Source organism: Pinus tabuliformis, chromosome Q (genome assembly GCF_031772625.1).
Source record: "Pinus tabuliformis cultivar Carrire ecotype Pingquan chromosome Q, CPIR1, whole genome shotgun sequence".
Lineage (NCBI taxonomy): Eukaryota > Viridiplantae > Streptophyta > Pinopsida > Pinales > Pinaceae > Pinus > Pinus tabuliformis.
The window spans coordinates 668,172,611-668,460,968 of record NC_142296.1 but is presented as its reverse complement, the minus strand read 5'-3'; the positions used below and the strand labels follow the sequence as shown (position 1 = coordinate 668,460,968).

Genomic DNA, 288,358 nt, shown 5'->3' with positions numbered 1-288,358 from the left:
GAAAGGAACAAACATATTTAGTTTTAGAATAATTTTCCTAGGGAAAATTAAACAAGACACAAAGGAGACCTTTCTTTCTTCCTATTAGACCTCATAAGGTTGGAAATGTAACCATTAAGGGGCTTTTATTTTGCAAGCTTTGGACCTCTCACCATTTCTTTTCCTTCCTAATCTTCTTCCATACCCTCTCTTGCAAAAGTCTAGATTGATGGAGTCCTCCTTGAAACTCTTAAAATGAATTTTGATTGTCAATTAAAGGGAAATGCAAGAACAACAAGATTTGGAGGGGTCTTTAGGGAGAGTAGGCGCTTTATTCTTAGTATGTTTGCAAACTCTCTCAATGTAAAGAACAAGAACTCAACGGAATTATTTTCCTTGGAATATGGCCTAAAAATATCCATAAGGTTTAAGTTGTCCAATTTGGTTTTGCAAGGGGATTCGTTATTGGTTATTCATATGGAAAAGGAACTGAAAAATGACTCTCCTCACCATAAGATTTTGGGATTTTGGCACCTTGACAATGGTCTAGAACCCATTGGCCACTTTCTTTTCAATTTTCAAGCTCCATTCTTTCTCATGTTCATTACATAGGGAAGAAGCTTGCTAATAAATTGGTCAATGAAGGGATCAAATTTGACTAGGCCCCCCTTGACCTTCAACAAAACAACTATGTGTTGGAGCCTTTAAGAAAACACTTCCTTGAATTTCCACTAATGGTCTCCTTTCCCCCACTGTGGGTGTCCTCCCCTAACAACCCCTGAAACCATGTTAATTTTAATTTCCAACCTCCTTTCATGCATAAATGACATTCACACCTCGCATTATGATGATAACCATGAACATGTAATTAGTAATCTAGATTGCATCATTCTTACATCAGCACATCCCAGAGTCATGGATGTTTCCTCCCACTTAGGTGCATAATGGATTTATAGCTCCTTCGTACAGGGCCTTAGTAATGATGATGGCTATGGGGGAGGCAATTATTGGTTTCATTATCAATTGTTCTCTAGTGATTTTTACCATTTGAAAGCAACTTCCTCTCTCATTTATGTATTGGTGATCTTTATTTTTTTACGATGTCGTCTCTCCTTTTACTCTTGTAGCTATGAGGGAAATTATGGTGAGGTTCCTCTACTTGGCCTTCCTTGGTCTAGTTTCCACTCTCTTATGGGCTCCATATCTCTTCTCCTACATCTTTTTCAAACTCCCCCTCCTCATTTGTCAATAATGTTGGTTATTATCGCATTGTTAGTGGATCATCTTACATCTTGTAATCCTCTCTACCTTCAACTTTGTCTCCCCCATTCCTTTGGCCTTTGATCCTCCTCTTCTTTCTAACATGTCAAGGTTTGGTCCATCCTAAAGTCATCAAGATCACCAAGATAAAATATATCAAATCCACTCTTGAACTCAATAGAATGTTGTGTGGCAACATTTTGGGAGAACACTCCGCAATTTGTTTGTTGGGAAATTCATAATGCTAAGCAAAGAAACCTTAGTGGAGTGTGCTTAAAATTTGACACTGAAGTGCTGGAGGAGGTAAAACATTGGATCCCTGCCACAGGGAACACATGTGCCAATAAAAATCGATGCCTATAGTCGATTAACGTATTATCAGATTAAGACTATAATGTGAAAGATTTTAGTGTAAAGCTTTGAAGCCCAACAAGTGATCCTTCTCGGTATTGATGACCTATAACTTCGACTCAAAAAACTAAACACTAGGGTCTCTTTAATGGAAAAAAAATTGGTTGATCTAGATTTATCCAACTTTGAGGACAAAGTTGATTGAAGTAATGTGAAATTTGTGAACACTGAGATATTGAAGGTTCAAATCCCCTCAGTTGTGACTTGTTTTACGGAGAGGGAGATTGGCATGTTTACTAGCAATTACATGTTAGATGGGTTGTTGGGTTCCTCTGGGATTAAAAAAAAAGGGGAAAAGAAACAGGTGGGTTGTTGGGTTCCTCTGGGATACAAAAAAAAACATGAAAAATAAATTTCAATAATTTATGCTTTCAAAAAATTTTAAAAAACTAATTCGTAAATTTATTTTTAAATATGAACAATCTTAATATGCCCTAAAATTGTGTTTGCTTGTCTAATACCTTGTCTTCCTCAAATGTAAAGAAACAATTTAATGGCTTAAGACTTAGAAGCACCTGACAAGAGTGAAATCCTACCCCCTTACAGACTACCAGCGAATAATTCTAGGTGTTGTGGTTTCCCTTGAATAACAATGATGAGTCAACCTGAATTCGTGGATTACAACGAATGACGAATGTCCCCATTGTCGGTTTTTCAATTGGGTTATGATAGGTTTTCCTACTATTTAAAGATGAACAATCTTAATATAATCACATGAATAATGATTGTGGTTACCTTATGTAACAATTTCTAAATTTACTTGAAATGTGAATCATGATATGATGGAGGAATAAAAGGGTTTTTTTTGGGTAAGTGAGAAATTTATAGTTCGATGGTATTTTTTAAAATTCTTTTGTTAGAGAAATTGTAATATATTAAAATTTATGTTATTGTTTGAATTAATTTTTTCCATTGATATGAAATGTTAAGTTTTGATGATAGCGTCGAGGGTTAGCTCAATTGGTTGATTCCCTATCATTAAAGTACCTTTGCAATTGAGAGGTCACAGGTTTAATTCTCTCGACACTCTTGGGGTTGGGCTCTGTGGTTGAGTCGGTAGGAAATGCTCTGTTCAAGTGGATCTGTGTAGTACAAATATTTCATGGACATAGCAGTCACCAATCTCTGGGGTTCATGAACCACACAGAAAAAAATGTTAAGTTTTGATGATACGAAATATTCATACTATATATATAATTTGAAAGTATATAAATATTTAATATATTTTAATTAGTATATGTTGGAAATAATACTGAGAGGGGGGGTGAATCAGTATTAGCAAGTCAATAATATTTCATTTCCATACTCGGATTCGTATATGCTACTTCAGTTAATGGAACTTGCATGTATACGCAACTTTTATTAAGGCAACCATCGTATATCCTGCAAACTTATGATTCAGTTAATTTTTCATATGTTGACCTTTAATCAGTGCATCGGAACCATATAAATAGTAACCAGGTGCAGTAAAACATAACAGACAATCACACACACATGAACACAAGATATAAGGTGGAAACCCAATGTGGGTGAAAACGACCTGCTGTAATCGTCTCTATCTTCTTTTAATAAGAAACTTCTTTTTACAATTTTTGTACTGGTTCAGTGTTATATTAGTACGTAGGGTTCTACCTACAGAAGGCTATAACCTTCTCTCGTTCTCCAGCTTCTCCTAGAAGGGAGCTACAACCCCTTAGCTCTTGTACTAGCTGATGTGTTTACTAGTACGTAGGTGCAGGCCTACAGAAGGCTACAACCTTCTCTTTTCGTTAAGGGACCATGTTTCATAAATATTCAGACTGGATCCATCAATAACATCAATCAAACATCAAATTTATCTGCATCAACCAATCTCTTTTGCACCAACCAAAACTGAATCAATCAATCACTTCTCAGAATGCTATAACCAGAATATAGTAACAGTAACCAGGACCCAAGCCAGAACCCAGAACACTGCCACAGCAAACAGAAGTAGCTAAAACATATTTTATGAGGTATATGCTACTTCAATGTGTCGAACCTATGTACATACACCGTCTGCTCAAAGCGAACCTGCGTATACGCTGTTTTGATATGTAGAACTAGCGTGTATATGTGCCTCTGCTAAAGTGAACATGCGTACAGATCTGTAAATGGTGATTTAAACTTTACAACAATTCCAGACATTAGTTATACCCAGATCATCATATTTACAGATTACGACATGCACCAGTTATTTAGATAAAAGATCAAAACCACACAAAGATACTTCTCTTCAAGGCTTAAGATCTTGACCCATCAATAGAACTTATCCTTCATCAAGCGCATAGGTTCATCCTTGATCCAATTGTGCACCATAACCCAATAACCTGTATTCTAGATCTTGCTCTTCATTAGATATTCAATTCATGAGTGCCTTTGCCTAATGATCTGCTCTTCCTTTTATGGTCTTAGGCCTAACTCAATACCATGGTCCAAAACCACTTAGAATCAATACCTTGGACCAATACCATGGATCAAAATACCATGGACCAAATACCACGGACCAAAACTAAGTTTTCCAACATGTACGTGCCTTTCCTTCCGTTAAAGTGCGTGTGTACGCTATATGTGCCTTTTGGTCTGTAAACCCGTGTTCACATGAGGCTTGGTCAATGGGGAACCTGCGTATACCTCTCTTCCTTCATTCAGTGAGCCTGAATTGTGATCTGTCTTCTATGTGAGTGTTGAAGCCCTGAAAATCGGGTCGACAACAAGGGGGATACCCACCCGGTCCGGACCTTGGTTGGCAGCTCCTTATCCGTTTGGTATAGCGGGTCCGACTGGGGATAATGGGACCAGTTTCCCAATCTAAGGGTGTGTGTGTGTGCAGAGTTGGATGTTGCTGATCTAAGAATACTTAAAGCTAATCTAATTCAAACTTTTAAATTAACTCTATGATATTGTAATCTAATGAAAAACAGCACATCTAATCTATGCTAACCTCGGGTGTATTTCTTCTATTATGCGATCTAAAAAGATTTCGAATAATAACTGGTAATAAAGATCATTCAGCTATCACAAGAATAGAAATCAATTAAGATGAACTACTTTGCATAAAAAGTTAGGCAAAACAGTTGTGAACAACATATCGCATAATAAGTTATTCATATATCAGACATAAATAAATGGCTCCATCGTACAAAAGTGCCAAATGGTAACTCACACATTCATGCAATAACATATAAACAACTAAAAACTGTATATCACTTTAAGAATATAAGCAGAAATGGTCAAGAGATAAAAGTACCATTTATCACTGATTCTACTCATAAGCTTCAAGCAACAATGATTTATCTCTCTTTGCTCTAACATCTACTAAGAGTACAGAAGTGCAACATCAGTAGCAGATATCAAATGCAAACATTAATAAACCTTGATCCATCCATTCATCAAAACCCCCTCCGAGGGTGCAAAAGTGCATGTTCTGAGGACAAGTTTTTGACAAATTTCTGCACCCTTCTCCAAATGCATGAGAAGGGTTTAAATACTGCTAACTAATTAACTTAATTACATAAATTTAGGATACGGTTTAAATGACCGCCCTTCTTCTAAAGCAAAACTATTTCTAAAAACTGAATCTAATTCCTTACTATTTCTGCATTTGCTCCTTAAATGTTGCGAGCATTCAACATTCGCCTGGGAAGAGTCGGCTGGTTGCCTTCTGCTTTTGTTTGAGTTATGCAAACAGAAATGGCAAGCGCTGGCACCACTTTTTTAGTACACTAGAAGATATTTTTGAGAATTATCTTCTGGTTGGGCGAATTTACTGCGTATATACTTGGCAACAACCCAAATTTCCCTCAAACTGCTTCTGCTTTTGCTATTTTGGTTTCCGGACTTGCGAATGACTAAGCAAGTTAGGGACTTTGATTTCTGAACAATTTTCTTCGCATCGAAAACTGCCTCTGTTCATTGATCCGGGCTTTTCTGGTGCGTTTTCCTTCTTTAGCGCCTTTTTCCTTTACTGGGTAGAAGTTTCAGGATTTTTTGTAAACAAGCTGCTTTTGTGAGCTTTCTGACCTTGAATGTTGAATCACCTATCGACCTCAGAATTTTTTGAGTGATACTCTGGAATCTATGGTTCTGTTGCATGCGACATCCGTTTGTGAAGGCATCTCTTCTCTGTTCTTCGAGCCTTGACGCTTTCCCCTTTTCCTTAGATGTTTCCTGCTCATTGCTTCATAATGTTTCCTGTTTTTCATTCCTGCAGTTCACGCAAAGGAAAAGAGTAATGATAATAAATACTGATACGAAAGCTCTAACCTCTATAAATGTATAGAATCATGACACCATCGTGAACTGACTCTTCGAAAAACACAAAACCGTCCTTCATTAACACTTTGGCATATGTTCATTAATTTCTTTTAAGGCGCGCACCTAATTTTTGGTTTACAGACAACTTTTCTTGAATGTTGAGCCGAGGAAATTTGCGATGGGCGATAGCAGCATCGCGTCATCGCATTACCTAGATGAGTCATCGCAAGATTTTTCAGATCGGATTATCGCAGATCGCAGATCGCATTTATCGTAGATCGCAGATATCACCAGATCGCAGCATCGCGGATCACATGAGTCATTAAATCATTGTGTGCTGCTTATGCAATATTGTGATATGCGACGTCGCACATCGGCCGTCGGAGATTTCTTAAGATTTTCATTTAAGAGCGCTTCTTAATGCATGCGATGCGATGGATTTCGCGTCGCTTTTTTCGCAGTTTTTTATTACGCTCGTAAAGAAATGTTTATCTTCTTCACGCGATGCGACATATTTTTAAGGAGTATAATACAAAAAGTTTTATAAAATGTTTTTGAATTTTTTATTAAGGGTCCCCATTTGCTTAGTGTTATTGCTAATACTAAACAAAGAGGGGGGTTGTTGGTGGCCACAACAATGGCGATTCACTGGGAAGAATCAGTTATCTCTGCTTTTCTATTGAATCTTAACTTCCAAAACAGAAAAATTTTCATAAGTCTAAATTTTGTTATGGACAGATAGAGTACATTATTCCTTATCCTATTAATGATATTTTGTTTCAACCTTTTTCTATTCTAATTTTTTGCTTCCTCAGGCTTGTTCTTGTACTTATATCAACTACTACTTGGTCTTTTTAAAGATAAAATAAAGTCTTCTCTGTGTGCTGGCTTTAAAATATGCTCATTTGTCGTAGGTAGAGCCTCTGCTGCCAACAGGCGTCCATAGCCTCGACAGGGTTACCTGTTACTCAGCAATGATCCTTTATCCTGCTTAAGGCTATCTACAACCTTCGAAGAAAAATCCACATCGACACTTTTTCCTTTTTTATTCTCAAAGAACAATGTCTTGGTTTGGTAGTCAAAATTATGACACAATCATTCACTTGATTTACACTTTTGCTGAACAAGCTGGCTCGTGATGAGACCCCTTGTCTTTTGATTGCAACAATCTTGAGTCGTTGCCCTGTTTTGGTGGACAGTATTGGCAAAGTCAGCAAGTTATAATATCTGTGATCATGATAAGCCGGCTCGTGATGAGACCTCTTATTCTTTGAGATATAATGTTTCTCGGATTGTTCCTCTGAATGCTGCGATTTTCTTTAGCGGGGAGGAAGTCATTGTTTTTCCTTAAGAAAGCTCTGGACGACAATAATAGAGTTTGAAAACAGCAGTTTTACAGAGAAGCCTTATTTTGCTATTGATACCTTTCATTGTGCTGATATAAAACAATTCCTTCGCTAAAGGTTGCTTTCATCAAATTTTTGAAGTTGAAACTATTATCATATCTAGGGTAAAGTTTTTAATTGTATCTGTCAATAATAAAAATCAGATTTTCAAAAATTTTTGCTACTTATACAAGCGAAAGCTCAAAATCTGAAAGAGAATTGGTGTCTTTTCCGTGAATACTTGTAGTAACCACTTACAACTGGTTTTATTATGAAAAAGAAAAGAAAAACTATTCTACAAAATAGAAGAATAATCTTCTATGGAAAATATATTTTAAGGATTTGCCCATTAACAGGCAAAGAATCCCTTCTACCTACTAAATCCTGCAACACAAACGTTGATGGACCTATGACTTCAACAATCTGAAAAGGACCAAGCCACATCTTTTGAAATTTCGTATGTTTGCCCTTTTCTTCATGAGCCTTATCCCATTTCAAAACTAAATCTCCCATCTGAAAACTTTTTCTGGTCATTATGCTTGAATCAAAAGAGGATTTTATTAGCGCTTGGTGATGAGCATGGGTTTTCTTAGCTTGTTCTCGTTGTTCTTCTAATTTAATTATTTCCATTTGTCTTAGTTGTATGGAGGAAGTAGATACTTCATCGATGTATTGTACTAAAGACAAAGAGGGAATGACTAAGTGAGTTGGAAGAACCACTTCTTTCCCATAAACTAAATTAAAGGGAGAAGTGCCGATTGAAGCTTTCTTCGTTATTCTATTTGCCCATAAAGCATTTACCAAAGCTTTGTGCCAATTCTTTTGGTTCTGGTCAACTGTTCTTTTAATAATCTTGATTAGGTTTTTATTTGTTGACTCAGCTAACCCATTACCTTGCAGATAGTAGTTGGCCGAATATTTCAGTTTGGACCCTCTTTTAAGTGCAAACTCAGTCATTGCATTTCCAGAAAAGTATGATGCATTATCAAACATTAAAGCCGTTGGCAATCCAAACCTAGTGATTATAAATTGACCTATGAATGCAATAATATTTTCAGAATTAGTTGTCTTGAGAGGAACTGCTTCTACCCATTTAGTAAAATAATCTGTTGCCGTGAGGATGTATCTATGCTGCTTAGAAGAGTGAGGAACGATCTCACCTATTATGTCCAAGCCCCACTGACTGAATGGTTGCTCGATGTTTACCGGCTGTAGTGGCAGGGACGACTTCTTTTGTATTCTAGCAGTTGTTTGGCAGACTTGACATTTCCTTACGTAACTGTGTGAGTCTTTGAACAACGTAGGCCAGTAATATCCTGCACGTAAGATCTTATGTGCAGTAGCATCTCCAGCATAGTGTCCGCCTGCTGGTCCGTCGTGGAGTTCCTGCAAAACGTTTTCAGCTTCAGTTTTCTCAAGACATCTAAGAAAAACAGAATCATAATTCTTTCTAAAAAGAACATCATTTATGCGCTGATATTGTTTAGCTTTCAATCTCAGAGCTCTTTTCTTAGTGTGATCTAGGTGTGATGGAGCATATCCGTTCTTAAGATAATAAATGATGTCAGCATATAATGATTCTGCATCGTTTAGGCTTACCTCATACAACTGTACCTGTTCAGATGAATTTTCAGAAATCTGCGATGCTCCGGCCAACATTTTGCAGAAGCCTTGACCTCTTACAATGTCTGCTGGCTTGATCTCAAGGTCGTATTCCTGTAAAGCAGTGATCCAATTTGCTCTTTTCTCACCCACATCCTTCTGTACTAGAAGATTTCTTACCGCTAGGAATGGTACTACGATCTTAGTATGGGTTTCAAGTAAGAAAGGTCTGAAATATTTGACTGCTTTGAAAACTGCATATGCCTGTTTCTCCACGTCTGAATAGTTGAGTTCAGCACCTTGTAAATTCGAGCTAAAAAATGCGATTGGAGCTTCCGCTTTTTCTTGATTTGCTTGAGTTAAAATCGCAGCATATGATTTCTCTGAGGCAAATGCGTATAAGATAAAAGATTCTGAAAAATTCGGGGTTGCTAAAGATGGAGCATTAATGATAGCTTGTTTGATCAGGTTGAATGCTTCATGTTCATCTTGACCCCATTTAAACTTTGAATTCTTTTTAATCATGGTTTGCAAAGGAGACACAATTCGTGAAACATCTGGGACAAATCTCTTTACAAAATTGATTTGACCAAGGAAAGATTGCATGGCTTTTTTATTATGAGGTAGGGATATTTCATAAATTTCTTTGATTTTGTCAGGCTTAATGTGAATACCAGATTTTGACACTATGAATCCTAGAAGTTTCCTTTCACTTAGTGCGAAAAAAGATTTATTTGGGTTAAGTGAAATCCCATACCTTAAACATCGTTGAAAGATCTGTTTTAAGTCTCTGAGGTGGTCGCTTCGCTTCTTGGAGTACACTGTTATATCATCCAAATAAATTACTATGGATTTATTGACTAAACCCTTGAATGCGATGTCCATGGCTCTCTGAAATGTAGCAACGACATTGATCAAACCAAATGGCATCTTCCGATATGCGTATGTGCCCCATTTAGTTCTGAATGTGGTTTTCAACTGATCATCGAGATGTACCAGCACTTGATTATATCCTGAAAATCCATCCAAGAAAGACATCAGTTCTGAGCCTGCTACTGCCTGTAATATCTGCTCCATAGGTGGGAGAGGAAAATTGTCTTTTAGACAGGCTTTGTTGAGATTTCGAAAATCGATGCAGATTCTAATATCTCGGTTTTTCTTTCTAACGGGTACCATATTGGAGACCCATTTCGAATGTCTGACGGGAAAAATTATTCTGGCTTTTAACAACTTATTTAGCTCGGTTTTTATTTGATTTTCTAAATTGGGGTGGATCTTTCTCAGTTTCTGTTGGACAGGTTTTTCGTTGTCAATCATAGGAATAGTGTGCTGAATGATAGAAGTGTCGTACGTCTTCAGCTCATCGTAATTCCAGGCAAAGACATTTTTATATTGTCTCAAAAGACAAATATACGCTAGTTTTTCTTCAGGGGCTAAGCCGATGCCTAGATTAATGTTTTGTGGTTTATCATCGGTTCCTAGGACTAATTCGTAGTTCAGAGTTGAACTGTAGAGCTTTGAATTGGCAGACCTTTTGAACCGATTTTTCAAATCGTATAAGTCTTCTAACTTAACCACCGATTTAGGTATAGCATTATCAGTGCCATTTTGTTGTATTTGTCGATCATGATGGTCTTCGTCAATTATCTGATTGGAGTAGGATCCTTCGGAAGTGAGAAAATTTACAATATCGAGATCGTCATTGAATACTCTCCAATTTGTAATGTTGTCAGGGATGGATGGTCTAAAGATTAATTCTATTGAGAATCTATCTGGACTAAACTCTTCGGAGGGAATAAGCCTGGAGGCTACGTTAGCCAAAAGGTCTGCGCTTGCGTTTTGGAGTCTCGGGATTGAAGAAATATTGAATGCTATGAAATGCTCAGTCAGATCTTGCACCAAAGATTGATAGTGTTTTAAATGACTTGATAGGCAATGAATAGTGTTACGTACCTGTTTGACAACAATCTCAGAGTCTCCGAAGACTTGAAGATACTTGACGTTCAACCCGATTGCTTTTTATAGGCCTTGCACCAAGGCCTCATATTCTGCTGTATTGTTTGTGCAATCGAATTCGAGTCTGCACGTAAGCATGGTCTTATCTCCTTCTGGACTAATCAGAACGCATCTTGCTCCTGCTCCTTCGTTAGATTTAGAGCCATCAAAATATAATTTCCAAAACAAAGATGTATTTACAGGTTTATCTACAAAATTAACACACTTTGAATTATCAGTTTGGGAAAAATTTTCGACTTGGGACAAAACTGAATTTTCTAAGTAAGGTGATGTATGAGCATTGAAATTGCCGAGAAAAGAATCTACCGAGTAATTGCCTATGATACTTCTGTTATACGCTACTGCTTCATTTTCTCCCTCCAATTCCGTTACTATGTACTTCTGGTGTAATTCTCGTTCAACCTTTATTTGATTTGGTTTACCGTTGTATGGTAACCACATGTGTGACCAGTCAGTTGAAAAGTATCCATGGAGTTTCTCGGACCAATCCCTGCTAAGAATCAAGCCATAGAATTCTGGGATATCAGCCACTAGAATGTCAATAACCTGACATACCTTTGGGTTGGATGACAATCTTATGGTTACTTGATTAAGTTCACCAATCACTTCGACTTGAGATCAATCAAGCTGAACTATGCGCACTGCAGATTTTTGTGGTTGAACATTTAACTTGGCACATATTGATCTGGGTAAAATATTCGTTGAATCACCAGAATCTACCAAACAATTGTGCACATTTTTATTAAAAATTTCATAAGTGAGAAGGAAAGGGGGAGTGTGAGACCTTGATCTTCCTCCAATCAAGGCGATGTCATTTGGATCAATCTTATTAATCGTGTTGGTTGGAGGTCTTCCCATGTTGTGGGAAGCTACAGCTGTAGGCAAAGATGTAATAGGCATGGCATGTAATTCTTTCATCATTATCTTCTGTTGATGTTTCAATTTTCTCAATTCGTAAAGGGTAATATTAGCCCTAGTCTTTTTCATGTGGTCAATAATATTGTATTCCATTTCATCCGACACTATTAGTGTTTTTGATGGAGTTGTTTGATCTGATTGGACCGCGCTAGGTTGAGTCGCTTTAGTGGTCGTTTTTTTTGTTGCGACTTTATCTTTTGCTGCAGAGCTTGTGCTCTTCTGCTTAAGGGTAGTTTGGGGAGGATCAAGTTGATTTTTGCTTCGTGTGCTAACCGGAAATGCTTCTTGATCTTCTTCTTGTGGGAGGATGAAATCCCACATTCCTTGTAATTCCACAACTTCTCGTCATCAGTCTGCCCTTCAGTGGTATTCTCTTCTTCTTCCTCTTCTTCGGATTCGACATTTGAAATCGCATTGAGTGGTTTCACATCCATTGAAGGACCTTTTTTAAAAGCTCTGTAGGGCTTTTTCGAAGAAGTTTCTGCTACTTGTTTTTTTATGTCAATCATCTCATTGGACATGGTTTTTAATATTTTTTTCAATCCTTCCAAATCAAAAGGGTCTTTCGTTTGTTTCTTCTTGGAGTCTTCGTTGAAGGTGACTTTTTTAGACTTGTGTTCCTCTATCGCAGATCTTTTTCCAGGGCTATTACGCATTTCTCTACTGCTATCGCCTCTGTCAAGTTTTCAACTAAGGTTGTTTTATTTTCCCTATCCACGAAGATTGCTAAGTTTGATGGTAAGGCCGTAATATACCATTCACATCGTACTTCTTCGCTGGGTTGGGAAGCAGTGGGAATTTTGTTGAGGATCTTATTGAACCGTAAATTGAAATCTTTGATGGGTTCTCTAGCCTCGGCTTTAAGATTGGATGGGTCATTGATTAACGTTGCCATTGATCTGTCATCACCAAACTTGGTAAGGAATTGACTTTGGAAAATGTCCCAACTTGTGATAGACCCGGAGGGTAATGAAAAGTACCATGACCCGGCTGTCCCTTGCATTGTATAGGGAAAAAGCCGAAGAACAACATCTTCGTTAGTAAATCCATTGAGATTGACATAAAGCATGAAATTTTTTATGTGTTCTTCAGCTAGCATGCCTGCTTCTGGATTGAATTTGGGTAGCCATTTCTCAAGATGGGCCGGTATTTGACTCAAGGGTGGAGGCATTAAAACTGCCCCAGGATTATTCCATGGAGACTGGGCCATCGTTGAGTTGCTAGTGAATGAAAGTGAAGAAGATGATCCCTGTGGCTGGGAAGATGAAGATACTATGATCGTAGATGATTGAAGAGGGGTTGTGGGAGTTCCAGTAAGCGGATGGATGATGGTTTGGAATGAAGATGTGGGTGGCTAACTTCGCGGTGAGGGAGTTGAAATGGAGGATGTAGATGAAAGAGTCTCATTGTCAGACTCTTGTGGTGTTTTCCTCACTCTTTTCCTGGTGGGGAGAGGCAATTCAGTTGGCTGGATGCCAAATTTTTCACTCTTTAATCTGGTCAGGGGATGAGCAGGATTGTACTGCGAAGTCACACTGCTTTGAGATTTATCAGACCTCTGAGTAGAAATGAAAAATCCCTGGAGTTTGTGAATCAGAGTTTGAATTTCAGGGGGTTCAATGGTAGATTGGTCTAAAATATTAGGTTGTGTAGCAGCGGTTAATACTCGAGCGACTTCTGACTCTGGATTTAAACGTACTGGGGAAGTCGGGGGAGTTGACGAGGGCGATTTACTCTCAGAATGGTATTTAGATTTTGATTTAGGTGCCATTCATAGTTCGGGCCCTCCTTCTAGCGCCAAATATGTTGAAGCCCCGAAAATCGGGTCGACAACAAGGGGGATACCCACCCGGTGTGGACCTTGGTTGGCAGCTCCTTATCCGTTTGGTATAGCGGATCCGACTGGGGATAATGGGACCAGTTTCCCAATATAAGGGTGTGTGTGTGTGCAGAGTTGGATGTTGCTGATATAAGAATACTTAAAGCTAATCTAATTCAAACTTTTAAATTAACTCTATGCTATTGTAATCTAATGAAAAACAACACATCTAATCTATGCTAACCCCGGGTGTATTTCTTCTATTATGCAATCTAAAACGATTTTGAATAATAACTGGTAATAAATATGATTCAGCTATCACAAGAATAGAAATCAATTAAGATGAACTACTTTGCATAAAAAGTTAGGCAAAACAGTTGTGAACAACATATCGCATAATAAGTTATTCATATATCAGACATAAATAAATGGCTCCACCATACAAAAGTGCCAAATGGTAACTCACACATTCATGCAATAACATATAAACAACTAAAAATTGTATATCACTTTAAGAATATAAGCAGAAATGGTCAAGAGATAAAAGTACCATTTATGACTGATTCTACTCATAAGCTTCAAGCAACAATGATTTATCTCTCCTTGCTCTAACATCTACTAAGAGTACATAAGTGCAACATCAGTAGCAGATATCAAATGTAAACATTAATAAACCTTGATCCATCCATTCATCAAAACCCCCTCCGAGGGTGCAAAAGTGCATGTTCTGAGGACAAGTTTTTGACAAATTTCTAGACCCTTCTCCAAATGCATGAGAAGGGTTTAAATACTACTAACTAATTAACTTAATTACATAAATTTAGGATACGGTTTAAATGACCGCCCTTCTTCTAAAGCAAAACTATTTCTAAAAAATGAATCTAATTCCTCACTATTTCTGCATTTGCTCCTTAAATGTTGCGAGCATTCAACATTCGCCTGGGAAGAGTCAGCTGGTTGCCTTCTGCTTTTGTTTGAGTTATGCAAACAGAAATGGCAAGCGTTGGCACCACTTTTTTAGTACACTAGAAGATATTTTTGAGAATTATCTTCTGGTTGGGCGAATTTACTGTGTATATACTTGACAACAACCCAAATTTCCCTCAAACTGCTTCTGCTTTTGCTATTTTGGTTTCCGGACTTGCGAATGACTAAGCAAGTGTTATGAAACCAGCTCAAGAAAAGATAGAAAAGAAAGATCAACGCCTTAGAATTCAGCCTCTTCGAGGGGGCAACCTCCTTTACATTACATAAATGAACAATTCTTGGATGATACAAATGACAAAACCTCCTTTCTATATATAGGAGTCTAAGGAGTCACAATATAATCCAGCCGACCTAACAATAATAATATAAAGCCACAAAAATAACAATAGAGGGATTCTATGGGGCACAGAAATAACAATATGGGGGTAATAGGGGCACAACAATATAAATAAGGGGTATAACTACAATAGTAATGGGGTAATCACTAGTATTATAGGGACCCAACATGCCCCTCTCCTTCAAAAAAGTGTTGTCCTCAACGCTTGAGTAGTTCTGGATACTTCTGCATAAAATTTTCATCCTCCCATGTGGAATCTTCAGCAGATAAGTTCTTCCACTTGATAAGATACTCTGAAATTGATCGATTTCGTAGCTGTCGAGTTCTTGTTTCTGTGACTGCTTCCGGTTCCAATATAATTTTTCCTTCCTCGTCAAGTTCTGGCAATATTGTTTGAACTGGGAGCTTGTCGCCTATAACCTTCTTTAAACATGAAACATGGAAAACTGGGTGCAATTGAGACGCTGCAGGAAGCTCCAATTTGTATGCCATAGTACCAATCTTTTGCAACACCTTGTACGAACCATAATACTTTGGTGATAATTTATTATCCTTCTTAGCTTGCTTTAGGGACATTTGCTTATATGGTTGTAGCCGTAGGAATACCCAATCACCTACATCAAAACTTCTTTCACTGCGATGTTGATCTGCCTGTTGCTTCATTCTGTTTTGTGCCAACACAAGGTTATCCTTTAAGAGTTGGAGGACTTGTTGTTGATGTTCGATGTGATGTTCCACTGCCTGAACCTTAGAATTTTCTCTTAAATATGATGTGATGGATGGTGGTTGGTACCCATAAAGTGCCATAAATGGGGTCATTTTTGTTGCTGTATGGAAGGAAGTGTTATACCACCATTCAGCCAGAGGCAACCATTTGACCCATTGTGTCTGTTTATCAGATACAAAGCAACGAAGATATCCTTCCAAACATTTGTTTACTATCTCAGTTTGCCCATCAGATTGAGGATGATAAGATGAGCTATGAGCTAACTGAGTACCAAGACAAGAAAATAATTTTGTCCAAAATTTCCAGTGAAAATGGGATCTCTGTCACTTACAATAATCTTTGGGTTTCCATGTAGCTTTTGAACTGTTTCCATAAATGCAGTAGAAACTGTACTGGCTTTAAATGGATGTGATAATGCACAAAAGTGTGCATACTTGGTAAGTCTGTCAACTACCACCATGATGACACTCTTTCCCTCAGACTTGGGTAAACCTGTGATAAAATCCATTGAAACCTCCTCCCAACGTTGGCTTGGAATGGATAAAGGTTGTAATAGACCCGGTGTCTTAATTGTTTCAACTTTATTTTGTTGGCAAACCAAACATTCCGCCACAAACTTTTGAATATCTGATTTAAGGCCATCCCAAAAAAATTCCTTCTTAACCCTGTGGTAAGTTTTTAAAAATCCTGAGTGCCCTCCTAAGGGAGAAGTGTGCAATTCCATAAGAATCTTTTGTTTTAGCTGGGAATTCTTACAGAGGTATAAGCGATCTTTGTACCATAACGAATCATTTTGCCAGCTAAATGTATCAGAAGTACTGGAATCTTGTTGTAGCTTTCGAATAAGTGCCCACACTTCTTCGTCATTCTTCCATTCCTCCTTTGCTTCGTTTATCCAATCTGGTTGGATAATAGAAATGGCACACAACAATGCTTCCATATCCTCATCCTTTCTTGAGAGTGCATCTGCCACAACATTTTGCTTCCCTTTTTTGTAGATGATTTCAAAGTCATAACCCAACATCTTTGTGACCCACTTTTGTTGCTCTTCAGAGGATAATCTTTGTTCTAAAAAGTATTTAAGGCTATCATGATCTGTTTTTACCTTGAAGTGTCTTCCCATTAGGTAGGGTCGCCATTTCTTAAGTGCATGGAGTATTGCCAACTTTTCTTTCTCATAAATAGCTTTGCTTAAAAACTTTCCCCTGATTGGACGACTTTCAAAAGCAATGGGTCTTTCATCTTGCATTAGAACAGCACCAATTCCATTTCCTGAAGCATCACATTCCACAATAAAGGTTTTTGTGAAGTCCGGTGTAGCTAAGACCGGTGCTTGGCACATTGCCTCTTTAAGATGTTTAAAGGCCTTTGTTGCTTCTGGAGTCCATGAAAATGAATCTTTCTTCAATAATGTTGTTAGAGGTGCTGCTATTCTCCCATAATTCTTAACGAACTTGCGATAATACCCTTTCAACCCAAGAAATCCTCGCAGATGCTTTATGAATGTGGGGATTTTCCATTCCTTAATGGCTTTAATTTTGTTAGGGTCTACCTTAACTCCTTCATGAGATACAATATGACCCAAATATTCCACCTCCTGGACTCCAAAGAAACATTTGGATCTTTTTGCATATAATTTTTTCTCCTCCAATAGTTGTAGCACCCTGTCAACATGTTCAACATGATCCTTCCAAGACTTGCTGTAGATTAGTATATCATCAAAAAATACTAACACAAATTTTCTAAGGAATGGTTTGAAAATTGAATTCATCAAACCTTGAAATGTTGAAGGTGCATTGGTAAGGCCAAAAGGCATGACCAAAAATTCATAATGACCCTCATGAGTTCTAAATGTTGTTTTCGGAATGTCTTCAATCTTCATTCTGATTTGATGATATCCCGAACGAAGATCCAACTTGGTGAAGTAAATTGATCCATGCAATTCATCCAGTAATTCATCAATGACAGGAATGGGGAACTTATCTTTAATAGTGAGCTTGTTGAGCTCCCTATAATCTGGACACATGCGCCATGATCCATCCTTCTTGTGCACCAATACTGCTGGAGCTGAGAAAGAACTTTGATTCGGTTGAATTATACCAGCCTCTAGCATTTCTGCAACCATACGTTCAATTTCACTTTTTTGGACATAGGGATATCTGTACGGCCTGATGTTTGGAGGAACACTTCCTGGAATCAGATGAATAGCATGATCATGATCACGCATAGGTGGGAGACCTTTGGGAGTCTCAAATACCTTGGAATGATTGTCCAGGACTTTTTGGAGATCTGGAGAAATAGATGATTCCAATGTGGAAACATCTAGCGAACATAATTGTGAAATTACACCTCTTCTTCATGAGTCATGCTAGAGCTTTCAGGTTCCTTACTAGGTGTTTGCATTTTCTTTCCTCGGGGCATCAGTTACCGATAATAATGCTCTACTATGCCCTTTGAATTCCTTCCAAATAAATTTTCAAACCAAGCTTAAGCAAAAATTTAAAAAAAATCTACACACCTTTTTTCACTTTGTAGGAGCTTGATATTGCCTCTGATGTATCTCTGTACTTTCCAATCATCTAGTTCTGAAATTGTGACCTATAGTAGCTCTCTGTGTCCTCTTTCCAATGCCACCAGTCTGATCCAAATTGGATTCTCCAAGAAAGAGTTATGCACAATCTCCCAAGATGACCTGATTATAGACTTTTCCAGAAGAGTGAACTTGTATGAAGTGCCACGTGTACAATTTTTGACCTTTGGTTCTAAACCAGATATCCAAGAAACTACAGTCCATCCTCTTTCTGTACCTTCTTACGAAATTTCAATCCGATCCCTAGAGAGAAAGTTATGACTATTTTCCCTAGGTCACCTGTTTTGAATTTAATTCAGGAGTCTGCAAAAAGACCAACTTCCTCAGAGCATATCTCCGCAAATATCTCGCAAAAAGCTCTGAAATTCGGACCCAAGGTTCAGTACGATTTCTTCTCAAATGGGTTTTTTTTGCGACTTCTGAAACATCACAGAAAAAAAGTTATAGCGAAAATGCCACGGTGACCTGTTTGGAGCAGCGAAACTCTAGAATCCAAAGCTTTGATACCAAATGTTATGAAACCAGCTCAAGAAAAGATAGAAAAGAAAGATCAACGACTTAGAATTCAGCCTCTTCGATGGGGCAACCTCCTTTACATTACATAAATGAAAAATTCTTGGATGATACAAATGACAAAACCTCCTTTCTATATATAGGAGTCTAAGGAGTCACAATATAATCCAGCCGACCTAACAATAATAATATAAAGCCACAAAAATAACAATAGAGGGATTCTATGGGGCACAGAAATAACAATATGGGGGTAATAGGGGCACAACAATATAAATAAGGGGTATAACTACAATAGTAATGGGGTAATCACTAGTATTATAGGGACCCAACAACAAGTTAGGGACTTTGCTTTCTGAACAATTTTTTTAGCGATGTGCGATTAGCGCTAGGCGCTAATCGTGCATCGAAAACTGCCTCTGTTCATTGATCTGGGCTTTTCTGGTGTGTTTTCCTTCTTTAGCGCCTTTTTCCTTTACCGGGTAGAAGTTTCAGGATTTTTTGTAAACATGCTGCTTTTGTGAGCTTTCTGACCTTGAATGTTGAATCACCTATCGACCTCAGCATCTGTTGAGTGATACTCTGGAATCTGTGGTTCTGTTGCATGCGGCATCCGTTTGTGAAGGCATCTCTTCTCTGTTCTCCAAGCCTTGACGCTTTCCCCTTTTCCTTAGATGTTTCCTGCTCATTGCTTCATAATGTTTCTTGTTTTTCATTCCTGCAGTTCACGCAAAGGAAAAGAGTAATGATAATAAATACTGATACGAAAGCTCTAACCTCTATGAATGTATAGAATCATGACACCCATCATGAACTGACTCTTCGAAAAACACAAAACTGTCCTTCATTAACACTTTGGCATATGTTCATTAATTTCTTTTAAGGCGCGCGCCTAATTTTTGGTTTACGGACAACTTTTCTTGAATGTTGAGCCGAGGAAATTTGCGATGGGCGATAGCAGCATCACGTCATCGCATTACCTAGATGAGTCATCGCAAGCTTTTTTAGATCGGATTATCGCAGATCGCAGCATCGCGGATCGCATGAGTCATTAAATCATTGTGTGTTGCTTATGCGATATTACGATATGCGACGTCGCACATCGACTGTCAGAGATTTCTTAAGATTTTCATTTAAGAGCGGTTCTTAATGCATGCGATGCGATGGATTTCACGTCGCTTTTTTCACAGTCTTTTATTACGCTTGTAAAGAAATGTTTATCTTCTTCGCGCGATGCGACATATTTTTAAGGAGTATAATACAAAAAGTTTTATAAAATGTTTTTTAATTTTTTATTAAGGGTCCCCATTTGCTTAGTGTTATTGCTAATACTAAACAAAGAGGGGGGTTGTTGGTGGCCACAACAGTGAGTTGCCATCAAGGACAACATCTATGTCATAGAGCCAAATCTGTATCATAATGCCAACAATCTCCCCCTTTGGACTTGATGGCAGCCCCAAGTCACTCTCCCCCTTTGTCATCAAGGGCAAAGGGTTATGCTCCCCATGAATACATGCTGAATTCTCTGACATGCTGAAGTGTGTTGTCCATGCTCCCCCATAATATAAGCAAGGTCTGCAAAAAAATGACTCTATACATACATCATAAATGACCTTCCTATCACTAATGACTCATACATACATCCATCTCCAAACCAAGTGGGGATATACCAAGTTTAACTCATCCACCCAACCAAGTGGGTATATACCAAATGTTTATACATGTCAGAACATTACATCATCCATCCCATGCATAGTGGGGAAACAAAATAGGTCGTTTCATGACCTTGACAATAAAAGATATACATGACATAGAGATCAAATATCTAAAACAAGACTATGATAGTTATCAACAACTATCATCAGCCGCATCTGTCAAGCACCATCTAGACCAGCAACCATGATCTCCCCCTAAATCAAAAACAAATGTGAATTTGTACCAAGATCTTCTAAGATAATGCCAACAATGCATTACTATAAGTATATGCTCCCCCTGAACCTGTGCCAGATTATCACTATCAGACCCATATCAGACACCTTTCATCCTCTGTTTTTCTTCAAACCAACATATACGCGACTGTATCCACAACAATTGACGTATGTACGCGGATACGCTTCATGAAACTCGCGTACAACCACTTTTCTCTAAAATAGATAAGTTTTAACAGCAAGATGATGCATCAACTACTCCCAACTTCTGTCTGAGATATTCAAATGTCTCTCTGGGCAGTGATTTGGTGAATATATCAGTAACCTGTTATTTGGAGGGAACATACTCCAATTTGACCTTTTGTTCAAGAACTTGTTCACGTAGAAAGTGATATTTGATGGGTATGTGTTTGGTCTTGGAATGCATCACTGGATTCTTTGAAATACTGATTGCACTTGTATTATCACATAGAATGGAGATGGGTGGAGTACATGTGATCTGAATGTCTTGCAATGTTTGCATCATCCAAAGGAGTTGTGTGCAACATGATGCAGCAGCCACATATTATGCTTCAGCTGTAGATAATGCAATTGAACTTTGTTTCTTAATGAACCAAGACACTAATCTGGAACCCATATAGAATGCACCACCACTAGTTATTTTTCTGTCATCCACACTTCTTGCCCAATCTGCATTGTATATGCATGACGTGTAAGATCTGTATCCCTAGGATACCATAAACCAAAATTCTAAGTTCCTTGATGATATTTGAAGATCCTTTTGACTGCGTGAAGGTGTGATTCCTTTGGATTTTCTTCGAATCTTCCAACTATTCCCACTGCATGCATGATGTCTGGTTGGGTACCTGTTAGATAAAGCAAACTACCAATCATGGATCTGTAGGTCGGTTGATGTACTAATGCTGATTCGTCATTTGAGCTGAGACTGCATCCTGTTACCATGGGGGTACATACTGGTTTAGAATCTTCCATACCGTATTTTTTCAAGATATGCTTGAGATACTTGGTTTGTGATAGAAAAATATCATCTTTATTGTGTTGAACTTGTAGGCCGGAAAAATATGTGAGCTCACCAAGTAGGGACATTTCAAACTCTTGTTGCATTACCAAAGCAAAGTTTTGACTCATGGCTTCTTCATTGCTACCAAAAATGATATCATCAACATACACTACTAGTATTAGCAATTTATCATTATCAATCTTTGTATATAGATTGCTATCAGCTGAACCTTTTGAAAAGCCTTGTTGATGGGGGTATTTGTCAAGACGGTAATACCAGGCCCTTGGATCTTGTTTTAGACCATAGAGAGCCTTTCTGAGTCGGCATACAAGTTTTGGATCATTTCCAAGGATGAATCTGTCTGGTTGCTCAATATATACTTCTTCTTCTAAGTCTCCATTAAGAAAGGTAGATTTTACATCCATTTAGTATACTTTGAATTTCTGAAAGCTAGAAAGAGAAAGGAACATTCTTATGGCTTCAAGTCTAGCAACAGGTGCAAAAGTTTCTTCAAAATCTATACCTTCTTGTTGAGCATATCCTTTATAAACAAGTCTGGCTTGGTTTCTGATAACTTCGCCATTTTCATTCAGCTTGTTTTTAAATATCCATTTGGTTCCTATGATATTCTTATCATGTGGTCTAGGAACTAATTCCCAAGTATTATTCTTTTCAATTTTCTCAAGTTCTTCATTCATGACCTTGACCCAACATTCATCTTTGGATGCTTCACTTACATTTTGAGGTTCGATGGAGGAAAGAAATGCTAGATAGCTTGAAGCTTCTGTAATAGCTCTTCTTGTTTGCACACCTACCTCTTTCTGTCCCAAAATTTGAGTCTCTGAATGATTTTTCTGAACATACCTGGATGGAGTTTTTTCCTCTGTCGTTATCTGTTCTTCTGGTGCTTCATTGGCTTCTTCTTCAGAATTTCTCTGATTTGATGTGGAAGGATAATCCTCATCTTCTTCACACTCTTCGATTTTTACCTGCTTTGGATTTTTGCCTTCTTCATCAACCACAACATCAATACTTTCAATCATTTTCCCAAGTCTTTTATTATAACACTTATATCCTTTACTTCGTGAAGAGTAACCAAGGAGAATGCCTTCATTTGCTCTAGGTTCAAACTTGCCAAGTTTTTCATCAGTCCTTTTGATGTAACATTTGCTTCCAAAAACTTTGAATTATTTTACAATAGGAGTCTTACCATACCAAAGTTCATGTGGAGTTTGAGTGTTGTTTACCCGAACGTTTGCTTTGTTGAGGATAGTGACAGCAGCGAATGCAGCTTCACCCCAGAAGGTTGCAGGAGTTCCAGATTCATCTAGCATGGCACGAGCCATTTCTTGAACAGTTCTGTTCATCCTTTCTACCACTCCATTTTGTTGAGGAGTCCTTGCGGTGGAGAATTCTCTTTTTATTCCATGTTCTTCACAAAAGTCGAAGAATTCATCCGAGGTAAATTCCCTTCCTCAATCAGATCTGAGGCATTTGATTTTGCGATCTGATTCATTTTCAACCAAAGCTTTGAAGGCTTTGAACTTTTCAAATGCTTCATCTTTATGCTTTATAATTCCTATCCAACACATTCTGGAAAAATCTTCAATGAACAATATAAAGTATTCTTCTCTACGAGGTGACTTTTTCCTTGATGGACCACATAAATCAGTGTGAACAAGTTCAAGAGGCTTACTAGCTGATCCTTCCTTCTCAGGGAAATGTGCTCTGGTTTTCTTACCAAATTGACATGATTTGCATATTGTATTTTCTGGAATGTTGATATCAGGAAGATCACGAATAGCCTGGAATTTGCATGCTTTCCTTATTTGTGGGAAGCTTAGATTCCCCAATCTTCTGTGCCATAGCCAGTGTTCATCATTTTTGCTTAGATAGCATTATTGTTGTCCTCCCTTGATTATGTATAAGTTGTTTGGAGTTCTTATGCCTTTGATCACGGTTTCGCCTGTATCAAGCTCACGAATAACACATCCATTTAATCGAAATACTACTTCATTTCCTTGATCACACATTTGACTGACACTCAATAAGTTATGCTTTAGACCATCAACATACATAACATTCCCAGCTTTAACCTTTCCCTTTAAGAGAACAAAACCTTTACCTTTTATGACAGCAAGAGTGTCATTTCCAAATGAGACCTTCTTTTCCTTTCCTAAGGCATTGTATGACTGAAGTTTATCACTTGTCATGTGTTTCGAGCATCCACTGTCGATGTACCACTGATTTTATTATCCTTCTGCATACAAGGCTATACCACATCTTTCTATTTGTGGTTATTTCTTCCTCCATATTTTGGGACTCAATGAAGTTTGCTCCTTTTGATATGTTTCCCGAAATTTACTCCTGCATTCAGAATCTTCATGACCGAAGTTATTACAGATAGAGCATTCTATTTCATTTTCAAGAAGCGAAAAGTTATTGTAGGTCCTTTTCATGATCCCTGTCACATTCCTTTGATTTCGTGCTTCTCTAGTCATGATGGTCTTGTAGGCAACACATTGAGTAGCTTTGTGTCCAAATTTATGACATGAAAAACATTGGCCATTAAAGAAGTTCTTGCGATTATCGAATCTATTGACCTGGTGATTGTAGTTTCCATTGACATTCATTCTTGAAGCAAATTGAGTATGATTTATCTAAGGTTGGTTGTAACTTTTGTTCATCCTTGAAGTAGATTGAACCCGATTTCCCTGGTGATCTTCTTTATGCCTTTGTTGATGATTGTCAAACTGTTCACTTCTCTTTGCTGCATCAAGATAGCTTTTAGTGGAGGTTGATGGCTTCTGTGCTTGAGATTCTTCTTTAGTATATCCAAGACCTGTCTTTATCAGAGGAGAGCATTGCACTTTGATAATTTCATCTAAAGTTTTTGATCCTTTAGCAAGTCTGAGATTGAGAGCTTTTGTTTTCTCAATATATTTTCTTAGACCCACAATTTCACATTCTAGTTTTTCATTGTGTTTTTCTCTTTCAACAAGCTAGAATGTCAGAGTATCTATAATCATATTCTTTTCTTCTAAATGGATTTTGAGTTTAGAGATTTCTTCATAAAGGTCATCTTCATCTAAAGCATCTAAGAAATCATCATCTTCAAAAGCCATAAGAAGTCTATAGTCATTACTATTTTCATCTTCATCACTATTTGATAAACCATCGCTATCTTCATGCGTATAGTAGCTCTTCTTACTTACATTCTATTTTCTATTCCATTTTGTTGATTCCTTACCTTTATCAAGCTTTTCTTTATGAGGACATTTGGTTGCTTAATGACCGACTCTTCCACAAGCAAAACATTTGAAAGGTAGTTTACCTTTGAATCTTCCAGATCCCCGTTGAAGGTTCTTGACAAAGTTTGCTTCTTCCTCTCCTTCTGAAATATGTTTTGATTCATTGAAATCTTCTCGTCCTGAAGCTTTAAATGTAGCTTCTCTCATATCTGATGGACCTCCTTTTCTTATTTTGAAAGCAGTTAAGATTCCGTGCAGCTATGTCATAGTAATACTCTGAAGGTCCTGCTTTTCTTCTATGGCAGAAACTTTTGATTCAAACTTAGTAGACAAGGATCTTAAAACCTTTTCAACTAAAGTAACTTCTTTTATCTCTTCACCCAAGTTTTTCATGCAATTGACAATATCATCTATACATAGGAAGTAATTAGCTATACTTTCATCATTGTGAATTTTGAGAGTTTCATATTGAATTTTGAGAGATTGTAGTTTTGCACATTTTACCTGATTGTCTCCTTCATAGCTTAGAACGATCTTGTCCCATATTTCTTTGGTGGTTTTGAGCTGCATAACCTTGAAAAATTCTGATTGTGACAGACTCCCCAATAATGTATTGACAACCTTGGCATTGGTTTCATATTGCTTTTTACCTGCCGTATCTGTAGGAATCGCTGATGGAAATGTATATCCTCCTTCCACGATTTCCCAAACATCTGTTCCAAGATATTGAAGATAGGCTATGGTTCTTACCTTCCAATAAACGGAGTTGCTCCCATCAAATATTGGTGGTCTAATGGATCCCTCTCTTTTGTAGTTACTCATGATGATAGATCTTCCTTCAAGCGATCAAGCTTCTTCTGAAGGACCTGCTCTGATACCAATTGTTGGAAATAATACTGAGAGGGGGGGTGAATCAGTGTTAGCAAGTCAATAATATTTCATTTCCATACTCAGATTCATATACGCTACTTCAGTTAATGGAACTTGCTTATATATGCAACTTTTATTAAGGCAACCAGCGTATATCTTGCAAACTTATGATTCAGTTAATTTTTCATATGTTGACCTTTAATCAGTGCATCAGAACCATATAAATAGTAACCAGGGGCAGTAAAACAGAACAGACAATCACACGCACATGAACACAATATATAAGGTGGAAACCCAATGTGGGTGAAAACCACCTGCTGCAATCGTCTCTATCTTCTTTTAATAATAAACTTCTTTTTACAATTTTTGTACTAGTGCAATCTTATACTAGTATGCAGGCTTCTACCTGTAGAAGGCTACAACCTTCTCTCATTCTCCAGTGTCTCCTGGAAGGGAGCTATAACCCCCTAGCTCTTGTACTAGCTGATGTGTTTACTAGTATGTAGGTGCAGGCCTACAGAAGGCTACAACCTTCTCTTTTCTTTCAGGGACCACGTTTCATAAATTTTCAGACTGGATCCATCAATAACATCAATCAAACATCAAATTTATCTGCATCAACCAATCTCCTTTGCACCAACCAAAACTGAATCAATCAATCACTTCTCAGAATGCTATAACCATAATATAGTAACAGTAACCAGAACCCAAGCCAGAACCCAGAACATTGCAACAACAAACAAAAGTAGCTAAAGCATATTTTATGAGGTATGCGCTACTTCAATGTGTCGAACCTGCGTACATACGCCGTCTACTCAAGGCGAACCTGCATATACGCTATTTTGATATGCAGAACCAACGTGTATACACGCCTCTGCTAAAGTGAACTTGTGTACATATCTGTAAATGATGATTTAATCTTTACAACAATTCCAGACATTAGTTACACCCAGATCATCATATTTACAGATTACAACATGTGCCGGTTATTTAGATAAAAGATCAAAACCACACAAAGATACTTATCTTCAAGCTTTAAAATCTTGACCCATCAATAGAACTTATCCTTCATCAAGCGCTCAGGTTCATCCTTGATCTAGATGTGCACCATAACCCAATAACCTGTATTATAGATCTTGCTCTTCATTAGATATTCAATTCATGAGTGCCTTTGCCTAATAATCTTCTCTTCCTTTTATAGTCTTAGGCCTTACTAAATACCATGGTCCAAAACCACTTGGAATCAATACCTTGGACCAAATACCTAGGGTCAACACTTCGGACAAGATACCTTTGACCAATACCATGGATCAAAATACCACGGACCAAATACCACAGGAAAAAACTAAGTTTTCCAACATGTACACGCCTTTCCTTCCGTGAAAGTGCATGTGTACATTATACACGCCTTTTGGTCTGTAAACCCGTGTGTACACGTGGCTTGGTCAATGGGGAACCTGCGTATACCTCTCTTCCTTCATTCTGTGAGCCTGAATTGTGATTTGTCTTCTGTGTGAGTTGCCATCAAGGACAACACTTGTGTCATAGAGCCAAATCTGTATCATAATGCCAACAATATTAGCTCTTTGGGGTGATGGTTATGAAAATGAAGTGTTAAATATGAGGAGGTTCGAGGTTCAAATCTCCCTGATTCACCCATGCCTGCGGAAGGGGCATACATAAGCACCTAGAAGTTATAGTGGTAGTAGTAGTTGGAATCAACTTTGTGTCACACAAATACAAGGCTAACACAATTGTTGATAACTTTAGATTCAAAAAATTAAAATTAAAAATAATATATTATCAATGTAAAAATATATAAATGTTAAATACAATTTGTTTATTTTAATTAATATATTCATTGATAAAAAAAAATAATAAAATATATTAATTAAAATAATTTTGTATTTATATATTATAAAAGTTATATTTAATCATATGAATATTAAATATATTTAATTTTTTTAAATATATGGATAAGAATTTTTTAAATATTTGAATATAGTAAACAACAATTTGAAAAGAGTTTTAGAGATCCTGAAAGAGAAAACATTAGTGAAATAAATAAAAAAATTAAGGCTCTTTCCCAAACTCATAAATGATAAAATGAACATGGAGCTATAAGGAAAGTCACGAGGAATGGTTAAAAACTTTGTTTTTGTCTCTAAAAAAGGTAAAGGGCCTAAGCCTAATGGATGAATAGTGGAACTTTACCTTGGCTTTTATGATATGTTGGAGAGTGATCTCCTAAGAATAGTTGATGAATTTAGACAATCAAGGGAGATTATATGATCGTTAAATTTCACATTTATATTCCTTATAGACAAGGCCAATACCCCTATTATTGGAAGAATTTTGGTGTATTCTTTTATGAATATGGTTCATAATATAATGTTTAAAATCACATCTAATAACTTAAAAGTATTTTTTCTAGTGTTGTTTTGGATTAACAATTTGGATTCCTTTTCATTAAGAAAATCCATAATTTTCTAGGAGTATCATAGGTAGGAGTACACTCAATCAAAGCTTAAAAATTCCAACAATTGTGATGAAAATCAACCATGATAAATCTTTTGATAAAGTGAATCACCTATATACCAGGTTCTTATCACTATGTGTGAATTTGCAAATTAATAATCAAATCATGGGTTGTCTTATATGATTCTCTTTTGTTGTTCTTATAAGTGGATATCCTTCTAGGTTTTCTTAATACCTTAAGGGTTTCAAAAAAGATGTCCATTATGCCCTTTCATATTCGTATTAGTCATAGAAAGGTTAAGCATGTTAATAAAATATGCAAGGAGTAAGGGCAAATGAGCAGGATAAAAATATAACATTCAATGATTATCTCACATTTTATTTTTGTGGCTGATGATTATCATGTTTAGTAATGCCTCCACCAAGGAGATGAGAAGCTTAAAGAAGATTCTAGATATGCATTACAAATCCACAGATATAGAGGTCAACATGACAAAGTATTCAATGTTGTTCAATGTTCTAGAGGAGGAGGTGAAAATGTAGCTCTTAAATTTATTTCTTATGAATTATGTTGATCTTGATCAAGGGGTAAAGTATATGGGTTTTAAATTATAAATGTGGTGCCCCTATTTTAACAAGACTTATTGGTACTTGATATTATCAATATTACTATTTGAGGGCATTCCAAATGTGTGAATGAAGACTCAACCTTGTTGATTAATGTATTTTGACTAAATTGATGTATGAAATTCTTTTGTATTATATTATCTTTTATTAATGTTTGATATGTGTGTGTGTAATCATTGATGTCTATTCATATAGAAATGATAGCACTCACTTAATTAGAGAGAACATCCATGGGTAAAATATGTTTGATTTTGTAACACAATTGAAAATTGAAGTTAGGCATTAGAGTCATCCCTTGATATAATCATGCTTCTCCTATTTAAGAGGTTTTATTCAATTTAAAATCCAATCATCATGTGTGTATTCCTAAAAGAGTTGGAAAAGATAATATGCAAAACAAATGAGTTAAAATTGGAGTGGGTAGATTGAAATTGGGTGAATAATATGTGTTTAAGTAAATTAGAGATTGAAACTCTCCAATAACCCTTGGTCAAGTGGAAGATGGTCAAAATTAAGGGTACCAGGTCCAATTCAAATCCAAAATATGCTATAATATTAAGATCGATTCAAAAAACCTTGGTCACGAATTTAATGAGTGAGATTTAATAGAAACCCTAGCCAACATATCCATCATGAGAGAGAGGTTTGAGTGGGAGGGTAAAAAATATAAAGGGTTAGAAGAAAATTTCTATAATAACAAATGATATGATATGGGGTGCGTTGCATCTAGAAAACAACAAAGTTATGTCCAAAATTCCAAAAAAAAAAAAAAAAACTATTACATATTGTTTGCATTATTCACTTGGCCACATGCTTTCTTATAGATTACAATAATTCCAATTTAAACTAATGAACAAATAACAAATAATAAACTAAGATGCATGCAACTTGAAGGATGGAAGAATGCAACTAATTTAACAAACTCTCAACTAGCTCCTTGAGGATCATGCTATTAAGCAGGGGTGTTCCTTCCTATAGGGATGAGTTGAGTGGGAACGTCCTTTATTTTTCATATTATATTCCCTCAGTCGATCCCTCCTCCTACCTAGCTAATTAGTCACCTATCTTGGCTACAAGAAAGACACTATTCTCTTGCATACTTAAGGTTGACTAGTTAGTCTTTATTGAACCTACATTTTGTTTATATATTATTTATTTCAGTTATTTTATCTAATCAATTATTTCTCCATTTAATTAAAATAAATACATTTTCATCTCAAAGGGAGAATTTTAATACAAGTTACATTTCACATACCTTCCCATACAACATTTCTCTATGAGAATTGAACCTAGATCTCAAAAATTAGAATCCAAAGGTTTATTATTTTACCTCACCTATTTAAACATATTTAAACAAATATTATATACTAACATGGATCCCTCTTAACCTCAGATCTATTAAGAAAGAAGGATCAAAATGTTAGTGAAGTATGAACATCCATATTTATTAAATAGTGCATGACGATCCAAAAAGATTGAGGTTCACTTTGTGTGTTATTTTTATGTTTTCAGTATTAAATAAATCCAAGATCAATATGAGTCTATGCTAATAATAAGTTATTAAGTGGTTAAGAGTTTTGTGGAGTGCAAAAGGGATATCGTGGCCAATTTTCCATTAATGGATATTACAAACTATAATGAAGAATCCTAAACTTATTTTTATTAGCTTTGAGAAAAGACTTTGTTATGTACCATGTTTTTTATTATTTTTTAAGATGAATCAATTTCCATTCTTAATTATTACCACTAAATATTGAGAAATAAACAATACTATTTATTAATCAAAACTTAAGTAAACCAAAATGCACCTCAACACTTGTAGCCACTTTGTAACCCCACTACCACATTGAACCTATTGAGATTGGATTATCATTGAGGCTAAAAGCTCAATGTGATCTTAGATTATGCATATTTATGGGTACCTTGATGTATTGTTTTATTAGGACATGTGATTGATAGATTGTTGTATCTTGAATTGTAACTTATATCCATGTGTATTTGTGGGCTAATACGTGGATCCAAATAATCCATTATTAGTTGATTGAGTATGTATAAATAAACCATAATTGCAATAGACAAATAAATCAAGTGAGATATTGTGTGATATAATATTACCACTAAAACATTATAAGATATTTATAAACTTCTTTATAAACAATATGATTGGTGTCTTGTGTATTTTTTCAATTTCCTGTATTCTTAATTGTGAAAACAATTGAGTTGTTGATTTGAAATAGCGTCCATATTTTTTTATGTTGTTTGTGTATTTTCTCATCACTAGTCTTATTCAAGATATTGTTAGTGCATTAAGATTGGTTACCATAATTCTTATGCATATAATTTGGAAACAAGGTGAGTCCATTATATGTTTTTGGCATAAGCATAGAGAAGGGTTTAAAAAAAAGTGGTATAGATATTCATGAATGTTGGTACATTGAATGCTTCCATTATTTCTTTCTATCCTTGATTTATCTCATCATGAAAGGTTTGAATTTGAGCACATACCAAGAAACATTACAACATATTGTATGTTGCTATGATACAAAATTGGGTTTTGTTTTCTATTCCTTGAACTGACCTCATAATAAAATTACTAATTTGTTCCTTGATAATCATGCACATGATCGTAAGTTGTATGATACTTTTTACAGTATCCATCATACATAACATAACAAGAATAATTATTTTCATACACTCACCAAGGCATTGTCCCAATTGATCTTTGTTGAAAAACCATCAATATTCTAGTCATGTTTTAATTGTTCATCCTTACCAATTTTAATGTTCTCATGTAATAGGTTTCTCTCACTTTGAGGTCCCCATTTGTTACAGGGAAAAGTGTCTATGCAGAACTACTAATCCCACTAAGGTGTGGTAGCTACCTTAGAAACAAACAAAGTAAAGCTACTTTCGTTTTCCTTTATGAAAGATAGATGAGAGAAGAATAAAGGAGACCAACCTTTGTCTTGCGCTTGGCTCCTAGTTCGATTCCTCTCTCTTCTGATAGTCCTTTGCTACTTGCTTCCTTGTACACCCAGCTTCACAGAGTACCTGTAGAATCAAAGTAGCATAACACTATACAAGAACATGGATCTATTATCATAAACAATCTAGGATCAGATGTAAATTGACCATACAAATGCATGAAACATAAACGACACAAGAGTATGGAGGAAAACTTGAATAGCTTTATTGATAATCAAGAAAGAGCCAAGAGAGTTACAACCAGTTGTTCTGACCCAGCATCATCCTCTCAGCAAGTAAGCCCTTCTTCACCTCATGCAAAGCTTAGATCACCCAACACTATGATGTTGCCTCAAGAAACTAACAACAATTCCTTACAAGATGCAAAATTCCAGCCTCTGGATCTCTGGGATGAGGGATCCATATATAGATATCTGTAAGGGAGATGAGTCAGCTTGTGATTTGATTAGTGTCTTCCCTCTGATAGTTCTTGCTTCCACTTGGAGATTGATGATCTCTTACTCATCCCTGGTCGAATTCAGAGAGGCAAGTGTCACAGAAGAAGTTTCTGGAAGATTCCATGCCTCTCCACCTCGGGGATTGACACTGCCATTTGTCACTTCTCGCCCATCGCACCCCATGGAAGGGCTTTTTGAAATGCAACGCACCCACAGAGTGTACTTAGGTGAGATGCAACGCACTTTGCCTATAGAGCAGGTGAAATGATCTTGTTTTGACCATTTCTGAGCAGTTTTTCATGGAGAACTTCTGGGAGAAGTTGTAATCAATTGACCTTGTTCCTTTAGGGGTTAGAACAACACTTTTAGGGACTTAGGAGCCCTTGGTTTATGGACATTTTATGCTTGGGGTTGCAGTGCCCAAAAATGTCTATAACACCATTAAAACCTATTTCTCATGCCCAATTCACTACACTTCCTCAACCTCGCATATCTAAGAAACACATTATATTGGGCTGCCACACCATTTTTCAACCATATTCAACCCAACATGTACATGATGCCAGAATAATCAAACGAAAAAATATTTCCAATTGTCAATTTAGAAGATAAAAGGTTTTAGATAGTGAGGAACTATTTTGAAAGTGGAACATGGGTTTTAAACCCAATTGTTGGATGAGTGGTGGATATAAAAGGAATTACATAGATGAGATTGAAACTTCTTACCTTGAGGTAGTGTGAGGAGTTAGTATTGCATGGTTGACAAAATGACACATACTATTTCATCTAGGGATTTGAACACGCAATTGCGTGTTCAAATCCCTAGATGAAATAGTATGTGTCATTTTGTCAACCATGCAATACTAACTCCTCACACTACCTCAAGGTAAGAAGTTTCAATCTCATCTATGTAATTCCTTTTATATCCACCACTCATCCAACAATTGGGTTTAAAAAAACACACATTTATGTGGTAACCTAGGTCAAATGCCAACGCTATAGGAATATTCCAGTAGTCCCTGTCAGTTTTGCTATCTCATCTTCATCATTAGACCATTGAGCAAAGATAATAAAATTCTTACATGTACATGATGCGAAAATAACCAAACGAAAAATATTTCCAATTGTCAATTTAGAAGAAATAGTATGTTTCATTTTGTCAACCATGCAATACTAACTCCCCTCTTTTGGTATCAGGGAGGGAGACACACACTCCCACTTCATTTTTCATCTTAGTGGCTAAGGAGCTAGGGAGGTCTCAAAAGGCAATTATGACTTCCAATAAATTGAAAGGTCTTAAGTTCGTGGAGCAGGGTTTACTTCTTCCCAACAACAATTTTTTGAAGACAACCTCCTCATGGGAACTCCCACTATTTGGGAAGCCACAACCCTTAGGTAAATTCTTGAGATTTCCCATCAATCTCAAGCACCTCCATCAATCATGGTAACTCTCAATTTTATTTTATTTTAATACTACTCTTGATGTTAATGTTCATGTTTCTCACATTTTTTATTTTTAGTGGAGTTCATCCAAATATTTGGGTGCTTCCTTAGTGGATACTGCACTTCATCACTCCACTTGGAAGATCTTCTAACCAAAATTTGATATGGAGTTATCAAGTAGGCCTTCCACACTCTCAACCTTAATGGACATCTTGTCATTCTCAAGTTTATCCTTCAATCCATGTCATTATATATTTTCACAACTCTCACTACCCCAAAAGCCATTATCAAAAAGATTTGCAACTTGTAGTGATCTTTCCTATGGGGAGGAGGTAAGGAGGAAAAAAAGTCGACTCTAGTGGCATGGGAGAAATTATGTTGTTTGAAAAAAATGGAGGCCTTGATCTTAGAGATGTAGACATTGTGAATAAGTTCTTAACTGGAAAAACATGGTGGAAATGCATTCAAAGTTCTAATAAATTGTGGGGCTAAAATTGGGAGGAAAAAATATGCTTCAAATACTTAAGAATGAAATATCATAAGGCTAGATGGAGAAATAAATAATATGCACATTTGGAACATCTCCCTTCAAAACCATAAGTTTTGGGAAGTCAGAAATGGCCTCTCCACACTATTCTAGGAGGATTCCCACCAACAAATGTCCAAACTGCAATTGCAAGTTGAGCTTCGGGACTTTCAAGCTACTATGATTTTTCAAGGATGATCTTTGGGATATCTGTATTAGTCACCTCACCTAGAACACTCTCGATGTCAATCCTGGGAACTTAAAGAAAATTGTCCTTCCATTCCTAAGAACCTGATTTAGGAAACTTTGTGATGTAATATTGTTAGGCCTTATATAAGCCATGTCAACTGTAAAACCCCTTATAAACCCTAGATATTAAGTGATTACATTTCTATTTCTATATTGTTATGTACGCTAGAATCTTTCATGGTCCCATATTATTATAATTGTATTGGCTTTGACTCCTATATATATACTAAGGAGACCTAATCTTAAGATCATCAAATATTATCTTGTACATTGTATTAATTATAAAAGGAGAATTTTCGCCTCAAGGTGAATTGTAGTTTTAGTTTGTTATCATTTTTAAGGCATAAGGATCATAACATTTGGTATTAGAGCATACAAACCTATGGTTTTACTGCTTCAAACAAGCCATCTTGGCATTTTCGCTATTAATTTTTTTTTCCCTAAGGTTTCAAACAATGAAACTTGTATAATATTGAGGAGGAATATCATGGAATATTTGGTTCGAATTTTAGATCATGGATCATTGTACTTTGGGTAACATGCTCTAAGGAAATTATGGCTCCTGAATGCTCATGAAACTAGTTTCAAATAGGTCAGTTTGGAATTATTGATATAAATTTTTTCTAAGAGGTTTCAAATAGTGAAATTTGGACAACATTGAGAAGAAGTATTGGGGAACACTGATTCAAATTTCAAATCTTGGTTCATTATATTTTCAAAGATATGTTATAAGGAAGTTAGTGTTCCTAAATTCTCCTGAAATTGGTTTCAAATAGGTCACTTTGGAATTTTCCATACAACTTTTTTTCCTAGGATGTTTCAGATAGGTCAATTAGGGTTAAAGAAGAAAGTTAATAAAATGGATGATAGTGTGTCAAAAAGGGTGGATTTATCACTGTCTTAAGAAAGCCTTAAAAGAGAAATTATAGATGAAATAGAAAATAAGAAGAATGAAAATAAGGAAAAATTGAAAAATATTAAGGAAAAAATATAAAAATTCATGAATACAATGGAAAAGCTTCTCTTGGAGAGGCTTCCTAAAAGGGATAATGAGATCCAAGGAAATCATGAAAATAAGGAGAAAATTGTGTTGGAACTCAATCACCTAAGGGGAGTATTTTATCACAATTGGAGAGTACAAATATTAGTTCATAGAACCATAATAATCAATTTTCAATCCAAGATCCAGATCATCAGGTCTTCAATTCAACACTAAGGTACTACATTTGAAAGATTGTTATGAGGAATTTTGATGGTAATGGTTTTATAACATCGATATTCCAAATAGAGCAGTGCTTTTATGTACACCAAGTGGCATGCTTACAAAAGTTAAATATTGCATCCATGTTTTTAGTAAAAGACCAAAATGTATAGTATCAATGGCTTTGTGAAAGGAAAAAGGATTTTATTATATCTTGGTCCATTTTTTAGAGAAATTGATAACATGTTATGGTCCATTGGCCATACCATACATTTACCAAAATTGAGCCACATCTACAATAAGAAACAACCTCTTAAGGAGGCAAAGTGGGCATAAAGTAAGCAAGGGTAGAAATGAGAGCTGCATGATCATGCATGTGGAAGTCAATGTGTTCTATCCTCACCTCTAGAGTGTGAAGGTGAACGTTGGTGCGCTGGTGTTGTCGTCAAAGGCTTTCCAAATTGTCCATGATCTAATTCTAGACATGTTGTACATCACTAATATAAGCCACTAGTTTGTTCTAGTCCTCGCAACATTGGTTCCTCATAATATCTATACTCAGTTGGACATGGTGCAACTAGTCTGCAATCATATCTAGGGAGACTGGAGCTAAAAATTTCCCTAGAGAGTGAGCAGGAGAATTGGTTGCATCCTCCTCTATGTCTCGACTGGTGGCATCATCATAGGATGAGTGGTTTCCCTCATAATGTTGATGATTCATTTATGGACGAGGATCAACTCCCCCTCGACGCAGATGACCCCTCTGTCGCAGCATTGAGGCGATCCAATGGGAATTGCATACGATCAACGACAGAAAGAAAATCTCACATTGACTAGAGCAGCACTTTCTAAGGGTCATGTAGTTTAAGCTCCCTTTTAACAGAAAAAACCAAATTGAACCGAAATGAGTAGTGAACAGGAAATCACAGAACCAATTACCAGAACCTCTTGACCTCGAACTAGAGGCTCAACATTTCAGTTTCTTGAGGCCCTCCGCATCACCCCAAATCAAGCTCGCACGAATTGCATCCCTCCTGAAGAGATTTGCATGAACCACCAAGCCAGTAGGACAGCAAGAGGCAGCTGTCACAGAACCATGGAACTGGCCTGAAGAAATTCCCACCTCAAAACCAAACTAGAGTTGAAACACAGAATGAGGAGTCAATGACATGGCCCATAGCATAATTCATCCTCTATGGGCAGAACTGGACGCACAAAAAATAAACTCAAAATACCCCAACGGATCCACAATACCACAACCACCCTTGGCTTGCTAGGATCCCACTGGCCTCCCTAAGACGAGACCTCGCCTTGCTCCCAGCTAATCCATACCTCACATTCCTCGCCTTCCCAGAGCCATGACCACTGTCGGGTAAACAACAGTGCGAAACCACAGTTCGAATCTTTAAAGGAAAGTATCCAACATGAGTTGTGTATGTTTGAACCTAAATCTCTAGAGCATGCATTAAGTCTAGCAAGGAAAGTTGAAAGTAAACATATGGCCACTAGAAAATTGGTCACTAATAACTATAGAGAAGATTATTCTTTGTCTCTTAAACCGACAAGGTTGACTCCTCAAAAAATGGATGAAAGAAGAGAAAAGTGACTATGTTTCAATTGTGATAGCAAGTATGATAAGGGGCATAAATGTAGTTAGAAGAAATTATTCTACATAGACTCTAAAGAGGAAGGAGATCAAGAATTAGAATTATCAAAGATATAGAGCTAGAAGAGACTACTCCAACAATATCCTGTCATGCATTAACCAATATCAATACTCCACAAGCTCTCATGATAAAAGGATATAACAAGAAGAAAAAGGTAACATTGTTGATTGATTTAAGCAGTACCCATAACTTCATTGATTACAAATAAGAAAAACCTCTCAATTCTTTTGTATTTTCAACACTAAACTTTCACTAATTGTAAATATAGGTTCCATAAATTGTTCATGGAAGTGCAATTGTATTAAGCTAAGTATGGGGGAGTATTTATGAAAGAGTCCCATGATTGCAATACAAATGGAGGGTGTTAATATTGTATTAGTGGTCCAATGGTTACAATCAATGGGAATAATGACCTTTAATTTTCAAGAGATATTCATAAGATTTACCTTTAATTTTCAATATATCTTCAAAATATTTACCTTAGAAGGTAAGGAAATTGAGCTTAGAGGTATCATGAGAAACCATCTAAAGTAATAAGCTCTAATAGAATAAAAAAACTACTCAAAAAGGGGCACTAGGGTATAGCTACAAAATTGTGTTACCTAAATGTTCAAACATCAATATCATCTATGTTAAGGGATCTCCATAAAATTATGAATAATCATTCCAAGGTATTTAAAATAATGCGTAAGGGTCTTTTTTAGGTAAAACTGACTCGAGGAAAGATTCAAAATTTATTGGGTCAACAATGGTGGTTTTGGGACCATGGTATTTTTGCTGCTAACAATTTTATGTCCATGGAATTCATATACTGGAGCCTCTTTAAAATACTAGGAGGATATATATTGTAATGGGACAAGGATCCTTCAGCGTCAAAGGCTCACTTGGCTGGGGTTTGGCCAAGGGACTAATGGAATTTCACTAGCTGGGTTTTTTCCCAGAGTTGGGGTTTTCCCAGGGTAAATATTATGTTCATTGTATTTATATTTATGGTTGTGGTTGGTTAATTTATTTTTCAGCGAATTTATCTCTCAAATTCAATATTACTGAATGTTTAAGGAGAGGCTACAACAAAATCTTTGTGGGACAAGTTAGGGACTTTGTATCAATTAAAGTCCCTGGTAAATAAATTGTTTCTATAAAAGAAGGTTTGGCACCCAGGAACAAAGAAGGTTGTGTACAATCAAGATGTGGTATTTAGAGAAGTGGAGGATGTCATGAAACATGAAGTCCTACCAAGGGAAAGGGAATTAGATAAGATACAGTTTAAACTAAAGAATGAAGAACCATACTCCACAGAAGAACAAGAATAAGAAGAAGTACCACACACTACAGATTTGAGGAGAATAGTTTGATGGTGCCAAAAGAGGATGGTGTCCAATAAGAAGAAACTCATTGTATGATCAATATCTTAAACTAGAATAAGTTACAAGGGAATTTTGCTGATAAGAGTGAGACGTTAGTGGTCATCACATCAGGGTTTGAAAACTGTGGTTTTTATCTTTTTTATCATAACTTTGCATGTTGAGGTGAGATGGTTCTTCTGTAGCACTTCTCCATGTAGGATCATGTCATCATGGCTATTTCCCACAACAATGTTATTGTCTTGACTGGGAAGGGGGAGACATTGCAATAGTACTAATGGTGAAACCAAAGGGACATTTACTGGGGTCCAGGAAGTGGCCCTAATCTAATCAATAATGAGATTGGTGATGCAACATGATAATCCACGAGCGGTTCAAAGTAGAGGAGGAGGTTTCTGCCATAATTGTTGTTGGTAGCCATGGGTATCTATTCCATGAGAACCACAAGGAGAAATAATAATAAGTTGGAATGCTTTCATTTTAAGTAGTGAGGAGGTCAAAATCCCTAGCATGGTACTTATGCCCGTGCAACAATAGTGAGAAGAGGATAAGGTTGTCAAGAGTCTGGCAGATATTATCATGTAATGGGACACAAGCATGGACGAGTTGTATATTTTCCTCTGGAAGTTGCTTTGTAGGTGTGGAGAGGGAAATTTATCCAGGTTACATGAGAAGAAGTAATTCGATGCTCCTTTGTCTCATTTCTCTCCATGTAAAACCAACAAGCCACACATGCCCACAACACGACCAATGCCCTAAGAAATTTCCACCCACTTAACTCATTCAATCATTCATTGTCACAGATTTACCACCACATGACTTCTATGATTCTTTCCTTTATGCTCTAGTAAAAACCCTTGAATTCAATCCATATCCATATTCCACTGTACTCCATCATGCATCAATTCTCCTTTTAGTAAAATCAATTCCACCTTATGCACAATCAAATAGTTTCTTCAAGCACCAATTTCCATGAGTGCCTTCATAGTAGTTTCATACTCCACATGAAATTTTAGAATCTCTTATCACCTATATGCACTTTGATCCTTACTATCAATAATGTTACCTCCTTTTTCCCTCTGGCATTGGCTAGGCTCCCAGACTCGATGGCCAAATTCCAGGAACATTTGTGTAGGAATGGTAACTCCCTTGAAGTTCATGTGCACATATGGCCTCTCACCATTGAAATCCTTGAGGTGAAAAAACAATGCATCATCTTGGCTCTTTAACCTCCTACCAAAATAATCTTGTACTTGATATTATATAAAAAAAAAATGCAAGTGCCTCATGATCACAATCCTTTTAGTATCGGGCCTTTTATTGATATTGACCATAACTTGACCAAGCTCATCCTTCCACACAAATATATATTGTTGGACAACCTTGTTGGTCATGAAGGGAACCAATATGATCCTATGCATCTTCCTCCAATTCTCCTCGTAGATTGGGAACATGATGTCCCACCTTTTCCCATTGAATATATTGAACAACATATTCCTCCTCCTTCAATCACTTGAGTGCTTGGGATAGGGTTAGCCTGCGTCTTTATTAGAAACTTGATAACAACAACAGGGAAAATAATGGCCAGCGTAGTAATCATTGACACTCCTAAGCTTCCTCTTGCAATTCATGTTGGAAGCCTTAAAGCCCTTACTCCCCATGATGATAGCATTGATACTAAACCTCTCGACCTCAAAGTAGATCCTCTACTTCAAATTCTTAAGCCAACTTCAGTGAAGACACAATGGGCTGCTTGGCTCCCATTTCAAGGTTTTCTCGACCATGTTGAATAACTAGGCAACCTACAAAGAATTAACCACATCAACTTTGCAAGTAATTACCTTCATACCTTGCATAACCATCTTCTTGGTACACATGACCTGACCCTCATCTCCCCATACTCGTCTTTTCTATTACGGGCCACAACCACCATTTTCAACACCAATTTTCACAACAATATGAAAATCAATAATATCTCACAACCATGCTATCTGTGCTCATATATGCAACAAAATTTGCATTTATATCTCCATCCACTAGGCCAAACAAACCCTTGGATACAGACGCATCCCCCTGAAGCCAACTCTTGGCTCTGATACCAAAATTAGAAATTTTACTAGAGAGAAAAAATTTACTAAGAGGAAAAAATAAAACTAATAACAACAACATAGCAACAAAACTCAAAACATGCAAACATTGTTTTTACACTTGCATCATACATCTTGCTTATAGAAATTAGATTTCTAGCCAATCCTGGAAGGATTAGAACACTCCTTGGTGTTCTACACATTCTAGGATTGGTCAGAATTCTAATTTTTGTAAGAAAGATTGATGATGCAGGTTTAAAAACAATGTTTTCATGTTTGAGTTTTGTTGCTACATTATTGTTGGTAATTTTAATTTTTCCTCTTAGTACATATGTCTTTCACCTACTCAAGATCGTGACTATGCTATTCATTTGTAGCCTAGAAGTGTACTAGAGATAAATGAAGAAGGGAAAATAATACTAGAAGCATAAAATATCCTTGAAACAAGGATCAAGTAGCTGAGTAATCCAACAATTATGGAGTACCTCATCAAACATAATAACCTAGCAATGCTAGAGGTGACATGGAGGATGACTTATTCATGTAGAATCACTAGAAGTTAGTCAAGTATTTGGGAAAACACTTTTTTGAAGTGGAGGTGCAAGTTAATCCCTATATAAGCTACATGTTAACCCTAAAACTCCTTATTAAGCCCTAGGTATTAAGTGATTACATTATATTGTTATGCTGTTATGTAGGTTAGAACTTTCATGGTCCCATTTTATTATAATTGTACATTTTGCCTCCTTTATATATACCAAGGAGACCAGGTCATAACATCATCAAATATTTTCTTATACATTGTAATCATTGTAAAAGTAGGATTCCCCCTTAAAGAGTATTATAATTATTGGGTTTTATAATTTTTAAGGCGCAAAGTGCATAACAAATCTTATCAATGGTAAATTAAAACTCCAAGAGGGAGAGGAAAAACTATGATGGGGCCATAACCCGGTTAGAAACTTCAACCTAAATATGCCTACAAGATAGCGATAGATTTCTCTTTGCTCCCAATATTAATCAGGTGGAAGAACATGTTGAAACATCAACTTTAGCCAAAAGTTTCTCTTTTCAGACGATTGTTGGTGCATAGAAAAAATCTCAACATCGGGGCTTCGAGGGCCATTCTATTTGTATCCTTACTCTCACAATTTAGAAATGGAAGGAAAACCTCCTAAATGTTTTGTCCCTATTCTTCAGTGTTATGGGACAATCAAAATTATTTTCCAACAATCTAACACAAAAAGAAATTACAATACTTCCATTATTTTTTATTGGCATGTTTCAACTTTCCACCATCCCATTAGAGAAATTTTGGGGTCTAAAATGGGCCTCTTAAGGAATATTATAAAATAATAGTGGAAATAATAAAATAAGATTAGATTACATCATCACATTTTAGGGAGAAAAAAAGAAAAACTATTTTTTTCAACTCGTATTTTTAACTTAGCTCCCTATGATTTTACTCAAATTTTGAGAGGAAGCACTCTTTTATGAGAGATTTTTCGGCGTAAATCACAAGATCTATCATTTTTCGACGCGTTTCGAACCAACTAGTGTGGTTCATCGTCAGGACAAGTTGAAGAACCAGATCCAGCTTTGCATGATAAATAGCTTGAGCAGAGCCTCCAACAGCTAACTAGGCCAAGTGATTGCAATCACATTTTTGTCATGCATTTCTCATTTTTCGTGTAGCAGGTTCTATCGAAAGTATGCAACATGGGTACTCCTTGGATGAGGAATTTAATTCTGCATCCATTGAGTGCTCTCACTAGAAATTTGAGTAAAACCATAGAGATAAATTAAAAATACGAGTTGAAGAAGTAGTTTTATTTTTTATTTTTTATAATATTTTTACATTTTTCTCCCAAAATTGTCATTCATCCCTCATGGTTGACATAATCATATTGAATCCTATTGGTTCTTATAAAGGTTATTTTGGTTGTACATTTTTGTTTTGAGGCCCATTTTTTATTTCAAAATTTCTCTAATACATAATCAATTGAGCTTGGACACTCATTCCTAGTTTTTCTCATGGGATAAATGGAAGGAAAGGAATAAACATATTTAGCCTTAGAAGAATTTTCTTGGGGAAAATTAAACAAGACACAAAGGAGACCTTTCTTTCTTCCTATTAGACCTCATAAGACTGGAAATGTAACCATTAAGGGGCTTTTATTTTGCAAGCTTTGGACCTCTCACCACTTCTTATCCTTCTTAATCTTGTTCCATATCCTCCCCTGCAGAAGTCTAGATTGATGGAGTCCTCCTTCAAACTATTAAAATGAATTTTGATTGTCAATTAAAGGGAAATGCAATCCCAACAAGCTTTGGAGGGGTATTTAGGGAGAGTAGGCACTTTATTCTTAGTATGTTTGCAAGCTCTGTAAATGTAAAGAACAAGAACTCAACGAAATTATTTTCCTTGAAATATGGCCTACAAATAGCCATAATGTTTAAGTTGTCCAATTTGGTTTTGCAAGGGGATTCATAATTGGTTATTCACATGGAAAAGGAACTGAAAAATGACTCTCCTCACCATAGGATTTTGGGATTTTGGCACCTTGACAATGGTCTAGAACTCATTGGCCACTTTCTTTTCAATTGTCAACCTCCATTCTTTCTCATGTTCATTACATAGGGAAGAAGCTTACTAATAAATTGGTCGATGAACGGATCAACTTTGACTAGGCCCCCCTTGACCTTCAATGAAACAACTATGTGTTGGAGCCTTTAAGAAAACACTTCCTTGAAGTTCCACTAATGGACTCCTTTCCCCCACTGCGGGTGACCTCCCCTAACAACCCCTGAAACCATGTTAATTTTAATTTCCAACCTCCTTTCATGCATAAATGACATTCACACCTCGCATTATGATGATAACCATGAACATGTAATTAGTAATCTAGATTGCCTCATTCTTACATCATCTCATCCAAGAGTCATGGATGTTTCCTCCCACTTAGGTGCATAATGGATTTATAGCTCCTTCGTACAGGGCCTTAGTAATGATGATGGATATGAGGGAGGCGATTATTGGTTTCATTATCAGTTGTTCTCTAGTGATTTTTACCATTTGAAAGCAACTTCCTCTCTCATTTATGTATTGGTGATCTTTATTTTTTTACGATGTCGTCTCTCCTTTTACTCTTGTAGCTATGAGGGAAATTATGGTGAGGTTCCTCTACTTGGCCTTCCTTGGTCTAGTTTCCACTCTCTTATGGGCTCCATATCTCTTCTCCTACATTTTTTTCAAACTCCCCCTCCTCATTTGTCAATAATAATTGTTATCATCACATTGTTAGTGGATAATCTTATGTCTTGTAATCCACTCTACCTTCAACTCTGTATCCCCCATTCCTTTGGATTTCGATCCTCCTCTCCTTTCTAACATGTCAATATTTGGTCCATCCTAAAGCCATCAAGGTCACCAATATATAAGATATCAAATCCACTCTTGAACTCAATAGAATGTTGTGTGGCAACATTTTGGGAGAACACTCCCCAATTCGTTTGTTGGGAAATTCATAATGCTAAGCAAAGAAACTTTAGTGGAGTGTTCCTTAAAATTTGACGTTGAAGTGCTGGAGGAGGTAAAACATTGGATCCCTACCATAGGGAACACATGTGCCAAGAAAAATCGATGTCTCTAGTCGATTGACTTATTATCAGATTAAGACTATAATGGGAAAGATTTTAGTGTAAATCTTTGAAGCCCAACAAGTGATCCTTCTCGATTTTGATGACCTATAACTTCAACTAAAACGTATAAACACTAGGGTCTCTCTAATGGGAAAAAAAATCGGTTGATCTAGATTTATCCAATTGAGAGATTGAAGATTCAAATCCCCTCGGTTGTGACTTGTTTTACAGAGAGGGAGACTGGCAGGTTTACTAGTAATTACATGTCAGGTGAGTTGTTGGGTTCCTCTGGGATACAAAAAAAGGGAAAAAAAACTGGTGGATTGTTGGGTTCTTCTGGGATACAAAAAAAACATGAAAAAAAATTTCAATAATTTATGCTTTCAAAAAAATTTTAAAAACTAATTCGTAAATTTATTTTTAAATATGAGCAATCTTAATATGCCCTAAAATTGTGTTTTCTTCTCTAAGACCTCGTCTTCCTCGAATGTAAAGAAGCAAGTTAATGGCCTAAGACCTAGAAGCACCTGACAAAAGTGAAATCCTACCCCCTTACAGACTACCAGCGAATAATTCTAGGTGTTGTGGTTTTCCTTGAATAACAATGATGAGTCAGCTTGCATTCACGGATTACAATGAATGACGAATGTCCCCACTGTCGGTTTGCCAATTGAGTTATGATAGGTTTTCCTACTATTTAAATATGAACAATCTTAATATAATCACATGAATAATGATTGTGATTTCCTTGTGTAACAATTTTTGAATTTATTTGAAATGTGAATCATGATACGATGGAGGAATAAAAGGGTTTTTTTGGGTAAGTGAGATTTATAGTTCGATGGTATTCTTTTAAATTGTTTTGTTAGAGAAATTGTAATATATTACAATTTATGTTATTGTTTGAATTAGTTTTTTTCATTGATATGAAAGGTTAAGTTTTGATGATAGCCTCGAGGGTTAGCTCAATTGGTCGATTCCCTATCATTAAAGTACCTTTGCAATTGAGAGGCTACAGGTTTAATTCTCTCGACACTCTCGGGGTTGGCCTTTGTGGTTGAGTCGGTAGGAAATGATCTCTTCAGGTTGATTTGCCTGGTACAAATATTTCATGGACGTAGCAGTCACCGATCTTCGGGGTTCACGAACCACATACAAAAAAAATGTTAAGTTTTGATGATACGAAATATTCATATTATATATATAATGTGAAAGTATATAAATATTTAATATATTTTATTTATTTTAATTGGTATATCAGCTCTTGGGAGTGATGGTTATGAAAACGAAGTGTTGTATATGAGGAGGTTCGATGTTCAAATCTCCCTCATTCACCCATGTCTACGGAAGGGGCATAAATAAGCACCTAGAAGTTACAGTGGTAGTAGTTGGAATCAGCTTCATGTCACACAAATACGAGGCTAACACAATTGTTGATTCCTTTAGATTCAAAAAATTAAAATTAAAATTAAAAATAACTTATTATCAATTTAAAAATATATAAATGTTAAATATAATTTGTTTATTTTAATTAATATATTAATTGATAAAGAAAAATAATAAAACAAATAAATTAAAATAATTTTGTCTTTTTATATTATAAAAGTAATATTTAATTATATAAATATTAAATATATTTAAGTATTTTACCCTGATCGGGGTGCGTGCTGGAGGTTGGAAAGGAAAGCAAACAATCATGTTAGTTATGAGGATTAATAGAAGGGTACTCTCCACCGTCCCCCACACGCTCATGGGGATGGGTGCGGTGGCCTCCCGCATGCAAACTGGCAGAGGAGATAGGAAAGGTGGCAGGCATGGCAAGGACAAGGTGGGAGGCGAGGCATGTAAGGAAGGATAGGGGAAAGGATATGGTAGGTTAGATTGTGGAGTTAAGGCAATTCAGGAGAGGGATAACCGCATTGTTGCGAACGTTGGTGGGAGATGGAGCACTGGAGCAAGCAGGCAGAGCTACCGTCGTCAGCATTAGTGGAGCATATTCAGGTATGTTTCTTGGTCCTGTAATCCCCTTGCTATGGTAACTCTGTTTGTTTATGGATGCGGGGTTCGAGAAAAGCTAGGGGAGGGGCACTGGGAGGCTAGCCGGGGCGAACACCGTAGGCTTGGGGTGACTGTGGTCTGGCTTAGTGTCTTGGCTTTGAGAGCCCTGAGTGCCAACTGGGCAAGTAGATGGAAAGCTTCTCTTGAGAGAAGCAGAGTGAATTCGCATGACTATGTGGGTGGAGTGGCATAAGCAAGGTAATGGGGAAGTGTAGGCATGAGGGATCGCAGAGGAGTGGCGCGGCTTAACTGGGCAGAGGGGCATGGGAAGGCTCAACCTCGCTAGGGAACCCTTGATTGGGCAGAGGGGAATGGGAAGGTTCACTTGGGCAGGGTCACTCTTGCTTCACTGCATGAGGGGTGGGTCAATCGAACTATGTATGAGTGGCATGGGGTAGGGAATAGAGAGCAGCATGACAGGGATAGATGATCGACCTCATTTCCTGAATGGGCTGTCACCCATCCTGCGTCTATCTCCAAAAGCATTAGAGATAGACCAAAGAATAAGCATAACAGTGGTATTGTAATGCAACACGAGAGGGTAACTCATCGTGCCTTTGAACAGGGAGTGGGCAAAGCGAAGATGGCTCCGCCGACAAGAGGAAGAGGGTGCACAAGATGTGGGAGAGAGGAGAGAGCTTACATGGGCAAATGGCCCGAGCACCTCGAAACCTAGAAGAGGTAGAAAACCGGTAGAACACCTCATCAACGAAGCTGCGGCGGCCTACAGGGAGGGAATGGATGCTCGCATTTTCAAGCCGTTGGAAGAATGGGAGGGGGAATTAAACATGAAGGTGAATCCGAGGAGGAGATGGAGAACTGGTGGACTGTAATTCCAGATCCCGGAAATACCAGAGGCAGAATAACCCAGTTTAAATAGACCCTCTATCTACACTGGCTTATGAAGAGCCTTAAGGGGAAGACGATGGAGCAAATATTAGTGGGGATGGCACTAACTCTCCAAGACATGCCTAACTATAAAAAGATTTGCAGACAATTCAATTCAGCTTCACAAGTAGGACATTCGCCTGGACAGAATTCAAAGGCACATCACTTGCATCATCGAACTAGCTGAGATGCCTAGTGACTCAGCCAAGCACCCGACACCGGTCGGGTCAACTTTAGAAGAACAATAGGAATAGCCAATTACCTGGGTGTTTTTTGTTCATAATCTAATGTTTAAAATCACCACTAATAACTTAAAGATATTTTTTTAGTGTTGTTTTGGATTAACAATTTGGATTCCTTTTCATTAAGAAAATCCATAATGTTTTGGGAGTATCATATGTAGGAATGCACTCAATCAAGGCTTAAAAATTCCAACAATTGTGATGAAAATCAACCACGATAAAGCTTATGATAAAGAGAATCACCTATATACTAGGGTCTTATCACTACAAATATGTGTGAATTTGCAAATTATTAGTCAAAACATGGGTTGTCTTATATGATTCTCTTTTGTTGTTCTTATAAGTGGATATCCTTCTAGGTTTTTTTAATACTTGAAGGGGTTTCAAAAAAGGTCCATTATGCCCTTTCATATTCATGTTAGTCATAGAAAGGTTAAGCATGTTAACTAAATATGAAAGGAGTAAGGGGAAATGAGAAGGATAAAAATATAATATTCAATGATTATCTCACATTTATTTTTTATGGGTGATATTATCATGTTTAGTAATGCCTCCACCAAGGAGATGAGAAGCTTAAAGAAGATTCTAGATACACATTACAAATCTATAGATATAGAGGTTAACATGACAAAGTATTCAATGTTGTTCAATGTTCTAGAAGAGGAGGTGAACATGTAGTTCGTAAATTTTTTTCCTATGAATTTTATTAATATTACTATTTGACGGCATTCCAAATGTGTGAATGATGACTCAACCTTGTTGATTAATGTATTTTGACTAAATTGATGTTCAAAATTCTTTTATATTATATTATCTTTTATTAATGTTTGATGTGTGTGTAATCATGGATGTCTATTCATATCGAAATGATAGCACTCACTTCATTAGAGAGAATATCCATGAGTAAAATACGTTTGATTTTGTAACGCAATTGAAAATGGAAGTTAGGCATTAGAGTCATGCATTAATAGAAATCATGCATCTCCTATTTATGAGATTTTATTCAATTTAAAAGCCAATCATCATGCCTATTCCTAAATAATAGGCAAAACAAATGAGTTAAAATTGGAGTGGGTAGATTGAAATTGGATGAATAATAAGTGTTTAAGTAAAGGAGAGTTGACAACTCTCCAATAACCCTGGTCAAGTGGAAGATGGTCAAATTTAAAGGTACTAGGTCCAATTCAAATCCAAAATATGCTATAATATTAAGATCGATTCAAAAAACTTTGGTCATGAATTTAATGAGTGAGAGTTTATTACACTGTACTGAAAAACTGAGTAAAAGCCACTGCAAATTCGAATACCTGACCTACATAAATTTGGCGTAGTCTAATTTCAGTATTTTTGGGCAGTAAATTCGATACCTTATTTCGGTATTTTTGGCCACATGTTACGAGGCACTTGCTAAACTTGTGATTACCCTTGCCGCAAAGGGTTAAATGCTTTGCATTCTCGGGTGTGCTGTCTTTGGATTCAAAATTACTTCCGCGGATCATGCCAGAACATTTAATCTTTTTGCAAACAGGTATTTGTCCCCCCTCATAAATGGATCCTTAACTAGCTTCTGAATCTTACAGCTCTAGGTCACCGAGGAAAAGGAATAACTGCTTTTAAAATTTTGGCGAAAACAAAATATTTGTTGGATATTTTATAGGGGCAGAGATTTTACCGTTCAGTTGACAACCTGGTCGCAGGTATCGAATCGCGGATCCATCGTATCACTGGTGAACCCTGACGAGCACTGAATCTTGGATCTGTCATATTCCTGGCAAACCCTACGAGTATTGAATTGTGGAGTACTGAATCTTGGATCTGTCATATTCCTGGCAAACCCTAAGGAGTATTGAATTGTGGAACTTTTATATGCCTAGCAAACATTCAAGTCTGCAGATCATTCCCATTGAATCATGAGCCTACATTTACCTCTGAAGATCAATTCCAGTGAATCATGATCCTTGTACATAGTTGGCAAACAATCAGGTCTGGAAACCAATTCGACTACTGACAGGAGCACAAGCTTATATTATGTACCAGAAAATGAGCATGGTGAGAAAGCATTACAAAGCTTGGAAGAGTGGTAAACTCCAGAGTATTAATTGCTATCATTGAAAAGGATTCAGTGTCTTCTGGTAAACTTTGCCAATTTACTTACAGACATCTAGGCCAAAAGGTCAGATATGGGAAAGAGTGAAATATCTGCACCCAGCTTTACTAGCCTTAAATATAAGAACAATAAATTTGCATGACCATGGGACACAGATATTGTCATGTTGTGAATAATATCCACAATTTTTCCCTTTAACATGCTCTGTATCTGGTGTATTGGTTGTGAGGGTTGCAAATTACTATGACAAAATGATGTTTTTATATTTGCGGTTGGCATGATATAAAGTATTCAGTTTTTTATTGACTTGTTATTAGTTTTTTTTTACTAAAAAATTTAAAATTTATCCAAAGTTTAACATTATGAAATTAAATTTATTATTTTTAAATAAAATTTATTTATATTTATCTCAAATATGATTGGTTAAAACGTCTCGGCTCTTATTGTATAATGATGGCAAGAATTGACTTTTGTGTACTCCATTAATAATTACTATGTACAATAAATATAAATAATTTGAAAAATAACATTGTATATTAATTACTATCTACCATAAACATTAATTACTATCTACCATAAACACAAATGGTTTCTAATTAAATTCAAAATTTCTATTTTGTCATTGGTGTAAAGTATTGAATAGACAATTTTTATGGGTTTTATTTTTTAATTTACAAAAATAATTTAAAAAATATAAATTTGAAAAAAATATGTGTACAATTTGTACAACTCTCATTATATTAGTTTATACTATAATGACATGACATGTGTACTATAATATGAACATTATATAAAAAAAAATTCATCATTCAATATTAAATAAATAATGACATGACATGTGTACTATAATATGAGCATTATATAAAAAATTTATCATCATTCAATATTAATTAAATAATTATTAACTTGTTATCGTTCTCTTCAATGTCAATTATATATATAACCTTTATCTACCAAAAATATGTTTAATTATATTAAAAAAACTAATAAAAAAAGGTTAAACAAATATTCATATAACTCATTTTACAATTTTATTATTGTTTGGAGTACATACAATACATCATGACATTAAAATATTTTATTAAACTAAGTGGCATAGAATGCTAGCTATGCGGCCTTATTTAGTATTAAATTACAGATAAAACAAAACATTCAAATATCTTTAAGAGATTTGCAAGCAAGGGGCACACAACCATGTATCCCTTGTTTTGTTGGTTAGATCATAATGTGATCGAGAAAGTTCGAATGCTACAAAAGCCTTTTTCGAATTTTGAATAAAGACCAAAAAATGATGATACATTGGGCATAATGGCTATAAGACTTGAGAGTATGGAATATTTCTCTAAATTTCATTCATAGAAATGCTTATAAAATGATGATATATTGGGCATGGTGGCCATAAAAACCTGAGAGTATGGAATATTTCTGTTAATTTCATTCATAGCAATGCTTATAAAATGAGAATGTAAGAGATAAAGTCAGCTCCGAGCATTTTTGCACCAAACAAAAGAAGCCAAAGTGAGACTACTTCAAACTCAATTGTTGTTAGCTTTGGCATATCAATACAAACAATATAGGATGAGGAGGAGGAGCTTGGTGTTGTTTTCATTGGCAACCATAGGCAGCCACGCTACCTAACTCATAATGGTAACATCTAATAAGGAAGGAAACATCTAGTCCTAGGAAACTTATATCAAGAAAGAAAATATCTAAATAATGTACTTAACTTTTTCTTATTTGGCAATTGACAACAAAGGAGGCAAGTTCTAAATATGTATTTGTAAATCTCTTTAAAAGGCTATCAAGCCTTATAATAATACAAGTGAATATTAGAGTCTTTTATCTTATCTTGTGTGATTATGTTTGATTCATTAGTTTTGAACATAGTTTTTTGTAAAATCCAGCTAAGAAGTGAGGCTCCGATGAATTGTAGATCAAATGATCATGGTGAATGTAGACTTATGTTTAGTAGTATAACGCGTGGTGGGAGAAAATAGAGGATGAGATACTCACTCAAACTTTCATGGATGGCTTCTAGCAACAAATTTCATGTTGGAGACAATATCTATAAGTAATATTGTGATGTCGTTCTTTTTACAAGAAAACTTCGAGATTTTATTTTACTTTTTGTTGTTTGTGCTCAGTTGAAATCCTCAATGAATGGTAGATTACGATTACTAAACTATTTCAACTATTTCATTTATTTTATTAGGTTTTCATTTCAGGTCAGGTCATATCAATGAATGTTGATAACAGATACTACAACCATTCCTCTCTCAACTATTTCATTTACTTTATTAAATTTTCAGTGCATGTCATATCTTATGAATTTACCGAGTACATATATGGCATATGCCTATTATAAGAGCTTTTTCTCATTGATTAGTCAATAGTATTAAACATGGATGAGGGATTAATAAAGGATGCATTTAATATACATAGTCCTTGTTTTAAGTTTTGTGTATGCCTCTGGAAAACATAGCACGATAGAGTTGCAAAGAAAATAGGAGTGGAAGGCATGTGATGACAACAATCCAATTATCCTCTACAATGGAGGGGTTGATTCAGTCACCCTTGCCATGTGGGCACAAGAGATTTCAGTAGCAGAAGAGTGGAGAATTTCCCAAATGGCATGAAGCTCTACCTTAATTTCGATGTAGCTCCTTCAACATCTAAATATGATTGATGGGATACTAAGAAATTTGATCAACATACATAATTTGTAGAGAATATGGAAATGGTATCTTTCCTAGCCCACCATTAAAGACTTTTAAATGAATTAATAAATAACTAATTTATTATGAGAAAATAATTATTATTTAATACATTTATAAAAGAGAATACTAAAAATTCTACGATTGATAAGTGGTTAGCTTTAAACATGGAGTTGCCATGCTTAGCTTCTACCTCAACTCAAACCTCGACTCTGTTGTAATGACCCACCTATAGCTATAAATAAAATACCAGTATTAGCATACATACGAGGCCTCCATATGATAGCTACGTATGTATGGACCCGTATGTAACACACTATATATATAATAAACCCTCAAACGAACAAAAATGTCAGTTTTAATGTTTAAATTTTAATTGGTAAATTGAAATTTGTGAAATTAAATTAAAATTATAAACTAAATAAATTAAATTAAATCATTAAAATAATAAATAAACTTTATTAAATCAAATTTAGATATTCGAATAAAGTCACTAAATCAAATCAGATTTTGTTTTTATAAAATCAACACGTATCAAAATTAGGACACGGAGATGGAGGAAGTTGGTGAACGAGAACTTATAAGAAGGAAGGGAGGGATTGGAGGAAAGGCGGTGGAAAAGGAGGAGGAAAATTGGTAACACAGAATTTTTCAATAGAAAAGACGGAGCCTTGTTTGTTCTGAAGTTTTTGGGCACGGGGGAACAGAGTGCAACAATTGAGAAGCATTCTGGACTGAGTACTTAGGTTGTACTTAGTTTGGCTGGGAGGTTATGGTCTTTTGGTAACGGGAGCAAGAGCTGGAAAAATTCTGAAGTCTCTTCATCCGCAGGAAACTAGGTAGGTACTTCTCATCAAATCAATCAATTTTATATATGAAAATTTGTTAAATTTTAAAGCAGGTCCATGAAGATTTTATATTCTGTTTAGAGTAAATAGTTGTTTAAATTAGTTACAGTCTTTACATCTGTGACTATACAGGAACGTGGATGAATCTCATTCTATGAGTATGTCTAACTTAGTATTAATGATCTAGTTAACCGAGATCTTTAATAAGCATCCTTCACGGAAGCTACCTATAGAATAGGATGGACAAAGGATGAATTAGAGGCTATGGCTCCAACAAGACACAAATACTACTAGAAAATTGTTTGTAGCTAGTTACAAAGGTCTATGAAAATCAAGGTCATTCTCAGTGCCATTTCCCATCTACCCAACTCAAGAAGGCATTTGGAGAGACAACATCAAACAAACATCATTTCTAGGAGTTGTATTAGGAGTTTTGGGCAACAAAGAAGGATCACCAATCAAAAACATCTAGACAACAAGGAAAAAGCACACTACTTTCTTGGCAACATCTAAAACTCAAAAAGAAGGAAACATAAAAAAACTAGTAAATATGGAAACATCTCTATAGTTGTTTTATCTAATAATGTAATTGATTTTTATCTCATATAATTTGTAATTAAAAATGCATAAGGAGGATGTTTGCATTGTTTATAAAATGCTCATCACTCCCTCGTATTGTTTTCCAAAACATCTATGTTATTCTCTCCATTTCTGAATCTTTTTAGATTTGCATGTAGATCAATTGGTATTAAAGCATAAGATCTTGGAAGCCATCCACTTGTTCAAATATTTTTTTTGGGATTTGTGGCTTAACAATTCAACACCCTTTTTAGTGCACCCTCCTTGCTTCAGATTCCCATTGCAAATTGTAGCTTGAGGTTATACCTTTCAATTCCTTTAGTGGATGAAAATCATACCACCCTATCGAGAACCCTCAACCGAGGACTCACCAGCCCATGATTATGCATGGCTATTCAAGATCTAATTACACTGTAACAACAGAGACACCCTCTTGGACAAATTCAGTTGGATACACACTTTCAATTGCCAAATTTTCTGGCCAAATGAATGGAGAGGTCATCGATTCTTCGCTCCACAGTCTCTCTACCTATTTCAAAACATGTCCCACAATGGAAGAAGAAATGCAGCTTCAAATCTCCAGTATACAGTTGGAGGGCTTGGCGCAAACATGGTGGGATACTCAACTCGAGAATATATCCTTGGTTGTTGAGCTCGGAGACCAAGCCAAGACCAGATCCACACATATCACATCTTGGGATGACTTCTGCCAAGCCTTAAGAGCATGTTTTTACCCCCCGAGATATCTCCAAAATCTCCTTGCCAAATGGTTGCAACTCTGACAACTACCGAATCAATCAGTGCAAGCATACATTGATGTCTTCTGCAAATTGCACATTCAACTCCATATCTCTGATCCAGAAGAGGTATTAATTATTAAATTTAATTCTGGTCTACTAATGTTTTTTCATCGAGAAGTTGAGTTGTTTGATAGTACTTCCTTGGATAAGGCCTTTATTCGGGCCTTGGTTGTAGAACATAAAGTGGCTCCTCAAACCCGATCTCCTCAAACCAAAAATGGTCCATCTCCTACTAGTCCATGTAATGTGGCCCTTGACTCATCCCACTGGTGTATATTTCATAAGACCAACTCACATGCTTCAGCAAACTGTCGTGTACTTCAAAATATGCACCCCAACAAGACTCTTTTTACAGAGGTAGAGCAACCAAATTCCTCTACCTCACTTGCAGTTGTTTCTCTTGACAATCCTACCGAAGTATATCCCTCTCTCATCATCATGACTACTAATGAAGCTGGAACCTCTGTTGCACCTCTATTTAGCCATAATTGTCAAATAAAACATGAGTTGGTGACTCTTATCCTCAACAATGGGAGTTACAAGAATCATGTGGCACAAGACTTGGTTCACCACCTTAGCCTTCCCACCACTCCACACCCTAAACCATATCATCTATTTTGGGTTCAAAAGGAAGGCCCTCGTCTTACTGTCTCCCAACATTGTGTCATCACCTTTGCTATTGGTCCTTTTCAAGATACTATGCTATGTGATGTTTCTCCTCTCGATTGTGCTGATTTGTTACTAGGCATTCCATACCAACAAGCCTGAGATCTTTTTTATCATGCTAAAGATCACAAATACCACTTGCAACATGAGGGCCACACCTATGTGCTCACATCCTCGACCCTCACATTAATCCAACCTCTTACTAACAAATATTCCATTAAGAAAGTCAATATAAACCAATACATTCCTTTGTTTGGTTCACTATGTCAAGCTAGAAAACAACACCAACCCAATACCCCCTGCCATGGCTCCACTACAGCCAAAATTTGCAAATATCTTCACCAAACCCATGGTGTTGCATCCCCAATGCTCTATTGAACACCAAATCAATCTTATTCCAAGTGCTTCCTTATCCACCGCCCCATCCTTTTACCACTACTACATAAAGGAGGGTTTTAAGACAAGTTTTGGGTAAATTGTCTTAACTTAAGACAAAAAAAAAATTGTGTATTGTCTTTAAGCGGGTGTCTCAAAAATTTGTAGAAATTCCCATTGTAGATCAACAGATTATGCAATATACTAAAACACAATACAAGATCTACTTCTACAACACTTAGCGGAAGCTTAATCGAATTGAGCAAGATCAAGAGAACACATATAACTGAGAATGAGAAATCAATCACAGATAACACAAAAGAAATAACTCGAAGAAATCCTTAGAATAAAACCCCGATCTCTGTATTATCATACAAGTGGAAATCTTGTTCAAGTTACAAAAAGAATCAACGCTCAAGCTATCCTGCTCTCTCTGCAATCAAACAATACAACGCAGACTGAATAGACATAGTATATGTCCTCCTCAAGCCCTCCAAGCCTCTTATATCCATGCACAATTTTTCTTGGGGTCCAATGAAGCCACATGTGTGAATTGGCCTCATTAGACTCACTAAACCTGAAGAAGTAACTGTGCAATCCTCAAGGAATGAATTCCTTCTGCATGCAAGGAATATTCACAATGGAATATTCTAGCAACTGATAGTACACTGCCCCTCCATCTGATCTCAACTGGGTCTCTGTCTGAACTGACATGCATGAGTTATTTATGAGAGAATACTCAGTTATCTGAAGTGTAGTAGTTACATGCATGCAAGAATTAACTAACTGAACTTACATTAATTCAACAAACTGTTTGAATTAATCTAACTGGACTTGACTCAGTTAACTGAGCCAACTAATTACAAATCAATATTACAACTCATCCTTATCTCTTTAACTAATCGATAAATTCCTCAATTAATGGAGAAACTGTTGCATGTCCCCACATAGACTTGATGTTTGATTTTCCTTAACTAATTAACTCAAGATGAATTAATTAATTATTTTACAAACTGCTGCTAAGATCAAATTCGAATTTTACTTCGCTATTTTAGTTTAGGGACTGACTAAAATAGGAAGGTATCCCGAAATGCTATTTATAGAATGCTATTTTTAGCACTTCCATTTTTTCATCCATTGTTGCTAAGTTCAACGTTGGTTGAACTGCTATTTATAGCAGTGCTATTTTTATCAATTCTATTTTTAGCATTTCTTGTTGCTATTTTCAACACTCCCTCTCAACAAGAAAGGGATTATCAGTAACCCCAATCTTGTCTCTGTGGAACTCGAACTTGCATTTTGACAATGCCTTAGTCAAAATATCTGCATCTTGTTTCTCGGTCGTAACATACAGCAACAACATGATCCTCTTGACCATGCAGTCTCGAAGATGGTGATACCGGATATCAATGTGCTTGGACCGGTCATGAAAAACTGGATTCTCAGAGAGTTTTATACAACTTTGGTTATCGCAGTAGATCACTGTAGGATCCATCATCTGACCAAACAATCCCACTAGAATCTTCCGCATCCAAATGGCCTCACATGCAGCCTGACTAGCAGCCATGCATTTAGCCTCTACTGAGCTAAGTGCAACTGATCTCTGTTTCCTGTCGTACTAGGAAACTGCAGCTGAACCAAGGTTGAAGATTCCTCCATAAGTGCTCTTCTGGTCTGATGGACTCCCTGCCCAATCCACATCTGTGAAGCTCTGAAGCTTCACTCCCTCTGTCCGTTTGTACCACAATCTGAACTGAGATGTGCCTCTGAGGTATCTCAGCACATGCTTCACTGCCTTCCAAAACAGCTTGGTAGGCTAAACCATAGCTTGACTCAGTTAGTTCACCGCAAAGCATAAGTCAGGTCGTGTGTTCAACAAATACATAAGTGAACCCACCAATTGCCGATAAACAGTAGCAGCTACTACCTCACCTAAAGTAGTATCCTCCTTCCTCCAATTCCCAGCTAGAGGAGTCTGCATGGGCTTGCACTTCTCCATGTGAAAGCGCTTGAGTATCTCATTGGCATACTTGCCTTGAGACACAAATACTTCCCCATCTTTTTGCCACACCTCCATGCCTAGAAAGTAGTGCATAAGGCCCATGTCCTTCAACTCGAACTCTCTTGCAAGATCCTCCTTGCAATACTGTATCAGCTGATCATCACCTGTAAAAATCAGATCATCGACATAAAGAAAAATGATCAATGGTTTACTTTCTACCATGATGTGGTAAAGGTTCGCCTCTCCTTCACTCTTGGTGAAGCCCAAACCGGTGAAATAGTTGTCGATCCTAGTGTACCAAGCACAGGGTGCTTGCTTTAGCCCATTCAAGACCCTCTTGAGTCTGCACACATGCAACTCATGATCGAAGGTCTCGAAACCCTCTGGCTACTCAATGTACACCTCCTCCTCAATCTTCCCATTGAGGAATGATGTCTTCACATCCATCTGGTGCATTATCCACCCCATCTGAGCTGATAGTGCCAACATCGATCTAATCGATGAGTACCTTGCTACGAGAGCAAAAGTCTCATCGTAGTCGATCCCCTCGACCTGTGAGAAACCCCGGACAACAAACCTTGCCTTATGTTTCTCAACACGGCCATCTGCTGCCTGCTTTACCTTGTAAAGCCATCTGGAACTCACCATTGACTTGCCCTGGGGCCTTGGGACAACATCCCACACACTATTCTAAATGATAGAGTCGTGCTCCTCTACCATTGCATCAATCCAGACTGGTTGCTGCACTGCCTCCTCGAATGAAGAAGGTTCGGTATCTACACACTCCCCAACCAGGGCCATGTACCCAGTGTAATGTTTGGGTGACCTCCTCTGTCTGCGGTGAGAAGATGGTTGTCCCACATTCTCCCGCGCATCCAACATCAATCTGTTAGCTTCCCTTGAGCGTTTCCGCCCATCTCTAGAAGTCTCAACATGAATGGATGTGTCCACTCCTAGATCCTCTGCATGCAGCTACTCTGCATTAATCTGAGGCTCCTCCTCCTTAGGAACTGAAGGTTCCTCCTCTGCATGCAACTTGAGCTCCCTCTCAAGTGACACTTGCATGGCTTTCTGCTCGTCGAACTTCAGATCCCTGCGTAGCAGGGTCCTCTGAGTGGAAGGCAAGTACACCCGCTAGTCGTGGGGTGTATCCGTGTACCCCACAAGTATTCCCAACTCAGCTATTGGGTCTAGCTTCTTCCTGGCACCTTTGGTCACATGACAGTAAAATGATGATCCAAAGATTCAGAAGTGACTTACATCAGGTCGCTTCCCGGAATAGGCCTCCATAGGTGTCTTCATCCCCAGTATATGATGCGGGCTTCTGTTCTGAAAGTATACTGTTGTATTGCATGCCTTAGCCCACAAATGCAGTGGTAGGCTTTGGTCATGCAACATTGCTCGAGCTGCTCCCACAATCGATCTGTTATTTCTTTCGGCCACCCCATTCTGCTATGGGTTATGGGGTGCCATCAATTCCGTTTAATACCTTCTACAACGCAGAAGTATTTAAACTGTTGGGAGACATACTCTCCACCATTTCTTTCCAGATTCTTTCTCTGCCAAGGCTTTAAACTCACAAAACCTCAAGAAGGTCTAATCCTTCTTTTGCATAAAGTAGATCCAACATCTATGAGAAAAATCATCAATAAAAATGACATAGTACCTTTGTTTAGCGGTGGAGGTTGTAGAGAAAGGTCCACAAACATCTGAGTGAACTCGCTCCAGGATTGCTCCAGCTCTATTGTCTCGATCTGGAAAGGAAGATTTTGCATACTTACCCAAGGTACAACCTTTGCATGTAGTCGTCTACTCAAGTTTTCCCTTGGGTAATCCAGTAGAAATTTGTTGCATGATCTTCAGGGCTCCATGGTGCAAGTGGCCCAGTCTTCTATGCCATAGCTCATCAATATCTTGGCTCTGCACCATCTCAGCTTAGGAACTAAAAGTAGCATAGTCGTCTACCTCCGGCTTGTAGAGATTCTTGACTCGAATCCCTATTTGCTTTGTCTGTCCAGTAACGATATGCCTCAGGAATACCTTTCATTTACTAAAGGCTACATCATAGCCTTTATCTTCTAGCATAGCGACATACACAAGATTCTTCTTCAGACCTGGTACATACTTTACATCAGTCAGGGTGAGGGGAGCTCCATGCTCCCTCTGAAACACAACCGTACCTTCACTTGAAACACGATACTTTCCATCATCGCCCATCTCGATCTGCATCTGGAGATCCTTCTTCTCCAAGGTACTGAAAAGATTCTTGTCACCTGACATGTGGAATGACGCTCCACTGTCCAGGTACCACACGCATCCCACCATGGATGAAACCATGCATGCGATAAGCAAGAAATCCAACTCAAACTGTGAGGCCAGTGACTCACCATCAAATCCCTTCGAGGAACCCTTCTTGGATTTCTTCTATGGACAATTCGTAGCATATGGCCCACTTCATGACAATGAAAGCATCGCACTTTCGATTTGTCAATCTTCTTCCCACCATGGGAAGAACCGGATTTGCGATAGGACGCCTTCCCTTTCCCTTTCCTCGCCTTACTCGCTAAGGCTAGATTTTCCTCATCATATTGCTTCGATGAGGATCCATCTCTAGTGCTTCTTCTTATTTCCCCCTGCATCAGATCTGACCAAAGTCGTTCCCAATCTGGTAGTTTTTCTCTTTCATTAACCGAGTCTTGGTAGTTATGCCAACTCTTAAGAAGACCAAGGAGTGCAAGACTCACCATGTCATCATCAGCGGTCGTGATCCCTACACTTCCAAGCTCATCCCTGCAGGTGGTGAGCTTGTTTAGATATGTAGAGATCGTGTTGTCTTTTTCACACTTGATATTACAAAGCTTGTCTTTCAGCGCCAACTTCCTCTAGTCACTACTATTTTGATATAGATCTTTCAATGTTTTCCACATCAAAAACAGTGTCCCCTTCCCATGGAGGCTCGAGACAATGTGGTCTCGAACTCCCTCCAGGAGGATTCTTCTTGCTCTAGCCACACATTTCTTCCATTCCGCTAGTTAAGTAGCATTTGTCGGCTTGGGGGCTTCTTGATCAATGAAGTCCTTTAGACTGTTATCCTCTAATACTACCTCCATGTGATCCTTCCAAGCTATATAATTTGAGCTGCCATTAAGGGCATACTCGAGTCTTAAACCACTGAATGCCATAGGTGAAATTGAGATGTGATAAGAACTCGATTTCTATATTCTGAAACCACAAACTTCGAACTTATCCTTTCTGTATATTGTTCTCCGCCTTGATCACCTTTGCTCTGATACCATGTAGAAATTCCCACTGTAGATCAACAGATTATTCAATATACTAAAACATAATACAAGATCTACTTCTACAACACTTAGTGGAAGCTTAATCAAATTGAGCAAGATCAAGAGAACACATATAACTGAGAATTAGAAATCAATCACACATAACACAGAAGAAATAACCCAGGGAAAGCCTCAGCCTAAAACCCCAATCTCTGTATTATCATACAAGTGGAAATCTTGTTCAAGTTACAAAAAGAATCAGCTCTCAAGTTATCCTGCTCTCTCTACAATAAAACAATACAGCTCGCAGACTGAATAGACATCGTATATGTCCTCCTCAAGCCCTCCAAGCCTCCTATTTCCTTGTGCAGTTTTTCTTGGGGTCCAGTGAAGCCACATGTGTGAATTGGCCTCATCAGACTCACTAAACCTGAAGAAGTAATTGCGCAATCCTCAAGGAAAGAATTCCTTCTGCATGCAAGGAATATTCACAATGGAATATTTTAGCAACTGATAGTACACTGCCCCTCCATTTGATCTCAACTGGGTCTCTGTCTGAACTGACATGCATGAGTTATTTATGAGAGAATACTTAGTTATCTGAAGTGTAGTAGTTACATGCATGCAAGCATTAACTAACTGAACTTACATTAATTCAACAAACTGATTGAATTAATCTAACTGGACTTGACTCAGTTAACTGAGCCAACTAATTACAACTTAATATTACAACTCATCCTTATCTTTTTAACTGATGGATAAATTCCTCAATTAATCGAGAAACTGTTGCATGTCCCCACATAGACTTCATGTTTGATTTTCCTTAACTAATTAACTCGATGAATTAATTAATTATTTTACAAACATCTGCTAAGATCAAATTCGAATTTTACTTCACTATTTTAGTTTAGGGACTGACTAAAATAGGAAGGTATCCCGAAATTCTATTTATAGAATTTCATTTTTAGCACTTCTATTTTTTCATCCATTGTTGCTAAGTTCAACGCTGGCTGAATTGCTATTTATAGCAGTGATATTTTTAGCAATTCTATTTTTAGCATTTCTTGTTGCTACTTTCAACAAAATTATTGTCTTAAAAAATATTCTCTTAAAGATTATTGTCTTAAAAAATATTGCCTTAAAGATTATTCTGTTAAAAAATATTGTCTCTATAAAGACAATATATAACACAAGCATTATTGTCTCTTACGAGACAATTTCATTTTTGTCTCTCTGGAGACAATTTCATTTTTGTCTCTCTAGAGACAACAATTGGATTAGAGACAATATGTCTTTAATACTAGCTATTGTCTCTCTAAAGACGATAAATTTTTTATTTAAAGATCACTTTTGTCTCTTTAGAGACAATATAAAACAATGAATCCAAAAATATCTCACCATTGAAATAAACTGATATAAAAAAATATTTAATTAAAAATAAACTACAAAACCGTTGATTAATTCATGTTAGCACACAGTGGAATCGAACCACCAACCTCCTGCTTGTAAGGCAGATGCTCTTCCATTGAGCTAGCACACTTTAAAGAATTATGTGAAGAGTTATGGCAATCCTTAAAATTACATTTATAGCCATTGATTTAAAAAAAAAAAATCATTTGACACATGATCTATAATCTTTATAAAAACTATAATCATGCAGACCATATTTTTAACTTACTAAAATAACTCAAGGGAGTTACTTGAATGTCACACCCTACAACATGACCCACACAACTTGTGGAGTCCATTCAATGTATTGCTACAATGCCATATTATCAATGCAAGAATGAATCTGAGCACGAAAGGACCAATAATATTAATCATCCACAAAACCCGCTAACAACCTTGTTTCCATATTGCTAACATACTATATGCTGCAGGTGAATGAAATTTTCCTAATCACCCAAGATATTGATTTAAATTGCCCATTTTACATAATAATTGCAACTTGAATTTCAACCCATTTACAATGAAGTATCTGTACAAAAATAGATCGAACATAGTCCATCTAGACATTGATATAAAATGTCCATTTCACATAATAATTCAAAGTAAGAAAAGCATTGGCCTAAAGTGGAAGAGTTGCCAAGGAGACAATGGAAAACCTTCCTAAGTACCCCTAGGGTTCAACTTTGTTAAAATACTCTGTAACATTTGAAGTCTCATCGAAAAGAATATTAAAATATACTATTAATTTGACAACATAAACTATCATTACAAATTGCATGGATAAAAATTGTAGTGGAGATCTAACTCAAAGCGACAAAAAGTGGATATCAACTTGGAATATTAAACCAATATCTCAAAATCAAGGCATCATAAATCAAGAACAACTCAAGAGAACCAATACTCCCAAAATAACCCGTAAAGTAGTGATATTAGCAAGTCAATCTATAGTCAAAGGATGTATGCATTATCATTCATTGGAATCGAAAGGTAACTAGGGCCTCTCAAGCTCGCAAAGAGTCATATATATTGCAAAGGAACAAACATTGTTGATATATTCATGTAATATTAGTGAAACAAACAATAATATGGAAAAATCATCAGCTCTTATAAAAAGAGTGCCATTATTGAGCAATATTACTTCAAAAAACATTGTAATGTTAGGGACTCCTCAACTTATAAGCTCCCATCTCACTAGTTTCTCTCAAGCTTCAAGTATCCAAATTGAAATATATGTGAGTAGAGTGAAAGCTATTGTTCAAGTCATTTGACAGTTGGGATGCCAATCACATCCTCAAAATGAGCGATACATAGACTCCAATGGCTAATCAGGGAATTCAAGCCACCATTAATTGAATTGTAATTGGATTTGATAATAAAATTAAGAAAAATAAAATGAAATATTGCATTGGCCTTAACTTCCCAACAAAACACCCAACGATATTTAGAAAATGGATGTTAGGTCCCTATAATACTAATGATTACCCCATTACTATTGTAGTTGTATCCCTTATTAATATTGTTGTGTCCCTATTGCCCCCCATATTGTTATTACTGTGCCCCATAGAATCCCTCTATTGTTATTTTTGTGGCTTTATATTATTACTGATAGGTCAACTGGGTTATATTGTGACTCCTTAGACTCCTATATATAGAAAGGAGGTTTTGTCATTTGAATCATCAAGGAATCATTCATTTGTGTAATGTAAAGGAGGTTTCCCCCTCGAAGAGGCTGAATTCTAAGGCGTTGATCTATCTTTTCTATCTTTTTGTGAGCTGGTTCCATAACATTTGGTATCAGAGCTTTAGATTCTAGGGTTTCGCTGCACCAAACAGGTCATCGTGGAATTTTCACTATAACTTTTTTTATCCGACTTTTCAAAAGATAAAAAAAAAACCCATTTGAGACGAGATCGCACTGAAGCTCGGGTTTGAATTTCAGAGCTTTTCATGCTATAGTTACGAAGATATGATCTGAGGAATTTGGTCTTTTTGCAGACTCCTGAATTACATTCCAAACAGGTGACCTGGGGAAAATCGTCATAACTTTCTCTCTGAGAATCGGATTGAAAATTCATAAAAAGGTATAGAGAGAGGACGGACTGTAGTTTCTTGTATATTTTTTAGAGACAAAGGTTGAAATAAGGACACATGGCACGTCGTACAAGTTTTCTCTACTGAACTAGTCTATAATCAGATCACTGTGGGAGATTTGGCATAACTCTTCTTTAGAGAATCCAATTGGGATCAGACTGGTGGCATTGGAAAGAGGACATAGAGGGCTACTGTAGGTTGCAATTTTAGAACTAGATGATCTGTAATTATAGAGATACATCAGAGGAAATATTGAGCTCCTACAAAGTGAAAAAAGGTGTGTAGATTTTTTTTAAATTTTTGCTTAAGCTTGGTTTGAAAAATTATTTTGAAGGAATTCAAAGGGCATAGTTGAGAATTATTATCGGTAACTGATGCCCCGAGGAAAGAAAATGCAAACACCTAGTACGCAACTTGAAAGCTCTAGCATGACTCATGAAGAAGAGGAAGAAATGCTACATGATATGTCAAAATTACAAGATCAAGCGCAACAAATTTATATCTCACAAAAACTAACAGAAGCTAAGATAAATGGCATGGAATCTAAGATAAAGGGCATGGAAGCTAATATTGATGATTTGAAGATAGATTTGAAGGTAGATTTGACAAATTTTCTACAAGAAATACTTACTAATGATGAAAGGGTAGTAAAGGAAACTCATGATGCGAACAAAAGAAATGTTAATCATGATTTCATAGACTCTAATGTTGGATCGAAGACCCACCATATTCCAAAAATTGATATGAGGAAGTTTGATGGCAAGGATCCCGCGACATGGATGTTACAGATGGAGCAATTTTTCGATCTCAATAATGTGCAAAACACACAAAAGGTACGTATTGAAACTTTATATTTGGAACCAAATTAGTTTGTATGGTATCAATGGCTTTGCTCTCGTAAACAAATTATCACTTGGGCAACTTTTACGGAAGAATTGACAGCACATTATGAGGATACAAAAAGCAACACTTTTTTTAGCCAATTGATAAGTCTCAAACAAAAGGGTTCAATAATGGAGCACATTGAGGAGTTCCAAAAATTGAACATAAGGGTAAAAAATATTCCAGAGGAGCATAGGATTGATGTGTTCATAGGGACTTTAAAGGATAATATCCAACATGATGTTTGCCTTTGGGAACCTGATTCATTGAGAAGGCATTCAGGTTAGCAAGAAAAATGGAAAGCAAAATTATGGCAACCAGGAAGCATACCACTCACAACTATAAAGATGGAAGTGTTGTTGCCCCTAGTCTTCCACAACCTATAAGGTTGACACCACAACAATTGGAAGAAAAAATAGCAAAAGCGCTTTGTTACAGTTGTGATGGAAAATACACTAAAGGTCATAAGTGTGCTGAGAAGAAATTATTCTACATAGATTGTGAAGAGGAAGAAGAAAAGAAGCAAGAAAGGTCAAAAGAAGAGGATATACTCCAGGAACAAAGTCTAGATAAAGAAGAAATGAATCTAACCATATCTTGTAATGCATTGGCTGGAATTACCACTCCTCAAACCATCAAGATAGAAGGACAAATCAAGAAGAAAAAGGTAATAGTGTTGATTGATTCAGGAAGTACCCACAATTTTATTCATTGTAAGGTAGCAAAAGAATTGAATTGCTTCCTATATCCAGCACCAGAGTGTCAAGTGATGGTTGCAAATGGAGGAACAATAAATTGCTCTGGAAAGTGCCATAATATCAAGCTATCCATGGGAGAATATGTATTGACTAGCCCAATTCTTTCCATTCCAATGGGAGGTGCTGATGTTGTACTAGGAGTCCAATGGCTACAATCCTTGGGTACAATAGCTTTTAATTTTCAAGAACTTTTCATAAAATTTTATGCGGAAGGAAAGGAAGTTGAATTAAGGGGTATTGCAGGGAAACCGGGAAAGATAATCAGCTCTAACGGTATGACAAAGTTTCTAAAAAAGCAACAAAGAGGTGTAATTGCACAATTATGTTCACTAGATGTTTCCACCTCGAAATCATCTATTTCTCCAGATCTCCAAAAAGTCTTGGACAATCATTCCAAGGTATTTGAGACTGCCAAACTTCTCCCACCTATTCGTGATCATGATCATGCTATTCATCTAATTCCAGGAAGTGTTCCTCCAAACATCAGGCTGTACAGATATCCCTATGCCCAAAAGAGTGAAATTGAATGTATGGTTGCAGAAATGCTAGAGGCTGGTATAATTCAACCTAGTCAAAGTTCTTTCTCTGCTCCAGTAGTATTGGTGCACAAGAAGGATGGATCATGGCGCATGTGTCTGGATTGTAGGGAGCTCAACAAGCTCACTATTAAAGATAAGTTTCCCATTCCTGTCATTGATGAATTACTGGATGAATTACATGGATCAATTTACTTCACAAAGTTGGATCTTCATTCAGGATATCATCAAATCAGAATGAAGACTGGAGACATTCTGAAAAAAAACATTTAGAACTCATGAGGGTCATTATGAATTTTTGGTCATGCCTTTTGGCTTTACCAATGCACCTTTTACATTTCAAGGTTTGATGAATTCAATTTTCAAACCCTTCCTTAGAAAGTTTGTGTTAGTATTTTTTGATGATATACTAATCTACAGCAAGTCGTGGAAGGATCAAGTTGAACATGTTGACATGGTACTACAACTATTGGAGGAGAAACAATTATATGCAAAAAGATCCAAATGTTTCTTTGGAGTACAAGATGTGGAATATCTAGGTCATATTGTGTCTCATGAAGGAGTTAAGGTAGACCCTAGCAAAATTAAAGCCATTAAGGAATGGAAAATCCCCACATCCATAAAGCATTTGCGAGGATTTCTCAGGTTGACAGGGTATTATCGCAAGTTTGTTAAGAATTATGGGAGAATAGCAACACCTCTAACAACATTATTGAAGAAAGATGCATTTTCATGGACTCCAGAAGAAACAAAGGCCTTCGAACATCTTAAAGAGGCAATTTGCCAAGCACCAGTCTTAGCTACACCGGACTTCACAAAAACCTTTATTGTGGAATGTGATGCTTTAGGAAATGGAATTGGTGTTGTTTTAATGCAAGATGAAAGACCCATTGCTTTTGAAAGTCGTCCAATCAAGGGAAAGTTTTTACACAAAGCTATTTATGAGAAAGAAATGTTGGCAATACTACATGCACTTAAGAAATGGTGACCCTACCTAATGGGAAGACACTTCAAGGTAAAAACGGATCATGATAGCCTTAAATACTTTTTAGAACAAAGATTATCATCTGAAGAGCAACAAAATTGGGTCACAAAGATGTTAGGTTATGACTTTGAAATCATCTACAGAAAAGGGAAGAAAAATGTGGTGGCAGATGCACTCTCAAGAAAGGATGAGGATGTGGAAGCATTGTTGTGTGCCATTTCTATTATCCAACCAGATTGGATAAATGAAGCAAGGGAGGAATGGAAGAATGATGAAGAAGTGTGGGCACTTATTCAAAAGTTACAACAAGATTCCAGTAAATCTGATACATTTAGCTGGAAAAATGATTCATTATGGTACAAAGATCGCTTATACCTCTGTAAGAATTCCCAACTCAAACAAAAGATTCTTATGGAATTGCACATTTATCCCTTAGGATGGCACTCAGGATTTTTAAAAACTTACCACAGGGTTAAGAAGGAATTTTTTTGTGATGGCCTTAAATCAGATATTCAAAAGTTTGTGGCGGAATGTTTGGTTTGCCAACAAATAAAGTTGAAACAATTAAGACCCCAGGTCTATTACAACCTTTATCAATTCCAAGCCAACGTTGGGAGGAGGTTTCAATGGATTTTATCACAGGTTTACCCAAGTCTGAGGGAAAGAGTGTCATCATGGTGGTAGTTGACAGACTTACCAAGTATGCACACTTTTGTGGATTATCACATCCATTTAAAGCTAGTACAATTTCTACTGCATTTATGGAAACAATTCAAAAGCTACACGGAAACCCAAAGATTATTGTAAGTGACAGAGATCCCATTTTCACTGGAAATTTTTGGACAGAATTGTTTTCTTGTCTCGGTACTCAGTTAGCTCATAGCTCTTCTTATCATCCTCAATTTGATGGGAAAACTGAGATAGTAAACAAATGTTTGGAAGGATATCTTCGTTGCTTTGTATCTGATAAACAGACACAATGGGTCAAATGGTTGCCTCTGGCTGAATGGTGGTATAACACTTCCTTCCATACAACAACAAAAATGACCCCATTTATGGCACTTTATGGATATCAGCCACCATCCATCACATCATATTTAAGAGAAAATTCTAAGGTTCAAGCGTTGGAAAATCACATCGAGCATCAACAACAAGTCCTCCAACTCTTAAAGGATAACCTCGTGTTGGCGCAGAATAGAATGAAACAACAGGAAGATCAACATTGCAGTGAAAGAAGTTTTGATGTAGGTGATTGGGTATTCCTACGGCTACAACCATATAAACAAATGTCCCTCAAGCAAGCTAAGAAGGATAATAAATTATCACCAAAGTATTATGGTTCATACAAGGTGTTGCAAAAGATTGGTACGATGGCATACAAATTGGAGCTTCCTGCAGCTTCTCGAGTGCACCCAGTTTTCCATGTTTCATGTTTAAAGAAGGTTATCAGCAACAAGCTCCCAGTTCAAACAATATTGCCAGAACTTGACGACGAAGGAAAAATTATATTGGAACCGGAAGTAGTCACAGAAACAAGAAATCGACACCTACGAAATCGATCAATTTCGGAGTATCTCATCAAGTGGAAGAACTTATTGACTGAAGATTCCACATGGGAGGATGAGAATTTTATACAGAAGCATCCAAAACTACTCAAGCGTTGAGGACAACACTTTTTTTAAAGGATAGGGGCATGTTAGGTCCCTATAATACTAGTGATTACCCCATTACTATTGTAGTTGTATCCCTTGTTAATATTGTTGTGCCCCTATTGCCCCCATATTGTTGTTACTGTGCCCCATAGAATCCCTCTATTGTTATTTTTGTGGCTTTATATCATTACTGATAGGTCGTCTGGGTTATATTGTGACTCCTTAGACTCCTATATATAGAAAGGAGGTTTTGTCATTTGAATCATCAAGGAATCATTCATTTGTGTAACGTAAAGGAGGTTGACCCCTCGAAGAGGCTGAATTCTAAGGCATTGATCTATCTTTTCTATCTTTTTGTGAGCTGGTTCCATAACAATGGCCTCCAAGTTCTAGAAATATATAGAGATTAGATAAAGGAGGATCATAGAGAAAAGATAATAGGGAGTCAAATATAGAGAATGGGTAGAGAATGAAGGTTGCTATCACATGAGGATGCAAACCAAAACAATGATATTTCTACCAAAACTAGGGTACATTACATAATGTTTCATCTATACTTAACATCTTTAAGCTCTTTTTATTATCCTTCTCTCAATTTATACTCGAGAGACAATCAAACCACTAAATGCCCTGTCTACTTATATGATGAGCCCAAAAGAGATACAACTACCCTGTCCTCCAACTCCAAATAAGGCATCTCACCAAATCACAACCTTCTCTACTCACATCCATGTTCCATCTAAACAAGTTGACTATTGTCCAAACACTTTTGAAGATAAACAACAAGAGACCTGGAACAGGTGGGAAGAAAAAATACTACCAACACGTTTCCAACATGCTACACTAGAGAAAATCGATGTTGTAATAGCCCCTACAAGGGAATTCCCCTCCAAACGATTTCATAGCAAGGATACACTTCCAAGTTCCAAGTAGCCAAATCAATCAAACCAAGCACTCTCTCATTCTTGGGCAATCGACCCTCTCTCCACCATACTTTGACCATAAATAGGAATGTAAGATCTATTCCAAAGACCAACACTATGCTTAACTAGGCAAACTAACGTGAAACATAATACATCCTCCTGACCACTATTAATAACTAGAAAATTAGATCCTTATGTTGTTGGACATGATGCTTAGCTTGAAATTGTTGCAAACACCAATCCCACACAACAACAGTTGAAAGCCTCACTCCAAATAAGTCCAAGTTGCAAGACTTATTTCCTATACCCCTTTGATATAATAATAGCTCCATGCATGACAAGATTCAATTAACATTCATTATTCAACTTAGGTCCCTATACTACTAGTGTAACCCCTTATCGTTATTAGTACAACCCCCTTATTATATTGTTGTGCCCATGTGGTCCCCATATTGTTATTATTGTACCCCATAGAAGCCCACTATTGTTATTATTGTTCCCTTACATTATTATTGTTATGTCGACTCTGATTATATTATGACCCCTTAGACTCCTATATATAGAAAGGAGGTCTTGTCATTTGTATCATCCAAGAATTGTTCATTTGTGTAATGTAAAGGACGTTGCCCCCTCGAAGAGGCTTATTTTGAAGGCGTTTATCTATCTTTTCTATCTTTTTGTGAGCTGGTTTCATAATAATTGGTATCAGAGCTTTGGATTATAGGGTTTCGCTACTCCAAAACAGGTCATTGTGGAATTTTCATTATAACTTTTTTTTTTTTTTCTCTGCAACGTTCCAGAAGCTAAAAAAAACCCATTTGAGCCGAAATCATTCTAAACTTCAGGTCCAAATTTCAGAGCTTGTCTCGCTATATTTTCAGAGATATGATCTGAGGACATTAGGGTTTTTGCAGACTCCTGAATTACATTCCAAACAGGTGACCTGGGAAAAATTGTCATAACTTTTGTTTTGAGCATCAGATTGAAATTGCGTAAGAAGTTTCAGAAAGAGGACGGCCTGTAGTTTCCTATGTATTAGTTTCAGGTACAAAGGTAAAATAGTGACATGTGGTACTTTGTACAAGTTCTCCTTACTGAATTAGTCTATAATCAGGTCATCGTGGGTGATTTGGCATAAATCTTACTTGGAGAATCCAATCTTGATCAGACTTGCGGGGTTAGAAAGAGGAATCAAACACATTAAAGGTCATAAGCGTGCTGAGAAGAAATTATTTTACATTGATTGTGGAGAGGAGGAAGAAAATGATCAAGAAAAATCAAAAGAAGAGGATATACACCAGGAACCAACCCCGGAGAAAGAAGAAATGAATCCGACCGTATCTTGTAAAGCATTGGCAAGAATTACCACTCCTCAAACTCTCAATATAGAAGGACATATCAAGAAGAAAAAGGTTCAAGAAGTGAAAGATCACATCGAGAAAGAAGAAATGAATCAAACCATATCTTGTAATGCATTGGCTGGAATTACCACTCCTCAAACTATTAAGATAGAAGGACATATTAAGAAGAAAAATGTTCAAGAAGTGAAAGATCACATCGAGCATCAAGAAATGAATCCGACCATATCTTGTAATGCATTGGAAGAAATTACCACTCCTCAAACTCTCAAGATAGAAGGACATATCAAGAAGAAAAAGATTCAAGCAGTTAAAGATCACATCGAGCATCAACAACAAGTTCTCCAACTTTTAAAGGACAATGCCACTTTGGTGCAGAATCAAATGAAACAACAGGCAAATCAATAGCGTAGTGAAAGAAGTTTTGATGTAGGCAATTGGGTATTTTTACGGCTACATCCCAAGCAAGCTATTTATGAGAAAGAAATGTTGGCAATATTACATGCACTTAAGAAATGGCGACCTTACCTAATGGGAAGACACTTCAAGTAAAAATGGATCATGATAGTCTTAAATACTTTTTAGAACAAAGATTATCTTTAGAAGAACAGAAAAAATGGGTCACCAATATGTTGGGTTATGACTTTGAAATCATCTACAAAAAAGCGAAGCAAAATGTTGTTGCAGATGCACTCTCAAGAAAGGATGAGGATGTGGTAGCATTGTTTTGTGTTATTTCTATTATCCAACCAGATTGGATAAACGAAGCAAGGGATGAATGAAAGAAGGACGAAGAAGTGTGGCCACTCATTCAAAAGTTGCAGAAGATTGCAGTTCAAACAATATTGCCAGAACTTGATGAGGAAGGAAAAATCATATTGGAACCTAGAATAGTCACAGAAAAAAGAACACGACAACTACGAAATTGATCAATTTCAGAGTATCTCATCAAGTGGAAGAACTTACCTACTGAATATTCCACATGGGAGGACATGAATTTTCTATAAAAGCATCAACAACTACTCAAGCATTGAGGACAACACTTTTTGAAGGAGAGGGGCATGTTAGGTCCCTATACTACTAGTGTAACCCCTTATTGTTATTAGTACAACCCCCTTATTATATTGTTGTGCCCATGTAGTCCCCATATTGTTATTATTGTACCCCATAGAAGCCCACTATTGTTATTATTGTGCCCTTACATTATTATTGTTATGTCGGCTTTGATTATATTATGACCCCTTAGACTCCTATATATAGAAAGGAGGTCTTGTCATTTGTATCATACAAGAATTGTTCACTTGTGTAATGTAAAGGAGGTTGCCCCCTCGAAGAGGCTTATTTTGAAGGCGTTTATCTATCTTTTTGTGAGCTGGTTTCATAACACCCGTCTACTTATATGATGAGCCCAAAAGAGATACAACTACCCTGTCCTCCAACTCCAAATAAGGCATCTCACCAAATCACAACCTTCTCTACTCACATCCATGTTCCATCAAAACAAGGTGACTATCGTCCAAACACTTTTGAAGATACACAACAAGAGACTTGGAACAGGCGGGAAGAAAAAATACTACCAACACATTGCCAACATGCTACACTAGAGAAAATCGATGTTGTAATAGCCCCTACAAGGGGATTCCCCTCCAAACGATTTCATAACAAGGGTACACTTCCAAGTTCCAAGTAGCCAAATCAATCAAACCAAGCGTTGTCTCATTCTTAGGCAATCAACCCTCTCTCCACCATACTTTGACCATAAATAGGAATTTAAGATCTATTCCAAAGACTAATACTATGCTTAACTAGGAAAACTAATGTTAGACATAATACATCCTCCTGACCACTGTTAATATTTAGAAAATTAGATCCTTATGTTGTTGGACATGATTCTTAGCTTGAAATTGTTGCAAACACCAATCCCACACAACAACAGTTGAAAGCCTCACTCCAAATAAGTCCAAGTTGCAAGCACTTATTTCCTATACTCCTATGATATAGTAGTAGCTCCATGCATGACAAGATTCAATTAACATTCATTATTCAACTTTATTTCGTATCACAACATGTTTTTGCAAATACAAATTATATTCGTAATTGATTATGCATAATGTTATGCATGCATACCTTTGTTGCATTCAAGGCATCTTCCACTCTTAAATTATTTTCCTTCAACTCTGTCTCTGTTTGTGCTCCCACCTATCAACAATTATGAACACTATCATATACCCTCCATTCTTACTTTAAACAAATATACATTGAAATGCAGTCACCAACATCCATCAACTAGATTCAGATTTGCTATAATGCCAATAACAGGGAATTGTTACAAATAGCTACCATTAATTCAACCATGCCAAACTTTACCTGGATAACAACAACTCCACCAAAAATATTGGTAATTCTTTCATTCAATTTTTCTTTTTTGTAGTCTTGTTCTGCAACCTGCAAAGAAAGTGAGAATGATATCATTGGTGAAAACCTTTGATAAAATAGGTTGATAGGGAAGTTAACTATCAAGTCAAACATATTCTAATATTAAAGCAACCTTAAGTTATTTAAATTTAATGTTTGTAATTATTGTTGCATGTTCCTTCAGAGGCACATATATTCAAAGTATAAACCGTGCATCAAAATTGTTTCTTTCTACACTCCTGTCTTGACAACTCACAAGTCAAATTTGAGATTAATACCATCATCATGAATGATATTAATGAGGAGATCCCTCCCCACAAGGTGATGGCCACTTTACAATATATGGTGGCTATACAGAGAAAACAAGACAATAACTTCAAGCCTCCATTTGGATAAAGCAACCTATTTTTAAGTTATAGAGAAATAGCACACCTCAATCAAGCTTCTAATTTGAGACACTCTTTTATTAACAACTTCCTGAGTGCTCCCATCACCAACTATCGTTGTTGAATCCTTGGTAAGTACCACCTTGGCAGCAGTACCCAGAACCTTACTTCCAACTTTATCCAAGGAAAATCCAACTTCATCCCTGATAACAGTGCCTGCATAGAGAAAGAATAAAAAACAATATCTACATAAGATATTAGAAACCTGTGACTATAGACATAGTGGAGAGATTTTATTCTCAATACCTCTCACTCAGTGAGAATTTATCCTATTAACATGAAAAGTTGAACTTGTAGAGCAAACCCATTACCAAATAAATATTGTTTCCACAACAAATGATATAAGACTGCTTATATACACACTGAGCTTTGTACTTAAGCTCTTAGTGCATGTAAGTACTTAATGTAGCTAAACTTGAAAAATACCTCCAGTCAATATAGCAATGTCATCCAAATATTGGCTTTTCCACTCTCCAAATCCAGGAGCTTTCAAAGTGCCAACCTTTAATGCACCACGAAGCTTGTTCACAACAAGAGAAGCCAAGGCTTCTTGTTCAATGTCCTCATAACTGATCAAGATAGGATACCACCCACGGATGGCCTCTTCCAATATTGATTTGGAATTTCTTCAGGACAAAGAATTAAAGGTATTATAGACTCATGTGCATGGATGTGCCTATGTTAATTTATGCAACTGACCGATAAGATTGCTAGAATACATAGACACTGAGGCAGTTAGAGAAAACATAACAATCAAACATGTAAACACAACAAGTTTAATAAGGAGTTCACCCAATGCTCCTGGGCTATGTCTCCTGGTCCAGCCTTCAGTGGTGGCCTCTCTATATGTTTTCAAGTAGAATTTTACAATAGTGAGCTCAATTTGACTCTCACTTAACAAATATAAGTCAGTAGGACTAGAGTAAACATACTCTCCTTACTGAAACTTGACCTCTAAGGGTCATAGTAGTATGACAGGCCTATGTCGAGGAGTTTGCTTGAACCTCTCAAGCCTTCTTTGGAGTACACAGACTCTCTAGCTCTCTCTGGCTCTGTCTGGCTTGATGTTGCCTTCAGGTCAGCTCGGCTTCTACTCTCTGTTCTTTTCTCTTGCTTTTTGCGTCTAACTAACTCTCTCTTTGTCACTGCCTACTCTGTCTCTGTCAATTCATGGCTTTAAAGCCAGTCTGTTCTTTGACTGTTCATTTCCGCTTCCCAGCCTTCTGGTTTCCCTGCCTCTATCAATTCAATTTCCTCTACTCTGCGTCATCATCACTGGGTAATGCCTCGCAGGGAGGTGGCCACCTATTTCCTAACGAACTGAGTGTCATATTCCTTGAATCATATTTGAATGGCCGTTAATTTCGTTTTCTTCAAGATTGCTCGCGAATCACGACTCTTTTGCCAACTCATTGTCCACGTCGGACTTCAAATCCCCTATAATCTTTCTTTATCACCTATCAATTCCGGTCGTTTATCGGGATGCACCTCCGCTGTTAATCTGGGCCCCCCAGATCCTACAGTCGTCACTCATATCGGGCGGGTAAGTTGCATGACATTTACCTACCCGATGCGGCCGGTTTTCTCTCTCATCCGCCGAACGTGTGTCGCTCGATGTGTGGCATCGGGTAGGACTCAGTCAAAACTGCTTATTGCCTCGAAGCCTTCTGAAATCCTGTCGATTTGGGGAATCCCGCGCTACAGAACCGAATGCATTACTTTTCCGCATTTCATAACGATTTCGAGTCCGGGCACTTCGGGGCTTTCCTTCACCGAGGGGGATGCCCTGCTATTAGTGCCTATATTTACCTAAGGCTGAAAAGGTAAGATCCAGGGCCAACATCAAACCACGCTCAGCCTCGTATCTAGCCCTATGAGGACAGGGGAGGGCTCTCTCCGGGTCAATCTCAGCAAAAGATAATCGATGGGGCTTGAGATGATTAAAATAAAAACTGATTTTAGGCTAGGTATGAAGTACAAGGCTTTTATTTGATTTTTTGGGGGTTTTTTTGGAATCAAGGGGAAAGCAAATTTTGGGGTGCGGGGATTGAGGCTCAGTTCTGCAGAGATCTCGATGGGGCAAGGTAGGTGATGAGCCCCAAAAATGTGCAATTATTTGGGCTCATTCAACCTCCTAGTTTGACTTAATCCACCATTCTCATTTGTTTATTGCATGTTTTTGATTATTTTTATGTTAATAGAGTGAATTTGGTTAGTCATTATGCCAACAAGTCTAATGGGTGCTTTGTGTAGCCTTTTTGGTCAACTTGGAGACAAAAATGAAGGTCTTAATGAGCACTTGGCAGCCAAATTCGTGGGAGAACAAGCTAGAGGATTTGTAGGAAGGTGTCCCCCTCATTTATGGGCCCTTACCTCGAATTCTCCACCATCAGCTCGGAGTTCAAAGGTCACCAAATCAATGAGCACAAGGGCAGCCAAGCAAGTCAAGTAGGACTGCTGTTAACTACAAGTCTTGGGCAGCCAAGTCCCTAAATTTTAGGAGGACTGTTGGGTCCTCAAATTGTATAAATAAGAAGGCTTAGGGCCTCATTTGGGTTAGCTAGTGGTTAGTAATTTTTGTAGCCAATAGTTAGTCATTTCATAGTCTTGTTGTAGTCATTTTGTAGTTCGATTTTTAGGCCATAGATTAGTTTTGCTGTCAGCTCATTTTCAAGTTCTCCTTGTGGACAGTTTTGATGTAACTCTTCATTCTTGATTAATAAAGATGAATCCAGCTTTGCACCAGCTCTAAATCTCTCTTGGGAGGCTGTAGCTCTTGGGGTTGGGCCCATCTCAAGCGCTCAGTACCTCCCTTGTTTATCTTTATGTGTTTGCTGCGTTCTTAAAATGAAATCTGCTCTTAGATCTTGCTTTGTTATTTTGGTTGTTTGTGATGGTTAAAGTAGCTTTTTATGGTTAGAATCGATTGGTAGGAGTTTGTCATGCATTTAGATCTTTTTGAATGTTCTTACTCACGTGATGTACATGGTTCTCTTTCCAAACAAAGCTGTTTTTTATTCATTTCATTGACAGTTGGATTAAGTTAGCTAGGACTTGGTTTGTTTGCAAGGATTCATTGATTCGTTTGAATGAGCATTGTGCAGGGCATCTCTATCACCTTCATCACCTCCTCGTTCATCTGAGCCTCATCCAGATCAGCTCCTCCATCACCAAGTCTGTTTCCTCATCTCCCATCTGCTCTTTTGCCACGAAACCCTACCTTCTTGCTTTTCCATTGCCTACACCTTCGTTGATGCAAGTCAGCCTTCCACATCATCTCACCACTCCATCCATTAGTTCCTGGGTCACTTCAGACCCCCATCCTACCTCCATAACCATCCATGCATCCTCCATCAACCATCCATCCTCAAACATCCCATTTTGAAACATCTTGTAGAAGAATTGCAGAACATCCTGTAGAAACCCCTGCAGACTTCCTGTAGAAGTTCATAAACACGGTTGCATGTCATCCAGACTTTGTGAAACTCTTAGAAATAATGTTAGGGATCCCTTAGACCCTCTCTGTACCATCCCAACCTTTCCCAAAGCATTTCATCCCTTGATCCATCCCTGCACAATGGAGAACTAGTTAGAAGCACATGCATGATAATTTCAACAACTTAAGCAAAAATACAAAAATATGTTTTCTTCAGATAGTAATAACTTAGACACATGCATTTTACCTTCCTAGAAGTAAGGCATCTCTTCTCGTAGTTTGCATTCTCCTTTTTGCATCAGTAGGACTAGTTAGTAGAATTAGGGTTTGCTAGGGTTTGTATTTCTTTTTGGCTTTCAGTTTCTTTCCACAAGTGATTAGCTTCCTTTGAGTTAGCTTTCATCCATCAATTAAAAAGCTTCTTCTAAGAGCTCATAGAAGTTGGCTTAAGCTCCTAGCGGACTTGTGCCAGCTGACCAAGTGACAGCTGTGGCAAGAGCTAGTACTTGTGCATACAGCACCGTCGCTTCCAAGTTTGTACGAACTACCGGGTTGATAAAATTAGAGATAGGAAGCCCCAGGAGTTGTAGCATTATTGCTACAATACTGGGGCCCACTAGTAGGCAATTGTTTTGGCACTTAAATTTTAATGAGATAGAGGGAAAAGACAGGTGAGGTGTTGAAGAGGGCAAGGGCAATCATGAATCCTCCCCAAGCAGCTGAAAACATCAAACAACTAAAGCAAACTTCAAGTAGAGCATTGCACTTTCAATGAATTCTACTTACACTCTTGTTTGTTTAGTTCAGAAGAAATAAGATAGATGATGGCATACATAAACAAAATTCACAATTACAAAGAGAAGCACTATACCAATACAAATTTCCACATGAATCCCAAAGAGTGCTGCAAATCCTGGTCTCAATTCCTTAGCCAAAATACTGAAAATGAATGTACAATGAAGCTCAAGGCTTTCTCAAGAGTCCAACCATGCTAATGACTAAAAAAACATAAGATATAGGCAACCAACAACTAATCCTAGCCTCTAGGGGTCAATCTCATAAGTTTAGGAGCTGTTCCAACAAATTCTAAACTAAGAACTAAAATGTAGGCAGTGGAACAACTTGCCTCTAAAAACTAGGAAACTGATTCATTCAGTTGCAAACTAACTTCTTATGGATGAATCTACCTTCATGAGTGAAAATTTGACATAATTACATCAAGATCTATCAATTTACATTAGGTTACATCATAAATTTGACACTGAGCATGTGAAAAAGTCAAACTGGCAAAAGCTGGGTGAAAAACAGAGCAAAACTTGGTCAAACTGGCAATTTTTCCTCTATGCGCGGCGCCTGATTCTCTATGCGTAGCACCTGTTTGGACCCACTTTTGGAGGCCTTCCTGATGTCAAAATGCACTCCAAGTGTGCTTGTTGGAAAGGTTTGCCTATATACTTTCCAACCCAAGTAGAATTGTTCAATTTGGCCTCCATTTGCCCCTCCAAAAGTCCATTCTCCCAACACTGCTTCCTGTGTGTCAAAATAGGGGTAGTGAGGTCATTTTTTGAGGTTTTTTTGAGCTTTTGAGGGCTCAAAACCTGCCCAAATTTCTTGGCCATAGGTAGGAAAGCATAAATTTCCATGAAAAATCCAGAAATGCAAAGTTTTTGTGATTTAGAGCCCTCTAGAAAAAGCGAGGAAAAATCTGTTTTTTGTGCCAAAAATTTACAAAAATGCAAAAATTGCTCCAAATTTCTTGAAATTTGGTTTGAGCCTTCTCTATTAAGTGCTATGATGGGCCAAGGAAGCCTTAGCCAAGATTTTAAGTCCTTCATCCTATTTTTTCCTCCTTGATGCTCTCTTCAACTTAGCTTTCAAATTCCTGATTCTTGCTTGACACACCAAATTCCGGGACAAATAATGATATGACAAGTTTCTAAGAATATTCTTCTCATCTATTTCCTTCTCCAGCTTCCTCTCCAAGTGGATATTGACTCTTTCAAGCCATGACTCTCGATCGGCATTGATCTCTTGCTCCAATGAAGTGAACTCTATCCTCCTCCTTCGGGCACTTTGGCGGTTTTGCCGAATGTTCTGTAACTCCATCACCACCTGCTGATCCTCAAGCTGCTTGTTCCTCTGCTCCAAATACTGTATAGTCCACTGGGCTCTATCCAAGTTGGTGGACAAGGCATCAATGTTTTCCTGTTGCTCCTTGATGATCTATCTAAGGTTTGCACTTTGTGGGCCCATGTCAGTATCATCACCCTCAATGAGGATGAAATCAGTCTCTCGCTCACCTGATGGTCCTTCCTCCTGTAGAGGCCTCTTGCCTCGGTCCTGAACCTGCTGTGCTGATGGAGGAAGCAAGGCCCCTTCCACCCCGGGTGGAGATAACACTCGCTTCACTGCTGCAAACAACTGTCTAGTGCCTCTCTGATAAGAGATGAACACTGGCACACTAGCGATCTCATGGCCCTGCTGATAAGAAGGTCCACCTGTCTCATGCCCAACCTCTGAAGGTCCCTGTGAAGCTCTGAAAAACTCACGAGAGATGAAGTCATACCATGTGATGCCCTGTAAACCAAGCTGTTGAACGACCACAATTTTGATGAGAGCAAAATGATAAAGCCTGTTGAACTGCTGTTGAAGGGTCTTGTGCTGCACAAGAGTGGTCATCTTCTCTATGTTCCGACATATGAAATAAGGAATGTTCATCATTTGCACCTGAGTGAAATGAATCAGCAGCCTGATGTGATAAGCATACAAGCGGGAGAACCAGCCCTCACAGGTGAAATACTTCATGACGAGTTTCATTAAAGGAGCATACACATCCTTGAGAAACCGAAAAGGAAACACTCTCTTGAGCTTCCTCAGAAAACCAGGTTTGATATATGGTTCATAGTGTTGTCGGTCAATCTTCTGCCTCTTATTCCATGGTTCTCCAATGTTTGGTATGTCGGTTGCCAATGAAATGGTTTCTGGTGTTAATGTGAAAGCAACACCAGCAAGAGCGGCTTGATCACCATGCAAATGCAACACAAATAAGAGGGCCAACTCACGATGAAACTGAATATGAGCAACCTTCTCACAAAATTCATAGCATGACTGATGCTGGAAACAAAAGAGGGTAAGAGGGCAGGCCTACAACTCGGTAAGAGTGGTAGGTTCTTCTCTGATATGTCTGCCACCTCTATGAGGCCTCCTGGGTGCATGCCCCTACGTGGGTGAGTCACTTTGGGTCTCTTCTTCATAATCATATGAAGGATCTGATGCCATAACTGCTGGTAGACAAATTGGCTTTGAGAAATAGGTGTTGATGTGTCAAACTGTGTTGGACTGCCTTTGATGATTGTTTGACCTCTACTACCAAGGGAAAACAATGAAACAAGGGATTGTTAGGAGAGGGAAAAATAATGGGAATTTAGGGACTGTTGGGACAGAGTTAGCTAGGGAAAGATGGGAAATTATGGGAGTTTTGTATAGGGTTAGGGTTTGGGATTTTACAATTAGGATTTTGGGAAAGCGAACTTGGGATAGGGGATTAGTGAATTTAGGGGGGTTAGGGAACTTAGGGAACAATGAAATTCAGGGATAAATGGGATAGGGGAGTAATGGAGGGATGATGAACTTGCTGGCAAAATAGGTTTTCAAACCCTAGGTAGAAAGTTTTTTTTAAATAGTAGCATTTGATTGCTTTTCACAAGCACCATAAAAAACATACCATCCAACCACCATCAAACTTAGATGGAATACAGATTTGAAGAGTCTACCTACTTGTATCAAGACCATTCCAAGCGATTTCGGGTGATTAGAGCGAGTTTGGAAGTTTTTCAGGCTCTTTGGCTATGTGGCGCCTGTGCAAAAATACACTAAGTTCTGAGGCCCAGTGTGCCGCGCCTCACCAATGCGCCGTGCCTCCTACGCAGTGTGCCGCGCCGGTCACTAGGAGTGATTTTCACCCAATTTTTTCCCTCTTGCTCAACAAAATCACTTTGCCTTACTTGTCTTTTTCAAATGAACTTTACAAATGAAGGAATTGCTTATAAACCAAGAGCTTTTGAAATTTTGGCTCATGAAACCCACTTTTATAATGTTTTGGATTTGAATTTATCTTTAAACTCTGTTTTTGAACTTTTTCACTGCTTTTTTCACTTTGTGATGAATTTAATGACCTGAGCTTGCTTGTTTTTGCAGGTGTTGGAGCTTTTGAGCTAAGGAAAGAAACTAGGATGCAAATGAATGAATTTACAATGAGAATAACAAAACTTTCATGATTTTTCACAATTAAAGCTAAACACTCTGTTTTTTCCTCAAAACAGAGTTTTGAGGAAAAACACATTTTTAAACATTTGGCGATGCAATTTATTGATGTTGAAACTTACTCATGGCCTGCTGGCAATTATTGGACAATTTAACAAATTTTTTGACGAAACCCTAATGAAACCCTAGACCTAACTGACCATACAAATCTAAAGACAACCTTTGCTACTTTCAAGATAAAAGGAAGACTATATATGATTTTTTATGAACAAACATGAGCCAATAGGTAGATAACATGAGGGAAACTGAAGGAATGCCACTACCGTCAGGTGATCTATGCACCTAATGGAATGCAAATGACTGGGTGGGACACCTAATATGAAATGCAACAAGAGGATTTGATCTCTGACGGAGGGATGAAAATACCGACTCTAACATTGGCTCCAATGGGGATGGTAGCTCGTTGGAGGTGCCAAGAACTACAGATCTCTAGGAAAGCAGGAAGTGCCTTCATCCATTGGGCTATGGAGTCAATAACTTCGACACAACAAATCAGAACTCTTGACTGAAAACTCAATTTCAGGACTGAACGTTACTCAAATTGACTCATTTTCAAGACTGAAATTGACCAAAAGACTTAACTCAAACAAACCAAACCAAAACTGAAATCAAACTTCACCTTTATAGCCTTCACCTCAGGCCCCAAGCTGAAGAATTAAGACAGCACACTCTTGCAATGGAATTTAAACAAGCTGGTATATACAATGATGAATAGGACAACAGAAAACAGTTTACACAATATATCGTTTGAGAGCCCTCTCCTGTCCTCGTAGGGCTAATTACGAGGCTGAGCGTGGTTTGATGTTGGCCTTGGATCCTACCTTTTCAGCCTGAGGTTGCGATACGCGATTAGCGCTTAGCCTCCGGTTTTGCCAGTTTGTGCCAGTGCGACTTACCATGGGCCAACGGTCTGCGCGCTCGACCGAGGGTCCTCGTTGCTCCGCTCTGGCCACAACTGCAACTGTCATGAGGATTCCTTCTGATAGCTTGACCTTTCTAAGACTTGAATCTGTTTGGCATAATTTGAACGAGTTTATGGAAAATTAGAGAGTGTTTAAGATCCAATTTGGATCACAGCCTTACCACTGAAAAAGATTTTGGACCACCAAAAGTTGGTTTTCTTTTAAGCATCAATCAAGTGAGGGTATAGATTCCTCGCTTGCTCAATTTCTATCCATTTCGCATTGCTTGGATTTGAACCTTTGAGTCCAATCCTGAGGTACTCAACATTCCCTCTGCGTGTGGTCCTCACCTTCCTATCAAGAACTGTATCTTCCTGCAACTCATTAACATATTTAGGTAACAGATCATCAATAGAAGGGAATTGACTCTACTCTTTGGGATCTTCAATTAACGAAGGTTCAAATAGTCTCAAGCTGTCTGCATTAACAACTGAGTAGATGTGCATGTAAGCTAGTAGATCAAGGCGAAAAGCATTCTCATCAATTTTATCAAGTATCCTGAAAGGTCCATACCTTATTGGTTTAGCTTCTTACCTTCACCTTGCATTCTATCTTTGTTGATATACAGCCAGACTTGATCACCAACTTGGAAACTATGCTCCATCAGATGCTTGTCATGCCTTGCCTTGTACTTGGCTTGGCTCTTTTCCAGCTGTTCCTGTACTGCCTGGTGAATCTCTTGGATTTGTTCGATGAACTTGGTTGCCTTGTCCACATCACTGTGTCCATAAACTGCTATGTCTTTGCCAAAGACAAAATCCAAGCTAGACCTTGGTGTGAAAGCAAAACAGGTCTCAAAGATTTAAGGTGAAGTATTTAAAAAAACATATTTGAGAAAGCCCTCGTTTCCATTTTTCAGAATATTATCCGCCATAATAACATGACATGAGTTGTATTAATGTCAAGATCATATCAATTAAATTTTAATAGGCCATGAGTTGTATTAATGTAAATATCAGATCAATTAAATTTTTCACAGTAAATATAACTGTAATAGACTGAACTCTGAAGATTGAACCTAGATCGTTATAAAGAATTGTTGAGCCCCAAAACTACCTCTCTTCCAAGCATTTTCTTAAACCCTTTCTCTTTTATTTTCCCATGTCAGTGCCTCCTATTAGCCTCCTGCTGCAGCAGGTATTCATCTTTCATGATTGACATTTTTACATGCCAAATATGTCATACTTTGCAAGCTGCAGTGTTCCATATTTCCACAAGAAGCCATGAAAGTGTGCTGGTCCAAATGCCACTGCTGTATTCCATTTTTGATGAGCTTTTCAGTGAAGGGAAGGCTAAACAACTTAATCTTGGTCTCCCTAAGTTTCAATTTCCTGTTTTAGAATATAGAGAATGTATCTGTCCAAAAAGTTTAATCTTGGCAGATTTGTAGATAGGTAGAGAATCAAAGGGACCCAACTGTTTAATCTGGGCCCTGGCAGAAATAAGTGTAGATCTAGATAGGAGGAATTCAAAAGAAAATTGTAAATCTGGGTCTGCAAGTCTAAATGCACCCACCCAATGAAGAAGAAAAAAAATGTTAGGTGAATAGGCTGGGTAGGTAGCTATGGTTGCAGAATGATGGTTGATGATCAATTTTGTGTTTCGAAGTGCTTTATCTTTACAGATCACAGTACAGGCAGTTTTTCAGGCAAAGGTGCTCAAAGGTGAACATCACTAACTCCCCCTTCTTCCAATTCCCCAAGTCCCTTACTAACTTCCCAAAGAGGTCAAGATCTGCTTAATTCCTCTTAGATTCATCATCATCCATATCAGTTGCCTTGGTGAAGATCTGCTTCACTCAAGGATCTCAGCTCTTTACAAATTCCTTATCCCTCATTCCATCCTTTTAAGCTTTAAGTGTTGTTTCATGAGCAGCTACCTTGCTCCTTATTTCTCTTGTGACCAAGAAAACGCACTAGCAGTCCCACTCCTTGACTCCACACCCAATGGTTTGAAACTTACCAGACTATGTTTTGCCTCTTTACTTGAGACATCTTCCTTCCCACCAAAAACAAAACCAAAACCCTCTGAACTCAAGACCTAGCCTAAAATCCTTTCCAAACAAAGCTAAATCATAAAGAGAGAGCCCTCTCTGATTGCAAGTTGGCTAGAACCTGTAGTCCAAAGTTGGTATGTGGTTACCTCGGCCGTATCCTTTTCCAGAGCTTAAGGACAACCTGAGTGATAACATAATGGCGACTCCGCTGGGGATCTTCCTCAGAAAGTTTCACGAAGAAGGTAAGAAAGCTCCACTGAGAGAACCAGACCTTCAGAACTACTTTTTCAAGACTAGTTCTGATCTTTGATGGTGAACAGAGATCAGACACTCAAAGTTAATATATTCACCTGGCGACTCCACATCCTCCTCATAATAAAGACTCCACTGGAGAAATGAACCCAAAAGAAATTTATGAGCAGATCAGGCTTTTGACCGGGATTATTATCCAAGAGGTCATGTTCTTTCTCCTCCATGAAATCTTACTATACATATTGTTTGAACTTCACTTTTATGTTTTTCCCGTAGAAAATGTTGAAGAAAGCCCTCCTTGCACACCCGAACAACATCCTTTAAATGCTGCTAATGCTCACCTTATAGTCAAGGAGGACACTACTGTCAAAGCAAATCATCCTATCCCTGTTCATACCGAACCCAGTCATTTAGTCCCTGTACACAAACACGCACCTCATAAGGTTCCTGATAGATATAAGCCACTCATTCTGCCTACCGTGCTTAATCCTTTGCCCAAAAATCATCCCATGCATCTCCCAAGATTTGATGGAGAGAATGGAGTTACTGCCCAAAAGCATATTCAGGCTTTTGAAGATTATTTGAAAATTTTTGAAGTGGAGGATGACGATGTTAGTGTTAGGTTGTTTGCCCTTTCTTTGCAAAGTGAAGTTGGGACTTGGTTTAAAGCATTGCCTGAGGCAAGCATCTCGAATCTCCAGCAGTTATTCAAACTTTTCCTTGATAGATGGATGATCAAAGTAAATTTCCTCGTGCTCATAGAAGAATATAATCAGTTAAAAAGGATTCCAAATGAATTTGTTCAGCAATTTTCTGACCGATTCAATCAAGTTTATCATTCTATACCATTGAATATAAGACCTCCCCCTGATTTGGCCCTATTACATTATCCAGCAGCATTTGATCCAGAAATGGAATTTCATCTAAGAGAAAGGAGCCCCTCTACTATGCAACAGATGCAGAACATGGCAGTAGATGTAGAGGTTAATCTGAAAGTTAGGGAGGAGAAGTTGAAAGCATAAAAAGAGGATGAACTTGACATCTTTTTAGAGAAAGCAGAGGAATTGAAGCAGATGTGCACAATGGAAGTTGAATGTTTAGAGCGCCAGAACAGATCTGTTTTGCAAAAGGAAGGTAATGATATTCATAAACAAACCAGCTACAAAACAGATGACATATTCATACCGCCATACATGATGGAGCAGTCTCCTGATATAATGTATGAATATAATAGCTTCTCTTCTTTCAACTGTCTGCCCAAATATGATCAGTATGATGATGACTGTGAGCCTAATGACCAAACCAGTCTTGCAGAAGAGTTACATCTTATTTTTGCAGAGAGCACAGTTCAGGATCAACTGCCTGAAAACAATGATCAGCATGCCCATCTCAGCTATGAAGAAAAGGAAGAAAATGCAGAATGTGTTGATTTCAGTGAAGGAGCTTTACCATTTTGTTTCAAGTCTTTTCAGTTTATTAGGGAAAAATATCATGCCGTTAATGATCAAGTGTCACCATGTTCTGTTACTGATCAGCTAGAGGAAAGTCCAGGCCCTGCTCCTAAAGCATTAACACTAGATTTGCAGCCCCAAAGTGCTAGTGAATGTCAGATTGAGGAAGACTCAGAAGCGGCAGCATGTGACCAAAAAATTCAATTGGATTCCCTGCCTGTTGATTTTCAGCCATCTCGGATATTTGAAGAAGAAAAAGAACAGTCAGCAGAAATCTGTCAAGTGCCATCTGAGCCAGCTTTCAAAGAATCACAGGTACTATCTCATGTTTTGCAGAATTCATCTGATGGCAAGCTGTGTGATGAGATAAATTACTGCTCTTCTCTACTAGCAGGTTGCGAAGCACAGAATCAAGTGGTTGATGATCCCCCAATTCTAAAGCATGATAGCTATCCCAAACTTTTGTACAGTTCTTTAGTTCAGTCCAGCAATAATGTATATATGCTACAGGACCCTTTTGTACAGTTTCTTATTTCAGCAAAGAAGGTCAGCAGTTACCTGATCTTCTCAAAAATTAACAAAGCCAAATCAGATTGCAAGATCTCCATTTCAGGTAACAGCAAGCACAAGCAGCAGAGGCCATTCATGTTTGTAATGCTTAAATGGCTACATTGGCTGTTTCATTTTACCTAACGGCAAAGTAAGTGTTGGTTAGGGTAGGTAGGTAGGATTAATAAGGCAGCCGGCCAAGCAAAAATTTTGCAGAATACAACAACAATTGAATACAAGGCAGTCTGACCTGCTGTTCTTGGCTTTTCACAAGGAAAATCCATCCCCAAATGGAGCCACTGTTAGCCTCCTGCTGCAGCAGGTATTCATCTTTCATGATTGACATTTTTACATGCCAAATATGTCATACTTTGCAAGCTGCAGTGTTCCATATTTCCACAAGAAGCCATGAAAGTGTGCTGGTCCAAATGCCACTGCTGTATTCCATTTTTGATGAGCTTTTCAGTGAAGGGAAGGCCAAATAGCTTAATCTTGGTCTCCCTAAGTTTCAATTTCCTGTTTTAGAATATAGAGAATGTATCTGTCCAAACAGTTTAATCTTGGCAGATTTGTAGATAGGTAGAGAATCAAAGGGACCCAACTGTTTAATCTGGGCCCTGGAAGAAATAAGTGTAGATCTAGATAGGAGGAATTCAAAAGAAAATTGTAAATCTGGGTCTGCAAGTCTAAATGCACCCACCCAATGAAGAAGAAAAAAAATGTTAGGTGAATAGGCTGGGTAGGTAGCTATGGTTGCAGAATGATGGTTGATGATCAATTTTGTGTTTCGAAGTGCTTTATCTTTATAGATCACAGTACAGGCAGTTTTTCAGGCAAAGGTGCTCAAAGGTGAACATCACTAACTCCCCCTTCTTCCAATTCCCCAAGTCCCTTACTAACTTCCCAAAGAGGTCAAGATCTGCTTGATTCCTCTTAGATTCATCATCATCCATATCAGTTGCCTTGGTGAAGATCTGCTTCACTCAAGGATCTCAGCTCTTTATAAATTCCTTATCCCTCATTCCATCCTTTTAAGCTTTAAGTGTTGTTTCATGAGCAGCTACCTTGCTCCTTATTTCTCTTGTGACCAAGAAAACGCACCAGCAGTCCCACTCCTTGACTCCACACCCAATGGTTTGAAACTTACCAGACTATGTTTTGCCTCTTTACTTGAGACATCTTCCTTCCCACCAAAAACAAAACCAAAACCCTCTGAACTCAAGACCTAGCCTAAAATCCTTTCCAAACAAAGCTAAATCATAAAGAGAGAGCCCTCTCTGATTGCAGGTTGGCTAGAACCTGCAGTCCAAAGTTGGTCTGTGGTTACCTCGGTCGTATCCTTTTCCAGAGCTTAAGGACAACCTGAGTGATAACATAATGGCGACTCCGCTGGGGATCTTCCTCAGAAAGTTTCACGAAGAAGGTAAGAAAGCTCCACTGAGAGAACCAGACCTTCATAACTACTTTTTCAAGACTAGTTCTGATCTTTGATGGTGAACAGAGATCAGACACTCAAAGTTAATATATTCACCTGGTGACTCCACATCCTCCTCATAATAAAGACTCCACTGGAGAAATGAACCCAAAATAAATTTATGAGCAGATCCGTCTTTTGACCAGGATTATTATCCAAGAGGTCATGTTCTTTCTCCTCCATGAAATCTTACTATACATATTGTTTGAACTTCACTTTTATGTTTTTCCCGTAGAAAATGTTGAAGAAAGCCCTCCTTGCACACCCGAACAACATCCTTTAAATGCTGCTAATGCTCACCTTATAGTCAAGGAGGACACTACTGTCAAAGCAAATCATCCTATCCCTGTTCATACCGAACCCAGTCATTTAGTCCCTGTACACAAACACGCACCTCATAAGGTTCCCGATAGATATAAGCCACTCATTCTGCCTACCGTGCTTAATCCTTTGCCCAAAAATCATCCCATGCATCTCCCAAGATTTGATGGAGAGAATGGAGTTACTGCCCAAAAGCATATTCAGGCTTTTGAAGATTATTTGAACATTTTTGAAGTGGAGGATGATGATGTTAGTGTTAGTCTGTTTGCCCTTTCTTTGCAAAGTGAAGTTGGGACTTGGTTTAAAGCATTGCCTGAGGCAAGCATCTCGAATCTCCAGCAGTTATTCAAAATTTTCCTTGATAGATGGATGATCAAAGTAAATTTCCTCGTGCTCATAGAAGAATATAATCAGTTAAAAAGGATTCCAAATGAATCTGTTCAGCAATTTTCTGACCGATTCAATCAAGTTTATCATTCTATACCATTGAATATAAGACCTCCCCCTGATTTGGCCCTATTACATTATCCAGCAGCATTTGATCCAGAAATGGAATTTCATCTGAGAGAAAGGAGCCCCTCTACTATGCAACAGATGCAGAACATGGCAGTAGATGTAGAGGTTAATCTGAAAGTTAGGGAGGAGAAGTTGAAAGCAGAAAAAGAGGATGAACTTGACATATTTTTAGAGAAAGCAGAGGAATTGAAGCAGATGTGCACAATGGAAGTTGAATGTTTAGAGCGCCAGAACAGATCTGTTTTGCAAAAGGAAGGTAATGATATTCATAAACAAACTAGCTACAAAACAGATGACATATTCATACCGCCATACATGATGGAGCAGTCTCCTGATATAATGTATGAATATAATAGCTTCTCTTCTTTCAACTGTCTGCCCAAATATGATCAGTATGATGATGACTGTGAGCCTAACGACCAAATCAGTCTTGCAGAAGAGTTACATCTTATTTTTGCAGAGAGCACAGTTCAGGATCAGCTGCCTGAAAACAATGATCAGCATGCCCATCTCAGCTATGAAGAAAAGGAAGAAAATGCAGAATGTGTTGATTTCAGTGAAGGAGCTTTACCATTTTGTTTCAAGTCTTTTCAGTTTATTAGGGAAAAATATCATGCCGTTAATAATCAAGTGTCACCATGTTCTGTTACTGATCAGCTAGAGGAAAGTCCAGGCCCTGCTCCTAAAGCATTAACACTAGATTTGCAGCCCCAAAGTGCCAGTGAATGTCAGATTGAGGAAGACTCAGAAGCGGCAGCATGTGACCAAAAAATTCAATTGGATTCCCTGCCTGTTGATTTTCAGCCATCACGGATATTTGAAGAAGAAAGAGAACAGTCAGCAGAAATCTGTCAAGTGCCATCTGAGCCAGCTTTCAAAGAATCACAGGTACTATCCCATGTTTTGCAGAATTCATCTGATGGCAAGCTGTGTGATGAGATAAATTACTGCTCTTCTCTGCTAGCAGGTTGCGAAGCACAGAATCAAGTGGTTGATGATCCCCCAATTCTAAAGCATGATAGCTATCCCAAACTTTTGCACAGTTCTTTAGTTCAGTCCAGCAATAATGTATATATGCTACAGGACCCTTTTGTATAGTTTCTTATTTCAGCAAAGAAGGTCAGCAGTTACCTGATCTTCTAAAAAATTAACAAAGCCAAATCAGATTGCAAGATCTCCATTTCAGGTAACAGCAAGCACAAGCAACAGAGGCCATTCATGTTTGTAATGCTTAAATGGCTACATTGGCTATTTCATTTTACCTAACGGCAAAGTAAGTGCTGGTTAGGGTAGGTAGGTAGGATTAATAAGGCAGTCGGCCAAGCAAAAATTTTGCAGAATACAGCAGCAATTGAATACAAGGCAGTCTGACCTGCTGTTCTTGGCTTTTCACAAGGAAAATCCATCCCCAGGTGGAGCCACTGTTAGCCTCCTGCTGCAGCAGGTATTCATCTTTCATGATTGACATTTTTACATGCCAAATATGTCATACTTTGCAAGCTGCAGTGTTCCATATTTCCACAAGAAGCCATGAAAGTGTGCTGGTCCAAATGCCACTGATGTATTCCATTTTTGATGAGCTTTTCAGTGAAGGGAAGGCCAAACAGCTTAATCTTGGTCTCCCTAAGTTTCAATTTCCTGTTTTAGAATATAGAGAATGTATCTGTCCAAACAGTTTAATCTTGGCAGATTTGTAGATAGGTAGAGAATCAAAGGGACCCAACTGTTTAATCTGGGCCCTGGAAGAAATAAGTGTAGATCTAGATAGGAGGAATTCAAAAGAAAATTGTAAATCTGGGTCTGCAAGTCTAAATGCACCCACCCAATGAAGAAGAAAAAAAATGTTAGGTGAATAGGCTGGGTAGGTAGCTATGGTTGCAGAATGATGGTTGATGATCAATTTTGTGTTTCGAAGTGCTTTATCTTTATAGATCACAGTACAGGCAGTTTTTCAGGCAAAGGTGCTCAAAGGTGAACATCACTAACTCCCCCTTCTTCCAATTCCCCAAGTCCCTTACTAACTTCCCAAAGAGGTCAAGATCTGCTTGATTCCTCTTAGATTCATCATCATCCATATCAGTTGCCTTGGTGAAGATCTGCTTCACTCAAGGATCTCAGCTCTTTACAAATTCTTTTCCCCAGAATTAGCCTAAGGCCCCTGACCTTGGCGCCTGCTTATCACCTTCATATTAACTACTAACAGTATTTTATAACTCCCTATCAGTTTTCCCCTTTCCCCTATTAAAACTTTGTATATAAAAATCCCCTATATAAATATCCCCCCCTGGCAATGTAGCCATATTTTTGTAAGTCCGGGAAAAAATGGTCCATCCGGGGCTGTTTTTAGCCCATCCGAGTCATCACAGGGGTTAGATGACACCTGGTCATGCTAACAGGCTCTTTCCTAGCCCTAAAAACCCTAAAAACCCCGCGCATTTTTAACCCCATAACCCCCATTCCCTAAGTCTAAAAACCCCGTCGCGCGCATATTAAACTTCAGAATATTCCTTGAATATTCCCTGCCCTAACTTCCCGTCGCTTCACATTCGCCGCCAGCTGTCCGATCGTCCTGCGCCTAGATCGACGGTTGGCGGGCCGTCCCATCTCCAAAGCGCCCGAGCTTTAGCGTCCGGGAGATGGGCGGTATTACCGCCGTACCTCCCGCCACGCGTCAAGCGTTGGGCAGTGGCGGAGCCCCCTCTGACAAAACTGCTCCCCCCCCAAAGGTGGTGCGCCACAAAACCACTTACCGCCTCCTACCCGGTGATGTCGTCGCTTACGTCACCCCTCTGCATAGTCACCCCCCTACGTCACCCCCCCTCTGCCCAGTCACATGTCGAGTCATCTGCCTGTGTGGCCCCTTGCCACGTGTCATGCCACGTCACCGTCCGTACATGATGACATCATGCTGACGTCATCCCGCCACGTCATCATGCTGACGTCATCGCTGATGTCACCCACCATACAACGTCACGTCATGCTGACGTCATGCTGATGTCATCAGCACTTTTCTGGCACAAAGGGCAAAAAATCACACTTCGGGGCCCTAGAATCAGATTCTGAGGCATTTTTTGATGAGCGATTTGCGCCAGGCGCAAATCGCTCATCGCTAGATTTTTTGGGCCTGAATGGGGAATCTTCAGGGAATCTTTTTATTCTGCGGCCCCCAGCCAGCCCGAAAGGCGCCGAATGACCCATTTTTCTTCGCGAAGCTTGCCGGAAGGAGCAGAAGACAGTTTTGAAGGAAACAGAGGCTGAACAGCGGCCATTAAATGATGATTTAGACCCACAGCACATCAGAACAACATCTACTTATTGCCAAAGAGTATCAGAGGAAGAAGAAGAGCCAAAGAGTATTAGTCAAGATTTTTTAGGGGCTCAAAGCACCTGAACATTGATGAGCCCCCCAGAAAGTCAAAACAAGAAGAGTAAGCCCGTCCTAGCTCTCAAATCACAGTCAGAATCATTCAATGCCACCGAACAGCAAGGGCGCAAAGACCAAAGCACAGTTATGAGAGATGAACAACACAGAGCCACTAGGACAGACATTAACTCATTTTGATACAGCTGCCCCCAGCATAGCCCAAAGATATTTTCTTGCATTTATTTCTGGATAAGATTAGGTTAAAAGTAATCAGTTTTCTGCCAGACCTGTTAGGTCGGCTGTAATAGATAATTTTGGATAAATCTTCCCTATATATACCACCCTCTGTATTGTTAAAGGGTCGGTTGGTTGATAGTCTTCAGTAGAGACTCGCACTGTATACCTGATATGTTTTCTGTAATCAAAGACTGCTGAAAGGCTTGGAGGAAAGACTGTCTACTCTGTGTCTAATGGTTCTGAAGAAGTGAATTTGGAATTCTTGTGCTGCAACATGACTCAATAAGTTTTCCTACCTCTGTTTTTCCATTTGATACACCGTCTAAAATAGTAGAAAGAAAGAATAATCTAGAATTGGTTTAACTGCCCTCTATGCTCATTTTTTGCTATTTCTTTATGTTTTCATCTGGGTTAGAAATGAATATGAATTCCATATGGCTCATGTTTCCCCCTAATCCATTCATCTTTGACAGTTGTCTAGGAATTCTTAATTGCTCCTACACAGAGCTCATTCACCTTCCGCCTTTTAAGCCGAGGGAGAGATTCTTTGTTGCCTCTCATTCCTTCTCCCTCATTCCATCCTTTTAAGCTTTAAGTGTTGTTTCATGAGAAGCTACCTTGCTCCTTATTTCTCTTGTGACCAAGAAAACGCACCAGCAGTCCCACTCCTTGACTCCACGCCCAATGGTTTGAAACTTACCAGACTATGTTTTGCCTCTTTACTTGAGACATCTTCCTTCCCACCAAAAACAAAACCAAAACCCTCTGAACTCAAGACCTAGCCTAAAATCATTTCCAAACAAAGCTAAATCATAAAGAGAGAGCCCTCTCTGATTGCAGGTTGGCTAGAACCTGCAGTCCAAAGTTGGTCTGTGGTTACCTCGGCCGTATCCTTTTCCGGAGCTTAAGGACAACCTGAGTGATAACACCTCCTAAGCTATCAAAAGTTGTTACATGTTGATTTCAAGAGTGTATTTGAGTGATTTTCAAATTATATCATTGTGTGTGCTATTTGATCTAGATTTTGTTTATCAGCGACAGAATGTAGCCACTTTCCATAGTTAATGGCAATTCTGTAGTCGTTTTCATTGTTTTACAGGTTACAGGTGTCAGTAGGAGGAATGAGACACATGGGAAGCTCAAGAATGATCCACACATGGATGAGCTCCTATTTACTTAGCTATATTCAGAAGGAAAGGTCTCAGTCAAAGGGAGGTCAACGGAGTGTTCTACGTCGACTAGAACTCTGTTCCTGCATGTAAAAAAAGCCTGAAGCCATTCCTGAACTCGTGGATCTGTTTTTTCCACCTGCAGGCCATCTCCATAATGCAATCCAACATCCACCTCGCATAGATTTACTGCTCATGGCAGTCGAGAGGCTGAATCCTCGGATTTTGACCTATTCACATGTCCATTGTTGAAGAAATTCCTCTAAGATACAATTATCCATTTTCTCTATAAATATAAGCGTTTGCAACACAGATAGTTAGTTCTGGATATTATTGTTTTAGCGTTATTTTGAAGTTCTGTAACCGAGAGACATATTACTCTGTTTCATAATACAAAACTCTGTTTTTCACATGGTTGTTTAAGCGTGGTTTGAAGTAACAGTGTGTTAGTCCAAAGCTGTGCAGAGGGCCCCTGCGTAGCTGAGGTCCCTTCTTTTGTTTTCGTATAGTTTTCATTTACATTTTCTCCCATTTGAATTGTATATTTCTCTTGTTTTGCTTATGGTCAGAATCGTGCTAATCATGTACATGTTTTTGCAGCTTGTCACATTTCCTACTAATGCTAATAGGTGCACTTCATAATAGGTTTTTAAGTCTAGTTATGCTCGAGCTTCTTAGTGTAGTTTTTGCATCAAGTGGTGATTTGAGACTTGCTTCCTTTGCTGAACTTTAGTTTTCAACTTCAATTGTTTATGATTTTACTTAATGAGATTTGTTTACTGTTCAAGATAGTTTAGATATCAGTTCTTCATGCTATATGATGATATTTCCGGAGCCTTTAGCTTAACCCCGTTTTAGAAGTTAATTGGCGAGATATTGTGATTATAGGTGAAGTAATTGATTTTTCTTTCATTAGTCTGCAAGTAGATAATTTATATCTCAGTTCTTTCATGCTATATGATGATATTTCTGGAGTCTTTAGCTTAACCCCGTTTTAGAAGTTAATTGACGAAATATTGTGATTATAGATGGAGTAATTGACTTTGCTTTCATTAGTGTGAAAATTAGATAATTTAGATGTCATTCTTTTCATGCCATATGATGATATTTTCGGAGTCTTTAGCTTAAACCCGTTTTAGAAGTTAATTAACGAAATATTGTGATTATGGATGAAATCATTGACTAGTTTCCAGTTTCTTTACTTTTTGGTTTTGAGTTGCAGCAGTTTATTAGATTTCAATTTTGCAATTAGGATGGACAACAGAGATAGTAACCTCATTTTCAGTACTTCATTTTTAGTTTGGTTTATGTAGTAGCATGTTTTTACTCTTATTTAAGTTTTGATTTTGTAGACAGCATGTTTAAGATCTCTTAAGTTCAAAGTTTGGTAATTATCATAAGAAACATAAACCTTGTCTTCAACTTTACATCCACAATTGATCTTTAAAAGAATTCTTAAACTTTTGCTTTAACAACAGATTAGGATTTCCATTGCATTAGAACACTTTAGGAGGCCAACAATAAAAAAACCCCAAAACAAGATAAAACTGAAAATAGTGAGGTAAGAAAAGGGTTGTCTAGCACATACGATGCACTACACTTCATCAGTTTACGACTCCCAGATTGATAACTTTTGTAGCAATTTAGGACACACTAAATTAACCAAACAATAATTCCAAATAATGTGTGATTTAGTACATTATAGATTTAAAAGTTTCGAACTCATGATCTCTCGTATAAATTTTTAAAGTAATCATATTTCGGTGAAAAAAACATACACATCGAAAGCTTTTTGGCATGGGAATACCTGTGATGGTAGCAAGGATTTGAAGGGACTATAAAAATACCAGGCCAACCCACAACATTCAAAGGGAAAAATCTACGAGTCATTTTCACCCCAATTTTCATTTGAGCAATCGACATCCTGACATCAACGTAGACGTCTCTACTTCCAATTTATTTCCACTACTTCATCATTGTTTACGATTTTCTTTAAGAATAACCCGAGATATCTTGTGTATGTAGTAAAATCGGAGAAGACTCACAATGTCCCAGAAAATCAATCTAATGAAAAGTGTAAAGTGTAAATGGGGACTATCTTGTTCTTGAAGGGCAACGCGGACACCGAATTTTACCTCAAGAAACTCAGATTGGTGTCATAGTTTAAATCAGAGAGAATAATGAGGACGTTGGGATTGGCGATTTTGGATGTTCGATGGGATTGACGGTTTTGGATGTTTTAGATTGGTGGTTTTGACTTAAAGGAAGCACATAAATCATATCTCATAACATCCTGAACCAACATATCATTGTCCCCAATAGTGACCTTGCAAAGGTTTATCATGCAATAAGCATCTGGGGCAAACCCCACACTATTTTTCAAAGAAAAAAGAGAAAATATAGACAAAGGGATACCACTGCTACATATGTACAATATATAAAGTCCATATAAAACCCCACCTCCACACTTGTCTCCTTCGCACTCAAACATGGCCAGGTCCCCCATAAAGATGCATTAAGTTGTCAACAAAGAAGATGTCATCCAATTCCACAACTATTCTTACTCAAAGATAAGGACAGGGGCATACAAAACATAAAAATGTATCACAAGGTCCTAAATCAAGAGCATGACCCAAACATACATGCCTACTAAATCCAAACCACAAGGAATCACATGATTCTACAAAGAAAAGAAAGAGAAAGCACTATGTCTCTACTCCCTTGAAAATGCTCAAAATTCCTAAAATGGGCTATTCCAACAATTTCTCATTTACTTATGAAGCTCCAAACCAAATGCCCCTAGGTTAAACCAACAAGTCTCTGTCAACAGATTTACAAGGGATATCATCCACAAATCTGGAGAAGCATCCCTTGGATTTCCCATGAGATTTTCCTTCGAAAAAATAATAATTACTATATATATGGTGTTTGTAATAGTTTCAAGTCTCATTACTAAAGTGTCACATTCCCATGTTGGGATTCCATTCCTTTTGAGTGCAGGTCCCTAATGTTATAGCATCCTCCTTCACTCTGTTGTTAACATCACTAAATGGTTTTGGTGTCATGCCTTGTGGGCCCTCTTTGGTTTGTGGTTGTTATCTATGTTCAGATTTCAATATTTTTGTCTTATTAGAAAATGCCATAGAGTTCCATCATGTAACTTTATGATATCCATGAAAACCATTTCCAACCTCACATCATTAATCAAGAATCCTATTTCTCCATCCAATATAATATAGTTCAAGTCAACTTCAATTGTAGAAACCTTGCTTGGGTCCTCTTGATATTTATCCCTAAATGTAAACATATATTTCTTCTCACAACTTTTGTCACATATTCATCTGTTATTCCTTTGAAAATAACAAGTTGGTCCACCTGAGCTTCCACCATCTTATTGGTAGATTATGGCCTGCATATTCACTCAACAGTCATCTCAAATAATTTTGACCATCTTCATCCAGTGTCAGATGACCTAGAAAGGTTCGAGGCAAATCCTTCTCAATATAGCTTTTCCATTTCTTAGCAACACATGTTTCAAAAATAACATTCATGGTGGTATTGCTTAGAATACCACCAACTTTTGTTCTCTCAAACCCTTGATCACCTCCTAGAATAAGTAAAATTTTATAACATTTATCTATCCTTTGTGTTCGAGTTCCAACAAAATCTTGCCAAGGCTCTTTTCTAAGATCCATGGAGACACCTCCACAAACAAGGCTCTCTAATTCTTCTTTCCAAACACATGACTCTGCATATGAGCCCTGAGCAGAATTTGCAGCAAAATCACCCACTATGTTATCATTTGTGGATGCATCCTAGATTGGATCGCTCTACATCATAGAACTCTTCTTATGAATCCTCTAAAGAGACAATATTGCCATCTTTTAATAGCCTAGGCTCCCACAAAGAAAGATGTTTGCTTCCATTGTTGGGTTCCTTGTTAATGACTTAAGAAATTTTCCTCTTCCTAACGTGGAAACTCAGATTCTATTCTATGGCATCTAGAGATGGTCTTATTTGTGACCATGTTTTAGTTTTATGGTTTTCCATATCCTACTTCACATCATGTATTTTGGATAGCTTGTCAGGAGAACTTCTCTCCATGCTAGTAGTAGCATTAGGACTTGTATCATAAAATGATTAAACAAATGATTGCAACTTTCACTTGATAGTGAATCTGAGGTAGATATTTGGGCAGAATTCACATAAGTTTCTAGAAAGAACTGTCATCTTTCTGATCTCTCCTCAGATGACCAACTCGGGAACTCTAGAACCATTCCATGCTGTAGAAAATAGCTACTGTGTAAGCAAAAAAAAAATGCCAGAATTAAAACCAACATCTTTTGAGGTAAAGGAAAAGGGAATCCACATGGCCTCACATCCATCAGCTCAGAAAATCTCTTGCCCTCAAACATATCACTGGACAGGTGTCAAGGGGATCTATAGGTACATATGGGGCACTAATGACTATGTTATTTTCTATGAGGAAGATGGAGGTAAAAACCTTCAGTTGCATGGGTTTGTTGATGCTGACTGGGCAGATGATATGCATAATGGAAATTATACCTGTGCTTATCTATTTATCTTGTTTTGAAGGAGTTTTGAGTTGGAGTAAGAGGAAATGAGTGGTTGCCCAATCAAGTATTGAGGCAGAGAACATTGCAGTTTCTTAAACAACCAAGGAATTCATTTGATTGAAGAAATTATGCAGAGATCATGCCACATCATAGAACTCTTCCTATGAATCCTCTAAAGAGACAAGATTGCCATATTTTAATAGCCTGAGCTCCCACAAAGAAATACTTTTTCTTCCACTGTTGGGTTCCTTGTTAATGACTTAAGCAATTTTCCTCTTCCTAACATGGAAACTCAGATTCTATTCTATGGCATCTAGAGATGGTCTTATTTGTGACCATGTTTTAGTTTTATGGTTTTCCATATCCTACTTCACATCATCTATTTTGGATAGCTTGTCAGGAGAACTTCTCTCCATGCTAGTAGTAGCATTAGGACTTGTATCAGAAAGTGATTAAACAAATGATTGCAACTTTCACTTGATTGTGAATCTGAGGTAGATATTTGGGTAGAATTCACATAAGTTTCTAGAAAGCACTGTCATCTTTCTGATCTCTCCTCTTATTATTCCTTGTAAATTGTTTCATATTCATGATACCACTGCAAAAGTTGGTGGCACATTGCAAATCCATATATATCAGGGCCAAGTTCCAAACTTAACTAATTGCATAGCCTCCCACCCTCTACCCTTTATCTCGATAGTGTATTTCTCTATCCACCATTACATGATCATTCGAGAACCCTTGAGCAAGAGATAAGCTACAAAAATACTCTCTTTCACCTGATTATTAATTCTAGAGCACTGATAAGAGGATTTTGTCATAGGGAATATTAATGCATAATGAAAATCAACCATGTGACCTCACAATTTCACCGTTTTGTCCAGTTTGTTGTTGTCTCATGATTCATTGTGCCATCAAGGCCTTGGGAACTTGACTATCTGGTGAATACATCATTATTGATCTTTCATTCTTGATACCACTGTCATCCCTTAACAACACATCCCATGTCATGCATTTTTTGTCATTTCTTGTGTATTCTTGCATATTCTAAAATTTTCCTTCACAGTAATTATGACACATGAATAATGGCTTAATTACATCTTCTTCATATTATCAAACCCTTCCATTCTGTAGAGACATTTCTCCCAATATGGGTGAAAGTCCCAATCCATATTTGCACTTGTCTGGCAAAATGTGATGGACTTTTGACCCATCCCACTCCTTTTGTTCGAGTACCCTTTGGATGTTTTACTCAAACATGGCTTGGATTGGATTGAAGAATAATATGAATAAACAAAGGATGGTTTTATTGCAGAATAATCATATGAATTGGATTTTCTTACAGAAGGAGGTGATGAACACTTTTCCTTCTTGGTACCACCAGCCATAAAGAGAGAACTTAGAAATTTTGTGAGCTTTTTTGCCTGGAGAGATTGACTGCTTGGGCTTCTTGGAATCCTTACCAGTTTTGGCCTTTCACTTAATATTAGCATGATGATTTGTAGGGTTGAAAGGCTTCTTTGTAGAACGAAAAGTGTCAACCCTAACCAATGATTTTCCATATGAATATCGGAATAATTATCCACCAACAACCCATTTTCATGCTCTGTCTCTGCTATCAGCCGCGTGATGATAATTTTCCTTTGTTTTAGCAGTAGGAATGGAAGAAATATTTCAGTAGAGGGACTCCTATGCCAAGGTAAGGTGAACACGTGGAGTCAAGTTTAAGCCTTAATCTTTGACATTTAAATACAAAAATGTGGTATTTTCCCATGTATAGGCAGATGCAAAGGTACCATTTTAGGAGGCTAAGTTTCTCCCAAGGAAATATAACGAAACCCTATTTTAGGTGCCTGTTCAATGTACATCGATAAAATTCCTTTTCTGATCCAAGAACCAGGGAGAAACCATGAAAGTTCAAATTCAACAATGATATTCAGCTTGTGGCAGTTGTTTTCCTAATTGAAGTAATCCAACAAATATTAATTTTGCAAAGCATGTGTTCAAACTTTAGTCTCTCATTATTTCCATACAGTATTGTTTTGTTTCTAAAGCCAATATACATGAATTTCATACGAACAAGATGCTTACAGCTAAGAATTAATACGAAGAGAGAAAAATAGTACTTACAAGCTCCATCCACATTCATTGTTCTAGTGAAGTAGCAGTTGCCTCACTTGTTAATCCCAACCAGTGTGCTAAGGCATAACCAACCCACGATCCTTGATACAAATTTCGCCATGGCTTCTTTCTGCTCTCTACATCATACTACTTGTCAAGGGTACTCTGGAGCTCCACCTCCCAAGGAAGACACATTCAATACATGTCTGCAACCCAAAGAGTTGTAAAAATCAATACCTTGAATTTTTTGTTTAAAAAACAAAGGATTCCCACATGGGCACCAAGGCTATGAAGTTTCTCTCCTACCCACTTCCCCCAATCCAAAGAGGGTATTGAACATACTTGGGTAGTAGAAGCACTTGAGGCGTGGTTATGTTGCATAGTGCTTAGGGGTGACTCAAAGTAGAGCTTCCTCTTGCCCCGCACCTCTCGGATGTTGCATCAAAGTGCTCAAGGGTGGCTCGATGTGGAGCATTTTCATTGCAGAGTGCTCTTACCATGATGCCTCTTGGCTACTGCATCACAGTGCTTAGGGGTGGCTCGATGTGGATAATTTTCATTGTAGAGTGTTCAGGGGTGGCTTGATGTAGAGCTTCTTATTGCCGCAGTGCCTCAAGACCCTAGACCACACAGAGGATAGAGAAGAGGAACCCAAAATTTCTCAGGGCCCTACACCACATAGAATAGAAGACTCAAACTTGCACGGGCACACCAAAGGCAAGCAGAGCTAGGATATGATAAAATTTTAAGAAAAAAGGGCTTTGAAAAGCATCAAACATAGGTGGCTTTGAAAAAAGGGCTTAACATAAAATAATTTTAAGAAAAAAAATACTTAAGACAAAAATGATAATTTTAATACAAAATTATTATTCTATCTTAAATTAATGTTTTAAATATCTCAAGTTCATTGGTTAGCATCACCTCCATTGTTGAAATCAAAGGTTTTATATATGGCTTGGGTTATCTTGCACGTGATGAAAATAGACTGTGGAATCCCTTGTCCTAAAAAGTTCAAGGGTGTGAAATACCAAGGGTCAGGGTGAAGAGATCTAAACAAAAGCTCTAAGATATCTGAAGGTTCACTGGTAGAAACTATTGGTTCTTCCTCTTCATCTGAAACAAGTTCTTCAATGCTAATGAGACCAGGAGGGAGACTATCAGTAATAATAAGTTTCACACGCGGTGAATGTGGAGGATCTAGAATATGCATTGTAGCAGGTGTATAAGTCTCAGGCTTAGAAATATCAGACTCAGGTTCATCAATATCTGGTTCAGAAATGGGATTTGTATCTGAAAAGTCTCCAGTATATGATTTAGTTTGAATGAGTTCAATAATTTTGTAAATCAGTTCCTCTGGAGTGCGATGTTAATTTTTGAGTTTGATCAAATTAAGTTTCTGTCACTTCAAGGCCTAAAATAGTAGATGTTATCGGTTGATTAAATTCAATTCCTTTTACATCAGAGTCTATAATAGTAGAATTTTTAGTTTCTGCTGCAGTTCTGGATCCCGATGATTTAGATTTTTCGGCTTTTATCTTTTCTAACTGACTCGGTGTATACTCAGGGGGGTCCCCGAGTATCCTATGTGATTGTCTTGGTAATTCTGCCACAATGAAAAAATTTCAATTGATAAATTACACAATATCTAAATTACACCTAAAGTCTCTAAAAAGTAAAAACAACATATAAAGTAACACACGCTAAAAATCTAGGAGTTCAAACCATACAAACTAACTCTTCACAGAGATCAATAATTACTAGTTAGTTATGAAATCCAACTTCGTAGTGATCACTATGAAAATATTTATAGGAATGAGCATTTGGAACTAGTTACCCTAACAACCTGCTTAATGAAATAGTCTAGTGCAAGTAACTCTGCTATAAACCATCTCGAGCAAAGATTACCCTCCAAAAATTACAAGTGATTATTGTCAAGATATGTTATAGGTACATCAAGACCTTCCCTTTGTCGCAACCTTAGGTAGAACCCTCATATTATAGTCACTAAGTTCACCAAATATAACAATTTTACCTGGGGGGATAGTCGCAGATTGGACGTACACACAAGGGCAGAGTAACAAGCTCAATCCCCTTGAAGGCTCCTCCACATGATTACTGATTTCTTTTCTTCTATTTCTTGTCTTCAATATTCTACCATTAGTTTATTTATGCAAAAGTAATCTAATTGTTTCCTTTCTTTAATTTTGCATTACCTTCTTTCCTTTCCATTTTGCAAGTAGGATTTCAATTCAGCAAGTAGCTTTTTCATTTTGTCAGTGATTTTCATTCAATCAGCAATTTCAGTTTTGCAAGTACTTTCCAAGTTTTAAAAAGAATACAAAACCAACCCAAAAATATTTCCTTTCATACCTCGTAGGAATAGGGACAACTTAGGGAATTTTTTTTGCCAAATACCCGCGCTGCATCCAACAGCCAACCTTCTCTCTTCTTTAGTGGCTGTGAACTGGATGAACCCTCAGGTGAGAAACTAGACATATTTGAAGAACTTGCATGGGAAGGAGAAGAAGAGGAACCCATTCCTACTGAACCAATGGCTGAAAACCGAAATGACAGAGGGAATAGAGAGAGAGTTGAGCATGCCTTCCCCATTAGGGAAACCAATGGGGACACTAAGATGAAAAATATAACCCTCTCTGCCCTACCTCATTTCCATGGCCTGACCATAGAGGACCCCGACACTTTCCTATTTGAGTTTGATGTTATATGATGAACCTATGACTATACAGATGATGAGAACAAGTTAAAACTATTTCTATCTACCCTCAAGGATGCAACATTGCACTGGTTCATGGGTTTACTTGGATATATCATCACAACTTGGGCTTAGATTCAACAGTCCTTTAACAAAAAACATCGGGACTACTATCGGTCAAAGGATACTAAAGAAGAAATTTTCAGGATGACCATAGGCCATGATGAATCCTTAGAAGACTACGAAGAAAGATTTCAGCTTAGTTACAAAAGGGCTAGGTGCAAACTTGACCATTAGTCACTAAAGTTGTTCCTGCTTAGGGGAGTAAGAGAAGATCTTTTGGATACCTTAAATTTGTTAGCAGGAGGAGATATCTACCAATTACCCTATGAGGATATCAAGACTGTCTTTAGAAACCATTCTAGGGCAGCCAGGAAAAAGGGTAGGGGTAGTCAACCTATGGCCAATACATCATCTTCCAACTCATCCATCAAGGGTGAAATTGGAAACATGCTGGAAGATTTCAAAAGTGAGATGTTGCAAACCCTTGCCTTGAAAATGGACACCATGAACATTAAAAGGAAGCGGGAGAAGCAGAGAGAGCCTTGGCCATCTTTTGTCCTAGATGCACCACGAGGCATCCTAGGAATGAATTTCCATTGAACTCTATTGAAATTTTCTCGGTCTGTGAAGAAAACCACTCCATAGAAAAGTGCCCTTCTTTACCCGGACTCAAAGATGTATATCAAGGAGCTGAAGGGGTCACTGAGTAGCTTTGCTACATTAACCAAAGGAGACCTCCTGGGCCTAGACCATACCAGTAGGGCATGCAAGGGTCATCCCATGCATATTACAACCCCAACTAGACCACAACGATACCTTCTTGGGGACCCCCTACTCATCCTTCCTAGTCTACACTCCCTCCTTGGTCTTATACATCTTAGTATCATTCCTAGCCAGCCAGCCAGTCATTTCAACCTTATGCTCCACCACAACCTCAGTGGAATACACCACTCTAGGGGTAGAGGCCCCAATACAGCAATGCTCCAGCTCTATTGCCTCCACCACTTGCCCAACCATAGCTCCTATACTCTGCTCCACCCAAGCAACCCCAGATGCCTACCCAGCCAAATCTGAACCTGAACAACAGGCAGGCTCAACAAGTATACAGTGGAGAGACATCTTATCCAGCTTATGCTATGGAAATCTAGGAGAAAAACCTGAGATTTGGGAGAGTTCTCCCGGATAACCAACCTCCCCCTCCACCTAGGGAGGTTGAGGAAAAAAGAGATGAAAGAAACCTTAAAGTAAATCCACCCTTTCCTAAGAGATTAGCCCAACCACTCCATCCTACCTAAGAAGACACTGAACTTCTGGGAGAATTGAAAAATCTATGTGTAAAGATCCCCTTTCTCTAGGAAATAAAAGATGTTCCCATTTACAATAAGTTGATTAAGGAGAAATTCTTCAAGCATCCAGGGAGGCGAAAAAGGGATGCCCCTACCATTAATGTCATTGAGCAGTTGTCTGACTTAATGCTGGGGTAGGTAATATGTCCAAAATATTTGGACCCTTGAAGCCCTGTAGTAGATGTGCACATCAATGGCACCATTGTCCCACACACCATAATCGATCTTGGGGCTGCCATTAATGTGATGACCAAGGACACCATGCTCAAGCTCAACCTCCAAGGGTCATTGAGGAAGACCACAATAGTTCTGCAACTTGCAATCCATTCCACAGTAACACCTGAGGGAATTGTGGAGGATGTGATGGTCTTCATTGACTCCTGGGAGTATCCTACAAATTTCCTAGTTCTCTGGCCTAAGGCTAAGCTTATTGGTTATCCTCTCATCCTTGGGAGGCCATGGTTGGCCACTGCCGATGCTTACGTTAGCTATAGAGCTGGGAATATGACCATCAAGAATGGGCATATGTCCAAGCAGTTAGTCCTATACCCTCATGCTCAACCTTCTCTAGAGCATGATTTACCTTTATGGTTGGAGGAGGAGGAAGAAGATGAAGTTTATTCTGCCCAACTTTATGCTTTGGAAGCAGCCATGGGAGGAGGACAACAAGATGAGGATGACTTGATTGAACACCTACTCCAAAGTCCAACTCCCGGTTCATTACCTTTATAAGAAGCAGTAAAGGAAACCCAGAACAATCATCCAATTGACTTATGCTTGGCTGATTCCAACCCACTCTGTGTCAAAACCATAAATTCAACCCAGAGAGAACCTTGAAAATCAATCCATCTCTTTCTGCTTTCGAAGTCGAGAAGCTATGAAACATGTTAAAGGAAAATCTAGAAGCCTTTGCTTGGAGTTACAAGGAAATGAAGGTAGTACACCCCTCAGTATGTACTCACCACATATACGTCAAAGAAGGTTGCAAGCTGGTCCGGGAACCACAAAGGAGGATTAATATAGCTCTTAAAGATGTAGTCAAAGAAGAACTACAAAAACTGCTAGATGCAGGATTCATTTACCCTATCTCCGACAGTGTGTGGGTCTCTCCTTTTGTGTTAGTTCCCAAGAAAAATGGTAAGTGGAGGATTTGTGTCGATTACAGGGAGTTGAACAAAGCCACAAAGAAGGATCATTTTCCTCTACCCTTCATTGACCAAGTGCTAGATGGCCTGGCAGGGAAAAGGTTTTTCTCTTTCCTAGATGGATTCAATGGGTACAACCAAATCTAGATCTACCCAGAAGACTAGGATAAGACCACATTCACCTGTCCTTGGGGTACTTTTGCCTATAGGGTCCTTCCTTTTGGCCTATGCAATGCTCCTGCCACTTTCCAGAGAGAAATCTTGAGTATTTTCACTGAATTAGTCCATGATGCGGTGGAGATTTATATGGATGATTTTACACCTTATGGCTGTGATTTTCAAGAAGCCTTGTCTAACCTAGGAAAAGTACTACACAAGTGCATTGAAATGAACCTGTCTCTCAGTCCTAAAAAATGTGAATTATTAATGACTATAGGGACTGTGTTATGTCATTCAATATCTCAGCAAGGACTGCAGGTGGACCCAAAAAAAATAGCCATCATCCAAAGGGTCCCACCTCCTCAAAAGCAAAGAGATGTCAGAAGTTTCCTAGGGTTAGCTGGATACTACCGAAGGTTCATATAGGACTTTAGCAAGTTGGCCTCTCCTTTATTTGGTTTTGGCCAAAGATTCTGAGTTTATATGGTCAAAAAGCTATCAAGAGGTCTTAAACATTCTAAAGGATAAGTTAACCACTGCACCAATTCTCCGAGGCCCAAACTGGGCCCTCCCCTTTCATATTCATGTTGATGCCTCACACAAAGCCATAGGAGTAGCCCTAGGTCAGATAGATGAAAAAATTCCTTATGCTATCTATTTTATCAGTAAGAACTTATCAAAGGCTGAACTAAATTATACAGTGACTGAAAAGGAACTCTTGGCTGTTGTGCATTCATTAAACAAATTCATACATTACATTACAGGCTATCAAACATTTGTGCATACTGACCATGTTGCAATCAAATATTTAATGAACAAGCCAGATGTGAATGCTCGAATTATAAGATGGTTAATTTTATTACAAAAATTTGATCTAACCATTTTTGATAAGCCTGGTAAGGAAAACTTTGTTGTAGACTTTTTATCTAGGGTAAATTTGCTTGCAGGTGAATAAGGAATGGTGGATGACCAGTTACCAGGCGAGCGCTTGTTTGCTATTTCAGTTCTCTCTCCATGGTTTGCTGATATAGCAAAATATTTTGTATCAACACAGTTCCCACCAAACTTGTCCTCCAAAGAAAAGAGCAAGATAGTCAGGAAAAATGCCCCCTTCACTTGGATTGGGGGCAATCCTTTTAAACTTGGCCTAGATCAAATCTTGAGAAGGTGTGTCGGGGAAGAGGAACTCTTTGACATCCTTCTGACCTGTCATGATGGGCCTTGTGGAGGTCACTTTGCAGCAAAGAGGACAACATTCAAAGTCTTACAATCAGGCTATTATTGGCCCACTCTTCATGAGGATGTGAAGAAATACACTAGTTAGTGTGATCGGCCCCATAGAATGGGAAGGCATACTCCAAGAGTTGAAATGCCTCTGCAACCTCAAGTGACTTTCGAGCCATTTGACAAGTGGGGCATGGACTTCATTGGGCCTATTGACACTCCTTCAAAGAAAAAACAATACATTATTGTGTGCATTGATTATTTGACTAAGTGGGCTAAAACCAAGGTAATTAAGGCAGCAACAAAATAGAAGGTGGCTGAGTTCCTAAGGGAGAATGTATTCTACAAATTTGGGTACCCTAAAAAGCTGGTCACAGACCAAGGCAGCCAGTTTACCTTCAACATGATCGAAGACTTGCTCAGCCATCACAAGGTGAAGCATAGGACATCCACTCCCTATCATCCATAAGCTAATGGGCAAGTGGAGGTGACCAACAAAGCACTAGAGGGCATCTTAACAAAGGTGGTGAGGAGCAGCAGGAAAGATTGGGCAGAAAGGTTAGTTGAGGCCACCTGGGCCTATAATACCACATGGAAGACCACCACTGGATTCACACCCTATGAGCTGGTCTATGGGAAAAAGGCCTTGGTGTCCATTGAATATGAATATAACACATTAAGGATGGCAACCCAACTAAACTTGGATCTCAGCAGTGCATAGAAAAAGAGATTGTTCCAATTTAATGGTTTGGATGAATTTAGAATGCAGGCCCTCCTACATATAGAGGTAGTTCAACTTCAGAGGAAGATCTGGCATGATAAAAATATCAAGGAGAAGCAATTTCAGGAAGGCGATTGGGCATTTTTATATGATTCTAGGTATAAAGACTTCAAGGGAAAGTTAAGGACAAGATGGCTCGGACCTTATGTTGTGGAAAGATGCCATGATAATTGTTCAGTGCAAATCAGAACCATAGATGAAGAAGCCATTCCTTTGCTTGTTAATGGACACCGATTGAAAATGTACAAGAGACCTTTATCAAAACAAGAGTTCGTTGATGATATCAATAAAGCAGTGATGATAGTGAAACAATTTCTAGCTCCTACCTCATCAAATCACAGAGGAAAAATGAAAAAAAGAATAAGGACTCAGGTGAAAACCTCCATGAGGTGCCTAAGTCCCATCTTTGGGTTGAAAACCTCTTGAGGCAGCCCAGTGATGACAAAAAAAAACAAAAAAAAAAAGAGAATAAGAAGATCCTTGGGTGAAAACCTTTCTTCAAGCATCCAGGGCAAACAGCTAGGGTGAAAACCTCTCTGAGGCAGCCTAGTATTTTTCAAAAAAAATAAAAAATAAAAAATTCTATTTGTTTATCATGAAATTTCCATTTGCAGGTGGGTGAGAAGGATAGTTAAGGAGCAAGAGAGGATCCCAAGGACACCGCTACACTCACATATTCATTTTTTCACTCCTTACCATGCATCCCTCCATCATTTTTGTCATTTTTCCAGTCCATTTCTTTGATTTATACAAAGACTGTGTTTTCTACAGGATCCCATGTATTCTTATAGGATCCCCTGAAAACCTACAGGATGATCCTGTAGGAGTTACAACGGCCCAGAAATCCTACAGGAAGCAATCTGAAGGCAAATGATGGACTTGTTAGGTCCCTAAAATTCACCCTGTTCATGATCTAACACCTCACCTCATCCACCATCATCATCCCTGCACTCAACATTCAAAACAGATTATTTTCAAGAGTTTTTTTCTAGTCTTCAAAAAACGAAAAAAAAAGAAAAAAAGCAGGAAACAGAGAGAAGTAAAGAGCATCACTTGAGTATCCTTTTCTCTCCACACTCCCACTCCTTTCCATCCATGTCACCATCATCATAGCCCAACAAGCAAAATGATTAAAGAGTTCTAAGGTAGAAGTAGCTACAAGACATCCTGTAGGAAATCCTCTAGCAGCCTATCCCACAGAATACCAATCACACTAGAAACAAGTCTTCACCACGATGATCCAGGAGCTCCAAAGCAGCAGCATCAGATCTTCAACCATAGGTACCTGCAAAAACAGAGAAGCCATTAGCAAACAAAAAGAGGAGGACAACACTTCTAGTCTTCGACAACTGCAACATAACATTGAAACCACAGGTAAGTATCCCGCTCGCTCTCTCATATGCATCATGTAGTAAAAAAATTGTAAGGGTTACAATATAGTTGGTTTATAAGTGAAAAGGTGGCCAATTAACTTGGCCACCTTCGTTCAGTCAGCACATGCACAACCAGGTATCCTCTCACATGTGGTTGCAATCAACTAAAATACAGAGAAGGAGTAGGACAAAAAGCGGTTAAACTACAGATCTACAAGGTGGGAGCTAATTACGAGGAGTTGGAAATGATGAGGTGGTAGTGGGGAGAAACGGTCCAAAAATGGCAATGTACCTTTGTTTCCAGCACATTACCTCACCCCGAATCACCATAAAGAGGAAATAAAACATCGTTCCCATGCATTCATGCATTTCACCTCCTTGAAACTCCCTCACTCAAGTCGCTCTCGTAACCCGGGCAACCCACCAGAAGCAAAGATCCATCGTTCACTGCATAGGAATTCCTACAGGAGCATGCACAGGAATTCCTACAGGATACAGAGACTATCTACAGGATTGGCAGAGAAGAGTTCAGAAGGGATATCACAGGAGCTGGCCACTAAAACCAGTCTAAAGAGGTAGGCTCTAAAATCACATTCCCCTTTGCAAGTAAATGAACCAAGGATACTCTAAATTTGAGTGAATTTAGGAACTGTGTGAAGGGAATTAAATACATAGTCAACTCTGTTTTGCTCTTGCATTTGAAAAATTGTTTCAACCTTCTCATTTTCTCCTCAAGCTTCACCAGCAAGATGACAGGAGTGTTTAATAGGAGAGAGCCCACAAACACTGTGAGAATCCAACAACACCCCCAAGTGCTTTAAATCTTCACAAGACATAATTGGATGGGGTTTTTCAAAAAATTCAGAGGGTATGATGTTGAGGTGGCTCAATAATTTTCTCTCTCCCTCACTCCACACACCAGAATCCATGCCACTATTGTAATAAGGGGCCTCACTATAGATCTCACCCCTGAGCTCATCAACAGAGTCACCACACTTCCCATAGGAATACCATGGAGAAAAGCAGACAAAGGAGATAGCTAAGTTGCCAAAGAAAATTCTTTTTAGAAGGTGAGGAACCCACTGAGGACAAAAATGGAGTAAGGAGGGAAAGTATACCATATCCATGGAGTGAGGTAGGCTACCAACTAATCAAATACGTCTCATGTGAGGGTAGATATAGTGTTGTCTATGGCTATCATTTAAGGATCCTTGAAGAATTAATATTTGGAGCAGACACACCCCCTCACCAAAGGATCATCATACCATATATCTTGCTTCAATCACTCATAAACTCAAGCATCAAAGTGAAGGAGGGGAATTCCCAACAATTAGCTCACCATGGGTTGATTAGCATCCTTATTGAAGATGCCCTTCAAAACCTCATAACCCCTATAACATGGTCAATTTTCAGAGACATGCTAGCAGAGGATGGCATCAAATCTCTCACTTATGATGTTAGTCCTACTATCTGTGAAGAGGAAGTAAAATACGAAGAGGAAGATACAGAAGGAGATGAGGATGAGATAGATGATGAAGGAGCTGACACAAAGGAACATGATGAAGATGAAGAAGAAGAGGGAGAATAGAAGGAGGATGATGAAGAAACAGAGGAGGAAATTAAGGAGGAAACCGATAGAGATGATGAATATCTACAAGAAGAAGAAGATAGGAAAGACAGAGAGGAAGAAGGCAATAGAACATAGAGGATAAAAAACAAGGAGGAGTCACCTAGGGTGTCTCCAGAGGCCACTGAGAGAGAGGCAACAACTGCCCTCACTGCTCTTAGCACCCCAATCAAGCAAAAAGGAAAAAGGCAGAGGCAGACCCCACTATATTTCAGGACAAGAAAGAGCACAAGAATAAGACAAGGGAAGCCACAAACATCAACCAAAATTCCTATTGTGATTGAAGATTCCCCTACACAAAAAGAAAAAATGCCTTCCCCTAAGTCCCCTATCACCTATGTGAGGAGGCCTACTACTAGATCAACTTCCTCAAAGGGTAAGGCAATCCTACAGGATCCACAACAAAATCTACAGGAAGCAAAAACAGTCCTACAAGATACTCTGTTGAATCTATAGGAGGCACAAAAATTGGAAAGGAAGGTAGGGGAGCAGCAAGAAGAAAAAGAGGAGAACCCATAGACAAAAGAACCCAGCCCCCAACCTAACCTGGACTCTTATTACCGGTTTATTGAAGGAGGCAAGGTCATACCTCAAAAATTTTCCATCCCACTGTTCTTCGAGCTTGAGAAGGAGAGGGCCAGAACTCACTGATGGATGCAGATCACCAAATCAAAGGGGATGGAAGACATTGGGCACATGGAAGAGAAACTCAAAGAAATGGGTAGAGAGCTAAGTGGCTTGAGGGATATATAAGCTATAATGAGAAATCAACTAGAGACAGAAAATGCATGGCTAAGGGGAAATCTGCAGGAAAAAGAGAACCAATTAGCATGTATGGCCAACCTCTCCTTGGAGGTAATCCAGTTTATGATTCCAGCTAAATCCTATGCTCTCTACCTCAAATAACAATGGCTGCAGTTTCAGATTAAGACATTAGCACAGAGGGGAACCATGCCATTTCAGGACTACAGGCAGTTTATTGATCTTTGTGATCAAAGTACACTAGAGGATAGGGCCAAAATGGCTGAGTTTTATTTGCACAACATGGCCCTCATAGACATGAATGTATGGAAACCTAATGCCAAGTTAGGAGATCTACAATTAATGGCTTTGGCATCATGGATGAACCATGAGGAGTCAAGGGTTGCAGAGATGAAAAGGATATTAGCAAGAGAGAAAACTGAACCTCTTTTGATCAGAGCTAAACAATCAAATCCCATGGCCCTCATCAGTACCCATAATTTAATTGAAAATGATCCTCAGATGGCACCTAGATATATTGCTGCCCAAGAGCAAGAAATTTCACATTTTGAGGACATGTTTAGGCTGTTAGGAGATGATAGTATAGATGCTTGCCTGAGGAGATGGAACACCTTGCCATATAGCTTAAAGATAAGAGAATATCACTCCCCTCAAAGGTTGAGAGAGGCACTCAACATGACACCTATGTATAAGCAATCTATGCAAAGATTGAAGGTCAATTGGAAAGGCCTAAAACTCAATACTCCACTACTCTTAGGGATGCTAGAAGGGAGAAAAGAAGAAGAAGAAAAGAGGTAGTGGGAAGAGGTATAAATGAAAGCAGGCTTCTATGAACAAGGATAGGAGACCACAACAGAGGCATGGGATGTTAGAAAGGCTACCAGAGCCATGAAGGATATGGATATTTACTAAGTTACTCAGAGGATGAGCAACACTTTTAGTAGGGGGGTGATGATAAGCCTCATCATTGAGTAATTATATGGGCCTTAATTCACCTCCTAGATTAGTCAAACCAACTATTCTCGTAACTTATTGCATGCTTTTGATTATATTTTGTTTATGAGATGAGTTAGAGTTGGATATTTTGCTTTGTGGTCTAATGCACATTTAATGCAAGATTAAAGTAGAAAAGCAAGGAATTTTGGCAAAGACCAAGGTCAAAACTCGAATGGGACAAGGGAGAGGGATTATAGGAGGTAAATCCTCCTCATTTACTACCCCTCCATTCAAATATTCCTCCATCAGCTCGGAGTGCAAACAACCAAATCATGAGGGCTATAAGGCAGCCGAGCAAGTGGGAGACAAAGAACTAATTTATCTCAAGTTTGGGGGCGATTCTCCCTAATTTTAAGGAATTCGTTGGAAACTTCAGATGTATAAGTAGAGAGGCCTAGGACCTCAGTGGGATTCGGATTTTGATTGTAAAACTATATTCTATTTTCGAGCTGCAAGACTTGTGACAGTTCTTTTGATGTAATCTGTTGTTTTGGTAATAAGAATGAGTTTTTTTTTGAGCCAGCACTGAGTTGACTCAGAGGGCTAAAGCTCTTGGGTTAGGGCCTAACCCTAGCAACCAAGGCTCCTCTTTATTTTACATGTATGCTTAGTGTAGATTCATAGCTTAGTTGTTAGTTTGCTTATTAGATGCATTTCCATCACAAGTAGTGTAGATTAGATTGGTTGTGTGATAGTTTTATTCCATTTGTGCCTTGTTTCAAGTAGCAAGTTAACAAGGAGAAAAAGGATCACCACAAGTTTTTCAGCAGGCGTCTCGGCTTCACTTCCTCCCTTTGGGACCATGACTTGAGGAAGGGACCCTTCAACAGCCCCAAAAACACAAATTTCTAGTTCTTTTATGAGCTTTGGAGTTTGTTGTCTTTAATTCAGTATTTGGTTAATGTTGCAAGGAAGATTTCATTGTCATCTTTCCATTTCTACAATAATATCTCACTCATTTTAGCAACTTTATTCATGCATAATATAGGCAATTGATCCATGCCTTTCTAGTTTATGAAAATGTATCTTGTTGTATAGCTTTTTTGGAATACACACATGTTTTATGCAGCGCAAGTGCTTCAGGAGGAGACCAAGACTTCATAACCAGCAGCTACCTTCCACTTCATCCACCTTAGCCATCCCTTGTTTCACCATCACCCTCACTAGTTTTTCATCAAACATTGAAATTCTCCTAAACACATTGAGCGAATCTAGCCATCCCTTATCTTGGATATTGACTCTTGAGTGCTCCTAGACCTTATAAAACTCCATTCCACCCATCCCACACCTTTCCTAAGCTTCCCAACACCTCCAACACCTCACAATTAGCTCTCAGCTGTATCCTGTAGGTTTCCTATAATTCCTATAGGATCATCGTGTAGGTTTCTAGTACATCCTGTAGGTTTTCCTGAAACGGCCTGTTTTGAGGCCGAATTGATGGGAAACCTCTAGGAAGTCACAAAAATCCTCCTAGGACCCCTCCACACCATCCAACCACTTCATAAACCTTCTATCCATCCTCAAACACCTTCCATCCACCTGTCACATCCACAAGAACAATTAGTTTGCATACTTGATTTTGCCTAAAAAACCAAAAAAGTGAAAATAGATTTAGTTTAGTTTCTTTGCTTGCACATTAGTATTGTTTGATGATTTTTACTTCTGCAACTTAGATAGTAGCATTTGTTTATTGTTGATTTAGCAATTTTGCTTAGCCTAGCTTCTTAAATGGTTAATTAGGGTATGGTATGGTTTAGCATTACATGTTTTTTCTTCCATTACTGCAGTGGAGTAACCCTTTTAAAGTAGATTTGCCTTTCTTCCATCAAAGAATCAAGATTCTTCTGACTCTATAGAAGTTGGCTTGGAACCCTAGTGGTCTCTCGCCAGCTGAATAGTGACAACAAGCATAACCATCACTTTTACTTGTGCATACAACACTGTCACCTCCAAGTTTGTACAAACCCCGGGTTGATAGGTAATGCTGGTAGCCTAGGAGTTGCAACATCCTTACTGCAATACTGGCGCTCATTAGAGCATATTCACTAATCCACCAATTAACTAAAGATTCACTCATAAATAACTCATACATGTTGTAGAGTTCCATTTTTGTTTTGACACCCTTTTTTCATCCATTTTCCTCTTTTCAACATCCCTATCAACTCAATAAAAGCAGTAAAACCATAGATTTTGATAAGGTAAAAATTATCATAAGTCTTATTTTTCATATTCGTTAATGTGCCTTATTATTATGTTAAAGATTGCATTAGCTACAGAATTAACATGATTATGGAGCTATTTTACAAATTTGCAGATATCTCCATGGTTTCCAGGGTTTCGGTGCACAAACAAAGCAAGGAAGAACATGAGCAGTTGACGATCGATCCTCTCATGGATCTCCTCCTATTCACTCAAGCCAATTCACTAAAGGAATCACACAGTGGTGTAGTCAAGGTCACGGGTCAAACACGTAGCATCAGAAGTTTGATTACATCATGTTTCTCCTATTTGCTTTCCAAATAACAAATCATCGAGATAACACTTTTACTGTTTAAGTTTTAGATTTGAATAAGGAATTATTAAAATACCTGTAGGCATAGAAGTTTCAAACTATTGAGCACACATTTTATATATAAATATGTATCCTCTGTAAAGGATAAAACGGAAGCAATAGTTTATCTCTGAAGAAATTGCGTGAAATAAGCCTTTTGTTCTCATATTGAATTAAAGTTACATTTATGTTATTCGATGCGTATTTGAGCATGATTTACACCTACTATATGCAGAGGGTCCCCTATAGACAGTCGAGGTTAAGTTTATTTCATATTATCGCTTTCCTTTATCGCATTGTCATTTCGTTCTAGCTTAGTTTCCTTCATTCACTATTTTATCATTTCCTTATAAGTCAATTAAATCTTGTTATTTCATTTGCATTTGAATTTATTTGCAATCATTTAATGGTTTAGTTTCTTCAATGTTTTTCGCTTAATTACAATCAGTGTTAAAATATCATTTTCATGCTTTTAGAATTAGAACTTGTATATACTCTGTAGTCAACATTAAAATATAGTCTTCATGCTTTTTAGAATCAGAATTTGTATATACTTTGCATACAACTTTTAAAGGATCGTTTTCTTGCTCTTAGAATCATTTGAATCTCAATACTTTGTTTTATTGCAGCAACTTTTTTAGGTTAAGTTCATAATTTTAGAATGATTAACTTAAGATGTTTTAGAATGATACTCAATATAGATATGACGTGGTAGATTAGTCTAACAATAGCTCTACTTCCACTCATTAATTTTTAGAAATATAACTATAATTTAATGCTTACAAATAGGAAGCTAGATAACAACGAAAATCCTCAAAACAAATATAATCATCATCTTATAAATTAAAAGAAAGGCTTCTAGCATATATAGTTCACTTGCACTTCATAAGTTTACCAACTCCAGTCGATAATTTATGCTTGCAATTTAAGAACATTAAATCGACCAAACATGTTAGGTCCCTATACTACTAGTGTAACCCCTTACTGTTATTAGTACAACCCCCTTATTATATTGGTGTGCCCATGTAGTCCCCATATTGTTATTATTTTGGCCCATAGAAGCCCACTATTGTTATTATTGTGCCCTTACATTATTATTGTTATGTCGGCTCTAATTATATTATGACCCCTTAGACTCCTATATATAGAAAGGAGGTATTGCCATTCGTATCATCTAAGAATTGTTCATTTGTGTAATTTAAAGGAGGTTGCCCCCTTGAAGAGGCTTAATTATAAGGCATTGATCTATCTTCTCTATCTTTTTGTGAGATGGCTTCATAACATTTGGTATCAGAGCTTTGGATTCTAGGGTTTTGTTGCTCCAAACAGACCATCATGGCATTTTCACTATAACATTTTATCTGTGACGTTTCAGAAGAGAAAAAAAACCCATTTGTGATGAAATCACCCTGAACCTTGGGTCCAAATTTCCGATATTGTCTCACTATATTTTCAGAGATATGATCTGAGGAAGTTAGGGTTTTGGCAAGCTCCAGAATTTCATCTAAAATAGGTCATTGTGGAATTTTCGCTATACCGCTTTCTCTACAAAGTTTTAGAAGATAAAAATAAAACCCATCTGAGAAGAAATTAGTCTGAACCTTGGGTCTGAATTTTAGATCTTGGCTTACTATATTTTCGGATATATGATCTGAGGAAGTTAGGGTTTTTGCAGACTCCCGAATTACATCCTAAACAGGTGACCTTGGCAAAATCGTCATAACTTTCTCTATGAGCATCAGATTGAAATTATGTAAGAAGTTACAGAAAGAGGACATACTTTATTTTGTTTGGGTATAATTTTAAGAACCTAAGGTTGAGACATTGACATGTGGCACGTCGTACAAGTTCACTCTACTGAACTAGTCTATAATTAGGTCATCGCGGGATACTGGGAATAAATATTTCTTCGGGAATCCAATTGCGATCAGAATTGCGGAGTTAGAAAGAGCACTCAGAGGGCTATTACAGGCCAAAATTTTAGAACTTAAAGATTTGAAATTACAAAATTACAGTCGTTTCAAGATCGAGCTCCTAAAATAAAGAAAAAGCGAGATGAGGAAGTTTGATGGTAAGGATCCGATAAATTGGATACTGGAGATGGAGAAATATTTTGATCAACATGGTGTACCACTATTATAAAAAGTACGTATTACATCTATTTATTTAGAACCGAATCAATTTTTATGGTATAAAGGGCTTTGTTCTCGTAAACCACTTGTCACCTGGTCAATTTTCATGGAGGACATGATAGCACATTATGAGGATACCAAGAGCAACACCTGCTTTAGCTAATTGATAAATCTCAAACAAAAGGGTTCAATGGCAGAGCACATTGAGGACTTTCAAAAATTGAATATAAGGGTAAATGATATTCTAGAGAAGAAAAATATAAATATTTTTATGTATGCAATGGAAGCTGATATCAATGGTATGAAAGCATATTGGAAGAAAGGCATGGAAGATTTGAAGAAAGACATGGAAGGTTTGAAGGAAGGTGGGACAAAGCCGCTACAAGAAAGGCCTCCTAATGATGAAAAGGATCAAGAAACGTAAAAAGAAGAGGATATACACCGGGAACCAACCCAAGAGAAGGAACAAATGAATTTGACCATATATTGTATTGCAATGGCAGGAATTACCACTCCTCAAACTCTCAATATAGAAAGACATATCAACAAGAAGAAGGTTCAAACAATGAAATATCAGGAAGAAGAGTATCAAGAAACATCAAAAGGAAAGGATACTCACCAGGAACCAACCCTAGAGAAAGAAGAAATGAATCTGACCAGATCTTGTAATGCATTGGTTAGAATTAGCACTCCTCAAACTATAAAGATAGAAGGACATATCATGAAGAAAAAGGTAATAATGTTGATTGATTCAAGTAGTAGCCATAATTTTATTAATTGTAAGATAGCCAAGGAATTGAATTGCATCCTATATCCAGCACTAGAGTGTCAAGTGATGGTTGTAAGTGGAGGAGCCATAAATTTCTCTGAAAAGTGCCATAATATCAAGCTATCCATGGGAGAATATGTATTGAATAGCCCAATGCTTTCCGTTCCAATGGGTGGTACTGATGTTGTACTAGGAGTCCAATGGCTACAATCCTTGGGTACAATAGCTTTTAATTTTCAAGAACTTTTCATGAAATTTTCTTCGGAAGGAAAGGAAGTTGAATTAAGGGGTATCACAGGGAAACCAGGAAAGATAATCAGCTATGACGGAATGACAAAGCTTCTAAATAAAGAACAATTATGCGTAATTGCACAATTATGTTCGCTAATGGTTCCCACATCGAAATCATGTATTTCTCTAGATCTCCAAAAAGTCTTGGACAATCATTCCAAGGTATTTGAGACTCCCAAAGGTCTCCCATGTATTTGTGATCATGATCATGCTATTCATTTTATTCCAGGAATTGTTCCTCCAAACATCAGGCCTTATAGATATCCATATGCCCAAAGGAGTGAAATTGAACATATGGTTGCAAAAAGGGTAGAGGTTGGTATAATTATCCAACCAAATTTCGTAAACAAAGCAAGGGATGAATGGAAGAATAGCGAAGCAGGGTGGGAACTCATTCAAAAGTTGTTGAATATCCCAGTTCCAACAACATTGCCAGAACTTGACAAGGAAGGAAAAATCATATTGGAACCTGAAGCATTCACAGAATCGAGAAGTCGACAGCTACGAAATTGATCAATTTCAGAGCATCTCATCAAGTGGAATAACTTACCCTCTAAAGATTCCACATGGAAGGATGAGAATTTTATACAGAAGCATCAAGAACTACTCAAGCGTTGAGGACAACACTTTTTGAAGGAGAGGGGCATGTTAGGTCCCTATACTACTAGTGAAACCCCTTATTGTTATTAGTATAACCCCCTTATTATATTGTTGTGCCCATGTAGTCCCCATATTGTTATTATTGTGCCACATAGAAGCCCACTATTGTTATTATTGTGCCCTTACATTATTATTGTTATGTCGGCTCTGATTATATTATGACCCCTTAGACTCCTATATATAGAAAGGAGGTATTGTCATTTGTATCATCTAAGAATTTTTCATTTGTGTAATGTAAAGAAGGTTGCCCCCTCGAAGAGGCTTATTTCTAAGGCATTGATCTATCTTTTCTATCTTTTTGTTAGCTGGTTTCATAACAAAACATTTTGGCAACGTTGTCGGGGAAGTGCAAATAGAAGTCTTAAAAATAAAATCAAATAAAAACATGATATGCATAGGAAAAGAGACTCTGGAGGTAGGTTTATAGGTTGAGGAAGAAGTCTAATTCCTACATCATCACTCACTCCACCATGACCGTGTAGTACCACATGACCCACACAAACTCGAATTCCATCCATAGCAGGCCAATATAGACTTCCTAATGTCTTGAGATCTTAAATCCAACCTAAAGATTCACCAACTTCATCAACAGAAGTTGTAATCGAAGTAGATCCTACATCCCCAACAACATGAATAAGTTTCCTATCTTCAAATGGAGAACAACTTCTAGCTCAAGAGTTGGAAGTTACTATTGAAGAAGAGGAATAAGAAACCTACTTCAAACCATTGATAGAGGAACCAGAAGAACTAGAAGAAAATCTAGATAATCATGTTGTAGAACCAGATATTTATTCTAAGGAATCTGTCATGGATGAAGAGGGAGAAGGAGAAGTACACAATGTCAATGGTGAACAACATAGGATTGGAGGAGGAAGAGGAGGAAATAAAGGAGGTGGAAGAGGTGGTAGTAGAGGTAGAGGAAGAGGAGATCCAGAACCTTTTGGATTCCCTATCCTTGATGAGGATACAACATTAACAATGAAAAACATCTCGCCTTCTATCCTCCCTAATTTTCATGGAATAAGAAGTGAAGACCCAGAGACATTTCTCTTTGAATTTGAAGTATTATGTAGATCATATGATTATCTGCATGATGCTCAAAAACTAAAATTGTTCCTTGCCACCTTAAAGGATTCAACATTAAAATGGTTTATGAGTTTAGGAGCGAATTATATAAGAACAAGGGGACAAATGAAAGAAGAATTCTTGGAGAAATACAAGGATTATTGTATGCTTCATAGAATTCAAGATGTAGTCTTTAAAAAGGTACAAAAAGAAGATGAAAATCTTGAAGATTTTGTTGAAATATTTGTTTATAATATCAAAAGGAAAAAATAAATAATCTGGATAAGGAAACTTTGAAAGCTCTCTTACTAAAATCCATTAAATATGAGTGGATTGATCTTCTCAATCTAATGGGAAAAGGTGATATTTCTCAGTTACCATTTGTAGATATTTGTGATCTATGTGTACATATTTTTAGAGGTAAAGCAAGAACAAGGAAAATTCCAAGGGATCCTGTTTTATCAAGAGTAAATAAATCTACAGTCAGGACAGTACGTAGGGCAGAATTAGGTAGTTTTCTTGATAATTTTAAAATAGATATTTTAGGGAGCCTAAGTGAGAAAATTGGCACCCTTAAAATACAGAACAAGCAAAAGCCGAAAATGTTGCATTATCCATCTTTTCCCGAGGTGTAGAGAGAAACATCCTCTGAGAGAATGTCCTTTAGATTTAAAAATCATAGAAACATGTGTCATATGTGTGGAAAATCATGATACAAAAGAATGTCCCTCTATAGCAGGTCTTAAGGTTGTGTTTAGTGAAGAAGGAATACCAAATCAAGTAGACCCTCTTTACTTTATTGTGAAAAGACCATGGCAAAATCCTTAAACAAATCAAACTCGAGGCTTTAATCCTCAATAATTTGCACAATCTTCACAAAATAATTAGAATCCACCTATGCCATGGAAGCCTTGGGCTCAACCACAATCTTCGAATCAAGGATGGAAAAATCCTTATGGAAGATATTCTCAATATCAACAATATCCGCCATCTTATCCAAATTTTTCACCACAATGCTTCCCTCAACCTAACCAGTTACCTCAAACTCAAGCTCAAAATGCAAATCCACAACTTTCTTTGTCATTTCCACAAAGACCAAATTAATTACCCGTTAAAACACTCCAAAATCCAAACAATAAAACTTCACAACCTGTTTACAACTTAGAAGGACAGAATCCTCAAACTTATATGATAACTCCATTAGATATGAATAATGTTCAATTAAGGTTTGGTAGAGTCTTAGAAATGAAGAATCCATTTGTTGTTATTCAAGAAACAAAAAGGAATTCCCAAAAAGATAATAATGACTCTGAAGGAGAAATTTCCCTTCTTCATAAAGAAAATATTCAACAAAAAAAAAACTTATACATTCTAATAATACTCCTATTATAGAACAACCTTCAATATCTGTCTCACGACCACCTTTTCCTGAAAGGTTGAAAATCAATAAAGGAGTATAGAAACAAATCATATTGCTTGATTATGATATGTTAGATGAATTGAAAAAGGTCTGTATAAAAATTCCTTTATTACAAGCAATAAAAGAAATATCGATTTTTTCAAAAATAATTAAGGAATTGAGTACTCAAGGATCAAGAAGAAATAGAAAAGAAATAAAAATAATTCAACTAGTCGGGGGAATTGCAGATATCATGATGGAGAAGACAACAGTTCAAAAATATTTAGATCCAGGAAACCCCATTATGAAAACACACATCAATGGAACTGAAATACCAAACACACTGATTGATCTAGGTGCAACCATAACCATAATGAGCAAACAAACTATGGATAAATTGAAGCTTCCTAATCTTCAATACACACCAACATTGTTACAATTCACAGATAGGTTTGTAAATAAACTTGATGGTGTGTTAGAGGATATATATATATATATATATATATATATATATATATATATCCTTAGATTCTTGGGAATATCATGTTGATTTCATGATTTTTACACCCAAGAATAATTTAGTAGGACATCCATTAATTTTAGGAAGAACATGGTTAGCTATAGCCGATGCTTTTATCAGTTGTAGATCAGGAGATATGTTTATCTCAAATGGAAACTCAACAAAGAAATTTACACTGTACCCACTTGTAAAAAAAGTGGTAGAAGTAGAAAATGAAGAATGGATAGATGATGATAATGATATACAATTGATTTTCACTATTGCACAAATAAATAAAGAGGATCAAATTTTAAATTCGATAGAAAATAATGAACCCTCTTTATATTGTGACAATAGTCATAATTTTCAAGAACAATGTAATATTGAATATCTATCATTTAGACAAATTCCTTTACATTCTATGGAAAATTTTGGAAATTATTCAATAGAAATTTTTCGAGGGAAAACTTTGAACATCACCTGGAAGAATTACAGAAAAATAAACTCATAGAAATATTGCAAAAACACTCTTTTTCATATGCATGGGAATACACTGATATGAAGGGAATTAATCCTAAAACTTGCATGCATCATATTTATATCGAAGAAAATGCTAGACCAGTTCGACAACCACAAAGAAGAATGAATCCAAACTTAAAGGAAATTGTTAAAGAGGAATTACAGAAATTGTTAAATATAATTTTCATTTATGCAATATCAGACAATCAATAGGTTTCACCCCTAGTAATCATTCCTAAAAAAATGGAAAATGGAGTATTAATTGATTATAGGGAATTGAATAAAGCTACTTTGAAAGATCATTTTCCACTTCCTTTCATAGATCAAGTTTTAAATACATTAGCAGGAAAAAAATATTTCTCATTTTTGGATAGTTTTGGTGGGTATAATCAAATTCAAGTAACACCTGGAGATCAAGAAAAAACCACATTCACCTTTCCATGGGGAACTTATGCTTACCCAGTACTTCCTTTTGGATTATGCAATGCCCCAACAACATTCCAAAGTGTAGTACTAAGAATTTTCTCTCATCTTATTCATGATTGTGTGGAAGTGTATATGGATGATTTCATAGTTTATAGAAATTCTCTTGAAGAAGCACTTTAAAATTTAGAAAAAGTTCCCCTAAGATGCAAAGAAGCAAATCTTTCATTAAGTCATGAGAAATGTTTTATGATGTTTAATGAGGGAATTGTTTTAGTTCACCATATTTCAGGGAATGGAATTAAGGTAGACTCATCTAAGGTAGAAATTATTTCCAAATTATCAGTTCCAAGTTGTCAACGAGATGTTAGGAGTTTTCTTGGTTTTGTTGGATATTATAGAAGATTCATAGAAAACATCACAAATATTTCATCTCCACTCTTCAAATTACTTACCAAAGACTGTGAATTTAGTTGGAATTGTGATTGTCAAAAGGCCTTTCAAACTTTGAAAAAGAAGATCTCTAAAACACCTATCTTAAAAGGACTTAATTGGAAATTTCCTTTTCATATATCAATTGATGCTTCAGACATAGCTCTAGGAGCTATGCTAGGAAAAAAATATCTCATTCCTTATGCAATTTATTATACCAACAAAAATTTAACTCCTGCAGAGCTAAATTATACTATGACTGAAAAGGAGTTTTTAGTTGTTATTCATCCCATTAATTAATTCAGACATTACATCACTGACTATGAAACTTTCATTCATATGGACCATTCTGCCATTAGATATTTAATGAAAAAACTAGTTACTGATGGTAGGGTAACAACATGGCTATTAATGTTACAAGAATTTAATATCACCATTCTGGACCGAGCTGGAAAACAAAACACAATTGCTGACTTTTTATCTAGAATTCAAAATGATAACAATGACACACCTGTAGAAGATAAATTTCCTAATGAGTATCCTTTTGCAGTATCTACTAAATCACCTTGGTTTGCAGATATTTCTAATTATTTGGTTACAAGGAAGTTACCCTCCTATTTGTTTCCTAGAGAAAAGAGAAGAATAATCCAAACAAGTGCATCTTATTCATGGATAAATGAATAATTATACAAGACAGGACCAGATCTCATCATCTGAAGGTGTGTAAGAGAAGATGAAATACCTGAGATACTTAAAGCATGCCATGATGAACCATGTGGAGGTCATTTTTTTGACAAAAGAACTGCTTATAAAGTCCTTCTCTTAGGATATTATTGGCCTTCCCTTTTTAAGGATGCCAAGGAATATGTTAAGAGGTGTGATAGTTGTCAAAGAATGGGGAAACATGTTCCTTCAAATGAAATGCCACTACAACCTCAGGTACTCATTGAACCTTTTGAAAAATGGGCTTTGGATTTTGTTGGACCAATTAATCCATATATATATATATATATATATATATATATATATATAGATATATATATCGATATATATGGATTAATTGGTCCAACAAAATCCAAAGGTTCTTGTATGCACTAATTATGTTACTAAATGGGTAGAAGCTAAATCACTTTCTTTTGCTACTGAAAATGTTGTAGTTTCATTTCTTTTTGAGGATATTTTTACTCGTTTTGGTGTCCCAAGAGAAATTGTGACAGATCAAGGAAAGAAATTTACATCCAAAGTAGTGCAAAAGATAGTGGAAGAATATAAAATTAAGCATCAGAAATCTACTCCATACCATCCACAAGAAAATGGACAAGTAGAGTCTACCAAAAAAGTGATTGAAGCAATCATCACCAAGACAGCTCACTTGCATAGAAGGTATTGGGCAGAAAAGCTTCCAAAAGCTTTATGGGCCTACAGTACCACATGGAGAAGCACTACATGACATACTCCCTATGAACTTGTTTATGGGAAGCAAGTTCTATTTCCAATTTAGTTCCAGATTCAGACCTATAAGACAACAATCAAGTTGGGTCTTGACTTATCAGAATCACAAAAGCAAAGAATGGGACAAATCAATGAGTTTAATGAAATAAGGCAAGATGCTATCCAGAAGACTAGTTTATTCCAACAGCAGAGATCCAGATGGCATGATAAATACATCAAAGAAAGAAAATTTCAACCAGGAGACTGGGCATTATTTTTTAATTCAAAGTTCAAAACATTCCAAGGAAAGTTTCAAATTCGTTGGCTTGGGCCTTATGAGATTGATTTTTTTTTTGATAATGGAGCAGTCAGAATTAAGACTATTGATGAAGCAAATCTTCCTCTCTTAGTGAATGGACATTCACTCAAGATCTATCATAAGCCAATGACAAAGGAGGAATTTGTAAATATTTTCCAGAACAACTCTGGTTTGAAGCTCGTCAAGAATAATTCTTCTTATTCTCCATCTTAAAAACTTTCTTTTTCATATAAAATATCTATAAAAAAACAAACAAACAAACAAAAAATGTATAAATATGAAAACCAATGATTGTTGGCATGTTTATACAGAAAATTCAAGGTGAAAACCAAGAATTCTTGGCATCTTAAATTTTATTTGTATCCCATTTTCTAGAATTCCATTTTTCTTGCCTCCCTTTCTTTTAAAAAATAAAATGTCTAGAAAATTGCTGATTTTCTGCAGCCAATTTGGCACAAACATCTAATGATACAATTGAAGGAATGATTGACTCCCTCCACTGCAAAGCACCTGAAGACAGCATAAAAAGGGCAACCAAAGGCTAGCAAGAAAACAATTCAAAGTTATGCAACTCTTTAATTTAATAATAAATCATTATTGCTAAGAGTTGATAGTATCATATCAAATTGAGTATAATCCACCATTCACTCCTCGCCATAATAACTTATATCACGACTCACATCCCAATCCATTGATATGATTGCTCAAATCGTAAACATAAATGCTCTTAATGGTTAGATTCTATTGCATTCCCTTATACTCTCATTACCTACACTCTGATTATTCCATCAATCAAACCTCGACCTTTCCACTCTAAAAACCCTAACAAGCTGTCCTACCCTGTCAAACAAAACAATTTTTGAAACAAAGCTTCTCAGCCATGGGAGTGATAGTCAGAACAGAGCCAACATGGAAGAAATTTTTGGAGGGGTATCCATAGACAAAAGAATTGTTACAGAGGGTTTAGTGGTTAGAATTTATAAAGAAATTCAATGGCTTCCATAAAGAAGTGACCAAATCCTTCACCAGGGCTTTTGATGGAGTCGAAGTAGAGATAGGAGACATCAAATTCATAGTGACAGAGTCGTTTATAGCTGAAGCTACTAGACTGCCATGGATTGGAGAAAAATGGTTCAAAAATAGAGGTATTGAAAGAGAATATTGGAATGTTTTCTTGAAGAAACCAAGCATGGACACCACCATTTTCAAAAATGGCATCCCAAGCATGACATTGAAAAGTAAGTGGAGGAATTTACTTTTAATAATCCAAAAATTTGTTACCTGCGAAGGAAGGTTTGGATGTATGTTTTTCTATCATATTCAGCTGCTAATGAATTTTCTTGAAGAAAATGAGATAAACCTTCCATATTTCTTGTTGAATAGTCTAAAAAAGATGTTAGTGAATGTTAAAAGGAGAATTCATTCATTAGATAATAGAATGTATCACCATGGTCTAGTCAAAATACTTGTTGAATTTCATCTCCAAAACATAGGTGATAATTGGGAAGGCTTTTTAGTAAGGAATCACTTTCAGGAGGATACTCATGAGAAGCCAAATAACAACAGAACTAAGAGAGGAAGGAAAAGAAAATTTGATAGAACACAGGAAGAATAACCCCAACAGTCACAGGAACTATCAGAGGATGACATCCCTCTTGCAGAAATTTTAGAGAAAATAAACAAAAGAGATGTTAGAAGAAAGAAATCCAATAAAGAGACAGATATTTCACCTCAAACAGAGAAGCCTAAAATAGAAAGGAAGAAAATTCAAAAGACCCTTGTCACAGGTATAAGAAGGAGTACCAGACTCAACTCAGCAAAAGAATTACCCTAAAAAAGCATAGATCATATTGATGAAGAGACAAAAGAAAACTCAGAGGCAGAAGAAGATTCAGGAATTTCTCCAAAAACATCTCCAAGATTTTCATCACCAAGAGTTTCATCACCAAGGGTTTCATCACCAACTTTCACCTCGCCTCCTCAGAGTCCAGGTCGAAGAACGCCAGAAATTGATCTTGTGCAGCAAGAGATTTATGATTATATTGAATCCCTGGAGAAAAGGGATGCAACAAGAACATCAATTCCAATTCAAGAGGAAGAAGAAGTCCAATTTAATGAACCATAAGAACCTCTAGTAATCAATGTATTAAAATAGGAAATCTTCGAACTGGAGACATTAAACAGGTACATTAAAAATGAAAATCAAGCCTTGAAAACACATAATGAAATCCAAATAGCTAAGAGTGACAACCTCCTTTTACATCTAAGTCTGTGGTTTAAGAAGAATAGAAAACTGAAGAAGAAAAACAGGGCTTTACATAGACAGGTTATAAACTTGAAATAAAAGATCCTCATGAGAAAACCAAGGATGGAAATGATTGGTAAGAAAGTGAAAAGGATGAAGTTAGATGTATTGGCAGAAGTGTCCAAGCAAATGCAGTAGTTAAACAAAGATATAAATTTTGTGTTTTTTATGATGACATACAAAATCTTCAGTGTGGGGGAATGTAGAGTTCCATAACTGTTTTGTTTTGACACCCTTTTTTCCTCCATTTTCCTCTTTTCATCATCGCTATCAACTCAACAAAAGCAGTAAAACCATATATTTTGATAAGGTAAAACCTCTCATGTCTTATTTTTCATATTTGTTAATGTGCCTTATTATTATGTTAAAGATTGCATTAGCTACATAATTAACATGATTTTGTAGCTATTTTACAAATCTGCAACTATCTCCATGGTTTGCAGGGTTTTGGTATGCCAACGAAGCAAGGAAGTACATGGGTGGTTGAGGATCAATCCCCTCATGGATATACTCTTATTCGCTGAAGCCAATTCATTGAAGGCATCACACAGTGGTGCGATCAAAGGCACGGGTCAAACACGTAGCAACAGAAGTCCGAATACATCACGTTTCTCTAATTTTCTTTCCAAATAACAAATCGTCGAGATAACAATTTTACTATTTAAGTTTCAAATTTGAATAAGGATTGATTAAAAAACCTATAGGCATAGAAGTCTCAAACTGTTGAGCACGCATTTTATATATAAATACGTATCCTCTATAAAGGATAACAAGGAATTGATAGTTAATCTCTGAAGAAATTGTGTGAAACAGTTATTTTGTTTTCATATTGATTTAAAGTTACATTTCTATTATTCGATGTGTATTTTAGCGTGATTTGCACCTACTGTATGCGGAGGGCCCTTGCAGACAGTCGAGGTTAAGTATATTTCATTTTATTACTTTCCTTTATCGCATTGTCATTTCGTTCTAGATTAGTTTCCTTAATTCACTATTTTATCATTTCGTTATAACTTAGTTAAATCTCCTTATTTCATTTTCATTTGAATTTCTTTGTAGTCATTTAACGGTTTAGTTTCTTCAATCTTTTTCGCTTTATTACAGTCAGCGTTAAAAGATTGTTTTCATGCTTTTAGAATCAAAACTTGTATATACTTTGTAGTTAGCATTAAAAGATTGTCTTCATGCTTTTTAGAATCATAATTTATATATACTTTGCAGACAACTTTTAAAGGATAGTTTTCTTACTCTTAGAATCATTTGAATCTCAATACTTTATTTTATTGCTGCAAGTTGTTTAGGTTAGGTTCATAATTTTATAATGATTAATATAAAATGTTTTATAATGATACTCAATATAGATATGACTTGGTAGATTAGTCTAACAATAGCTCTACTTCCACTCATTAATTTGTAGAAATCTAATTCTAATTTAATGCTTCCAAATAAGAACCTAGATAACAACGAAAATCCTCAAAACTAATATAATCATCATCTTACAAATTAAAAGAAATGCTTCTAGCATATATAGTGCTCTTTCACTTCATAAGTTTACCAAATCCGGTCAATAATTTATGCTTGCAATCTAAGAACATTAAGTTGACCAAACACATGTCATTTTAGAGGAAGAACCAGTTGAGATTAGAATTCAGGGATAATGTACTATCAGTTGTATAATTTTCTGAGTTGTATAGATGTTGCGTGCAATATGTAGAAGGCGTATGATGGATTGTGTAGTTATGAGTGAGGAATTTCCCAATTAAATATGGGCTAATTCTCTCAGGAATTGTGCAAGGAAGTAGGGGCTTGTCAGGTAGCAGAATTGGATAAGTGTTGGCTTGAGCTAGTTTGTACAACAGAGAGATAGATTGTACTTGTGCAAGAATTGTTCGCGTTTAAAAAGCATTGTATTTTCTTCTCGGATCTTCTGGTTAATGCAATATAGATAGTCAAGGTTTTGAGTAGTGGCTTTCCCCAGAAAAATAATATGTTATGTGCGATTGAAATTATTCCTTTTTTTTCTTAATGTTTTCATCGACCAATTTTTGTTTATGTTAATGAGTAGAGTAGATTCAAGTCTTTTGTTCTAGCATATTACATAAGCAGTTTGAATCTACAAGTCAGAATTTACAAAAAAAACTCTTGCCACAAACATTGCCTTATACTTGTCAATGCTCCCATCAACTGCATGATTGATCTTGTATGCCCATTTAGAAGTGACAACATATTTGTCTCTAGGTCTAGGAACAATTTCCCAGACAACATTCTTCATTATAGGCTAGTATTTTTCTTTCATTACATTCCTCCATTCTTGATGTTTGGTTGCCTTCTCATAAGTGGTAGGTTCTACTTCAATAAGCTTAGTAATATAAGCTACATAACCTATATATATTTTAGGCTTCTTGATTTCTCTAAAAGTTCCCTTTGTTGTTGCATGTCCTTCGACTTCATATAGAGTTGTCCTCAACCAAGATGTCCTCTTGCGAGTTTTTGGAATGATGACTTCTTACACAGGTTCACTTGGTCCTCCAACTTCTTCATGATTAGTAGTAGGTTATTGAATGTGGCCATGCCCTGACATTTCTTCAAACATGGGTTCTTCTTCCTCATCAAAATCAATAGGAATGTCCTTGGACTTCTTGTATGCAATGATTTCATCAAAGATAATATATTTTCTTACTTCAATTCATTGATCTTCCTTGATGTAGACTTTATAAGATTTTGATGAAGTAATATATCCAACAAAGATGCCTCTTATACCAGAAGGGTCCAATTTCTTCTTTTTATCCTTGGGAATGTGAATGTATACGGGACATCCAAATATTCAAAGATGATCAACTCTTGCCTTCTTTCCTATGAAAGCTTCTTCAGGGGTCATGTCATTAAGAATTATATGAGGAATTTTATTTTGTATGTGTATTCTTATTACAGATGCTTCTCCCCATAGGAACTTGGGAAGGTCTTGGTCATGTAGCATGGATCTAACGCATTCTTTAATTTATTGGTTCTTCCTTTCATCCACACCATTATGTTGAGGATTGTAAGGAACTGTCAAATCCATCTTAATTCTTTCTTCCTTGCAAAAAGCTACAATTTTTTTTGAATTATATTCTCCACCATTATCAAATCTTAGGGTTTTTATCTTCCTTTCTGTCAAATTTTACACTTCTTCTTTTAACTCTTGAAATTTCTCAAATACTTCATCTTTATACCTGAGATATATCCATGTCTTTATAGAGTGGTCATCAATAAATGTTACATAGTATTGATGATGTCCAGGAGAGTTTTCTTCCATTGGTCCACAAACATCGAAATGTATGAGATCCAAAATTTCATTGGATCTTGTATCACTGCTTGCAAAAGTTTTCTTCACATTCTTTCCAAGAGCACATCCCTTACAGACTCCTTCATGCTCTTCTTTCATTTTATGGATATCATTAACCATATTATTAAATGATGGAAATATCTTATAATGAAGGTGACCATACCTTCTATCCCATGATTCACAAGGATTAATATCTAAATTCACTAGAGCTTGTGGAAGAGGTGTTAGAATCCTATACAGCCTCCCCTCATGAATCCTAATAGTCTTAGCATCTTCAATACTAAATTTCTTACCTCATATAATAAAATTTCCATCAACAAAATCAACCCTATCACCTTTATCTTCTAAGCAAGAAATAGAGGTAAAAAAAAAATCAGACTTGGAACATAGAGTGTATTGTTGAGATGAATGCTTCCACCGATTTCTAGTTCCAAATAAGTAGATCCAAATCCTTTGATTGAGTAGCTCTTCTTGTCTCCAAGTTCAACTGAATGAGAAGAGATTACTTTTGATAAAGTTTGGAGATGACCACATTCCCCTGTCATATGTCTAGAGGCTCCACTATCGATTACCTATATACTATCATCTTCAAAAGTACCTGTAAGAGAAGAAAGGAGACTTCCATTGATGACATCTTTTGATATCTTGGAGATGAAATTGATGATGCAATCTTTTATAGTTTCAAGGAGACTCCTAAGAGTCTTGGTACCTTTATTTATATAGCTTGCCATTGGAGAGGGAGACAGAGAATAAATAATTTCTTCAAGAGAGTCTTCCAACAAGAGTTCCAACAAGGATGTGATCTTCATACTTCCTTCCTTCACCTTAGCTCTGTTACCATGTTAACAAATCAATGTTCTTGTAGATTAGGGTTGATTCCTCTTACTTGATAATTATTTGTAAGTATTTTTTGGCTTTTATTACATAATATGTCTTCTTCATCAAGGAATTACCAAAACCTAAAAATGCATGAAGATCACAAGAACACAAGATATAGGCTCCAAGCCAAGGAAAAACCCCATAAGGGGGAAAACTTAAACAAATTCTCTTCTTATAGAATCATATCAAAGTGATACATCCAAGACCCAAAGACGAAGACCAAGACCTCCACAAGCCCCAAGTCATCCCTCCTTCAGAAGCTTCCTCAAACAAGTCAAAGTCCACAAAGTCAATGTTGGTCAAACTTCACCAAATCTACTCAAAATCAGAATTTCGTCCTTGCAACTCAGATCTACAGTTTGAACTTGCAACTTCGGCCATGCAGTTCGTAGAATAACCCCAGAAATCTCACACCTTTGGGCATAAACAAGAAAAAAATCAAATTTTCCTTTCTTCCTTGTATTTCTCTCGCTTCCTTGGCATTCACACTTATTTTCTTCATTTCTAGCTCAGAGATCAAACTTGTGTGAGTGAGTATGAAAATGAGGATGAATCTCTTCCTTTTATAGCCATCCAGGAGGTCGAATCAGACCTCTTCTAGACCGACTTGACAAGGCAAGGCCAACTTGATCTTGTGGGGAAAAATGACTCTTTTGAACTCAAAAATAATATTTTCCTTTTGTTATATATTTTCCAAATGGGACTTTGACATGACAAAATTTCTTCTTGCTCAAATAAACCATAGAAGCATGAAGAATATGCTTGACCAGAAAAATAATAATAAAAATAATTTTTCTTTTTTTTTTTCATGAAATATACATTGATACAAGTTCAAATATAATTATGAAGCCTGAACCTAGTTACAATTTTCAACAACATTAGATAAAATCCATCAAAAGGATGTGAATATTCCATTGGTTTCTCTCTCTCTAGGATTTTGGAAAACTCCCCTGATGTTCTCTAACATGGCCTTGGTTGGAAATTTTATGGGCATGTGGACTTTGCCCAAGTCTGTTGAGAAATGGTCTAACAAGGCATGGAAATAAATGATGAAGGGGAACCTTGGCATTTTTGCAGTGGGTAACAATTTTTTTATTTTTCTCTTCAAGTGCAAGGAGGACATAGATATAGTGTTCCGAAATGGGCCATATTTTTTTGGCTCCAGGGGGATGTATTTGAACGCTTGGTCCTTGGATTTCAATTGGGACGAGGAAATCCCTATTGTTGTGTTGTTTGGATCAAGCTTTGGCACTTGCCACTTTCCTGTTGGAATGACAAGTACTTGAAGGCAATAGGTAATGGTGTAGGGAAGTTTCTAGATCGCATTTAGCCAAAAGTTTAGAAGTTCGTGTGTACCAAAATATGTATGGAAGTGTAACTTGAGAAAGGTTTTCCCTTTGATATTGTATTGACTTAAGGTGATTAGAGACACATTCAATGGCTTGATTATGATTAGCTTCCATTTAAATGTAAGAGTTGCCTTGAGTATGGCCATTTCACCTGGGACTACAAAAAATTTCATCCAGGGACTAGGGAAGGAATTGCTCTAGCTCAAGAAAACCAATGGCATACCTAGAAAAGGGGGGAAAACAGGGGAAAAGGCAGAGTCAAAAAATCTAAAACCCTAGCTTAGCATGGTTCCTCATCATTGGCTAATCCATATGAAATATTATTGCATGAAGAGAATGAACAAGAGTAGCCTTAGGATCTGAAGAAAAAAAGGATGAAGGAGAAGAGGGGGAGACTCGAGAAGAAGAACCAGTAAGGGAAGCCATCCGAACTGGTATTATCTAACCCCAGATTCAACACAACTCCATAACTCTAATAAACCCTTAGAGGTGAAAGAAAATAATAGAAGGTGTGTCCTTAGAACCTTAAGGAATAAAGGAGGGACCAGGAAAGGTGTTAACAAGAAGGGCTAAGAAGAGACTTAAGTGAGGAAGTGATTCCACCAGCCATGAACTGGAAAATCACAAAAAAGGAGGAAGGGCCTCTAAAAAAGATATAAGAAAAGCAGAGGCAAAGTAAAACATCAAGCTAGGAAACTCGCCAAAAAATTATGGAAATTCTTAAGACCATGAGCAATCGAGAACATGGGAGTACCAAATCCAAAGGAGGTAAGTCTTGGAATATAATGGGATTGGAAAAACCCCATTAAATCCCATGTTGTAAAAGATTGATTTAGATTGAAAAAATGTCAAGTCTTATTTTTGCAAGAAACTAAACTAGCATAAGAAGAGATCCTAGCCTTGTCAAGAACCTTTTGGAGAGACAATTTTGGTATAGCGTAAAGATCTTTTGGAGCTTCTAGTGGTCTAAACACATTTTGGTTAGACTCTTGTTTTTTGTTAAAAGTCAGTTCCAAATCAAGATATTGGATGGTTTTAAGGCTAGAAAATAAGAATACAAAATAAATACTCTTTTGTAAATTTTTATGTTCCAATCCATTATTGTGAGAAGGGTGAATTATGGGACTCCTTAATTATATTAAAGGAGGAAGAATGGCATATAGATATCATTGTTGGTGGTGATTTCAATATTTTTTAATTTTCTTTAGAGAAATGTGGAGGAATTGTCGTTAGAGATCCCTATCAGGAAAGACTAGAAGACCTTCTAAGCCAATGGGATCTCCTGGATATAGTTCCAAAAAAAGGGAAATACACTTGATCTAATCATAGAAGTGGTTCTAGACACATAGCAGTGTAGTTGGATCACTTCCTCATTAATATCAATTGGTTAGTTAAAGGAATCGAATGTATTACTTCAATTTTGGCCTAGATGGATTCATATCATCAACTTATTAAGCTAAATATAGATCCTCCATATATCTTGTCCTAATCTCATTTTGATTCAACCCAGGGTGGCTTCAAAAGGAATGGGTAGAAGATTTAATAAAACAAACATGGGAAACCTTGTTAAATGGATCCCTTACTTTTTTGTGGGAAACTAAATTGAAAATGGTGAATCTCTCAGAAAATGGGCAAAATCCAACTTCAAGCCTCTAGGTAAGAAAAAATTGATCTTATCAGACTTCTTGAGACTTACCAAAATCTAATGGAAAATGATCTAATTATAGAGTGGTACATTGAAAAAGAAAAACAATTAACAAATAAAATCCACTATATCAATACGGAAGAAGAGGAATATTGGCAACTAAAGTTGAGAAGTATTTAGCTCAGAGCTAGGGATAGGAATTCTTCCTTTTTTCCACAAATAATCTAGAGCTAGGGAAATCAAGAATCAAGTCAAAGAAATCACTTCGGAGGGCCATCCCAAAATATCTTCCTTCCCTGAGCTTAAGAAATAATCCTTTTGTTTCTTCAGGGAATTATACTCTAAGGTCAAGGAAAATGACACAGAAGAGGAGAAATCATTCATATCGTGCCTTCCTTCTACTATCTCAGAATTGGAAAATTATCAGCTCATCAAGCCAATTGAGGAAGTGAGGTGATTGAGTCCATTTGGTCCCTAGATTCGGATAAAGCCCCCAATCTAGACAACTTTTCCATTAGTTTCTATAGATATTTTTTGATCTTAATTAGGAAGTAGCTTTTGAGAATGTTGAACTCTACCAGAACAAAGGGAAGTTGGGTAGGGTTACCAACTCTTCTTTCCTGGCTCTAATTCCAAAAGATTCAAAACTTGCCTATTTCTCTTGTTTTTTGACCTATTTCCCTATAAAAATCAACCTACAATATTCTGACTAAATTGATAGCCATCATCTTAAGAAAGATACTTCCTGCAATAATCTCGAAAAACCAGGGTGGCTTTATGAAACATAGAAAAATTCTAGACAATATTATCCTAGTTGAAGAGGCTATCCACTCCAGTAAGAAAAACAGAAAGCTAGGTATGGTTATTAAACTTGACATGATGAATGATTTTGATAGAGTCTGCCATTCCTTTTTATTTTATGATATGGAAAAATTGAGATTAAATCTTGTATTGGAAACCCATGGATTTCTCCATTGATAAATGATCGTCCTTGTAATTTCTTTTTAGCTTCAAGGGGTTTGAGGTAAGGATTCCCCCTCTCCCCTCTCTTATACATTTTAGTTTTGGAAATTTTCAATAGGAGTTTGGAGGGAGCCATGGTTGAGGGAAGATTAATGAGCTTGAGTATAGCAAGGAATTCCAGGGAAGTCAATCACTCACAGTTTGTTGATGACACGCTTCTATTGGGGAGTGCATCAAAGAAAATTGTAGTGTGATTTAAATAGATCATGAATTAATATCTAGATTTCTTTGAGGACCTATCCAATAAAAAAATGTGTCTGCTTTTTGGATGGAATATTTGTTTCAACCCTTCTGGATATTTCCATTGGAGTTTGAATCGAATTTTTTTAAATATATTGGAATCCTAATCTCTTTGGGTGCCTCTAATTTTAAAATTTGGTCTGAAACCATAAACAAGTTCAAAAAGAAAATTCAATCCTAGGGAGCTCAATGGCTAACCACTATTGGTAGGGTTATTCTGGTAAAATATGTTTTGTCTTCTCTCCTCATTTATCTTTGTTCGATATTTTGGCTCCAAAATCTATGCTTAACCAAATGAGTCTTTTGATTCATAAATTTCTTTGGAAAGTAGGGAAGAACATTGAAAATAAATTTCATTTAGTGCACTATAACATCATCCATCCTCCAAAGGAAAATGGTGGTTTGGCTATGAAATATCCTCTACATGTGAACCTCACCCTCGGAGGAAAATTTATTTGGAGGCTAATTTTAGACTTGAAGGAATGGTGGAAAATGGCTTTCATATGAAAGTACTTCAACAAATATTTCTTGCTTATGGTTGAATCAACTAATTATTATAGTTCTAGATCCAAAATCTAGAAGTTATGTAAGCAAGTTGCTCCTCTATTTGTTGACCATCTCAGATGCCATTCTAGGAATGGTGCTCGAATTAATATTTGGAAACACAAATTCTCTTCTGAAGGCCCTCTGGGAGGATGTGAGGAATTTAGAGATTTGGCTTATGAAAGTTAATGGTTACACCAAATCAAGAGATATTTCACTTTGGGACAATTAGGATCTTTGGAAAGGTTGGCTAAGACCAAAGTTGTTGATCCATTTAGGGCTCCATTGGGATTATTTGATTATAAACTTAAAAGGCATGGCCCCTTTATCTGTTTATTCGTAGGATCTTCAAACATGGAAGTTAATTCCTAAGCAGAAATACACAACAAAACTAGGATATTTGCATTTGGTCAAGTGGCTTCCCCACCCTCCTTCATGTAGAGTGTGGTAAAAAATATGGAAAAAGGATGGTATTCCAAAAGTAAATATGTTCTATTAGACTCTTTTTCACCAAAAAAATACTTATTTCCAAAAACCTCAGGAAAAGGTACATACATGGTCTATCAAGATGTGTCTTATGCTCCAATTCATAGGAAAACATCCCACATCTATTTTGGTCTTGCATCTTTTCTTTAGAGTCCTGGAGAGAAGTGTTTGCTTCTATGTATTTTATTAACTATATCTAGGATTGTGGATGGAAATATTTGAATTATGGAGATCCAAATATCCATGGACTAAAAAAGCCTCCTCTCTACCAATTAGATGTTGGGAATCCCTCCCTGAGTTCCTATGTCGGTCTATATGGATCGCCAGGAATAAATCCAATTTCAAAAACAAGATTATGAATCCCCAAATGGTTCCCCTTAAAGCGTCAAACTTCCTCTTCGAGGTTATTTCCTCCAGAGGATTCATCGATAAAGAGCTTAAGGATCTAAATCCAATGGATCTAAAATTGATAAAGGTGAGTAAGCATCTCGAACTCCCAAGTAAAGATGCTTCATCCAAATAGTAATAATATTCCTAGCTTCAGGTTCAATTAGTTAGAATTTACATAGTGGAGGATGGACATAAAATAGTTTTCATGTTCTTCGATGGGGTTTTGAAAGGTAACCCAGGGGAGGCAGGAGCAAGAGGGGAATTATTTAGCCTTGATGGAAAAATTGTGTTGCAATTTTCTTGGGAACTTGGTCTCACATCCAACAATCAAGTTGACTACCTTGCTTTGTGGAAAGGTTTGGAAATAGCTATTGCAAATAAAATTCCCAATTTATTGGTTTGTAGTGACTCAATGCTCATTATTATACAAGTAATCAAGGCCAAAAAGGTGTTGTGCTTAGATCATCCTCTCATTCTTAAAAGGATTATTCTAATTGTTTCTTAGTTCAAACTGTTGGAGTATTCTAACTGAGTAGTGGACGCGTTGGCAAAGAAAGGTTCCACCCTTGGACAAGGCAGAATAGAGATGGACCAAGTTTTAATTAATGATTCCCTTATCCCTTGGTCATGTTTAGAATTCCAAGATGCTCGAGTTCCATTTTTAAATATGTCATCATTGGAAATGTTTAGTTTTGGGGTGGCGCCATCTACCTCCTACTCAATCCAGCCTTTGGCGCAATTAAAGAGAATGAAAGGTATCAAGATTTGATTGCCTTTCATTTTCTAACCAATAATTCTCAAGGTTTCTTCTTAGTGTCACATGCTTCGTAACAAGTGGCATGAATAAAACATTCTCCTTTGTTTAGGGTGCTACCTGTATTCAATTAATTTATGGTGGGAGTTGTTGGAGAACACTATGGGCATGGAGATTCATTTGTTGTTCACTAGGATGGAATTAATATTGTTTACTTGCAACTCCCAACAACAGTCTACTCAATTTCCTTCTGAGGATTTTGGTATTGAAATGGAATTTTTTCTTCAGTCTAGCTCGTGGAAGAGTTTCAACTTCGATTATTTAATGGTTCAGCTTGCTTCCTTGAGCTTCCATGGGATGTTGTTCCTTTCTAGTCTTGGAGAGTGGTTAAATATTTTTGGTGTGTTAGCAAGTCGGGTTCAGTGGCTCTTTTTAGATATGGTGAAACCTCCATCAATTCTGAAGAACAACAACATTGGTTTATTGCTCGACAGGTTATTATATTTGTCCAAACCATTACTAGAAGTTAGGAAACAATAGGATGATATGGAAAAAAAATAAAAGGCAATCATTTCAGCTTCTCTTGGAAGCCAAGTTTCTCCATTTAAGCAGTATCAAGCATTCTATAAAAGGTTTATGTGAGGATGTCATTGCTCTCAGTGCCCGAGTCTTGGATTTGGAAAATCTCATGTCTAGAAGTGCCCAGCTTGGCCGGGGGGGCATCGGATCCAGCCCTACACCTGAAAGGAAAAAATATTACTGCCTGTGGGGGACTAATACTTCTGGTGATGGTCATTGATGATGGTTGGTCTCAATGTCAGGGTCTGTTGGTTCTTAATATCCCTTGATGTTTTATGCTATTTTTCAAATGTTGTCTATTACTTGTGTCTTCTTGTCGAATTATTAGTAGAAATGATTTATTGTAGGAAACAAATGCAGCTCTAGAGATGGCATCTATTTTGTGTGGATAGATGAAAACTTCTGTTATAAAAAATCAGAAAGTTGTTGTAAGGGTTTTGGCCCATAAACTATCCATTATTAATATCAAACCGTTACTTGTTTCTTTAAAAAACAAAAAAGTGGAGGCCTGAATCTCAAATTGTGCTAATGTTTTTCTCTCCATAGGGTGTTTTCCTATGTTCATGAAGTATTTTTTTGAAAGAGGTTAGATTTATTGGACCTCCATAGTAGTTTTTCCCAAATGGATCCTCTCCCTGATTAGGAAAGTAAGCTTTCAATTTTTATGGTCCAAGGATAGAAAAAATAAAGGCATGGCCTTGGTAAAGTGGCCAAGATTAGGGGCACCAAAGGGACTTGGTGGATGTGGTGATAAAGATATCCATTTATTTTCTAAGGCACTTGCAGGTAAAAATGTCAGAAGATTGACACAAGAACATTCTCTTTGGTTCATTTTTTTCAAGTCAAGTATTTTACTCAGAAGTCTCTAGCTAACTACTTTGGGCTCTCAGACAAATCTTCTAAAGGCTCCATAGTTTGAAAAATGTTGGTGAAGGTGTTTCCACTTGATGGAAAATGGGTCATGTGACGAGTGGGGGATGGTTATCTAATTATAATTGGCATCATTCCTTCATTTAGAGTAGGAAATGACTACATTGTTTCAAATCCTGTCATCCAAGCCACTAGTCAAGCAAGTATCCATTTTTTGGGTGATGTTAAGGTTCAAGATCCTCAAGTTAGATGTATGAACAGAAGGAAAGTGTCTTCTACCCTTTGTCTTTCAAAAGATTTAGTGGAAGAATGGGATAGCTGTATTGATTTTTATATAATCACATTCATCTTAGAGAGAATGATTCAGACACTCTATTTTGGACCACAAATCTTCAAATAGGAAAATTCATTACCAAGCTTGGCTATAAATCCTAGACCGAGGACATGCATAGTGGTCAAATATTATGGTGGTGGAAATCCATATAGAAAATTAGTGCTCCCATGAAGGAAAAAATCACATCATGGTTGGCCCATAACAACAAACTTCTCACTTGCGACTCACTTCTCAAACATGGCTGGGTAGGCCCAAATGTCCCCTCTATAAGGCTCAGGACGAATTGCATATTCATATTTTTTTCTGGTGTAGCTTTGTTTCTCAAGTCATTTCAATTATTTTGAATGAATTTAAGCCAAAATATAGATGGTCCTAATTGTGGCTTAGTTATTTTTTTTAAATCTTGGATGGCGGACAAACAAGTCTTTTAGTGGGATTCCTTGCTTATTGATGTCATGCATCTGGAGATCAAGGAATATCATTATTTTCTAGGACAAGTTCCTTCATCCTTAGGTCTATGTGGCGAAAGTTATCATTATGGAATTGAATATATGTTTGATTCCAAATAGCCAAAGAAGAGGATTTTGATCTTTCATTAATTGGATTATGACTCGCCATGGATTCATTTTGACGATGCCTACCAAGGTCACCCTCCTCGCTATGTGTGGGCATTTTTCTTTACTTTATTCATACCCATTTCATGATTTTCGCCATGCTCCAAGAAGGGGGTCAAATAACAAAGCTGAGTATGTAAATCTTTGGTTCTTGATAGAGTTGGCTTGAAAAAAAGGCATGTCCAACCTTCAAGTTATGGGTGATTCCAAGATTGCTATAGCTTGGGAAAATCATAGGGCATTAGTGAATAATATTTTCTCGGAGACTCTTCTTAACAATATTGGTTAGGTAGTTGGTTCCTTCAAACGTGTATATTTTAACATATTTTGTGTGAGTTGAATATTGTAATAACTGGCCTTTCAAAGGAGGCACTTGCTCTCTCAATTGGGTCTATTGAAATATATGAATTTTCAGATGGTGTTGAGATAGAGTATATGGAAAAAAAAAACCTATCTTTTTAGCTAGTTTTTGGTTTCTCTTTTTTTCGGTTTTCTTGTAGCTAGTGGGACTCTAGTTGGCAAGACTAAAGTTATCGAAAAATTGGGGGGTATTGATCCCCTAAGTTGTTACAGACCTTATTGTTGTATAGAATGTAAATCTCATATGGGAGGTTTCAGACCCAGATATTGATAATTTTGATTCTTTGACAGTCAACTGACTAGCAAAATATGTATATATTTTCCTCATGAATACAGATGATTTTTTTATTTAAAATAAAATAAAATAAATGTTAATGTAAATTCATATAACATTTTCTTTATTTTTTTATAATAAAACATATAATTAATTTCTATAATTAATTTTTTATAGTAATAATAATATAATCTAATTTTAAGGTTACCACCAAGCAAAGCACTATATTGGTGTATAATATCCTTTTATTTGTGGGACAAGGTACCTTATTTGTTAAAGTATATAAAGGCATAACATAATCTACCCTCTTTTGGGTTTGAAGCTATGACCACTTATGAGGAAGCTATGTGCTTAACCATTATACCCACTCAAATTGTTTTTAAAATTATATAAAACATAATTATATAAAAATTATATTTATATATTCTTATTATTAAAATGATATTATATAAATCATGTAAAAAACATGCAACTTGGTTTTTAAAATTTGAACTAAGAGCATAATTGTAATTACAAAAAAAAGGCATCACAAAGCAACCCTTGGAGAAGATGAATGGCGTCCAAATAATTTTTGGATGATTTACTTTTGACTAATTGTATGTGTTTCTTATGACAACCAGTACTCTGATGGGATGGGTATCTATTATCAAATAAGGGATGACGTTGACAAGATTTCTAGCTCCTGTAAAATCCAGGATCTTTGGATTCACCATAATACCTACAATTACTGGGTTTTTCTAGTTTCCTCCTAAGGCATCTCTTTCTTTAATGGGAGGTTCAATGTCCATTACCATTGGTGTGCTATTAGATTTGGTTGCAACTAACAATTCACTTATTTATTTATTTTTTAAAAATATAAGTTTAAATAACATTTCACTTAGTTTTTGCTACAAGATTTAATACAAATTTTAATATTTACATTTTTTATGAAATATACTTATAAACACATTAATAAAAGGTTGACATACAAAGAATGTTTAGAAATCATAGAACTTGGTTTTAGATAATAGTAGGTATCCCATACACCCTATATCTATCCCAGATGGATTAGAATAGAGATGCCACTACTATGATGAAATGAGATAGCCATTGGTGTAATGCAATGAGGTAGTGACTGCTATTCTGAATTGGTTTTAAAATTTGAACTATGTGGGTCATTACAAGTACAAACAATAAGTCATCACATAATTAACCTTGGAGTAGAATAATGGCATTGAATCGACCATTAGATGATTCACTTTTGACAAATAGTCTATTTTTTTTCTTACGAGGAGCACTAAGTTGTGGGAAATATGTTTGTCATTGATTGAGAGAGGAAACTAGTGTGATTTGTAGCTCCTCTAAAGTTGAGGATCTCTAAAATCATTATAATACCTAAAGTCAATGGGTTTTTTTCCAACTTTCCCTGAAGACGTATCTTCCTTTAGTGGGAGGTTAAATGTTTTATCCATAACTTGAGTGTTATTCCTCATCATGAATGAGTGGAGAAGTAGCAAATATGGGTAAATAGAAAAAAAGGTTTCATGTGAATTATCATGAATTCTACGCATCTTCTCATCCATGTGAGAATAGAAAAAAACCATTAATTCAATGAACATATGTACTAGTACCTAATGGATTCAAAGTGGGAGTAAATCCCATTTCCTAGTGATTAAATTTGTGAAACACATAGTTTGTTGTTGTGTCACCTTGAAGTATCATTTTCAAATGATATTGGAGTTGTGTATATTTGGTACCAACATTCCCATTAATAACAATGAATTCTAAGCTTGTGCACCACTTGCATGGTTTCCTTTGATATATACTCTCCATCCAATGAATTTAATATTTGCTAACTTACAGGGTTTCTTTTAATCTTCTCTACATCCAAATGGTCCACCATTTTTATTTGAAATAATATTTCAAGTCTTCTCTCATTTGGTAGCTTATGGTAGTATTTCTCTATTCCAATCAATCGTTCAACCAATTATATATCTATGATGTTGTTGTGGAGTGTGTTGAGTGCAATGAAGCTAGATACATTAATGGATAACGAATTACTTATGTCGATGGTTGGTTACATTCATGTCTTGTGACTTCTTTTTGTTGATGGTTGGATACATTCATGGTTAATGACTTCTTGATGGTTTATGACTTTTGGTGCTAATAGTTAGATATATTCATGGTTATAGATTGTTGGTACCAATGCCCTCTTAACACCTAGCTTTGCTGCCAAAATGTTCCATGGAATTAGTATGCCTTGGAATCAAGGTAGTCACCATTAACTTAGATACAAACCCTAAGAGTCACCACTCCCACTCTACTACAACCGAAATGAATCTTTCTAGTCATCAATATGCTTGAATTATACATTGAGAATGACATTAGCACCAAAAGGAACATGCATGAGCACCAAATATACCTCTTTCTCTATCAAGTTGTGCCATGTGGAGTTCTGTTATGTAACACTCTATACATGTATGCATTATGTAGTGTTGTATATGTCTACGTGATGGTGTGTGTGTGTTGTGTGTCTACTTATATTATGTTGTGGTCTAAGAGAGAAGAGTAGACAATGGATTTTATGGAATGATACATCTTGAAGAGGAGAACTTGAACTTTGATCCTCTCTAGGTACATCTTCTACTAGTCCTCTTGGAAGATATAGGTCTCTAGATAAGTTATAAGCTCCATCATTGAGTATAGAAAAATATTAAATATCATGAATCTATATTCTAGACACATCACCATCTACTAGATAAAAATAATAACATCTATGACAAATATAATCCTGGATCACATCATCATACTTTTCTCTTCTTATCAACAATAATTATCTTCAAGAATGGCATTGGATTTCTAGGACTATGCTCAAGCATTCTAGGAAAGAATTTATTAATGTGGACATCTGGTAATTCATCATTATAGTTTTACGATCCATCCTTCAAATATTAAAATCCTAGTTGCAAATTTCTAAGAGGAGATGCAAGGTTGAGTTACCATAATAGATGTATATGTTAGGTTAATCTAACAAAGTTGTCACAATTATGTGGATGAGAAGTGGTGAGTAGTGGAGAATTTTGTGGTTCCAACGACATGATTCCTAATAATTTAATTAGCTATAGATTGATTTATCTTAAAATTCTAAGGAATAATTCTAAAAGAAAATTCCATTCAAAAAAATTAGCAACAAAAGAAGTGGGTGTTGCAAGTCCAAGCGCTCCAATCTATAAGCCTATTAGGTGCAACCAATCCCTCGCCCTATTGTTTTATAAATTTTTATCTAGTACTATAACAATTCACTTTAACATTTTTCTACTTTTGAAGATTTTAGTTCAGTATTACAAGGGTGAGTGTTACCATTCATGGCATCAGAATTAGCATAACTAGAATCATTCAACTAATTAAAGTATTTATAGTGTTCAAATTCCCATCCAACTAACCTGAGACACATTTGTTTGTGACTCACCCCATTGGTGGAGCTCGACATACCATATTTTACACATATCTCTATATCTCTATAAACACCTTAATTGATATATTTCCTCAACCCAAATCCATACAATATACAACTCATATTTTGTTACACATTTTAGCTGACTTTCTTCTGCTCAACTCATTTGAACTAACCAATCATGAATGGAGCTCAATACTTTCTTATACACCTTGCATAGATGTCAAATCTACCTAATTTATTAAAAAAGTGAAGTTTCCTTCTTGGTTGGATCTTGTTATAATTCTAGTCCATTCTTTATATTGAGAATTTCTAGAGTGGAACTTCCACACAAAATGATGTGTTGAAATGAGATTTTACTTAAAGCGAGAGATAGTTAAAAACAAATGGATGAATAAATAAGAAAATAGCCTCTACCTCTTGTAGCAATGAGTAATTATTTCTATCTGGGGTGGTTTGTTCCAAGAAGCTATAGGAAGTCATTACTTTTCATTAGAAATTAGAGAAGTGTTGTACTTTTTTTCTCCCACTCTCTAACACTCTTGAGCCTAGTTCCCCCACCTTACTACTACTTCAGTCAAAGGTAATATATTATTTCTCTATTCAAATAGGTGAATAGAAGGAATGGAATGTGAAGCTTCATAATAATCTCGATAATACTACCCACTTCACTAGTTGTGAAAAAGATAGAATCATGTTTGCATTCATATTTTCCATTCTACCCTTAGCAATTAGTAAGATATCACTACATTTGTGTGGAAAGTGATCAATAGCGAAATTGTTTTTCAATTTCCTTTTAAGAGTAACTTAAACCAAACAAATGTGAACATGTGGAACTAGGTGCAATGACATAAAGAAAGAACGTAATACAACCCATCTAGGAGGGAGACTACTCAAGCTACAAGAGCATGTACATGGAATGTGATGGTTGGGAGAGATGAGAGAAAACCTCAACCTTTCAATTAATTTGTCATGCCTCCTATGCCAAGGCCTCACTATGATATATAGAAAATCCTTACCCATAATAAGAACTAACCAAATGGGATGGTTTAAGATCATGTTATCCACAACAATGTTTTCTTCTCAATGTAATTCATTGTGGGTGGGGAGAATCGATGTAGTGAGGAACACCAAAACCATTGCTCCTCTTTAACTCAATCAAGTCAATCACGTATGGTTAGAAGACATGAGTAGATAGGTTTAGCATGAATAAAGTTCTGATTTAGTGATAACAAGATAATAGTTCCCATATTTCCCATTTCATGATAAATTTTCCTTGGTAAAGGACATAAAACTAGAACTATCATTGGAATATAACTAGCTTAAATCCATCTAACATTGGATATATCATGCACCAAGAGGGATCAAATCCCTCGAGGTGAAAACCTTCTTTTTGGAGTGTAGAACTTGAGGAAAGGTTTTCACCTTGAGGGATTTGATCCCTCTCACTGCATGATAGATCTGATGTTAGATGGATCTAAGTTGGTTCCAAATGACAACAACAATGTCACATTTTCAGATCATCATTATTATGTATATGTTTGAGATTAACTTCAAAATTCATATTATGTTTTCTTTGTTTGGCATGACCATATCATTCTCTTCTTAGATTTAGTTTTTGTTGCTTGCCTTGAATGGTTTGTACATCTGTTTTTGAATGTTTTGAGCAGTTTGTGTGTATACATGTTTCTTTGCTAATATTTGAAGTAATTTATTTCCTTCAAGAATATTTTTATGATTTTCTTTTTATACTTAGTCTATTATTTTTCAAAGTCAAGAAATAATGTATTTTTGAATTTTTTTAATGAGTGGCGAGATTTATAAAATCTTCACATCCAAACAATTATCACATCTCTTTCAAGAATATTTTGAATTGGTTTGAATGTTTATAGATATATATTTTCCTCTTATAAATACTTTGAATACACTGGTATACGCAATTATCTATTAGTAATTTTGAATATATGTAATTGTCTATTACTAATTTGGCGATGAAGAAGGGAGGCGATATTGTCAAAGATTAATTTTCACTTTGCAGGAGGACTGATTCTACACATTTATTTCATTTTAATTCTAGGTATCGCAACTTTTGACAGCTAATTAATTCTTAATAGTGTCCCTCTAGGTATTACTAAATATATCTTGAAAAATATTTTTTTAATAATTTATAGCCTCAAGATTAACATCTAATGCATCTAATGCAAGCAATCAAATAGGATTATAAAACAACATCTACACTGAAATCAATTAATCTAATGCAAGAAATAAAATGAGATTAGAAATCAACATCTACACTGAAATCAATGCATCTAGTGCAGGAAATCAAATAGGATTAGAAATCCACATCTACACTGAAATCAATGCATCTAGTGCAAACAATCAAATAGGATTAGAAATCAACATCTACACTAAAATGAATACATCTAGTGCAAGAAATAAGATATAATTAGAAATCAACATCTACACTGAAATAAATGCATCTAGTGCAAGAAAACTTCTTCATTCTGTCCCCCCTCCATCTAATCTTGAAAAATATTTTTAATAATTTATAGCCTCAAGATTAACAACATCTAATCCATCTAATGCAAGCAATAAAATAGGATTAGAAAACAATATCTACACTGAAATTAGTGCATCTAATGCAAGAAATCAAATAAGCTTAGAAATCAACATCTACACTATAATCCATGCATCTAATATAAGCAATCAAATATAATTAGAAATAAACATTTATGCTGAAATTAATGCATCTAGTGCAAGCAATCAAATAGGATTAGAAAACACCACCTACATAGAAACCAATGCATCTAGAACAAGCAATCAAATAGGATTAGAAATCAACATCTACACTAAAAATCAATGCATCTAGTGCAAGCAATCAAATAGGATTAGAAATCATCATCTACACTGAAATCAATGCATATAGTGCAAACAATCAAATAGGATTAGAAATCAACATCTATACTGAAATAAATGTATCTAGCACAAAAAATATTCGTCCCTCTCCCCCCTCCATATATATCTATATCTCCCTCCATCTCTCCTTTTTCTATCTATCTCACTATTATATGGAATTTATACCTACGAATAAGTATAACTTCCCTGAGTGGGTAGTTACACTTAGAAAAACTGAAGTAAAGATGTTTAACCTTTTCCTACAATAAACAAATAAGATAAAGGAACCTACTTGTGATCCTGCACTTCCATTGATCTCCTTTGAGTTGCTCCAGTCGCTCCCGCTCAAACTGAATTCGCTCAATTGGTACCTGCCAACATAAACAGAAGATGACAACAATCAAAGAATATGATCAATTTATTGCAAAAAAATGGAATCAAAAACATTTGAACATACATTCATCATATATATAGACAAAAGTATTGGAAAAGGAACAAACAACTTTATTGATTGATAGAAGGAGAAGTTACACCCATTATGGTTTGATCTCGTGTCACTCATCCAGCTTAGTCTAAACCCTCATCACACTAATAGCAACATCAATCCAGCAACATAACATTACTTGAAAATGATTTCAAGTCTCTAAACCAACAATATTTCTCTATAATATCCAAGCTCCAACCTCCTGATCACTATGACAAGTGGTCAATTTATAGGGAAATGCAAGTGGTTTTGTCATAAATAGGGCATTGAATGGTTTCCACATTTGGATAGTTAGTTTCCATGGAGAAAGGGATGAGAGGATAGAGGGTTGAATGATCCATAGCCTATCCAAAATTGAGCTCATAGGATGAGATAAGGGCTGGGCATCCTTCTAGAATTCTCTAGAAGCAAGGAATATTCCCAAAATCCTATGTCAATTTCGCTCATCCTCACCCAACGCAAGCTTAAGTGGGCCTAATGCTCTGCAACGCATGTCTGAATGGGCCTACCTACTATGCATAGAAGTTTCCCCTGACCAAGGGTGTGTTGGTGTCCCAAGGGGGCATTTCAACAGGGTTTCAAACTAGGAAACTTTCATGGATGAAAAAATTCAATATGATGACTTGTATAGGGCATGTAGCAACTGAAATTTGGGTTTGATGAGCCCTATTTTTATTGATCTGATCGTTGAGAGTGATATGCCAAAATAGACCTGTAACAGCTGCCCCCTAAAGCATGAAGTCGAAAATGATAATGTTGAGTGATATGCTTTATGATGTGATGAGGAGGATCTAAAGCGGATGGTGACCTGCATCAATTACAATACATAATATCATGATATCTTTGAATTTTTCATGAATTGCTGAGGGAAGGCATACCCATACTCAACATATAAACTTTTCATTACATGTACATAAATCAGATAATTGTCTATAGATATAGACCCATGATAAGATGACCATCTGTGTAAAGCCATCGTACAGATGATTTAGTACTCTCCTGAAATCGTAGCCCAGATGGATGAAACTAGATTCAGGGTCTTCTATCTCGTCCAATTGTTCGCTCAAGTATGAGTCTAACCATGTGAAAATGTGATCTGAAGTCAAACATGGGAAGACACCGTTTGATTACCAGCCAATGATGTAAGTTGTTAATAGACGCGAGAGAAATCAACAATAATGATAATGATTCTCAAGGTACTACAGTACATTCTACATGGTGTGAATAAATATTTTAATGTCGAACACCATACAAAGTCTTTCGGTCGAAGGCCTGTGATGTCAACCTATCGCCGGAAGCAAGAAACTTGTCATTGATGTATGCAAGCCTCAAGGTACTGGAAGGGTGTTTCTAAGTCAACTTCCTAGATAATGTGTTGATGTCGACAAGAAGCGACTCGTCATAGGAGGGCCTTGATGTATCTCCCATCAACGACACCAAACGAGTGTAATGATTTTGAAGACAAAATGTGACTGACGACACAATGTTTAGGAATGGAGGTCATGAAAATGAAGGTTTGTGAGTATTGCAAAGGATGAAGTTTATTAACTGACTTCTCTTAAACATGTCGGTGAAACCGAATGAATTGGTATCATTGAACCAAAACCAAAGTGATGGATGGTGTGATATACCATAGGTATGATAACCATCAAGTAGATAACCCAACCCAAATAGCCACAGAGATGAAGTGAAAGTGTCATGTTCAAGAGAGACTTGATACTATAAAGTGATTTATCCCTTTTTCCATTTTCCCCAGTCATTTTTGACCAATACCTCTTTATTTTTTTTAACAATCTTGAGGAGGATAACATATGCTTGATGTATAATTCCACCCTTTAGGTGAATCCATCACTATGTGATGTTTTAACGAGTCTAGAGAAGGTGAAACTCGGTCTTGTCATGATGGACAAGTTTGTCACTATTTGATGTTTTAACGAGTTTAACGACAATGAGAAATCGGTCCTCTTCATATTTAGAGAGTTTGAAAAGGGAAAACAAGAAAACTCCACAAGTTCTTTCTCGTAAATTTGTCTCTCAAGTTCAAAAATGCATAAAATAATAAAAGAGAGAACCTATTGACCATGTTCGATCAACGTATTCCTTTTTCGTAAGTAATCTATCTCAGTCTGGAAAAGGGTTAATCTTATACTGAGTAGATATCATTTCCAATCTGTTTACGAGCTAAAAAGGACAAGCGCTCGGCAATCTTTTCATGTTTCAAGAGCTTGAAAAGAGCTTAATGAGGATTCCATTTATAGGAACGAGTGGTGTCTAGGATAGAAACTGGTTCCGGTGAATTTGGAACTTCTCAAAACAAGTTGATTTATGTGAAGAGGCTAGCTAATAATACCACTCATTGCAACTATTCCTCAAAAAGGGTAACAACCAAGTGAAAGCGTATGATCGGCCAAGCAGATAGTGACGATGAAAAGAGAAAAACCAAGGCTCATCTGATGGAAGAGGCTGATAGAATGGCAATCATGAGGGTTAAAATGGAGATGGGTTCATTTTTACACAAGATTGAACCATAGGGAAGTATGCTTGGATTCAATTTCATGTGTTACACAAGCTTGAAATGAAAAACTATGCTTGGATTTAGTTTCATGTTTACACAAGCTTGAAATGAAAAACTATGCTTGAATTGGTTTACATGCCCCCAGCATGAGGACTCAATTCTAGGTGCATGCCCCCCAAGCTTCATTACATTCACCTAAGTAGACTACTCATGCCTGTCAGGTGGATGGAATGAAGGTTCGTTTACGAGATCAAGTGAAAGACTCGACTGGGATTTTACGAGATCTAATCAAATATTCGTATTGGAACTTTGCTCCAGGGGACCTTGTTTCATTTTTTAATGAGCTTGACAGAAGACAAGGAACTTTGGTCAGATTCCTTGTTTCATATTTTAACGAGCTTGACACAAGACAAGGAAATATGCTCATACCCTTGATCACAACCCATAAGAGGTCATGACTTCCAAGAGGTTCTCATCAGATGGGAGAACAATTCTCTAGAAAGGATACATAGCAAGGAATCCATTAGAGAGATTTGGTTCCAATGCCCCCGGTAGATAATGCACAACATCATCGAATTGATCATCAGTTGATGTAGGCATGGAACGGTTTGCGACATAATTAACCCGTGGCGAGGAAGTTACCATTGGGAAAAAAGGACCATTTAGGGAAGATGGTTGACTGGAAGCCATAGTTGGGCTGGGAAATGAAATTCGGTCAACAATGACAATTTTGCCTTCATGCAGGAAACACATCACTCGAAAGAGTGTTGAAACAATAGCTCCCATGTCATAAACATAGTTGTGCCCAAGAAGTAAATTGTAATCTAAAGGACCAGGGACTACCATCACATTGAGATAAACAATTTTTCCTCCCACAGTAATGGGCAACTAAGGAAGGATCCCTAATGGTTGATTGGTTCCTCTGTTAAAAGCCAACAGATTTTGGGTAACAAGCACAAGTGGTGGCGAACTGAGCACCTACCAAGCAATGGAGGAAAGGATACCCACAGATGCACCTTCATCTATAATAGTGCCAGATACAATCATATTATAAACCTGTACTATGATCTAGAAAGGCACATAAGAAGGAAGACGACATCCTGCCAATCGATTCCAATCAAAGGAAGTGACCAGACTACTTGGAGGGGGTACCGTAAGAACGAGAGAATCACCCCCTTGAGTTACGAGAACGGGAGGATTTTCCTCCTGTCTTGATGGAATAGGAGGGTTGCCTCCAAGCTCATTAGAATATGAAGAAACAAAAATAACCTGAATGGTATCATACTCACTCTCTACGGGAAAGGTACGATTAACTGAAGGTGAAATTGAGTCAACTGTTTCCTCAACCTGTGATTGGCTAGGTATAGACTCATTGGATTCACATTCATAGAGATTGGGTTTGACTGACAGTTGATTTGGGTCAGTCACTTCATCAACTAGTGAAGGATTAAGGGAGAGTCTCCTGTAACCAGATGGAAGTCACTGCGGAGAAGCATGACGATTATCCAACACTTTTTTGGCTTAATCCAGATAGGGAAAAAGGTGAATGGGGTGATTCCCTTCGCATAACCTACATGGAAACTTAACTTTACCCTTCTTTCCATGAACTTTACTACCAGTAGTTGATGGTGTGGCACCAGCATGATCTCCAGAAGTTGATGACACAGGATGATGTGAACGAGAAGACCATTCTTCTAAGATCTGAGGAATACCAGAACAATTTCAAAGAAGTTGGTCTCCCGTACAAAGTTTTCAAGGATATTGAAGTTTGTGAGGCTTACCAGATGGTTTCTCATCAGAAGTTGCATTCGAAGCAATGGTTGCTTGGTTTCCCCCCTACTGAATTTTCTTCTTCTTCCCTTTCTTCTTCTTCTTATCCACCTAGTTACTAGTGTCAATACTTTCACCAGGCGAAGAGGAATAAGGGGAGGAAGAAACAACCGATGAAGAAGGTAAAGGGTCAACTTTAGGATCAACTAGAGGTTGATTTTGTCTAGTTGTAGGAATATTCAGTTGCAGGGACAAGGAGGTTGAGAACAACCATATTAACAAGCCGATGGTAAGTCCCAGAAGGGACAATGTAGCCATATAAAGAGCACTAATATTTCTAAAAGGAGGAAAAGGACTAGGATTCCCATCAAAAGGAATTCCTTGATCAGTGGACTCTAGAGTTGTTGCCATATGTCTCAACCTAAGATCAACTAAGGAGTGACGTGGAGGATGTTATCTGTGGTCAGTTAATTTTATTTTAATCAAAATAACATAACAAAACAAAAGAGGGATAATCTAGGCAAAAGGATTACCAAGTAACTGTGAACTACAATATACTGCCTCAGAGGAGCCAAGGACTTAACATACGTGCAAGTAATCTCCCTGAATGTTGTTTTCGGTGTATCACAGTATACAAGGCGGTCGACTCAGTTACCTATGGATGGATAGAAACCTAATGTAGTCCTCCCAAATATACCCGAAAGTACGTGGAGGCCCAATCCGTGTTAGCATTGTCTAATGCGAAACCGCACAGTGAGAGCATTCCTTTATACTTTTCGTACTATAATACCACCCGATATACTCGAAAGTATGTGGACGAGTTGCGATATACTTACGTATGTGGAATGAGGTATCATACTCAGAATGTATCGCAGACCATTAGCGATAGCTGCTATGTTTAACGACGACGGAACACGTCTCTAACCTAGAACTCTAAATGTTATGCGTTAAGTTATGATCCTCCATTAGGTTAATTGAGATAAATTTTAGTTGATCTTGTTTAAAAGTTTGCCTTTTAGGTTCACCACGTGATGTTTCTGAAACTCCTAGAATGAAACTATGATGAGAAACATTCTTTTCATTTGATTTAAATAATGAAAACCATAACTAAAAGGGATAGAGCAATCAAAATCTCTAAAAAAAGAGCATAGAGAACATCTAATGCAACTTTCCCTATACCATTCCTACAAGCACACACAAACTTCAAGATGCATTATGCATGTTTTTATTTTCATTCCTTTAATGTTTATATGAACATAAAGAAACTAAATGCACAAACGATCAATCAATGTTTTTCACAAGAAATGAAGACTTTATGACAGTTTCTTTTTCAAAGAAATGAAGACTTTACGACAATTCTTTTTAGAAAAGAAAAGATTGATCAATGTAAGCTAACTTTGACAATGAATTGATAATGATAAAGAAATATCTTAAGAAACACTAAAAAATCAAGGTCAAAATAGGGCTAGGAAAGGAAATGAAAATTGATTTCAGAGCCATAGAAAACATTGATCTTTCAGCAAATAACATCAGAAGAAACTTTGGAAAAATCAAGCAAAAGATGGGTTTTTTGGCTTGACAGGGATCAGCGTAGCCCTGAGTGGGAGGCAATGCATTTTAGAACACTGTATCTAATCTAAGGCTAATCTGCAGTGCACTGTGTCAAGAACAATACTGCGTTGATACTAGAGAGCACAATTAGCAGACATTTAATCACACTTTTTTTACCAAAAAAGCTTCAAAATGACTGAAAAGGGATCAATGAAGTCAAGTAAAGTCTACTAGGATGTAGTATGATAAGGGTAAACTACCAGGAACGATGGTCATTACTCAGTATGGTCACCACTTTGTTATACAAAATTTATACCTACGGATAAGTACATCTTCCCTAAGTGGGTAGTTACCCTGAGAACAACAGATGTAAAGATGTTTGTTCCTTTTCCAATACTTTTGTCTATACCTATGATGAATGTATGTTCAAATGTTGTCGATTCCATTTGTTTACAGTAGATAGATCATATGCTTTGATTGTTGTCGTCTTCTATTTATGTTGGTAGGTACCAATTGAGTGAATTCAGTTTGAGTGGGAGCGACAGGAGCAATTCAAAGGAGATCAAAGGAAGCGAAGGATCACAAGTAGGTTCCTTTATCTTATCTGTCTATTGTAGGAAAAGGTTAAACATCTTTACTTCTGTTGTTCTAAGTGTAACTACCCACTTAGGGAAGATGTACTTATCCGTAGGTATAAATTCTGTATAACAATCACTGCCCCAAACACACATGCTCTCTCTCTACATATCTATCTATCTCTCCCTCCCTATATCCCTCTCTCTATATGTCTCTTCTTCCCTCTCTTCAATGCCCATCTATATGTCTATCTCCCTTTCCTTCTCCTTTGTCTATCTATATCACCCCCAAAACATACACACTTTTTCTCCATGTCTATCTATCTCTCTCTCCATCTTCATCTCCCTCTCCCTCTCTCTTCCTCTTCTCTCCCTCTCTCCTCCTACTCCCTTTCTCTCTATCTCCCTTATCACTCCCCCTCTCTCTCTCCACCTTTCTCTCTATATTTCTTTCTTCTTACCTCCATCTCTCTCCCCTTCCCTCTCTCCTTCTCTCTCTCACATTATCTCTCTCTTCCTTCCTCTCTCTCTCTCCCTCTCTCTCCACCCTCCAACTAAGTCACTATCTCCCTCCCTCTCTCCTTCTCTCCCCCATTCCTTCCATCTCTCCTTCTTTGTCTTTCTATCTCACCCGAAAACATACACACTCTTTCTCCATCTCTATCTTGTCACTCCCTCTCTCTCTATCTCTCTCTCCACCCTCCAACTAAGTCACTATCTCCCTCCCTCTCTCCTTCTCTCCCCCATTCCTTCCATCTCTCCTTCTTTGTCTTTCTATCTCACCCCAAAACATACACACTCTTTCTCCATCTCTACCTTGTCACTTCCTCTCTCTCTCTCTTTCCACTTTTCTTTCTCTACGTAGTTATTTTTCACTCCCTCTCCCCCCCTCCAAATCCGTCTCTCATTCCTTCCCTCTCAAGTCCTCTCTCTAGTCCTTCCCCTCTCTCCCTTTTTTCCTACCTCCTTCTCTCTCCCCCCATCTCTCTCTCTCTCTCTCTCTCTCTCTCTCTCTCTCTCTCTACCTTCAAACCTTGTCATCATCACTCTCCCTCTCTCCTCCTCTCTCTCCCCTCCATCTTTGTGTCTCCCTCTCTCTCTTACCCTTCTCTCCCTCCTCTCTTTTTCTCTCTCTTCATTACTCCTCTCCCCTCTCCTTCATTATATCTCATCTCTCTCTTGTCAGTCCCTGTATCTCTACACCTCTATCACTCTATGTCTTTGTTCTTCACTCCATATATATCTATAATTAATTATATATCATGTTATATTAATATATATTATAATATAACAAAATGAATATTATATTAAATTTAATATTGTATTACTCCAAAGTCATTAAATTTAATAATATTATTATTAATATAAAATTTAATGTTAATATTAATATTAATCTTTTAATATCAATATTAGATTTAATGATTTTTTTACATAGCAAGATAACAAAATTTATAATAAAACTACATCAAATTAATATATATTGGTTTTCCCTTTAAAGATTCATTTTACAAATATTTAATTAAAATAAGTATTAAAAGATTTTGGAGTAGAATTTTTTATTCTTTGTGTTGAATTAACCTTTTTTCTTTTGATTTAAGAAATGGTATTGACTTGATTAAAGAGTAAAGATGTTTAAAATTTTACCTGATTTGGAACTTTAATATCGTATTTTTTTTTGTTAAAAGTAAATTTATGATCCATTCAAATTCACGTATATGATAAAAGAGCTATTAAACACATTAAGATTCAACTGAATGTTTTGGCTGGCATTAGAAAAAAATATTTTTATCATTTTTTAGGACTTGACATACTTACACATCGAGGTCATACTAAGTTGTAGAATGCGCCTCTCGGTGCAACTAGTAGCACAACCTGCTTTAACTTTTTATATGCATTCAAGAACATAAATAATGGGTCAATATTGAAATGGATGTATATAAGAGTTAATGTATCAAGTGCCTAATAATTATATTATGGTTGTGTATTAGCAACATTTAGAATTCCACCATGAGGGTAGGGCTCAATTAAGAAAGAGCCTAGAAATTCAAGCCACTTCAACACATGTGTATAGGTAAGTGGGGTCATAAATTTGTGGCTTGCGTCGTGCTAAGGCCATTTTTTTTATATTTACACTATGCATAATTCACCCTCTTATATTAAAAAACAGTGTATTTTCTCTCCTTAACACGTTGGAAAGCATCTTATAACAATGCCGCATAGCTAGCGTTCCCTGTCGCTTGTTTTGATTATTGGATTTTAAAGTTATAAAATTAGATGTCTTTTAATGTATAAGATAAATAAAATAGATTTTATTAATCTTTGCTAACAAAATCTTTCCAAAAAAATATTCACTAACTCCGGATTTGCATCATAAGACACATAAAAAATCATGTATATTGGATACAAATGGCAATATGGTTGGTCAGGGCCAAGATGTGATTTTCTAAGCTCAGTAGCAAGTGGAGCCCACTTAACACATGTTGCACACCAAAACATGTTAAGAATGATTTACAAAACCATATATATGCTTAAATACTATGTTGAATTAAGGAAAAATCGTAAGTGTATTTATATACTATGTACAATTAAGGAAAATATGCATTTTGTCATCGCGTAAACCTATCTACCCGTTCACATGCATTTAACATAAAATATAACAAGGATGTTAAGTTTTTTTAATTAAGGAAAATTGACTCTAGGGTATGTCTCAATGGGATGAACGTAGAATTTACAATTGTGGGAACGAAAAGCTCTCCTATGCGAGGCAGGAGAGGATAATATGTTAGGGTAATAAATCAAGAGTGTTATATGTGATGCAGGAGAGGATAAGCGGTTAGGGTAATAAATCAAGAGTGTTTTATATATATATATATATATATTATTTTTAATTCGTTTATATATACATAAAAAATTTAAAATTCAGTGATTTGTTTTATCAGTTTTAAATTTTGATTTACTTAAATTTTGAATTAGGGTAAAAGTTTATTTATATAAAAAAATAGTGGTTGCATTCTATATAATTTATTTTATTCATTGTGTGAGGATTATTAAAAAAAAAAACTTGGTGAAAAAAAAAGTTGAACTATTAAACCGCAGAGGAGCCAATTAAACTTATAAAAATTAAAATAAATAAATCTAAATATTTATTTAATAATGCGCAGAGGAGCCAATTAAATTCATAAAAAATTAAATAAGTAAATTTAAATATTTATTTCATAATTTTGTTCAACTCTTTGTACTTCTGCTAGATTGTCTTCGTTACATACTGTGAGTTGGAGTGAGTAGGACAATCTCTTACCATCAGAACCCTAGATTTCCACAAATAAGACTTCACAATTAAATTGATTTCAGATTTCTCGGTGAAATTGATTTCAGATTTTTGGATAAAATTTAATTTTGTCTAACTATTGTTGATAATGTTCGTTGAGTTTATTGTGTAGGCAGGGCATATTGGATATTGTTCATGATTTGTACATGCATACATTAGTCATCCAAGAAGAGTTTGTTGGAGTGTTGTAAATCAATTTAATGAAACAATAAATGTTTTATGGGAAAAGAAATCACCAAGAAGAGTTTGTTGGAGAGTTGTAAGTCCATTTAATGAAACAATAAATGTTTTCTGAGAAAAGAAATCTCAAATCGAACAAATCGCATCCTACTAGACTTGGCCAGAAGATTATGAGTAAAGAAAAATTTGACAGACAAATGCTATCTTATATTGTACTTCAACTCATTAAAATTTTCAATTTTTTTTATTCTCTAATCGTGTTTCGTTGTACTTTAATTCCATTAAATATTTCAAATTCCAATGTTATCTGGGAAAGCTAATTTGAATGATAGATTAAAATAGACACAAAATGAATATAATCCATCCATGATTTGTGTCTATTCACAAAATCTAAATCCAGATCTGAGTTCACTTCAGTAGTAATGGTAATCTGAGTTCACTTCAACAATAAATTCACTTCTCGCCTCAATCTTTTTAAATAAATAATGAATACTTACACCATTTGAACAATGATATGCACGATATCGGGAATTGACAGCTGAGCATCGAGATATAAGCACGTCCCTTCGCATAAATTCACTTGTCGTCACAAATTTAATTGAAGTAAATAACGCGTATACACGTTTGGAATTCACTACTCGTATCTATTTTTTAATGTGTATTTACACTTTTGGAATGAATTCAATGCTCCTCATTTTTTTTTCAAATGAAACATGTAGGTGGCTTCTGCATATTAAATTTACTGGTCGTCTCAAATATCAATTAGCCTCGATGCAAATCACATGGCATAGGCCAGGCGATGTAACGTTATGGAAGAGTCAATCTCATTCTCAAATGTTTGCCTCGAAGAGTCAATCTCATAGTGGCTCAAGCTCATAATCCTTATTTCTTTAGTTAATAATGAAATATTATATCAATCATAAATCAAGGTTGGGTAACAACCGATAGGTAGGAATTAGTGACAATGATGTAAGTTATGAGTTCAAGGCTTCTCCTTGGAATTGAAAAGTGTAATAGATCAACAAGAAAAAATATTAGATTCCATCGAAAAATGGATTAAGTGATTACCACAAGTAAGAATTGAAGCAATAAGCCCAATAGTCTCTTGTATGTGAGTCAAAAACATTGAAAAGGCATATTATGAGTGTCAACAGAAAACACCTCTCATGAGCATTGAGGGGAGAGTTGGGACTAATTAATCCACCCAAATAGGGCCACTTGCCAATTCAGTTAGGTTTTTTTTTATTGCATATTCATAATGTTTTTCTAAAGCATTTAGTCCTTATTGTTTTTCCTAATGACTCTAATTCACGTCCTACATCCACTCTTTTAAAGTAAGGTTTTTTATAGAGCTTATTATTGAACTTCTTTGATCTATCAACCCATGAACATTCACATTATTTAATCAAGACAACATATTTTGGTTTAAAGTCTAAGTTACCTTATGTTCAACAATAATGAAACATGTATGCTAATAACAATCAAAATAAGAAATGGCAAAGGAACTTATCTCCAATGGTATGGCATGCATTTCATGTCCTTAGCTATGTGGGTTCAAGTCTCCAGAGACACATTGTAAGCTGGCTCTTGCAGAATTTATGAAAAAAGTTGTTCTACTTGGTGAAATATTGGCAACCATATGTACGAAGTTACCAATTCCAGTAAGTGGAATGCACTCATTCCTATTAAAAAAAGAGAAATAAAAAAAGAAATCTCAATCATATGGATTTCAAATGTCCAATAATGGGGGAATTGAAATTATGACACCTACTTCAACATAGGATTCAACAACCCACCACCAAAAGTTATCAGAACACCAATTTCTATGACATCTCATTTCATTCAAACCGACTTGCTTAGAACTAGAATTTCCATTCTAGTGTGACCATCTCCAATATTTTTTTTAAGAAGCTCCTCTAACTCACTCCAAACTAATGAATTGATCCCTCTATCCTTATTTCCCATTCACTAATTTGACCAACCACCAAATTGGGTAGGTGAGCCATGCTATGTCTAATAATACAATAAAACTTTCCTCTTAAAAGTTGGAATTGATCCAATTTAATGAGTACATGGCCTTTCACATTATTTTTTGAAATTTAATGTTATTGTGGAGATATTTCTTCTTAGTTTAATATTAAATTCTTGAAATTTTGTACCACTAATTTTATTTTAAAATTAAGGCTTATGTTGAGATAAGATGAAAGAATGATACTTTACTAACATGCTCCTTTCCTAAATCCTATTTGTATGGTTAGAATACATAAGAGATTGGAAGTTTTTGTTCCTTTTAGTTTAAAGGCCTGAAAATGTATTTGACATTTTCTTTTGAAATGTGCATATAGGGAATGTGATTGCTGCAAGTTTTTATTGACATTTTTTCCTATAAAATCTTTGTTTTTGTTGACAAAACTAAATAATACATTTTTTTTTGTTTCTATTAGTTTAAGTTTTTGAAATTTTATGGAACATAATTCTTCTCAAACCTGTGTTTTCCTTCCATTTAGTTCATTTTTTTTAATTCACTCCACATTTCTCTTTTAAAACTTAACCTTATGTTGACAAAACTAGAGCATGCAAATTTTCAATGGCTTTAGTTTGAATTATTGAAAACAATTATTCAAAAAATTTCTTATAAAACCTACTTTTAAGCTTTAAAAACTAGAAAGCTTGCATAACCATAACATTGACTTATTAATCCAACAATATGTAGCTATTGCCAATTGGTTGATGTTGAACATATTATTAGTTTACCCTTTTCATTTTACATAACATGAGGAGCTTCCATTGTAGGCATTATGTGCATATCACCATTTACACATGCAAAGAATTAATATCAACATCTTCTTGACAAATCTATAAGATTTTGATGTTATTTTACCATGGTTTTTGAGAGACTTACCACTAATAATATGTAAAAACACTATGCAAAACTAACCTACTTGTGTGTTTATTCTCTTTCCATAGCACTCCTTGCATGTTGACTATTAGTGTAGGATATATGGGATTTCCTTAACAAGAACTTAGCATGTGTATTATTTTTCCTTAAGTAGTTCTTATCCATGTTTTTCTTTTCCAACTAGCCTCAATTTGTTCATGTCCATGTGCTTCCACTCTAGCCAACCTCAAGATCTCTTGATTCTACATCCATTTTCTCTTTTAATTTGCTTAGATGCTTTGATTGAATTGAAATGCATCCATCTTATTTATTTTTGGTGGGTTCAATAATAGTAAGTAGAGATTACAATGATACTATATAGCTAATAGTTATGAAGTAGCACTCCTAGCTCCATCTTTTGTTAAGGGCATGTTGGGTAGTACTTTATCTTCCACTAAATTTCCAAATATTAACATCCCAAAGCATTTTTCACTACGGATTCTTCAAGGTTGGGATTGATTGAAAATGTTGCAAGTAGCTTATATACCACTCCAAGGAATCAACTTCTATATTCCTTAATCACCACTTTACACTTGAAAATGCACTACCTTATCCATCTATTAATCATAAACAAAATTCTACAACCAAATGCTACTAATAGAAAAAAAGTGTTTGGATTGTTTATTGAAATATGTGAGAGAGGGAGTCCACAACTTATGAAAATAGAAATTACACCACCCATGCCTCCAAGGCCAGTGTACTTCAATATAATGCAATAACTAGCAAAGCATACAGCTGTAATGCCTTTCATTGAAGTGAGCTTTAACTTTTTCCTCTCATGCTCCAAAAAAAGATAAGAAAAATTATTATCTAGATTAATGGAACCTTTGAAGGCCTATAAAATAGTGATATTTGTAGTCTATAGTGATCATTATAGCCTAGGAGTGTTTTTCATTCTAGGAAGCCTTCCTTTAATCATGCGTACAACTACTCCATTATTCCCCTCCCACTATAATCTGGGAAATTTATGAACATAAAGTCCCATTAACAACCTCAAAGGTCCAACACTAAACAAGTCTTTTAAGTTTAGAGCATTCAAAATGTTTAGTGAATGAATCATAGTTAGTTGTGCTAGCTCCCTTTGTTTTTTAGCATCACACAATTGGTTGTGTGAAACACCTCAAATAACTTCAAATATTCAACATTGTGCAACACTTCTAACTCATTACAATTACCAACATTTAGTAGTTGAATCTTTTTCCCAACCCCGACTCTTGTATGTTCTTTAAATTTACACATGCATATGTCCACAACTCCTCTAATGACTTCATATGTTCAACACCTAGCAACTATTCTGACTTGGAGATGTTTCCTACACTTAGTATTTGAAGCTTTGGATTTGCACATTGAAAGGAATTAAGGCTTTCCAATGACATCACATGTTCAATACTTGACAACTTTTCTAACAAAAGGAAACCCCTAACCTTTAGTATTTGAAGCTTTGACAATAGCGTGACCACCCTATGCCCTTCATCTTGATCCATTGAGAGGTATAAGGAATCCTAAATTATCTCAAATGTCCAACACCTATAGAAAGGCTCTCCAAAAATAACAAGTTTTCAAAGTGGGTCATTAAGAGGTATCAAGGTTCTTTAACTCATCACGATCAATAACACATTTTTGAAGCCTTATACTCTCCACCGTCGACCATTTGTATCTTTCCAACTCCTCCAATGATCCTAATGTTTTAAAATTATGCAACTCCTCCACTTGTATGCACTAACAAAGCCTTGGTATTTGAAGTTTTACAAGACTAAATAACCTTTATATTTTCATCAAATTAGAACAATTAGCCAATTCCCCTACAAGTTAATTTAGATATCAACCCCTCATTTTGGCATGGGTTTTGAAACTTACAATCAATAATTATCAAGTCAAAATAACTAATAAAATCATTCCACAATTAGATTTCCTTATTTTTCCATAACTATGAAACTCTATAATAATTTTAAAATTTATTTTGTTTTTATAAAATTAGATTATCCCATAAATATTATTGTTAAATGAGTTTATATATATGAATTTACGCTCAACTATCATCCATTCACTATTAAATCGGTAAAAACAACTTTAAAGTGCCCTTTATTCTAAAAACATGGATGGAAGATTGAGATACCTAAGCAACTTCACCTTCATATTAATATCCAATCAAATGAATTAGGGTTTCGTTGTCTAATTCTAATTATATATTAGATTTCATGGTTAATTTTCTCAACCATTAATCAATTTCCTATTTTTTAAAATCAATTTTGCATATGCTTATAATTTTCTATTAAACCTTAATTTCTTTGGGTTAAGAGGCTTGATAGTTATAAAAATGGTGAATGTCAATTTCAAATCCATGTTATGTTATTGGAATTAGGCCGTAAAAACAACTTTAAAGTCCCCTTTCTTCTGAAAACATAGATGGAAAATTGAGATACCTAATCAACTTCACCTTCGTATTAATATTCAATAAAATGAATTTTTGTTACACTATCTAATTCTAATTATATACAAGATTTGATGGTTAAATTTCTCAACCGTTCATCAATTTCCTTTTTTGTTAAATCAATTTTGCATATGCTTATACCTTTGCTATTAAACCTACTTTATTAGTTTAAGAATTATTCACTAGTTTGACTATTTATTAATTTCTCCATATAGAGCCATTATTGTTATATCAAACTTCAAAGTTATGGATTTATTTTTTCTTTATTTTCTAAAAAAATGTGATGGTTAAATCTAGTTATCATCATGTTGAATTTGTGAAAAATAGGATACTTATACCACTTTTATGTGAATGATATTATATATTATGTATTTAATTATGTTATTTGGTGTTATAAATGTTTGTATAATAACAATGGTATTTCAATGTTGTAGGTTACTAAGTTGGCTTAATTATTTGTTTATTTACACCAATTTATGTGAATGATATTATATATTATGTATTTAATTATGTTATTTGGTGTTATAAATGTTTGTATAATAACGATGGTATTTCAATGTTGTAGGTTACTAAGTTAGCTTAATTATTTGTTTATTTACACCAAATTGCTTATAAGTGAAGGACATTATTTATATTTCCATTATGAAGTATTGAGTTGAAAAGAATTTATATCTTTTTATTATTGTGTTTAGAGTAATTAATGAACAAATGCACATGAAAATAAATTATTAGTAATAAAAGGACCCAGTGTTTTATATTTTAAGGAAGGGAATTTAACTCCTTCAAAAGTTCTTGGGAGGGTTAAATTGTATCTTTTTTTTAGTTTTATTTTTATTTTTTGTGTTTGTTGTTTTTAGTGTTATCTACTCTATTTTGGCTCCAACATATATACGTATATTCAAATATTATATTTTCACATTTTTAACACATTCTACACGTGTAGCCTAGAGGGTTAGCTCAATTGGTTGAGTGCTCGTTGCTAAAGCACCTTTATGTTGGGAGGTTAGGGGGTCAATTCTCCTCTATGCCCTTAGGGTTAAGCTCTGATTAGTTTGATTGGAGGGTTGTGATCCCTTTGAGTCAATCTACCCATATTTTCCACGAAAACACACACACACACATATTCTATGCATGCAATCAAAAGCCTTTTATTATAATAAATGTATGAAATTAATTTTATATGTCTTCCCCAATTGAGGCGTGTCGATTTCTCTACATAGTTTGATTACTACATCAAAGGAGACTTGATGGCACAATTTTTTAGATTTTGTAGGTTTAGGGCTCCATAACAGGAATGAAGAATGGGATATATTTCATATTTAGATCGATATTTTTTTTTTTTTACAATGTCGGCTACTCATATATTAGAAAAACTTTCTGAAGTAAGATCTAGTACATGGCGAGGAAAAGAGTAAGCACTGAGGTACAAAACCGGGTACGCAGACCCATAGTCCTCAAAGTTTCTTTTGATTGAACACAAAACGGTAGACAAACGGCAATACTGCCTTACATAAGAACCACCTAACCAGGCAAATTTGTAATGCATAAGATCAAGGATAATGAGCAGTGACCGAGTCTTCCTTTCGAACGCTGGCTCTAGTCGAGTTTTCTGCATGTTGGCTCTCAGTGAGAGTGCGCAGATGATCAATAACCGCCTCCATGTGGATGCAGCGGTCTTTAAGATCTTCAATGTCCCTTTTTCTTTTTTCCAATTTCTTTCTTTTGGAGTTTCTATCAGCATGATAGTCTTCTGTTAGTTCTTTAACCTGAGCTATAAGGTTGTTAATCATCACAGTATGTGCCTTACACATATTACATTCTTTGTTGTTGAAGATGTTCCTCATTGGGTCTTTGGTCTGGGCCTGGTTGGAGGTCTGGCCTTGCTGACCCGCCATTGGAGTAACCTGAGGGAAGAGAAGGGAGAGCGTGCTTTTGAAGAGGGAATCAGAGTCCGCCTTGAAGAGCGCGAGACCGCAGAGGAGCTGCGAATTTGAGAGGAGGCGAAGGGGCCTTTCGGTCTTCTGGCAATCTCTGCTTGGGGAGCAAGAGCGACTGTTAGAAAAAAACGAATTCACATATAACTGAAAGTTTCTTACCACAGGCTCAGGACCGGTGAGGATCCTTGAGGAGAAGTGTGCTACCCAAGTGCACCAGGAACTTGCTGTAGAAGATCGATCGCTGACAGAGGAAATGTTATGGAGCTGCCCACTGTTTATAGGTGACGGAAGGTTCTGCGCGCTGATGGATCGGATCTGAGAGTGCTCAAAAATAGAGTGAAAACGATCAGTTTCCATGATTACCATTTTGACATACTGATTGCAAGAGGTATGGACTTTGCTGTATACGCCCAGAGAGCCGGCCTTGGAAGGACAAGGAGTCACGCGGGCAGTTCGGACGCTGAGGGGTTTAGATGCCCGAGGTTGAGATGCTCCATCATTGAGCCGGAAAATGCAGAGAGATGCGACAAGGTGGCTCTGATGTCTGAGTTGACTACTCCCTTGGTATGGAACGACGGCTGGCTTGTGCTCACGGGATTTCCTTGGCATAGAATGAATTGTTTTCTCTGACCTGGCCGATCCTCCTTCTGACCGCTTGGTTAGCTTGCTGGTCAGCCTCCTTGTTGAAATTCCTGAGGATATGATTAAAATTGACTTCTCCTAACACTCTGACGTTCTCCATGATTCGATTCTTAATGTTGTTAAGGGCCAATTGTTTGAAGTCTCTACCTGAATTCATGGCAGCTATTATAATAGCTGAATCTCCTAAGATGAGCAGATTCTGAAGGCCTTTGCTCTTTGCAATGAGAGAGCCCAGAAGGAGGCTATAGGCCTCGGCTTTGTTGTTAGACATTTGGCCTAAGCCCCATTCAAAGGAGACCATAGTGTTCCCCTGCTCATCCTTAATGATCCCACCAGCCCCAGCTTGGCCTGGGTTCTTTTTTGAGGCTCCATCAAAATACAGGGTAGGCCTTTTTTGTTTCCTGATCCAGGTACTAATTTCTTCTTCGGTGCCGCGGAGCTTCCAATTCTGATTGCCATTCCTCTCTCTGTTGCCTACAAAAGGTCTTGGAGTAAGGTTGAATTTTCCCAGCCAGTCCTTGAGCCTTTCATCCTCGACCTCCAGGTCTTTCTCAGAAACTCCTGATGCTTCGAAAGACTCTGCAATGAGGGCAATGGATTTAGCCACGATACCTGTAATGGAAGGCTTTTGGTTGTTGAAGATGCATTTGTTACGTGCAATCCATATTTGCCAACTCAGATTTGCAGGGATGCTGTTCCAGATCCTATGCACTATGTGGTTACCTTTTTTGGGTTGATAGAGTCTTTTGTCCCAGTTTTTATGGAGGGTCGAGATCTGAGGAGGGAGGGCTTCTGAAGAGATAGCGCCAGAGAGAAGGTACCAACAAGCTTTAGATGTCGGGCACTCAACAAAGAGATGAGTTATGGATTCTTCTGCTGACCTGCAAAGACAACACATAGATGGCCCCTGGATACCTCGCTTCCTGAGGTTCTCAGCAGTTAGAATTTTGCCGTGGAGAAGGGTCCAATTGAATAATTTGACCTTTGGGGGGCATTCAGGGCGCCATGCAGCTTTGTACAGGGGCCAATTGTTTACCACAGAGATGTCTTGGAGAGCTTTGTATCCTTCTTTAACTGAGTAATTGCCCCCATTTGGGTCCCAAACGAACTTGTCTTCATCCCTTCTGCTGGTGGGTGCTGAACCACTGAGGGAGCTTTTGAGCTCATCCCAGAGCTTGACTAAATTTAGAGGGAGATTGGGGAGGAACCAGCCAGCCCAGCTATCATGATCCCATAGAGAGATATCAGAGAGAGAGTTGAAATTCGAATCAGCCATCCATCTTTGAAGGGGGACCATGTGATGGAGGATTTCTCTGGCCTGAGACCCCATTATTCTATCTTTCCAGATGCTTATTTCTTTGCCATTCCCCGGAGCTCTAGAGATGAACGGCTTGCAAAGGGGGATCGTTTTCTTGATAAGGTTCCAAGTTGGAGTGCCTTGCCTTTCTATGATGTTTTCTGTTAGGATATTGCTGTTTGGGCCATTTAGGTATTTTTTCTTCATTATGGAAGTCCACCAAGCCCCTTTTTCATTTAAAATCCTCCAGATCAACTTGAAGCCCAATGCTAGATTTGCTAACCTAGGAACCCTTATTCCTAGCCCACCCTTTTCCACCGGAAGGATCACCTTATCCCACTTTACCAAACTGAACTTCTTGGTATTCTGCTTACCACCTTGCCACAGAAAACTCCGAATTATCAACTCCATATGATTGTGAATGCTTGCCGGAGCAAGAGCGATAGCGAACTGATATATGGGAAGAGAGGCGAGGACTGACTTGATCAAAATCGATCTGCCTGCTAAATTCAACCAGTGCACTCCCCAACTTTGCAATTTGCCTCTGAGCTTTTCAATAATCTTGACCCAAATCCCTGAATTGATTTTCTCTTTAGCCAGTGGGAGCCCCAGATACATGAAATGGTTCCAATTCAGCTGCGCTGGAATTTCCATGATGAGGGATATGCGCTGTAAGATATGGTTAGGGATGTTCCAGGCATACAACATGCATTTGTTATTGTTGAGTTTGCCTCCTGAGGCAAGAAGAAAGAGGTCCAAGACTTTTTTAAATCTCCTCGCCATTATGCTAGATGCACCTCCTATGAGAAGGGTGTCATCCGCAAACAGAGAATGATTGATACCTTTCGATCCTCTGACAATTTCAATCCCTGTTATTTCTCTTTTCTTCCTCAGATTTTCCAGCTTCGAACTAAGAGCTTCCGCCATAAGAATGTAGAGGAAAGGAGAGAGCGGGCACCCTTGCCTCAGGCCCCTAGAGCTTTTAAAAGCTTTGCTGGGCCTTCCATTTATGAGGGGGGCGGTCCAATTGCCCGAAATGCACTCCCGGACCCTGCTTATAAAGAGCTCTGATATTCCCATCTTTTTAAGGACTGCCTGGAGGAAAGAGTGATTTACTCGGTCAAAAGCATTGGCCATGTCCAACTTCATTATCATACCCTTTTCATTCCTAGTGGTGCTACTTTGAATTGCCTCCTGGATGAGAATTACATTGTCAGCAATTTGTCTCTTCGGGACAAAGCCCCCTTGGTTCTCAGAGATAAGGGTAGGAAGGATGGATTTGAGCCTGTTAGCAAGGATCTTAGTTACTATTTTGTAGGAGATGTTGCAGAGGGAGATAGGACGGAAACGATTAAAGGAGAGAGGGTTGGGATCTTTAGGAATTAAGGCAAGGAAGGAGGATTTTATTCCACTGCCCATCTTGCATCTTTGGAAGAAATTTCTAACAACTCTGATGTAATCCTTTTTGATGGTGTCCCAGTGTGTCTTGTAGAAGTCCACAGTGAAACCATCGGGTCCCGGGGCCTTGTCTGAGGCCATATTGCGCATTGTTTGCTCGATCTCTTCCTCAGTAATTTCCTTGTCCAGCTCAGAATTTTGATCTTCAGAGGTTTTACATTCCATCGTGTCAAGAATTTCCATGCCATCACTGCTTTGCTGGCCCGCGGTGAGGAGATCTTGGAAATGAGCAGACGCAGCCTCCATGATTTCCTTTTGCTCTTTTATTTCTACTCCATCAACAGAAATTTTATCTATATTATTACCTGCTCTCCTGATTTTCAAGTTGTTGTGGAAAAAGGAGGTGTTCCTATCTCCCGACTTGAGCCATAGACATCTTGACTTTTGTCTTTGTTCCTCTTCCTCTTTTCTGTTCAGCTTGTACAGTTCCTTTTGGAGTTCCATCTCTTGGATCTGCTCCTCTTCCGTGTCTTGTCTGCTGTCTTTCCCTTGATCCCACTGCATGAGTTTGGCTTGGAGTGCAGATTTGTTTCGATTTTCTTCTATTACCTTGGTTTTGACCCACTGTTTGATGGCCCAACGCAGAATCTTTATTTTGGATTCCCAGACATAGTGCGGGGACCCTCTGATCTCTGTTGACCAATGTTCTTTAATCAGAGTTCGGAAATCTTCCTGTTCCTCCCACGCTTTGTTGTATCTGAATGGTAGCGGACCCAGATTTTCTCCTTTATCCAATTTAAGTGCTACAGGCTTATGGTCTGAGAAGCTCCCTTGGATAATGAGGCTTTTGATGCATGCAAATTTAACCACTATTCTGTCTTGAACGAGAATTCGATCCAGTCTTTCCTTAATATTGTTTCTACCTGCTCTCTTGTTGGACCAGGTGAATCTCCCATTCTGAGGAGGGAAGTCCACTAAATTGTGATTTAGAATGATTTCCTCAATGGCATCCCTAGAGGGATCAGCCAGGAAGTTTCCCCCCATCTTTTCATCAGCATTCCTTATTAAATTTAGGTCTCCCCCTAGAAAAAGGTTCCGTCCTTGAGTTTCTTGGAGGTCTGCTGCAATTGACTTCCAACAGGCATCCTTGTCTCGATAGTGTGGGGGGGCGTAGACATTATAGATAGTATATTCTTCTGTCTCTGTTATGTTTTGAATATCTGAGCGGATCCACCAGCTGCTTTGTTTTTTATTTAACAATTTCCATTTTTGTTTGTTCCAAATGGTCCCTATGCCCCCTGAGGCACCAGCTGCGCTAACTGCTATTCCTTCATAAGTTCTGTTATTCTTTAGGTAGTTTTTGAAGTCCTGTTCATTAATTTTGGTCTCCTGGAGGAGGAGGATGTCTGGGTGTTCTGATTTAAGAAGGTCACGGACTGCGTTGACTTTGAGGGAGGAGCCCATCCCCCTACAATTCCAAGAGACCAGATTCATTACTTAAATAATTTGTTTTGAGGACCTCCTTTCTCTTTCCCTTTCTCGCCATTTCCTTTCATCTTATCCAGATAAGTATCCATTGGCTGTTGAATCCCTGTTGTCATTTCTTTTGCTGCCGCCTCATCCCTTACTTCCTTATTTGTTTTCCTTCCGACTTTCCTTGGTGGTTCTACGGAAGTGTTGCTTTCCTTAGACTTGTTCCGGGTTAATATTCTCTCTATAGTGTGTGGGGGGGAGGAGGGAGGGGGGGAGGAAGGCGGGGGGGAGGCGGGGGTGACAGGAGGGACTCTAGGGGAGGGGGGGGGGGAAGGAGGGTCAGCTTCTGATAAGGTTTCAAATGGGTTGGAGGATGCGGGCATGGTCGGCCTTGACGGAGAAGGGGGGAGAGGGGGGGCTGTAGGGTTGATGAGTTTTCCTTTAGGAGGGTTGGGCCTCTTCTTTTTGACGATTTCCCAGGCTTCCTCTGTTGTTTCAGGGTTAGAATCAGAAACATTTGCATTTGCTTTACTACATCTATTGGCAAAATGTGCATACTCGTGACATACCTTGCACTTGAAGGGGAGCTGTTCGTAATCGACTTGCTGAAGGTGCGTCCATTGGTCAACTCTGAGCTTGATGGCTTCTGGTAGTCCCTTCCCGAGGTCCACTTCTACACAGATTCTTGCGCATGCGTGCATGTTCTCCTTTGGTTCCGATCTGTCAATATACTTCCCTATTCCGTTTCCAATTGCCTTCACTGATTCATCTCCCCAGCAATGTAGAGGGAGATGCGGGAGCCGGACCCAGACGGGAACTGCATTGGGGACATCCATCTCCGGGTCAAAATCCGGTGTCCATCTGTTCAGGTAAAGGCCTCTAGTATCCATGAAATATGGGCCGTTCCGGAAGATTAGGTTTCTGTCTTCCACTGTTTCGAATAGGAACGTAAAAAACCCTCTTCCGCAGAAGCGGATCGCTATCTTGCCTTGCACGATTGAGTTCCAGTTTCTTTCCACCCATCGCTGAACAGTGCGTGGGGAGGGCCATAAACCTGTGAACTGACCAACCAAACCTCTATCAGCTAGAGCAACTGCCGTTCTCCGGGGAAGGGCAGGGGGGAGCGGAATTTCTGGGATCTCATCCATTTTTTTGACGAAGCGAGAAGTAACTGGTCTGATCCTCTCCGAGGAGTTCTCCTGGGTGAGGGAGGCAAAAGATTTCATAAGATCGACCTGATCCGGTCCAGAAGGGCCCAAGGCCGCCATGGTCAGGGAACAGCCAGAGGCAGGCGACCTAGCAGCAATAGCTGCTAGGCGCAGGAGCAAGGAGAGGCAGGGTCGAGGTCAGGAAAGGCGAGGGGGAGAGAGGAGACACGGGGAAGGGGGAGGGAGGGAGATGGCGGGCTCAGGGGCGGGAGGCCCGATCGCAGACAGACCTCGCAGCCAGGCTGCAAGGCACGGGGAGGCAGGAGGGGCTCAGGGCGCGGCCATGGCGAGGAGCGCGCGATCGAGTATTCAGAGTTCTCACCATATTTAGATCGATATTAATCCAACAAAAACACTCTTTTTTATGGAATGAGACCAATTCAATTTGAAGACAAACACTAAGGGTGGACTTTTGATCCTTTTTCAGTGTAACTCTAATATAGATATTTCTCTAGATAAAAAACCTCATTATTCTAATACTCACCCTATCAACAGAAAATTCTAGTGATCATAAATGAAGTGAAATGAAAACAAAAACCAATTCATAATATGTATGTCTTTAACAAGGTAACTATTTGGGAGTCTATTTGTTCCACATCATGAACATAGTCAGAGGAAGATGAAAGGGTTATGAACTAGGATTTTTGCAATAGGGATTTGTATTAAGGGTTTTTAATCTTGATTTTACATTTACAAAACCCTCTCCCAAACAAGTAAAGGATGACCTAGTCAATGTTTCATATGACCCACTAGATTACTAGTAGATCTAGTCCAAGCTAGTGGACATCCATTACACTTTTAACCACTACTTATCCATAAAAATGGTGACAAGACTTGATCCCATATGACATGAAATTGTGACCTTTCTAGTTAACTAACATGGACTTAATCTGAACATGATCATACTGATTTGGCCACCTTGAACTTTAAAATGGTGACAACAAGTGTATCTCTTTAATCTGGTATTTAAGCCACGCACGGGGAAAACATTGAGTCATACGCATTGAAAGAATATCTAGGTGAAGGAAATCTCTCCTACCATACAAATCTAGTGGGGGAATTAACCCTAACATGGAAGAATCAAATCTTAAATCTAATTATAGATCAAAAAACTCCCCATGTGTTCATAGCATGCTCCCTTAGTTATAGATTCACTGGAGGATCTTCAAATAAGTCTTAGGGACATGGTTTCATTGGATTTTTTCCAATCAATGATATTATGAGTGGCACTCCTTCCTTTGATCCCAAGGCCTTTTCATAAGACGAATTAGGACTCAGAATATTATGGAATCCATAAAATATAGGAAGTGTACCTAGAAGAAATTGGTAGCCATATATATTCTTCTAGGAGGTAGTGTCAAATTCAAGGAGACAATGGAATAGAAAGACTTAGCACTAAATGGTCGATTCTTAAGTAGGTGAATGGAAGAAAAATTACTTAAGTCTCTAACAAATGAAAATTTTGGTGCCTTACTTGGTTATATCTCATGAAGAATGATCCTAGTGATAAGTTAGCTAGTTTGTACCTTCAAATATATATATGGCAAAAAAAAAACTACAAATTGATGGAAATCAAGTTCACTTTCCTTATTCCTAAAACAATGGCACCTATAATTTGATGTTCAGTTGACCCACTTAGATTATACTCTAGACATGGTAATATTGCTTGGTATTCTTATGATCCTTTAGTGTAAGGAAGTGATCAAGGAAATTAGGAATTCATTGGGCCTATACTATGCATAGTATAACTCTTTTTGAGATATTGGATATATATGGATGGAAAGAGTGTTGTCGGGACTCAACCTATCAAAAGGTTTGGAAAACTCCAAAATCATTAAGAAGAGATTGACAATTTTCTATCAAGCTTTTAATTGGGATGGGGTCCCCTTGAAATGAAAGTATGGTCATGAATATAGCCACCTAGTTAAATATGGTTCACTAAAATACAAAAGAAAATTTTTGGTTTGCAAATCTCTCCCCCATGCGGAGGATTCAAACCCTCCTTAGCTAAAGGATCAAACTTCACGCAAGAGTTCACCATTAAAGACAATTTAACATTAGCATTTCTACAAAGAATCTCTCCTAGCCACAACAAGATCACCCCACCCCCCCTGAAAAAAGGGTCTCTCCCTACAGTGAGACCAAGTGATGGTATCAAGTAAGAATCTCCCATATACTCCCTAACTTATCAATAAATTTTCTAGTCAATCACTTATCAAGTCCCAAGAGGTATGGATAGAGCCTTATTTAAAGAATTGTCAAGGAGATTTCCTTCCCAATTTATCTAATTTCTCCAATCCTCGTAATAACTCTCACATTACCTTGGATGGGATAGGAGAGATCCCCTCTACATACTCCAGGCCTTTGAAACCTCATATCCCCTTGCAATAAATTCCTTTAGGTTTCGGAACTCAAGCAGAATCCCTTATGTTTGAGACATCGAAATACAATATCAAACCTAGAAATAGTGGTTGTGGATTTCTTCAAGAAGGGTCTATGGGAGGTTTAAGAAATTTGAAAGAAAATCATTCCAAAACATGATAGAGAGGCAAAAAAAACTTACCACTTCATATACCAAAACAAGTTGATTCTTAGACCATTGGTGGTTCAAAAAAATATTTGATCGAGGTCCTTAGAGAAACTACCCCAAAGGATAATTCAAAATTATATTTTTAACTTAGAATTACAAAGGGCTGGAAAATACCTCTAAGAAATTGCCCATAGAAAAGTTGATTGAAATGCTTAACCCTTCTATTATATATTTGTAATAATTAATGATATATCATGGAAATGTGACACAATGTCTATCCAAACTTTTAAAAGGTTTGGCCTTCAATTATATTGATGCTTTTGGTTAGACGAGTGGCTAGTTATGAGCTAGAATATTGAATTTTTTCTCTTTATAATGCATGGTTATTAGCTTCGTGGTTGAAGACATCTCTCTTCTCTCTTGAATTTGGGAAAGAGATCATGTGCCTAAACCTTTACAAACCTTACCTCGACAAATTATATTATCAATAACATTTTTTTAATATCCCATGGCTCTAAGGAGGACCAATAATTCTTGGAGGAGATTTGAATTTCACCTTTCGTACTTCCACAATTTAGGGATGGGAGGCCTAAGTGGACTACACCTTATATTTATTCATAAGAAATTTGGAACATGTAGGGTTTATAGATATTGAACCAACCAATCTCACTCCAACTTGGATAAATTGAAGAATAAGAGAGTTAAGAACTGCAAATTCCGAGATCATTTTTTGGTTGCTAATGAATTCTTATAGGAGGCTCTTAAACTTTGATAATGGGTCTTGGTTGGTGGGAATCTAGATCACAATATGGTACTTTTAGAAGTGGTCCTAGCATAAGGAAATACACAAATCTCCTTCAATCAATTTTCTCAAATAAGAGGCTTTTATTCAAAAAATAAGGAGTCATAGATCCCTTATGATCACATTCTTGACAATTCAACGGTTTTCCAATTTTCATCAAAATTGGAAAATTTTCCAAGCAAGTTGCAATCCAAATGTCAAAAGAAAAATAAATAACTATGACAAGATCCTTCATGAAGTGGAAGATGTTGTAGCCTATAGACTATTAGTGGAAGAGGTTATAGCCTCTAGACTATTAGTGGAAGGCTTTAGCTTCCTAACAAGCTCTCAAAATATTGAGCTAAATCAAGTTGAAGATTGTAACACCCCCTCCCAGGTTTACTCAAAGTAACCATTCCAAACGGGGTAAACATGAGACGAGAGGATACTATGATCATATTTAATGTCATATGTGACCTTAAGGAAGTGGAATTGACGAAACATCACACACAATCATCCAACATCATCAACATAACCCATAGGAGATAAGTCAGCCACTCAAACAACTTGTCCTTGGGTCTCACTACTATTATGGGTCTCTTAGGTCATAGTCACTCTCATGTTATGGGAAAGGGAGTGACTATAAACCTAAAGTCACTCTCACAAGCCTACCTTCCAGTGACTGTGGACCAAATTTCCAGTTATGTGCTAGCGACCTCGGGATTTAACCCACTTTTCTAGCCCAGAATCCTGACCTATGCCCAAAACTTGCTACAACCTTCAAAATTCATTAAGGACATGTTGATAAGTCAAAATAAACCTCACGACTAGACCTGAGCATCCCCAACCGGGACTGACATTCTATCAAACACTTGGCATCAATGCAACCTACATGTCGAAGATACAACACAGAGCATAAATGACTGAGAAAACTTATGAAACATAACCAGAAGGATCACCTCCTTCTACATTGAACTACTACTTCATCAATTAGGTCTTACATTCATCCATTTAACAGTTATAAGTAAATACATGAAATAACCATGACATGAACCATTCGTTTAACCATGCTTATAACCAGCATAAAACCATGTGAATCCACATATAAATCAGTGCAAAAGTAAGAGACCTTAGCTTTTATTACTCATAGGCAAATCCGACCAGGTTAGGGACTTCCACATACCACTCGACCATAGACATGGTTGAACCAAAGCTATCTTTCAATCAGTCACCCCTGTGCCATATTCCAAGCATGAATGTGGGATCTTATAGAACAATCGAGGGAATCTAGAGGTTAAACCACCTCCACCCTCACCAAACCGTGATCACACCAAAACAAATGTTCCAATCACAATCGAACTGAAATTGGAATTCCATCCAGAATCCATCACTATCCTTGAGGAATTTTTTGTCTCCTTGTCTCTCAGGCTTTACCACAATCCAAACCCGGATCACTAGGCCCTAAACCGAGACTACTCCCTCATAGGCCTTTGATAATTGAACTTGAGACCACCTTTGCCCCAGATTTTGAAATCCATTCAGCAAACCAAAGCTCAAAAACCAAAATAAACATCCCAACACCATGGAATCCGGAAAAGGGTGAGGTTAGGCTGAAATCCATTATCATAATCCAAAAAAACATGCCACTGATAGCAAGAGAACCATACCCCAACATGCAACACCATGTATGTCCAAACCAGCTACGAAATCACACATGCAAAAGGTTACCTGCAAGTATTTCTGTTGAATCTTCTTGGTCGTACTTTCCTTTCCTTGATCCTTGCTTTCCTTCCTTTCCCTTTGGTTGTTTTTCCTTCCTTGATCCAAAGCTAGAGTGCTCCAAGAAAATACAAAGTGACCAAGAGTGAGAGAGAGAGAGAGAGAAAAAAATGAGAGAGCTCCAAACTTGAACTGACAAAAGCCATGAACTGGTCCTTAAAAGTCTTTTTATTCATGAAGCCTCTATTTTCTTCATTTTCCAATATCTTCCTTCATTTTCCTACTCACATGCAGCTTGTGACCTTTCACCTTAAATTTCTCCTAATTTCCTTTATTTTCATAAATAAATGTGCCAAAAATGTCTTTTTGCTTTTTAATGCCTTTGCCTTAGCCTTTTCCAATTTTCCTTAGCCAAAACACACATCCAACAATGCCCACTAGGATATATTTGCCCAACACTCATCTTGGAATAAGTGTCCCTTAACTGTGGTATTATTTTGCCTTTATTAACCTTTATTACATGAACTTTTCACTAGGGATGTTACAGAACCCATCCCCCTTGGGGGAAATTCGTCCTTGGTGTTAAACCACACCATGACCTCAGAAAACCTGCTGAAAAGAAAACAGATCTCCTATGGAGCCTTATACTTAGCTCATTGCAGTATTTACAATGAAAGACCTACTCGAAAGCAAAACATCATGACGACATGACAATATAACAATCATACTACTTATTGTAGATTTATAACTTAGCTCATGGTGGCATTTACATCCATATACATATACATATACAAATATCAAAACATAAGAAAAAAATATGCTAACCATATACCAAACATCAAACCAAAATTTCTTTGCCTCAACTTGAAAATAGTGAAGGATCTAGGGCCTGCATCTAATCTTCCATCTCCCATGTAGCTTCTTCAGGCCCAAAGTGCTTCCATTGCACTTTAACCTACTCTATGGCTTTGTTCCTGAGCATGAGATGCTTCCGCTGCAATATGAACTGAGGCTATGGCTAGAAGTCTCCTTCTTGCTCCACTTGCAATACAGACTAATTAATAACATGATCAACATCCTTTATATACTTCTTAAGCACTGAAATATGGAAAAAATCATGGACTTTCACTATTGGAGGCAGTGCAAATCGATATGCCACTGGTCCAATCCTCTCAAGCATCTCAAAAGTCTTGTAATACCGAGGTGCCAACTTGGCACATGAACCAATCCTCAAAGAGCTTTTCTTGTGCTTGATGTGAAAATACACATGCTCCCCAACCTAAAACTCCTTGAACAACCTACTCTTACCTGCATAGTGTTGGGTGTGACTTTTTACCTATTTTCTGCACCTTCTTTCCCCAGTTTTGATCCTCTTATCCTCCAGGCCTATGAAATTTACATGATTAATCGCCATTTTTCTCACTTTTATAACCTATTCCACTGTCATGTTATTTACCATATTTTGTTGAATAATAAGATACTTTATTCCTTTTTGTGGCTAACTCGGGTGAGCATTGGAGGAGTGTTTTGGAAGCTCTTCCCCTTTTAAGGTGTTGCTCGCGGAAATAATGCTATGGAGTAAACAGGCAGTGCTGATCAATTACAGAGCAGGGTAGATAAGTTCCCTGCTACACCCTGTATGTTGTTACCGGTCGCTGTTACGCCCTATATGATGTTATAGGTTGTTGTTACACATTGAATGCTATTATAGGATGTTGTTACACTACACGCTAATACAAAGGACCGTTATTACACCAAGGGTGTTGTCACCAGTGATTGTCATTACATCCCGAACCGCTATTCACTCGTAGGATGTTGTTGCACTGGAGCTCACAAGTGTGGGTACTATTCCACATAACAACTTTCAGCATTAGGAATTGTTTATTTTAGAAGCATGAGAACCAAGTGGTTGCAATCCTAAATAATGTATACTTGTATTTAGAAATAGGTTGTAACTACTTTTTTTTTTATCAGCATGAGAATCATGAGATTCTCATGACTGATCTGTTTCTAATTTCGGGCATGTAATAACTATAAAAGAAACTCGATTTCCTATGTACAAGGATGACATATAGAAGAGTATTGTTACTCTGCTTTTGTAACTCTGAATTATTTTTAATATTAAATCACTATGGTGATGTTGTTACTGCTCTTCAGCTGATTCGTTAATTAATCTCGTGTTATTCCTGTGCCCCTGCTAAGGAGGAAGGGCCCTCCTCTTTGGTAGGGACTGTAGTGGTAGAGGTAGTGTACATTCTTGTTTCGTTTATTTTTCATATGGTTTCCTGTTGTTGCTGTACAAATTGTGAATTACATTCATTGTTGTTCCAATTTATATTATGTTGTTACACTAAGTAATCAACAGAATGGTAGTAACCAGCTAGAGTAGATATTAGTTACTGTGTGGCGCGCCCTTACTTTGGTAGTTGCAAAGTGTGATTTCAATTCTATGGAGTGTTTTTATTTCTACATGAATGATTTGATTTCAGCAATTTGATTCAACGACATATTTTACTGTTCTTTCTATTTTTCATTCTTGGTTGTAGTGTATCGGCACAAACAGTGCGAACTCCATTGAAACAGCAAGACCTACCCTGGGTTGACAATTAAATGTTGCAGTCTCGGTCAATTAGGATTGATTAAAAAACACTACATTTTGGCACCGTTGTTGGGGATGGCAGTTGACGATACAATCAACCAAGTTGTTTGTTTGATGATAGAGTGCTCCTAATCCACAATCATTGGGTGGTATGACGAGAGGTAAGAACCTACACATCGCTCTGACATACTTGGGCGGGCTCACCGTTGTGATCACTAGGGCACTTAGGGCATGGAATTTTTGTGTTTTGTTTAGCATGTCTTCATCTCTTTAGTCGTTGGGTAGTAATATGAGAGGTAAGAACCTACACATCACTCTAACATACCTGAGCAGGCTCACCACTATCGAAGACTGAGAAACTTAAGGTATGAATTAATACACATAGGGTCCATGTGTGCAACTGTAGGAACTATAGAGATACCAAAACTACCCCCCACTCTAATTAGTCACAAGAAAAAATCGTTGTAAAAAGGAAAGGAAGAGTGTATATTTTGGAAGGAAAACATTTATCCAAGAACTAATGTCTAAGGCAGAAAAACAACAATCAAGCTCTCAAAGGGATGCAAGGAAAATAGGGCCACAAAAGTTGTCACTCCCATAACAAGGGAAAAAACCTCTGATTCCTCTATCTTGGGGCCATATCATTCTAAAGCTATCACCCACACTTCCAAGATTAAGAATCCAATCCAAGAGAAGTAGGGGGAAGCTATTAGCCAGAACTTGAGGACTGAGGGATAAGGGGAAACTAAGGGGGAACATCAAACACCTGAGACGGGAGAGCACTTGTTGGTTTATGAATATCTAGATTCAGGTAGTGTAGTGAAACAACCATCCCTGGGGATACTTGAGCCATCAATCACACTTGCAAGACTATCACAAGAATTAAGAACGTCTGTTACAGCAAGGGTTAGAAGGATTAGCCATGGGGGATAACAATGACAACAACGCTAAGACATATGCTACTATTACCACCTTTGAGTTCCCAATCAGGGATATTGGAGGTGAAGCTCCTATGAAAAATATTCCTCTATCATCCTTACCATCCTTCCAAGGAATGGCTGTGGAATATCTAGACACCTTTTTATTTGAATTTGATGTCTTATGCAGAAGTTATGATTACATTCAGATGCTCAGAAACTGAAATTATTTCCCGCTACTTTAAAAGGAGCAGCCTTGAGATGGTTCATGGGATTGGGCTCCGCTTCTATTTGAACATGGAATGATATGAAGGAGATGTTCTTATCAAAGTAACAAGACTATTGCAGAACTAGAGACTTAAGGGAGGACGTATTTAGAATGACATAGAAGGAGGATGAGAGCTTGGAAGACTATGTAGAGTGGTTCCACTATAATCAGCAGAGGTCTAAACATAGTGATTTAGACCATGAAATCTTGAAGACCATATTTATCAGAGGAATGAGGGACGATTACCTTGACAACATGAACCTACTAGGGAAGGGGGATATATCGCAGGAACCATTCCTTGAAATTGTAAAGCTTTGTCTAAGATGCTCTAGAGGATCATATAAGGGGAGGAGCAAAATTCGAGATGCCTATGCCCGAATACAAAAATATACATGTGGAGGAGCAACCAGAGCAGAGATCAGGAATTTGTTTGAAAATTTCAAGACCGATATCCTCAACACTCTCTCTGCCCAGATAATGACAACACAGATTAAGAAGACACAAGCAAAAGTTGATACACCTTTGGTTATGTTCTGTCTGAATTGCCAGAAGAAGCATCCTTTGAGGGAATGTGAATTGAATAGCATCAGCTTGTGTAATATTTGCGAGATGGAAAATTTAACAGGTCAATGTCTGAAGCTTCCTAGAGTGAAGACAGTACTTAGAGAGTCATGCGAGGAGGTGTAGTCCTCTTATTTCATAGTACCAAGGAGGCCATGGCAAACCACGACCTCTAGGTATGTGTCAAGATTTTTCCTCTTTCAATTCGTGGAAAAATGCATATAATACTCAGCAATATCCATGGAAATATCCTGCTCCTTCTTCAGCAAAGTTTCCTTCACCCTGGAACCAGTGGTATCCATCTCCCTCTATCCAATATCCTCAATCTCAAACATACCCTTGGAACCAAAATTGGAGAGGAAATGCCCAAAAGACAGCTTTACCTAGATTACCAATGTAGCAACAGCTGCAGTTCCCTCCTTTCCAAACACCTGCTCCTACATCGCCTATGCGACCCCAACTACCTGTGCAACCTAACCCAAACCCGAACAATAAAGCAGCTCGGGGCATAGGGGCTCTGAATACCTTCCATACCTACCTTATTACCCCTGTGGGGCTTAATGAAATTCAATTGCAACCTGGTAAGGTAATTAAACCAAGTCACTCCCCTATCATTACAGAGGAGGCATGTGAACCTTCCAGAAGAGATATTGTAGGCTCTAAGGTGGTTGTTGTGCCTATAATAGCTGATACAGAGGAAGTTGTTACGTATGTAACAGCCAATCCGCAAAGGACTCTTACTGTTGTAACATCCAACTCGAGAAAGGCAGATACACCTATAACAGCCGACTTGATTGCTATAACTCAGGACCCTTCGTATCCTCAGAGATTGGATGAACCTGGAATGACTTCAAGACCCGAATCTAATTTTCTTAGGGAGTTGCAAAATATGCATGTATGAATTCCTCTGCTACAAGCCCTTAAAGAAGTACCTATCTATGCTAAAATAGTGTGAGATTTGTGCATCAAGAAACCTGGGAGGAAGCCTAAAGACCCTGCTACCATACATCTGATGGGGAAATTATCCGAATTAATGTCTTCTCAGCCTCTCATAACTAAGTATAATGATCTAGGAAATCCTACGATTAGTATCTATATTAATGATCAACCCATAGCTAACACGTTGATTGATCTTGGGGCTGTGATTAATGTAATGACAAAGGACCTATTTACCACCCTCGGGCTATAGGGGCTTAGACATACTCTTATTGTACTTGAATTAGCAGATAGGTCTCGTGTTAAACCTGGGTGGGTGTTAGAGGATATTGTGATTACAATAGCTTCCTGGAGGTATCCGGCTGACTTTCTTATCTTACAGCCCAAATCCAATTTGGAGGGACATCCTTTGATCTTAGGGAGACCTTGGCTTGGCCACTATAGATGCATTTATAGGCTGCAAATCTGGATCTATCGTGATCTTGGATGGCCAGGCAACAAAGAATTTTAATCTTTACCCCCCAAAACTAAATTTGGATTTATACAACCCTTGGTGGGATTAAATTGATCCTGAATCAGATCTTTCCCTACCACTCCTCACTCTCGAGAAAGCCTAGTATTTCAAGGATGAAACAGAAGATGACATCATTAATGGTTTTATTAGTAACTCACTTTCTATCACTTCTATTAAAAATTCGAATGAGGAAGATGAGGTAGAAGATATAGATTTTAAACAAATGAGAACCACTCCAAATATTGATAGTAGTCCAATTGAAATAGAACTAGGAAAGTTTTTGAATATTAACCCCAATCTGACTGCTGAAAAAAACCGACTGTTGTTACAGCTGTTACAGAAATACAAAAAGGCATTTGCATGGGACTATATGGATATGAAAGGGATCCACCCTAACCTGTGCATTCACCGTATTTATTTGAAGGATGATCGCAAACCAGTTAGACAACCACAACACCACGTGAACCCTGCATTGAAGGAGGTGGTGAAGGAAGAATTACAAAAACTCTTGAGTGATAATTTTATTTATCCAATATCTGGCAGTCAGTGGGTGTCTCCGCTTGTCATAGTTCCTAAGAAGAATGGAAAGTGGAGTCTGTGTGGATTATAGAGAAATCAATAAGGCCACTCAAAAGGACCATTTTCATTTACCATTTATAGATCAGGTCCTTGATACCCTTTCCATAAAGAAATTATTTTCATTTCTATACGGGTTTAGTGGTTATAACCAGATTCAGATTTCCCCAGAGGATCAAGATGAAAAAACCTTTACTTGCCCTTCAAGAACTTTCGCATACAAAGTACTTCCTTTTGGACTCTTCAACGCGCCATCAACCTTTCAAAGGGAAATACTGGGAATTTTTTCTGAATTGTTGAATGGCTACCTTGAAATCTTCATGGATGATTTTACACCTTATGGAGATGCTTTTGAAACAACATTAGCTAATCTGGAAAAGGTGCTGCAATGATGTGTACAAACTAATTTTGCTTTGATAACTAAAAACTGTCACATGATGATGACTGAAGGGATCGTGCTTGAACACTACATTTCTGCTGACGGGATCAACATAGACCCTGCAAAAATAGAGGTAATTTTGAAAATTCCAACCCCCAAGATGCAAAAAGAGGTACATAGTTTCTTGGGTCATGTAGGGTATTACAGAAGATTTATAGAAAAAATTTTCCAAAATTGAATCACCATTATTTTCTTTGCTCATGAAAGATGTCAACTTTTTGTGGACAACAAAGTGTGAGTGGGCATTTTTAAAGCTAAAATGTTGTGTATCAGTAGCTCCGGTCTTACGAGGACCTGATTGGGAACTTCCATTTCACATAGCTACAGATGCATATGATATTGTTGTAGGTGTTGTTTTGGGCCAACTGGAGGAGAAATCTAACGCCGACTAAGCTCAACTACATAATGACCGAGAAGGAGTTCTTAGTAGTTGTGCACACGATCAATAATTTATGACATTATATCACCGAGTATCAAGTATTTGTACACACTAACCACTCTGTCATTCATTTTTTAATGAATAAGCCAATTACACATTGGATATTGTTGTTACAAGAATTTGATATCACAATTGTCGATAAACCTGGAAAAGATAATGTAGTAGTTGATTTCATTTCTAGGTTAACTATTGATGACAATCACATTCCTACTGAGGATTCTTTCCCTAATGAATATCTCTTTGCTATTTCTACTTACTCACCTTGGTATGCAGATATCACCAATTATCTTGTTGTAGGGAAGTTTCCATAGTATTTTTCCTCCAAGAAGAAAAGAAAGATTATACACCAAAGTGCTACCTATACCTGGATAGATGGGAATCTGTACGAATTTACAGGGTAAGTTCCTCACACAGAACACTAAAGGACACCACTCACAAACAAATCACAGATCAATACACCAGTATTGATGACGTGGTTAAAACCCTTAAAGAGGGAAACAGTCCACGGCCTGAGCCAACGTGGCCACTTCAGGCAATTTATTAATAAAAGAATGAAAATTTACATAAGCTTCTCTCATGAACGGTTAACCTAAAAATGACCCTCCATGCTCTTTAAATAGATATCATGGACCAATCGAGTGTTAAGCCATGGATCAAGTGTCGGTAACATCGAGGAGAGAATGAACCGTCAGATCATTTCATGTCTAGAACATATCGTGACCGTCGGATTGTAAGTTACAAAAGTACATAGTAAAGAAATACACTTTACCTAACTCTACACTAGACCAAGTTATACTTAACTATTTCCTATGTGTCGAAATATCCTAACATCCCCCGTTAATAACAACTTGGGATAGGATTGAAGGATGTACAAATATGACACAATAGGAGAAGGAAGGAGGCACTAGAGCCTATCCCCCCTTAGTGACAACTTCCTGAACTCTAACCATAAATCGAAGTTTAGTAAACTTCGCCTCTGTGAGAGCCTTTGTAAAGATGTTTGCAACTTGATCATATGTTGAACAATATTGCACTTCAAGAACATGGTCATGGATGAGCTTTCTGATGAAGTGCATGTGTATTTCAATGTGTTTTTTGCGCTAATGTTGTACTGGATATTGGCATAGTTGAATGGAACTTTGATTATCACACCAAAGTGTAGTAGGATGTTGTTGCTGAAAGCCAAACTCTGACAGGATCTTACGAAGCCACAGGGCCTCCTTACTAGCTTCTACGGCACCATGATATTCTACTTCTGCTGAAGAAAGAGAGATGGAACTTTGTTTCTTGCAATCCCATGTAATAGGTCCTGAACCAAGAGTGAACACATAACCTATAGTAGACTTCCAATCATCAGGGTCACCAACCCAATCGGAATCAGTGAAACCAACCAATAGACGAGATGCTTCTGCACTGTAATGAATCCCAAACTGAGTTGTACCTCAAACATAATGAAGTATTATTTTAGCTGGTTTCCAATGACTTTCATGGGGTTTTTGCATAAGCTGAGCAATGAGGCCAACAACAAAGGAAAGGTCAAGATGAGTATGGGTCAGATACAAAAGTTTTCCTAAAAGTTGATGATATAAGGTAGCATCAACTTCAGGGGAAGTACAAGTGATTGAAAGTTTGGCTCCATACTGAAAGGGAGAAGGGGCTGGCTTACAGTCTTCCATGTGAAAATGGCGTAGAAGACCACAGGCATACTTGGACTGGGAAAGGGAAGTACCTTCCTTGGATTGCAAGACTTAAAGACCAAGAAAATAATGCAAGTGTCCTAAGTCTGTCATTTCAAACTTTTTTTAAGGCTAGACTGCACATGGTTTATAAGGTTGGGATCACTACCAATAAGGATAAGATCATCAACATAAAGAACAAGAATAATAAGAGACTTTCCCACTTTCTTGGTGTAGACAGTATTGTCAGAATGACACCTAGAAAAGCCAGTTTCTAAAAGAAAATTATCCATTTTGGCATACCAAGCTTGAGGGGCTTACTTGAGACCATAAAGGGATTTCTTAAGCCGACATACAAGGTTGGAGTCTGTTTGTATAAAGCCAGTAGGTTGTTCCGTATAGATTTCTTCATGTAAGTCTCCATGCAAGAAGGCAAATTTAACATCTATCTGATGGACTTCCCATTTGAAAGAGGTAGAAAGGGAAATAAAAAGGCGGATAGAGTTCATTTTGGCAACAGGGGAGAAGGTTTCAATATAGTCAATGTCTTCAACTTGTGAAAAACCCTTAACAACAAGATGACCTTTATGTTTATCAACTTTTCCATCTGGGCCATACTTGGTTCTGTAAACCCATTTGCATATAACAAGTTTTCATCCCTTTGGAAGAGGAACAAGATCCCATGTATCATTTTCCAATAATGAAAGTTATTCTTCATTCATAGCTACGTCGCAATCTGGATGGCCTGAAGCTTCTGCAAAGGTGTCAGGATCATAATTCGCTGAAGCTTGAGCTAGTAAAGAAGAGGCTCTATCGAATTGAGAATGTATGTGACGCTGATCTGTAGGATCACTGGCAAGAGCACCTGCTGCATCTCGTGTAGCACGAACCCATTTTGGAAGCTGAGGAGCTGAAGGAGGATCTTGAGAAGGTGGTGGAGGATTGTCATCCTCGCTGTCATCATCTGAAGAAGAAATATTTTCAGAAGTAGAAGGGATAGAGAGAGGTGGCACATCCACCGCACTAGGCTTGTAGGCCGATATATTTTCAGCAAAGTTTACATCTCTTCTAATGATAACATTTTTGGACTTAAGTGGAATAAGTCTATATCCTTTGAGATCCTTAGCCTATCCAACAAAAATACATTTTTCACTCTTAGGTTCTAAAGCTTTATGTTTCTCATCTAGAATATGGGCCCATGCTTCACTTCCAAAAACACGAAAGTGACTTACATATGGTTTAATTGAGCTCCATGCTTCTTCTGGAGTGATGTTATTTAAAACCTTAGTAGGAGTGCGATTTACTATGTAATTTGCACAGTTAATTGCTTCTGCCCAAAAATTAAGACTAAGTCCTTTAGATTGAAGCATACAATTAACCATTTCGTTTAAGGTGCAATTTTTCCTTTCAGCTACACCATTTTGTTGTGGAGTGTATGGAACAATATGTTGCATTTGAATTCCATTCTCAGTGAAAAAGTTGATGAATTTGTTGTTAACATATTCTCCACCATTATCCGATCTTAGCTTAAGAATTTGATGTCCAGATTATTTTTCAACAAAGGCCTTAAAGGCCAAGAACATGTTAAATACTTCACTCTTGAGTTTTAAGAAGTATACCCAAGTGCATCTGGAGAAATCATCAATGAAAGTTAAGAATTACTTGTAGCCAGAGAATGAAACAACTGGAAGTGGACCACATAAATCACTATGCACAAGCTGTAAAGGGGCTGAGGCGTGCCAAGAGGCACGTTTTTCAAAAGTATCTTGATGATGTTTTCCGAGTACACATCCGGAACAAACACCATCTCTGCAAGATACCATTGGAAGACCTGTCATCATATTTTCTTTACATAGATTCTGAAGGGAGCGATAGTTTAAGTGACCAAATCGCTCATGCCAAAGTTTGCTCACTTCATCATTATGAGCAACAAATACTGAGGGAAGATTTGATGACCCAAAGTTGTTAAACTTATACAACCTTGTAGAATCATCAGCAATGCCAGTAGCTAAAATATGTCTAAGATCTCTTAGGTCCTTAATTACAACATCGTGAGGTGAAAATTCAACGATTTTACCTTCACCTGAAAGAGCTATCTGATATACAGATAGAAGGTTGCAGGATAAGGTTGGAACACATAATACATCACTAAATTGACCATTGTCTATATGAACAGTTACATTCCCTACGACACTAAGAGATCTATCATCACCAACATATATATTTTTGGTGTTACAATCATTTAAAGAAGAAAACATGGCTTTGTTTTTTGCCATGTGATAAGAAGCTCCAGAATCAATGGGCCACTCATGAGAATGAGAATAAGAAGTCACATTTAGTGCATAGCCAGACTAAGATGCTTGACAACCACATGCAGAAAGTGATATGTTGAAGTTGAAGAGTGCTCCAAATGGATGTTATGCTTCTTCATTGCTGCTTCTAAGGCTTCCATCTTCTTAAAGCATTTGGATTCTAAGTGGTCATCTCGATTACAAAAGCGGAAATATCTATTAGTCTTATTCCCTTTGTTTTTATTTTCCTTATCATTTTGTTTAAATGATTTTTCATTTTGAGATTGAAATTGCTTAAGAGCCTTGTTTGGTTTAGGACCATTCTTTTTAGGATACAACTTCTTAGGATTCTTTGAATTTGGTTGTTGCTGAGCGGCTAAGGCTTCCTTAGAAGAGTTTCCAAGATTACGAAGACCAATATGTAAGAGTTTTTCTTGTTCTCTTATTAAAGAATCACAAAAGGCATCAAAGGAAGGGGACTTGTAGTCTTGTCCTTGAGAAATGAAGGCTTCTCTTGTACAATGGAAGGTGGAAACAAACACAGAGTAGGATGGTCCCAACTTAGTAAGAATGGAATAGATAAGGTTACCATCTTCTTTCTTAACCTTGACACCTTCCAAGAGAAGTCTAAGGGTCTTGAACTTGGACAAAAAATCTTCAATGGAAGAAACATTATTGGGGTTCAATGTAAGCAACTCATTTTCAAGTTGATGGGCTCTAAGTTCATTTTTAATTCCAAAAACTTTAGTGATTTGTTTCATTGCTTCATTAGGAGTATCAAGTTCTACAATATGGAATCTAAGGTCTGGAGAAATAGACATCCCTATCAATCCACGTGCTTGATCTTGCCTATTTTCCCATTTGGCTACCTTATCTTCATCTTTCGATTTGGTTTTTTAGCCAGAGGCTATTCTGTAAAGACATTTACTTCTAAGTAAATCCACAATGTAGGACCACCATTTGAAGTAGTTGGTGTTGTCAAGAATAACCTGGCATGGACTTTCCATTTTAACATAAACTGAAGCTGTAGATGCTGAAACTAAGTGTTCCAATGGAAAGATATTGGAAAATTAGGTTGATTAAAAAAAAACAGCTTCTGGATGAAGAAGTTATGGCTTTTTGAAGAAAAGTTGTTGAAGATGCTGAGGAAGTGCGGGAATGTGCGGAAATGAATGATAATGTTATATTTAAAAAAAAAAAAAATCCACCCCCTTTCCAAACTTAATCTAATTAGATCAACAAAAAGAAAGACTTGAACTCAAGACCTCTACTCTCATAAAATAGCATTGGACCAAGTGAGCTAGATTAAAAGGTTAGTAATTTTTAGAAAAGAGGAAGGGTTTTTTGTTTTGTTTTTTTTTTTTTTTTTGTCACTGAAGCTTTGGGGTGCGTGCTTACTTGAGAAAGCTCTTCTTTTGCCTACAAAACAAAAAACACAAAATCCAACATGGACATACAAAAAAAAACAACCCTTACGGCTTTAAGTTAGCTTTAGCCGAAAACTAAATATTTTCCTCAATGTTTCTGATTTTTCGAGAACACACTAAGGCGCAGCGAAAAAGAGCATATGCATGAGAAAAATCCTTCCTTTTTGTTTCTGATTTTCCCAAATCGCAAAGAGTTGCGGGGCAAAGAGCATATGCAGAAATGAAAGGTATAGTTCCGGTAATTAAAAAAACAAAGAGCTAAATAAACCGAAATAAATAGAGAGAAAATAACTAAAAACTACAAATAAACATTGTATACCTCCAGATCTTAAAAATGACGTAGCTAGGGTTGTCGGAAACCTTTTCGTGTCAAACGAAAGGGGTTCCTCACTGGAGATTCTCCTAACACAATAGAGCAGTCCTCTTTTTCCGAAAGCAGTCAGTAACAGTAGATCTAGGAAACGACAATCGAATACAATTCTACTAGCTTCAGATTTGGATCACCAACAGATGCGGCCCTTAAATAGCTCTGATACCATGTAGGAATTTACAGGGTAAGTTCCTCAGAAAAAACACCAAAGGACACCACTCACAAATAGATCACAGATCAATACACCAGTATCGTTGACGTGGTTAAAACCCTCAAAGAGGGAAACATTCCACGGACTAAGCCAACGCAACCACTTCAGGCAATTTATTAATAAAAGAATGAAAAATTACATAAGCTTCTCTCATGAACGGTTAACCTACAAATGACCCTCCATGCTGTTTAAATAGAGATCATGGACCAATTGGGTGTTAAGCCATGGATCACGTGTCGGTAATACCAAGGAGAGAATGAACCGTCAGATCACTTCATGTCTAGAACATATCATGACCGTTGGATTGTAAGTTACAAAAGTACATAGTAAAGAAACACACTTTACCTAACTCTACACTAGACCAAGTTATACTTGACTATTTCCTATGTGTCGGAATATCCTAACAGAATCTCTATCACACTTGACCAGATTTCCAAATCAGACGTTGTGTTAGAGAAGATGAGATCTTTGACATCATTAAATCTTGTCACGAGGAACCTTGTGGAGAGCACTTCACAGACAAGTGGACAGGGTACAATGTCCTTTCGACAGGGTATTATTGGCCAACAATACTTTAGGATTCCAAGAAGTTTGTGAAGGGATGTGATAGTTTCCAAAGGATGGGCCAACCACTGCAATCAGATGAGATGTCATTACAACCCCAAATCATCTTAGAACCTTTTGAGAAATGGGCCCTAGATTTTGTGGGACCAATTAATCCTTCATCTAGACATAAATATTACATCTTGGTCTGCACTAACTATGCCACAAGATGGGTTGAGGCAAAGGCACTAACCAAAGGCATGGAGCAGGTTGTTTCAGACTTTCTGTTTGAAGACATCTTTGTCTGATTTGGCATAACCAAGGAGATAGTCACAAATGAAGGGCCCTAGTTTACATCCCATATGATCCAGAAGTTGGTTGAAAAATATAAAATCCATCATAGAATCACAACACCTCATCATCCACAAGAAAATGGCCAAGTGGAAAGCACTAACAAAGTCATTAAGGGGATCCTTACTAAGACTATGGCCAGTCTCTAAAGGAATGGGGCCGATAAACTTCCAAAATGTTGTGGTCATATAGGACTACATGGAGGAATACCCCGCTATTCTCACCATATGGACTTGTGTATGGAAAAAATCCCTTATTCCGTATTGAGTTCGAAATCATGACACTGAGAACAACATTGCAAGTAAATTTTGATATGACTGTAGCACAAAAACAGAGATTGAACTAGCGCAATGAATTGGAGGAGAAATGGTTAGCTGTTATCCAACAAACATAGATTATCTTGCAGCAGAGAGCTAAGCAGCATGAAAAGTTCATCAAGAAGAAGAAGTTACAGAAAGGAGATTGGGCTATCTTATATGACTCAAGATTCAAAGATTTCAAGGGTAAGCTCTGCATTAGATGGCTAGGTCTCTATGAGGTAGATGCAATCTTTGACAATGCGACTGTAAATTTGGTGACCATTGACAGTGCAAGGACACCATTGCTTGCGAATGGGCATTGTCTTTGGTTATATCAAAAACCTACTTCAAGGGAATCTTTCGTCAACATTGTCACAAATTCGGATCTTCAGATTACAGGAACAGGGGAAAGCCCCCCTGTGCTGCAAAAATTCTATTTTTTTCAATAAGTGTAACAACTGAAAATCAACCACAGTTGGCAGTTGTTACACCCTCAAACTTAAAAAAAAAAAACAAAAAAACAAAAAAAACAAAAAAAACAAAAAAACAAAAAACAAAAAACAAAAACAAAAACACACATAATAAAACAATTTGGCTGTGAAAACCTTTTCTGGGTGCAAAAAAAAAAATTCTGTAGTAGTTGAAAACCACTTTGTGGCAGTTGTTACACACTTTGTAACAACATTTGTTATTTCAAAGCATACTTTACGACAGTGTTGTTACATGACATTTTTCTTTATGTTTTTTTTGTAAGAATTAATAATACATAATAGTCGTCTTGGCTGTTACACATGTAACATCCAACGACTCCTAGAAATAATTCAAATAAGATATTTATTGCAACAGACAACATGCATCATCGTGGTTCTCGTCATCAGAGTTAAGTTCATGTGTCTCGCCACCGGAGCTAAGTTCACACATCTCGCCACCAATGAATTATCCCCACGTCACCAAGGTACATCATACAAAGGTAATATCGTTATTCTCTTTATTCAGTAATTATGGCAACTTAACACAACATATGTTTTGACGGCTGAGGTCGGCTGTCACATTTAAACTAGGGGGGGGGGGGAATCATTGCGACATGACCTTTGCATGACTAGTGATTATTTTTAAAAAACCTTCAATTAAGGCATGGTGATCTGGTAATTAGTGTTACTTAATGCCCAATCATACCAAAAAAGGGAAGTGTACCTTCGATGAGACCTCCCATAACCCAGCATTAATAAGGCAATATTACTGTGCAGTACAAACCATGATTGCAAAATCTTAATTTGAAATTCTCACTTGCACCACCCTACCATTTACCCCTGCTGGAGCATTGCATCCCCAATCAGAGTGCTCAAAGAAGTGGGAAAAGAACAATTGCAGGTTGAAACAACTAAGTAGTTTGCCGACTGCTCTGGAACTTCTGAAGGAAAGGAAAAGGAAGGAAACCAACACTGAATTTGCGTATAAATGGGTGGAGCAGAAATTCGGCATGAGTCAAGGTCAACAGAGGCCTTGGAGAATTGCCCCAAAGCATGCCAGTTTTTCAAGGGTGCATGCTAATTTGAGTTCTTCCATAGGTTGGAGGGATCATACAGGGGAGTCGCCATGGAAGTTGCGAAGATTTTAGAGAGAAATTAGATGGAGGTTAGGGGGTTGAAGCTGGAGGTTAAAGAAGAGGTGGTTTCCCGAGTGACGGGATTACCAGTGGAAGGAAAGAGGTAGTTTAAACGGAAGGTTAATAACCCCTCCCTGAAGGGGGATTTCCTCCAAGAGGAAGAGTCACTAGTTAAGAAAGGGAGGGGGATTGACGGGTTGTCACTTCCCCAGCCATGGGCTGATGTTTCCTTTACCTCATCAAGTACATCACCTGCAAGGGAAGGGTGAAAATGGTATTCAATTACCACTTTCCAATTGCTAAACCACCTTCGGCATCGACAACTGATAGATATTTCCTACTTCTTGCTAGGAAACATTAAGCATATGGCCTCGAACGTGAAAATAGATGCACATCCAGAAACATGCATCACTAACCATGGCCTCATCAAACTCATTGTGTTGGACATCTTAAGCTGCCAAGGTAGTAATTGGGAGGAATTCATGAGGAACAAGGTTAGGACCACCCGTAGGAGACAAACTAGGACATCTGAGGAAGATCCAACAGCGATAAAGGAGCAGCCCCAGCCTTCGTCAATAAGGGTTGGTAAGAGGCAAGTCGACAAACCAATTGGTGATAGGTGGCCAAAGCAGAGAATAAGGGTTAGTGGACACCCAGAGTCCCCAACCATGTTAAATAAGAACAAAGATGTAGTAGAGTAGAAGGATGGGGAGCAGGCTCAGCCAGAGGAACCTTCTTCACCTGGTAAGTGCAAAACTCAATCTTTGCTGTTAAAAGTTGAAAATTTAGAAAAAGAAAATAGAGAGCTAAGGGAAAAACTAGCAGAGGGGAAGGAAGAAGCAAGCGCCCCAGGGTTAGACACGTTGGTTGAGGCTGTGGACAAGGCCAAGAAGGGAAATGTCCTGGGTACTATGTGCAGGACATGCACTGAGAAGCTAGTGACAGTGGGGTTTAGAGTCTGTGTAGCAAAAACCATCTCGAGGGAAACATAAACTATAATTTGGGAGGCTGACACACAAAAACTCGTTGAGGACGTTGTTGTTACACAAGAACCAGCAACTGAGACGGCGTAGTCCACAGAAAGTTATTTGATAGCAGATACATAGGAGCCCTTGGCTAACACTATTGTTACACAAGAACCAGAAGTGGAGACAGAAGTCAGCCAAGGAAAGGAAGGAGAATTTGACGTCCACGAGCCTATGGTTGACACTGCTATTACACAAGAACTAGCAGTAGAGACAGAAGCCTACCTAGGGAAAAACGATATACAAAAGTCTGTGGATGACACTGTTGTTACACAAGAACCAACTGTGGGAATGGAAGCTGATCAGGGAGAGAAAGAAACTATAACAAAATCCATTGATGAAGCCAACGCTACACAAGAACCAACAGCAAAAGTGGAGTAGTTTCACCCTCGAGAGGTTGCTACACCCTCAATTAATAGTGCATGTGGGAGAACACCGTGTCCTAACGAAGGATGGTGTTTTGAAAAGATGTTGTTGTTACCAGAGTTACAGAAATGGAAGAAGCAGGTGCTCTCTCTACAAGAGGGGGTGATCTCGCTCAAGGCACACAAAAGGATGATGGATTCCCTTAGGGAAAAGTGGTTAAAGGAAGAACGGGAGAGAAAATGGGAAGCACAAAGGCACAAGGACGTCATGAAGAAAAAGGATGAACGGTTGTTTCAGTTACAACGAAAGGTCTCAGACTTGATGAATGACAAGGCAAAGCTCTGTGATCTTTCCCTAAACCTGCTAACATGCAGGCGGTCATCCCCATTGTATCTGGTGTTCCTTTGGGAACAATATTATTTATTTCAATTGAAAGCAGTTTTTGAGAATAGGCCTTATTTGGGTTCTTCAACGCAAAATTTTCTTAAGATTTTTCGCTCCTGCAATTTTGATGAACAGAGCTTGCTTTGTGAGCTATTTTTGCATAATATCATGTATGAGTATGTCAACACAAAAATGGTTCCAAGTTTCTTCGCCTATATGGGAGATTTGCAGTTGCGACCTTTCTTTCGTTTATGAGGAACCAGATTGAGTGGCATCTAGCTATGAAATCAACATAAATTAATGAAGAAAGGACAACATTATGGGTCAGAGCAGAACCAAGGATGGTTTATGAACTCAGGCATGATTTGAAGTTGTTCCTGAGCACTCAAGAGATCATGGAACAACCAACAATTTATAGGAAAAGGATTGTGAGGATTTGCCTTAATTTGCATGCCCATATGAAAAGTCAAGCAATAGCAGGGAGTCTTAAACATACCGAAGCCTGTAGCACTGAGTTGCAAGAAAGGGATCCTTTTGAATACAGAAATTTCATGGCTATTGTTACACAGGTGTCTGAGTATGCTCGGATCATGCAGACATTAGAGGCATTCTAGATTAGGCTTAGATTTAAATTTCCTTTGATTGGGTTTCTAGTAGAAGAGTATTAGCCGAACTACCACTTATGTGATTATGAAGAAGAATCCTGGCCACGTCAGTTGATGACCATTCAAGGATACAGAGCTACGGGTGAAGACACTGTTGGTGCTTACAATTTTACAGACTTGCATCAGGGGTATAGCAGGAGAAGCTAAGATTCTGCATGGGGACATGTAGTTGCTTCAGTTGGGGGGAGATGTTGGGTGTGACTTTTTACCTATTTTTTGCACCTTCTTTCCCCAGTTTTGATCCTCTTATCCTCTAGGCCTATGAACTTTACATGATTAATCACCCTTTTTCTCACTTTTATAACCTATTCCACTATCATGTTATTTTTCTATATTTTACTAAATAATATGATACTTTATTCCTTTTTTTGGCTAACTGGGGTGAGAATTGGAGGAGTATTTTGGAATCTCTTCTCCTTTTCAGGTGTTGCTCGCAGAAACAAGGCTATGGAGTAAACAAGCAGTGCTGATCAATTACAGAGCAGGGTGGAGAAATCCGTTGTTACGCCTTGTATGATGTTACAGGTCGCTGTTACGTCCTGTATGTTATTACAGGTTGTTGTTACACATTGAATATTGTTACCGGATTTTATTACACTATGCGTTGATACAAAGGACCATTGTTACACCAAGGGTGTTGTCGCCAATGATTGTTGTTACATCCCGAACCACTATTCAATCATGGGATGTTGTTGCACCGGAGCTGGCAAGTGTGGGTACTATTCCACATAACAATTGTCGGCATTAGGAATGGTTTATTTTGGAAGCAACAGACCCAAGTGGTTGCAATCCTAACTAATGTATACTTGTATTCAGAAATAGGTTGTAACTGCTTTTATTTTTTATTAGCACGAGAATCGTGATATTCTCATGAGTAGTCTGTTTCTAATTTCGGGCATGTAATAACTATAAAAGAAACTCAATTTCCTATGTACAAGGATGTCATATAGAAGAGTATTGTCACTCTTCTTTTGTAACTCTGAATTATTTTTAGTATTAAATCACTACAGTGATGTTGTTACTGCTTTTCAGTTGATTCGTTAATTAATCTCATGTTATTCCTGCTCCCCTGCTAAGGAGGAAGGGCCGTCCTATTTGGTAGGGATTATAGTGGTAGAGGTAGTGTACATTCTTGTTTCATTTATTTGTCATATGTTTTCATGCTGTTACTGTACAAATTGAGAATTACATTTGTTGTTGTTCCAATTTATATTATGTTGTTACACTAAGTAATCAACAGGATGGTAGTAACTAGCTGGAGTAGATATCAGTTACTGTGTGGCATGCCCTTACTTTGGTAGTTGTGAAGTGTGATTTCAATTCTATGGAGTTTTTTACATGACTGATTTTATTTTAGCAATTTGATCTAGCGACATCTTTTACTGTTCTTTCTATTTTTCATTCTTAGTTGTAGTGTATCGGCACAAACAATGCGAACTCCATTGAAACAGTAAGACCTACCCTAGGTTGACAATTAAATGTTGCAGTCTCGGTCAATTAGGATTGATTAAAACATCAATGCACATATCTCTTCTGCCTATCCTACATTTATTTTAGATTCCTCTTTATAACATGCATTTCCTACTCCCTGTCTGCCAGCATATCCGGTCCAATAAGTACATTGTTCACTGGATCACTCCAACTCATAGGAGTTTACAACTCTTCCATACAATGCCTCAAAAGGACTCATCCTTAATGACTCCTGATAATCATTATTGTATGCGAACTCAACCAAAGGAAGATACTCCGCCCATTTCCTCTGCTGGTGCATCACGTACATCCTCAACATATCCTCCAAAATCCTATTGACCATCTTTGTCTGTCCATTTTTCTACGGATGATAAGTTGTACTGAAGGCCAACTCAGTACCCAAGCCTACAAATAGCTCCTTCCAAAACTTGGAAGTGAAATTTTCATCCTTATCTGACACAATCTTCTTTGGAACACCATGCAGTCTCACTATCTCTCCGACGAAATCCTGTGCTACCTCACTGGTTGAATATGTAGTCTTCACTAGAATGAAGTGAGCTACCTTTCTCAACCTATCAACCATGACCATAATAGAATCATGTTGCTTCACTGTCCTCAGAATACCTGTAATGAAATCCATGGAAATGACCTCCCATTTCCATTCTGGAATCGAAATAGGCTATAGTAAACCACCTGGATGCTTGCATTCTATCTTTACCTGCTGACAAACTAAACATCTAGCCACAAACTCTGCCACTTCCTTCTTCAGATTCTGCCAATAGTAAGACTTATTTATCACCGTCAACATCTTCTAATATCCTAGATGACCCAAGTATGGCTTGACATGAAACTCCCTCAAGATAAGCTTCTTGAGCTCACTGCAATTCAACACATAGATCTTATCCTTGAATCTCACCAAACCATCTGCAATGAGACGATAGTCTGCATCCTGATCACCTAAACTTGTACTATGTTGTAACATGTTCATGATCTCCATGTATTTTTCATCAAGCTGTCCTACCTGAAAGATCCTATCCTGTAACTCTGTACCATAAGAGCTCATAGTTGCTATATGATTTACATGTACCTTCTTGCTAAGAGAATTTGCAACCCAGTTCTCCTTCACTTTGATATATCTAATCTCGAAGTCGAACTCGCTAAGGGTAGCCAACCATCTAGCTTGCCTGGAATTTAGATTTGGATGGTCAAACAAATACCTCAACCCACTGTGATTACTCATCAGCACAAACCGTCTGCCCATAAGATAGTGTCTCCACATCTTCAATGCATGTATGATCGTTGCCAACTCAAGATCATGTGTTGGGTAGTTCTTCTCGTGCTCATTCATTTTCCATTACTCATAGCACACTACTTACTCTCATTGCATGAGAACTACACTAAGTCCTCTCTTGCAAGCGTCTGTACACACTACAAACTCCTTGTCCAGATTTACAATCTTCAACACTATTGCATGTGTCAACAACTACTTAAGTTTCTCAAAAATAGCCTCACATTCCTCTATCCATTCAAACTTCTTACCTTTCCTCTGTAATGATGTGATAGGATATGTAATGCGTGAGAAGTTCCTGATGTACCTCTTGTAGTAACCTGCGAATCCCATAAATTATCTCACCTCATCTACATTATTAGGAGTTTCCCACTCCATAATAGCCCTTACCTTTTTTGGATCTACTACAATACCTTCCTTGGAGACAACATGTTCCAAGTAGTGTACCTCAGTCTGAAATAAGTTGCACTTGCTAAGATTATCATACAATTGATGCTCTCTTATCAACTTCAACACTGTTGTTAAATGTTCAACATGCTCTTCCTCATTTTAAGAATATACCAGTATGTCATCAATGAATACAATAACAAACTTGTCCAGATAAGGACGCAACACACTATTCATCAAACACATAAGTGTAGTTGGAGCATTAGTCAAACCAAGTGGAACAAAAACAAACTCATAATGCCCATACCTGGTCCTGAACACGGTCTTGAATATATCTTATTCCTTGATACGTACATGATGGTATCCCGATCTCATGTCGATCTTAGAGAATACTTCTTCTCCCTTTAGCTGATCAAACAAATCATAAATCCTTGGCAAAGGGTATATGTTCTTGATCATTACTTCGTTCAGCTACCTGTAATCAATGCACAATCTAAGAGTACCATCTTTCTTCTTTACGAACAAAACTTGGGCGCCCTTGGGTGATACACTAGGTCTGATGTGTCCCTTATCAAGCATCTCCTTTAACTGCAACTTCAACTCTACCAACTTAGGTGTGCTCATCATGTAAGGTGATTTTGATGTTGGAGTTGCCCCTAGCACTAACTCAATAGAAAATTCTACCTCCCTGCAAGGTGGAAACTTTGTAATGTCCTTAGGGAATACATCCTGAAACTGCTACAAAATTGGGTACCTTCTCAACACATTTGCATCCTCAACCTCCTTACCCTTGTCACTAGAAATGTGCACTACAAACATCACACAACCTTTTTTGTGACTGCAGTTAGCTTGCATAGCTGTAACCATCCTCACTGATGTAGGCTTCTTCTTTCCCTGCAAAGTCCTCTTTTCCCCACTATCATCCACACACTCAATGGCCTTGTCGAAGAAATCCACTTTATTTCTATGAAGGTATAGGCAATCCATACCCAAAATCATGATATACGATCCCAATGGAAACACATTCAAGTGCATTGTTGTAGGCATACCATTTAACTCAAATGCACAAGATCTTACCCAATGGTGAACTCACTTCTTTATACTTATATCCAACTCTACCAACCAAGATTCTACATGCACTTCTTTTCTCAAACCACACTTATCCACCAATTCAGGATTAATATAACTATAGTTAGATCCAAGATTAATCAAAATAGAAACAACTTGATCACATAGCTTACCGTCCATCTCAATGATCGATGCCTGATGACCCACCTATCTATTGTCCACAATTGCATATATCTGAGGAATGATATGACCAACATCGCCCACTATATGTGCCTCTTGAACACTGTAGTTCTGGGGTCTACCGCCACTCTGGTACTGTGGACAATCCTTCTTACGATGATCCTTACCACATATCCAACATTGCAATGGTTCTCTACCACCGTCTCTAGCCTACTGCTCTCCATGTCCTTTCTCAACTGTATTGAATCTCTTGTAAGGAACTGCATTTTCTTTCTCACCTGCATCTTGAGGTATTCCTTTCTTTGGTGGCCATTTTCCTTTAGCTTTCTCATTTCCTATCAAGTCACGCTTTGGCTCAAATTTGCGCTTAGATTGCTCATAACAATGCTTCAAATTTTGGATGGCCTCCTCCAACGATCTAGTCTTGTTGAACTCAATCTAGTCTTTGAATGCTATTGGCAGTCCACTAATGAATCTCTAAACCTTGGCCTTCTCCTCCTTGAGGTAAGGCACATATCTCAACAACTCTAAAAACTTTCTAGTATACTCATCATCTGTCATGGAACCCATCCGCAACTCATAAAACTCCTTAGCTCTGTCATCATAGTACCTCTCTGAAAAGTACTTCTTCTTGAAGAGCCTTTCAAATGCATGCCAAGTCAAATAATATTCATCAATACCTTTAACATTCTTCACATCTTCCCACCAAATATCTGCTTTACCTTTGAGACTGAAAAGGGCTATCCTTGTTTTCATGTTTTCTGAATAATCATGCAATCTACATAATTTCGTCATACCAAGAAACCATGCCTCTACATGTTGCGATTTCTTCATCTCTCTATCAAAGGTAGGTGGCTTCGCTTTCTTGAAATCATTCGGCAATTATCCCCTATCACTCCTCCTGTAAGGGTGATAACGATGAAGATCATGATGCCTGTTAGAACCATAACTAGAATAATACATGTGTCCAGTATCTCTCCTATCCGGAGTGTCCAACAAATTGCCATCTCCGATCATGTCAGATATATCTAACATGTGCCCACCATAAGACATGTTTTTATTAGTAGACCTACTTCCATATGCCCCATTAGTTATGTCTTCTTGCCCATGGCTGATTCGAAGTGGCCCCTGTCATTCCAATTTTGACAAACTTTGAAGGAGTATTGCATTCACCTCTACTTATTTCTCATGTGCCTGCATGATTTTATCATTGTCTACTATGAAACTATGTATTTCTTCCCTCAAGCTTCTCAATGTGTCTGCCAAATCAGAATATTTCCCCACACTATGATGCTCATCTTATGCATAGGGAGATTCAATGTAGTCTACCACCTTGCTAGCCATTTAATCTCTTTCCTACAAGGCATACTATGTCAGCTAAACCAATTACAATAAACCAACGTACCTTAGTATAATTCGGGGAGGATACCTTGTTTGAAATATCCTCAAATCAACGTGATACATGTATAACATATAGACATCTATCAAATAAGTGCATCAACACATAAACATCATTCTAGGTAGGGTCCAGTCTAGAATGCAAGGCCATATCAACAATGCATGTTGTGACCTCATGCATGACAACAACCATTACTCCATTGCACACATTGCCACATGCAAATATCAACAAGCATAAGCAATGCCTAATCAACTACACATACGCATAACCGCATGTAGTCGAGCATAAGAAATCAATTCTTGTAACCAACCTACAAGACTGATACATGTAATCAAATAATCAAGAATGAAACCCAACATACAAGGATGTAATCAAGTTGCATATATTCAAGTTGTGTATAAGCTGCATATAATCAAGTAACCAGTCATATATTTATGTCGTTACATTCCACAAAATCACGTCAAGTTCCTCAGGATAACCTTACTACAACCATGATCAACATGATGCAATGCAACAAGCACATGGAACACAAGTGTAAGAGACACACATGGAACTGACATGCATGCATGACCAACACACACTGTCCATCCAGTCCGAGAGGCAAACCATGTTCTGATACCAATCTATAACACCCTGTTATTGGGAAAACTAGTGTCCATTTAGAGCTGCTAGTCCCACTAAGATGGGTAGATATCTTAGAAACAAACAAACTAAAGTCACTTGTGTTTTCCTTTATAAGAGATAGATGAGAAAGAAGCAGAGAGTACCAACCTCAGTCTTTCTCTTGTCTCCTTTCTTGTTTCCTTTCCCCTTTGATAGAACTTCGCTGCTCCTTCCTTACTTGTCCCGCTTCAAAGAGAACTTGTAGAGTCAAAGCAGCATAATACCATCAAAGCATAGAGATCTATAACCAAAAACAATATAGGATCAGATGTATATTAACCACACAAATGCATATATCGATACAAGATTCAGAGATAGACAAGAATATGGAGGAAAACTCAAATAGCTTTATTGATAGAAGTAGTAGAAGAGAGGATTACAACCCATTGGTCTGACCCAACGCCATCCTCCCAGCATGAAAGCCCTCTTCACCTCATGAAAAGCTTAGATCACCCAACAATACAATGTTTCACAGGGAAACCAACATCACTTCCTTACAAAATACAAGATTCCAGCCTTTGGATCTCTAGGATGAGGAATCCATATATAGATGTTTGCAGGGGGTGAGTCAGCTTCTGGGATTTTGATTAGTGTCATCTCTCTGATAGTTCTTGGTTCCACTTGGAGATTTCATGATCTCTTACTCATGCCTGGGCGAATTCAGAGAGGCAAGTGTCAAATGAGCAGCTTCTAGAAGATTCTCTGTGTTTCCACCTGGCAAACTACTTCTGCCATTTGTCTACTCTTGCTCATCGCACCCTACAGAAGGGATTTCCAATATGCATCGCACTTTTTGCATGTGGAAGGTGAGATGCATCGCACCCTTAGCACTGAGCAGTCTGTATGGTCCAGTTTTGACCAGTTCTGGGTAGTTTTTCATGGAGAAATTTTGGGAGATGATGTAATCAACTGACCTTGCTCCTTTAGGGTATGAAACAATACTTTTAGGGACTTAGAAGCCCTTGGTTTTATGGACATATGTGTTTGGGGTTGTAGTGCCCAAATATGTCTATAACAGTTGCCCCCTAAAGCATGAGGTCATAAATCTTTTTGATGTCGGGTGAAATGCTTTATAATGAGGATCCGAGGTTTTTCGAACTGGAAGGTGACCTGTAATAAGATACAATACAATACATTATCTTCATAATATTTTCATGATCTAGCTGAGGCGGGCATTCCCATGCTCAGCTTTATAAATTCAATTTCATGTACATAGGACAGACAATCGTCGGTGTGGCAGACTGATGATTCTGGTAGAGCCATCATCCTTTGGCTTGGATGATTGTTTGTGCAGCAATGATGCACATTTGATGTCCTTATTTTTATAAATATATCGCAGCTTGGATGGATGAAACTAGATCTGGGGTCTTCAAAACTCGTTCAAACTTCGCCCGAAGTACAAGTTGTTCCATGTGAAAAGATGTTCTGATGTCGAACATGGAAAGACATCACTTGATTACTAGCCAATGATGTAAGTTGTTAATAAGCGCAAGAGGAATCACCGATGATGATGATGACCCTCAAGGGATGGTAGTACAATTCACATGGTGTGAATACATGAGTCGATGTCAAACACCATGCAAAATCTTTCAGTCGAAGGCCATTGATGTAAACCTGTCGCCAGAAGTGAGAAATTTTCCATTGAGGCATGCAAGCTTCAAAGTACTGAAATGGTTGTTCCTAAGTCGACTTCTTGGATAATGAGTCGATGTCAACAAGAAGTGACCTGTTGTAGGAGGGCCTTAATGAATCCCACATCTACGACACAAAACGGAGCAAATGATTTTGTGGAGGTGAAAACGATCTGATGATACAAGGTTCAGGGTGGCGGTCATGAAATAATGAAGCATGAAGGTATTGCAGCGGATGAGACACAAGCTGGGTTGGTGAATTCTCGGAGCAACTTCTCTTGAACATATCGACAACAATGAAATGGATTGGCAGCGTTAACCCCAAAAGTGGATGGTAAGGTGGACCAATGGTGATATGACCGATGAATGGAATAACCCAACCAAACTCAATCATGGTGATGGAGTGAAAGTGTCATGTTCAAGAGCGACCTGCTACCAATAATGTTTCTTCAAGTTTTCTTCCCAATTTTCCCCAGTCATTTATGACTAGTACCTCTTTATTTTGGTCAAGCTTGAGGAGGATAACATATGCTTGTTCTATAATTTTCCCTTTGAGCAAACCTGTCGTTATGTTTTAACGAGCCTAGCGACAGTGATACTCGCTCTTGTCTGCATGGACAAGTTTGTCGCTATTGTTTTAACGAGTTTAATGACAAGGATAACTCGATTCTTTTCATTTTGAGAGTCTGAAAAGAGACGGAAAGGAAACTCCAATATTCTTTTTTCGTAATATAATCCCTTAATAAAACAATGCAAAAGGGATGACTTTTCGATAGTTTTAACGAGTCGAACAAGACAAATGCTCAATCTTTTTGTGTAATAATCCTTCAGGTCCAAAAAGATTAAAATCTAGAGGAGGGATGGCACTTCCAATCGCTTTAACGAGCTAGAGAGGCCAATTGCTCGGAAATATTTTCATATTTTATGAGTCAGATGAAAAGAGCCTAAAGGAGACTCGTTTTTTGAGGAACGAGTGATGTTTTTGGATAGCAGCTGGTTCCAGATAAGGCTTGGAACTTTTTCGATCACGGCAGTGTAGAGAAAGTGGCTAATAGGATCACTCATTGCAGTTGTTCCTCAAAAGGGGTAAACAATCAAATGGAGGCGTATGATCGGCTAAAAAAGAGTGGAGGTGATGGTAAGAACACAAGCAAGGCTCAAAAGCTGATAATAATGTGATCACAATCGTTATTTACCGGAGGTGGGTTCATTTTTTAATGAGATTAAACTCTGGTGGAACATATGCTCATTGCTAGGTTTATTTTTTAACGAGCTTGAACTTTACATAAAACTGCTCGTGCCAGTCGTATAATAAGGATGTCTCATCGATAGGTTCATTTTTTAGGGAGCTTGCCCCATTCGAAACTTTGCTCCAGATCCTTTCATTATGTAAGCTAGGAATGACCAATCCTATGAGTTTAAAGGGTTAAGAACCTACAAACTAAGAAAATAAATGGTTGCTTTTCACTTTCATGCAAAAAGGTTTGCATGCCCCCAGGTATAACGAAGTAGAGTTTCCAGGTTACCCTTCAATTTGCAGACAAAACACTTGCTCTATCGGGAAAGGCATACCTTTTGATGGAGGTATCTTATTCCAGTCTAATCCCATTTTCCTAAACGGATGGGTGTGTCAGACTAGTCATATTCCTACGCAGAAACCCACCTTATAACTGGGGTTTTCCTGCTGAAGCAGACCAGGGTGCATGCCCCCTGGGTTTCAGTCACAATCATCGAATCACTCACGCTCATCAAGTGGACAGACTGGAGATTAATGAGACATTCCTTGCATAAAAAGACCAGTTAGGGATAGCATTTGACTATTAGCTATGTGTGAATTGGGGAATGAAAGCTGGTCTACGAGCTAGACCACTCTGCCTTCATGTGGAAAACACATCACTCGAAAGAGTGAGGAAACAATAGCTCCCATGCTATAAATGTAGTCACGCCCAAGGAGTAGATTGCAATCTAAAGGTCCTTGGACTACCATTACGTTTAGATGAATGGTTTTCCTTCTCAAAGTTATAGGCAAATTTGGAAGGATCCCTAACGGTTGACTGGTTCCTTTGTTGAAGCCTATCAGATTTCGAATCTTAGGCAAAAGCGATGGCGAACCAAGCACTTTCCAAGCAGTTGAGGAAAGGATACTCACAGAAGCCCCTTCATCTATGATAGTACCAACCATGATCATTCAGTATGCTTGTACTATGATTCGGGATGGTACATTAGATGGTAGATGGGGTTTGCCTAGTAGATTCCAATCAAAGGAAACGACTAGGTTGCTTGGAGGTGGGACCGAATAAATGGTCGGATAAATCTCTGGCGAACTTCCTTCCTGCGGTAAAGGAATGGGTAGATTGCCCCAATGTTCATTGGAGTCTGTGTTTATGAAAAGAATTTGAACGGTGTTGTTCTCATTCTCTTTGGTGACGGTATCATCTAAAGGTGGATCCTCTGAAGACAAGATGGGGTCGACTACCGTCTTGACCTGTTGACTTTCGTCCGATGTGGACTCAGAGGGTTTATCTTCAATGATAGGTGCTTCGACCGACAACAAAGGTGTTTCAGTCAGATTTTCAACTAGCGATGGACTCGGCAATAGTTTCTTGTATCCAGGAGGAAGTCGCTGTGGTGATGCAGGACGGTTATCCAAGACTCTTTTAGCTTCGTCTAGAAAGGGACAACTGTGGAGGGCATGATTGCCTTCACACAGTCTGCAAGGAAATTTAGATCTTCCTTTCTGTCCATTGACTTCGTTTTCACTAGTTGACGATGTACTCTCAACATGATCGTTAGAGGTCGACGACACCGGATTGTGCAAACAAGGAGACCAGTCCCTTAAGATCCGTGGGATGCAAGGGCAATCTTGATGATAGTGGTCCCCTTTGTAAATGACACATGGAGATTTAGGTTTGGATGGTGCAATGTGTGGATTTTCACCAGATGATGTATGGTCACCCCCTTTCGTCGTTGGCTTCTTCTTCTTCTTCTCCTTCTCTTTCTTCTTCTTCTCAGTTACTTGGTTTTTAGTTTTGCTAGCTTCACCAAGCGAAGAGGAAGAAGGAGAGGGAGAAACAAATGAAGTAGAAGGTTTGGGGGTAACTCTAGCATCATCCGGTTGCTAATTTTACTACTTAGGAATCACGGTGTTTTGAATGACAGAGGTCAAGAAAATCCATACTGGCAGGCCAATTGTCAGTCCTGGAAAGGACAATGTGGTCATATGAGGGGCACCAACATCTCCCGAAGAGGAGAAGGGACTAGGATTTCCCCCAAGGGGAAATCCTTGATTGGTGGACTCCATTTTCTCAACCTAAGATCAACGAGGGAACAGTGACATTATTTCGATTAAAATAAATTTTATGATGCTTTGACACAACTTGCTTTTTCAATTTTTAAGAGTCGAGAAAAAGCTAAAGATGACTCTAGTCGCCTTCGATTTTTAATGAGCTTGAAGTGACAAGTGCTCAGATGGACCTTTTCTTTTAAGGAGTCTGAAAAGGAACGAAAGAGACTACTCTAGAAATCTAGACAGAGGGATTACCAAACCAATCGCAAAACTACATAATACTTTTTATGGTACGACAGTCAATCTTCCTGAATGTTGTGTTCAGTGCATTGCGATCGATAGGATGGCATACACGACTTCCTAAGGATAAAGGATGTAACCTATTGTGGTCTCCCAATATATACTCGATGGTACATGGGAGCACAAGTCCATACTGGCACTTGTCGTCTCAAAGAGGAGGAATCACCCAACCTACGATGAAAGCGACAGTTACCAAGCTTTACGACGGCGGAATACGTATCTAGCCTAGACTTCTAGATGTTTTGCATTAGGTTCCAAAGCGTTTTTATGTTCATTGAATTTATTTTACAGTTGATATTTCTTAAGAAGTTTTCCTTTAAGGTTCACCGCGTGATGTAGATATACAACTCCTAAATATGCAATCTAAGATGATAAACAGTCGTTTACTCTTATTTTTGCAATGAAAATCCTAGCTACTAAGGAAAGAGAAGCGAAATTCTTTCAACATAGAGCAGAGAGCACACACTAGATGCACTGTCCTAAATCAAAATCAACAAGCAGTCTAAATGCAAATGCACATGCATGTATTTGTTTTCCACTTTCTTAATGTGTGAGTGACAAAAAGAATGCTAAGTACAAATCTGAACTATCTTTTCTCTCAAAGCGACAATACTAACAATTTTCTCTTCAAAAGACGAAAGGAAGACAAGACGAAACTTTGCAATTTAAAATTCAAAAAATGAAAGGAAGACTAAGATGACACTTTGCGATTTCGAATTCAAAAAATGAAAGGAAAACTACTTTGTGATTTCGAATTCAAAAAACGAAAGGAAGGCTAAGACGACACTTTGCGATTTCGAACTTGAAAAACGAAAGGGAGACTAAGAGCTACACTTTCAATTTCAATTTGAAAACTGCTTTCGACACTTCAAAGAAAAGATGATTCAAACCAAAAACAATGGAAAAAGTGTAATCAACTATCAGAAAGAGTAGGATTCTTTTCTTTGACTGAAAACGACACTTGCGACACTTTCAAATCGAAAGACGACAGTTCGATTAAGCTACTATTTGCTAAAGATAACTGTAAATGGCGAAAAATACATAAAAACATTCACAATTCTTTATACAATGGAGGTTGAATAATGCAAAGGAAGGTAGTTTCCAAAGTGGTATACTAATCACAGATAGCAAAACTCCTGAATAACGCTGAAGACAATGAAGAAAAAACCAAAATCTGGAGGCAGAAACAGTCTTATCTGATCATCGCACCTGTAACACAGGGAAACAAGGATGCATCCCACCTACTGGACATAAGAGGTGCGATGCATCCAGAATGTCAAAAGGAGACAGTGTGATGATCCAGGGATGAGACTTTCACTTGGTTTTTGGTCACAGTTAGTAGCTTAGTTCAGGGTTTTAGGCTGAGCTAATGATAGTCAGTAAACACAAAGTATAGGGGTTGACCTAATGAGGTTACTTGAGCTACCACCAGGGCACTTAGGATGTTTGTAAGTTAGTTTTTCAGTTCATAAACAAACCCAGAGATTGACTAAATCAGCATTGACATACTTTGCACTTGCATAGCAAATGTAGTTCGAAGGCTAGCTGGCTTAACTTCAAGTTTCGTCTGTAGTTTATGAAACAAACAAATAGAGACAAGCAAACAAACTATTTTCTCCCCAGCGGAGTCGCCATTTTGTTATCAGGAAAACTAGTTTCCATTTAGAGCTGCTCGTCCCACTAAGACGGGTAGCTATCTTAGAAACAAACAAACTAAAGTCACTTGTGTTTTCCTTTATGAGAGATAGATGAGAAAGAAGCAGAGAGTACCAACCTTAGTCTTTTGCTTGGCTCCTTGCTTGTTTCCTTTCCCCTTTGACAGAACTTCGCCGCTCCTTCCTTACTTGTCCCACTTCAAAGAGCACCTGTAGAGTCAAAGCAGCATAATACCATCAAAGCATAGAGATCTATAACCATAAACAATATAGGATCAGATGTATATTAACCACACAAATGCATATATCGATACAAGATTCAGAGATATACAAGAATATGGAGGAAAACTCAAATAGCTTTATTGATAGAAGTAGTAGAAGAGAGGATTACAACCCATTGGTGTGACCCAGCACCATCCTCGCAGCATGAAAGCCCTCTTCACCTCATGAAAAGCTTAGATCACCCAACAGTACAATGTTGCATAGAGAACCCAACAACACTTCCTTACAAAATACAAGATTCTAGCCTCTGGATCTCTAGGATGAGGGATCCATATATAGATGTTTGCAGGGGGGTGAGTCAGCTTCTGGGATTTTGATTAGTGTCATCTCTCTGATAGTTCTTGGTTCCACTTGGAGATTTCATGATCTCTTACTCATCCCTGGGCAAATTCAAAGAGGCAAGTGTCAAATGAGCAGCTTCTAGAAGATTCTCTGGGTTTCCACCTAGCAAAATGCTTCTGCCATTTGTCTTCTCTTGCTCATCACACCCTACAGAAGGGCTTTCCAGTATGCATCGCACCCTTAGCACTGAGCAGTCTGTATGGTCCAGTTTTGACCAGTTCTGAGTAGTTTTTCATGGAGAACTTTTGGGAGATGATGTAATCAACTGACCTTGCTTCTTTAGGGTATGAAACAACTCTTTTAGGGACTTGGAAGCCCTTGGTTTTATGGACATATGTGTTTGGGGTTGCAGTGCCCAAATATGTCTATAACACGCCCCCTCCCAGGTAAAGTAACCATTCCAACTAGGGTAAACATGAGACAAGAACAGCAAACACAGTCATCCAAAATCATCAACATAACCCTCATGAGACAAGTCAGCCACTCAGACAGCCTGTCTCTGGGTCCCACTGCTATTCTGGATCTCTTAGGCCATAGTCACTCTCATCCTATGGGCAAGGGAGCGACCAGAAACCTAAATTTTCTCTCACAATCCTACCTTCCAGTGATTGTGGACCAAAATTTCTAGTTATGTGCTAGTGACCCCGAGATTTAAGCCACTTTTCTAGCCCAGAATCTTGGCCTCTACCCAGAACTTGCTACAACTTCATTAAGGACATGATAACAATGTTGATATGTCAAAATCAACCTCAGGACTATGCCTGAGCATCCCCAACTAGGACTAACATTCTGTCAAACACTTGGCATCAATGCAACATACAGGTCTAGGATACAAGACAGAGCATAAATGTCAAAAAAGTTATGAAACACAACCATAAGGATCACCTCCTTCTCCAATGAACTATTACATCATCAATTAGGTCTTGCATCCATCCATTTAACAGTTATAAGTAAATACATGAAATAACCATGACATGAACTAGTCATTTAACCATGCTTATAACCAGCTTAAAACCATGTAAATATTAGAGATAAGATAGTCATTGAATCCACATATAAATCAGTGAAAATGTAAGATAACTTATCTTTTATTACTCATAGGAAAATCCGACTAGGATCAGGACTTCCACATACCACCCGACCATAGACATGGTTGAACCAAATCTCTCTTCCAGCTAGTCACCCCCTTGCTATATTCCTAGCATGAATGTAGGATCTCATGGAACAAACAATCCAAGAACAACCAAGGGAATCTAGAGGTTAAACCACCTTCACCCTCACCAAATCATGATCACACCAAAACCAGTGCTCCAATCACAACCAAACTGAACTTGGAATGTCATCTAGAATCCATCACTATCCTTGAGGAGTTTTTCATCTCCTTGTCTCTCAAGCTTTACCACACTCAAAACTCATATCACTAACCCCTAAACTGAGACTGCTCCCCCGGGATTTACCGTGTATCCCACCAAAAACGGTTAAGGGATTCTTAGGCCTTTGGGAATGGAACTTGAGACCACCCCAACCCGGATTTTGAAATCCATTCGAAAAACCAAAGCTCAAAAACCAAAATAAACATCGCAACACCATGACATCTATAAAAAGACAAGGCTAGGTTCAAATCCACTGTCACAACCAGGAAAAACCATGCCACTGATAGCAAGAGAACCATACCCCAACATGCAAAACCATGCATGTCCAAACCAACTAGGAACCACATATGCAAAAGGTTACCTACAAGTATTCCTGATGAAGTTGCTTGGTCCCACTTTCCTTTCCTTGATCCTTGCTTTCTTTCCTTTCCCTTTGCTTGCTTTTCCTTCCTTGATCCAAAGCTAGAGTGCTCCAAGAAAACTCTATGTGACCAAGAGTGAGACAGAGAGAGAGAGAGATATAAACGAGAGAGCTCCAAAATTGAACTAACAAAATCCATGAACTGGTCCTCAGAATCCTTTTTATTGATGAAGCCTCTATTTCTTCATTTTCCTCCATGCAACCTATCCTCTTTCACCTTACTTTTCTCCTAATTTCCTTTATTTTCATAAATAAATGTGCCAAAAATTCCTTTTAATTTCTTTCCCTTAGCCTTTGCCAATTTTCCTTAGCCAAAAAACACATCCAATGATGCCTGCTAGGATATATTTTCCCAACACTCATCTTGGAATAAGTGTCCCTTAAACATGGTCTTATTTTGCCTTTATTAACATTTATTACATGAACTTTCCACTAGGGTTGTTACAAAGACAAGAGAAGGAAGATAATCCTAGGTAACAAAAAAGTGTGGTGCCTAAAGATAAATATGATACAGTTTTAGGTAGGAGATGACAACACCAAATTTCTTCATTAGTTTTCCAATTGCAAAAATGATATCAACTCCATTTGGAAAATTGCTAAAGGTGATGAAACATGGTGTTTATCATTGGGATTGATCAAATATCAAAGATAATATTTGAGGGAATAACTTTCTCCCCTAATTTTTATAGAGGCGACACTTCTCTTTAACATAAAGCATCAAATAAAATATAGGAAAGAAAAGGGCCTAATATAGGACAAGCCCATAGATATTCATAATATTATGGTATAACATTCCTACAAACATAAATAAAATATAATATCATCAATATTTGGCATAATTGTAAGTAAAGAAATCTCAAATTTGGATAGATGAAAGTAAGCATGGAACGCACTTGCAAAGAAATTTAAAAACTAATTTCATTTAGAACCATGTGGATGACAAGAGTTACACCCCCGCAATCTTAAGTTCAAATTCAAAGTGAAAAGATCGCACTAGGCATGAACTCTTGGTAGTTCTTAGAGGAACCTTTCTTATGTAGAAATTCCTTGTAGATTCAAACTGCTAATTGTAATTTACTAAAACAATAGACTTGAATCTACTCTACTCATCAGTGGAATCAATTAAACAATTTCAAAATCACAAAAAATGCAAGAGAAATAATTCAATCAACACATTACACAATTATTTCCTCGGGAAATCCATAGCTAAAAATGCCTACTATCTTTATATTGCATTAGTCAGAAAATATGAGAAGATTACAGTGCTTTGCTCAATCCCGATCAACCTTTGCACTATATCTATTTGTCTCACAGCTTCCTAGACAAGCTCAGGCCAATACCTAACAAAAGTTTGGCTTTCACAAGTCCTTATTTCCTTTCATTGTTTCCTTGGGAATTATCCCCTATTAATTAGGGAAATTCCTCAATATGAATTGTGCAATCCTCATAGGCCTTCCTCTAATGGCATGCACCACCTGTACAATTCGGATGATTATACAACTCATTGTACATTGTCCTTGAACTCCAATCTCAACTTGTTAACTCTCAGATATGACATGCATGAGTTATTTATGAGTGAATCATCAGTTAATTGGTTGAACACATGAAGCAACACCCCACTCTCTGACCTCTTACTAGTTCCTCCATTAATCAGAACTAGTTTAACTAACTTTAACTCAGTGAAACTAAATTAATTAATTACAAGTCAAAATAAACTCAACCAAGGATCCTATAATGTAGGAGATACTCTACATGACTCAAGTTAGAACCTCAACTTGAATTAGCTAAGCCAACTAAGTCAATTTAACTTAGTTAACTCGTACAAGTTGTCTTGTGATGTGGAATTACAATTTTATTCCTAATTTAATTCAAGGACAAAATTAAATTAGGATTTTTTGTTGCATTTTCAACACTCCATCTCAGTAAGAAAGGGATTATCAAATACCCCAATCCTGCCTCTATGAAAATTGAATTTTCCTCTTGACAGTGCCTTAGTCAAGATGTCTTCATCTTGTTCCTCTATAGGAATGTACTCCAACAACATGACTCCTCTGCACACAATCTCATAGATGGTGATAGAGAATGTCAATATGCATGGATCGAGCATGAAAAACTAGATTCTCATAGAGTTTGATACAACTCTGATTGTCACAGTAAATCACCGTAGGATCCATCTATTGACCAAATAACCCAACAAAGATCTTCCCCATATAGATAGCCTCACAAGTTTCTTTACTAACATCCATGTACTCTGCTTCTACCGAACTGAGTGCAATTGATCTACTTCCTTTTGTACCAAGAAACTATTGTTGAACCAATATTGAAGATTCCCCCTAATGTGATCTTCTTGTCAGATGGACTCCCTACCCAATCTACATCTGTGAAGCCTTGAAACTTCACTCCATTTGTCTGTTTGTACCAAATACCAAACTGAGTGGTGCCTCTGAGGTATCTCAACACGTGTTTAACTACCTTCTAATAGATTTTGGTTGGCTTAACCATTGCTTGACTAGTCTGGTTAACTGCAAAACATATGTTCGGTTTTGTGTTCACCAAATACATAAGTGAACCCACAAACCACCTGTAAATAGTAGCATCCACTAGTTCGCTTGACTCTAGCATCTTCCTTCCTCTAATTTATTGCTAAAGGAGTCTCCATGGGTTTGTTGCTCTCCATGTGGAACTTCTTTAGTATCTCATTGGCATTTTTTCCCTGAGAGACAAGCAGTTCCTCATCTCCTTCTCACACCTCCATACCAAGGAAATAATGCATAAGCCCCAGGTCCTTCATCTCGAATTCTCTTTCAAGATCCTCTTTGTAAGATTTTACCAACTTCTCATCACCTGTTAGAATTAAATCATCGACATATAATACTATAATCAAAAATTTACCTTCAACCACAATATGGTAAAAGTTCGCATCTACTTCACTTTTGGTGAAGCCCAACCTGGTGAAATAGTTGTAAATCCTGGTGTACCAAGCACGGGGTGCTTGTTTCAATCCATATAGCACTCGCTTGAGTCTGCACACATGTGACTCTCTATTGAAGGTATCAAATCCTTCTGGCTGCTCAATGTACACCTCCTCCTCAATCACTTCATTGAGGAATGTTGTCTTCACGTCCATCTAATGTATCTTCCATCCCATCTACACTGAAAGTGCTAGAATAGATTTGATTGAAGAGTACCTTCCTACTAGAGCAAAGGTCTCCTAGTAATCAATTCCCTCCACCAGATAGAACCCTCTAGCCACAACTATGGCCTTGTGTTTCTCCACACTCCCATATGCTAATTGATTTACCTTGTAAAGCCATCTACAACTCACCATTGACTTCTCTACTGGTCTTAGGACCACTTCCCATACATTGTTTCTGATAATGGAGTCATACTCCTCTACCATGGCATCAACCCATACTAGTTTTTGAACTGCTTCCTCAAATGAGGATGGCTCAATCTCTACACTCTCGCTCATCAGATCCATGTAGCTAGTGATGTGGGTGCTCCCACATTCTCTCTAGCATCATGCATCAATTTGTCAGCCTCTTTGGTGTGCTTCCTTCCATCTTTGTAAGTCTTTGCATGAGTGGGTTCCTCCACTCTCTGCTCCTCTACATGTGGTTTCTCCACATCATCTTGAGGTTCTTACTTTGGAGCTAAAATTTCCTCATCTGCATGCAATTGAAGCTCCCTCTCAAGGGAACATCTCATGGCCTTCTCTTCATCGAACTTCACATCTCTACAAACCATTGTCATCATGTGAGATGGTAGGTACACCTGATAGTTGTGAGGTGTATCAGTGTACCCCACAAATATGCCCAACTCAGTTATTGTCTCTAGCTTTTTCCTTGCATCCTTGGTAACATGACAGTAAACGGATGAACCAAAACTCCTGAAGTGTTCCATATCTGGTTTCTTTCCTTAAAAATATTCTCCCGGCGTACTCATCCTGAGAATCTGATGAGGACTCTTGTTCTACACATATACAATTGTGTTGCATGCTTCAAACCACAAATGCAACGGTAGGCCCTGATCATGTAACATTGCACGTGAAACTCCCACAATAATTTTGTTCTTCCTTTAAGCCACCTCATTTTGTTGTCGGTTATGACGTGTTATTAACTCCCATCAAATGCCTTATGATGCACATAAGTTCTTGATTTCATTTGACACATATTCTCCACTGTTATCACTCCTAAGAGCCTTCACTTTCCTACCAGTGTCTTTCTCAACAAGTACTTTAAATTCAAAAAATTTAGAGAACATCTGATCTTTATTCTGCATGAATAAAATCTAGCACTTACGTGAGGAATCATCTACAAATATTATATAATACCTATGCTTGGTCATGGAGGCTGTCGAGAATGGTCCAGACACATCTGAGTGAACTCTTTCAAGGATCACTTACGCTCGACTGTCCTTATCACAAAAGGTGGATTTGGTGTACTTACCCAATGTACATTATTTTCATGTATCTCTCTGCTCTAGTGTACCCTTGGGAAGTCGTGTAGAAACATACTGCATGATCTTCACAACTTTATGGTGCAAGTGACCCAATCTTCTATGCCACAACTCATCAATGTCATGACTCTGCACCCTCTCTACTTGTGTGCTCAAAGCAACACAATCTTCTACATCCAATTTGTAGAGGTTCTTCACCTGAACCCTAATCCGTTTCACTTGTCTTGAGGCTATGTGACGAAGGAAATCCTTTCCTTTGCTAAATATCACATCGTAGCCACAGTCCTCCAACATAGCAACTGAAACCAAATTCTTCTTCAGACCTGGAACATACATGACATATTTTAATGTGAGAGGAGAACTAGACTCCCTCTGAAAAGTAGCAGTATCAATGTTGGTTTTTTTATACCTTCCATCATCTCCCATTTTGATGTGCATATAGAGGTCCTTCTCCTCCAAGTCACTGAAGAATTCTTTGTTTCCAGTCATATGGAATGAGGCTCCACTATCTAGATACCACACACTACCCATCACTGATGTCACCATGCAAGTAATGAGGGTGAAATCCAACTCGGACTGTGAAGCAAGAGATTCACCTGCCTCTCCTCTTGAGGGCTTCTTTTTGACCTTCTTGTGCGAAAACTTTGTGGCATAGTGTCCCAACTCATGACAGTGAAAACATTTGATCTTCGACAAATCCTTATTCTTGCATACCTGATTAGAATCTTATTTGGAATGGGATGAGTTCCCTTTCCCTTCTTTGCATTTCCATCCAAGGCATAGTTCTCCTCATCATCAAGCTTGGATGAGGATCCATCTCTGGTGTTCCGTCAAATCTCTTCTTGCACCAATTTGGACCACAAACACTCCCACTTTGTTAGCTTCTCTATCTCATTTACTGAATCCTGGTAGTTGTGCCAGCTCTTGGGAAGGCCGAGAAGTGCTAGGTTGACCATATCATCTTTAGAAACTATAGCACCAACACATCAAAGCTCATCCCAACATTGGGTGAACTTGGTCATGTACTTTGGTATTGTGTCGCCCTTCTCCATCTTGATTTTCATGAGCCTATCCTTCAATGCCAACTTCTTGTGGTCACTGTTGTTTTGAAATGGGTCTATCAAGGCCTTCCACATTGCATATGGAGTCTCCTTCCCCTGGAGGTTCGAGACAATATGATCTTGAACTCCTTCTAGTATGATCCTTCTTTTCTTTGCAACACATTTCCTCCACTCTACCAAATCTTGAGCATCGGTTCTTGGAGGTGTTGAACGATAAAGAGGTGTCTTTTTAACTCCTATTTATCCTATATTAATAATCAATCCAGGTATGATTTTTTATTTCAAGAGTGTACTCAGTCTGAGGTGGGAAATTTATTCTAAGAGTAATGTTTTGCAGTACAGTGTTTCAAATGCAAGAGTAAATATATGCTTGAAATAAATCTAATAGAAATTACAAGAAACTAAATTCTCTGAAACTTAAATCATTCACTTAGAAAACTACAACAATCATCAGTCAGGGATGCAGTAATAGTAACTCTTTCCTCTGTCAACTGATGGAAATGAAATCAACCATAAACAAGATCCTCAATTTGAGAACTTAGGCAGTAATTTCCAATGTCCTTTACAGTTGTTGATCGTACACTCCACACTAAGGTAACTGATTAGAAATGAGAACTGAATTAACTCAATAATGTTGTTAATGAAAATAGAATGAATATTCTCACTTCAATAACATTAAAAATCATAAACAAATACTTGCAAGAAAGAAATGAACAACAAAGCTATTTGAATAGAAATGGACAGCAAAGTTATCTCTTAATCGAAATGAACAGCAAAGCTATCTCAGTCGAAATGAACAACAAAGCTATCTTAATCCAAATGAACAACAAAGCTATGTTAATGGAAATGAACAGCAATCTGTAATGAACCACGAAGCTTTATAACTAAAATGAATAACAATATAAGTGGTAAAGGATAATAATATCGTTATGATAGAAAGGGAATAGCAACACGATTCAATCACAACTTATGCAATAAAATGATTCCATAAAGTATTAGAACTTGTAAAGACAGGGAATTGTAAAGAAATGTGATTCAAGGAAATGAAAAGTAAATCAAACCATCACACGACTAGAATTGTAAAGTAATGGTACAAATAGCAAGTGGATCCACCAGGGCAAGGCCCTTAGCCGCTAGTGAAGCACCGCCTGGATAATTCAGTAGGAAGGAATGGAATAGCAACTGACTTATATATTGATCATGTAAAAATGTTTAAAAACAATTGTACTCTGTTTTGATTAACAAGAGTCGATGATCAAAGTAGCAATACAACAATAAATCCTGCAAAATGATAATACCCCTAATGTCTACAAGCATTGTCCTTTTATAATAGCTAGGCGGACAATACAAGAATACATATGAGTTTTGAGGCAGCGATCCCTCAGGATCAAGGGATCCTGAGGGATTCGCTCTATCTTTTATCTTCAGTTATCTTTTTGTCTTCTTGCGCTGATGCCACGTTTTCCCTTTCTTTTCCTTGACTGTGCACTCCGATCTCAATCTTCTTGTCTGGATATGGCTTCCTGGTGAAGGGACAACAGTTACTTTTTCTTTGTCTTTTCCTCCCGAATGGTGGCTTCCCATTTCTCCTATTTTCTGTATAGAGGAAAAGACAATAATTCGTTAATTTGTAATAATCACAAATCTCCTTAATTCTACCATGATTCGTTGATATATTACCATCTTAGACTATAAAGGAGTTTATGATTAAAGAAAAAGATAAAGAAATAAATGGCAAATTCATACCTTTTCCATGGCTCAACACACCCCCCTGCTTACCCTTTTTCATGCCCTGATGAAAACCATGTAATTTATATGCAAAGCAGTTATAGAATAGGACGAAGAGGAGTTTTCATGCAGTGATCTAAAACCATGATTTGCAGCTAAAACTTCAAAAATATTTCCTGTTTTCCCTTCAGGTAATTCATAGATGGCCTTATATTCTGTTGTGGGATACCAGATAATAAGGCTTCAAAATCTTCAACCTAGCCAATACGATCCTTCCCTCAAGATGAGGGTACTATATGTGACCAGGCGGTCGGTAGCTAACTTAAAATTTTTGTAATTGAATGGCTCTTTGTCCTGAATATTCCGATTGGAGGTCTTCCATTGGAGTTTAGCTGCTGCTACGGCATGGTCTTTGATAGTCAAGAAATATTCTACCCCTTGCTGGACAATGTCTTTGTGGATGGGTCCCAATGTCTGGATCACACCCTCCTTTTTCATTAGGCTTTTATGCTTAGTCCACAGTTGTAATGGGTTTTTCGGTTCACCCCTGACCCAAAGGTCTAACCTGTTTTCTTGTCTCTGAAAAGTGTTATGGGCCTTGAGCCACTTTAACTGGTTGGCAGCAAACGAAATGAATGCTTGAAACTAGATATCTCCCACAAAAGGACTGGGGTTCTTCTCCATTTCCTCTTCCAAGATAAAATTATGCAAATAAAATTCACAAAGTAAACGCTAAACTTTTACTCCATAGTGTTTACAACAATTTATAAAATCATCAACAGTTTTCAATTCTATAGGTTTCCCTGCCTTAACAACTTTAATTTTTAACTGCAAATATCTTTCTAATAAAAACAAAGCATAATTTTTGGCAGGGGCCCTACATGCTAGGACATCTGTATATAGAGAACAGAGAATATCCATTTGACTCCTTACTGTTTTTAGTCTATTCCTTACCTCTTCAACTTTTTCTTCTGCCTTCCGACATTTATCGAAGGCTTCTCCCTCTACTGCATTGATGTCCCTTAATTGTTGTTGTAGCTCTTGGTATTTCTTCTTAGGAACAATTTCTTCTTCGAGCTTTTCTATAGTCCGCTGAGCCTGTGCCAGCTCCTCTTGGAGTTTTATTACACCAGGGTCGTTATCAAATAACACACTTTTGGGTTGAAGATCTACCTGGGTTTTCTTATTATGATATCTAGTCCCTACAGTCTGTGTCTCCTTATCATGAAATGTCTGGTTGGCTGTACCGCTGGAGGACAGTGCCTCGATCTGAACATATTTATTGCAAACTTGTGCATTTTCTATTTGGGCGACTGCGTCCATAACAACTGCATGTTGTTCCTTGCTGTCTTGAATGACTATGGGCTTGGTTTGAGTCTCTGTGGCCCTTGTGTTATGGGGTTCAGTTGTGATGGTTGCATCCCCTATTTTCGGGGTTCTTTTAGAGATTTTCCCCCTTTTCAGGACCCTTAACTTCTGTCTGAGTTGTTTTATTACATTCAACAGCCTTTGTTGTTCCTTCCGCAACCTCTCAATTTTATTCGTCTTCTTCTTCTTGTTCCTAGGAGGAACAGTTGTTTCCTTTTCTGGACTTGGTTGTTCAGCTGGGTTTTGTTCTTCCAGGACTGTGCCCTTGCCTTGGCTTGCCTCCATATTCTTTGTTTGGAACACATCTTCAGTGTTCGTGTTATCCTGACTAGGTTCCTCAGGGGAGGTAACCCTAGTTTGCTCTACCACTTCCTGGGAGGCTTCTGCTTCTACTTCTTCCTCCTCATGCATTTCCTCAGATGTATCCTTGTTGTAGGCAGAGTGTTCCTGTGATTGCTCTACCTCAATATTGAGGTTGAGCGAGCTCTGAGGTTGAATATACTCTCCCATATTGGCCAAACTTTGGGCCAATTCATCCCCCTTCAATGGGTTCCGTGGTGGACTTGTGCTGGAGGTTACGAGAAGTTCCACTTCCTCCCCTTCTTCTTCACTACTGTGCTCAGTTTCTTCCTCTTCCTGGTTTTCTCCTCCTTCGAGTTGCGGGGGTTGCTCATCTCCAGAACTATGTAATTCTAAGGGTTGGTTGCTGCTACCCTGGAGGCTCTCAAACATTCCCCTGCCTCTTCTTATTCTGGAGGACTGTCTGCGTTTTTGCGGTCTCGATGTTGTGCTGGTGGTTCTTTTTTGTTTCGGGGCAGGTAAGGCCATTCCCCCATCTATTGAAAATACCAATTCTTCCCAACTAGTCTGCTGCTGAGCAAGACTATAACTAACTATTAATCATATTAAACAATGGTGGCTTACTACTGTTCCTATATGACAGGATTTCCTTATGCTTCGAGCAGCGTCATGCAGTAAAAAATTTAAATATGCAGGTGTAGAGCATTGGAAAGGTATGTTTTGATGCATAATTTAGTGATGTTTCAAGCAATGTTTGTAATCCTTTCTTTGTTATAAAGTAAGAAGAATGTAATAAGAATGAGCACGAATGACCAATTATTAATAATTGTCTTCTCTATGCAGAAAATGACAAAAGGAGGAAGACGCAATGCAAAACTGGAGTTCTATGAGAAGATAACGGTTGTCCCTTCGGAACTAACTAAAGTCCAGACCAGGGCGAGCAAATCTCGGCAAATCAATCTGGGACGAGATAAGGAGCTGTCAGTTCGGAAGACTAGGCAAAGAAAAGAGAGGAGTTAACAGCTTAACAGATCCCTCAGGATCTTTGATCCTGAGGGATCGTTACTTTCAATTATTTTGTTGTCTGGTTAACTCCGCCATCACTAGTATAAAAAGGGTAGCATTGAAGACTTAAAGAGGCTGATTTTTATCTTGTATCTTTATTCTCTGTTTACAGACTTCACAGTCAGTTGGAACTCAAACTATCGAGTCTCTTTGAGACTCAGTTTTGCTGTACTATCGTTGATGTGTTAATATAATATCTTTGGTATTATTTTCCCTCTGCGTCTGAAGTAAATTCCGGCGGTGTGCCATTGGAAGCTAAGGGCCCGGCTCCAACGGACACTGGCTGATTGTATCATTACAGTTTGGCTTTGTGTGGTTTGTTTATCATCCTTAATAATTTGACATATTTTACATGCTGTTCCATATTCATTCATCAGTAGTTTCCTATTGTAAATCTTTATAACAAGCTCGTATCATATTTCCAGAATTGGTCATATAACGATTATTCTGAGTTGTTCACTTCTGTTACAGAATTTATAAGTGGAATGCTTTAGCTACATATAGTTGGAGTGACGATCATAAGAAAGTGGAATTAATGTTGTAAGTGGACTACTGGTGATCATGTCAGTTATTTGATTTAGTTGACTACTTTTATATATGATTGACGTTTCCTATTTATGATGGTTTGTTGTTCCATTTGGTTAAGCTGTTTACTTGTATAAAAGATTGCTCTGTCTTTGTGTATAAGTTGATGTAAGGGATTGAGAGTGTTGGACTCGCGAGACTTAGTTTCTTTACTGCTGTTCCTTTTACTGCCGTTCCATTTCTGCATTACCGTTCCATTTTACTTTCCTGCTGTTCCTTTTTACTCGCATTCATTGGTGTGGTGTGAGAGGAGGATCAAGGCTATCGTGAGACACAGCAGACGCTACTATGCTCCCAGAACCATGATCCATACTCTAAGTTCTTTTCTTTCAAATAGTTTCTAGAGGGATGGGTTATTACTTCCGCACCCTCGACTGGTAAAGTTGTTGCATGTAATTCCTTTCTGCAAAAGTAATCTAGTCATAGTTTAGCATCCGTTTACTCTTGTATTTCTTAGGCCTATACTACGAAGCATTACTCTGACAAATAGCCTCAAATTGAGATACCCTTTGCAATAACAAAACGCTCCCGGATTGACTTGTAATGTGAGATAACTAGAGGTGAAAAAGGCCCTTGTTACAGCTCTACATTTTGGCGCCGTTGCCGGGGAAGGGTATAGCCATTTGTCTTTTAAACAGGGTAGTGTGCGAATCTGCTAGGGGAGAGTTGGATTTTAAAAACGAAAGGTAAGAACCTGCGTACGGAGCATGTAAAATCCCTGCTCCACCGTCCGCTTTCCTAGCAGAATTGATTGGTTAAATAGGATTTAGCAGTTTAATTGGAGTGCATGACTAAGCAGAAAAAGTTAGAGAAAGATCAAAAGCCTCCATCCAAAGCCAAGGGGCCGGTGACCCTTGGACGAACGACCTTCATAGACGAAATCTATAAGAAAGCCGACTCTCAGCCATCGGTAGGTTATAAGAAAGTCAATTCTAAACAGCCTACTAGTTCCCTTCAGGCCTCGGGATCACCATCTGAAGCCTTTGCTGAAGTGCACAGTCAAACAGAGGAGCAGGATTTTCAAGAAATTGAAAATTTGACTCCTGGACCATTGCACGAAGGGACCCAAAGTAACCTTTGTGAAGGAGAAGGAGAAATAGGGGAAATCGAGGAACCTAGATCCCCTATTGAATTAAACTAGCCTTTAAATAGCCCGGACAAGGGAAGCGCTGTAAAAATCCTTGTTGAAGGAATTCATTCACCGCAGACAGTTGGGGCCATTATCATCCCTGATCAAGGGAGTGGTGTCAAGACAATCCCTGTTAAGACTACCCCTCCTCAACCAAGGAACACTCTCTTGGAAATTCCTGAAGATTACTGGCATATATTCGATCCCATGGCGCAGAATCAGCCAAACACCCAGACCTCCACATTGCAATATCCCATAGTAGATTCTGCAGCAAATGCGCCCATGAAAGCTATCCCTCTCCAGCATATTCCCACATTTCATGGCCTTACATCAGAAGATCCGGACGCATTCTTGTTCGAATTTGATGTATTATGTAGAGGATACGATTACACCACCGATCCCCAGAAACTAAAATTGTTCCCCTCTACATTAAAAGGGGCTGCGTTAAGATGGTTTATGGGCTTAGGTGGTGGGGTTATTAACAATTGGGATCAAATGAAAGAAGCCTTTTTAAAGAAATATCAAGATTACTGTAGGTCGAGAGAATTAAAAGATGAAATTTTTCAAATGTCAGCCAGACCAAACGAAACCCTAGAAGAATATGTGGAATGTTTCCAATATAACTTGCAAAGATCCCCTTATGCATCGCTACCTCTGCCTGATAACGTGTTGAAAACTGCATTAATTAGAGGTATGAAAGAACAATGGATCGAAACGTTAAACATTATGGGGAAAGGAGACATTTATCAGGAAAATTTTGTTGATATCATTGATCTGTGTATCAGGAGCTCAAGAGGCAGCACGAGGATAAAACCAGCGGAATATGATCACTTCCCCAGAGATAACAGAACATCAACAGAGGGAGTAACACGGGTGGAACTTGGAAATTTGCTAGAAAATTTTAAAACTGATATCCTGGGAACACTAACTACACAACTTGACATTGTGCAGGCTAAACAGAAGCAAGCCGAGGCGGAGCAGAATCTAGCAGTTTTTTGCCCACGATGCAGGAAGAAACACAGCCACAAGGAATGCCCGCTGGATACAGTCCAAATATGTGCTATCTGTACCAAGGACCACCTGACCGAAAGCTGCCCTTCACTTCCTGGTTTGAAGGCAGTATACAAAGAAGCAGAAGAGGAGCCAGAATCAGCATATTTTATTAACCAGCGTCGTCAATGGCAGCCTAGGCAATCAGGTATGTTTTCAGACCCCTCCTCTTCTTTTCAACCCCCACAGTTCAATACTCAGCAACAGAATATGTGGCAAAACCAGTCTCAACCCCCGTTTTCAAATTGGTCACCTCAAATGTTTCCTACTCCGAATCCTTGGATGTCCCAATTCGGTTGGCCAAACTGCCCTTATCCTCGACCATATTGGCAGAATAATTCATATCCTCCGCAGTGGACCCCTTCTACTTCGCAAAGCTCAACCTGGCAGACAAGCTGGCCAAGATCGACATATCAGCCAGCAGGATCAATTCCATTCCCTCAACCGACTCTGCCAGCCTTACAACAAAACCCCCAGCCTAATCTGAGACCGCAGCTCTCAGCCCAACCCAACCCTAATCCAAATAATAGAACAGTTCAATCTCTTCAATTTATAGAATCCTCAGAAATTGAATCTGATCTGCGGGAGTGCAACGATCTTCAGTTAAGATCTGGGCGAATAATAGAAACTGAGGGACATAAAACAACTCACATTGAAGATCAGTTACCTATAGAACAGCCATCACAACAGGAAGATGTAAATAAAGACCAGGCTCATCAACAAGTAATTACATCCCCTCCACCGTTCCCAGAACAATTAGCCATTCCACGACCAACGCAATATCCAGACTTTGATATTCTGGGAGAACTACAAAATTTGTATATAAGAATTCCATTTCTTCAAGCTATACAGGATATCCCCATATATGCAAAAACCATAAAGGACCTGTGTAGCAGAAAACCAAAAAGAAATATAACTTCTAACCCGAGAGTCCAGGTAGTCGGCACCTTATCCGACCTCTTATCAGGAAAAGAAACACCAGTGAAATACGAGGACCCTGGGAACCCAATTGTCACTGTTCAAATTTATGGGCAGACCTTGAGCAACGTCTTAGTTGACCTAGGGGCTGCAATCAACATCCTGACAACATCAGCTTGCCAAAAACTCAGAATTACATCGGTAGAACCTACTTCCACATTGTTAGAACTAGCTGACCGATCAGTAATTAGACCAGAAGGCACCCTGTATGATGTCATGGTTTTAGTAGACTCCTGGGAATACCCGACCGACTTCCTGATAATTAATCCGAAAACTCGACTAGATGGACATCCGCTAATTCTAGGTAGACCGTGGCTCGCTACTGCTGACGCCTACATTGGTTGCAGGCAGGGAAACATGACCATAACCAGAGGGCCGAATATCAAAAATTTAATTTTGTACCCTCCAGCTCAGCCAAGCATCACGATGATGAAAACCAACCTGCGCCCTGCCTCATATATCACAGACAACATTAGACCTCCATTAACAATCCAGGAAGCGCTAGATTTCAAAGATCAAACCGAAGACGATGCCATTAATAAATTCATTAATCAAACAGAATCCACATCGTATACACAATGTTTTATGATAAAGGCGGCATTTGACAACGAATTAGAAGAGGATCCCCTGAAGAACGAACATGACCAAAGTATACCGGTGACTTCTGTCGCTAATAGCAAAGTAGTGCAAATTGAACCGGGGAAGACTTTAAATATTAACGCTAATCTGACATCAGATCAAGAGACAAAACTCATCCAGCTGTTACGAAAGTATCAGGAGGCATTTGCATGGGACTATCCCGATATGAAAGGGATTGACCCCCAGCTATGTACACATCATATTTATATTGAAAAAGATGCAAGACCTGTTCGACAACCGCAAAGAAGACTCAACCCCCATTTAAAAGATGTTGTAAAAGATGAGCTTCAGAAACTTTTAGATGTTAATTTCATTTATCCTATTTCTGACAGCAAATGGGTCTCCCCACTGGTGGTAGTACCTAAAAAGAACGGGAAATGGAGGATCTGTGTGGATTATAGAGAATTAAACAAAGCCACGCAAAAAGATCATTTCCCCCTTCCATTTATAGACCAGGTACTGGACACCTTAGCAGGCAAGAAATTTTTCTCTTTCCTGGATGGCTTCAGCGGATACAACCAGATTCAGATTGCCCCTGAAGACCAGGATAAAACTACCTTTACTTGCCCCTGGGGAACGTTCGCTTATCGAGTCTTACCTTTTGGTTTATGTAATGCTCCAGCCACATTCCAAAGGGCTGTTCTTAGCATCTTTGCAGATCTAATTAATGATGGATTGGAAGTCTACATGGATGATTTCACACCATATGGAGAGGACTTTGATCCAGCTCTAGATACTCTCGAAAAAGTCCTACAACGCTGCATCGCTACCAGACTCTGCTTGAGTCACGAAAAGTGTTACATGATGATGACTGAAGGACTCATTCTGGGACACTATATTTCAGCAGCTGGTATTCAGGTAGACCCGGCTAAAATCCAAATACTTTTGCTTATTCCAACCCCCACTAATCAGACAGAGGTACGCAGTTTTCTTGGTTTTTCTGGCTATTATAGACGATTCATACAACATTATTCACATATTGCCGCACCTTTACATGCATTAACTGGAAATGTTGACTTTTTATGGACAGAGAAATGTGATCGGGCCTTCAAAGAATTAAAGAGGCTAGTATCTACAGCTCCAGTTCTCCGAGGACCTAATTGGAATTTACCATTCCAGATTTCAACCGACGCTTCAGACACAGCAATCGGTGCAGTTCTGGGCCAAGAAGAGGATAAAAAACCATACGCCATCTATTATATCAGCAAGAATTTGGTTCCAGCTGAATTAAACTACACTGTCATCGAAAAAGAATTTTTAGCTGTGATACACGCTGTTAATAAATTTAGACACTATATTACAGGCTATCCGGTTATTTTGTATACAGACCATTATGCTATTAAGTACTTAGAAAACAAGCCTGTTACAAATGGAAGAGTAACCAGGTGGTTGATCTTGTTGCAGGAGTTCGATATTACAATCAGAGATCGACCGGGGAAGGAGAATCCTGTAGCCGATTTCCTCTCACGAATACCAAAGTCAGTTGAAGCAGCAGCAGTCGAGGACCAATTTCCAGACGGACACTTATTCGCTGTCGCTGTTCAGACTCCCTGGTACACTGATGTTGCTAATTATCTTGCAGTAGGTAAGCTTCCAAAACATTTAACTCCCAATGAACAGAAATAGATTGTTCAGAGAAGCAATCGATTTTCGTGGGTCGGGGGCTATTTGTTTCACACAGGAGCAGATATGGAAATCAGAAGATGTATCTGGGAGGACGAAATCTTTGATATTTTGAAAGCCTGCCATGACGGGCCATGTGGAGGACACTTTGTTGAAAAAAGAACAGCACACAAGGTACTACAAATGGGATATTACTGGCCTACAATTTTCAAAGATGCGAAAAAATTTGTCCAGGCCTGTGATAGATGTCAGCGTGCAGGACGACCTGGTCCATCCGACGAAATGCCTTTGCGGCCCCAATTAGTAATCGAACCTTTCGAACGCTGGGCTCTGCACTTCGTCGGCCCCATCAGCCCGCCATCAAATCAAAGAACCTACATTTTGGTAGCAACTGAATATGTTACCAAATGGGTTGAAGCAGAGGCATTGATTAGAGCTACAGAAGATTCGGTAATACAGTTCTTGCTCCATTTGTTTGTACGTTATGGTCTCCCAAGGGAAGTAATTACAGATGGAGGACCACAATTTGTAGGGCACCAATTAGCTGCAACACTCAATAATTATCGTGTCCAGCATAAAATTACTACCCCATACCATCCTCAGGCAAATGGGCAAGTGGAGAGCAGCAATAAGACAATAGAGTCGATTTTGACAAAAACAATTGCCTCGCATCGGCGTGATTGGGCCGCCCGATTACCCGAGGCACTGTGGGCTTATCGAACCACATGGAGAAGCACCACCGGCTATTCACCATATCACTTAGTGTTTGGAAAGCAGCCCATTTTTCCTATAGAATTCGAAATCCAAACGCTGCGAATAGCCCAAGAAGTTGGATTGGATTTAAGTGAAGCACAGAAAAATCGATTACACCAAATTAATGAATTAGATGAAATAAGGCTCTCTTCATTACAGAACACAGCACTCATTCAACAGCAGCGAGCCAAATGGCATGATGCGCTTATCAAAAACAAGATATTTCATGAAGGAGACTGGGCTCTGTTATATGATTCTAGATTTCAGGATTTCCCGGGGAAGCTTCAGACTCGTTGGTTGGGACCATATGAGATTCAAAAAGTCCATGACAATGGGACCCTTACACTGACCACAATCGATGGGTCTGGATATACATTTAAGGTAAACGGTCATCGAGTTCGTCTGTATCACAAACCGCTCACTCGGGAATCTTTTTGTCAGCAGCTACGCCAAGATACTAACATTGAGATTATGGGCGAGGAAGCAAAAACTTCCTCACCTATAGATCAGTAAGAATTTACTTTTCATTACCACATTTTGTATATAAAATTGTAAATTTTGTATATATGTTTTAGCATTTGTGTGTGCTGTTCCTTTTGAAGGAACAGCACTTGTGTGTTTCTGCTGTTCCTTTTCAAAAAGGAACAGCACTTTTGCGTTCTGCTGTTCCTTTTCAAAAAGGAACAGCACTTTTGCGTTTTGCTGTTCCTTTTCAAAAGGAACAGCACTTGTGTGTTTTTGCTGTTCCTTTTCAAAAGGAACAGCACCTTTGTGTTTTTGCTGTTCCTTTTCAAAAGGAACAACACCTTTGTGTTTTTGCTGTTCCTTTCCAAAAGGAACAACACCTTTGTGTTTTTGCTGTTCCTTTCCAAAAGGAACAACACCTTTGTGTTTTTGCTGTTCCTTTTCAAAAGGAACAGCACTTGTGTGTTTCTGCTGTTCCTTTTCAAAAGGAACAGCGCTTGTGTGTTTCTGCTGTTCCTTTTCAAAAGGAACAACACTTGTGTGTTTCTGCTGTTCCTTTTCAAAAAGGAACAGCACTTTTGCGTTTTGCTGTTCCTTTTCAAAAAGGAACAACACTTTTGCGTTTTGATGTTCCTTTTCAAAAAAGGAAAAGCACTGTTTGCGTTTTTGCTGTCCCTTTTCAAAAGGAACAGCACTTGTGTGTTTTTGCTGTTCCTTTTCAAAAGGAACAACATTTGTGTGTTTGAACAACACTTGAATTTTTGCTGTTCCTTTTCAAAAGGAACAACACTTTTGGGTTTTTGCTGATCCTTTTGAAAAGGAAGCAACATTTGTGTGCTTTTTCTGATTTTTTAAAGGCAATGCATCAAATGAACTCCTCCTCACCCTTCCTTTCAAAAACAAGTAGTATGCTCTTGTCCCTTTCACACAAAGGATGTGTTGTCCATCCTCTTTCCAAGATCATAAGTAGCAGCTATACCTTTATGCAATGAATATAAAAGTCAGGACATATCGAGATCAGAATATCATGAATCGCTATCTTTAACAAGCCTAGTATTGATGCAACAACAAAGGAAGAATCCACACACTCATAATTTTTTTGCTGTCATAGTCTCACCTCCTCTGCCTTGTTGGATATTTTTATCATGTTGAGTTCCTACAATTTTCTCTATTATTACTTGGAAATAAGAACAGAAGATTTATATCTTCCAAATTGAGATGACAAGACTTCTTCCGCCACTCCCACTCTTAAGGAGGGCTGAACCACTCTTATGTGTAATTATACAAGAGCACAATCTAAATAGATATATATATATATATATATATATATATATTTGTCAAATGCAGGATAGGGGGTTTCATTAAAGAACCAGCCTACTATGATCATAAGATTGAGAGTGAAGTGGCATTCCCATCATGGCCACCACACCAGGGATATGGTCCAACAGGTTCACTATATAAACAAACCTTGGAACAGGGGGTCTCATCACGAGCCGGCCTGCCCACGATTCGTACCTCTCTGGTGAATAGCATCATGGTTATCTGGTTACCAAGCCAGCATGATGGCCTGCATTTTGACAAGAATTGCTCTTCAAAAACACACAAAGAACCATGGTTCCAGGGTGAAATAAACAACTCTGCCAAGGTTATGAACACCTGTCGGTAGCAGAGCTCTGTTAGTGGTATCGGAGTCGTAATATATACACCAATTTGGATGATATTAAAATACTTCCTTCTATCCTTGTAATAATGATATCTTATATTTTGATGAATACGTCACATGAATATCTATCACTACCAATCATGGCAGAGGTATTGACTATGACTACCTTAGACTTTATATGAGTGCCACATGTCCTATCCTCCTGTTTTGCATCACATCACGAAGGCTTATGCAGAATGCGATCTACCTGTTGCCTCGATCTCGGTATTTCTTTGTCTAATCTGAAACATGGTAAAACTTTACATGCTGTTCCTTTATGACTTGGTGACGGGATGGCGGCTCCTCCTCCATTTGACGGCTGGGACAGCCTATCATATTGCGAGGGGGGAGGTGACCTCATTACTCCACCGGCCACGTGGTAACACACCATTCGGAAATGATATGGTACGAAGGTACGATACGGGCTAACGGCATGATAATACTATTTTTGCAATAAGTTGTTATTTACAATCGATTTTTCATGCATGCTCTGTGTTTTTTCTAGCTGCGATTACGTTCTTTGCGACAGGTAATTGCTGTTCCATTTAGGAGCCGAAACAGAACCATGGGAGGCAAAGCTATCAGAAGCGAACCTAGTGAGCTGGTAGTCTCCGAAGCTGCTCGGGAGATCCTAGAAAGGGCGGGGTGGTTAACCTATTTTAGTCGCCTGCGTGAATCAAATGAAACTGTGGCCATGGAATTTCTGCAGAACTTGCAGGAACAACACTCTGTAGTGGGTGGAAAGCAGATAACGGTCACAGAGGAAATAATCGCGGAGGTAACAGGATTACCAGCCTCAGGACCAATATGGACGACAAAGAAAGAGAGGCTGCAGAAGATTATAGAGATTTTCCAAGACGAAGGACATAATCTAACAGTAAAAGGAAAAGGAGTGCTGCCGGCAACGTTGGGGGAACCCTGGAGCGAATTGGCAAAATTAGTGCAGAGCTACATCACCTGCGAGGGCCGAAAAGATGTGGTAAGACCGCGACACCTTAAGCTCTTGGCTGTGTTAAAAGGAAAATGTTCAGTACATCTCCCTGCATTGTTAAATTCATTATTGCATGATGCCTCTCGGAGCCTGAAAAAGGCACACCATGAAGACGCAGTAGTTAGCCACCATGGGTTGATCCGCCTGATAGTGAGCTACAGTCTCACCCAGCAGCAGAGTAGCTGGGGGGAGCTTATTACAGCAATTGGAGGGGGAGTAGCATCACCATCCCCAAAAGCTAAGCACCCTGCTAGTACCTCTGAAGCACCCAAGGAGCCCAGAGCATCACCATCGCCAAAACCTAAGCGTCCCTCGGATACACCCGAACAACCCAAGAAAAACACGGAGTTATCAAAACGAAAACGCTCCTCTAGGGCATCTGGACATGTAGAAAAACATAAGGAACGGGCTGCAGTAGAGCGTGCTGGCTCGAAACGTAGGCATCCCTTTGGCACGACAGAACAGTCTAAAAAACGTAAAAAGGTGGTGGTGGAAGAACAGGTGGCCAGTACACCTGAGCGACCTGAGAGACCTAGGAAGTCAGCTCGGCTGGCAAGAATAAAAGGCAGGCTGGAGAAAATCCAGCCAAGCATTGACCAGCCGATCGAGATAACAGATGAGCCACCTATGCCAGAACGGGAACCTTCGAGGGAAAATGTGGAACAAACTGAGGACGAAGCAGAAGCCGAGGAAGGAGAGAAACCTTCTGACTCTGAGGCCGAAGCTGACTACCCGAAGGCAGCCATTGAGCAGCCAATTCAGGAGGAGGAGATGGAACAATTGGGAGGCAGCCCTCCACAGGTCGCCATGGAGGAAGAAGAGCTGGCCACTATCTTGGCCAGCCTGGGAGATTATACTTCACCTTCCAGTCCAGCAAGCCCTCCTGAGGGACCCTCTGAGGGAGAGGCACATGAAGAATTGCATGAAGAGATAGCGGGAGGAGAAAACCTCCCTGTTGTTGATGGAGAGAATGTAAATACCGACCGGGAACAATCCGTTCCCAAGGCACCAGAAGAAAACCCACCTGCTAATGATGTGGGAATGAGAATGCTTATCGGGAACAATCCGTTCCCAGAATGCCAGAAGAAACCCTCGATGAAAGAGGGACAGAGCTGAGGGCCACTCATACGCCCACTGCCGAGGCAAGGGAAATTAAGAAATTGAGAAAGAAATAGCAGAGACTACTGAATATTATAGCCCAGCTTCGGCAGAAAATTAGAAGTTTGAAAGCCAGTCTGAGAATAAGAAGGACTGTAAGGAGAAAAAGAAGAACAAATGCAGCAGGGTCCTATCAGAAGAGAAGGCAAGGGGCTTATAGGCGTTTCGTAGGTCAATACTCTGCTGATAGACCTACGGCTGGTCCGACCAGCACTGAGGAACCAAATGCCGTTCCATCTGATATGGAACAGCAGAGTGCCATTCCGGAACAAACTGCTGTACCAAATAGCCCATTGGGACCAACTGCTGTTCCAATCAAAACCGAGCCGCAAGACGATATTCCATTTACAGAGGGGCCACCATACCCCTTTATCCAGGTGAAGAAAGAAAAGGAAAACAAAGAGGTCCAAACTGAGGCATCACCGTTAGGAATAATTCGGGACACGAATTCCAGGCAGCGAAACGTAAAGGTACAGGTAAGACTCCCTGCCTCTGAGAATTCTTGGAAAAGGGATCCAAAAACCAAGGCCTTGCACCACAAAATGAAGCAAGCCCGACAGGAGGCTGACCAGCTGAGGGAACAAATGATCCCTCGAGAAAAATACGAGGAGTTGCAGCAGGAAGCTGAGCAGTTGAAAGAACAAACGATCCCTCGGGCAAAATATGAAGAATTGCAGCAGCAACTGCGCAACATGAGTCAATCAGAGAGTCAGGCCTTTGAAGGATGGCAGAAGGAACAGGAAAAGGCTGCCAAGGTAACACATCGATTAGATGCTGTTATTAAACAATTTGACACGGTATGTTCGCTGTATGATGATGTTTTGACTTGCAGGGCCCCTGCAAAGAATTATGCTTTATTTCTTCTTGAAAGATACTTAAGACTGAAAATAAAAGCTGTCAGGGCAGGTGCCCCTATTCAGATTAATACTGTTAATGATTTTATTGATTGTTGCAAACATTATGGGGTTAAGGTTCAACGGTTGCTATGTGAATTCTATTTGCACAATATGGTGCTCGAACAGGAAACTGACTTAAACCCGGGGCCCTTCATGGGAGATATACAGCTCCAAGCCTTTGTCTCGTTTGGGGTCAATCAGTTAAAGTGGCTCGGGGCTTACAATGCCTTTCAGAGGCAGGAGCACAGCCTAGATCTATGGGTCAGGGCCGAGCCTAGAGACCCAGTTCACCTATGGCAATCACACAAAAGCCTCATGAGAACCCAGGGCGTCATGGAACTGTTAGGACCCATGCATGAGGACTTGATCCGAAATAGCGTGGAATTCTTTCTGGCTATTAAAGATTCTGCCCTGGATGCTGCCAAATTCCGTTATCGGGTTTCCACCCCAAGCATCCAGCTCAGGGAGCCATTCAACTATGAGAATTTTGAGCTGGCTGCTGAACGGTTGAGCCTTTATGGCCAGCGCCTTTTGCAAGCTGGGCCGTCTTGGTTAGGATACCGGTTCCGTAGCCCAATTATTTGGCACCCTGCACCTGGATACCAGGCCTTGTATGACATGCCTGCAGATCAATTGAATTACTTCTTTGATAATCTTGTTGTTCACCATGGTTGCAGACCTCCTCACGAGATACCCTCTCCCGCTTATTCTCTTACCGCTCTCCATGTTAATTATAACGTTTTCATGAGGCCATGAAACAGGGTAAGCCGGGGGGTGTGTAGAGCATTGGAAAGGTATGTTTTGATGCATAATTTAGTGATGTTTCAAGCAATGTTTGTAATCCTTTCTTTGTTATAAAGTAAGAAGAATGTAATAAGAATGAGCACGAATGACCAATTATTAATAATTGTCTTCTCTATGCAGAAAATGACAAAAGGAGGAAGACGCAGTGCAAAACTGGAGTTCTATGAGAAGATAACGGTTGTCCCTTCGGAACTAACTAAAGTCCAGACCAGGGCGAGCAAATCTCGGCAAATCAATCTGGGACGAGATAAGGAGCTGTTAGTTCGGAAGACTAGGCAAAGAAAAGAGAGGAGTTAACAGCTTAACAGATCCCTCAGGATCTTTGATCCTGAGGGATCATTACTTTCAATTATTTTGTTGTCTGGTTAACTCCGCCATCACTAGTATAAAAAGGGTAGCATTGAAGACTTAAAGAGGCTGATTTTTATCTTGTATCTTTATTCTCTGTTTACAGACTTCACAGTCAGTTGGAACTCAGACTATCGAGTCTCTTTGAGACTCAGTTTTGCTGTACTATCGTTGATGTGTTAATATAATATCTTTGGTATTATTTTCCCTCTGCGTCTGAAGTAAATTCCGGCGGTGTGCCATTGGAAGCTAAGGGCCCGGCTCCAACGGACACTGGCTGATTGTATCATTACAGTTTGGCTTTGTGTGGTTTGTTTATCATCCTTAATAATTTGACATATTTTACATGCTATTCCATATTCATTCATCAGTAGTTTCCTATTGTAAATCTTTATAACAAGCTCGTATCATATTTCCAGAATTGGTCATATAACGATTATTCTGAGTTGTTCACTTCTGTTACAGAATTTATAAGTGGAATGCTTTAGCTACATATAGTTGGAGTGACGATCATAAGAAAGTGGAATTAATGTTGTAAGTGGACTACTGGTGATCATGTCAGTTATTTGATTTAGTTGACTACTTTTATATATGATTGACGTTTCCTGTTTATGATGGTTCGCTGTTCCATTTGGTTAAGCTGTTTACTTGTATAAAAGATTGCTCTGTCTTTGTGTATAAGTTGATGTAAGGGATTGAGAGTGTTGGACTTGCGAGACTTAGTTTCTTTACTGCTGTTCCTTTTACTGCCGTTCCATTTTTGCATTGCCGTTCCATTTTACTTTCCTGTTGTTCCTTTTTACTCGCATTCATTGGTGTGGTGTGAGAGGAGGATCAAGGTTGTCGTGAGACACAGCAGACGCTACTATGCTCCCAGAACCATGATCCATACTCTAAGTTCTTTTCTTTCAAACAGTTTCTAGAGGGATGGGTTATTACTTCCGCACCCTCGACTGGTAAAGTTGCTGCGTGTAATTCCTTTCTGCAAAAGTAATCTAGTCATAGTTTAGCATTCGTTTACTCTTGTATTTCTTAGGCCTATACTACGAAGCATTACTCTGACAAATAGCCTCAAATTGAGATACCCTTTGCAATAACAAAACGCTCCCGGATTGACTTGTAATGTGAGATAACTAGAGGTGAAAAAGGCCCTTGTTACAGCTCTACAGCAGGTAAATTTACAACACATTTCTGTTTTAGTACTACTAATGATTTGAGATGGTGTGGTCTTACCACATCCTTTCTCCCATCGCAGGTGATGTAGCTCTGCACTACCCTAGCTAGTTCTGTCCATGGTTCTCCCAGAGTTGCGGGCTGGACTCCTTTCCCTTTGAAAGTTAGGTGTTGTCCCTCGTCTTGAAAGATGGCCATGGCTTCTTGAAGTCTTAGTTTCTTATGTGTCTGTGTGGGTCCAAATGTTGGTAGTCCAGATACCTCTGCAATTACTACATCTGTTACTGTTATTCACTTTCCTCTTACTATGGAATGGTCCTCCTGCAAATTCTGCAAAAATTCGATGGCCACAGTTTCATGGGGCTACTGTAATTGTGTAAGGTAGGCAATCCATCCTGCTCTCACCAAAATTTCTCGTGCAGTGTCGAAAACTATTAGTACTTGTGGTTCGCTGCGTACTGATCGACCTCCCATTTCATTTAAGCTCTGCACACTGTTAATTCTACACAACAATACACAGAAATGACAATGGAACAACAAACTGTGCATATCGGAAAATATCAATACCGTTAAACTTGCTATTTCCGAGATCTGATGAAGTCGTAGTACCTCCAAATAAGGAATTGACATGTCTGCCAGTGTATTTTGGAAGTCACCCATGCCCCCCTGAAATATGATAGGTCATCCTTGACCGGCGAATGGAGGAGCAGCGTACTAGATGTCAATCGTACAATATATAAAAATAAAGGCGTACATATCCATGGCATGATTGCAAAAAGTAGCGAATTGCTGAAATCAAAGCTTATGATGAAAATCATGAATAGATATGGAAAAGCTATGAAATGATGCGAAAAATAGGGAAGAGGACAACTGAGGTAAGTAAAAATTCTTATGCGGTCATTATTCACTTTAACCATTATGATTGATTTTTAAACAATATTTCATGTGTAAGAGGTTCGAAAAGGGTTTAGAAGCATAATCTCATTTGAAATCAAGATAACGATATAAGAAAAGGGTTTATAGTTGCTATTGATGTGTGAAAAATATGACTCCAATACCATCAACAGAGCTCTATTGCCCACAGGTGTTTATAACCTTGACAAAGTTGCTTTTTACCCTTGGAACCATAATCCTTTATGTATGCCTAGGAAAGTGCTTTGTGCTGTCAGGATGGAGGTCATTGTGCTGGCTTGGTAACCAGATGAATCACAATGCCATTCACCAGGAAGGAGTGAAAGGTGGGCAGGCTGGCTCGTGATGAGACCTCCTGTTCCAAGGACTTTTTTATTTTTCTGATGTGCCTCTTGGATCATATCCCTGGTGTGGTGGCCATAGTGGGAATGCCACTTCACTGCTTCCTTATGATCATGGTAGGTTGGCTCTTGATGAGACCCCCTATCCTTCATTTGATAGATCATAAAATTGTTAATAATCATATAGATATATTTTTTCTTTTCTTTTTCTTTTCTATAGCACTTCCTATTTATATATAGAGGATGGCTCAACACTCCTTAAGAGTGGGGATGGTGGAAGAAATTTGAACATCTCAATAGAGGAAAATATTCCCTTATTCTTATTCGATAATAATAATCAAAGAGAATTATGAAGATTTGGGGAAGAACCAACATGATAAAAATAATAAATCAAATTAGTTTTAGTGAAAATAAAGACAGCAAAGTAATATAGATAGTTGTGTCCTTTCCTTTTTCTTATCAAATACAAAGAAATTTTCTTTAAAGATTACAATTTTTCTTTGATTTTCTGATTTCAGTAACCTCTAATTTTTGTATCCTTGCATAAATTTATATCTTTGCCTTGAAAATATCATGAAAAGTGAAACATTATTCACAAGAAAATCTTAAAAAAAGTGTTGTTCTTTAAAAGAAACAATGAAAAATGTACTAAAAGAAGTGTTGTTCCTTAGATGGAACAGTTGTTGTTCCTTAAGAGGAACAACAAAAAAAATTCTACACGCAAAACTATGGTTCCTTTAAGAGGAATAGAAAACTAAAGAAAAAGATACACGCGAAACCGTTGTTCCTTAAAAGGAAAAGTAGTTGTTCCTTAAGTGGAATAGCAAATAAAGCAAGCGAAAAATAAAATGTTGATCTTTTGGTGGAACAGCCTAAAAACAATCCAAATCAAAACTGTTGTTCCTTAGAAGGAATGACAGAAAGTAAAAAAAAATGGCGGAAAGGTTGTTCCTTTTGAAAGGAAAAGTAAAAAGCAATCGAGCGGAAGTGCTATTCCTTGAGAGGAACGAATGTTGTTCCTTAAGTGGGATAGCAGTTGTTCCTTAAGAGGAACAACAAAAACAATCAATGGAAATGTTGTTCCTTTAAGAGGGATGGTTGTTGTTCCTTAAGAAGAACGGCAGTTGTTCCTTAAGAGGAACAACAAAAACAATCAACAGAAGTGTTGTTCCTTTAAGGGGGACGGTTGTTGTTCCTTAAGAGGAACAACAAAAAGGTAAATACGCAAAAGCATTGTTCCTTAAGAGGAACGATTGCTGTCCCTTAGGAGGAACAACAGTTGTTCCTTAAGAGGAACAGCAAAAAGATCAGCACGCAGAAGATGTTGTTCCTTAAGAGGAACAATTGCTGTTCCTTAAGAGGAATAGTAGTTTTTCCTTAAGAGGAACAACAAAAAGATAAACATGCGAAAATGTTGTTCCTTAAGAGGCACAGCTGTTGTTCCTTAAGAGGAACAACAATCAAATATAAGCACGCAAGATTGTTGTTCCTTAAGAGGAACGACTGTTGTTCCTTAAGAGGAACATCAATTGTTCCTTAAGAGGAACAGCACGAAAAATAAAGGCACGCAAAATTGTTGTTCCTTAAGAGGGACAACTGCTATTCCTTAAGAGGAACAATAGTTGTTCCTTAAGAGGAATAGCATTGTTGAGGGAAAAAGTCCCCTAGGGTCTTGGGTCAATACCCTAGTAGAGTGGGGGTTATCTACAATGAAAAACAAGCATTCCACACAACCATGATACTAATATAAGAAAACTACGCGAAGAGAGGTGCACCTGGGGGTCCTTTGTTCGAGTAGATCCAGCTAGGGTCCAAACCCTCTTGGAGTTCCTTTCGATCCTTCAACCTGCAAAACAATCAATTCAAGGAAGCATAGCAATATATGGACCAAGCATCATAAAGAAATCAACTTCATAGCATATTGAAAGGTAGTTAGTTATATAATTGAAACAACTATTCATATGCAAACCATAATGACAACATCATAAGCATGAAGAAGATTGATTTTGAGAACAAGACAAATGTTTCTTTATTGCAGATAACTAAAGTAAAACAAGGAATGATATCACCTGAATCTTCCTCTTGCAGGCTCCAAGCGGAACCATCCTCCGGATTCATCCAATCCCAAGTCTTCAAAAGGCTCCTTCCATGACTCACACAAGGATATCTCAACTAGTGAAAAGACATCATAACTCAAGGAAATAAGGGTTTCCTGTAATGGGGGAAGTGCTGGAAGCATAAGGATCTTCAGACCTAATCAGGGATAATCTCAGTAGAGTGATTTTTCTCTCTATTCTCTCCTCCCTTAGGCCTTCCCATTGAAGCCTTTTTATACTTCTCCCAAAGTAGTTTTTTAGTTGGGAATTCGTTAGGAACAGTTGGGCCACAGGCACTAATAGGTAATCAACAGGTAAAACCTGTGATCTCCGCCCAAAATTAAGGAGATTTAATTATTTTTAAGTGTTTTAAGACATATACGTGGGTTGGGTATACACAGACTGCCGTACACACGTGTTTAGCTCAAGGAAATGTCGTGTATAGGGAGTAAAACACTGTTTTTTAAGTATTTGGACCAGGTCTAGAAGGAGGGGTTGCCCTAGGCCATGAGTGCAGCATCACAAACATCAAGAGTGAGATTTGGAGCTATAACAGATGCTCCCTAATATATGAGGTCAGAAGGGTACATGATGGCCAAAATGTATTAAGTAAGTGCATGGAAAGGAAACCTGTCAAAAACTGAGAAGGACTTCACCAGAGTTCAGCCTGCCAAGCCACAAAAGGAGATCATAAAGAAAAACCGTCTGAGGTAGGCATACCCATGCTCAGAGAAAGTAAATCATGTCCGCATATCAAGTACAAGTGGATCCACTAAGTATACATGTATAGAAGACTGAAAAATACATAATGGATCATCTGATCAGGATCGAACAAGAACATGTCTGAATATCACATATAAGAATTTCAATGATGCTGAAGGATGAAGTTGATCACTGATATCAAAGACTGATCCCAAAAGTACCAAATGAACATGATGGAGTAAGGTGGTACTACACTACAAACTTAGGTGCTAGCATATAGAATGTCGCCATGAATGACTGCAACATATAAGGTGGAGTGCTATCAATTAGCAGTAATAGGAGCAACTGTCAAGTGAATCAATGAATGATGATGCAACCCGAGGTCTTCATCGACCGCCGTGGTACATTTCTACACCATGGGAATAAATGATCTGAAGTCAACCATGTGAGAAATCATTTGATTACCGGTCATTGATGTATACCGTTAACAAATGCGAGACTACTCACCGATAATGATAATGAGCGTCAAGGTACCCAGTACAATCTAACAAGTGTGAATAGATGAGTTGGAGTCGAACACCTGTAAGAATCTATCAATCAGGAGACAATGATGGTTTCCCACTGTCGATAGTGAAGGATCTGCCACTAATGACTACAAACCCCAACGTACTGCCAAATGGACTCTAGATCTTTGCGCTAGAGCAATGAGTCGTAGTTGATAGGGAAAGATCCGCTAGAAGGAAGGCATTAAGGCATCCTTCATAAATCTAGCACGAGTGTAACCTGTAGGCCAATAATGTGGAAGGAATTGGATGAAAAAGATGTAGTAACCCAACCGAAGCACGTTTCCAGCGTACACAAGATGTGGCTAGCGTACGACAGAAACCCTCTGAACCAACCAATAATGAGAGCTGACACAGAGGCGAGGTATTCACCAATAGGGTCAAATGGAAACCAAGGTACTGCATGAATCCAAATGTGTGATAATGTAAGCTGATGTTGAACACAAGGGAAACCACTCAGTCAAAGACCCATGATACTGATCGATGCTGAGCACAAGGTGACGCTTCAATAATAAAAATAGGACCAAGGTGCAGCTCTAAGCCTGTCCTCAGAGCAAGATGTCATCATCGATAAGCACAATACCCACCAGCAAGAAGTCAATGGGAACCTTCTTAAACTGGCACGAGTAAAGGACCAATACAACTGATGTGATGATAGATAAGACACTGACAACTAGGGATGGTCGAGTGAGTCAAGGGACACCGTAGAGAGGCTGACTCAGGCTAACTTCCCTTAAACAAAAGGACAACTCAATGTGACTATGTGGCAGCATATGATGACTCTGTATAAGTTCGTCATGCAAGAGGCACGAACAAGCCCTCCATATGATTGGAAAAGATAACCAATCAGGGGATAACTGACTCAATAACAAGGTTAAGGCGTACCTAAGTCAAACTAAATCCTGCCCAAATGGAGGAGACTTTGTTTTGAGTGATTTGTCCAAGGGCGACACAAATGACTCTAGTTGTCAACAATAAATGGAAATATTGTCCCGTTCCCGCTCTTTTTTGAAGATATAATTTTTTTGTCTTTTTCTTTAAGCTGGAAAAAGAATAAAATAATGCTATAATACAGTGGAAAGAACGAGTGTCGATGAAATAGATGTTCTAGTTCTTGGGATTGGAACAATCCTATGCTCAATGCAGGGAGGTGAAAACTGGTCAAGGACACTCAAAGGTGTGTTCCTTCCACGGGTCAAGGTGTGTTAAGTTGCAGAAGTCAAGGGGATGCAAGTTTGATTTTGCAGACGTCATGGTCAAAATTTGGCTTAAACACGAGTCCAAGTGAAGCCAGATCAAGGCAAAAAGGTGCAAATGGTCAAAATGCAATGCAGTAGTACAACTCAACACGAAGGAGCCTCTAGGGTATAAGGCCAGAACGAAGTGAAGAAGCAAAGAGGAATGAGTCTTCATTGCATAAGTCATGGCGGGACTATAGAGGACTCCCGAGCCTACTCAAATCGAAGCAGCATGGGCAACAAATGTCAGTGAGGTGCTAACTACAATGCCCATGAAAAGGATGGCTCTACCATCGTGCCATGATTTAAAAATCGGCGAGTGAAGATGGTTTACGAACCATAACATGATGGGATCGACCCTATGGCAAGTGTATCGAAAAATGGAGGCTAGTATGCATAATGCAACGGAAAAATGGCTTCCCTAACCTATATGCCAATGAGAAAACGATACCTGCCATGACGGGTCAGCAGTCATGGAACTGTCTCGAAATTGTCAAAAAAGCATCCAAAATGTCCTAAAAATCAAACCATTCTCGATATTCCAAGCTCCCAAGTTAAAAGTTACATGAGACAAAACAAAATCAAGTTTTGAAAAAATTTGACATTTTCAAAGCTTATAAAATAGTTTTTTGACTCACCATTATTACCATTTGAGTTGAGAGCACAAGGAGTGAAGAAAAAGAAGCAAGCTTTGCCATTCACCAAATTCGACCATTCAAATCTTCCCAAAATCACCAGGTAACCCTTAAACCCATCTTGCATTCATTTGTGATTGGTTTAAAAAAATTTAATTCAAGTTTCACCGTTGAATTTATGTCAAAAAAATTCTCACGGTGTATACGCAGGTTGGATATATGAAACCCGCATATACGCAGGCCCTAAACGCGACTGTTTATGAAACAGACCCGTGTATATGCCGTGAAAAATTCAAAACGAAAAACTAACAGTCTAAAATTGTTTTTTCTTTAGGATGTCAATCACTTGGAGGGGAAAGAGAGCATGCCTTAGTGGATGATGAGGTTATGAACAATCCTAATGCCCTATAAGCCTTAAGAAGGTGTGGTTTTCTAAAGTTCTTCAAAATGCCAAACATGAAAGCAAACACACGCTTGCTCGAAATGCTTATTCACTACTGGAGCATTGAGGATGACTCATTCATGATCGATCAAATGCCACTCAAGATAGAGATTGAGGATGTTTATTTCATCATTGGCCTTTCCTGGAGGGGAGAGGTAGTACATTCCATGGGTAGATCACGAGGTAGCCTCTCTATCGAGGACTATGTGCATATCTATTGCCCGGTTCATCCAGAAAAAAATGGAAGTCAAATTCCAATCAATCACATGGAGAGTTTATCATTGAGGATCATCCTATTCACTATAGCCAAAGTGAACGGATCAAATTCCTTACACCAGGCTTCACAGCTTTCCATGAGGTTGGCGGTAGACTATCTCACCACAACATTTGATTGGTGTACTCCTCTTCTCGCCAACTTGAAGATCCAGCTTACTTCTATCAAGAAGGGTCATACCAAAAACTAGGATATGGATCTATTTTGTGCTCTTTCTTCTTTGAGAGGGTCCCAGCACTCCAGCCTAGAGTATCAGTTTCAATCAGCACTGCACGAGATCCATGAATGGGCAGGTGGGCTGACTTGATGAAACGACTAGGAGGTGGGGACGTTCCACGGACTGCTTTCGACAATGACTTCTTCTCCTGGTGGGAGTAGCAGATCATCGCAGTGGATGATTACCCTTATGCCGGTTTGGACTTTTGAGGAGATCCTGATCTAGCTTTACCACCAGACGTGGCATGGGGCAATATAGGTAACAAATGTTTTTGATTTTATGATTTTTATGATTTTTCAAATATAAAAATGAACTTTGAAAAATATTTTTGATAGGATTCAAATGACTAATATGATGATCATGTTCTAGATATTGGGCTAGTATGACCATATGGGTTCCCACAGCATGGACATCACGGCTGAGGTGCTGAAGAGGCGGCTGCGGACACAGAGCGACTCCTACACACAGTTCAGCAGCACTTGGTGAGACTAACTCACCAAGTACCAATGGAGGCTATAGAGGATCTCCCTATAGACATGCAACGTCACGTGGTTGGCATGCCACAGTACTAGGTTTAGACTCTTAGGCATGTGGCCAAAGCAGTAGTCGCATACTTAGCCGCTCATTCTGAACTGGGGCATCAGATGTACTGGAGATGCTTGATTTTATTGTGATGAATGAATGATGTGCTAGTCTATAGCTTAATTAGTGATAGAATCTGCTAACCAATTATGAGATCTTAGAATGTGCAAATAATTAATGTAAGTAAATGATCTTTGCAACAACCTCACCCTTAAATACTGGCGATATAAACATGGATCCATTACATGATAAATGTTATTCAATTGTGACACTATCAGTTGTGAATCAAGATAGGCTATCAATGAATTGATTCCATAAGAAATTGCTTTGGATAGTAAATTAATGATGAGAGTATACTCAACCATATTATTTGAAGCGGGACTAATGCATACTCCCCTTGACACCATCAACTGACCAGTTGGATAGTAGATTACCCAAGCTGCGGAAGCGAGGTTCCAAGTGTGCTGACTAGCACCATCGGCGAATCCAAAATAGACCAAGTCATCCATCAACACCTGCCACAGCAGACCAAAAAGTGTTGATATCAAAAAACTCCCAATGAGATATGTACAAAAATACAAAATGTACAAAGAAGCCATTGCCTAGCTGCTACTTAAGCAAAGTACTTCTTGAGGTAGAGCCCGTCAGGGGGCTCCTCCAGCTTGCTCCTAGAGATGTTTATAGGTACAGTCATCGAACCAATCAATATATTACCTTCGACAGAAAATTGTGTTGGAGCCAAAGGAACCATACAAACATTGCTAGTAGGCAAATTGGAGGATCTAGACTCAACTTCATGCAAAGGAGGACGGAAATATAAACGATGATGTAAATCTTCCAATGGTCGATCTACAGTCGTCATTTCTTCGAATATCACTTCGTCAGATGGAAAAACAATATCCAAGCAATCCAAAGCAAAGGTGGAATCAAGGGTCTGAGAATTGGCGACATCACCATCTAACTCTTTTTCCAAAGAAGGAGCGAGACAGCCGTCTGTAGAGTTATTGATAAATTCATATCCAAGCTCTGCTACAGACATAGGAGATTCTATTCCACCCACCTTCCCTTCATCTGATGTGGTTGCAGAAGAAGGTAAGGTCCCAAGATCCGAAAAATAGTGAGTTTGAACAAACTCTTTTCGTAAAGGCTCCTTGGAGGATGAAATTGTATCTATTCTAGCTATAGGAGGGGGAAGATCAAAAGTACCCATCAATGAAAAGTACATCCTGACTCCTAGATTCTCAGTAGGCGGATGAGGGTTATCCACTAAGGGAATAGTAGAGTCTGAAGTTGCTCGAGGATCGACTGGAGAATAATCCAATTGATCAACCTTAACAATTTTCCCCTCACGAGGAAAGCAAATGACACGAAACAGAGTTGAAACAACAACATCCATTTCGTATATCCAGTTCCTTCCTAAGAGGAGATTGTAATCTAGGTTAGCATCGATGACTTCTACTTCGATATTAATGACCTTTCCTCCAACACATATAGGAAAGGCCGGGATAATCTCGTATGGCCTATGAGAATGACCATCAAATGTTGTCAAGAGGGTAGGTGAAGGAACAACCGAAGGCGATCCAATGGCCTTCCAACATGACATAGACATGACACACGTGGAAGCTCCCTCATCTATAACCGTCCAAAAAATATTAGTTTTCCGGTAAGTAGACTTTATCTGGAAAGCCATATGATGAGGAAGTCTCTTTTTGACATTATGCATATCAAAAGTGAGAGCTAAGGAATTGTTTGGATCCACTGCCCCCATTGCCGAAAGCAAGGCACTTCTTTGAGTAGGACATGACTGGAGCACCTCTAAAGCGGACATAGCACATGGACTCTAAGCTAGATCCTCAACAATGGAGTAATTCTGGGCTACCCTAACATTAGGGTTGATAGTCGCGCATTTAGCGGAACCTTTCGGTATCCTAGGTATATTCTTGACAGAGGGTCGCTCAATATGAAGTGGGTTGGTAGTTTCAGGAACTGATTTATCCTTGGAAGTTTCACCTTCACCATAATCACGTGACCATGTCGCCACACTAGCGTGGGAACCCATCATGAAAACATTTGATGATTTATCCCCTTCCTAGTTGCCCCCTACAGAGGTACCAGGATTTGAATTCGTGCCAACAAGCATCTACTGCCCTTGGGGAAAAGGGTTGGTTAACACAACTTGAGAGCTAGAAGTCCCTTGCTACCCTAACAAGAGCTGAGCGTTTTGAATTTTTGGTCAGATATGAGTTAAAGGGTCTCCACTTCATAGCTTGCATGGAAACTTGACTTTCTTTCTAGACTCATTTCCACCCCCACCAGCGTTATTTCTAGGGTTGTTTGTGTCAGTCTTCCCATCTTGACTCTTTTTCTTACCTCGTCCTTTTTTTTCCCATTGGAATTTTGATTTCCTTTGGGGTTGGAAGATTGGATGACATTAACAGAAGAGGGTTGAGAAGACGAAGGGTTAGACGATGTGACCTGATTGTTAGGAGCAGTTTGTAAAGACAAATGCTGCAATTGGCTCAACAGGTTCACCGCATTAGTGTCTACAGATTCGACGATACCATCCGCATGGGGACCCAGCTTCGACTTGGCTATATCAACCTTAATCCCAGGAGCATCAGGCAAGATTTTCTGTAGAATCCCAAACTGAGAGTAAATCAATTCTAACTGCCGGGCCCTAAAAATAGCTTGCTCTTCAGAATAGACTCCAGACAAAGAGACATCCTTAGAGATCTATGGTTGTAAGGATTTCAAAACCATTCGAGACGATATTCAAGAGGAATTTCGGCTTTAATGAGCCTTTTTCTCTGTCTCCATCCCTAAATATGATAAAAAAATGTGAGTTGTCGTGTCCTGACAAAAATTAGCCAGAAGTTCAGTTCCGGCATCATAACGGATGAGCAACTAGAAATGATTTAGGAAGATGTTAGCCAAATCGGTGAAAGATGTAAAGCTACCCCCTGGCAACTCTATATACCACTTGGCCGCATTTCCAGTTAAGGTGCATTGAAAGAGTCTCAACCTAACCGAATCATTGATGACAGAGTTTGATGAGCACCACAAATGGAATGTGGTTACATGGTCGCTAGGTCTTCACCACCCTTCCCCTCGAACTTTGGAATGTCTGATGGGATTTTGGTTGGGACTGAAGGCCAAGCTAGATTTTATTTGATTGGATCGTTTGTCAATTTCGTGAGATCTGGAAAATTCAACGTTGCCAGAAAAGGAAGCCTAGGAGGACCTTGGGGATTCCACCCAGATTGGGTAGAGTTCCCAAAGTTCTGAAAATATTGGCGTAGATTTTGTACGGCACCAAGTTGCTTGAAGTAACTAGCAAAACTAGCTGAACCAAAAGGCGAACCTTGTGATCCAGCAAAACTCGGAGTTTGACCAACTCTGGCCGAAAAACCTCCATAACCAGCGAAGCTCCCTCCTAAAGGATTATAAGGAGTTGATAACCCATGATAAGGATTCCAAGCAGAAGCTAAAGGAGGAATACTTTGAAATGAACTAACTATGGAGTACGGCCTATTCCCTTGTTGGCCGAAAAATGGATTCCCAGTTCCTATGCCACTAATCGCAGGGTTAGTTCAACCTTGAAAGGGATTGCTGCCCTGTCTTATGGAAGAAAAAGACATAGATCCTATCGTCGGGTTGAATGTGGTATATGACCACTTCCAAAAGGAAAACCCTGAAATGAAGCCGACCCACCCATTATGGATGTGGAGGCATTAAATGGAACTAACGGAATAACCTGTGAATGGGTGCCAAATGGGAAAAATCCAGAACTAGATGCATTGTCTTGGGAATTTCCACTCGTAGAAGGAATGGAGGTAGACCCAACTAAGGATGTGCTAGAAAAAGACCCAAATAAAGATGCAGAGGGGATGGAAATAGTTCCTCCCCCTTGTACTGATGTTGGAGTCTGCATGGTTATAGCACTCGTGGTAGAAGCCATGCTTCCAGTGGTGGCCATCGAAGGTAAGCGCGTAATATGACCTGGACTTGACAGTCTATGCGTTGGAGTCCCAACATATTCTAATACGCCTAGATGACTAGAAGGTAGAGGAGAATTCAGAGCCGCTAATGACTCTGGGAGTTCTTCTACCTCAATGTTATTTATGATTGAAAAAGAACTCAAGAAAGAACTGGGGTATTCCTTTCTAGTTCTGCGGAAGTATCAGGCCTATCCTGAACATAATGCCCCCGGTGGGAGGATCAATCCCCGATGTGTCGGCTGCCACGGGATGAAACCCACTGGTAGTATTACCTCTTCACCTTCTATGAGAAGGCTCTAAACTTGGTGGTGAAAGACCACGAAGTCTTTGAGACCGTCTAGGTGATCGGTCAGCCACTTCGAATTTTTATTAAGATCTAATTAAAGGCTCAAGAAAAAATGAAATCTAGGCCAACTAAGAGCACAGAACACACACTAAAAGGTCCCTAAAAAATGTCAGCCATTCAAACAACTTTCAAGTATTTCCACTCTGGGTGATGAGGACCGGACACCAAAATACAATAAAGTGAAGTAAGGGGACTTCCAAAGATAGACTGGGATAATGACGGCCCAGTCCTACCAGCGAAGGTAACAGAAGAAGTTATGCTGACCTCCTAACAACAGCCTGTGCTGGTGCAAGCCCCCAAGCTTCACAAGGGTGCCCTCCAAAAGTACCATTGAGAGTGATACAACATCGACCTCAGGTGCCACGGATTCCCCTCCGCAGCCACCTGTGTAGATCCCTAGGAGATGCAACTAAGGTTACTAACTCATGTCAGAAGCCAGGGCGAACAGTCTTGAGGTAAGCTCCGACAAGTAGGAGAGGGGATATCTCTCTTCCTTATCTTCAAAAACCCTTGTGCTTAACTCCCAGATCCAAAGCTTTCCTGGTCTCCCTAACGCTATTGGAATTGCACTCACTATTCAGACTTCTATGTTTGACAGTTTAAAATGGCCTTAGAGAGTTTTCTCTTCACACACCTAATCCAAGACCCTAAAATATCCTAAAACTTGTTGGTGTGTCTAAATTGACAATATAAAAAAATTCTAGTATATTTTAATTAGCTTTTAAATGGGTTGTTCTTAAGTCAAGGGATAAGCGGAAATGAAACTTGTGGTGTTTTTCGATGCAAAAGAAATTAATAAAAACCAAACTATATGCAAATGCACTCGTTTCGTTCTTCGATGAAAGAAATTTCTACTAGGTTCTAAGGAACTTCTAAGAAAGCAATAAATTTTTCTTTTCTTTTCTTTTAACAAGCTTCACACTCAAAAAAATTAACAAAACTATGGATGCCCTAAAAAGATGCACAAACTATCCTAATGCAATGAGTATATGCTGATGCAAAACTTAAGACTACTCTAAAGCAAAGAATGAAAGTAACTTGTTTATCGCTTCTAATTAGCCACTTAAGATGTTTAGATAGAATATAAGTTGCTAATGCTCATTTTCGTCCAAACACTAAAATCAAATCTCAAGACAAACAAAAATGCACTTTCACTCGCAAAAAGAAACCAAATCAAAACAAGGCCAAAGAAAGAAAAAACCAAGTTTTCAAGAAGTTTTCTTCAAAAGCAAAAACAAAAAATGACTTTTCAAAAGTGCTCCAAATATTATTGAAAACTTTGAGACTGAAGAATAAGCAACCAAAACACTTTGCAAGTTATCAACTCAAAATGGGCGAAAACTCAACAAAATAGGTGTTTCAAGATGCTCTCAACAACCAAAAAGCAGCAAAAAGAGCTTGGTGACAATGATCAAAAGATCAAGAAAGACAACTCTCAAAATCGTCACTCAACAACTTTCAAAAAGCAAGAAAAGCAAATGGTCACAAGATGTAGTTTTGACACAAAGCAAGAAGGTCACAAAGATAAAGTTCGCCACAAAGATTGAAACCAATCTTTCTACTCTGGAAGACCAGAACAGCCAAGATTCTCAGAGAGAAATCTCGTGTGCTTGAACACAAATGATGACACTTGCAACAAAACAAAACAAGACCAAAACTTTCCACAAACAGAGAGAATTCGAAACCGAAAACTTGCTGTAAAAACAAAGACTAACAACCAAACTTGACTACTCAGGAAATCCTCAGACCAACAAAAAAATTTACTGAACAAGAAATATTTGAAAAAATCTTGGAAAATTAGGGTATACGCGATTGTGTCAATTCACAGTTGCATGTATACGCGATTCAGCCCAAAGAAACCTGTGTATACGCGGGTTCATATGGGGAAACTTGCGTACATACGCTTCTATAACCTGGCAAAACTACGTATATAACAGTTCACAAGAAAAAGAAAAAAAGGGGTCTGAAAAAATTGTTCAGACTTAAAGTCTGAGTTCCTATAGGAACAGACAACTCAGTTATAGCAAGAAAATCAAAGGCTGAGCCCTGATTGGCTTAAATTAACCCAAACTAGGAACAACAATACTGTTTTCCCCAGCGGAGTTGCCAATTCTATTGAGGGACAAAGTGCCCTAGGGTCTTGGGTCAATACCCTAACAGAGCAGGGGTTATCTACAATGAAAAACAAGCATTCTACATAGTCATGATACTAATAAACAAACTACACGAAGAGAGGTGCACCTGGGGGTCCTTCGTTCGGGTAGATCCAGCCAGGGTCCAAATCCTCTTGGAGTTCCTTTCGATCCTTCAACCTGCAAAACAATCAATTCAAGGAAGCATAGTAGTATATGGACCAAGCATCATAAAGAAATCAACTTCATAGCATATTGAAAGGTAGTTAGTTATATAATTGAAACAACTATTCATATGCAAACCATAATGACAACATCATAAGCATGAAGAAGATTGATTTCGAGAAAAAGACGAATGTTTCTTTATTACAGATAACTAAAGTAAAACAAGGAATGATATCACCTGAATCTTCCTCTCGCAGGCTCCAAGCAGAACCATCCTCCGGATTCTTCCAATCCCAAGTCTTCAAAAGGGTCCTTCCATGATTCACACAAGGATATCTCAACTAGTGAAAAGACATCATAACTCAAGGAAACAGGGGTTTCCTGTAATGGGGGAAGTGCTGGAAGCACAAGGATCTTTAGACCTATTCAGGGATAATCTCAGAAAAGTTATTTTTCTCTCTATTCTCTCCTCCCTTAGGCCTTCCATTGAAGCCTTTTTATACTTCTCCCAAAGTAGTTTTTTAGTTGGGAATTCGTTGGGAATAGTTGGGCCATGGGCAGTAATAGGTAATCAATAGGTAAAACCTGTTATCTCCGCCCGAAATTAAGGAGATTTATTTTTTTTTAAATGTTTTAAGACATATACGCGGGTTGGGTATACACAGATCCGCATACACACGCATTTAGCTCAGAGCAATGTCGCGTATAGGGAGTAAAACACTACTTTTTAAGTATTTGGGCCAGGTTTGGAAGGAGGGGTTGCCCTAGGCCATGAGTGCAACATCACAAACATCAAGAGTGAGATTTGGAGCTATAACAAGCACGGAAAATAAAAGCACACAAAATTGTTGTCCCTTAAGAGGAACAATAGAAAAAAATAAAAACCTTTTGTTGTTTCTGAAATGGAACAGTTATTGTTCCTTTGAGAGGAACAACAGTTGTTCCTTAAATGGAACAACAGTGAAAACCTGTTCAAAAACCAGTTTATACAAATGAAATTAAGGAAAAAAACTTATGTACAAAATTCAGAAACAAAGGAATTGTTTAGTGAATTAATGCTGAGGGAGGGTGATCTTCCTCAGCAAGAATCTGCATAGTGGAATCTTCCCGTAATTGCTGGTAAAAGGATTCCCGAGTAAGCGGTTTATGGTAAAGTCGCACTCGATGTCCGTTTTCTTTAAAGAATGTCCAGATCCATCAATGGTAGTCAATGTAATGGTGCCATTGTCATGTACTTTCTGTATCTCATAAGGTCCAAGCCATCATGTCTGGAGTTTTCTGGGGAAATCCTGAAACCTGGAATCGTATAGGAGTGCCCAATCTCCTTCATGGAAGATTTTCTTTTTAATAAGGGCGTCATGCCATTTTTCTCTCTGTTGTTGAATTAATGTAGTATGTTGAAGAGCTGAGAGCCTAATTTCATCTAACTCGTTAATTTGCTAAAATCTATTAATCTGGGCCTCATTTAAATTCAAACCCACCTCCTGTGTTGTTCTTAATGCTTGAATTTCAAATTCTATTGGAAAGATGGGTTCTTTTCCAAATACTAATTGATATGGTGAATATCCAGTGGTATTTCTCCATGTTGTTCGGTATGCCCACGAGGCTTCCGACAATCTTGAAGCGCAGTCGTGTCTATGTGATGCGACTGTTTTTGTAAGTATTGTCTCTATCACCTTATTCGTGCTCTCTACTTGGCCATTTTCTTGTGGGTGGTATGGGGTTGTAATTTTGTGTCGAATGTGGTAATTTTTTAATGTTGCAGTGATTTTATTACCTACAAATTGCGGCCCTCCATCTGTAATTATGTCCCTCGAGAGGCCATATCGCACAAATATCTGGAAAAGAAAATGTATTACAGAGTCCTTTGTAGCTCTTGGAAGTGCCTCTGCTTCAACCCATTTGGTAACATACTCTGTTGCAACTAGTATGTATGTTTTCTAATTTGATGATGGGTTAATAGGGCCAATAAAATCAAGCGCCCAGCGCTCAAATGGCTCGATTACTAGCTGTGGATTCAAAGGCATTTCATCGAACTGTCTAGGGCGTCCCGCCCTTTGGCAACTATCACAGGCTTGAACGAACTTTTTAGCATCTTTAAAAATTGTAGGCCAGTAATAGCCTGTTTGTAACACTTTGTGACCAGTCCTGTGGTCTGCAAAATGTCTGCCACACAGCCCGTCATGGCATGCTTTCAAAATGTCAAATATTTCGTCTTCTTGGATGCATCATCTGATGTGCATATCTTCCCCTGTATGAAATAGGTAGACCCCAATCCAAGAGAATCGGGTACTGCGCTTTACTATCTGTTTCTGTTCATTGGGCGTTAAATGTTTGGGTAATTTACCTACCGCTAAATAATTTGCAACATCAGCATACCATGGTGTCCTGATAGTAACAACAAACAAATGTTCATCTGGGAATTGATCTTTGACTACTGCTATGTCTGCTGGCTTTGGAATTCGTGAGAGAAAATCAGCTACAGGATTCTCTTTTCCAGGTCAATCCTTTATTGTGATGTCAAATTCCTACAATAAAATCAACCATCATATTACTCTACCATTTGTAGGTTTATTTGCTAAGTATTTTATGGCAGAGTGATCTGTATATAAAACTACTGGATACCCAGTTATATAATATCTAAACTTATTTACAGCATGTATTACAGCGAAAATTTCTTTTTCAGTCATAGTATAGTTTAATTTAGCAGGAGATAGATTCTTGCTAATATAATAAATTGCATATGGCCTTTTATCTTTTTCTTGCCTAAGGACTGCTCCAATAGCTGTGTTTGAAGCATCTGATGAAATTTGGAATGGCAAATCCCAATTTGGGCCCCTTATTACGGGGGTTGTCGATACAATCTTTTTCAGATCCTCAAAAGCATGATCACACTTATATGTCCAAATAAAATCAACATTCCCAGTTAGTGCGTATAGAGGTGCAGCTAATAAAAAAAAATGCTCTATGAATCTCCTATAATAACCAGAAAACTGCGCACCTTTGTTTGTGTGGTAGGAATAGGTATTAACAAAATTATCTGAATCTTAGCCGGATTTACCTGTATTCCAGCTGCTAACATATAATGACCTAGGATGAGTCCCTCGGTCATCATCATATGACACTTTTCATGGCTCAAGCAGAGCCTGGTGGCAATACATCTTTGCAGCACCTTTTCCAGTGTTTCTAATGCTGGCTCAAAATCATCTCCATAAGGTGTGAAATCATCCATATATACTTCGAGCCCTTCATTTATTAAATCTGAAAAGATACTAAGGATGGCCCTCTGAAATGTGGCAGGGGCATTTCATAGGCCAAAGGGTAAGACTCTGTAAGCAAATGTTCCCCAAGGACAAGTAAAAGTAGTTTTATCCTAATCTTCAGGGCCAATTTGAATTTGATTGTATCCACTGAAGCCATCTAGGGAAGAAAATAATTTCTTTCCTACTAATGTGTCTAATACTTGGTCAATGAATGGAAGGGGAAAGTGGTCTTTCTAGGTTGCTTTGTTCAATTCCCTGTAATCTACACATATCCTCCACTTTCCATTCTTCTTTGGCACCACTACTAGTGGAGAGACCCACTTGCTATCAGATATTGGATAAATAAAGTTTACATCTAAAAGTTTTTGTAATTCAGCTTTCACAATATCCTTAAGATGAGGGTTTAGTCTCCTTTGGGGTTGGCGAATGGGTCTAGCATCCTTTTTTGTATAAATGTGGTGTGTACATAGCTGGGGATCAATTCCTTTCATGTCTAGGTAATCCCATGCAAAAGCTTCCTTATATTTTCTCAGTAGTTGGACCAACTTTTCTTCTTGTTCAGTAGTCAAATTTTTGTTAATGTTCAAAGTTTTTCCTGGTTCAATTTCTATAGTTTTGCTATTGTAAATAGGGGTGGTAGGTATTGATTGATCATGAGTGTCTTTCAGGGGATATTCTTCTTCATTATCAAATGCTGCCTCAATCATGTGACATTGCAAATGGGATCTGGTTTCTGGTTGGTTAATGAAGCTGTTAATGATGCCATCCTCTGTTTGGTCTTTAAATTCGAGGGCATCTTCTATGGTTAATGGTGATCTAATGTTTTCTGTCAGGTATGATACAGGTTGTTTCTTTGTTTTAATTATTGTGAGGCTTGGCTGGGCTGGGGGTATAAGGCTAAATTCTTGACATTACTCCCTCTTTCTATAGTCATGTTGCCTTGTCGATAGCCAATGTAAGCGTCAGCAGTTGCCAGCCACGGTCTACCTAAGATTAAAGGGTGTCCATCTAGTCAGTTTTTGGGATTTATAATCAAAAAGTCTGCAGGGTATTCCCAAGAGTCTACAGATACCATTACATCATGTAGTGTTCCTTCTGGTCTGACTACCGATCGGTCAGCCAACTCCAATAAGGTTGTGGTTGGATCTAATGATGTAATGCCAATTTTTTGACAAGTGGTGGTTGTTAAAATATTAATTGTAGCTCCTAAGTCAACTAAAGCATTTGGGAAGGAGCATCCATTGATTTGCACTGTAACTATAGGGTTCCCTGGGTCCTCATATTTGACAGGTGCTTCTCTTCCTGATAGTAAGTCAGATAGGGTGCCGACTACTTGGACAGTTGGGTTAGTTGTTATTCTCCTCCTTGGCTTTTTTATACATAACTCTTTGATGGTTTTTGCGTAAATTGGGATATCTTGGATAGCTTGGAGGAGTGGAATTTTTATACACAAATTTTTTAGTTCTCCCAGAAGATCAAAATCAAGATGTTCTATTGGGAGAGGTATGATTAGTCGTTCTGGGAATGGTGGAGAAGAGGTGGTTGCTTGTTCATGAGTTTGTTGTCTAACCAAATTCTCTTCTTGTGGCGTTTGTTCTAAAGGTAACGAATTTTCAATTTGAACATTTTTGTCTCCCCCTGATTCTAATATGCGCCCAGACCTTAATTGAAGGTCGTTGCACTCCCTTAACTCGGTTTCTGGTTCTGGTGCTTCGATTATTTGAACAGATTGAACCGGTCTATTATTAGGGTTCGGGTTGGGTTGGGCTGGGAGTTGTGGTCTTAAGTTGGTCTGGGGATTTTGTTGCAATGTATATGGTGCTCGCAGTGTAGGTTGAGGGAAGGGAATCGTTCCAGCTGGCTGATTTATCAGTATTTTCTAGTTCAACTGCCAGGTTTGACTCTGCGAGGTGGAAGGTGACCATTGTGTTGGATATGCATTGTTTTTCCAAAATGGTGGATAGTAAGGAAAGTTCAGCCAATTGGTTTGATTTGTTTGGTTTGGCCATGGTGATGTGGAAAATGGCTGTTGTGACCAACTGGGGAAAGGTGGCTGATTTTTCCACATTCCATTATATTGCTGAGCATTATACTGAGGAGACTAAAAAGAAGAGGATGGATCAACAAGCATACATGTTTGTCGTGGCTGCCATTGACGACGCTGATTGAGTAGGTACATTGGTTTTGTTTCTTCTTCCGCTTCCTTGTAGACTGCTTTCAATCCCGGGAGTGAGGGGCAGCTTTCTGTGGAGTGATCTTTCATGCAGATGGTGCAGACTTGGACTATGTCCAGCGGGCACTCTTTATGGCTATGCTTCTTTCTGCATCTTGGGCAGAATATTGCCAGATTTTGCTCTGCTTCTGCTTGCTTTTGTTTAGCTTGCATAATGTCGAGCTGTGTTGTTAGAGTCCCTAGAATATCGGTTTTGAAATCTTCTAATAGATTGCCGATTTCTGCGCGGGTTATCCCTCCACTGGAGATCTTGCTATCCCTTGTGATTATGTCACGCTTTGCAGGTTTTAGTCTTGTGCTGCCTCTTGAACTCCTGATACATAAATCAATAATGTCAACAAAATTTTCTTGATATATGTCACCTTTGCCCATAATGTTTAATGTTTCAACCCATTGTTCCTTCATTCCTTTAATTAATGTAGTTTTTAACACATTATCAGGTAAAGGTAAAGATGCATAAGGTGATCTCTGAAGATTGTATTGAAAGCGTTCTACATATTCCTCCAATGTTTCATGAGGTCTGGCTATCATTTGAAATATTTCATCCTTTAATTATCTAGACCTACAATAATCCTGATATTTCTTTAGAAACTCACCTTTCATCTAATCCCAGTCATTTATAACACCTCCACCTAACCCCATAAACCATCGTAAAGCTGCTCCTTTTAATGTGGAGGGAAATAGTTTTAGCTTTTGGGGATCAGTGATATAGTCATACCCTCGACATCATACATAGAATTCAAACAAAAATTCATCTGGGTCCTCCGATGTTAAGCCATGGAATGTAGGAATATGCTGGAGAGGAATGGCCTTCATAGGTGCATTAACTGCAGTGTCCACAATGGGATATTGCAGTGTGGAAGTTTGAGGAGTTTGCTAGTTCTGGGCCATTTGATCAAATATGTGCCAATATCCTTCTAGGATTTCTAGGGAGTTATTCCTAGGCTGACTAGAAGGAGTAGGGATGCCCTTGACAGCACTTCCTTGGTCTGGGATGATGAATGTTCCTTGCTGAACTATTATCTGGGGGGATTTTGGTTCTTTAGGTTTGTTTTGGATGATCTTGATAGCACTTCCCTTATCTGGGCTGCTTAATGTTTGAACTACTCCAAGAGGGGATCTTGGTTCTTCTATTTCCCTTGTTTCTCCTCCTCCTTCGTAGAGGTTACTAGAGTTCCCTTCTTGTAAAGAAATTGGGCGAGAATTCTCAATTTCTTGAAAATCTTGCTCAGTCTCTTCTGTCTGGCTATGGACCTCAGCAAAGGCTACAGATGGTGATTCTGTGGCCCGAAGGGAGCTAGTAGGTTGTCTAGAAGCGATTTTCCTAGGACCTACTGATGGCTGAGATTCAGCTTTCTTAATGATATCGTCTATAAAGGTAGATTGACCAAGGGTCACCGGCCCCTTAGCTTTGTCAAGCTTGGGTAATGGTTTTGGATTCTTTTCAGGTTTTTTCTGCTTAGTCATGCACACAACGCAAATGTTTATTTCTACCCAAAAAAGAATTAACAAATCTGCCAGAAAGCGGGCGGGGGAGCAGGGTTGTTACATGCTCCGTACGCAGGTTCTTACCTTCCGTTTTTAATACCCAATTCTCTCCTAGCAGACACTCCTCACACTACTCTTTGAAAGAAAATAAATGGCTACACTCTCCCCAGCAACAATGCCAAAATGTTGAGCGATAAAGAGGTGTCTTTTAACTCCTATTTATCCTACATTAATTATCAATCCAAGTACGATTTTTTATTTCAAGAGTGTACTCAGTCTGAGGCGGGCAATTTATTCTAAGAGTAATGTTTTGCAGTACAGTGTTTCAAATACAAGAGTAAACAGATGCTTGAAATAAATCTAATTGCAATTACAAGAAACTAAATGCTCTGAAACTTAAATCATTCACTCAGAAAACTACAGCAATCATCAGTCAAGGATGCAGTAATAGTAACTCTTTCCTTTGTCAACTGATGGAAATGAAATCAACCATAAACAAGATCCTCAATCTGAGAACTTAGGCAGTAATTTCCAATGTCCTTTACAATTGTTGATCGTACACTCCACACTAAGGTAACTGATTAGAAATGAGAACTGAATTAACTCAATAATGTTGCTAATGAAAATAGAATGAATACGCTCACTTCAATAACACTAAAAAGCATAACCAAATACTTGCAGGAAAGAAATGAACAACAAAGCTATTTGAATAGAAATGGACAGCAAAGTTATCTCTTAATCGAAATGAACAACAAAGCTATCTTAATCCAAATGAACAACAAAGCTATGTTAATGGAAATGAACAACAATCTGTAATGAACTGCGAGGCTTTATAACTGAAATGAATAACGATATAAGTGGTAAAGGATAATAATCTTGTTATGATAGAAAGGGAACAACAACGTGATTCAATCACAGCTTATGCAATAAAATGATTCCATAAAGTATTAGAACTTGTAAAGACAGGAAACTGTAAAGCAATGCGATTCAAGGAAATGAAAAGTAAATCAAACCATCACACGACTGGAATTGTAAAGTAATGGTACAAATAGCAAGTGGATCCACCAGGGTCGGGCCCTTAGCCACTAGTGAAGCACCGCTGGGCTAATTCAGTAGGAAGGAATGGAACAACAACCGACTTATATATTGATCATGTGAAAATGTTTACAAACAATCATACTCTGTTTTGATTAACGAGAGTCGATGATCAAAGTAGCAATACAACAGTAAATTCTGCAAAATGATAATACCCCCTAATTTCTATAAGTGTTGTCCTTTTATAACAGCTAAGCGGACAATACAAGAATACATATGAGTTTTGGGGCAATGATCCTGAGGGATTTGCTCTATATTTTATCTTCAGTTATCTTTTCGTCTTCTTGCGATGATGCTGCATTTTCCCTTTCTTTTCCTTGACTGTGCGCTCCAATCTCAATATTCTTGTCTGGATATGGCTTCCTGGCGAAGGGACAACAGTTACTTTTGCTTTGTCTTTTCCTCCCGAATGGTGGCTTCCCATTTCTCCTATTTTCTGTATAGAGGAAAAGACAATAATTCGTTAATTTGTAATAATCACAAATCTCCTTAATTCTACCATGATTCGTTGATATATTACCATCTTAGACTATAAATGAGTTTATGATTAAAGAAAAAGATAAAGAAACAAATGGCAAATTCATACCTTTTCCATGGCTCAATAGGAGGCTTAGGAATATCTTTTTCTATGAATTCCATCAACCCGTTGTCTTCCAACACTGCCTCCATCGTGTCCTTCCAAGCAATATAGTTCGAACTACCTTGAAGGGCATATTCGAGTCTCTATCCGTAAAACGACATCTCACTGGCTCTAAAGAATGATACTGCAAATTCAATTTCACCTACAAAAGACAAACTCATATACTCCTCTTCTAGAGTGATTTCTGCTCTAATACCATGTAGAAATTACTTGTAGATTCAAACTACTAATTATAATTTACTAAAACAATAGACTTGAATCTACTCTACTCATCAGTGGAAACAATTAAATGATTATGAAATCACGAAACATACAAGAGAAAGAATTCAATCAACATGTTACACAATGATTTCTTGGGGAAAGCCCTAGCTAAAAACCCATGATATTTGTATATAGCATTGGTCAAAAATTATGAGAAGATTACAATTCTTTACTCAAGCCTAATAAACCTCTACACTATCTCTATCTATCTCACAACTTCCTAGAAAAGCCAAGGCCAATACTTAACCAAATTTTGGCTTTCCCAACTCCCTATTTCCTTCTGTCGTTTCCATGGGAATTATCCCCCTATTAATTAGGGAAATTCCTCAATATGAATTCCGCAATCCTTATAGGCCTTCCTCTGACTGCATGCACCACCTGTACAATTTGAATGATTATACAACTGATAGTACGTTGTCCCTGAACTCCAATCTCAATTGGGTAACTCTTAGATCTGACATGCATGAGTTATTTATGAGTGAATCATCAGTTAATTGGTTGAACACATGAAACAACACCCCATTGTCTGACCTCTTACTAGCTCCCCATCAGTTGGAACTAGTTTAACTGACTTTAACTCAGTTAAACAGAATTAATTACAACTCAAAATAAACTCAATCAGGGTTCCTATAATGTAGGAGAGACTCTACATGACTCAAGTTAGACCCTCAACTCGAATTAACTGAGCCAACTAAGTCAATTTAACTTAGTTAACTCGTACAAATTGTCTTGTGATGTGGAATTACAATTTTATTCCTAATTTAATTCAAGGACAAAATTAAATTAGGATTTTCATGTTGCATTTTCAACATCTTAAAAAAATATACAAATGTTCAAATAAGAGTTTTAATAACCAAGAAATTAAAAATGTGTTCATCCATTTAAGGATAGGGATGGGGCTCTTGTGAATCATATAAATTAAAAAAAAAAGACCTAGTAGAGAAAAGAAATTGCAATTAAGAATCAACCTTGATACTTGGAAAACTCCAAGGCTAGGAAGGTTGAATTATTACTAAGAGAGAAGGGAAGTGGGGAACCAAACTTGGACAATTTACTAGCAATTCTAGAAAATAAGACGTTTTATGTATTGAAGACTCTTCAATTTAAATATTGGATGCATGTTGAAGATCTAATAGTTAAAAATGTCGATAAGTCATCTTGAAGTTGTAACCTTTTTCTAGAGTATCTTCTACCCATTGCTCAAAGTAATCCCATAAATTTGCAACGGTCACTTCTTCCTTTACTCAGAGTTCAAATAGCCCATCTTCAATCTCTTTTACATAATAATTTACTGGATGTACTCTCTCTTATTTGTCTTCATTCTTGTTGAAAATGAATTAACCATTTCTCAATTTCCTCTTTAGGAAAATCAATAATTATATTGAAGTATTTGCCCCATGTGATCTTTATACATTAGCGAGTTCCTGTATTTTTTCCTGATTCAACAACATCGCATCCATAATTAAACTAGGACCCTCAATCTGCGTTGCCACCTCAATTAACATAAGAGTAAATTGTTTTGTCTTGTCTTAATATTATCACATTTGGTAATTAATTCTTAGTGTGTTTTAATTCTTTCCCTCCAACAAGCCTTTAACTACTTAATTTTTCCTTGAGATGGAAAATTTGTTCATTTCTTTGTGTTTCATTTATATATGAAACCTTCCTAATTGTAACACACCCCCTTATATAATCTGATAATCAGAGGTGGTTACTATGTTAAAATGACTCTCAACATGCAGTTATGAGGATGGAGTAAATTTTGTTTTTCTCTTTTTTTTACTCTTGTTTAAACTCCTCGATGCTAGAACGAGAATCACCATTGCCTTCATCTTATCAAGATGATTATGGTGACATAAACAAACTCCTCAATTCCAAAATGGGCGTCACCATTGCCTTTGTCTCGTCAAGTCAATTCTAGCGACATAAAATTTTTCCCTAATCCGGCTCCAAAAATGGAAGTTATGTCATTCTGAAATTTCTCCTATGGTGTGTCACGTCACACCCACGTGGACCCTACATAATGCCACATGGCATACCATATCAATGCGACATCATTATAGTGCATACATGACATATGTGGACATATACACATATACTTTAAAGTACTAACCATACATCCCTAAGCAGAGGTATATATATATATATATAAAATGTGAGTGTTCGGCCCCTAAGCAAGGATACATCAGTACATACCATTGTTACATGTGGTACCAACGGGGCCCTTGTGCTCACGACCATATACATGTAACATATATGTATTTTATAACACAACCACCATATACCCATGTATAACCATATAAATACTTATATGACCAATGTGGCTAAGCAGGGTTGTGCTATTAGATTTATATCACCTCTCAATGTATTTTTATTTATATATTTAGTTTTAATACTCGTGGACCCACTTAATGCCACAGCATTGCAATATATGATAATATTTAGTTAGAGCTTGCGATGAAAGTGTTTTAATATAACCTCGATCATTTTGATGCCCTCTACAACATATTCATTCGGGCACATTTTTAACCCTGTGTTGAGTTGTGGGCCCTTGGATTAATCCCACAATGATGATACATTCGATAATTTGAGGGTGCATATTCATTTGCGTAGGGCCCTTCATGACGTCACCAAGGAGGGGTCTGCATTCCTCATTTTTTTAATATGTACCAAAGCACATCGGCCCAACTGACATGCAACATGTGACCCACCCTCTCAGTGAGGTGCTGTGTGGAGGATAAGTCCTCCCACAACGGCGTTGTCGCTCCTTGCCTCGCGCCATAACCACGGGAATCCATTCAGCGGGGTATTCACCTCCTACTTTTCTCCCTCTTGGTCACATGACTTGTGAACGCATTTCCATTTGGACTATTAACAATGAACCAATTCTCGGCCTGCGACACGAGTTTTGTGTTTGTCGCTCTAGTTATGTGTGGTACATGCATTTATATAAGTGCCTATCATTCTATGCGAATGGTTTCTACCTGGAACACTTGGTACATTGTTAGCGCCTTTGGCTCGTAGACACACTTAGGCCTGTAGGTTGCCTACGTGGCACTTCAATATGAATGTACTCAGAATTTATCAAGGGAATTTATTACCTCCATTAATATTTGTAATGAATATACACGATGTTTATTCCAGTATCTTATAAAAGTTCTACCCACTCATCTACCTGTTCCCCCACTCTAATTCCACTTCTTGGTGGTTATTTTTCTTTGGACCAATCAATGTTGCTCCACTTATTTGTCTCTATTTTTAGATTTTTTTGTTATTTAGCCTTGTCATCCTTCGTTTGTTTGTGACTGTCTCTCAGAATGTTGCAGGCTAATCACCATGGTGCCACCTAGTCTTTTGTCCCTTTCTTACACTCCTCATCCCTCGAATCTGTGTCCCTTGACTCAACCCATGTGTCGAGGCTATCACAATAATAAATGTAGTGAAGGCCTCTTTATTAAACATCTCATATTTCTATAATGTATTTTATAAATATTCAATGAGAGAATTAATTCTAACAAATAAATTAGCGAAGGCCATGACTACTTCCCATGCTTACAAGATTGTATCAATTCTTTTATTTATATTATCATCCATGTAATGTTGGATTCCAATTAACAACCTTGGTGTTGCTTTGGTCCTTGAGCTTCTTTTTGAGGTGTCCTCTAAAGCTTGACTTGGCCTAATGGTTGATATCGGTTCAAAAAACAATGACTTTGTTGAAAATTCCATTTCTAATTCCCATATCCTTTGTCTTAATACCACATTCTCCATTTCCTTCTCAGAAATTGAATAAGTCAATGCATCTCGAGTTTGCTTGATGGAATTCAAACAACTTTGGCAGTTTTATTCCCTTAACATCTATGTCTAAGTTTACCTTGTCAATAGCATGCTTATTTTCTAAATTCACTCATTCAAATTAAATCTTCTTCAAAGTTTTGTTAAGCACTACATGGTGCAATGTAATAATTCAATTTCAAAATTAGTAGCCTCTTATTGAGCCAATTCTTTAACAACAAACTAGCTTTCTAGCACTTGGTTTTCAGCCCAATCGGTTTCTTATGGTATTTCATCCAGGTCATCTATTTCCATTACCTCAATATTTACATCTTTGGGTGTATCCTAAGTATTCCCCTACATTTTACTTCTCTTTATTTTTGAATTGATTCTAGAAACATGAGCTTTATCCAAAACAAATTTGGGGGTATTTCCGTCATCACCTTCTCTAGCACCATCGCTACCATTTCTCCTCAGTTACTTTATATTAGATTGAATTTTGGTTATGGAAGTAATTTTATGAGATTGTTGTGGGGTACAACCAACACTTGCAACATAGTGTCCATGTTGTCTACATGTCTTATTGGTATTGTGTAGGGAACTTAGATCTTCTTAGAAGATTTGAGGGGTGTCAAGTAAGACCTTATTATCTCCTCCACCTTCAACTTGCCTTACTTAAAAGACAATACCATATCCTATAGAATTAATAGGTCATACAAAATAGCTTCAAGGTTGAAACCCTATATAACACCCCCAATCACCCACTAGGGCGTATCACTACCTTTATAACCTGATTTTTTTGAAAATTTCCCTTGAATTTAATTCTTGTAACATATATCATGTGTTCCTAATGCATTATACTATGCAATTCTCTCGTGTAAAAGAATATAATTGTACAATTGAAACCATTTAAATCAATTTTCAAATGCAACATGAGAAGATACATAAATAATCAAAATGAAAAACACATAAACATAAAATTAAGCACTTATCTTTAAAAGGAAGCATCAACTGGATGAAAGCAATAGATGTTCCACCAACCCATAGAGCATGCTACTCATAATTTATTAGCAACAAGTCTCCCTTGAGTTAAGGACATGAATCCACCAGCACGAAGGCTTACCTAAAGCCAACTATGGCACATAACTAGTATCGATCATAAAGAAGTTCAAGTACCAAAACCCAGCAGCCTCCAACCAACAATTTCACATCTCCCTCAACCTACACAACATAAGGTAGTGTACCCCCTTCTCTACAATTTCAATTCATTCAGTTGTACCACTACCCTAGTGTTCTCAACATAGGTTGGCCATGTAGAAATTCCTTGCAGATTCAAACTGTTAATTGTAATTTACTAAAACAATAGACTTGAATCTACTCTACTCATCAACAGAAAAAATTAAACGATTGAAAAATCAAGAAGCATACAAGAGAAAGAATTCAATCAACACATTACACAATTATCTCTTGGGGAAATCCACAGTTAAAAACCCATGTTGTATGTATATTGCATTAGTCAGAAAATATGAGAAGATTACAATGCTTTGCTCAAGCCCGAGCAACCTCTGCACTATCTCTATCTATCTCACTGCTTCTTAGACAAGCCTAGGCCAATACTTAACCAATTTTCTCCTTGCCCAAGACATTATTTCCTTGCGTTGTTTCCTTGGGAATTAGCCCCCTATTAGTTATGGTAATTCCTCAGTATGAATTGCGCAATCCTCATAGACCTTCCTCTTACTGCATGCACCACCTGTGCAATTCAGATGAACATACATTTGGTAGTACATTGTCCCTGAACTCCAATATCAACTTGGTAACTCTCAAATCATACATGCATGAGTTATTAATGAGTGAATCATCAATTAATTGGTTGATCACTGCAGGCACACCACACTACTAGACCTTCCACTAGTTCCTCCAACAGTTGGAACTAGTTTAACTAAATTTCACTCAGTTAAACTGAATTAATTAATTACAACTAAAAATAAATTCAACCAAGGCTCCTATAATGTAGGAGACACTCTACATGACTCAAGTTAGACCCTCAACTTGAATTAACTGAGCCAACTAAGTCAAATTAACTTAGTTAATTAATACAAGTTGTCATGTGATGTGGAATTACAATTTTATTCCTAATTTAATTCAAGGACAAAATTAAATTAGTATTTTCTTGTTGCATTTTCAACACTCCCTCTCAACAAGAAATTGATTATTTGCTACCCCTATCCTGCCTCTATGGAACTCAAATTTTCCTCTTAACAGTTCCTTATTCAGAGCTGCATCCTTCTCCTTTGTAGGAATGTACTCCAGCAACATCATTCTCCTCTGCACACAAACTCATAGATGGTGATACCGGATTTCGATATGCTTGTACTGATCATGAAAAACTAGATTCTCAGAGAGTTTGATACAACTCTGATTGTCAACTTAAATAATTGTAGGATCCATATATTGACTAAATAACCTAACAAGGATCTTCCTCATCTAGATAGCCTAACAAGCTTCTTGACTAGCAACCATGTACTTTGCATAAGTTGACTGAGTGCAACTGATCTCTGCTTCCTGTTGTACCAAGAAACTAATGCTGACCCAATACTGAAGATGCCCCCTGATGTGCTCTTCTTGTCAAATGGACTCCCTACCAAATATGCATCTGTGAAGCCTTACAGCTTCACTCCTTCTTTTTGTTTGTACCAAAGACCAAACTGAGTGGTGCCTCTGAGGTATCTCAACACTTTTTTCGTTACCTTCCAATAGAGTTTTGTTGGCTTAATTATTACTTGACTAAGTTGGTTAACTACAAAACATATGTTTGGTCGTGTGTTCACCAAATACATAAGTGAACCCACCAGCTACCTGTAAATAGTAGCCTCCACTACTTCAATTGAAGTAACATCTTCCTTCCTCCAATTCCCGACTAGAGGAATCTCCGTGGGTTTGCTACTCTCCATGTGGAACTTCTTCAGTATCTCATTGGCATACTTCCCCTGAGAGACAAATAGTTCCTCATCTGCTTGCCATACTTCCATACGAAGGAAATAATGCATGAGACCTAGGTCCTTCATCTCAAATTCTCTTACAAGATACTCTTTGCAATATTTTACCATCTTCTCATCACCTATTAGAATTATATCATCGACATATAATACTATAATCAACAATTTACCTTCAACCACAATATGGTAAAGGTTCACATCTACTTCACTTTTGGTGAAGCCCAACTTGGTGAAATAGCTATCAATCTTGGTGTACCAAGCATGAGGTGCTTTTTTCAATCCATATAGTTCTCGTTTGAGTCTGCACACATGTGAATCTCTGTTGAAGGTCTCAAATCCTTCCAGCTACTCAATTTACACCTCTTCCTCAATCACTTCATTGAGGAATGTTTTCTTCACATCCATATGATGTATCTTCCATCCCATATGTGCTGAAAGTGCTAGAATAGATCTGATTGAAGAGTACCTTACTATTGGAGCAAAGGTCTCCTCATAATCAATTCCCTCCACTTGAGAGAACCCTCTTTCCACAAATCCGCCATTTTGTTTCTCCACACTCCCGTCTGCTGCTCACTTTACCTTGTAAAGCCATCTCGAACTCACCACTAACTTGTCTACTAGTCTTGGGACCACTTCCCATACACTATTTCTAATAATGGAGTCATACTCCTCTACCATGGCATCAACCCATACTAATTTATGCATTGCTTCCTCGAATGAGGATGGATCAATATCTACACTCTTTCTCATCAAATCCATGTAGTCAGTGTACCGATCTAGTGATATCCTTTATCTGCGCTATGATGTAGGTGATCCCACACTCTCTCTAGTATCATGCATGAATATATGGAATTATCTACATGAGTGGGTGCTTCCACTCTCTACTCATCTGCATGTGGCTGCTCCACATAATCTTGAGGTTCTTCCTTTGGAGCTAAAATCTCCTCGTTTGCATGTAATTGAAGCTCTCTCTTAAGGGAACATCTCATGGCCCTCTCTTCATCGAGCTTCACATCTCTACAAACCACTGTCATCCTATGATATGGAAGGTATAGTCAATAGTTGTGAGGTGTATGTAAAGCCCCACCTTACCAAACATCAATAATATAGATAAGTAGAGGCCACATTAATCACTAATACTCAATTGTTTTCATTTTTATTTTTAGTAACATTAATAACTTAGTTATCATGTAATCATGTTCCTTCATCTATTTGAATATAAGAATATCACATAAGAAGTCAAGGATAAATTTTCCCTCAAAACCAATTCCAACACACATTTCGTCTCAATTTTAAAAGATGATAGCATGTGCTCTTTTCATACTTCTACGTGAGTTATAAGTAAGTCTGGAAATAATTCCATCATAATACCATGTGTGATAATTAAGCTTAATCAACCTAAATGAGCCCCTAGATTATGCTAAACAGGTTCCACTTATTGACTCTTTACATCATAACCACAAAGTATGCCACAAGAACCTAAAATATCCTGCTTCTATTACAAAAATCACATATAAGGGCATGATTATTAACCTACTTGTAACAAGGTAACTAAATAAGGAATGTGTCTCTCTTCATCACAAAATCTAATGATATGTTTTTGAAATGGAAAAATGGAATCACAAATGATATTGACCCAACAATGTTTCCAAATTCATCAACTAAAAACTCGTATTCCCAAGTATTAAGGAAAAATAATTATTTGCAAAATATTCAATCATGAGACTCATATAATGAATGTTACAACAAGATTAGTTATTGTTACAAATTTAGAAGCATATTATTCTTCAAAAAGTGCCAAGTAAAACAATGGACTTTCCAAAATTAGGCACAATTAGTTGTTTGCTACAACTACTCAAGCATAAGACTACACCCATGAATACATGCAGCTTGGACAACTTATTATGCTCACTTGCACAAGTAATTAAATCCTACAGAATTGGTTACTGTAAAATCGTTTCCAACAACAACCTATTTTTTCATGATATCTTTAGATAATAAAAATAACAATTTTCCTATTCTCTATTCACACTTCAACAACTTATTAAATTCATTTTCACATTCATACAAAATCTTGCAAACATAGGAAGTTACATCTATTAAATAATATATTCATAAATTTCTAGTACATAAAAGTTACAATCAATAAGACATTTACTCTAACAATTTATATGCACAAAAGCTACAGCCATTGAGGCCTTTTGACAAACACTTTGCAAGCATGCAATCTATAGCCATTGAGGCCTTTTGACAAACAATTTGCAAGCATGCAATCTACAACCATTGAGTTATTTTTTTCAAACACTTTGCAAACATGCAATCTGCAGCCAATTAGACTTTAAAACAACAATTTCAAAATGCATGAACTAAGTTATTCTTATCAATATAGATCACAAGGTAAATCCAAGATGAAAAAAAATCAACAAAACCAAACAATAGACGGTCCATACAGGCATCAACAAATATGAAAAATCGCCTGTATTAGAGAATAGGTCTAAAAACTTGTGTTTTGGAATCAAAGTGTGGGTTTCATGGCCATATGATATAGATATCCCTTGTCGTTCAACTGAATCACAACAAAAACTCCAAAAAATGTGATTCTTTAAAACAATAAAAAAAAAATTCCTACTATCTCATTTATCACTTTTATAAAAAACTTAGTCATCTACAGCTATACATGGAGAAAGAAAACCCAAATTTATGCTAATATGTTATTTTCATCAAACTCATGGCAACTTACTATGGACAAAAATTCATTATAAACTGAACTTAAAAACTTTGGCAACACATTCTTGTTTTAACCCCCCTACATGTACATTCTCATACATAGTTGCCATGAAACTGTTAACTCATTGTTGGTTAGCTTAGAAATAACTTTCTGAATATTCATAATTTTGTAATAATTTAAAGTAGCAATTTCCAATAAATTTAAATTTTCCACAACACTTTAAAACGTAATAAGAAACCAAAATTTCAAGAACATTGATAGATATACCTGACAATATATATATATCTATATATATATATATATATATATATATATATATATATATATATATATATATATATCTCCAAAAAGATGAGAGTATGCTCTAGCTCCAATATCCTTACCAACTCATTGTGAACCATCTGGTTTCCACCCAACCATATCTAGGGAGAAATTCTCTCCTTGGAACCGCCGAGTTGTAAGAGCTCACAGGCATTAACAAAATATAGCAATAGAGATATATGCAAGGAAAGCTGAGGAGGATAAGTTTCACTTCCTCCCAATACTACTCATGGTCAGCTCCACCAAGTAGAGCTACTTAGTAATTTAGTTTTGGAATTTTAAATTCATTTCGAAAGCAATTTACTACTCTCTCATAATCTTTTTTTAAATATCTCCAACTCTTGGTATCACAATGCACCTCCCTCAAGTGAGCATACATGAGACACATATATAGGAGGAGCAACAAATTCTTGTCATATAGGAGGATTAATATGCATGCCTTGTATTCTATTTAGAGGAGTGTAACCCATGCCATTAAGGAGAGGTATGAATGCCTTAGTTAAGGAGAGTGCAACATATGCATTAAAGAGAGCGTAAGAGGAATGGGCCATTCTTTGATGAGTACATAAAAAAGAATGTAATGTATTATTAAAAGAGAGAGAGAGTTACATAGAGCCATGAGAATCATCAAGGAGAGAGGTGTGAAGTGATTGAGGAGATGAAGGTGACTTGTAATTCCCTTTTAATAATAATAGCATAGTCTCATAAAAGATAATAGTAATATTAATAATATTGAGGATTAAGTCAAGATATAACTATTAGGATTGATTAATGATAAGTTAAGTGATTTTCCTTCAAGTGTACTTGATTACCCATTGATTGAAGGTGATTTACTATTTTTGGAAAGACATACTTGAGATTCTAGACATGACTTTCTGTTTTAGAAAGTCACTCCGAAATTAACAAAAATGAGATTTTATTAAGGAAATTCATCCTTGAGTTGCCCATGAGTGGTATTATTATTCTAGAGAATAGGGATTTCACATCCTTATTGCATGCATCTTCGTGCCTTAGTAGATTGAGGACTATGTGCCTTGATCTACTCCAAGGATCAAAGATTCCACATCTTGATATTTTAAAATATTTAGGACTCTGTGTCCCAATCTTTTTATTATAGATCCAAGGCTCCACATATTTATCTTTCATGGATTTAAGACTCTGCGCCCTAATCCTTTTATTATAGACCCAAGACTCCACATCTTTATCTTTCATGGATTTAGGACTTTGTGCCCTAACTTCCATGGCTTATCATCTACTTTACTTTGAAACTTTTCCCTTCACCTTAAGGTACTAATTGTGAGTTCATACCCATTTGAGGGTTTGTTGGTACACATCACAATCTTATAGATCAAAGGAATCAAATGAATTTCATAATTAGCTTATTCAAATTTTACCAAAGATTGTGCATGACTTCCATAGTCATTTTGGTTTTGGAGAAATTACTTCCACAGTCATTTATAACTTGAGCATCCTTGTTGGCAATGACCAGGTCCCCTGCCATATCATGCTTAGTACAAGATTAAGCATATATAATCATACAAATCATGTATCATCCATAAATCATAATTAACCATATGTTCGACAAAACCATGATCAACCATGGATCTATGTGTCTTAATCATGTATCACCATCCATGTCATACACTTATGTCCAAACTAGGTTACCAAAAGAGAAAACATCAATAATATGCACTTAACAAAAATAAGTGTTTTCAAATGCAGTATTTATCATAAGCACGTAGAAACCGTGTGACCTAAATCAGATCTATAGCATACAAGCATGTACATAAGCCTGACATGCATAATCTTATATCACTACATCAAAATCACCCTCTACAAGTATCACAAAACTAACCTTGCCAAGGTGGGACGTTACATACTCCCCCTCTTGTATTAAACTTGGCCCGAAGTTTTCTTGTAGTTGTTGGATATATATATATATATATATATATATATATATATATATATATATATTTAAAGTCCAATTAGGTTGTCCAAGAAGACCAAAAAGTACCATTATTAATCAATTATTATGTATATTTATGCCATACTAAATAGATTTTGACATACACCACAATACATATTGTATCAAAATAATCATCTAATCAAATATATTATATCTAGATACTATTATCTGTAAATGATATAACATATAAAACATCTATCATATAAATGACAATGATCTCACATTACACATGGTTGTATTTTCTCTATCTAATGGACTAAGAATTCAATAATTTTTCATGTGTCCTCTTAGATTTCTATAGAAAATTTGAGCTTGTCAACTGACAAACAACTCCCACATTAGTTGTATAAACAACAATGATGGTCCATCCCATGGCATAATCAAATTTGCATACGAGAAGCATCAAATCATCCACATACAATTGTTAGTGAAACTACACAACAAAACATGTCATATATATAACCCACTCTTACATCCCACTTGATTTATGTCTTCTCAATCCAAGTTTTCCCTTTTTCATTCCATAAGGCACCCTTGCAATCAAAATCTTTAGGATCTACCTACATTTTTTTTTAACTAAATGTTTACTCTTTAGGAAAAATCACAATTTGAGGTTCAAGACATTAATTTTTTTTTTTTTTTTTTAAACTAACAAGCTAAGGTTCCATACAATCCTCATTGACCCACTTTTGTATTATAGACCATTCCTTGAATTCCCATAATCTTCATTATTATTCACTTCTCTTACTTGAGAATAAATTATGAATGACTTAGTGAGAATACATTCATTCCAAAAACAATTAAAGATATATTTTCGAAAGTCTCTTGTAATCAAGAATAACTTTAGTAATTATGCAAATACAATATATATATATTATTGAATCTATCTTGATAATTGTAAATCAACCTATTTTCCAACTATAAAATCACCCATGATTTCTATTCAATAATTAATCAATTCATTTGGTTTCAAGTTTTATTCCTTACTATTAATACATACAAAAAAATTCAAGCTATGAAGACCATACATTTCTCAAACTATGAAAAATCTTGTTGATTTTAAATAAGGTTTAGACTATCATAAATACATTTCTAGCCTAAAGATAAGGTTTTTTTTTTTTTTTTTTAAACTACCTCTCAAAAGATTACAACCTTTTGCAGGACTACTAACTACTCATACAACTAAGCACAAAATTCATAAATCCATCAATCTTTTCCATTCCACATATAGTACAATCATCTTAGGCTTCTAAATTATGAAAGAATTTCCAATTCATCAAAATATTATCTCATTCTCCTTCAATTTCTCCCTCAAAAAATATCACAAGTACATGTTCTTGTAAAACGCGAACTCAACTAAGATTCTCATTAATCACATACCCTTTTCTTTAAGTTCAAATAAAACAAAGTTCTCACCATAGAAAATATTTATCTTCTAAGCATGGTATTATCTTAACAATTTACAAGTTAATCAAATTCCAAGAAAGTGGTTTATCAATTTCATAAACAATATGAATTTTGCTTCAATTGCCTAACTAACAATAGTTTAGATCAGTTCATGAGTTCAATCCACATATTTTCTCTAATTAATTTGGTTAAATAGAATTCAACCAATATGCAATTGACAAATCATTAAGGAGACTACTATGGCTTTCCTAGGCTTGATTTGTCTTAAGCCAATAGAAAATATATTTCATCAACTTATCACAATAATCTTTTTCTACATTTCAAACATTTGAAATCAATTTAATTCTACCTACATACAAAATAATTACAATAATAGAGGATAGATACCTAGTTCACACTTGACTCCGTATATCAAAATCAATTATTCCAAACATTTTAAACCACCTGATGGTGGTCACTATACCAATCTTAGTATTTTAATTTCTAATTAAAAAAAAAATGGATTTAAATCTCAAGAAAATTCATGTTATGATTCTCTATCCATTTAACTTTAATTACACATAATTAATCCTCCTTAATCATGTCTATGAGATTCCATCAAAATATTTTTGTTCATTCTAACGAGAAGAATTACTTAGCTCATAGATATATGTTAGTACGGATTCCACACCCATACCTTGCCTCATTACTTAGTTCATAGATATATGTTAGTATGGATTCCACACCCATACATTAGCTCATAGATATATGCTAGTATGGATTCCACACCCATACATAACTTAAGGAAAACATAACCTTCAAGTGTTCCTTAAAATGGCTTCCACAACCATTCATGCACAAGTCATTTAAGCCTCTTGTTTATTAGGAAGGTCATACCACAACCTAGTATTTGAGTAATTTCAAGTTATTTGATGCATAATGTCAACCCAAACTACACAAAATCATGTCAAATAAATCATAGGAATTTCATTCTTACTCATTAAGAATGTATTCCCAAATCATATTTTAACACATCAAATTAATGCACATACATTACTCGTGAATCTACATTCACAGTTAAAAGTGACATCCTTCAAGGTAACTTTTGTTCAGTTTCCAATAGTAAAAAGAGTCAAAGTTAACATGATGAATTCAATCATCGCGTTAATTGAATCTCAACCTTACACTTGTTACACATTCCCAAAGCATACACACCAAAGTCATCAAACTATACTCCAAATTAAGCCAATATTTTTCTTGGTAGATATAATTTCAGCTAGTAACAATGGCTACTAAGCCCATATCACATTGATAATGATGCATTAAACATATATGAAACTATGCATGCACTCCAAATATCTCGCACACCCTTTGAAAATCAAGTCATTCACATGCTTGGGTTTAACACCAACTTCTCAAGCACATCCTTCCCAGCATGTCTTCAAGTCCTTTATCATATTTCTAATAATTTGTCTTAACAAAAAAATAAGGGAATATAAGAAAGCATGATTTTTCTTTCATGAGTTTCTAAATTACATAATAATAATATCCCTTATGCAACCGATTTGCTTCCAAGTCAACATACACAATAATTCAGCATGCATGCAAAATCGACATTCATACATCATCAACCTACAAGCAAGTATATTCGCCCATTAGGCCCCAGAGTTGAAACTTGGCTCTGATACCATATGTAAAGTCCCACCTTACCAACCATCGATAATATAGAGAAGTAGAGGTCACATTAATCACTAATACTCAATTTTTTTTATTTCATTTTTTTGGTAACATTACTAACTTAGTTATCATGTAATCGTGTTCCTTCATCTATTTCAATATAAGAATATCACATAGGAAGTCACGGATAACTTTTCCCTTAAAACTAATTCCAAAACACATTTCCTCTCAAGTTTAAAAGATGATATCATGTGCTCTTTTCATACTTCTACTTTAGTTATAAGTAACTCTGGAAATAATTCCATCATAATTCCATGTGTGAACATTAAGCTTAATCAACCAATTATACCCCTAGTTATGCTAAATAGGTTCTACTAAATGACTCTTTACATCATAACCATAAATTATGCCACAAGAACCTAAAATATCATGCTTCTATTACAAAAATCACATATAAGGGCATGATTATTAACCTACTTGTAACAAGGTAATTGAAGAAGGAATATGTCTCTCTTCATCAGAAAATCTAATGATATGTTTATGAAATGGAAAAATGGAATCACAAAATATATTGACCCAACAATGTTTCCAAATTCATCAACTAAAAATTCTCATTCCCAAGTATTAAGGAAAAACAATTATTTGCATAATGGCATTACTTCAATCATGAGACTTGTATAATGAATGTTACAACAAGAGTAGTTACTATTACAAATTTAGAAGCATATTATTCTTCAAAAAGTTCCAAGTAAAACAATGGACTTACCAAAATTAGGCACAATTAGTTGTTTGCTACAACTACTCAAGCATAAGACTGCACCCATGAATACATGCAGCTTGGACAACTTATTATGCTCACTTTCAAAAGTAATTAAATCCTACAGAATTGGTTACTGTAAAGTTGTTTCCAAAAACAACCTATTCACACTTCAACAACTTATTAAATTCATTTTCACATTCATACAAAATCTTGCAAACATAGGAAGTTACATCTATTAAATAATCTATTCATAAATTTCTAGTACATAAAAGTTACAGTCAGTAAGACATTTACTCTAACAATTTATATGCACAAAAGCTACAGCCATTGAGGCCTTTTGACAAACACTTTGCAAGCATGCAATCTACATCCATTGAGGCCTTTTGACAAACACTTTGCAAGCATGCAATCTACAACCATTGAGGCATTTTGTCAAACACTTTGCAAGCATGCAATCTACAACCATTGAGGCATTTTGTCAAACACTTTGCAAGCATGCAATCTACATCCATTGAGACTTTAAAACAACAATTTCAAAGTGCATGAACTATGTTATTTTCATCAATATAGATGACAAGGTAAATCCAAGGTGAAAAAAAAATCAACAAAACCAAACAATAGACAGTCCATACATGCAACAACAAATATGTAAAATGGCTCGGATTAGAGAATCAGAGTCTAAAAGCCTATGTTTTGGAATCAAAGTGGGGGTTACATGGCCAAATGGTACAGATACCCCCTGAAGTTGAGCTGAATCGCAACAAAAATTCCCATAAATGTGATTCTTTAAAACAATAACAGAAAAATCCATTCTATATCATTTATCGCTTGTATTAAACACTTAGTGTGCAAACTTCATCTACACCTGTAAATGAAGAAATAAAACCCAAATTTATGCTAATATGATATTTTCATCAAACTCGTGGTGACCTGCTATGGACAAAAATTATTTATAAACTAAACTTAAAAAATTTTGCAACACATTCATGTTTTAATCCCCCTGCATGTACATTCTCATACATAGCTGCCATGAAATTGTTAACTCATTATTGGTTAGCTTAGAAATAAATTTCTGAATATTCATAATTTTGTAATAATTTAAAGTAGCAATTTCCAATAAATTTAAATTTTCCACAACACTTTAAAACATAATAAGAAACCAAAATTTCAAGAATATTGATAGATATACCTGACAATGTATATATATAACTCCAAAAATATGAGAGTATGCTCCAACTCCAATATCCTTACCAACTCATTATGAACCATCCGGTTTTCCACCCAACCATATCCAGGGAGAACTTCTCCCCCTGGAACCCCTGAGTTGTGAGAGCTCACAAGTAGTAAGAAAATATAGCAGTAGAGAGATATACAAGGAAAGCTGAGGAGGATAAGTTTCACTTCCTCCCAATACCACTCATAGTTAGCTCCACCAGGTAGAGCTACTTAGCGATTTAGTTTTGTAATTTCAAATTCATTTCGAAAGAAATTTACTCTCCAAGTCTCTCCCTCTCATAATCTTTTTTTTTTATCTCTCCAACTCTTGGCATTACAATGCACCTCTCTCAAGTGAGAATACATGAGACACATATATACGAGGAGCAAGAAATTCTTGTCATAAAGGAAGAGTAATATGCATGCTTTGTATTCCACTTAGAGGAGTGTGACCCATGCCGTTAAGGAGAGGTATTCATGTCTTATTTAAGGAGAGTGTAAAATATGCATTGAAGAGAACATAAGAGGAATCTTTTATGACATGTATTTCATGAATGTAAGAGGAATATGTCATTCTTTAATGAGTGCATAAAAAAGAGAATAATGTATTATTAAAAGAGAGAGAGAGTTACATAGAGCCATAAGAATCATCAAGGAGAGAGGTGTGAAGTGATTGAGGAGATGAAGGTGACTTGTAATTCCCTTTTAATAATAATATCATAGTTAAGTAATTTTCCTTCAAGTGTACTTAATTACCCATTAATTGAAGGTGATCTAATATTTTTGGAAAGACATACTTGAGATGCTAGACATGACTTTCTATTTTAGAAAGTCACTCCAAAATTGTCAAAAATGAGATTTTATTAAGGAAATCCATCCATGAGCTACCCCTAATCTACTCCAAGGATCAGAGATTCCACATCTTGATCTTTTAAATATTTAGGACTCTGTGTCCCAATCCATTTATTATAGATCCAAGACTCCACGTCTTTATCTTTCATAGATTTAGGACTCTGCACCCTAATCCTTTTATTATAGATTCAAGACTCCATGTCTTTATCTTTTATGGATTTAAGACTCTGGGCCATAATTTCCATGGCTTGTCATCTACTCTACTTTGAAACTCGACCCTTCACCTTAAGGTATTGATTGTGAGCTCATGCACATTTGATGGTTCGTTGGTAAGATCTTGTTCCAAGACCTGCACACATCACAATCTCATAAATCAAAGGAATCAAATGAATTTCATAATTAACTTATTCAAATTTTACCAAGGATTATGCATGACTTCCACAGTCATTTTGGTTTTGGAGAAATTACTTTTGCAATCATTTATAACTTGAGCATCCTTGTTGGCAATGACCAAGTCCCCTTCCACGTCCTGCTTAGTACAAGATTAAGCATATATAATCAAACAAATCATGTATCATCCATAAGTCATAATTAACCATATGTTCCAAAAAACCATGATCATCCATGGATCTATGTGTCTCAATCCTGTATCACCATTTATTTCCTACACCTATGTCCAAAGTAGGATACCAAAAAAGAAAGCATCAATAATATGCACTTAAACAAAATATGTTTGTATCATAAGCATGTACCAACAGTGTGACCTAAAACAAGTCTATAGCATACAAGCATATACATAAGTCTGACATGCATAATCTTATATCACTACATCAAAATCACCCTCTATAAGTGTCACAAAACTAACCTTGCCAAGGTGGGACACTACAATGTATCAGTTTACCCCACAAATATGCCAAACTCACCTATTGGTTCTAGATTTTTCCTTGCATCCTTGTTAACATGACATTAAACTAATGAACCAAAGATCCTGAAGTGTGCCACATCTATTTTCTTACCTGAAAAAGCTTCTTTTGTTGTACTCATCCCAAGAATTCGATGAGGACTCCTGTTTTTCACATATACAATTGTGTTGCATGCTTCATCCCACAAATGCAACGGCAAGACCATCATGTAACAATGCCTATGCACTCCACAATACTTATGTTCTTCCTTTCAGCCACCAAATTCCTTCTAATGCACAAAAGTTTTTGAATTCATTTGACACTCATTATCCACCGTTATCAGTCCTGAGAACCTTCACTTTCCTGACAGTGTCTTACTTAAGAAGTGCTTTAAATTCATAAAATTTAGCGAACATTTGATCTTTCTTCTAAATGAATAAAATCCAGCACTTACATGAGAAATATCTACAAATATTACATAATACATGTGCTTGGCCATGGGGGTTTTCAAGAACAATCCACACACATATGAGTGAACTATTTCAAGGATCACTTATGCTCGACTGTCCTTATCATGAAAGGTGGCTTTTGTGTACTTCCCCAATGTACACCCTTTTCATGTATCTCTCTACTCGAGTGCACCCTTGGGAAGTCCTATAGAAATATGTTGCATGATCTTCAAAGCTCCATGGTGCAAGTGAGCCAATCTTCTATGCCAAAACTCACCGATGTCTTGACTCTGCACCTTCTCTACTTTTATGCTCAAGGTAGCACAGTCTTCTACATCCAATTTGTAGAGGTTCTTCACCTGAACTCCATTCAGCTTCACTTTTCCTGAGGCTATGTGACGAAGGAAATCCTTTCCTTTGTTAAATATCACACCATAGCCACAGTCCTCTAACATAGTAAATGAAACCAAATTATTCTTTAGACCCAAAACATACACGACATATTTTAATGTGAGAGGAGAACTAGACTCCCTTTGAAAAGTAACAGTTTTGATGTTGATCGCGCTATACCTTCCATCATCTCCCATTTTGATGTGCATCTGGAGGTCCTTCTCCTCCAAATCACTAAAGAATTATTTGTTTCCAGTCATGTAGAATGAGGCTCCACTATAGAAATACCACATGCTTCCCATCACCGATGTCACCATGGAAGTGATGAGGGTGAAATACAACTCAAATTTTGAAGCAAGAGCTTCACATGTCGCTCCTCTTGAGGGTTTCTTGTCAGCCTTTTTGCGGACACCTTGTGGAATAGTTTCCCAACTTATGACAATGAAAACATTTAATATTCGACAATTCCTTCTTCCTACCAGCTTGAATGGAATCTAATTTGGAATGGGATGACTTCCCTTTCCCTTTCTTCAAATTTCTAGCTAAGGCATAACTCTCCTCATCATCATGCTTCAATGAGGATCCATCTTTGGTGTTCCACCAAATATCTTCTTACACCAAGTCAGACCACAAACACTCCCACTCTGGTAGCTTCTCCCTCCCATTTACCGAATCCTGGTAATTGTGCCATCTCTTGGGAAGGCCTAGAAGTTCTAGGCTAACCAGATCATCTTCAAAAACTGTAACACCAACACTTCCAAGTGCATCCTGACATTAGGTGAACTTGGTCAAGTACTTTGGTATTGTGTCATCCTTCTCCATCTTGATTTTTCTGAGCTTGTCCTTCAGTGCCAACTTCTTGTGGTCATCATTGTTTTGAAACAGGTCTCTCAAATCCTTCCACGTTGCATATGGAGTCTCCTTACCATGGAGGTTCAAGAAAATATGATCTCGAACTCCTTCTTGGATATTCCTTCTCTCCTTTGAACACATTTTCTCCACTCTACCAGATCTTGAGCATCAACTACTAGAGGCTTAGGAGGATATTTTTCTATGAATTCCCTAAGCCTGTTGTCTTCCAATAGTACCTCCATCCTTTCCTTCTAATTAATATAGTTTGAACTACCCACAAGGGCATATTCGAGTCTCAATCCTAGAATGGCATCCTACTGAGTCTGTAGAATGATACTGCAAATTCGATTTCACCTACAAAAGACAAACTTGTATTCTCCTCTTCTAGAGTGATTTATGCTCTCAAACCATGTAGAAATTCCTTGCAGATTCAAACTACTAATTGTAATATACTAAAAAAATAGACTTGAATCTACTCTACTCATCAGTGGAAACAATTAAACAATCACGAAATCACGAAGCATACAAGAGAAAGAATTCAATTAATAAATTACACAATGATTTCTCGAGGAAATCCACAGCTAAAAACCCCTGCTATTTGTATATTAGATTAGCCAAAAAATATGAGAAGATTACAATGCTCTTCTCAAGCCCGAGCAACCTTTTCACTATCTCTATTTGTCTCAATGCTTCTTAGACAGGCCTAAGCCAATACTTAACTGATTTTCTGCTTACCCAAGTCCCTATTTCTTTGGGAATTAGCCCCCTATTAATTAGGGAAATTACCCAATATGAATTGTGTAATCCTCATATGCCTTCCTCTAACTGCATGCACCACTTGTACAATTCAGATGATTATACAACTGATAGTACACTGTCCCTGAACTCCAATGTCAACTGGGTAACTCTCATATCTGAAATGCATGAGTTATTTATGAGTGAATCATCAATTAACTAGTTGATCACTACAGGCACACCACACTACTAGACCTCCCACTAGTTCCTCCAACAGTTGGAACTAGTTTAACTAACTTTAACTCAATTAAACTGAATTAATTAATTACAACTCAAAATAAACTCAACCATCCTATAATGTAGGATAAAATCTACAAGACTCAAGTTAGACCCTCAAATCGAATTAACTGAGCCAACTAAGTCAAGTTAACTTAGTTAATTAATAAAAGTCGTCATGTGATGTGGAATTACAATTATATTCATAACAAGCCAAGGATGTCACAAAGCTATGTGGCTTCTAGAAGTTCCAATTTCTTGAAGGGGCCCTCAGGTACCTCTTTGGCCTCATACCAAGGAACCTGTTCCCTTTCCCACAATTCATAAGCTATTTGGATATTCCACTGAACATAACCTCGCAATAGATTTAGTAAAAATATACTAAAATTATGAAAATATATACTACGAGGGTTAAATTTCCTTAGAATTCTATTAAATTACTTTTTTCTCATATGCATGAAATATATAAAATGTTTAAAATAGAGGATAAACAAAAAAAATTCTCAAAAAATCACAATTACACAAGTTATGACCTTGGAAACCCTTTCGAGAGAAAACCTATTTGAAAGGTGAGGCTACTTTGCTCTCTCTTATTCTAAATGGAAATGGTGCAAATACAAAGTAGTGAGACAAGTGGCCTGTGGATTACAACAGAACCCAAAACCTCTTTTTCTAATCTCTTTTTATCCAATCTCAACTACTTTGCTTTACTATGGAACAACATGCACCAAAAAATAATCAATCCCCTTTTCCTCCCAATGGCCTAGTTATAACACAATCTGATAGCCAAATAGGGGTTAAATTTGACCCATTTAACCTTGAATATGAGTTACAAATTGACTCTTCTAGAGTCTTCTTCAAATGGGAAGCCATGGTCAAGAAAATCCATAGGAATTCCATTTCTTTTTTTAGTGCCTCTGACATCGAAATGTAATACTAGTTTCCAAGGGAAGAAGTGCGCTTACATGAATATTAGTTGACAAACCTTAGAATTTTTCCCAAATAATTACTCAAGACGTGGTGGACCAACATGAGTACCTTTTAGACATGGGCAAGGAAGCATACCCATTAAATATGTTGAATACTCCATTTCAGTTAGCAGTTTCCATATTGCACTAGCAGTATGGAAAACCCAGTGTTGAAACCTTCCCTAAAGTTTAGGTCTCGCTCATGTACATTGTATAGTCAAATGAAGGATTTTCAAGTCGGTAGAAATCTTATCAAATTATCTACTGAAAAAATTGAACAGAATCAGAACCCTATGGAAGGCTAGCAACCTTAATTTTCCATGGCCTCTTATCTCATGGACATAGCCTATGTCAATATGGATTTCCCAACCATAAATTGGAGATGGAAAATTCACGAGGAGATGGTCCATATTCACTGTAAGATGCTCTAGGAGGATCACTATATACCAGCTTATGCATAGATTTGTCAATAGCTTTTGGTACCCTTGTATGAGAATTTGTTTGATGAGATCACCCCATGTATGTCAGAAAGGGCTAGATAGGTAGTGCCCTCAATCAATTACTATTTTGTGGACCAGGATGGCACATACATTAGAGTCTTTGGAGAAACTAGAACTCCCAATGATATATTTATATTTATAATTGACTGAGTAATGATTCAATAAATATGTCTTCAATTTTATACGGGGGTAGGCAAATTTATCTCATTGACCAAGAAGAATCCATGGCCACACATTCCTTTTCACCTCAGAGCATATGAATTGAAGGACATCAAGAGAGCTAAAGAAGATTCTAAGGCTATGATGTTTTTCCATTTTTTGGACTTAAAAGTCCAAATGTATGATCCAAGATCTGTAGTGAAAGATCATTATAAGTCATGTAATTTTAAGTGGGATTATAAGTCAAAAAACAGGGAAGAGGAAGAAACGTAGAATAATTCTTAAATTTCAAAGGAGTCATTTAAAGAACAGGCTAGAATATTTGCCCAAACAAAAGTGGAAAAGGGTCATGAGAATATAGAAACATTTACCTATTACCAAGCAACTATAAAAGAGCACAAGGAAAAGTTAAAGTAAGAACAAGAGGCAACCAAATTAGCAAAAGTAGTTTCCATAGTAGCTAAGGAAATTGAATAGAAATAGTAGGAGGAAGAGGAAATGAGGAGAGAGAGGGAGTAGAGAAGAAGAGCTAAGGAATAAAAAAATGTTAAAGGAATCATAAGAGTTGAATAATAAAGGATAATACAAGAAGAAGAGAAGAAAATACTATAGGTTGAAGTAGAAATTTAAGCCAAGGAGGAAGCCCTCCAATCTTAGCAAGAAGAAATAAAGCCAGAATCTCAACAGGATTTAGCTGCTATGGAGATGGATTTAGTGTTGTTGGTAATTCCATAAATCATTTGAGTATACTTACCCATGTTTTAGGTCCCTATAATACTAATGTAGCCCCCATATTGTTATTGTTGTGCCCCATAGAAGCCCACTTTCATTATTGTTGTGCCCTTACATTATTATTGTTATGTAGGCCCTAATTATATGTTGACCCTTTAGACTGCAATGTATCCAAGGAGGTCTTGCCATTTGAATCATCCACGAATTGTTCATTTATGTGATGTAAATGGAGGTTTCTCCCTCGAAGTGGATTATTATCAAGTTGTTGATCTATATTTTCTTATATTTCAGCATTATTTTGATCTAGATACATAACATTTGGAATCAAAGCCCTTGATCCTAGGGTTATGTTGCTTAAAATAGGTCATCATGGAATTTCACTATAACTTTCCTTCAGCGAAAGCTTAAAAATGTGCAATTGTTACCACGTGGAGGAGAAATCTCAATGAACATATGGATACAATTTAATATCTTATTTCGCTATATTTTCGTAAATATGGTCCATGGAAGGTAGGTTTTTCTATGATTTAGAATTAAGTCTCAAACAGGTGTCCCGAGGAAAATCGTCATAAATTTATCTTCAAGAATTGGATTAAAATTTCGTAAAAATTAACTAAAATTACACATACTATAGTTTTTTAGGTATGAGTTTTAGGGCCAAAGGTTAAAACAGTGACATGTGGCATCTTGTACAAGTTCTCTCTATTGAACCAGTCCATAAGTAGGTCATCATGGAAGATTTGGAATAACTTTATCTTGAAGAATCCAAGTTATTTCTAACTATTGGGGTTGGAAAGAATATACAGAGTGCTACCACAAGACGCAATTTCAAACCTTGGTAGGAAAAAATCACATAAATACAACATTTTCAAGGTCAACATTATCAACAAGCTCAAAATCAAGCTCTTAAAAGGTGTGTATTTTTAAAATTGCAAAAAAATTGTTTGAAAAATCGATTTGAAGTGATTCAAAGGGAATAGTGAAGCACATATATCATTAATTGGTTCTAAAGTGCTTCCCAAACAAAAAACTCTACACCCATTAAGCCCTTGCAAGTCTATACTATGACGCATGAAGAAGAGGAAATGCAACATGATATATCAAAATTACGGGACCAAGTGCAACAAATTTCACTCCCACAAAGAGAAACCAATGGTGAAATGAAAGAATAATGAAGAGGTGTGGACACTGATTCAAAAGTTTCAGCAAGATCCTGTGCATCTAATACATTTATCTGGAAAAATTATTCATTGTTGTACAAAGATCACTTATATCTATGTAAGAAATCCCAACTCAAACAAAAGGTTTTTTTGGAATTGCAAACCTATCCTATAGGAGGGCACTCAGGATTTTTAAAAACTTACCACAAGGTCAAGAAGGAATATTTTTGGGATGGCCTTAAAATTTGATATTCAATTTTTTTTGGAAAAAACTTTGGTTTGACAACAATTAAAGTTGAGATAATTAAGACCCCGGTTCTTTTATAATCATTAGCCACTCCAAGTCAGTGTTGGGAGGAGGTCTCAATGGATTTTATAACAGGTTTACCCAATTCCAAAGGAAAGAGTGTCATAATGGTGGTAGTTGATAGAATTCACAAGTATGCACACTTTATGCACTATCTCATCCTTTCAAAGCCAAGATAGTTTCTATTGCATTTGTGGAAATAGTTCAAAAGCCACATGGAAACCCAAAGATTATAGTAAGTGACAGAGATCCCATATTCACTAAAAATGTTTGAACAAAATTAATTTCTTTTATGGATACTTTATTAGCTCATAGCTCATCTTATCATCCTCAATATGATGGGAAAACTGAGATAGTGAACAAATATTTGGAAGGATATATATATGTTTCTATGTATATGATAAACAAAAACAATGGATCAAGTGGTTACCTCTAGCAGAATGGTGGTATAACACTTCCTTCCATACCACAGCAAAAATGACCCCATTTATGGTGCTTTATGGATATCATCCATTGTCCATCACATCATCTTTAAGAGACAATTCTAAGGTTCAAGTAGTGGAAGATCACATCGAGCATCAACAACAAGTTCTCCAACTCTTAAAGGATAACCTCACTTTAGCACAGAATTGAATGAAACAACAAGAATATTAGCATTGTAGTGAAAGAAGTTTTGGTGTGGGTGATTGGATATTTGTACAGCTACAACCATACAAATAGATGTCCCTCAAACAAGCTAATAAGGATAATAAATTATCACCCAAGTATTATGGCCCTTACAAGGTATTGCAAAAGATTGTTACTATGGCATACAAATTGGAGCTACCTGCATCTTCGCGAGTACTCCTAGTTTTCCATCTTTCATGCTTAAAGATGGTTATAGGTGACAAGCTCCCAGTTCAAACTATGTTTACATAACTTTAAGAGGAAATTAAATTCATATTGGAGCCTAAAGAAATCTCGAAAACAAGAATATGGAAGCTACGGAATAGATCAATTTCAAACCATCTCATTAAGTAAAATAACTTACCTATTAAAGATTCCACATGGGAGGATGAGTGTTTTATACAAAAGTATCCATAACTACTCAAGTGTTAAGGAAAACACTCTTTTTGAGGAGAGGGACATGTTAGGCACCTATAATCCTAGTGTAGCCCCCATATTGTTATTATTGTGCCCCATAGAATCCCACTATTGTTATTGTCGTGCCCTTACATTATTATTGTTATGTAGGCCCTAATTATATGTTGACCCTTCAGACTCCTATATATACCAAGGAGGTCTTGTCATTTGAATCATCCAAGAATTTTTCATTTATGTGATGTAAAGGGAGGTTTCCCCCTTGAAGTGGCTTATTATCAAGTCGTTGATCTATGTTTACTTATTTTTATGCATTATTTTGATCTTGATACATAACACCATGACAGAAATGGGAATCACACCAACCAAGAGGAACAAGGTAGTCAATTTGAATAAGTTCATGTTCAATCACAACTTGAACACGATTATGGAACATACAAAGAAGACATATGTCTTGCCACATCTGACGCCAATACAGATTACCACTAAGAGGCCCATGGTGACTAACATAAGAAAGGATCCCCTTTTCATGGCCTTAACAAGCACAACATTCTCTCTATCCATTGAGAGAGATATGTGGGACCCCCTAAAGCATATGAAGAATAAAAGTACATAAATAATTGAGCTAGAAGAGTAGGTTAAATTGTTCAAAGAAAATACCAAGACAATGAAATAGGTGTGCATCAAGGTAGAGGACAACAAGGCATGTGCCTCAAAAGTATATGATTCCTTTAAGTCTATGTTCTTACAAGTGTATCCTTGCCTAAAAATTATGCAATAAATTTCAACCATGCCATTAGCACTTTGGCAGCTAGCCAAGGAGCAAGGAATTCAGCTGCAAGGAGTCTTTAATGTTGTTTATTAGCTAGAATAGTGGACCAAAGAATATCCTTAGGCCACAACAAAAGTTTTCAAAATCAGTACATAGGAATTAATGTGTGATTCTATTGTTTTCAACGAAGCTTTGAAGATAAAGGAGAAAACAAAGAAGGACATAGCTCAGCCAATGGAAAAATATCAACAACGATATTTCTTGGTTTAGAGGATTATCAAAATGAATAAGCTTCCATTAATTCGGGCTCAAGGGGAGTTCAGGTTGAGTGAAGAATTAAGAAGAGAATTAGAGGAGTTGTTGAATGTAAAATAATTGTCTTGTATTGTCTTCGCCAATAAGCTCACTAAGCAAAACCTTTCTATTGCATTTGTGGAAACATTTCAAAAGCTTCATGGAAACCCAAAGATTATAGTAAGTGACATAGATCCCATATTCACTAAAAATGTTTGGACAAAAGTAATTTCTTTTATGGGTACTTTATTAGCTCATAGCTCATCTTATCATCCTCAATATGATGGGAAAACTGAGACAGTGAACAAATATTTGGAAGTATATATATATGTTGATATGTATATGATAAACAAAAACAATGGATCAAGTGGTTACCTCTAGCAGAATGGTGGTATAACACTTCCTTCCATACCACAGCAAAAATGACCCCATTTATTGTGCTTTATGGATATCATCCATTGTCCATCACATCATCTTTAAGAGAAAATTCTAAGGTTCAAGTAGTGGAAGATCGCATCGAACATCAACAAGAAGTTCTCCAACTCTTAAAGGATAACCTCACTTTAGCATAGAATCGAATGAAACAAAAAGAATATCAGCATTTTAGTGAAAGAATTTTTGGTGTTGGTGATTGGATATTTGTACGACTACAACCATACAAATAGATGTCCCTCAAACAAGCTAATAAGGATAATAAATTATCACCCAAGTATTATGGCCCTTACAAGGTAATGAAAAAGATTGTTACTATGTCATACAAATTGGAGCTACCTACATCTTCGCGAGTACTCCTAGCTTTCCATCTTTCATGCTTAAAGATGGTTATAGGTGATAAGCTCCCAGTTCAAACTATGTTTACATAACTTTAAGAGGAAATTAAATTCATATTGGAGCCTAAAGAAATCTCGAAAACAAGAATATGGATGCTATGGAATAGATCAATTTCAAACTATCTCATTAAGTAAAATAACTTACCTATTGAAGATTCCACATGGGAGGATGAGTGTTTTATACAGAAGTATCCATAACTACTCAAGAGTTAAGGAAAACACTTTTTTTGAGGAGAGGGACATGTTAGGCACCTATAATCCTAGTGTAGCCCCCATATTGTTATTATTGTGCCCCATAGAATCCCATTATTGTTATTGTCGTGCCCTTACATTATTATTGTTATGTAGGCCCTAATTATATGTTGACCCTTCAGACTCCTATATATATCAAGGAGGTCTTGTCATTTGAATCATCCAAGAATTTTTCATTTATGTGATGTAAAGGGAGGTTTCCCCCTTGAAGAGGCTTATTATCGAGTCATTGATCTATCTTTACTTATTTTTATGCATTATTTTGATCTTGATACATAACACCATGAAAGAAATGGGAATCACACCAACCAACAAGAACAAGGTAGTCAATTTGAATAAGTTCATGTTCAATCACAACTTGAACAGGATTATGGACCATACAAAGAAGACATATGTCTTGCCACATCTGATGCCAATACAGATTACCACTAAGATGCCCATGGTGACTAACATAAGAAAGGATTCCCTTTTCATGGCCCTAACAAGCACAACATTCTCTCTATCCATTGAGAGAGATATGTGGGATCTCCTAAAGCATATGAAGAATAAAAATACATAAATAATTGAGCTAGAAGAGTAGGTTAAATTTTTCAAAGAAAAGACCAAGACAATGAAATAGGTGTTCATCAAGGTAGAGGAAAACAAGGCATGTGCCTTGAAAGTATATGATTCCTTTAAGTCTATGTTCTTACAAGTGTATCTTTGCCTAAAAATTATGCAATAAATTTCAACCATGCCATTAGCACTTTGGCAGCTAGCCAAGGAGCAAGGCGTTCAGCTGCAGGGAG

The 288,358-nt window shown here is 37.6% G+C and overlaps 1 protein-coding gene across 1 annotated transcript; it reads right to left on the bottom strand.

The window, feature by feature from the left end:
- Positions 1–54,434: 54,434 nt before the first annotated feature.
- LOC149221317 (uncharacterized) lies at positions 54,435–172,159 on the bottom strand. The gene is made up of 8 exons (XM_089387358.1): positions 171,624–172,159; positions 166,713–170,886; positions 166,117–166,196; positions 75,074–75,273; positions 74,634–74,803; positions 74,154–74,231; positions 73,914–73,985; positions 54,435–54,557 (listed from the first exon to the last, which is right to left on the bottom strand). The coding sequence occupies exons 1-8, from the start codon at positions 172,157–172,159 to the stop codon at positions 54,435–54,437; spliced, it is 5,433 nt and encodes a 1,810-aa protein (XP_089243484.1).
- Between the last annotated feature and the right edge of the window lie 116,199 nt (positions 172,160–288,358).

Coding starts and splice junctions, on each gene's coding strand:
- LOC149221317 (XM_089387358.1), bottom strand. CDS start 172,159: ATGGCGGCCTTGGGCCCTTCTGGACCGGATCAGGTCGATCTTATGAAA. Junction 170,887..171,623: donor ATTGGAAACGGAATAGGGAA/GTATATTGACAG, acceptor TTGGAATTGTAG/GGGGATGGGCTCCTCCCTCA. Junction 74,804..75,073: donor CATTGCTATATTGACTGGAG/GTATTTTTCAAG, acceptor TTCTCTATGCAG/GCACTGTTATCAGGGATGAA.